Raw genomic sequence first — 251962 nt, forward strand, 5'->3', positions numbered from 1 at the left:
CGCAGAATGCTGCAAAGAGGGCTGGCATTTGGGAATGTAAAAAATACAAAAAATGTTCTCTGGTAACAAAGGGCTTTGAAATCAGCACAGAATGCCTGGCTTTCCTTCAAGGACTGTGCCTGAAAATAGCTGTCATCTCCCACTTCTTCATAACAAGGGCTGAGTTATTTAAAAGGCCTGTCTCTTTTTTTCTCTCAAGAGATGTTGCTTCTAGTAGAGATGACCATTGTGGTGGGAAATGACCAAAGAATAAAAATGAGGTTGAAAAAATGAAAGAGGAGTCCCTTAATACTTTCCTATGGGGAGGAACTGAAGAAATAGAGAACAAGGAAAAATGAGCAGAAAATAAATAAAGTAGGAGATTGAAATAGGACTGGAATGTCTTTTCAGAGCAGCATTACTGGGCTAGATTCAGAAGTTTCAGAAGAAGGAAAACTGAAGGAGTTGGCAAACCATGTGAAGCACATTCTCCAATTAATGGAGGATGCAGCTGAGACTCAGTGAAGCTCCAGTGGACTGACAATGGGAAAGAACATGAAGAGAGAAGGCCTGCATTTTAGTGTTACCCGAGCTGGAAATCTGAATTCATCACCTATAAATTCAGTATTAAGACCCCTCACTAAAGTTGAAAATAAACTGGATATAACCTGAAAAAATTCTATTTTAATTCCTTGTATTTTGGGAACAGGAATCTCTTAGCTTTTGGTAACACTTGTTCTGATAAGGCCCCCTGAAGTCTGCACTACATTTAGGAATCCAAAAACTCAGGATAGGGCAAAATCCAACATCTCCAAGCAGCCACAGAAGGGAAATGTTATTTTTGAAGTTACTTGAGCAGGTTGCTAAATGCTACTATAAGCCAAAACCACAGACCCCATGCATTTGGAATTGCTTGGCTGATTCTCTTAGGCATACACACTTCACATACCCCTACAAATGCCTTAGGGTGTTAAAACAAGGGGAGAAATTGCCACATTAAACCTCGCTTGTGCTATTCCATGCTTCCCCTAGCAATGAAAGGGACATTGTTTTCTTGCTCACTGAAAACACATAGGTGAAATTACCCACATGAAGGATCAGAAGCACTCTGGTGGGTGCGTGTCTGCAGAATTGGGGCCCTACTCTTTATTCATGCAGCTGGTTGTGCGTAGTTTGGTGGATTAATTGCTAAAGCAAGACTTGTGCTTTTGTATCTGCCTTTTTTTTTTCCTGTTCTACCCTAATGGTACCAAGGAAACCAAATACAAAAAACAAAGGTATTAAATATTACATTATAAGCGAGAGCATAAAGCACCTTGATAAGGCTGACAAGCCAGCCTTGTGGGGAAATATTACAAAAATAATTCTCTTGCAAACTTTAGCTACATTCTTTTGAAACAAGTCTTCAAAAATTGAGGCAAATCCCACCTCGGTTTGACATGCAACAATAATAAAGGATATGCATGATATACAAAATTTCTGTCTGATAAACAGATCAGCCAAGCTACATGAGATTAGGTAATTAACACTTACTTAGTTTGTCAGTCATCTTTAGGCGAACAACTTGATTTTTCAAAGTGTCATTATGCTTATAGACAATCTCCTCTGGCATTTTTTACTTGCTAAAAAAGAGCCTGATAAGGTTAAAACCATAGGGTCTCTCAGATACATTTTGAAGGAGAGAGTGAGGCAAACTCCGCAGCTGTATTTAATGATTGCCTCTATGTTGTATCAGTGACTGGTCTAACTAGGACAAGGTGAAAACCCGCCTCCAGCTCTGTAGAGGCAGGAAAGCAGAGTGTATGTTTATTATCACCCTGGTGAACAGAAATTCATAAGTAAAATAATCATACATTATTATAAATAGGGCAACTCAAAATCCACCTGAAAATAAGAATACCAGTATCTTACAAAAGTACTTTGGCAAAATAAACTATAAACCACATGAAACAAGTTCTTTGGTAGTAGGTGTTTTAATCTGTGATGCATCCTTAGGTTTTTTCCCTTGTACTTCCACTACAGCAAGAAGGGAAACATTTTGAATACTCTGAAATATTTCAAGTTGACAGATTTCACTGCAACAGGGAAAAAATCTGTTATTACAGAGCCCTGCAGAAGTGATAGAAAAATTGACTTAATCCTCAGATTATGTTCTGTTTGCCTCATGTAACCAGGATTTTTGAGTGGCAAAAATTATTCAGCAAAAAGCATTTATCTTATTGAAAAAAAAAAAATAATCTTTTTTCCTTATCACACCTTTGAAATTAACTGGCATCTTCAGGTTTACAGAAGATATCATAGACTGTGTTACCCTGTGACACTGCAGGATTTATGCAAACCCTGATACTGGCTGTGTTACAGAAGACTGTTTTCTGCAATGTCTTTAGCAAATTAACAAACACCAGGAGGATTTCACAGGAGAGAAAAACTAAGAGTTTCACACTTGAATGGTTTCTTTTCCATATTCCTCAAGGTGGTTAATAAAGATATCCTCACAGAAGTCTAACATTAATTCAATTTTCTTCTTACCATACTTCATCTTCAAACTATGACAGAGAAAGAACAAATTGTTGTCATACTGTATGACAAGTTATCACAGTCTCACTCATATTCTTTGTTTATAAAAGTGCATTTTCACAAGGACTTGTGCATGTCTAAAAGATTTTGGGTAGATGAAAGATTTGTACAGGAATAGTGGCTGGCTTTAGTTTCAGTGTTCCAAATCAAAATATTTTTTTTAGACCATGTTAGGTCTTCTCCAGATTTCAAAATCTCCCCTTCATTCACACATACTTGACACAAAAATTTGAGACTGAGCCTCAGGAATAAAATTATCCTCTAATTCCCTAGGCTACCTTTGAATATGTTGTTTTAACTGCCAGATCCTTAGAAGTTTTCCCTGAACCCTTTACACACATTGTCCATCTGCATCTCAAATATCCTTGTTCCTAAATGCTGCACCTGCTCTTTAGTCCAATGCCACAGATGTTTTTTACCAGATGTTAAAAACAAAAAAAGTTCTCAATTGGCTGCAGTATAGTTGGTCTTCTCTTGGATATCCTTTTTAAAATTATTTATTTATTTTACTCAGTTCATTCCACGACTCTTTCATCTACGGATTAAATGGGGAACGTAGTTAGTAGCTCACATGAGCATGCTATGCACATTTCCAGTTAGAAAATGAGCCAGAGATCTTAAACTCAAGACACTCTGGACAAACATGCATTTCTTCTTATTGTAAACATAATGAACTAGAAATTACACAAAGTTACATTCTTACGAGTGTAAAAACAAAGGAATCAAAAAGGCATGATTGTTTAAGAACAAGTGTCAGTGCCCTCCATAGTAACAAATACGTTTTTTATGAAATACAGAATTCATCATGGTGAGTAAAACAGTGGCTTTTGCCTGGCAAGAAACACAGGATAATGTCTGAGGGAAAGAAGGATCACATGGAAAACAACAATCACACATTTTAGGGTTTTAATGCTCTAAATATACTAACCCCTGTTGATCATTTTTCTTCTTGTTTCTTGCATATTTGATCATAAGTTAAATAATAGCATGAACCCTGAGAGAGCCAGCATTAGGCTTCAGAGTCAACAAGATATTGAAGTGAAACAAGTGAATATAGGCCGTTCTGAGCTGCTGTCTCCAGTTATTACAGAAGCTAGAGGCAACATGGCATCAATTTGCTGTCAGTCCAAGTGGGAAAGGCTATTTTTGCAATTATATGCTAGAGGCTATTTTTAATGAAGGATTAGAATTTGGAGCACAAGATGACAGCTTCCTAAAACAATAGGGCTTGTTCAGCTGCTGTGAGCCAACATCATTCATCCACTGAGTTGTGGCCCTGATCCGTCAAAGCACTGGATCTTCAAGGAGAGCATTTGCATATTTTCCAGTTTTATTACTTGAGCACCTGGGAGCTTTTTGTCATGGGCAAGAATGCCACTGTGAAAGGCGCTGTATGAACACCAGCAAAATAGCCCTGTCCCTAGCAGCTTACCGTCTAAGTTTCTTCAAGTTTAGGGTTCTGTTTGATCAAGGACTTCCTGTATCTCCTGATCTGGTTCTAGTACACAGATGTTATGAGAGAGTGAGCAAGCAATGTATCTCTCTCTTCTAAACTGCATGAGTTAAAAAAGGCCAAGGAGACAGAAGGAAATCCTTATTTGGATTGGGCTGGGATACAAGTAGGAAAATGCAGCTTACCAGCCGTAAAGATGAATCCAAGCTGGCATTTTCTGCACTTAAGAATAAGAATGTGCTTTGTGATATTCTATTTTAGAAAGTGTGCTCTCTTCTAAGGAGTCTTCAGTTTGACTTCCAAAGCCATCAAGTTCTTTACTATGTAACTAATCTACTCCATTAAAACATACTGCAGATTCCCTGGCTGAAAGCAACAGTCTTATTGAGGGGGTTAGCTGGATTCTCAGCTGCCAACCCTTAAGCTTAGTGAAGTAACAAAATTAAAATGGGCTTAAATTGTCATTTTTGGAAGAGCACTCTTTCCCTTAGTGTTTTGGCTCATCACATCACAGACTGTTGACATGCACAAAAATCTAATGCAACATGGTGAGTCAAATTATTTGGCTAGTGTCACTCTGGAGGAGTCTGTCAGTGTGTTAATACCCAGATTTGATAGATTTGGAAAAATGTCATTGCAAATCCAGTGTTCAAGCCCCTTCTGCTGGGAATGTAGTGAAAAATATTGGCCCTCTTATGTTACATAGAATACTCTAGCAGGCACTTACCCTGAAATTTTATGGTCATAATTTACCTTGCAATTACAGAATGCTACAGAGATATATTTGCAGATAAATTAAAATAAACAAATTCCAGTGTGACTGCAGCTCAACAGGAATTCAAAGTGTCTTACAGTGGCAAAAAATCACGGCCCCTGTATGTTCAAACATGGGAGGCAAGAACAAAAGAGAGAGGTTTATGACATTGGTGAGTGGACGTGGGATCCATACACTAATAAGGAAATGGAGAAAATGGAAAACTTGAAGAAAGCATCTCAAGAGCTAGAGAAAATGCTTTACAATGAGACACTCCAGCAGCTCAGTATATTTATTTTATTGAAGGAAGACTGAGAGGTTACAAGATTTCAGTACATAAACACCTTCTCAGGTAGCAAATACTGTGCAAAATTCTAGAAGAGAGAACTATAGCAAGAATCAAAAGGCTGAGAAGCTGAAGCCAGACAATCCAGCTCAGAATAAACATATCTGGTTTAAATGCCGCAAGACAGTGATTAAGCTAGGGAACTCGGTACCACTAGAAAGGGTAAGTTTTTTACGTTTCTTGGCTTTTTCCATGTAATACTGGTCGTCTTTCTGAAGATATTATTTCACCAAAGTACAAGTTATTTGGATTCCATATATGTAATTTGGGATATGTAATAGTCTGTGATAATACAGAAGGCTAGACAAGATGATCACTTCCTGGCCTTGAACTCTACATGTTCTGGGAAAAGAACAGATACAATTTCTTTCAGCAAGAATTTTCTTTCTGCACTAGAACATTCAAATTTAAAAAAAAAAACCCTAATTCTTAAGTGTTTAATTCTGCCCACTGGGTAAAATGGGAGCCTAGATTGACTAATTGTTGTTTGACAGTGTAATATCAGATGAGAAAATTCTAACTACTACATCACCATCCCAGTCCACTAAATACTATATAAACAGGGAATAACAGATAACCACTACTCCCAAGAGCCCACATTTCAAACCTGACAAACGAGGGAGAAGTGTAGCATTATGACAGCAAATGCTCTGTTAATTCTACAATTATTCTTCATGAAAGGGCAGTGCAGTAGGAATACTACCATCCTAAGGATACAGCTACCTGCTTTGTCTGCATCACCTTCAGTCTCCAGGGTGTTAATAGTGCACTACACACAACAAGGGGGGGAAAAATACTGTAAATAGGTGGAAGTCATATCACTCCTCCAGTACTACTCAGTGTCCACTGGCCAAAGACTTTTAATTCAGCCAATAAGTACTTATGGGCTTGAAAAGAAAAAAAAGCAGTACAACAAAGTATAGTTACTAGTTCAAGTTCTACCCAGCTGGGGCTTTCCAATAGTATTAACCCAGAAAAGCATCACAGAATTCTGTGAATTGGTTTCACTGGTTTCATTGGATTTTTACTCCTGTAACTGGGAGCAGAACTTTGGGCATTCTGTGCAATCATTTGTTTAACATAAGAAAAATAATGAGATATCTGTTTGCTTTCTTTTTTTTTTTTTTATTTCTTTTTTTTTTCATTTAAAAAGTATATAGCTTTATGAACAAACTGACACTTTGTGAAATATAGGGGATCTAAAGTTTTCAGGATGAAGATTACAAAATTAAATAGAAAATGCAATTTTTATTTTACTTCCTTGTTCTGACATAAGACATTAACTGGCTGGAAGACAGCTTTTTGTCCAAGTAAGCTAAACCAACAGCTGGCAGTGAGGAAAGTGCACACAGTAGGGAAATTTCTCCAAATACCGTTCGAAAATATTATTAAGGCCACAATTAAAAGAAAAGTAAATGCTATCCAATGCAATGAAAACAAACTTTAAGTTGTCCTGAAAGTTCAGAGAACCCAGATGGTGGAATGTAGAAGACTTCTGGGGGGGCGTGCCTTGCATTCAGGGTCCTGCTCCCCTCTCACTTAGCATAGGACAGGCAAAAGAGTAGTGCCCTTGACCACATGTCATTACAGGCATGTTACAGATCATATGAATGACTCCATACAGATTTTCCCCAGGTAAAAAACCGCACGATAAATGCAGAACCCCATAACTGCCTCATACTCCCAGGTTTTATCTGGATAATACATCATGTAAGTGGTTATGGTAACTAGAAACTATATTTGTTGCCATCCTTCTGCACCATATTTGCCCTAAATACTTCCTGCGGCTTCCAAGTTAGCTCATACATTTACCTGGTGTAGAACCTTTCGATTGAATGTAACATTTCTAATGTGTGTGTGTGTGTGTATGTATATGTGTATAGCATTAACAGACAGCTACTCAGAAAATTAATTTGTACTAAAATAAAATTAAAATATATCAAACTAAACATGGACAAATACACACACACACACACAAAAAAAAAAAAGGAAAAAAAAATGGTGTAGAGAAAAAGATATTCATTTTAATATGAGAATGACAAAAGACATTTTCCACAGAAGCTGTCGCACATCAGGATGCCAAAGGTTGCCACTTGCAGGCAGACAACCCCAAAGAGCACCTGGGGCACCTGACCACTCCCTAGAAGATGCTGGGTTCACCCCGAGAGGACATCCGAGGCCCCACATCCTGACTTCAGTGAGTGCATTGCCCCATGCAGTGCCACAGCGAAGGGAGGCTTTGGCTGAGCTGCATCTGCATCTGCTCCATCCCTCCAACTGAAGGAGCAGACAGAGTGGTTTGACTCTCCATACATATAGTAGGCAAACTGCAAACTCTGGCAAATCTCTGTTGGTTCTAGTTGGTTTTGTGTGAGTTCCACCTAGGTATTTATTTCTTTATTTGACATCCCTGAGCCTGATATGACATGCCTCTTTTGGGGGTTTTAAATTACTGTCCTGGTTTAGCAGTAGCAGTCATTTTTTCTACTGGTGCAGCACTGTGTTTTGACTTTTGACCTGGGAATAATACTGATAAAGCCGATGTTTTCAGTTGTGGGTCAGAATGTTTACCCTGACCAAGGACTTTGTGAGTCTCATGCTCTGCCAGGGAGGAGGAGAAGCTGGGAGGAAGCAGGGACAGGACACCTGACCCAAACTAGCCAAAGAGGTATTCCATACCACAGCACGTCATGCCCAGGATGTAGAACGGAGAGTTCCGGGAAGGGCTGGATCATGGCAGGGTGGGGGTGAGGTACCGGTTGGTGAGCGGTTGTATTCTCTTGCTTGTTATTTCCTTTATCATTATTATTATTGGTGGTAGCAGTAGTGATTTGTGTTATACCTTAGTTATTAAACTGTTCTTATCTCAACCCGTGGGAGCTGCATTCTTTTGATTCTCCTCCCCGTCCCTCCAGGAGCGGAGGGAAGAAAGGTGGTGGGGGGGGAAGTGGACTTCGTGGTTCTGATTTACGGCCTGGGCTTAAACCACGACAGTTCTTTTTGGCGCCCAACGTGGGGCAGGAAGGGTTGAGATAACAACAGATCTGACTGAGGCACAATGCTGATTTATGGGCTCTCAAAGTTGTTCTTTTTGATGTCACAGTTTCTGTATGTCGTTGCTTACTTAGAGCCGGTATTTGCTGTGTTAGTGTTTATCAAGTGTGGGCCTTGGGCTAAGGTTCTTGTTTCATTGTACTTGATGGTAATGACTTGTAATACGGGGGGGCTCCGGCAGCAGGGCGGGATGGACGTGGCCGTGGACTTGTACCTGGCCGTCCCGCTGCTCTTCACCATCCTGGCCCTCATCCTCGCGTCCGTCTTTGTGAGGCTGCGGGGAGCTGAGTGGGAGCGGCCCCGGGAGCCGGCGGCGGCCGAAGCGGCCCGGGAGAGGGGCCCCGGGGACCAAGCGGCAGCGGGAGCGGGGCCGGAGGCTGGGAAGGAGGCGGCTGCCGAGGAGGGGAAGGAGGCAGCTGCCGAGCAGCAGGAGGAGGCGGCGGAGGAGCCGAGCCCCACAGCCGAGCCCAGACCCGCGGCAGCCGAGAGCATTCCCCAGCAGCCGTCTGCCGAGCCCCGCGAGCCTGAGCCCCAGGAGGACGCAAGAGACCCCGCAGCACTTTCCAGCAAGGCAGAGGAGGAAGATCTGGACTCAGAAAAAGCAAAGCTGGTGGTGAGAGAGCCTTCAGGCACAGCAGCAGCATTTGAGAGTTTTGAAGGTTTTGAATGGCCTTTGGGTACCCTTGGGACCTGCCTGCTGATTGTGATGGGGATCACCATGTTGGCACACACACAGAGTGTGTTCTATCCACAACCATTTTGTCTGATCCCGAGAGTTAAGCAGAGTCAGGTTTGGGTCTTGTCTGGGTTTAGACAATACAGGGGGACCGAGAGGTTTTCCCCAAGGCTGGACAGCCATGAGTGTCATGGTGTGTGGGACAGTATGGGCGAGTATCTAATCCACTGGGCCCCTCCAGTGCTTTGGAAGCGTCGGAGATGGAAGGCAGCTGTGTGGAGCCCCCAACAACAAGTTGCAGAGACTGCTGCAGGGGAGGGTGAATTATTTTGAGCCTGATGGGCCCATGACACTTCAGGCCATCAGAGCAGAGATGCAACACAGAGATGGACTCATGATCGAGGGGTGGACTTTGCAATGGGCCTCTCCTGCCCTGAAAGACTGTTACAAGAGATGGAGCCCACCATCATGGACCGAATGGACTCAGCAGCTTTATAGGGATTGGTCTGTGCACTAAGATAACAGTGCACTGAGATGAGAGTGAGGGTATATGGAAAATGTGGGATCTGAGCATGACGTGAATGGTATGGAATAAGGGGTGGATACTGTCCTGGTTTAGCAGTAGCAGTCATTTTTTCTACTGGTGCAGCACTGTGTTTTGACTTTTGACCTGGGAATAATACTGATAAAGCTGATGTTTTCAGTTGTGGGTCAGAATGTTTACCCTGACCGAGGACTTTGTGAGTCTCATGCTCTGCCAGGGAGGAGGAGAAGCTGGGAGGAAGCAGGGACAGGACACCTGACCCAAACTAGCCAAAGAGGTATTCCATACCACAGCACGTCATGCCCAGGATGTAGAACGGAGAGTTCCGGGAAGGGCTGGATCATGGCAGGGTGGGGGTGAGGTACCGGTTGGTGAGTGGTTGTATTCTCTTGCTTGTTATTTCCTTTATCATTATTACTATTAGTGGTAGCAGTAGTGATTTGTGTTATACCTTAGTTATTAAACTGTTCTTATCTCAACCCGTGGGAGCTGCATTCTTTTGATTCTCCTCCCCGTCCCTCCAGGAGCGGAGGGAAGAAAGGTGGGGGGGGGGAAGTGGACTTCGTGGTTCTGATTTACGGCCTGGGCTTAAACCACGACAATTACAAAATGAATTACCATAGATATAAAACAATACAGTTTTTTGTCCTTTGAGTGCAAGATTTTTCAAAGTGACTAGTGATTTTGGAACGCTTCCATATGACATACACATGTCCAGCAGAGACCTCCTTCAAGTGACCCAACTTCCAGAGATCAGGTACTCGTCATTTCCTTAAAGTCTAGTGCCTTTCAAAGGTCTCAAGATGAGCATTTCAAATCCTTACAAATCCAAACCCACTAAATTGCTTTGGAAAAGCTTGAGCTAAAAATGTATGTAATTGCAAGAGTTTGAATTCAGCTGTTTGACATCAAACCCCAACAGTTACCTTTTCTGAGACCAAAAGCAAGGCTTACTTTCTCTGATAAAATGTTCTCCAAAAAGAACTCATTGCATCTGACGGAGAATTAACACAGGGCAAAGAAGATCACAAAAGACTATGACCTTTCTCCTATATAAATATTTAATCAGGTACTTGACCTCACCGGATTACAAATTAACAGTAATTGGGACCCAAAAGGTTTCCTCCACTTAACAATTTTTTTCAATTGAACATGTTATTAAATTGGTTCAACTATATTTTTTTTTAGTAGAAGGGAATTTGTTACAAAAAACATATTGAGGGACCTTAGGAAGACTGCCATTCCTCTTGCTAGTTTTCTGAATGGATATGTTCCTCTTCTTTTGCATGAAGAAAGTCACCCACCCTAGCTAAGCTTCACCTGAAGAGAATGTACATGAGGCATAATGTTGTTTGTCCTGGACCTCAGATCCCAGATAGTAGGTGAGATGCTTAGGGATCGCTGTTAATATCCTTTCTTCTTTGTACACAACAGAAACAGAGAAACTTCCTCCAAAGGTGTTGAACATTTCCCAAAGCAGCAAAGGATGGATTTAGATCTAAGCTGGGACCTCAGATCCATTTAAGACAATGATTTTCCAGCCTGAGAATTTTGTTTGCAAACATCCTATTAAATAACATGCACATGTCGTAAAGATTATATGAGCGTGCCTGTCCACTCGCAGAGCTCATGAGTCTATAAATTCCACTCAAGCAAAACTACCACTGAAGTTTTCAAGAGGATTTTGATTTTCCCCAGGCTTTCTGACTCAAAAAAAATGTTTCTTTCATTCTTCATAAGTGCAGCAGTGTCCACTACTTATGTGACATTTTTATCAACAATATAATTTTTCACCCTGATTTTCAAGAGTTCATAAAGCATACGGTAAATAAAAAAACATATGAAAGGAAACAGCCGGCACATTTTTGGAAGAGGACTTTTATTAGACATACAGTAATTTGATTAAGCTATGGTCAAGTTAAAAGAGAAAAAAAACCCCAAACAACAAACAAATACAGCAATTTTGTGGGATTGGTTCTTTTTCTTTGCATCAGTAATTCTAAAACAGCTTTGAAATGACAACTCTGTGTTAAGACAGATTCATTCTTGTCTGCAAAGTGCCACAGGCATGTTTAGTGTCCTGCCCCACAAGAAAAGTCCGCATGTCACAATGATGTCTGCCCTCCCAAACAAGAAGGGTCTCATCCCCTGTGGCTGCACATCTGCAGCTTCCATTTCAGTGCGAGTTATGATGATCAGCACAGCTCAGTTGCAGCCTTTCACATCTAACAAAATCTGCTTTGGATGATCAGAGACTGACCTGGATACAGAAGGTGAAGACAGAGCCTATGGAAGGAAGAGCTCAGAGTGATTCTACCAGTGGCAGCAGGAGGCGGTTTTACCTGTGAGATGGCCACAGAATAACCAAAAGGAGAATTCAAAGAAATTACTGCGTGAAACAGGCTTTCAGATTAATTCAATTATTCCCCAACTATTAACTCTTGCATCCCTCAGTGCAAGGGTTGATGGAACTACAAACATGACTTTGGGCTCAGCCTTGACATGTAAGTACTGGTGATCAAAGAGTCTTCTTGTTCTTGAAGCTCCTCAGTGCCTGTTCTTCATGCTCACTTTCACCTTAACAATAGCCAAATCCATGTTAAACACAAGGCCTCTGTGTACCACATGTGCTGCACCAGGCTTGTGCTGGGCTAGCTAATCAGGGGAATTCTCCAGCTCTTTCATAAGGTGACCTTGTATCTCTAATTTAAAAAAAGAGCAGGGATATCAGCCAAATACCAAAGTCTAAATAAGTTTTCCTATAAGCACAATATCAAGATAATAAGTTTGTCTGTGAAGTCCATTCACTGGCTCCAATCCCAGAATGTAAACCAGGTGATGTATCTTCGCTCCCCTTTTCTGACAGCAGTAATCTTGCCAAAGTCTGTATTTTTGGGCTGTGGCAAACACCTGGTGACTGTTACAGTTCTGTGTCCACTTCGGCTTCTCTATGCTGTTTGCCAAAAATCACAGTTATATGTTGTTCTTTGATTAAGGCTTGTCTGTCTCAGATATCTGTTCAGACTTCTATGGCTGATTTTCCTTCTTTTTCTTTTTTTCCCCCAGGGGCTCTCTTATGCCAAGTGTTTTCTGAGCAAATTCTTATTTATGTAGAGAGTGTGCTCTCGTTTGTTTCTGGATATCTGCGGTTTAAAGACTCATTTGAGTTGCTCATGTTAGGGCATATACATGATTTGAGATGCCCTACAGTGCCCACCATGGCCTCCAGCTGCCATCAGTCTCCTGCAAGTCCCATAGTATTCCTTTTGAAAGTTTCAGGTATGTCTGTGCATCTTAAACAGAACAAGAAGCCTACACATGGGCAAGTGAATCAGGCCTTTGATGTCTTATGTTAAAATGCATACACTGTAGAAGCATTTGGGAGTTCAGAATTAGTCAACTGGAGTGCAATAATATCTATTCCCTTTCTTAACAGTTATGCATCAGTTGTAACACACTTGATCACAGCTAAACCTGTGGTCTTTTCAATTAGTTATATGTCTTGAGAGACACTATGCTTACCCACATAAATCATGTTTCACTTCTGATTTTGGAACCTGGAACATAAGAATAATATAGACATTGCAGTCTAACTGACAGAGATCTACTTGATGCAGTTAAGCCAGTCTTTATTTATGTTCATCATTTATGATATCTCTCTTCATCCGTGACTAAAGTACAGCTTTACTAGTATGTTTTTTGACTATTCATTCCAAGGCATCCTTGCCGGTGAACTTCTTCACTACATTTTCTTTTGCCTTACTCTGATAACTCATGCTTTTATACTTTTTGTGACTGATCTCCAGACAATCCATTGTGAGCATGAGAAGTGTTTTTATCATTCTCTGTTTAGAGTCCATATGACTGTTTGCATAACTCATCCCACATCCAGGGTAAATACAGAGCTTCACATATATTTAGTGGTCATACACTCTGTTACAGTTCATTCCAGGTCATCTGGTTTCATGTCATCATGCAGAGCACATCATCTTGACAGCATGCTTACAGTTACTAGTTAATGGCTTAGCTGGACCTCCACATTCACAGCCTCCTCTAAGCCTTTCAATAAATGAATATATAAAGAAATAAATTGCAGTAAGCTTGGCAATGTTTCACCAAGTCTTTTCTCATATTTCATAAAAAGTGATGCATGCTTTGTTCCTTGTCTTTTGATTTTAGATATAACCACAAAATTTTCTGTAGCTGTTTCATGTAGTACTTACAATATGCATTCACACACCTGTTCTGTGTCACTGTCACAGCCCTTGAGGCCTCCACTGTAGATGAGTTAGGCATCATTCATTAGCTTGAGATTGACAATTTGGTGGTGTTTAACTTAAGGTTGCTTTTTCTTGCAGTTTCTGGTATTCTCCACGGTCATTACTGTTGTTCAGTAGTTGTGCTGCCCCTTTCTATTATATCATTCACATGTATTTTCATTCCTGGGAGACCTCCTAGTGTTTGGGTCTTTGCGCTGCAATATGCTTCTGGTGCTAAATGGATTCCAAAAAGAAATCTCGAGAAGCAGCATCTGCAAAATGGTGATTTGAAAGCAAATTTTGACGCATTCAGTGTCCAGGGTTATCTGCCAAAACCCTCAGTCTGTATCTAATCTTTTAAAGAACTTGGCTTCTGCCATCTCAGCAAACATGTCGATCCTTGAGAGCAAATGGAAATGTTTCCCTTTTAAAATGATCTTGTTCAGCATCTTGTGGTCACTGCAGAATCTAAGACCAATCCTTTTTGCTATTTTTCTCCACAGCTACAAAGAACAAGCCTGTTTTATTGCCCTGGCTGATCCAGTGAATGAAGCCATCTGTTGTCATGTTTTGCTGCACTTTTATTAGTGCCACATGTAAGAGATTCTGCATCTTCCATTAATTGTACCTTGAATGTCACAAGGTGACCCCTTTATTCTGCAAGCACACTTCACTTCACGCATTGCCACATTCACGTCTGGTTCAGGTTTGTTCCTGGGGCTATGAATCTACTGTGTGGGGCACACATTTCAGTGACGAGACCAAGCTTATGCCCATGGACTACTTGCTCTCCTTAGTGCATTACTACAACGTCTTGTTTTACTCTTTGTGCCTTTGAACATCAGCGACACTTCACACTTGGCCAGGTCTGGAATTTGTCCCTTGCTTTCAGATTTCAGTCTCACCTTTGACTTCTTCAACTTTATACTTTCTTTTGAACAAGCATGTTTCAGTTTCTAGCACTTCTTTCATTTGTGCTCCTGGGCCTAATTTGTGCATCACATGGAGGCCATTTGTGCTTTGTTTTATTAGCTATTATTTTTACTTCGCAGCATCTTTCTTTGTTGAGCAAATGCACAGCTTGCCTCTGCACACTATTTATTCATTTCATGACCTGCTCTAGTCTGAGTGTTTTTGCAAACTCACGGCTTCTTCTGCTTTCTTGATATTGGCACATATATTGGACTTCTTTATATTCATTTGCATCAGCTGACAAAGCTATTTTTTATCTTTTTTTAGAAAAAAAAATACCTGTATTTCTCCTGCAGACCCATTTGGCTGGTGTTCACAGCTCAGACATGTAGTCTGAGTATTCAGAGAACTTTTAATTGGTCCACCACAAGGTAAGTAGTTTTGAACAATGCCCTACATGAAGAGTGTAGTTTTCAATGCCCTAAATCCACAAGGACTGGCCTGGTAGCTTTGATTCTGATAAATACTCTATTGTTCCACCTATATTATCGATAATACCTCTTCTAGAGCTTGTTTGTTTGTTTGTTTTTTTAATCCGAGGGAAGTTTGATGATCAAAGAGAAGGCTGCACGGAGATCTCATAGCAGCCTTCCAGTATCTGAAGGGGGCCTACAAGGATGCTGGGGAGGGACTATTCATCAGGGACCGTAGTGACAGGACAAGGGGTAATGGGTTAAAACTTAAACAGGAGAAGTTTAGATTGGATATAAGGAAGAAATTCTTTACTGTGAGGGTGTGAGGCACTGGAATGGGTTGCCCAGGGAGGTTGTGAATGCTCCATCCTTGGCGGTGTTCAAGGCCAGGCTGGATGAGGCCTTGGGTGACATGGTTTAGTGTGGGGTGTCCCTGCCCATGGCAGGGGAGTTGGAACTAAATGATCTTAAGGTCCTTTCCAACCCTAACTATTCTATGATTCTATGATTCTATCAAATGTCCATTACTTCCACTTTGCTCTCATGAAAAATATGGTACTTCTATGCACTAAACTCAGTCAAAACTTGTGTCCCTCTTCTGTTGTATTTGCCTTTACAGCTTTCATATAGCATCTGCCTGAGCTTTCTCCTTACCTTTTCAGCATTGACCATAATTTTAAAACATTAGAGACTTTTATCTACTCCAGGCCCTGGCTCTTCAGCAAGGAGCAAAATAAACTTCTATTTTTCTGCCCAAGGAACAACCCCAGTTGGCTCTGCTTTTGTTTTTGTTTTCCTAGACCCTGAAATAGGTCCTCTTGGTGGTCTGCTGATGAAATTAGGGAGCTACTCTAATTGTGTCTCTGTGTGATGAAAGTAACATCTCCCATCCATAAATCAGAAACAGCCCCATAAGCCACCCTGTGAGCAATCACTACATTTCCAGCCCTTATGACTCTACAGACAATCACAGAAGATTTGCAGACCTGCCAGCTCTCCATCAGTTTGTGAAATTTAGCCCTAATGAGGACAGGGAAATGTCACACCAGATTATACTTCCCTAGATTTTTTGCCAAATCCAAAGCACTCTGTTTCGCTTCCCTCTTCCTATTGCCATTTGTTCCCTTTCTTGGACTCTCAGCAGCCTGGTTTGCAATGTATTGCTCAGGCAGTCCTTCAGACTGGGACGCCAATAAGGCAAACTACTGACTTTGGAGCTGCAGCTGATACGGCAATGTTACACAACAGATATCACCTGTAATTTCATAGTTCTAGGAATGTATTTTCGGGGAAATCTCTGGTGCTGTTTTATAAATCAAAGGAAAATGACCATGAAAAATGATGAAGCAGAGTAACAGAAGATTTGAAAGACAAGCTAGCACACTTAGATCCAAACAGATGGGCAAGTATTTAATATACTACAGCTAACCTGAGCTAACCTAATGCAGTTTGTCTCCCCCTTTCCCTGAAACTGCCTTGCCAACATTCCTGCCAGGTTTTATGCACAATCATTTTTAACCAGAACAAGATTTTTTTGTCTCCTCTCCTATGCAAGTAAAAACCTCACTGACTGTCATCTCCATGAATTCTATTTCTCTTCTTGGAGTTCTTTCCCTCCACATTAATACCAAGTATGGTTTCATATTTGTGATTAGCATACTGAAGGTAAGCTACATGCATGGACCAGAAAACGGGTCAGAGTTGGGGTTTTCCCCCTGTTTATTGGCTTCCTTTTTTTCAAATGGAAAAATTGTTGTGACAGTAGTAAACTGTATTCTTAACAAGCCCGGTGTAAGCATGAAGCTCACTTGGAGCCTAATCCTTAATACTAAATTAGGCCAGTTTATCCTGGAGAATGACTTGTCATGTAGCTTTGGGATTTTAACTGTCATAATGTTCTTCAATAATGTAGCAGGCGGTCGAGGGCTGAAGTATTATATTCAACCCTTTGAAGTATGCAGTGGGGTAGGTTGTATCGCTGAAATGAAAGTCAGCATGTCACTGGGGTTACAAGGTGGGTGGAGTGCTGTGGTGATAGGATGATAATGTTAGGACCATTTTATTGTGTTAAAACCACACATAAAACTTGAAGTTTTCCTGGTGTGCAGACTCCTCTGAGGAAACATACTTCTGATACCTTATTTTAAATATATATACATATATTTTAAGAACCCTATACTGTTGCAAAGTATACATGCAACAATGATCCCAGATGATAATACTGATGTACTCTAATTCCCCTAGAGTGGTTTGCTCACTCGTTTACTTTTGGAAATGAAAGAAACAAAATTCCGGCTTTGTACAGCAGACAGTGTATTGTCTTTCATGTTTAGTTCTTTATTCTCAGGGTTTGACCTTATTTTAAGAGTCAAAATATTTGCACCCAAGAAAAAAGTATTAATCTCAAACCAGCCCAATTATGTACCTATGTTCTAACACTAAAGCATTTCTGAATATGTCGCTCAAAACCACCCAAGTGACTTAAGCACTTGCACAAATTTCCAAGATGGAATTGAAGCATTTTGGGGTGAGGCAGGGCGCTGAAAACCCCATCCAAAATGAGGCACCAATTCTTAATTTTCTAACCAGAGTCAAAACTCTTAATTTAAATTTAAATTTCATTCAATGTAAATATTTTTAAAGATTTTTGCATTTTAAATGTCTGTGCTAAATGGGAATTTTCTTGAAGCCACTACCATCCACATGTTGTACTGTAAGAATGTCAAGTGAGTCATATGAAAAATGCTTAGAAGCAAAAATGTAACATTAACTAGTCATGCATGTTATCCAGTAGGGACAAAAAATAGAGCTAACACAAATGATGAAAAAGTCACATTTTTGCAGCTCTTTACCTCTATGATATTTGAAAAGATTTTTTTTTAATTATTTTGTACATAATTTGATCCCTGATAATTTTCCCATAAGAATTGTGCTAATTTTAACAGTATCCACAGTCACACCCTTTATGCTAAAAATCCTGTTGCTTTGCATGAGTCTCTCTTCTGTTAAAGTAAAAATATGCTATTGCCATGCAACCAGCCCATCCCACTGTGAATTTCACTTGTGCATTGAGTGTTCTCTGTAAATAAGAAGAAAAACCTACAAACTCTTAGCATCCAAACAATTGTTTCTTTTAATGTAGACACCCAGGCTAAGGTCTAGAATAGGCAGATATTAAACACGATTAGTCTAAATATATGCCTAAGGACAGCTTTATGGTAATTCTATGTATCACCCCCTCTGCAGTCCATTGAGTTAAAAGCAAAAGCACAAATATGAGGCAAACATGGAAAATGCCACTACAGTATTTTGAGAAAAGCAGCAACCCAGTGTCTATGAAAATTTAATAACCATTGACTTTTTTTTTATTATTTCTTACTGTGAATCCAGGACAAACTTTTATTTGACAACCATATGTCCTTTAAAAGAGATCCATAAGTCTTCAAATAAACCAGACTGTTCTTCCCTCTCTCTTCCCCCCTCTCTCTCTCTCTCAATCTCTTTCTGTCTCCCCTTTTAATGCCCACATCTCCACTATCAGGAGCAAATATGATTTCTGATTGAACATCACTTTATTTGCCAGTTCTGTGGTCTTTTCTTATCTTGTTCCACACTTCTCAGGCTTTGTGGTTAAATTATGTATTAAGGTCAATGTCAAAACACGGAAGATCTGTAATCTACAGGGAGCTCCCTTTTATTCGTTATTACAGTGAAGGCTGAGCGCAACTGTCAGGGAGCTTGGGATGTGCTCAGCATGGAGGCTTGCTACACAGCAGGGCTCTACAAAGCCTCTCTCCTTGTTCTCCCAGGACGAACCCTTGATAGATTTACCCAGATAACCCATCTCACTTTAAAGCCCTCTTGTCTCTGCTTCAATCTGAAAGCTGTCAAGTGCACCTATATAGTAATGTCATAAATCAAACGTAAAATGTGTACACTGGAGACACTGCAAGTGTCATGTATTCACTTGTACTTTGAGATCTTCTAAAGTAAAATGGTGTCAGAATAAGGAAGGCTGGGAGGAATGCTTTTTTCCTTAAAAACGACAGAATATTTGAAAAGGTTGGCTGTAAACTTTTTAAAAAACTTTTGTTGTTATAAAGCCAAATTCAGGTTTATCCTAAATCAATCAGGGACAGATATTTAGTAAACAAAAGAAAAAAAAAAAAAAAACAAGGCAAAAAAAGAAGTTGCAAATACCTATCTGTAAACAATGTGATTTAATGCAAGACCGTGTATTGATTTTGTTTCTTTGGTTTTCTTCTTGACAAGCATTTGTCAACACAGATTTGTATTAGTTCCCAGGTTTGTTTATTAAAGACACATCATTCTTTCCCTGAACTAGAAACAATTCTCTTGCAGCAGGAGTACAACATCAAAGAGGGATCCCAAAACAAGATGCCAAACATGACAAGAAAGAAAAGGAGCTCTCTATGTGGAATGTACCACCACTGAACTTAATTTTTTCTTATCCTCAGATAACGAGAATTTTAATTTTTTATTGGCAGAAAAGGTTTGCTATTTCTTATTTAGTGGAGTCTGCATTTTATTTTTCTCATGGGAGGAAGGTGTACTGCCTCATAAACAGATAATTCCTAACAAAACATCCTACAGAATTGGTCCTGCAATTCAGACTTTCTTGATTTAAATGTTCTGGCTCAAAGCATATCTATTTTGAGTCCAGTTTCCATATGAAGCTTAATTAAAGGTACCTGTGAATCGTATTGTATTGGGAAGTCATTAATATATGGATTCTATACTGCATCCCAAACAAGTTTGACAAGTTTACATCATTAATCTGCCAAGAGCATTAGCATAACTTTGAAAGAATCTCATCCATAGAAGCCCTAAAAGAGGATTGTCTCTCCTTTTAAATCATTTCAAAGTGAAAAGTATCCAGTTCAGCTGGGATCCAGAGTTATGTGTGCTTTCTAGTGGAGGGCAAGGGGAAACCCAAGAGGTGTTCAGCTCTGGAGACAGATGTGTGAGTCTGAGCTATAAACCAGCTGGTGCCAAAGGTCATCCCAGAGGGTGCCAGATTTTTTAGGCTGGGGAACCAGCCCAAACAGAATGTGATACTAAGTTTTTTCATTCCCTCTCCTAGTGCTGGTTGCAAATCTCTGCAGCTCCTTCACTGAACACACCTAGGGTTTGCTAAGGTTCATGAAGGTACTTGGATCTCTTGAAACTATAGAGTCATTCATCTTCATTTCTGTGTATATCCTGCAATATCTCAAAAGTCTTTGGGTATGATCAATGTAGTCCATACTACTAACACACCTCATCTTTGCTACATGAGGTGTTACTTTTGCATTTTCCTAATCTGTATCTTTTGTTGTGTTTTCATTTAAAACAAAGGCCTTTCTGCATGATAGCATCTGTTTCATCCTCTTTGAATCTGAAAATGATACAGAAATGCTTTGCCATCAAGATCTCAACATGATCTTTCAGGAGTCATTAGACAACAACATACAAGTGACTATGCTGAGTCATGTCAGAGCCTCATTTGTCCAGTATCCCATCTCTATCTTTGGCCAGACGAAGAGCACAGAAACATGCCAAGTGCTGATACTTCCATCAAACTGCTCACAGCCTTTAACAATTTGTCATTTAAAAACCTCCTGAGCCAAATGTCACATCTTTATATTTAACAGACATCAATCAACATTAATTCCATAAATGTATCCCCTCACTGTGTCACTATTTAAATTGAAGCATCTACAGTTAATGTCCTAACTACACACTGTGTCGAGAAAAGCCTCACTTCTCACTTTTGTACAGTTTATCCAAGATCCATAAAATGGAAAAATTGCAGAAGAATGCTAAAAAGCACCTGCCTTAAAGGGAGCCCAAAGTGTTAGAGGCTGTCTTGTTTTGCTTTCATCATCTGTAATCTTTTGATTATTCCAAGCAGGAAAAGACTTTGAGCTTTGAAGTACATCTTAAAATGTATATAACTAATAGAGATACACAACTCTGTGTTGTTGTGCAGAAAGACAAGGTTTTATGAGGAGAGCAGTCTCAATCTCTGCATCTCCTTTACTAGAAGAACTTTTCCTGTTCCCTCTTAAATATTTTATTCATTTCTGAAGATGAGAAAGTCTGAAAAAAGCTTTTTTCCCATCATCCTTCTGCCAGATTTCTTTGGGGTGATCCCCAAGTAATGGCAATGCTCTGTGCTACTGAAAAGTAAATGACTGTGATCTCACTAATTGTATCTCTGCACTGCAGGTTTAAATTCTTCTAAAGGAAGGTATTAGCTTTGAGAAAGAAAATATCTTGACTGGGTGCTTCAGTGTATGAATCTTTGTACACCTTCTCTTCCTCAGGTGAGTATCATCTTACTGAGGCTCGTTATTACTAGAATTAAGGATTGGTATGTTGAGAATTATGATTTTCCAGACTGCTGAAGTACAGAAAAGGTAAATAGAGCTCTGCTTTCAGATAAAGGTATAGTTTAAGATTTCCTCAGAAAATGCACTTTTCTCTAAAGCTATACATTAAATTGAAATAATTTAACTTCTTTTAACTATCCAAGAAAACAATACCAACCCATGTTCAGATTTTGTTCAGCTCTTCCTCACAGAAAATTTCTTGTAGCCTCTCAAAATCTCTGGGTCCCAAGAGCACCTTGAAACTGTCTGCTTAACATGTCTAATAACTAGTTTAACAACTAGTCTAACATGAATTTTTTCCCATTTATGTTTTTCATAAGAAACGAATAGGTTTGTTGTTCGATGTTCTTTTTGTAGAAGTCAGAGGGCGTACCCTAAAAGCTCACGGTTACTTTGTTATCAGCAGTAGCTGACCAAGAGAGGAACAAACAGTCAAAAATACAATTCACATTATCATCCATCATCCATATTTTGCATCTTCAAATTCTTTTCAGTGTCAACATTCATAAGTGAAAGCACCCGTAAAGAAAAGTGCCTGAAAATTCCCTGAAAATTAATTTTTTGAACAGGTCACTCCAGAGAGCAAGTTTAGGGCTTCCTTTAAATTCATGGTTTTATAATCTCAAGCCATCGAGTGTCAGGCTCACCACTGCTCCACTTTGCATATATGCTTTCCACTTCAGAAGTAAAAGCCATGGCGCATGTGAAGCAAACCCTATCTGGAGAGCCATGAAAATAACTTTTGACTACCAGCCCTAATTAATGCCTCCATGCTGACCTCTACATCCAGCCCATATCAAAAATGTTACAGCAGAGCTGATTCAACATGAACTCAAAATCAGGCAAGACCTGGTACTAATGAATACTAATGAACAGTAATTACTGGAACTCTGCCACAGAAACCCACTGCAGAGACATATGCTAATGGGCTTTACACAACCAGGCACAGGACTTCATATCCACTAAGAAACTTCTGCTAGACTAAGAGATAAAGGAATCATATGTCACACGCAAGCCTGTTTGCACCCATTTCCTCCCTCACCCCCTCATGCCTGACATCCACCTTCTGTCCCCCACACAGGTCTGCTCAGGTTCAGCTCAGTTGTGATTTCCTTGGCAGGCACAGGGAGTCATTTACATCAACTTGGTGGCTGAGTTTGTTTTTCTTTTCTTGCTTCTCCCTCAAGATGGGAAAAACTTTACCTATGGAGGAGGAAAGGATTTTAGTAGTACAGGTTTGGTCAGTAACAATTGTGCAGAGAACATTACCTGCCAGAGGGAAGACAGATCAGAGTATGACATCTGGACCTTCCCTGATGTATTCAATGGAAAAACTACCCTTTGGAAGGAACACACAAGATATTTTTAAATATGATGGCGATCAGTTTGACAAGCCTCCTCCCTTCTGTACCATTCAGTGCTGGTCTGGCCCCACTGAGAAGACACCCTGATCTCAATTAAAATTGCTCCTGAGATGACCATGATGTTCTCCTAATTTCTGAGGCCTAATACTGGCAATAAAGGAATATCACAAAAGTAAATGTGACGTTATCAAGCCCCCGAGTGAGCTGTTTATGCAATAAACTTACTGTTCTGGGCTAGTGCAAGAGAGCAACATGAGACAAGCATTCAGGCTTAGTGCTGGATCAAGCATCTAAACTGTGCATGTGGGGAAGCATGGAGCAATAATACCCTAAACTGAAGATTGAACAGAGATTATCTATTCCTCCCTGGACTCACAAGTACTTATTTGCACAAGCTTCATAGTGTCTGTGTTTTTATTGAAGCCCTAGCTCCTGGAATCATGTAATTAGGATCTCAGTTTTCATTTTATTTAGTAAGCAATTTTCTGTCACTGGCGGGTGTGAGCAAAAGCTTGTAAATATGACCCACATGAGCAGTAATGGCTCCAAAGCAGAGTGCTGATAAAAAAGTGTGATGTTCATTGACCTGAGAAAGCAAGAGAAAAGAGGAAGCACACGGACACATAGCAGATTTACCTCTTCACTTGACTGCATGCTCCTACCCATACTTTCAAGATTTGGGAGGATTTGACTTTTACCTAGCAAGAGATGAGAGCATAGCACATGATTACCTGACATAAGGAAGAGAAATGACCGACATGACAAGCAGCCACATGCTGGGCCCTGTAGGGTCATAACACTAAAGAACATAGGGAGCTGTCATTAACACTGCCCGTCGTCACAAACCCAGCCACTGGCTTGGCTGTTATTTGGCACTCTGTCCATTCAGATTTGTTGTTCTTTGTGACTTGTCGGAGTTCAGCTCTTCTCCAAGGCTACAGCAGATGTTTAGGATGACCTACATGAAATCCTTGATGTGGGGCAATTCTAGGGCAAATACCCTGCTCAGCTGTGAACCTGGGCTTGGACCAGAGGAACCTGGATCTAAATTTGTCCCATACAGATGGAGAATATAGGAGTTAGTGTATTCTCATCTTTTCCATTACAGATCCAAAAGACAGCGCAGGTGGTGTGTCAGGGACAGCAGTCAGAGGGAGGAGGAGAGGTGGAGAAAGGCAGCCATGAGAGAAGATTATGAGAGGAGACAAGGGGTGGTCATGAGGGAAGATCGTGAGGGGAGAGGAGGGGCAGCCAGGAGGGGAGATTGTGAGGAGAGAGCAGGGGTACCCATGAGGAGTGAAAGGCAGCCATGAGGAAAGATCATGAGAGGAGACGAGGGGCAGCCATGAGGAGAGATCCTGAGGAGAGACAATGGGTGGCCACGAGGGGAGACTGTGAAGGGAGGTGAGGGGCAGCCTTGAGGGGAGATTGTGAGGGGAGATAATGGGTGGCCATGAAGGGAGATTGTGAGGAGAAAGGAGAGGCAGCCATGGGGTGTGAAGGTTGGCCATGGGGGTGGGGGTGTCAGCAATACGGTGTGGGCCACTATGGGGGGCAGGTGAGTAGATCATGAGGGGCAGCCACAAGGGGAGATCAGTTTGCTCTCAGTGACATGGTTCAGTGTTGGGCTTGGCAGTCCTGGAGTAACGGTTGGACTTAATGATCTTAAAGGTCTTTTTCAACCCAGCTGATTTTATGATTCTATGATTTTCTGTCTCCAGTCCTCAGTCCTTGCCTCTTCCCCCTCCATTTGCCCCTGCTGTATGCAGAGGTGTCCTAATAACTCACACTTCCTCAGCTTTAGAGTTCACTGGTGAGCTGGGAATGGAAACATTTTGGTATTTTGAGAGGTTGTTTTAGCTGGTGTGTTCACTCAGGAAGAGTGCTGGCTACATCTGCTTACATTTAAAAGTTTCTAGCCTTCTGGCTAGAACAGAAATATTCCAGGATTTTCCCTTTTAAATAAACCCCTCAACTCTACAGAATCTGAACCTACCACACCATCCATAGAAATTTATCAAAAAGCAGAGTCATCTCCTGGGCGAGCTGTTTGACATCTGGTTCTTCCGTACTTTTCCGTCTCCTCTCCAGCCTCCTCCCTTCTTTTATCCCTGCTGTGTTCATATCTTGCTAACTGAAATTGAACTAAACAGGACATCATGATGTACCCGTAATGGTCAGCAGAACGAGAGGTATATTTGTCAGCAGTAACTATTTAGGAAAAACATGCACCTGCCAGCTGAAAGACCTCAATACACTTGACCTTCAATCTGAAAAAGCAAGCAACAGAGCTATTTTGCTGCCACCCAGGCATCCATGAAAATCCATATTCCTTGTCCTTTAGCATGTTAGTGGAGTTATCCCATTTCTAGAAGTTAAGGGATCCTTTACTTTCCTTGTCTCTTGGACAGCATTTTTCTGTGTAGCACTCTGGAACAACTCTTGCTCATTTAAGTACCTCCTGATATTCCGTGGGTTGCAGAGTTTGTGGAAGGTGATGGTCTTCCTCCCACCTCCCAATAGTCCCCCCAAGAAGAAATTTAACTGGTTTTTCTTTCCTCATTGCCAAATGTCCAAAAGTAAGAAATCAATTTAACCACAGGTGCCTGGATCCAACTGGATTATTTCTGGAAAAGATCCATGGTATCTTTAATTAGCTAGTACAAGCAGAAGGAAATAAATGCAGTGTCTGTCTGCTTTGGCTGTAGAGCTGCTCATCCTCATCTGTTCACCAGAACAAAAGCTTTCCTATCAGTCAGCAATCAAGCTGATTAAGCTATAATTAGATTTTCTTGGTCAAGCATGTTTACAGAATTTAATACATGAACACTGTTGGTCATCTTCATCAACACATACCTTTCTTCCAGCTTTTTTCATATGATTTTCCTGTTGCTGATATATCCAATGAAATAATCAATGCTAATAGACCAGACTTCAATAATACAAAGGAGGTACACACTCTGTGAAGTTTCTCAATTCAGCCACAAAACACTGTAAGCAAACTGTTCAAGAGCAATCAGTAAGGTACAGCACCTATTAAATTCAACTTTTAAACACCTTCTTATTTCAGTGGAACCATCAAGTATATCTGATGGAAAGCGGTCCTGCCACCAAGGTCATTCACTTGTCAGGCACATAGTCCCACAGCTTGATAATTTATCCATAGAGCTGTTTGGTGCCCAGGTAGACTTTAATATATCTATTTTCATATATCTTTTGATATATGAAATCCTAGACAACATTGGCCCTAAATCTTGTCAGCTGTGCATTTCTTCGGGGGGGGGGGGGGGGGTGGTGCCTTTGCAAAGACAAGCAGCAAAAGTCAACTTTGAGGACAATTTAAGTCATCCTACTAGTCACAAGACATAGGTGCAGATTCATTACACGACAGACAAGGACAGTAGTTCTCAAACAGTCAAGGCCACTGGACTATAGACATACCTCTAGGCACATGATGCTACAGAAACTACATAGCTTTTCCACTCACTTTGTGTCTGTAAATAGTTTTGAGAAATTGCCATATTATAGCAGTTTGTCCAGTCAAAGATATTAGTCCCCCTTACAAACTTTAACTGACTTGCAACTTTACATCCGCAGAGGTACCATAACACATCACTATTTCTTACTGTAACTGCTTTAACATTAGCAGAATTACTGAACTGTGTTTCTACTGTACTTCAGGGCTTTTTTTACAAGACATGTTTTGGAACTTTATATGTAGTACTTTAGAGATCATTAAGTAATAAAAGAACAAGATGTGATGGAAAATTTGGTACTACCTATACCCTTAAGTTCCTTTAAAAATATACTGCACAGGTCTGGAGATGGAAAGATGTGAGTGAGTTCAATCCCTCAAATACTTTGATATCAACAGCACAAGAGCCACATATGAGAAGAAACAGATCTGTGTGTGCATCAGTGATAAGCCTTGTCAGAAAGATTCCCATCCCACCTGAGAGACTCTTGAAAGCTCATCTGACATTTCTGAGGTCTTCCTTTTTACATGTGGTAAAATTTTATATGGATTTGTAAAAGATTCTAGGTTTCAAGGAAGCTTACAATAGCTGCTGCTTCATTGCTCATAAAAAGCTTCTCTGAATGATTAATAATCAATCACTTTCTATCCATCTTGTTCATCAGCATATAAGCAGCCTGGTAGGTATATGAAATACTTGAAAGTTTCAAAATACAGCATCTTTTAAGCCTAAATGGAATTTAGCTTCAGTCTTCAAAGCTGAAACAAAACCAACACTGTCAATATGCAGTGTTACTCCCTCATGAGCCTGCTTCTCATGTCATGTTCTTCAAAAACATTAATAAAGCTCCACACGTCTCTGTAAGATCAGATACCATTATGAACTTCTTAAATATGGTGAAATTCATGCGAAATTAAAGAGTTAAGCAATTTTAACTACTCAATACATCAAGTCCAGACTGGGACTTGAGCATTAAGACTTTACAGAACCAGGTTGCAAGTTAGCTCAACACATCACTGGCAACCTTTAAAACGTGGGGTAAGCAGATAAAACTTTTCCGTGTCCCCACAATGGAAACAAACAAGATGCTCAGCAAGTAGGATTTTACACAGTATTAGTCATGAAGCACTTGAACAATTCATATTTTAATGAAGGATGACAACAGGTCTTGTGCTTGAAACCTGAATCCTTGAAGACCAGTCTAAGGTTATCAAGACAAAGGTCAAGCCACAGTGAAAAAGCATAGACCTTGCAAGGCAAGTCACAAAGCACTGCAAAACTACAATCCAAAGCAGAGTAGAATAAAATATTAAGTATGCCAGATGTAGCTATTTTAAAAAGCTAAGTAAAGCTATGATCCTACATATCTTTGGCTGACATTACTTCAAAACTAGTAGAATCCAACATCCTCTTCCCATTACTAGCTGGTTATGGGAATGTGAAGCTGTTAACAGTTATTACATCATCAAAGAAGACACTGCTTTAATATGCTGTCAGAACAACGTACACCCCTTAAATATTCCATACAGAAATGAGAAACCACTGTGGGGGGGAGTGAATGGTGTTTTAAGATATATCTTGATGGTATCCTTCTATTGCATCATTCAGGACTCAGTAAGCAGGTGCTTAAATAACATACTGAAATTACTGAATTTTCTGGGCTGTAAGTGGACCAAAAGAAGTGTGTCTTGAAAGTGAATCACTCATCTTTTACTTTATGTTGTAGATAGCAATGAGAAAGGTTTGGACTTGATAATCAGTGCTGAAAATATTCTACAAATTCTGCAGATTCAGTGAATGGTAGGAATGGCTGCTTATCGTGATGCCTGCTTGAACAGCATTGTTACATTCAGATGGTTGCCTAAGTGAGTTTTCCCACTGACTTCACTGTGCCATAGACCAGTTCCTACAGTGCTGGAGTCTAATTTAGTTACAGACAGATCAGTGAGGTTTTAAGTGAATCTTTAAAGGTATGCTCATGCAGGCTCAGTGTTCCCAGGCTTCTTTATTCTATTGTAGCTTGGTACAATTGTGTTCTACTGCTTTTGAGAGGAATTGGCATGACAGTATTTTAAAAAGTCTTTCCAAAGGGTGGCCTTCAGACATTGTTTCCAATCCACGGAATATCTGAATGCCCAACTCATAGAAAAATACTCTCTTTCTCCATTAATTTAATCATCTTCTTTTATCCTTCAATTTATTTCATTGCAAATCTGCTACAGATAAATCTCATCTTGAGCCAGCTGGTCATATGTTATGTAGCAACTTGCCGGACAGTATTCTTTATACTAGTGATAATTTCATTAAAGCTGTTATCCTGCAGTGTTGGAGAAGTTTGTCATTAGTTAAGTCACAGGAGAGTAACTGTGCAAATGGGTATCTGTCAGTAAGGTGGGAGGAAGTTCTATCAGGAAACCCCAAATTTCCAGTTTTGTGCAGGGAAAAGCTAACTGGAGGGTTACTGTCAGACCAGAAAACTGCTGGATCTCACCACACCCCTGCCCAGAATCTTGCTTACACCTTTAGGAATATTTCCTTTGATAGCAGACAACAGAGGGACAGCCTCCAAGTATAGCCATGTATCGGCAATGAAGGCATATAAGTTCACTGTAGAAGGCTATTACCCATTCATCTTCACACTAATGAGGATGGGCACTTGTTAACAGTAGGTGAGGAATCATATTTCACTCATATGCCCTTATATGTATGGAGGTCCAAGTTTAGGACAAGCCCACTGGGGCAAACAGAAAAGAAATAATAATGCACATATATGTGAATGATTATATTGCAAATGTAGCAACTCTTGGTTCTTACATACCACAACAGAACCTACTTAAGGTTCTTCACTCTCTCCACCTTTTGTAGTCAGCTCCACCAGTTATACTCCACTCTTCTGGACAAACCATACCATCTAGAAAAGCAAAACTTTCGAAAATACCAGAGATTTTTGATTTCTGCTCTTACATCTCTGTTGGAGGATTGGTGAGGTGAACGATTATGTTACAGACTATGACTGCTGATGTGAAGGAAAAAAAAAAGCAGGCCTATTTAGTGCCCTATTTCAAATCCAAAAGCAGAGAATAACTTCACACTGCTTTCCCCACCGTCTTCTTTTCCAACCTCAGAATAGTCAGCCCCTGGAAAAATGCATTGCCTGTTGCCCTTTCTGGCATTCCCCCCCAAGACACCCTCTTACTGAGACCTGAATGAACTCACAACTATCTTCTAAGAGTGGCAAAAGAAAATTAGAGGGAAAGTGGCTTCTGAGAGAGCTTATGGCAAGACCAGGTTGAGAACTGAGATGAAGATTTGAGATACCAGACCTGAGTTTTATCTGTTGATAGCAGTGATCAGGTTACAGGGAGTACCTGATCAATGGCAGGTCCCTGTCTACAAAAGAAAATTAAAGAAAAGGGAAAAGCCATGGCAGAACACTGCTGTTTCCAGTGACCCAAAGCCACTGGGGAATAATACATTCCGTCTGTGGACATGGCATTCAGCTTGTACTCCCTTTACTTTTTTACTCTTCGTAATACTCCTGCCCTGATCCAGAAGTGTTGTCAGCCTGTGCATGCAACAGAAATCTCCAGGGCTTCAGCACTGAACATCCATGGAACGCCTACCTTTGTTTTGCCATTAGTCTTTCTGCATTACTGAAAGTACTGTGGGTTCAGGGTACACACAGAGAAATCCTGCCACCCAAAACATAATGGAGAAAGAGCAGAATTTACCCTCTAGTCAATCCCTGACTGTACTGCGTTGTCCCTGCAGATATCATTCTGTTCTTTTCCCATTGTATCTGTACTGTCAAAAGTAATAAGACAAAAATCTTTCTTTTATACAGCTGAAAAGATGTATTTCCCAAGTCTCCTTTCAGGTTTGATTGTATCTTTTTTATCACAGATGATATTAATGTGCATATGCAAGCACTCTTTATTCTAGATTCTTTATTTTTTATTGAAACAACCATTTCCCAATTTTTCGATAACTTCTTTTTACTCTTCACAAAGATCTTCCTGATTCTTTTTTTGTTTCTTTTCCGAACTCAAGCATTCAATGCAATTTAATTATCATCTTTATCCAGTATTTAGCATGAAGTGTCTTCCTGTTTAATACATGCAATCATCTCTTTCTTCTGTCCAATACGTAGTTTTTACTTCAACTGTTTGTACCTTAAGGAAGATACATATTTCATCAAAAGGTCCAATAACACATTAAACACATACCCCCTCCTACCTTCAAAAGATTATACTTAACCCCCTCTTAATTTGGTGAAGTATGCAGTTTCTACTGAAGACAATGAAAATAGAAATCCTGTCTTTAAAGCAGATAATTCAAGCCCTTGATAAGAAACTCCAGGAAATCCAGGGCATATCCAGAAGGAGGCACCATTTTCATAAATAGAGGAAGATGCCAGACTTAAAGCTATCAGTCTGATGCTCTCATGTGCTTAAAATCCATTAAAACTACTCCTTTAAAGAAATAGAGATAAAAAAATCAGGATATCATGTGACACAATATAACCTATCACAGCAATAAATCAAAGATTCTGACTATGATTACAGATATTATCTCTTATTACCTGCAAAAGAAAATATAAGCCAGATATCTTATTTTGTATCCAGAATGTCTCTAGTGGCTTAGCAGCTTTCTAATGAATATCAGCTTAAAATAAGCTCATCTTCTTAGAGATCTGCTTCTGTGAAGGCAATATTCCCAAAGAAAACCCATGACTGCTAAGTAACCTTTGTTATACTCATATGGCAATGATCTATTGGCCTAGGAAGCATGTATATAATTCTCAGCAAAAGGTAATTTTTTTTTTTCCTGGGAGGTTTTAAGAAAATATCCCTTCAAAATGTTGATGTAAAACTAATTCTCTTTCCTGACTGATTAACAAAAAATATTGCTACTGTGGAGGAGAAATGTCAGTGAATGTGACAGCAACTTGGGCTTGATTCAAAAAACAGTAGAAGAAAGATGGAAGACGGTAAGAGAAATATGTAGAGGCATCACTTTTAAAACAATCTACTTAGCATGAAAGTTTTTAAAATCTTGCATGTGAAAAATGATTTTTTATTACTTGGCATCAATTTACATTGAAGAATCCTAGCAGGATGGTGCAATTTTTATTCATCCCATGAAAGCTGTTAGAAAGTTACTACATAGTACCTTTTGCTAAATAAATTAAAAGAAAAGAAAAGCCATTATTTTACTATACTTTTTTGACAGCTACAGTGCAGTAACTGGAAACTTTTTAAGCAACTAATCTATATCCAGCATAATTACAATGTTTAATAGTTTAGTTTTGACATATTTGTTACTTACCTCATTATCTTCCTATAAACCTAGATCATCACATTTAATGATATTTCAAAAATCCTCCATCCGTGTTGAAAAGTTTTAAGCACCAGTTTTTCCCTTGCTCTTTCAGTACCTCTGGATTCTGTTGTTTGATTAGTGGATGCCCTGTTCTCGTTTAAATATGCTAAAATACTCACCTCTTCTGATTAGCAGAGTCTGCCATGCAAAGCCTTTGTGTTGCACTTTCTACTGATTTGTACTGTATTACACTGAGATCCAAGTATGTGTCTGCTCTTTTCTGTTGAACTCATTTATCTTTGACGGTCAGCCTCACATGTGCATTTGGTGTCAAATGTTGGAGAGAGAAGCAGGCACAGAATGCCTCTTCTCCTTACTCTTAATTTTTGTACTGAAGGCAATGTGGATTCAATGCCTAGCAATTGCCTTTCAAGTCAGCAGCAGAACCACAGATAATTATCAGAGTTTGGATTTGAAAATGCTGTGCCAGACAAAAGGCTTCTTGACAAGTCTGCCTCTAGGGGATGGGAAAATGTAGCAGGATGAAAATCACAGTGGCCTAGTACAATGAGAAAGAGTACTATACAGCCAGTTCTTGGGTCAAGCTCTCAGAGCGGTTTCAAGATATTGCTGGTATCACTCCCCAGCCAGAGTAGGCGAGGGTTGAACAGGTGCTCCATGTCTTGCTGTGTCAGCTTTCTAGGGTTTCTAACAAAATGAAATTACTTCTGGCATTTTCCCTACTGCTTATCTTTTGTTTCACCTGACTTCAATGCAAATAAAGGTCTGAAGCCACAGTTACTACACACATCCCCCACTGCAAAAACATTTACCCCAGAGGAAACCTGGCTTACTTAGGCAGTGGACAGCTCAGGTGGTAAAACTGAAACCTCCAGCATCCCTTTGTCACTGGCACACCTTCTGTACTAACTGGGCAAATGTGGCAGGTCTGCACAAAAGGTGCAGCTCTTGCAAGGCATCCAAGCAGGGAAGAGCAGGTGAAAGACTACATAGCTCAGAACTATGCTAAGAACAAAAAAAAAATGGACTCTTCAGTTCTTTGTACATGTTTAAAATCTTTTGAAGAGCAGTCAGGTGGGTTTCTCTGCTGAGAGACAGCAGAGATCGAATCACTCAGATGTTACCTCTGAAACTTTAGTATGTCTTTAACACCAGCTCTATCAACATTACCAGCTTCACGGGTCAAACTTCAAGTAGGTACACTTAGTTTGTTATCTAGCGGTCTTTGCTTGCCTCAGGTAAGCACTCATGGAACAGTGCATGCTAGCCCTGAAAGGTACAGAAGGCACATGGCACGTCTTACTGATTCAGAAGAGTCACACCAGCACCTCTGAGGTCAGAAGCAAGCCTAACGGCTGTAAATCTCTGTCAGCATTTGCTGATATGCTCTTCAAACCACTTAGTTGCATTGGAAATGTATGTGCAGGCAGCATACTGCGGCCAGCATAATTCACGCAAAGAGCATAGTATCAGTGCAGCACCCAAGTCCCAGCCTCCAAATACAACTCTGAAGCTCCATTAAAACAAGGTCAAGAATGATTAATCTTCCTCTGGGATGAATGTGGGATACAAGCAGTCTTCCTTCTGCCTGCATCGCCTGCAGCTTTCTTGGCCATGTGGCTGGTTTTGTACCTCCCAGAACTTGTAACGAACACCTCCTTAGACACACTCAGGTGACGTGAAGATGGTACGAAACCCTCTTCAGTCCTTCCATCCCTGAAAAAAGGAAGTTAATTTTGGTCTTCATGGACAGTCAAATAGAGGCAATTAGGGGCGTTGGGGAGCATCCCTAGCTCGCTGATTCCACTGTGACAAATAGACCAGATACTGGCAAATTACTCTCAGAGGAGAATGCTGAGTTCCTATGAGGCAGAAAGTGGCCTCTGGGGAGGGAAATGTTGGCAACCCTAGAACCTGAGTGTTTCCATCTCTTGATGAAAATATTATTTTTCAGTGTGTGAAAACAATGAAAGTAGAAGAACCAAAAGAAAACACTTTTCCCCTATTATGGATGTCTGATAAAAATCGTTCTTTCATCTAGCATTTGATACTCAAATGCACTTTCCCATTCACAGTTGGATGGAGATTTTTTTTCGAGTTCAACCCTGATTTATTTATCTTAAAGCAGGCAATGTACTGTAATTTTACAATAAAGGACTCCCAATCAAAGCTTACCTTATCCAGAGGTAATTAATACAAAGATTGTTGAATTAAAGATGTGAGTCTTGACACTTTGGCGGGGGGTAAGGGACATGGTCTCAAAGGCACAAATTATGCCTGAAACAGACCAATTAACACCATGTATCTTCTTTTATGTTAACTTCAATTAAGGTTTCTTAAAATTTTTAAAGTTATTTTCTTCTTTACAATCTCAGAATGTCAGAAATGTACATCAAAGAAAAACGCTTCAGTGTGAACACCATAGGTAATGCTCATTTGCACACAAATCTGCATATTGCAAAGGAGTTCAGAGCCCATTTTGCATGAATTATTGCCGGATGTGAGTCAATGAATTAAACAGCTAAAAAATAACAACCATCCAAGCAATGATAAGCTGCACCTACTTATGTCGACACAATGAATTTCAAAAAAAAAAAGCATGTCAGAATTTGAGTCAAGTTACAGTGGAAATAAACTACAATGCTAGTCAGGCCTGTGTATTTTAAAATACTTTTCAAATTCATTTTGTTTACTGTGATTCACAATTCCTGCACCAGATAAGGATATTCTTTTTTTTTCTGTCAGATGAAACAGAAATGGATAAAATTTCACACTCTTGTGTCTCTTGGTTTTGACAGTAAATCCATTGGCTCTTTTTTCAGCATTACATACAATATGTCATCTGTGTAGCTTTTATTCTGCAGTCATCCATCTATAAGATCACTTTGTCCTTGTAGAATTCCTTTTTCAAGACGCCATCTCTTCATTTGCCACTGGTTTGCCAGAACCTCACTCCTCCTCCTGCCAGTGCAAGCAGCATATTTCTGAAAGTGTCACAGCAAAAATGAACATAGGCTAGCACAACTACTGCCAAAATAGCTAACTAAAGAAGTTGCTTCTTCAAACAGTTACATTTTACTCACAATTAAATCACCAAATGAAAAACATAAATCCAGAGGTTTTCAATGTAAAGTCTTGTTTTTCAGAGTCCAATCTATTCCTTCTAGAACCTGTATGCGGCTTCCATTGACTCCAGTGTGATTGCTCCTAATCAGAACAGAATGCGAACAGTAGATTCCTCTGCTGGGGTCTTTTCTTTTCTTTTCTCCTTCACAAATTCTCTACACATGAAGCAAGACTTTTTTTTTCCTGATCTTGCATGCTCTGTATAATTGTTTGAATGATTGATTTTATGAACATATTTGCATTTACAAATTTTCCACCAATATTCATAATGAGTGCTCCACAGGGCTTTCACCATTTAGAATTCAAACCCTAGATTGTGTGAGTGGTTATATATGTCACTTGGCACGCTGCTTCTCTCCTCATCAGATGACATCACTTTTATAAAAGAATGGTAGCTTGAGAGGTCTGAAGTTGACTGTATTTTTCAAAAAAATAAAAACCAAAAAGGGGCTTTTAAGGAGAAACTGATATGCAGATTACAAAAGTTCTGATTGCACATAAGGGTAAAATATTCCACAGTGAGAGTGGTTATGAATGGGAACAGGCTGCACAGAGAGGCTGTGCAGTCTGTCTGTCCTTAGAGACATTTGAAACGCGACTGCAAAGGCCCTGAGCAGCCTGATCTCATTTGGAAGTTGGGCCTGCCTGGAGCAGGTGGTTGTACCAAATGTCCTCCAGAGGTCTCTTTCGACCTAAATCCATCCATGGCCCTACTCTGTGAGTCTATGGCCTTAATATTAATGTAAAAAGAACAGCCAAAAATTGACTGGGCCAAAAGCCTGATGTAGCTAACAGCAATGACTACATTTTCCCACATATTCTCTCTGCTCTCCTAATAGCTGCCACACTCAGTACAATGTTTGAGCCAGTGACAACCCAGAACGCATGCCCAGAAGAGAACTTGGTTTTGTGAGTAGCAAGTCTACTGAGGGCTGTACTTTTCTATAGCTTATTACATTTATTATAGTAATTATAGCAGCTTGTCCTTTAAAGAGTTTTAGGAGAAATGGAGCATGACCCCAGCTTCCACTGCATTAAAAATGACTTAATCATTCCCACCCACCACAAGAACAAGTAATGGTTAGGGTCAAATGTAGGTTTTGTATACGCTTTGCTCTCTAATGACCCTCAAGTTTGGAAGTTATAATAAATTTTACACCTGTATTAACTCCTTCTTCTTATGTTTGTGATCACAGGGAAAAAGGAAAAAAAAAAAAAAAAGAAGAAGAAAGAAAAAGCCAGCTCAGCTCGAACTGTAAGGGCTCAAATTCCATCTGGTTTAGCTCTTTTTTGCTCTGAGATGTCAGTATTTTTTAAAGACCAACTGTGATACAACTTATCTTTGATCAACAATTCTGAAAACGCTGGCTCTTTGCCAGAACTCATCTGTTTCTCAGTTTGGGCTCCATTCAAAAATCTCTGCTTTTTCATGAGCTCTGCCATGAAACTCCTAAGGAACTGCAGCTCCAACAGGACAGAACCATCCAGTCAGGAAGACAGGCAAATTGTTCTACCGTTGTCACACGCGCAAGCCTTTCCCTAAAATCAGTCACAGAGCCTCATCGTCTAAGCACCCTAAATCTCACTCACTGGGATGAAAGAAAATCCTATTTAAGAGTGAATTTTGGCCTTAGCAACGGAGACATCCTAATCTCCTTTTGTTTTAAACCCGGGAAATTCTGCCTATAATATGGACATTTTGTTCCTCAGCTGCAGACTGAGAAGAAAGACTGTGGTAGCTGATGCTTAGCCAGCTTATGAGATTGTATCAGCAAGTTGGTGTTTTCAATGAAAATCATTGACAGACATTTAACTGTGAGGAATACAGGTGGTCTGTGCGCTACTTTAGGACTTACAGTGGACCGTTGTCTAAACACCTTGGAATCACTGGTTAAAACAACCACCATTACTACAAAGAGAATCATAGGATCATAGAAATCACTTAGGCAGGAAAGGATTTTTAAGAGCATCAAATCCAACCATTAACCTAGCATTGCCAAGTCCACCACTAAACCATGTCCCCAGCCACCACATCTACACATCTTTTAAACACCTCCAGGGACAGGGACTCCACGAGTTCCCTGGGCAGCCTGTTCCAATGCTTGACAACCCTTCTGGTGAAGAAATTTTTCCTAATATCCAAACTAAACCACCCCGGTGCCACTTGAGGCCATTTAGCACCTCTTCTGAAGAACACAACATCTGACCAAAAGGCCCAGCCATTAGTGTTTTACCATCATAATACTGGGTATGAATCTAACTCCTGCTTGTTCAACCTCAAAGAAAGTGGCAGAGCAACAAAAAAAGAAAAAGAGTCTATCCTTCTTATGTCCTCTTGCCCTACCAGGACATAAATAGTAAGTATAATCTATGCTACCATTGATCATCTGCAAAAAAGACTGAGAGAAAGCCATCTGGCAAGTAGGGCAATCTCACACAGTATTGTACCAGGGCAGGGTAGTAGAGAAAGGGATAGCTAGCTGTGGATATTCATTTAGGTTATTGAAGCTATTTTAGCACCTAACCTCCCATTAGAAATAAACTGTAAGGCACCTGAATTGGTGCATTCAGACCTGAGGAAAACATTGAATGCTTTAACTTATGGCCAACCCCTTATAAACAGAATTGCAGAATTCAGTCTGCAAACATCATCATGAACCAAACCTGTCAGAATTCTCACAATTATTGCTGTTAGGTCAAGTAATCATCTCCAAAGGTAAATGATGGAAGCACTGTTACTTGAGTTATTTAAGGCCAGATTGGAAAATTCTCTAGGGATTACTTTTTTGGGGGAGAAAGTGGCGACTTTGTTACGATTAAACTGAGGCTATAAATAGGAAGACGTTAAGGCGGTGCAACATTACTGACACAGCAATGCTGGTTTATTGGGTTTCATAATCTGAAACTAGGGAAATTCTCACTTCCCACAGCAGTCTCCACCACCCCCAATTGCTCCTATTACATTGACCAGTAATTACACCCTGTGGCTTTTCATTCATTCTGCAGTGCTGTAACTTCTACCTTTCTTCTCATCAGATGTCAGAAACAGGGAGATCTTGTGCCTTTCCCGTGAGCCTGTGTGTGGCTTTTGATTCCAGAGTTTACAGCCCACATGCATATGGTTGATCTAGCAGGGCTTGGACCCTAAAAGCAGAAGTCTTAGAGAAATACGGTAAAAAAAAAAAAAACAAAACAGCATAATTTGGCATCTCTGTGCAGCATGTCTGGAACAATGAATGCATAAGAGAGTCCCCACTCTCTGCAATGAGAAGCAGGTAAAGATGTGTCACCCACCCATTTAAAACTAGGCAGCATTTCAGTCCATACTTTAAAAGTCATGTTTTCTTCAGGGTAACATACATTTTGATTCAACTAGCTGGAAGAATAAGTTCAAGGGTAACAGTATGGACACCTGGAAACAGTGGGGTGCCTCCTCAGCTCTCTGTCATTGTAAGGGTTTATATGCACGCAACTGAAGGCAAAGCAAAGGTAGAAAATTTTTCCAAACCAGAAAATCTATGGTATCTCCTCCTACCTGAATGTGAAGACATGCATCATGTATAAAGCACAGAAAAGTCAAGCTATTCAGGCAACATATACTATCCACAAAGGCAGGATTTCAAGGAACCCCTATTAACAGGAGAGTTTGATGATCTGGGGAACCTGCTCAGTTATTCTTTTATGTCTCTCTTTTTTTTTTTTTTTTTTTTTTTTAATTTAGGGCTATTACTTCCTTGGCCTGGGTCTTGCTTGGCTGTTTCAAGAAAAATTACTTCTGCTCTGTCAGTTCAATCCAGAGGCAGTGAAGATCGTGGATGGCACTTCTTCATTTGTTGGATTCCTAGGTCTGACCCATAGCATCATTACAAGCACCAGCATACAGTACAGTTTATCATTAAAACAAACCTTTTCTTCACGTGCTTCCTTCAAATGGGGTTTATGTGCCTATCAACATGAGCCAGAGTGCATGTGAGGTGCATATGTGCACCTCTGAGGTCCATAAGCTTGATTCTGAATTCACCAAGAAAATTGGACATGACACCCAGCACTATGGCATATTCAGTCATTTCTGACCCATCTGAAAACCTGGCCATGTGATTGTGTTCTCCACCAGCTTCTAACAACCTCACAAACAGCACCTGGAATCGGAGTTTGCTTTTTCTCCTTAGACTTTATTGTGTAGGTTTAAGACGAAGCTGAGGAAAATGTTGCATATGCACATGGACCAGAGCTAGGCAAGTAGCTTCAATAGGCTGGGTGGCATGCACACACGCAAACATACTTGAATGCACACAGGAAAAGATTCAGCTGGACAACTTCCCATCCAGTTCTCACCCATCTTGTAAATGTTGCTACGCTCATTGCATTTTCCTGCAGGAATAGCGGGTGAGTTGTGTGAACAGGTACGGGAAATACCTACAGGAATTCTATCAAGAATATCACTGTTCATGAAAATAAATAATAGTAGCACTTCCACCCTCCCCATGAATGTACAAGGGGACACACTGTGAAACATGTCAATCTATTTACTAGTTCTTGTCTCAGTTCTTGCCGTAAGTCCCTTCTACCTCTTACTGAATACTAGTCCTTTTTAATAGTTAAAAAAATCCTTGGTACTGTGGCATTCCAGAAAGCACAAACCATGCTCAGATCCCTCTTCTAGCGCAGTCAGCGCCTTTCTTCTTCTGTCTGAGTGACAGTATTTACTGCAGCTCACACAGAAGAAAAGACCAGCACACCCAGCATTGCGACAAGTAGACCTTCAGAGACCAAGGCCCACCCCTTCCTACCGCTGCTGTGTGTGGCCTTCTGGCTTAAAAATGCTTTCCTTTTGCCATAGTCACTATATGGTTTAAGCCAGAATTTTATGCTAGATATTTGAAAAGAAAAATGTTCTTCTAAATATTGTTCAAGTACACAGGGTGAGGCAGATTGAGTGCACATGATGCTGCAGAAATTATCTCTTTCTAGTTCCAGCCACTTGCAGCCACTGCACACAGAACTGTTTGTGGCATTTTAGCAGAAGACAACAATAAAGCCCAGGAGTTGCTCAAAGATCAAAAAATGGACCTTTCTTTTTTACCATTCTGAAAGAAAACTCCTAAAATGCAGACTTGTGTTTCACTTCCCCTTATTCTCATATATGGTCAAAGTTATTTCAGTAATAGTAACTTGATTTTAAGCATAAGAATGTGCAGAGCACTTCCTCCCCCTGATCTGAACATATAGACATGCCACAAGACATTTTCCAAATCCCTCCTGCTGAAACTGGTTTAAAATCAACATGCAGACAAACAGCAGAACACTGGCTGTGGTTGCTGTCCGCATTAGCAGCTTCTTGTTGAAGACAGAATTAGCAGGAAGGCATTTACCCATTGAAAAGAGGTAAAAAAAAAGCACTGTTGCATCTTTGACACACAGTCTGAAACACTGCTGTGTGCTTGTTCTGATCACTTGTATTTCAAGTGATTTATTTGAAGGATCTCTCAGTTCAGCCAAGCACAGGTTCCCAGAAGAAAGTAAACTCAGATTATACTAGCAGAGAGTCAGCAAGTTCACTCTCACCACAGCTTAGTCTTGCCCAGTGTATTCATTTTTCCATTTCCATTCAGCTTTATGGTCATATATTGATTATTTCCCATAGTTCTAATTACATACATTTGTAGCATGGATAATTTCAGAGCTGAGACTTCTGCCAGGACAATAGCAAAAGGAAAAAACAAATTCATGTGACTGTCAAACTAAAAACACTCCAGACTCACAAAAACTTTCTTAGCAGTGAATACTGGTGACATTGTTCAGTGTCATTGCTATGCTAGGACTCTGATCAGAAAATTGTCCTACAGGAAGCTGCCTTTGTCAATATCATATGATCTGGCAAATTTTAAAGGCGACCTTCAAAAGGCAAAAGTAGACTTCCAAAAGAGCATGTCAGGAAATGGAAGCTCTTCCTGGAGGCTGCCTAGCATGGTTTATTGTACTGCTAGTTCTCATCCCCCTCAGAGGATTTTCATTTGACACTTCTCAGCTATTCACCACTTTTCATCCCCCAATTCCTGTACAAACCTGAAACTATAAAGGGGGGGGGGGGGGAATCTTGGTTTATTTTGTAGTATTTTGGGGTTTATAGTCTTTTTGCTTTTTACAATACAGTGAAAATTTGTCATGAGTGACACTTGTAACACAGAGCTTCAATTTTTCACAGCACTGAGCAGCCTAGAAACAAATGTCAGCTACACACAAAGGTGCAATAATTAAGTCCTTAAAGCTTTGGCTTTTGAAATAATGTTTTCTACAAAAGCTGCGTAACAGAAGAAAAACTAACCCACAGGTGACTGTTCCAAGCAGAGCCATAACAGCAAGGCTGCTTCTGCCATGCCAGCACCCTTCTATTCATTGCATTAAGTCTCTTCTCAATGCTTTGGATAAGGCAATGCAATTGCAAAGCTGCAACTGAGAAAGGTAATCAGAAGTATTAGAAGAGTGCAAAAAGTCTTCTGTAATTACCTGCTTTTTTATATTCCGATTATTTAGTATTTTTGCAGAGCACAGGACAGAGGAAGGAGTGAGATGAATACAAGGAACATCATTGCTTCTGTTTATCCAAGAAGCCCAAAGTTCACACTAAACACTTTTTCTTTCAGAAATAAATCATGAAGTAAGCACAAGAGAGAACACACCCATGACTCAGGTTAGGTTAAAAACAGTAGGATACTTTCAGTCTTTTCTTACACCTGTTTTCCAGTGTTTCCCTGGTGTGATGCTTATCCATAATGCAGTTAATAAAGAGACCTGAGTCACTACTTCTTTTCCTGCGCACTACCACCTGAGAAAAGCATCATCGAGCAGAAGGACAACATAGAGTGCAAACAACTACTAGAGATGCCAGGCAGCACTAACAGGAGTTCAGGGTGAGATTTGGAGATGAGTTACACCTAAGTAGTTGAGAATCAATTTTTTTTGCAAGTTTTTCCCTCTAGCACTGGCCCAGGACTTCTGGAGAATATTTTTGCCCTTCCAGGTAATAGGATTTAGGGTGGAAAAAAGTAAATCAGATCGGTTTACTTTTTCCTGAAGTCCAGTGGGCTCTGACTGGAGCCCAGCGAAATAAGTCCAACAAGCTGCTAGTGCAAAGAACAAGTCCGAGATTATAATGTATTGAAATGCTGATTTAGGTAGTGTATCAGTAGATTCTACTGTCATCTAGTGGCAACTACTTAACTTGCACCCCAAAATCTGGAGACCAGTCCACAGAGTGCAGATAGCTACCAAGGAATTCTCTCTTGACCAGACATACGTGTTCTAAAACAGCCAAATGATCAAGGACAATCTCGAGGGATATCACCATAATAATGGAAGACACAGAGACACACTGTGGACTTGATCCTTCTGCATATTTTGGAAATAAAAGGCCCCTAAAAAACTATCTCAGAAGATGCATAACTGACCTAAACTTATTCTGCTTCCTGAATAGTGGAAGGTAAAAACCATGAGCTGAAAGTTAGAGAAAAGCCAGAGCCTCTATCATGATGAAAGGAAAACACACAAGTCCCTAACACATCACGTTAGGGACTAGCTGGTGATATTTTACTCTTTTTTGCAGGAATGCATTTTACTGGGATGCCACTGACATAAGAATCATAAAGCCAAATATTAACTTGGAAATAGATTTAGCAATAAAGTCAAAGGAACTTCCAGATGGTCAGAGAACAGAATTCAATGGTAGGAAAACAATAAATTCATCACTAGATGAATATGAGAAGTGGTTTAAGTGTGAGTAAGAACCCACAGGCCTCTTTAAGAGCCACAACACTTAAGTGTTCACCCCATTCTAACATAAAACTCCCCATAAAATATTTGATTAAAGGCTTGTTAAGAGTCAAGACACTATTGAAAGAGCCAATCAGAAAGAGTGCACTGAACAGTTTATCAGGCTAAAATACTGACCAGTCCTCTCAGAGAAACACCAGATTCAAAAATCAAAGCACAAAATTCCCACCCACACCTCCCCTCACCCCCCCCCAAAAAAAAAAGGTCTGAATTGTATTTAAGATCACTGTAAGAAACTAATTAATTCATTTAAATTAGGTGGAAGAAACAGCAGCTTCGATTTTCTTATGTCACCAATGAAAGCCTATGGGCTTTCATTCTGCTCTCTCTATTCTGCTCTCTCTTACCTTCTGAAGGATGGTACAGATATGAGAGAGACAGAAAAGAAGACCAAGGAGGAGATGGAAAACAGCAAAGAAACAGCAGACTTAGCATGAGCAAACACTGAAGGATGGTGCGCAAGGGAAAAATGGACAAGACCTGTGGGGCCAGATGCTGACTGAAAGCAAGGAGTGTGAACACCGATACTGTGATATGAGCTCTTTAGCTCATTCTGCTGTCCAGAGGCAGACAGATGAGCTGGGGGATGGGAGGATGCATAGTCCTGTGGCTGTTACCTTGCCTTGTGACAGAGACCCCCCTGCATCCTCCTCACATGGATATGGCTCTACCTGCCCAAGGAAACAGCTGTTTGTGCATCCAGATTTGCACACAAGAAGCAGCCGTTACTCTGTTTGCAATACCAGATTTAAACAATCCTTTTGACCAGAAATGGGTCATAGCTGTCACAGCTCTCGCATTCTGCGCGCAGCACTGTGCCAGTGTAACCGTAGCTCACATATAGAGTGTCTGTGTAAGAAGAAGGAGACATGAAAAAGTTATTTCTAGCCTGCACCAAAAAGGCAGTCTTTCAGAAATGCTGCTGTTCTTAGTTGCTTGCAGGTGTTTTTAAGGCAGATGGTTACACTGTTTTCCAAAAAATATTTTTTATTCCATTTTTTGCACATCCTGATATTTTGTTCCTTTGGTGGACTGCTGTGGGAGAGATACTAATATTTGCTGGACTAGACCTTTGGACTAGATCTTTGGACTTGTGCAGATGTCCTGGTTGTGAAATCTTGCTTACTCCATTATACATCTCCCAAGCCATCCAGTTCTCCAGTGAATTCTGTTTTTATGGCTGTAACAAGTAAATTTTCTGGCTTTTGCAACTCATGATGAAAGACAGTGTTCCATGATTTATTTATACTTATATTTTTGTAATTTGCACAAACGAAATGATCTACAGGAAAGGACTCTCAGTAGTATAAATACATGTTATCACAAAGAACACATTTGTAACAGCATTAAAGAAACTTCAAAACTAAAAAGCATTTTGATTGCAGCAGGCCATTTAATATGCATACCCCTCACTGAAATTAAGCTACATTAGCTAATCAGTGAAGAAATAAAAGAAGCAATATCTTTGTGTGAATTAACAATGCTGGCTCTGCAAGACAGTTAATTGAGATCTGAAACACAGGGAATTACAAGCAAGAGACCAAAATATTCAGAATTAGCACGTTCTGAAGTTTGACAGCACTTCCACTTAACAAAAAAAAATCCTTATCTTTTAGGCAGAAAGGCATGACCAAAAACCCAAACACTGAGGGATGACCATTCATTCATCTAACTGCGGCTATAGCTCAGGTTCACAGAGGAGAAAAGTGAAGGCCAAGAGAGGCAATTATCCTGTTGTTTCTAAACCTGTACCATCATACACTTATGGCTACCAGTACTCACTCCACAAGAGCAGCAGTCTTGAGCAAGAAATTCCTGTGGTAGGCACTGCACAGAAGAGCCAGAACTTCCTTAGATGCCATTCAGGAGACAACAGACAGACAGAGACAGGCTATTGAGTGCAAGGACATAAGGAGCAGGGGGGAGGGATTGCAGCCCCGGAGTACAGGCAGCCCAGCGCCTTTCTGTGCTTTGAGTAGAGCACCTAATCAAAGATCCTAAACACCTCCACAATGGGGTAATTCGATGGATTGTCTCCACTTCATAGATGGTAAGGCAACCTCAGCAAAAATGCTCCCTGAATAAGCACAGGTTTCATGTATACAGATGATAATTACTCTACTGCTTTTGGTGACCCATGCTAGGAAAGCCTGTGGTGCTCCAGAAAGGTGCCTCACTGTCACAGATGTAATGTTCAAAACCCAAAAGCCCTTCAGCATAAGCACACACTTATGCACATGTACATCTCTTCCATGTACTGCATTTTGCCTGGCTCCTGACAGAGCAGAAGACTGGCTTGAGCCAGCCACTTGCTTTAACTAGTGAAGATGGTAGCTTTGCAACACATACCCCTCTGCTATAAGCTTATTGTTTAAGACAGATTACTAGACAACTTCAATGTTAACTGCTGTAACAGTACAAGCATTGTATTTCCATGGACCAACCTAATGTTCATTTTGTACACTCTTACCTTATATAGATTACACATTGCACTTTTTCATTATGTTTTATATAATGAACTCTCAATTAGCCAGGGCAATGGGAAAGGCTGGAGACAGAATAACAAGATAAAGCAAGAACATGGGTAATACAAACCACATGTAAATTAGGTTGTAAGAACAGAGTACATATATTTAATTTCAAAAAAGTTCATATGAAGAATCAGGCAGTAAACACAATGGAAATGAGGTGGCAGAGGGAAGTGGTTAATCCACAACTCAAATAATCTTCACACAGCTAACCAAAAGTTGATTTTCCGTGTTTACACCTGCAGTAAGCCCCACGGCTGCTCTTCTGGCCAAAAATTCCAGCCTCTGGCTTGTGTAGGCCTGAGACTGTAGCAACTAGGGAAGAAAACCCTGCCATCTGCTTTGTCTTGGTGAGGGAGATCCAGTCTCTCATGGATATAGAGGTTCTCAAACTGTAATTTGTGAAGCTGGAAATCATGACTGGTACCTAATGCTTTGCAGCCATAGGTTTCTAGCAGACCAAAGACCTCTGATGGAAAATAATGAAAAGCAGCTTCCAGGCTACACATGCATGCTGCACTTTCTTCAAAGCATCCTCACCAACTGCTGGACTGAGAGAAATTCCAGCCTGGCTAAGCAGCCATTTCTGACGTACTTATAAAAAACCAAGATGTGCTTTAGTCCACCAGAACTTGTTAAGAAAAAAAAAATCAAAGCCAAAACCTTTAATTCTCCTGCCACAGCAAACAAGACACTTTGCCCCATCTCTTCATATTATGGGTATCAGTTCCTCTGCCCTACCAGTGTAGTCACAGACAGGTTTTTCTGATCCAAGCTTTGTTCTAATAAAGAAGTAAAAGCAAGAAAAACAGAAAATCCATAGAGATTTTATGATATTTTTAAAGCCACTCTGAAAATCTCCCATGCTGAGAAGACATGATGTCCTATCGAAATCCTGGTCCCCAAGGCCATCCCCAGAAAACGAAGCAAATAACAAATGACTTGAGAACACAGCGCCTGTTTTCAATACTGACTGAGAAGGGCAGGGGAGAAGTGCCACGGAACCAAGGAGTCTGGAAGATTTTAGAGTAAGAGGCTTCTGCTGCAACACAGGAACTTAATTGAAGGGCTTTTTCTAGTTTCTGACAAAAAAAAAAAAAAAGAGAAAAGAAAAGTCTATTTCAAGAGGTTTGGGGCATTCCTGAAGAATCAGATTTATTTACTTGCAGTGCTGCAAAGAGCTTCAGAAAAGAACTGGAAATGTGCCTGGTGCTGGATAAAATCTCAAAGAATTTACAATCAAAATGATGGGACAAATGCATTCCAGTTTTACAAATGTGAAACCAAAGCCTCAAATTACACTGAAAGCCCGTGATAGAGCTCAGCATTCAATTTACATTCCTGAACCTGATTTAATGCCTTGCCTATAAATATCTTTGTCTTTTAATTGTGCCAATTTACTTTATAATTCGACTCATTTACTAAGGTTATTAAAATTGACAACCAAAAGTAAAAAGTGACACAGTTTAAAGCATGAAATAGGAGAAGCAGCAATGCAATCTTGTGTCCAATGCAGACTCCTTCAGTCTAACTCCTGCTGACACCAGTGCGGGAATTCCTCTTGACTAGGTAGCAGTGATGGCCTACAGCCAGCCAAGGGAGGCTAAATAGCGCCCAGCTGGCTGACGCTGGTAAAAAACTAATGTGACCGCAACTGTGTGCTAGTATATCAAGATTTGCCCTCATTCAGACAATCTCTCTTACAAGAATGAATGATCTTGAACAGAAATGTCTTAGTTATGACAAAATCAGTAATGGCAGAGGTGAAGCACAACCACAGGCAACATTAAAACTAGTCATTCATATTTTAAATTTACTTCCTTAGTTTATGTAAACACATCATTCGTGCTAGGAGTCTCAAACTGAGATGTGATCAAGCCTTCTCAAGTTCCACTACTTTCAAGAAATACAGAAACAAAGACCAGTTCACCTTGAGAATTACACACACCAAATTGTTGCTTGTAGCTTGACTTTTTCTGCCCTTTTAATCTGAATCTGCACTTGCATTGACCGCATTTAGATCATAAGGCTACCTCCACACAGAGCTGCCATCTTTCCAGTAGCACATGTCACTCAGGTGCCCCAGGTCAAGAATCATCTGAGCTGGGTGTTAGTGGAGACTGGGAGGGCAAATCCCCCAGCACGGATGTTCCTCTCACACTCCTGCCCAAGGACCCACCTTGGGCTCACCAGAGCTTCCTTTCTTCAGCAGTGGCCATAAGCAGATCTTTAAAGGAGAGTAAGAGTGGGCCGAGTACATGGGATACTTCCCTGCAACCTCTTTCAACCTCCAACTGTTTTCAATTCAGAGAAATTCAGCTGGATGTGGTTTGTCAGTCTGGTAACCACAACGGATTTCTCTTCTGGAGTACTTACTCAGTCTCCCCTGAAACTCACGTGAAATTTTGGTTCTCACTAAGTCTATTAACGACTGCATGAAGAACAACCTCATTCTGTTTGTTTTGAACCTGGTTATGGGGCTATGTGGATGCACAACCTGACTCAATATAGCTGCTCGTACATTCTTGCACAGACATTTGATTTGTGAGATAAAATCTGCAGCTCATACCTAACTTTACCATCAAATGTGTGAAAAAGAGCTGGCCACTTCAAATGGGATTCTCAGCAGCCATCTGACACACAGTGTTATATAAACTAACTGATAGGAAAAGCTGGAAAGGAGGGTGTTTAATAAAAAACACTGACTTTTCAGGCTAAGGCCACTAACGCCCGAGATGAGGATTCATAACCCTCACACTCTGCTCAAAGCTGCAATAGGCGTCAGTCTTGCCTGCTGTAGTACAAGAGGAGGAGCAATTTGGCACCACTACTGGAGCTGGGATACTATTCCAGGATGAAGGAAACATTCAAATTCTGCCTTAACCTCCTGAACCATCACTTGTCTTCCAGAAGAGTGCTCCAGCAACCCAGTAGTAGATGTTTTAGTAGTGGTGAAGCACTCTCCACTCATTCAGTCACTGCCCAGGCACCGTGGCAGGGGGAACTTCAAAACATTGACACATGATAATGCAGGTGGCTGCTGTGAGTATTCCCCACTTGAAGGATGGGGATTCAGCACTCCAGACACTCTTCCAAATGCTGCTTCTATTTTCCGTGCTAAACACTCTGGTATTCACATCACTGAAAATCCTGAACTCTTAGTCACAAGAGAGCCACAGAGATGCAGATACATGTCACAGTGGTTTCAGTTCTTGGCATTCACAGAAGCACAAGTTCTAGCATTCATTGTCCACTCGTTAATATATGGTGCTACTTGAGGTGTCCCAGGGTATCTGGACCAGCCTCCAGCTGTCTCTCCAGAGCCTGCACGCCTGCCATAGGACCCGAGACATGATTGCTGGGCTTGTGCAGTCATTTTGTTCTACTAAATTTCCAGGCTTTAGCTAAGTATATATAAAAGATGGATCTTAGCAGTTTGTTACTAACTGGAGATCGATCCTGCCCACGAAGGATGTGAGCTTTCCAAGGGATGAATTTGCTGTTCAGGATCTTCACAGGAATTTGTTCTTACTTCAGAGCTCACAGCTTTATCTGGTTTTTCTGAGGCACGGAGAAGATTTAAGCCAGGCCCTTCTAGTAAAGCAACACTTCCACAGCCACATATCTTTTAATAGTCACAAAAATCACATCTCCTTCAGAATAGATCATATGATCTAGATTTAGGTAGTCCTGAGAGGAGCAGTGAGTTGAATTTGATCATCCTTATGGGTGCCTTCCAACTTGAGATATCTTATGATTCCAAGATTTTCATTACAAATAAAGCATCTGATACACTAATCATATTTCCTGGAATATAAACCAACTTTTATTCCTACTGATGTCTTCGTTCTTCGTAAGTTGCTGCAAATAACTTGGGCAAACAGGAAGTGGCTTACCTGGATCATTTACCTTGAATATTTGACATTAGTAATTTACAGTGAGCGATCCTTACCTTAGCTCAATATTCAGACATTTCTCCTCCTCGATGAGATGATAAAATTTAATGAGAGAAAAAAAGGTACAAATAGATAATAAAGAACAACTCTTTACATTAATATTGCATTACACACATTACTTACTCCCAAACCCAGGCACTGACAAATCCAATGTAATTGACAAGCTACAGTTTAAAAGGCACATAGATATTGTCAAATGCAAACTTTAGTATAACCAATTTTTTTTTCCAAGTCCTTACATTGCAGCATCCAGGCAACCCTAGCCTATACTGCCATGGTGTCTCTAAAAATATAGGGTTATTTGTATACACAATTGAGTTTTCTATAAGGCACAGGGACACAAAATTGTAAGAGTTTATTTTTTTCTACTCTTTTCCCTTTCACCTAAAAATTACACTCATTCAGTGTATTTCTTCAGAAACTTTACTTAAAATTTTCCTTAAGTGCCTTTTTGAATAAGGGCCAAAGATCATAAAATTAAGAACTTAGGACTACACAAATCAAATTAATAGGCTAATGTGCCTGGGGGAGCATATAAGAAACCACCATAAAATAATAACAGTAATGCTGACATACGTATATAAGAATACAGGGGAGTGTGCATGTGTGCATGCATTTTTGTCTGCTTTTCCAGCCTCTCTTGGAAAGGTGTAATACACAATGGAAGTTTGAAAATCACCATTAAATAATTTCTAGAAGACACAACATACTAAGGACATACTAATATGGGTAGCTGTCAGTAATAAGTTCATGCATCAGGTATACTCTCTCTCGTGTCTCATGCATCTGATGGCAAATGCCTGCAGGACTAAACACATAGAGTGTGATGAGCTTTTTGGGAGATACTTGCTAATACAAAGGCACAATAAAAAGGGACCTTCATATTCCTGTGGAACTAGTTAAAGCCTCTTACAGGGAAACATCTTAGGACCTCTCTTACACATGAATTAAACTTAACATTTCCAGGTTCCTGATCCAGAGTCTGCTGAAACAGTGAAAATGTCCATTTCCTTTGGTGCGTGTTGCATTGCCTTTCTTTTTTTTTTTCTTTTTTTGCTAAATTCATGCCTTAGTTAAGTCCAGCTCAGCCATTCAATTGTGTAACGGCAAACTCCAGCTTCACAAAACCTGTTCATGGCACCCAGAAACTAATTTTCTAGCTGAAAATGGTAAGACCTTCAAATAGTCACAGCACGGCATGTTTGCCTTTTGGTTTTTAGGGCCTATTGATCCAAATGTACTTGCATCACATTCTTAAATTGTTCCGACATCCCTAAGACTTAGAAATGCTTTTTGCTGTTGTTAATGAAAACAGTCTCTTGCATAGACACCTGCTCCAAAGATCTAAGGCTTTAAGAATGACATATTTAGTGAAAGCACAAGGGTTAGTTTGTGTTGACTTGTGGTTAACTTATGTTAACCACTCTAAGTAATGCTGAGCCATAGATCTGGGGGGAAATAGTATCGCTGAACAGTAAATTTGGCAAAACCTGGTTTTCTAAGGAGTGAGAATATTTGCCAAGTCAAATCAACTCTTACAAACTGTTCTAGCCAAAAAAAAAAAAGAAGAAATGCTAAAAATGTCAAAATACTCCTCAACATTGTTTGAGTGAAATGTTCTATTTCAGAAACATCAACACCTTGTATCCTCATTTTCTAAGTAAGACACTGATATTTTCTATTTGGAAAGGCATTTTTTGCTACAAATTGAACTGAGCTTCAGAAAGGAGGTGTTAGAAAGGGTTAAATAACCTGATAATTAAACATGAGGAACTGCCTCAAGCCAGCTGGTCTTGGCATTGCTTTTCAAAACCAAAATCTTCAAATCCACTGTAACTTGCTGCGAGGAAACCCATAGCTTCTTAACTGTGAGGAGATGGCTTAGTAGTTTAAAGTTATTAGGAAGGAATTGTCTTCCTAAATTTGACTGCCAGTTTTGACAACATTTCCTCAATGACCTTGAATACATCATTCAACCTTCTGTGCTTCAGCTTCCTACCTGCGTTTTTCTAGGATTGTATCAAAATCATCTTGTGTCAAGAATATTCATTTATCAGTATGGATTGTCATTTACTTTTCAGTTTATCTGTGACAAGGCTGTCTTGTAATGTCATTGTCATCTTATTAACTGGAAAGTAGAGCTGTATGAGTATTTTTACCCCACTGTGGATTATAGGACTTTGGTTGGTGTGGTTATTTCCATCCATCTAAGTAATTGAGTGATTTTTCTGGTGTGTTTGTATGCATTCCTAATCTGTTCCAGCTCACATTTGCCCCTCAGTAATGTTTCCTTCAAAATAATTGTATTGAACTGTGGAAAATAATAAAGAGAAACGTCATTGTACGCACAGTGCAGCATGCAATTCCTTCCCTGGTGGAAGAAGGTTTCTCGTGCAACCTACGGTGTGTTCATGCTTTTTGCTTTCTTCACAAGGAAATTAAATGAATTTCCACAACCAAGCTCTAACCACCAGTAAAATACTAACCCTCTGGCACAGGTCATTACCAGCAAGGCAAAGCGGCTCACACAGAAGCAAATACTTGTGCCTAACCTGTGCTCTGGGACCTCTCAGAAGTTTTGCAATATCAATTACTAGGACTAAGCCATTGTAAAGGTATTTGTGCACACCAAGTTTCCAAATTCCCTTTCTCTTTCTATCCCACTCACTGGTCCCTGGTGGCCCATGGGCTGCCTGGTGGCACCTTGATGGGGACAACACAAGGCCTCTGCTCCCAAGGGACCTGTGTGGGACATGGTATTGCTGCAGGGCACAGGCACAGCAGCAGCCCCAAGCAATGCAGTTTCTCGAGTGCCTGCTGACCAAAACTGTCCCTATTCCAGAAACAAGCAAGGAGCAAAAATACTGGACAATTCCCAGTACCCATGAGTTTCATTTTGTAGTAAATGGAAGTATTTTGCTCCTGAACTATAAAAACATGAAATAAAAGTGTTTATCTAGCTTACACATGGATTATTTTCCAGAATGCAAATGGCCTCTGGCCACATTTGCACTGTTCCTAGGACAAGGAAAACCCTCCAGCTCTGCCCTGCTGGACTCTGCCTCAACTCCCAGATAGAATAGCCCCGGGAATTTCTCAAATCCCCACCATTAAACTCTCCCCAGGCAGGGTGGCCAAGTCCAAACCGCCTTACAGAGCAGTCCCAGGCAGACACTGGGCTGCTCAGCAGAGCACCTTGCTGCCCTGGCCAAAACCCAAACCCACACCTTTGCTGAGACTCCCGCCCCAGTACCACTACTGGAGCATCTTGGGGGCACCAACAAATTTATCTGGGAGGGAAAGGATGAATATTGCTGCTACCATCTTGAGGATGGGACACGGACACTATCAGAGCTAAATTACACACCCAAGGTCACAGCAATTGACTGTGAGAGAGGCAAGCAGAGGCCAGGGTACTGCCAAGCCACCCAAGTGCTTCTTGAGCCCCAGTACACATTCTAGAGCCTCTCTGGAGTGCAAATGGTCACAGCAACGCTTCACAAGCATGAAAAGGTAAAACTTCAGCTGGTGTGAATTCAAATAAGGTATGGCAATGAGTATGAGGAGAGGGTGTGATCACATGCACAAGCATATGCACTCAAAGGAGAAACCAAAGGGAAACTCAGGTCACCTGTAGGACCTATCTGCTCTCTGCGGAAAGCAGACTAATGACTAGAGATTGCGTTTTTACAGCTGATTTCAGTTTTCCAGCTTGCGATGGTGAGCAACAAAAAAAAGGCTTCTTCCAAACAGAAGAACACATATGTTTTGGGAGATGTAACTTGTTAATTACTTTAAATGAAATGATACATTTGGCTGGGGGTAACGTAATATGTTGCTTCATGGTTTTTATTCAAATCCAGTAATGATACTTCATAAATTCTTAACTTCAGCAGGACTCCAATGCAAGCTTAGCTGCTTTGCTGAACAGAAGTGAGTTTCATCATCCATCCAAAGATAAGCAAATGCTTATTTTCTTGAATTCTTCTTGGGAAAACAGTTAGAATCTTGAATCTCTTGAACTTCTTTCTCAGTCCTAATCCATATTTCTATCTCATTCAATTTTCTATTAGGACTCGTTGCAGATTTTTCTGTTCCTTGCTGAAACATTGACAGAACGTATTCTGACATCTCATCTTCTTACAGAAATGAAAAGTATGCTTAACTCCATAAAAGATGTATTCAGCAGGAAAACCCGTAAATTTGACTAGCCATTGTTACATTTGTTACTATCTCTTTCAGTGCAGGAACCCGTTTCTGGAAGAGGAAACTTGTCAAGGCTTCCAAACTAGTAATGCATATTTTTAGCAGGGCATTATATCTTGTGGTAAAGGCTTTGCCTTCAAAGTTGATGACCCTCCGCAATAGTCACATGAGCTTAGTTTTGAAGCTGCAAATTCAGTTGCTGTTGAAATAACAGCAAAATTCCAGTTCATTTCTCTGCTAAGTGTTCAGCACCTGCCCCCTTTCACTGCATGCTGGCATGGACAACTTTTCCTCTAAATACTACAACTATGTTTAAAATCTCCCACATTTTTCCTGAAGAAAACTAAGAATTAGTTTATGTGTTACAGCTATTTTTGGATCCCTATAGCTGTACATTGGGTATTTGCAGGGTTCTTTTTTGTCACTTCTAGGTACCACCAGGTCTGTACATATGCTTGCTTGGTTCTGCCTGCTATTACAATATCCAGGTGGGGATTTAACATAAAGACCTTGATTCTAAATAGATTAGAGGAAAATATTTTAATCAAAAGAGCAAGTTTTGCACTGTGCTGTCAAAGAAGTAGGTATAGGCAGAGCTTGTTAATTTGAAGCGTGAAGGAGCCCTGATCTTCAGAGGCTCCATTTCCTGTGAAGGGACATCTCCAGGAAGCAAATCTTCTGTCATTGTTTACGGTCTGTGCCAAGCCAAATCCCAAAGAATTCAGTATAAGCTCATCTCCACTGACTTGTCCTCCAGTGGCTTGTCCTCCACTGACTTGATGATGTAGATGATCGAACCATCGGAGACATCTAAGGAAACACACACAGTTGCTACTGCAGAATGGTAAAAGCAAGACACCCTAAAACCCATGTTGCCTCTGCTGTGCACTACAGAACTGATCAGAGAAGATTCTCAAATAAAAGAGATTTTTCTTTAGATGTTTTACTTGCCTCAGGCTGGCTTAAAGAACATTTGCTCAGAGCACATGCATCTTCTTTTAAAAACGGGCATGACCAGAGCGGTACCTCTGCAAGAAAAAAGATGTGTTAAGAAATTCTGTGTTCTCCAGCACCACTGCTGATTTTCTTATTGGCCTTGAGAGAGCACTGCTACATGCATTTTGGCTGGTTAGCAAAACCAATCAAGAATGACTGCCAGGTATTTGAAATGCCTGCGCATCTTTTCCATTACACCAGGATAAATACTGCTCTCTGTTATAAACACCGGGTCTGGTCATATTCCCATCAAAGTTAGAGGCAAATTTCCTATTGCGTTTAGCAGTGCAACACAGGGCCTTTACAAAACAGACAGGGTACCTTTGTATTTCCTACTGAATATGAAAAAGAAAAACCTGCGTACCAAAGTCTTTGATCAAAAAGAAAACAAACACATCTTGTGGGCTTTTTAATAACTTTTTCCCCAACAAAAAGAGTAAAGTTGGCCTGAAATTATTATACCTGTTTGAACAGAAAGCGTATTTTCTTTCTAGCTAGGCATTATATCATTCAATCTATGAACACAGAGATGTAATATAAAGTAATAAAGAGGAAATACAAGATAAAGTAAGATACAGACATATTAAATTTCTTAATGGAAACAGAAGAGAAAAAGAGTGAGTAGAAAATATGGTTTCCTTTATTGAGAAAAATCCCTTTTCAAATGCTTAATCAATATAAGGTTCATATTTCCTGACGTGAGATATTTTTTACACTTATTTTTTTAGAAAATTATTAAATATCTTTAATGAATATAGATTGTCTCTTTTCTGTAGCCTGGCCTGGCAGTGTCCTGGATAGATTGTTCTCTCTTACTCTGCTTCCTTTCAACAGCTGACTCTTCCAAGCAGTCCATTTCATAATTTCATTTCAGATCATTCTTGTCACTGAATTTCATCCCATAAATGTAAATACTTATTTTCAAATGCAGCTGGGGAAAAGGAAATCCTGTAGGATCATGCTGTCGGTGATCTGGAGATGAGTCAAATTAACATGGAACATTTGTTATCACTTAACATTTTTATGTTCTTGTACTGCAGACCAGATTGAGGCAATAAGAGGATTGTAGTTAAACCACCAGTATTCCTGTTTCATCAGTATTCATTGTCCACAGTCTATTAAATACTGGAGTCTAGTGACCAGGCTGTAAGAATCTGAGACTTCAGTCAGTGCCTGAGGCCATAAACCCACATACTCCACCATGGCATCTGTCCCTAGTTTGCCCAGCATGGCATCTCTCCTTAAGTTATAAAAAAAGGCTTCTATGGTAGCAACAGCTTCTATGGCATTTGTGAACAGCCAGTTCTCCACATTCTCCCACCACAGACCACTGGGGATGTAAGCTCACCACCCTGAACAATACCACAAGAATGCCTTTTGAGAGATCATTAAGAATTAGTTAATATCAGCTGAGGTTCCTTAAACCGCACTGTGTGGTTTGAACTGTACCCACGGCCAAAGGGCAGGCAGGTCAAGGGGGCTGGAGCCCCCAAGTACTGTGTCTACCACGCAGCACTGGCTGCAGGGGAGGAGCAGCTCCTGGAGATGCCCTGGACTGGTTGTGCTGGGGTTAGGGAAGTCAAAGGAGGGGATCATGTAGAGACAGGCAAACAAACCATAGTGTATTGAAGCAATCTTACTCATATATCCAAGTTAAATTTGACTGGTTTCTAAGGAGTACCACTACAAGCAGTATGTACATATCACCTGGAGCATCATCTCCTTCCATTATAAAAATCTAATGATGCTTTATAAACAGAAATGCGGTCAAGCTAGAAATAAGCTGTCACACAAAATGCTGACATCTTTAAATATAAAGAGTATTTGAGAGATTATTTTTTTTTCTCATTAAAAATACTGCATTTGTTTTTTCAGAGAAAGTAGAAATCATAAGAAAAATCAACATTACATTACCTAATCATCCCTATTTTCATTTTGAATTCCCCCAGCGTGGGGCTGGGACAGCTCCACTCCTTTGCACCGAGTGCCATGACAACCAACAGACCCATCGGATACCTGCATTGCCATTCTGCTCATTACCTGGGGAAAAAGGTACACACCAAACACTCAAACTCTTTTTAGACTTATTAAATATAAATAACTAATATGATTTGACCTAGATAGCTGAATGTAATGTATCATAACATCCCAGTATAAAACAACCCTAAATGTAAAAGCACTTATATACACCCTAAATGTAAAAGCATTTATATACATTACAGAGACTAGGTAAAGTTGCTACAATGAGTTCATCAGTTGTATTATGTTTTAAGAGAAGCTTTCCTTAAAAAAAAATGCCTTGAAAGTGAAAAATGTGAGTACTGTATTCAAGACTTTATGTACTAATTCTGTGCTGTAAGTACAAATTTCCATGGACAGCGTAGTTAAAGCAGTTCAAATGCATACTTCTATAAATTACATACATCACAAATCTCTATAATTAGTGTCCCCAAAGAAAAATGTATTTTAAGTTGCTCTTAGAGCTCTAGCTTTTGCACCTTACTGGAACGCAAAAATATCACAGCATTTAGCAGTATCAATCTATAAAACAAGCTGTAGTTACATATACATTCAAACACAAATAAGCAAAATAAAGATACAAGAATATATGACCACTAGCCATTACAGAAACACCACTTATGAAAAGGTGTATCCAACTCAATGTAAGCCTTATGCTTCTCTTTCATCTTGCAGTTAATCGATATATACCAGAAATTTTATGTGATACCAATGTCCAATTTGCATTTGATGTGCAAAACCCAACAATACATCCAGTTTTACTTCTTGTCCTTATAAATGATATTATCATTTTCTCAGATAACCTATTTAAACATCCTAAGGTTTCTCTAAGAAGCACCATCTTTCTGGTAGCTGACCTTTGCAAAAGAATATAAGATTCTTATCTGAAAAATGACAAAAAGCTGTAGACCAAACTTCACACATCACCTGACTCAAGGCTCTCATTTAATTAGCACATCTTTATCTCATCCCAACTTATATTAATGAATTTCTTGGCAATACAGGAAAAAGGCCTGGCACCTGCACCCTAGGACGTAGGTAAAGAAACTGCTTTAAAGAGGAAGAGTTTGGAGTTCTCTGTCTGATTTCAACTTTATTCACTTTCATTGTCCTGTTCTCTAATCAGTGTTATCCCATTCTACCGCAGCTTCCTCCTCAAACATCTCTCCAGTCTTCTTCCCTCATATCACTGAATTCCCACAGCCTTTGTTTTGTATTTGATTTTATTTTCTCCCCTTTAATGTCTCTTCAAACACTTAATTGCTTTTTCAGTTTCCCAGATAACATCCAGAGATGTTCAGACATTAATAATGGCTTTGCTTCCAGCTACTGACCAGCCATATAAATCTGTTCACACACCACAGCTCTCTTCATGAAAATTAGGTTCAACTCTGTCCCGAACTTCAATACAAAATCTGTTTGAAATCTTTTGATTTAAACCAGTGTGCCACTACAAACACAGTTGTCAATGCAGAACAACCACCTTCATTACCCTCGTGTTTTGACACATTTGAATCTGTCAGGAAGTCCAAAATACATGAATTTCATTTGTAGCTGGGAGACAAATAAAACTGATTTGGGTGGAGGTTCCCCCAGAAACTAATTCCATTAGACTCAGCGCTGCCTTTCATCTGGTACCACACTCATTTGTCTTTTGCTTACAGGAAGGGGAGACTGCTTCTTCTGCCACCCCTAATTCAGACCACACAAGCTCTAGCAAAGATGTACAAGTTGGCTTGAGGCTGGAATTTTGCCCACAGCAGCTGGTGAAATCACTTTTTCTCTGCTTGAGACCAAACTACACTCACATAAGTGCATCAGGAAGGAGGACTGTAGGAAAACATAACTAAACTGCTTGTACATGTTGTCGTCTGTGGAATGTTCTTATTCCTCTGCTTCATGACGGCCTAAGTGGGGAAAAAAAAGATAAACATTTAACTAACATGTGAGGTCACCCCAATTATTTATTACTGGGATTTTTTGTTTGTTGGCTTGCAGCTGTTAATTCCATTCACTGAAATACCCCCTGGATGGAGTTTCCAACAGAAAATTTGTTACTGGAATTGATATCAAAACCACTGGATATGCACAGCTGCACTATGGAAATGTATGTTATCTCCTGCACGTTATCCTATTTTTTTTTTAGAGTTTAAATGAGTGTTTGAAAGAGGAACATGGGGGTAAAAGATTTAGAGGAAAAATATGTAAAAACAAAAGCATCAAATTTGAAGCCCTATATATGACCCAACGGTACTCAAATACCTATGAAATACACATACATTTCTATAGCTGAAACTGTTGTGAAAGAATTGTGGTTTTAGCAAATGTGGAAGACTGAACAAATGATACCCAAGCACCATTAGCCACAGCCCTGGGAGACCCAAACCAACCAGATCACTGCTCACAGGAGAAGCAGCAGGTAAACAGGACAGAAAATGTAGAACTTGATGAACAGCATGACTATGGTCTAACATTGAGGGGGAATAACAAAAGTAAACAAGGACAGTAAGTGATGTCAAGGGTAGAGAAATCAACATACACACAGGCAGTGGTACCCAGTTCTGTGAATTCTATGTTTTAGGACTAACTGGGAACTATATTTGCTGAACCAGTGGCTACCAGTTCTGGAGTGGTGTTCCCTTTACAGGCTGTGAGGGTGGTGAGGCACTGGAATGGGTTGCCCAGAGAGGTTGTGAGTGCTACATCCTTGGCGGTGTTCAAGGCCAAGTTGGATGAGGCCTTGGGTGACATGGTTTAGTGTGAGGTGTCCCTGCCCATGGCAGGAGGGGTTGGAACTAGATGATCTTAAGGTCATCTTAAGGTCCTTTCCAACCCTAACTGTTCTATGATTCTAATATTGCTGAAAATCAGTTTTGAGTTTCAGCTAGGGGATGATGGCAAAAAACAGTGGAAAAACTGACACACGAGTAATGCAGACAGTCCCCTTCTGGCTGCCAGCTACCTTCAGCGAGATTCCTGCCAGCCCACACAGCTCCAGCTCTGTTTACAGCAGTAACTACAGCATCTCTAAAACAAATTCCTTTCCATTTCTTCGGCACTCAGCTAAATACTTGCTTCCCCTTCATGCGCACAGTGCTGAAGTTACAAACAGAACTTACTTTAATTTGCTCAATATGCTGTCCCCTTTCCCACACTGCTGTTGCACTGGATTGCCCTGAACCCAGTGTCACTCTGCATTTCCCAACTTGTCAGCGAATAGAGTTAGGCCAGCCTCTGTGCCTTGTTTTCCACTTGCTCCTTTAGATCAGACAACCATGTGGGGATCACCTGAAAACAATTAAATAAGAAACTCCTCACCCTCCTTTGGACACACAAAACCAGACTCTTGATCGGAACAATCCAGGGAGAGGACACCTGAGGGACTGCTTCAGTGCATTAGAAGTCCTGAGCCAGGCTTGTGGGAGCACACCATGACGGGATAGATGTGCCGGGCAAGTTTCCCAAACCTTTCATGGTGGGTGTCTTATGAATCCAAGACACTGTTGTGCCATGTTTGCATTTCAAACACCAACCACAAGCATCCTAGCCCCTCTTCAGTGAATGCAGCCCACACGAAACCAAGATATTCACAAGGAGGCTTGATATAGTATTAGCTATGTACAATGTATGTGTGAGAAAGAAAAAAGACTCGATTTCTGCTGCATTTAAGGGCACAGATTTTGGCACCTGAATTTTCCTCCCTCCTCTATCAGCCCAATGTTGCTTTTAAGTGTTATTTTCTGGCCATCTTTATTCTCAGCACACTGTTCCTCTGTCATTCTCACACAGACCAATAGATACTAATAGCATCACACAGGCAAGGGTGGAAGCCTTGCAATAACTTTTGGAGACACAGACATATGGTGTATTAATTATCACGTATCTTTGACTGGCTCTTTCCCCCTCTGCCCTCTTACCTACCTTCCAGGGCCTGAGACTGCACAGCACTGAGAGGCTGTAATGAACATCTTTGTTTTACTTAGATAAAAGTGGTCAGGAAGAAATTATCTTTTCCCACCAATAAAAAATTACTTTTGTTAAATGTTACTCTAGCTTGTTACAAGGTCAAGGAATGACAAAACTTGTTCCCTGGTTTGTGAGACAGATAGGAGTGCAATAACATTCCTGCTCAAAAATTCAGCAGCTAAAACCATTGTGACGATGAGAGTTCTGCCACACAGAAAATGGAAGATCACTGGTTTCCCAGTGAGTGACAGCTCTTTCTCCTACCCCTGGAAGAAGACAGCAAAAATACTGAGAAACTATATACAGTCACATTTACAGTATTTTATTCTGTCCTGTAGAATAATGCATTCAGAAGTGAGGAGCACACAGTTCCATTACCTTCTTACATGATGAAACAAGTGGACTGAGAAGGCGAAAATCAAAGAAGATACATTATTTGAGTGATCCATAATAATATTTCACAAACAACAGGTTTTGACATTTTAGAAGTATGGACATGCTTCTATTCCTACCACAAACATCTCCACAAATGAAACCAGCTTACACCAGGAGCTACTGACCAAGAACCCCTGCTACCCCTAACATCAACTGCCTGTTGTGTATGCTGTTTACTGACCATAAACTGCATTCATTTCTGTTTATCAAGGTTGTTCAGGTGAAACTAATTAAAAACATCAAGATTGTTATCTCTCAGTCACTAAACACATAGACAACAGAAAAGTCATTTTAAAGATGAATTAAATAAAAACATTGGTTTGCTTTTTCAGTTCTGGCTGCCTAAATCTACAAGGGTACAGGAGCAGGCAGATTTGCCAGCTCCTCACACCAGTGAGAATGAACACAGTCAACTTCTGAGCTGCCACCAGCAACAGTAAAGGGCAGAGAATGACAACAATCCTTCCACATAAACATTAGTTTCATTTTTGGTAAAATCTTGACTTCCTGTTTCATGGTACTTTCACAGTCTAGTCTTCACTCATTGCATTATAGGCAACAGTATCATGCAAGAACATTGTTACACTTCCTTTTATAGTTGTATTATGACAGTGCAAAATGAAAGGAAAACACTGTTTCAGTAGACCAGACAGCATTGCACTTCAGGAGAAAAAAAATAGTCCAGACCTCTGTAGCATTCAAAAGATCTTTCCTCTGCACAAACATGACTTTTATTTAGATATTCAGAGTGCAGAATATTCTGCTATAAGAGACATAGATCTATTTGTTACTGGGAGAAAAGTCTTTTATGAATACTTGTATGAGACAGCTTTATGTGCCTCCAACACATCATTTACCTGATTTCCCATGAATACATTTTTTCTTCAACTACCTCAAAACCAGCAACAAAACACAGAGGCACAGTCAGTCACGAGGGTAAACACATATTGCTGCCTCACAAGTAGCCCGAAGGCTGAAGTTTCTGTTAGAAAAGGAAATAATTAAAGCAATAGATAGGAATTACTAGTTTTACCTCTGCTTAGCCCATCCCAAATAATACAAAAAATCTCTTGTGATTTAAAAATTACTACATATTTTAAGTGAATGAAGAAGGTGATGAAACATTACAAGGAGACAGAGGCAGGCACATCTTTTTATATGATAGGAGAGTATTCATAGCATGTCATTTTATTTGAGAAAGAGATGGGTTTGATACGGAGAAAGGTGATTCTTCCTTCAGTGAACAGACAACATAGATGTACACAGCTTAATTTACAGCTACAAGTATACTTACATACCTGATTGTGATGCAATTTCTAAACTTCACTTCAGAAATAGCAAGTCTACTATTCCCAGTAAATGTTTAGGAATTCTGTAGCACTGATGACATACCACTAGAGATACGATCTAGAGTCAGTGCAGGAGCAGTACGGGAGATACAGCATGTGCACAGCCTCCAGCACATGCAGGTGCCAAAGAGGAGGAGAAGCACAAAAGCCTTTTCCCTTTTTCAGGTTCATGTTGTTCCTATTTCCTAAAAGACAGGATTAGGCATGTGCCAGTTCCACCAGCTCCTACAGTGTACGGAAACAAAAAGGATCCTTTAGCTTCAGCAGCAATGGCGATTCTCTCTCTGTCTTTCTTTACTTAAGAGAAACATTTTGGAAGAGCTGTCGCAACTGAGGTCAAGATTGTTAAGTGTGGTCAATAAAAGATTCCACCTGTGCTAAGTGAAGACTCATGGGAAATTTGAAAAGAATTTTCTTATTCTCTTCCAAAATAAAATTCACTGGAAGGCCTTTGGCGGTTCTAGACAAGAAATGTCGCTTCATTCCTTTAAATATGGCTAGAACTACCCCATCTTGTTTCCACAGCATGAAAAGGAATGGATACCACTGTAACATGCATGTCTCCTTCACATCTTAAGTTATTTAAAAACAGATGAATTTGAAGCTTCTTTATTCATCCTCAGAGGAGCTGTCTGAGGAGTTCAATATTCACAGTTCTGAATTTTTGGCAAAACACTTAAAATTATATCAGTAGCATATAAGCTTATGGGTGTTTTATGCCTTGTTCATATAAAAGCCCATTAAACTAACTGTGTTTCAGCCTTTGGGGATGGTAGGAAAGGAAGCTTTAGTTGATGAACTGCACAGTTACCACCAAGGAATCCCTGCACACATCTCTACCAATATAATTTTCATGTTCTTTCTTCAGTAGACATCAGCATGGTCATTAGAGAATGTGAGAGTTTTCTAAAGCTTAATAGGCTTTTCCTTTCTACGCCTAGCAGTAATTTGTCCACAGTAAGCCTTTGTACTTGACTGTGGACCCACTAGCATAGGTTTGGTCTACTTAGTTTAGATTTTCTAGTTTTTCACATTAGCTATACTTTTTACATCCCAAGAGGATGCTTTGAAAGCCCTATGCTGTACAACATCATCTGGAGTTCAAAACTCAGGAGTTTTCACCTGGTGCTTAATTTTTCCCTTTCACTTTCTCCAAATGGAATCTCCCTTCCCATGAGGCAAGGCTGACAAGTCCATCATCATGTATATCGTGTTACTCTCACCTGAATTGTGTCTTTGGCAATCAGGTAAATAAAGACAAGGCCTAAAGAGGATTCTGCTTTGGTTCTTATTTCTTTTGAAGCAGAAAAGAAGGAAAGGGATGTTTCTTCTCTCTTTATAAGATGCAAGTACCGAAAGAAATCATTAATTGTGGAAATCCTTATCTACCAATAGGGTATCTTTTCCAAGAAAGACTATTCTGTATACACTAACAGAAGCCAAATACATGATTGGGTTTATCTTTTTATGTGTATTTTTTCTTCCTGATGGCAAGCTAAAAATAGAGTAATAGAATAGTTTGGGTTGGAAGGGACCTTCAAAGGTCCTCTAGTCCAACACCCCTGCAATGAGCAGGGACACCTCCCACTAGATCACTACACTCTGCAAAACAACCTCTTGGATAAATCTTGCTTGAGAAATTTACCACTATACTTATTTTAATAAGCCTATGAGCCCTCAGACAACAAAGTAAGCAGGGAAAGCTCTTCTGGACTCTCTGGGCTTTTCACCTGTTTCTGTATGTAAAACAATCAGTACATATGTACATATTCATGCATGGGGGAGAACAAGTTCAGATTTAACAGTCAATATGCGTATGTGCATACCACAGCACACAGCTTGTTGTTAATAAAAAAAGCTAACAAACAAGGCTTTGTGAGTTTACTTTTCATTAGAAAAGCTCAATAAACACAAGTGCTGACTTTCTTCTAATCTGCTCTCACCAAATAACCTCAACATAACTTATTCTACCCACCGAAAATTTTCACTGCTTATCAGTTTAAAATTGATCACTCTTTTCTTGTTTACTGTTGCAATAACAGCTCTGCAGCTGAAAGAAAAAGGGTTTATTCTTAGAAATAAAAGGAACACAGTCGTATTCATGTTACGGTATTTTCCTCATATTGTAGAGTTATAAAAATGGAGAACAAAACTGTTGGAGGGAGGGGGCTCCTACTCTGCAAATTCATATTAAATGGAAGAAACAATTCCACAGAGGATGGCCACCCAGTTTGGCAGTTTCTGCCTGCTGTTATTCCACTTTCATTTTACTGAATAAAATTGTCTTCTACTACACTGACATTTCTATGTCCTACTAAAGCACTAATCTGCTGGTTGCAATATGAAGTTTCACTGAGGTCATTGATAGCTCAAGGTCTTCAACATCTCACTTAGATTCTGACCCAAAATATACTGAGATATGTGATGCATTCCTCTTACCAGAGTAGACTTCACGACACAGTACCCTGGGCAGGCCCCTTTTCCACCAGGTGGTCTGGTGTATACTCTACACCATTGGACTGGCACACTTTGCTGTTCAGAAATCAGGCTGTTGACACGTGGGAAGGAAACTCCCTTATACCTAAGGTGCACACAACTGCATGCTGCTGGTGAAACCCATACTCCCTTAAAGTCAGAGATGACATCCTTGTCTCTAAATTGAAGAGACATCAATTTGATGGGTGCACCACTTGGTGGATAAAGAACTGGCTGGATGGCCGCACACAGAGAGTTGTGGTCAATGGCTCGATGTCCGGCTGGAGACCGGTAACGTGTGGTGTCCCTCAGGGATCGGTGTTGGGACCGGCCTTGTTCAACATCTTTGTCGGTGACATGGACAGTGGGATTGAGTGCGCCCTCAGCAAGTTTGCCGATGACACCAAGCTGTGTGGTTCGGTTGAACGCCAGAGGGAAGGGATGCCATCCAGAGGGACCTTGACACGCTTGTGAGGTGGGCTGATGCCAACCTTATGAAGTTTAACCATGCCAAGTGCAAGGTCCTACACCTGGGTCGGAGCAATCCCAGGCACAGCTATAGGTTGGGCAGAGAAGAGATTCAGAGCAGCCCTGCAGAGAAGGACTTGGGGGTGTTGGTCGATGAAAAAATGAACATGAGCCAGCTTCAGTGTGTGCTCGCAGCCCAGAAAGCCAACCATATCCTGGGCTGCATCAAGAGGAGCGTGACCAGCAGGTCGAAGGCAGGTGAAGAAATTCTTTACTGAGAGGGTGGTGAGGCACTGGAATGGGTTGCCCAGGGAGGTTGTGAATGCTCCATCCTTGGCGGTGTTCAAGGCCAGGTTGGATGAGGCCTTGGGTGACATGGTTTAGTGTGAGGTGTCCCTGCCCATGGCAGGGGGATTGGAACCAGATGATCTCAAGGTCCTTTTCAACCCTAACTATTCTATGATTCTATGATTCTATGACTCTTCCAGCAATATCAAAGGGAACTGGAACGGATCCTTCAGTCAGCATACTGTGGCCCACAAAACCGACAGTACTTGTAACCTGCTAAAGTTGAAAACTTCAGAGAGGAAAAAAAGATATGTATTACCTGTGCTGGCACAGCCATAAAAAAATTTTACCTACTCCAGTGAGATCCCTCCAGGTGTCCCTCTGCAAAAATATCTCTTCTACTCTTTGTGGGCTTTTCTAAATATCTTGGTAAAACAGCAGCAAATTAAAGAACACCATTAGAAAGGGCAGTCTCATACTGTTAAGCATTTAATGCTTATTTTACATGAGTCCAGCAGGGGTCATATGAGGGACAGTGACTTGGTTTTATATAATTTTTTCCCTTCATTCTCTCACTTCTCCAGGGGTTGCACAGCCATAGAGGGACGAGGTAGGAGTTGGAATAGCTCCAAGGAGCCTGACTCGCCCTCTGGGATCCCATCCACAATGGTGGTAAAAAGTGCACTATCCCTTCACCAGCACACAAGCCTTGCTGCAATTTGGTTCTAATGATGCTAGCCCAGGACCCTGGAGACATGCAATTCCACACGGCCATGTTGCTCTAGTAAAGTACCTTGTCTCCTGCTGCATCTCTACAATATTTTCCCCACAGTGAAATACAATAGGGCTGAGCTTACTGACATACCTATTGGGAACTCTTGACTACTGAATGCTTGATGTCATAATCCTAACACTGTGTGGAAAAGGGTTTTGATATGTGAAAAGTCCTTCCCAAAGTATTTGATTAAGTAGGTCGGTCTCTTACCTAGGTGACATTATTTCCTTCAGTTTACTACAGAGGCTGCACTTTCAAGCAGTGGTTCACCATTTAAGCAATTTGCCTGCAGTAATCACAGAATCATAGACTCAAAGAATGGTTTGAGTTGGAAGGGGCTTTAAAAATCATCTAGTTCTAACCACCACTCTGCCACAGGCAGGCACACCTTCCACTAGACCAGGTTGCTCAAAGGCCCGTCCAACCTGGCCCTGAACACTTCCAGCTAACGAATATGTGTGTGACCTTTAACTGTTTATCTCTGGCCTCTTACAACATTTGTTTGGCCTTACAAGTACAAGTTAGTACTCAGCCTCAACTCCCACTAAGTTCATCTGAGCTGAGGATGTCCAGCATCTTACAAGAGACACATAGTGCAAATCATCCTTGGCCCTTTGTATAGCCCTTTTCCTTCTTTGTTGCCTGTACCTTCTGTCCCCTCTGTTCTTAAGGTGATACCTCTGCAGGTGAGTAAAGGTTTTCTGTTATATCTTGACACATTCACAACATATGTAGACTTCCACTTGGTGCTTGTTTCTGCCTGATTGCTGCTTTACAGTATAAAATCTATTTTGCTGCATTCTGCAGCAGCCCACAGTCCATCAAATTTGGTTTAAAAATGAAGTTCCTCTCTACAGTTGAGGTGGTTGACACTGGGTTTAACTCCCTTTCCCAGATCTTAGGATTTAATGATCATATTTCTACAGAAGGTCTACCCCTTCAAGCTTTATTCCCACTGAGGCTTAAATTTCCTTTGACATATCAAGTTCATTTATTTTATTTTACGTGCATTTTGATATTATTTTGGTATGTTTCCTTTTAATTCTAATAATCACTTGGTTTAGTTTTCTGCACTGATACATTTTCTTTTGTTCCCATCACTCAAGTAGTTGTTTAATGGTTAGCTATAAATTTGCGTTTGCTTGATCTCAGGTGTCCTTCTGCCTAAAGAATTAATGATGGGTTTGATAATATATACTCCAAAGGTATATTGTTTTGAACCACTCTTTTGACCTACTTGTTTCCATAATGATTGAGGTTTCTGTCAATGTGATTTCTCTTTATCATTTTTCTTCCCTTCCCTTTACCAGAGGCTGATTTTCTCCTAACAACCTATTGCATTTCAATTCAGCAAAACTCCCTTTATTTTTTAATTTTCTTAGGTTATTGAAGTCCCCAGATTCCAAAAACATTAATTTTACATTTTGTCAAATAGAAGGAAGTTCAGTAGATTCAAACAGAACCAGACTGAATAATCTTACCTATGTAATGCCCTTTTTCTATCACTTTGAAAAATTCAGCAACTGTGGATAAAATTCTTGTTCCTGTGATAGGTTAAAAAGAAAATTAAAGGAAGTCTTATTTCGTTAGATCTCAAATATAAAACTCTTTGTTACTGAAAAAAAAATATTTAAATCTCTATAAATGTAACATGCAGACACTCCTGATTCATCTAGTAGGAATTTTATTTTACAAAATGACCCCAATCTTGCAATACAATCTGAACAGAACAGCCCTTTTACTTCCACTAAAAGACAGTGACTCTATAAGGCACTAGGTTTACAGAGGTGTTCTGGCACTTAAAATACAGACAGGTGCATAGTAAGATCTTAAAAAATGTACAGAAAGTGAATTCCCACTGCTAAAATTTCATTCCGGCTCATTTTAGTGTCTACAACACAATCCATTATACTTTAAATGACGCAAGAAAAAAAATTCAAGAATTGAGATTTCTGTCCCATGGAACAAGAAAAGGTTGCTTTGGGAAAGGTTTGGGCCATGTGTTGTAAAGGATCTCTGAATTCAGGGGAAAATTATTCACCTCTATGAACTCTGCTATGTGTTCAGAGATGTGCTGAGTCCCACACCATTGTTTTGCTTCCCAACAATACCAAGTGCATGTGCTCATGGAGTGTCAAAAGGCTTAATTTCACATCTGCACCAAGACAGAATGAAACTTGTGATTACCAATTTTATTTTTTTAAAAAGAGGCTATTTTGTTTAAAGGCAGAATAGCTTCATAGTCAATATAACATGCTTTTAATAATGATACAGTATTACAAACAAACCAAAAATGCAATGTTCGGGTTCAGATTATCACACTAGGTTTGAAGATACATTTTTCAGGTTACATCTCAGAGACAACTGCATTTGGCTTCCAGAGTAACAAAATTTTCAAATTGCTTTTCACAGAATGTAAGAAAAGTCTCACAAAGTTCTAGTGGATATTGGATCTAACCCAAACTCAGAGCTGGTACCTGCATTATGAATGAAGTGCTCCTTAGAATTAAAATAAATTTCAAAGTTTGATTATATATATGCACCATATATATATATATGATATACATATACACACCATATATATATTATATATATACACACCATCTATTCTAACTAGACAGGCTATAAACCCTTATGTAATAACAAACTATTAAAAAATATCACTTACCAAACACAGAAAGGTTTTTGTAAATACCACAGTGATGTTGTCTTGGAAAGAACAAATGTTTAGCAAATGACTGCAAACAAAACTGACATGTACAGACACAGAGTAAGAACCTCTGAGCTATCTCAAGCTGATTTTGTAAATCACTGTGTAATTCACACAGCAAGTTTAGGAAGTCGTTAAATTAGGATGTTACTGGAAACCTTCTTTCCAGAGGAATTCTGTTCTGCAGACACAGGTGTATTGGCAGCCGCAAAACCACTCCTTGCAGCCAAGATCTGAGCAAATGTAGCAGCGCTTTGCTAAATCACAGCCTCTTGTCTGTAACAGTTAACATTTCAGAGGTGGCCCTGTTGGACAGGGTCTGGTTTATTTTATAAGTTCTTGGTATCTACACTAAAATAAACAAAGAGAAGTAAAATAAAATCTACACTACCTACACTAAAATAAATAAAGAGTAAAGCCAGTATTTTCACAGCAAAACACCATCATGCTTCTGCAATTAGTTTGAACGTTTATCATTATGAGTTAAGGAGGGAAACGTGCAGAAATTATCATTGCAAACTGTCTTAGAGAGGAAACTGATTATAAATATTTGAGAATTGTTCTTTCTTTACATGACAATTTTATCCATATAAATCGTTGCAATTAGATATTCATTATGTTTCCTGCACCACTGATTAACAAGCTAAAACTGTGATGGTTAAGACTATGAAGAATCGGACATTCCATGTTGATATGGACATTTACTATCTCTTTATAACTGGTTGAGAATGTTTTCTGATTTATATTTTAAAAAGAAGTTTAAACTGCTTGACAAATATTTCATTGTCCTCATACTGCTCACTGCTGCCACTTGTTTGGAAAAATGAAAGGTAAGTTGAAAAATGCACCTTTTCCATTTTCATCTCTAATTGAATTCTCTCTTGACCCCCTTATTCCCCATGGCTGTATTTCAGGTTTTGATGATAAGAAAAAGAATTTTGTATTTGGATAATACAATTTTCTCACTTGCCTTCAGCGACCTTCAGCTCAATTTCCTCTCCCCAGAGACACTGTATATTATAGAATTGAATCAAATTCCTTATTCATAGGAAAAAAGTTCCAATTTAATCTGAATATTCAGCATTTTACACTGGTCAGGGTGATGGATGGCAAATTGAAATGCTTTTGGTTCAGGTAATCAAATGGTAGAATTCAGACTTGTATTGAAAAAAATAATGAAGTCTATTCAATATTCTCATAAAGTGCAAAAAAATGCACACTACACAGTAGAACTGGGGCTTTTTCTTATTACCTAGCCAATAACATCTCCATTGCAAAAATTATACTAAAACATTAAGAATTTATGTAGGTTAGAACATGTGAAAGGCAGCCACTATTGAGGGAAAACACATGCACCTTCCTAAGAGTGTTCAAATGAATGAGTACAAAACTGAGGGAAACAGATCTGTTCTCAACATGTACCTGCAGTGTTCAACACTGGCTTACTAAAGCCTTTTAATGTATTTTAAAATGCTTTTAGAGAAAGAAACACAGAGAAAGAAAAAACAGAAATTTTTTAATCACTTCAAGTCATTTGATATACTAAACTACTGTAATGCTTCATTTCCATCCCCAAAAGTTTTGTAAAGTATCATTACCAGGCATCTGACTATTTCCAAAGAACTACCAGTTTCATTTTGGAAAACTGTCTTGCTGCTTTTCAAGTTCAACCCCAAAAACAACCGATTAGAACAGCTTCACTTTTGCACCACCCTACTGATGCAGCATGGTTGGACACTTAGACTTGGAAAAGATGTCTCCAGGAAAACAAGAAGACACTAATGCTGCATAAATACGGTTTGGTTTAAACACTCCATCAACAGTGCCTTTCTTCCCTTCTACCGATGAATGGAATTATCCTGTTTGGGTTTTAAATACTGTATTAGAGTTACTTCTTTTCTATTTCTTTGAAGTATTTAATCCACAAGGAATTCTTAACTGTAGCCACCACTAGCATTTAATTAAAATTGCAATGCAGCCACCTACACGTTAAGGCACTGTGCTAAAATTGTACTCCCAGGCTGCCTTTACTGACTGTACTGAAACTTGTGCAAAAGGGGAAGCCTCCCCCATGTTTATGCTCTCACCTCACACTCACACATCTGCTGCACAGCCATTATCCAGGCCAGGCTGATGAGGAGATCTCTCCCTCAGAGTAACTTCCTCATATCTGTAACTTCTAGTATCTGAAGGGAGCCTATAAGGATGCTGGGGAGGGACTCTTCATTAGGGACTGTAGTGATAGGACAAGGGGTAACGGGTTCAAACTTAAACAGGGGAAGTTTAGATTGGATATAAGGAGAAAGCTCTTTGCTGTAAGGGTGGTGAGGCACTGGAACGGGCTGCCCAAGGAAGTTGTGAATGCTCCATCCCTGGCGGTGTTCAAGGCCAGGTGGGACAGAGCCTTGGGTGACATGGTTTAGTGGGAGGTGCCCCTGCTCATGGCAGGGGGGTTGGAACTAGATGGTCTTAAGGTCCTTTTCAACCCTAACTATTCTATGATTCCGTGATTCTATAACTGGCAGACCCGAGGTGGCTTTCATTACACAGGGAGAACATTCTTCCTTCCTCCACATCACAGGGACAGTCCTCAGACTCCAGCTTCCTATGTGGAAACACAGAGCTTTGCATGATGCTGGGCATGCTCACTGGGCATTTGTTTTCTGTCAGTAACTTAACAATGGAGTTTACCTTAACAGCTTGTGCAGTTTTGCAGCCAAAGGTAAAGGTGGGGTGTGAGGCATGTGGAAAAAGAATGCACAGAGGCACTCTCAGGAACAGGGTAAGTGCTCACACTATCAAGGATAATGGCTATATTAGAAACATTTACAAACAGAAGCTCTTAATGTTGAACTAATTCTTCCAAATTAAGAACTCTTCCAATTTAAGAATTTAAGGCAGGAAATGGCAAATGGTAGCAACAACAGTAACTTATGATTCACCGGAATAGTCATGGGAGAAGAGCTGAACCTAGAGAGATACACAAAGAGTAATTTCAGTCAAGTCTCTGACAAAAAAAAAAAAAAGAAAAAGATTGCATTTTTTCAACCTATCCCTGCAAGCACAATTTAGGAACCAAACATTACACGGCATCACTGTATTGGTGCAACGGTGGTTCTGCAATGGAAGCCACTAACAGGTACATTGATGAATAAGAAAATAGTGCACAACTACTGTTCCCAGATTCCTTACCCCTTCAGGACCAGCAGCAATAAAGGTCATTAAAATGCATTATTTTATAGGTTAAAGTGAACAGATACCAAACAGATAGACAAATAGAAAAAGTGTGGGGTGTTTTATATAATTAGAAACACAAAAATGAACTGAAGATGTCACAGAACAGGATTTAAGCATGCGGTTTTGAAGCAATTAAAGTAGAATCTTGCACTCTGTCCTGATCAGGGTGGGAGATAAGCACATACTTCTGATTAACCTATTAGCTGCATTTCCAGGTCTAAAACACCAAGGACACTTGCTGCATGTGCTCATTTCTGACAACATTTAACCTCTTTTGTGAACACCTCTGTGGGAATATGAAAAGTATGAGACACACAAGTACCAGGAGTTTGTACAATGCAGTACAAAAGGAACTCAGACAAATGTTTTAATTTTGTTGAAAATTCACATTCGCAAATTTTGATCCTTCCAGAAGCGTTTTTAGTGTCATTCTTTGTAGAAAAGTTAGCTATGGAGTTAGGACAGTTAAGCATATGTGAGGAGGTACTTAAAAGTCAGGAAATGCCAGCATTAAAATACTAATACAATCTGGTTTCATGTTACCATGGGGACTATTCCCAAAGGCCATATTAGCCCGTGGACACTAAGCCCCACAGGGGATCTTTCACAACCAAGGAATTCCAACAGACTCTTCCGGAGGGCAGTCAAGATCAGGAACCCAACTCAAGCCCAGAAAAGACATCATCACCCAGATAAATTTGGCCCCTGAGAATGCTCCCCCCACATTCAAATTATATTCTTTAGCCTCAATTATTTTCTGTAGGATCATGTGGGACATTATGTAAGCTTTGTCTTCTTTCAGCTTGTTCTTTTCTCATTTCCGTAAAAGTCCAGTATTAAATCAGTATCTTGGCAGTTGCTGACTGCTATCACATTCACGTTTATTTTCAACTGATAATATTAAAAGCTATACGTTAATTACAGGGACTATTTCTCTAACCTTGCCTCTGGGACAGAATATTTAGTTGTGAAACAGCATACATAGCCCACCACAGCCACAGTCTATTTGATAAGTGCTTCTTAAAAGCCAGACTACATGTCTGCTGGATACGCTGTCTCACTGATGTCCAGGGGAATTGGAGGCTCTTTAAAGGAATAACTTTGCTCAAGGTAGCCATTTGGTAGCACACCTCAAGTGCTTTCTTTATACACAATCATTGTGACGGTCCACAAAATACTCTGGCCCAGCAGCATTCAAAGGGCTTCTGTTCTTCCTGTTTATGCTAATCCCAGCGAACGTGGAGGGGAACAGATGTTCCCACGTTAGCTGGCACACCACGCGTTACTAGCTGATACTCCATGTCTTGTTCACTGTGAATGTAAGCCTACTTGGGTAGCAATTTAATAAAGCAGCTGAAGCTAATGCCATTTTTTTGGCTCCACATAAGAGAGTTTGTTGTAGGGTCACATATATGCGTATAAGGGGTCATGTACCAGCAAATTTTCAGGAAATAGTAGACATGCACGTTATTAGACTGAATTGCTGTCTGGCTCCAATATCTAAAATATGTAACCAGCTCGTAACCCTAAGTCTCGGAAGCATTTAAATCACAAAAACGTGTAGGATTTTTTTTTTTTAATTTTTTTTTTTTTTTTTTTTTTTGTCTTAAACTAAGTTTCTAGAGTAGGAAAAAAAAACCAGCAAGAATGTAGCACTAGATCCTATGCAGAAATACTTGAACAGCAATACTGCTGGAATTGCTGCCACTACTGTCACAATATTTAGACTAAAAAACACTTCTCAAAATCTGAGTTTATTTCTAAAACCTTGATTTTAAAGAAATTAATCTGGGGCTCTTACACTTTTTTAAATTACAATTATTAAGCCATTAATATCATATTTCCAAGACTTTCGTTGCAACCACAAGGGATCTTTTTAACATACACATTTAATGAAAGATAATATTATTTAGTAATCATGGAACTCTGGAGCTGGGGCTTTAGAAGAAAAACACTACATCTTATTAAGCTTGTGATCAAATTATTGGTGTTGGCAACCTTGCAGACATATGCCCAGAGCTGTACAGTGTTTTCCTCCTCTACTTTAACTAAAAGGACTTTAATGAGAGCAAAAGAATGTGGCTCTGTCTGCCCAGAATCTTTTGGAATTTTCACTTTTCCCTAATGAAAATGAAAACAAATACTTTTCTTCCCCCCCCCCCCCCCCTTAAGCTTTCATGAACATCTGAACTGACTTTTGTAATGAAGAAGGATTAAACAAACTCAGGTAAATTATAAATGTGGTTTGTATTAGTCTGCTAATTAGCTCATAAATTCAGAAATAGTTAGTATTTTAGTTTTGCTGACTGAAAATAGTGGTCATATCGCAGATTGGATCTTGGAACTAGAGTACTGCAGTAGTGAATTAAAAACCCCTGAGCATAGGTGTCTGGTTCCATACCATTATGAAAACTGGAAATGTTGCTACTGGCTTTGAAGAGTGCAAGATGAATTTAACCAAAGTTGTACAACACTGCTCAAGCACCTCGATATTTAACAGACAATAATAATTATTATTATTATAATAAAAAGTGATTTGCTGTGTGTGTGCTTCTCATTGTGTTGTAATCCAGATATTAACTATGTTAATTATTTTATTTCAATAAGCTAATTAGAGCACTGGTAGCTAACACAATCCTGTGTCATACTGCAGTTTCCATTTAATGTATAAATGTATGTACACAGATATTCAAAGACCATGCCCTAGAAATATGCATGTTATTTCAGAAACAGTTCTAGGTGCCAACTGATACAAATATACCTGCCCATTACATGATCTACATTGCTTTAAAACTGTCAAAGCACAAAAAACACAGGCACTATCTGATGAAGAATGCTCTGATGAAACACAATGTGTTTCACCCCAAAACAAGTTTGAGTCTCAGTTCTTCACACTGGGTCCTAACCAGGTGGTAGAGATGCAAGAGCCAAGCACCCAGGCATGGTTTACAATATAGTAGCCGACAAGTAGCTGGCAGACATTACAGGCTGCTGAATACAACAGCTTAGAGTCTCCTCTTCCCTTTAACGGTTGCACCAGGACAAGGTTAGAAGAGAACTGGGCTCAGTAACACTCAATGTGGAGAATGAATAGACTCCCATTCTCACACCCCATAAACATCCTCATGCACACCTTATTAAACACCACCCTAGAGACTGCATTTCAAGCAGTTTTCCATAAACTCCATGTGACCTGGATACAATGCTAGATAAAACTGTTGGATAAAATACAGCACTAGAAGTATGTGAACTTGGGATTAGAAGATCAGGGTGACCTAATGAGGAACCAGCCTCCACATCTGGACTGCTGTAAACATTGCCCAATCCAAGGCCCCTGGGGAAAAAAACCCCACACCAATAGTAATTCAGTAAAATGTACAAGAAATGTTCATTGCTAGCCCTGCAGTGGTATGCAATAGGAATTAATCTAAAACCACAATGGCAAACAACTGCAGGACCAGTTTTCCTCTTTGGCTTGCAGTGCACCTGCTCTTACAGTATCTACATTTTATACTCTCTTTTTTTCTTATAGGAATGTAAATCTTCCCACATTAAACCAACTGCTTGTGTAAAAACTTAGCCAGTGACAAGGACTTAGTCTAACTATACAGTGTGATAAGGAGGAAATAAAATGTGTCTGCACGCACAAAATGTTTAAATGCCTGCAAAAAGTTAATTTGTGATTTTACTTTCAATCTGCTCTTAAGGAGTTGTGCATCAGCAAGCTATTAGCCAGTATTACTGCGGTATTCTACCTCAAAGTGGTAGGAAATAAGAGAAAATTCAAGCTTCAAGTCTCAGTATCAGGCTCTTTGAGAGCATTGCTGGCTCCTGAACATGTGCATCAAGTCAGCATTGCTGACATTTTTTGGTCTGCATATGAGGCTACTTCTGGAGGCCATATGACCTGCAGTTCACCATCCTAGCTCTATTTTCAGTAAGCTGCTTCAATAAAGGATGAAGTGGCATGGTTAGCTGGTATGAGTGCATAGTTTGAGGGATTCCCAGTTATTACTCTTTTCTTAGCCTTTCCCTTCAGGTTAAATGAGGCTGCATAAGTCACACAAAGTCCTCTCCATTCTCCCTCAAATGGTACCAGGATTAGAAATTTTTGTTTGAGGGACAGAACGCTAGACTTTATCTTTCACTAAGCGGAAAACAACATTTATACTCTCCTGAAGTTCCTCTGACTGCATGTTTACAAGGAACATCACCTTGGCAGCACAATCTCAGTGAGCCCTTCTGGCCAAAATTTTCAATTACAATGACTTAAATAAAAGTGACCAGCTTGTGAGAGATATTCAGCACACTCACTTCCACCTAAGTTAGCACATTCGGAAATCAGGACACAGTCATTTTAGTGCCTATATATAGGTTAGAACCAAACTTCAGATGTCTAAATTTGAAATTTATGAAATGTGTCAGCAAAAGGATAAGAAACCTATCAAAATGTAATATTTTCCTTAAAGTAACATCCTAAGTAACTACTATAGTTCTCTTCCCTATATGACAGGCATATGAAAAATTCTAGAATACAGACTCAAAGATCCTGCAGCAAACTACATTTTGATTTCAAGCATGTGTTCCATCTCAACCACACATCCTGTGGAACAATGATGACTCTGCTTTTGAGACTAGATGAGACTATATCTAACACAGCCCTGTGCAACCATGTAAATGTAATAGTGCGAACACATTTAACCTACCTAACTTTAAACTTCTAAAATATAACTGTGTATACCTCAGATAGTAATTAAGCTTCTTATTAATTAGTGGAGATGATCAGGCACTTTTAAGTCTGCTCTATCTGACCTATGTTAAACGTCTACCTCAAGATAATAGTAATCAGTCCTTAGAAATGCTGCTTTACTCCCACCAAGCAGAGAGAGAGTGGAGACACCCCTTTCATGTCCGTATGTCTAAGTTGTACATACCCAAGGTTATCAGGGAAGAAACCCAGCCCTCATTGCTGGTTATGAACAGGAATATTCGAAATGAACACTACTGCTCTGTATCACCATTAACAGTGATAAATAAAGGCAAAGAAGGACTTTGACATTTAGTCATTAGTGTATATTGGCCTTGCTGCTAATACCACATTGTGTGTTAGGACCGGTAAAAGAAGGTCAGAAACTAGGTGTACCAAACAGAGCCAACAAGACCTGGAAGCCAGTGTGGCTCTTCAGTTTTTGCACCAGCATTAGTACCTCCACACACTGTATGGAGGGAGGTACTGTGCTACGTGGACTTCTAAAGGAGCCCACCCTTAAATCAGATAGATACATTTCACGTAAATTATCAGCTTCTGTGCTTACCATGCCAGCATGAACATGGAAACAGCATTCAAAAAGGACTTTCCAGTTTCAGTTCTTGGAATATCTGAACAAAGAGGTTCAATTCAAATATTTTTCCACTTTTGGCCAAGTTTGGGCTCCTGTATGTCTGCAAACACACATCTCTAGCAGTAGATACATTGCTTTTGTCAGGGTGGGTGTACCCGCCATGTGCTGAGTAGACCTGATCCATCCAGAGACACATTCAAAATATCCCTGTCAATTGCAAGTATAGGTACAAGCTGGTGATGATGCCTAACATGTCTTCTGTTTAACAGAAGATACGTGGAATTGATTCTTCTCTCATACTAATGTTAATCACGACAAACTCTAATAAAGTCAGAATTAGAATTGCTTTGAATATACACAAGCATGCACAAGAGAATACTCTATTTTTCTCAGATCATCTTTTTTCTTATTTTTTGCATTCTTCTGGGAGATCTCATTGCCAGTTTCAACAAAGGGCATCATCTCTATGCAGATGATATGCAACTCTACAACTCTGTCAACTCACTCTCTGATCTCCTTCTTGCCACCTGTCTTCAACACGTCAATCAACAGATGGCTACACCATTGCTAAGGAATGCTTCAAAGGCATTCAAAATGTTTTAAAAGTCCTCTTTGTTCCATGTCTGCTGCTCTGCTATCAGTCTTCTTGATTCAGCCTTTCAGTTCTCGGCCAAAAATCTTGCTGCTATCTGTAACACAGAATTTTTATTTTCCCTTGCTTTACGGCTATTTCCATAATATTTATTTATGGATAATATTTATCCATATTTTGGATAAATAAATATATGGATATATTTATCCAAACTTTAACATCTGTTTCCTCTCTGTTATGTTGAATGCTCTACCCCACTTTGACGTAGTGCCATCTTGTCCACTTTGGTTTCTAAAACCTTACTTTCTAAGCTTCAACAACCAATGGGCAGAAAACACAGTACTACTCTGCTTCGAAAAGTGAAGAGTCCTTTCAGAACTTTCAACACTCTACAGGTTTGAATTCAGAATCTCATTTTAAGACTACTAAAAATATATTTCAGTGTCTACAGCAGAATAACAAAGCCCTCTGATATATTCACAAAATTAACACTGTTTTGCCAGAAAATGGTAGTATTTTTAATATAATCAAAATAATATTCAGGTAACATGTGGTAACATGTCTCTCTCATAGCATGTAGTCTTTTGATTCTCCTCAGCCCTTTCTCACTCCCATAGCCTCTCTCCAAGCCCCCAAAGATGAGAAAACAAGACCATTCCTTCATTTCCTTACCCTATTTTAATATTCTCTGCATTTTTAGGCCTTCCCTTCAAACCAGTGTAACATGCAAATGATACCATCTCTGATACAGCTTCAGTTCCGCAGTAGTAACGTTCCAAGAATTTGTGGTAATAACCCATCATAAATCTGGAGTGTCTCACAGTAAAGGAAATGAATAAACAAGAGTGAAGTGTAGCCACATGAGGAAAATACAGAATAGTGGAAACAGACATCTGATGTAAAAACACAGATGACTTGCTGATGTACAAAATACAAATTAAAAGAAACATACGGGGCAAAGGATCAGCTATGTAACAGTCCATTGACAAGTGCGCCAGAGAGCCCCTTGAGTGAAGGCTGGCAACCCCAAGTTTCCAGTGTATGCTGGCCAGTGCAAAAGGGGCTGCAAAGAGACTGGCATACATTGTTCTTTTAATAAGGGAATTATCTTTTTATCCGGCATTGCCTCCACTTCCACTTCCAGAGTGGGATGCTGGCATGACCTCTGATTACCAGCAGCTTTTGCAGCAGGGGGCCCAACCGACCAGCCTAAGTGCCTCACTCCCCCAAAGCTGTGTCTGCCTCAGCTCTGAGAGCTGCTTGGCTGAAATAGACTTGGGGGTGCTGATTGACAGCTGCTGAACATGACTCAGCTTGTTCCCAGGTGGCCAAGAAGGCCAACAGCATCCTGGCTTGTGTGAGAAATACTGTAACCAGCAGGGCCAGGGAAGTGATGATCTCCCTGTACTGGGCACTGGTGAGGCTGCATCTTAAATCCTGTGTTCAGTTCTGGGCCCCTCAACACAAGAGAGATATTGAGGTGCTGGAGCTGGTCCAGAGAAGGACAAGGAAGCTAGTGAAGGGTCTGGAGCAACCAACGTATGAACTGCTCAGAGAACTGGGGTTTTTCGGTCTGGAGAAGAGAAAGCTCAGAGGAGACCTTATTGCTCTCTACAACTACTTGAAACAAGGTTGTAGTGAGGTGGGAGTTGGTCTCTTCTCCCAAGTAACAAGCGACAGAACAAGAGGAAACAGCCTCAAGCTGCACCAGAGGAGGTTTAGACTGCATATTAGGAAAACTTTCTTCACCAAAACGGTGGTCAGGCATTGGCACAGGCTGCCCAGGGCAGTGATGGAATCACTGTCCCTGGAAGCGTTCAGAAACTGTAGATGAGTCCCTCAGTGACATGGTTTAGTGGTGGCCTTGGCATTGCTGGGATAGTGGTTGGGACTTTTCCAGCCTGGTTAATTCTATGATTCCTAAGCTGAGGCAGACACCAACCTCCGTGCGCAGGGGACGGGGCTGTGCCCATCGCCATCCCGCCACCGTGACGGAGGCGCACCCTCAGACCCGCCGCTGAACGATGCACCGCCAAACGGCTGCCGCGAAAGCAGGGGACTAAGACGCGCTAAGCACACTGACCGCAACAACCCTCCGCCGCGACGTCACGGCGCACGCAGGCAACGCCGCGCGCCCCTACCCTCGGCGCCCCGCCCCGTCTCGTTACCATAGTGACCATCCGCCGCGTCTCCGGCGGGGAGGAGGAGGTGAACTCTCGCGAGGAGTAGACGCGCGGGGCGGGCCGGAAGGAGACGCCGGTTTGAAGGCAGCGGCGGGAGGGGTGATGTGATGTGTGAGGTGCTGTACGGTACAGGTGAGTGGTGGTGGTGGTCTCATCCGTGTCCTTCGTATCTCCCCTTGGGCTCGCTTGTTGCCATGTCGCCTCCGAGCTGCGGGGGAAGGGCTTGTCCCTCTGGTCGAGCGCCTGCCAACAACCGTCTCCGGGGGTGCGGAGCGAGCGTGTGGTGGCAGCCGTTCCCCTCCCGCTTCCCGGTCGGCGGCGTCCTCTTCCTCGTCCCGCCCGGGTGGCACGGCTGTTCCGCGCTGCTCCTCTCTCACCTTCTCCCCCTAGTTGTCCGGTCCGCGGGGACGGGGCTAGTCGGTGCCACCCCGCGACTGGTTCCGTGCCCGCCGCTTTTGTGTAGCCCGCGGGAGACCTTTCTGCTCTGGGCCACTGCGTCTGCCGCCCGGGAGGTGCCAGCTGGTGTCGGAGGGCACCCTTTGCCTTCCGGCCCAGGTACACGCTGCCTGACGCTCTCTGGCACAGCTGTAAGTGCTGTCAAAGCGCTGATCTGAAAAACCAGTGGAACATCGCGACCTTTAATTTCAGCAACGGAATAACTTATTTGTTAAGTTATTAAACATAAAGGTTTTAAAAAGTATATCTGGTGCAGTATTACAGGACTTATAGTTCTGCCATGGGATGAAGACTGAGCTTTGATTTTGATAGTACGTTGAGTCAATAGGACATTCATTTGCTGGTGTTACTCATTTCCAAATTCAGCTTCTCATTTTAAAGCTTCTTACTTGTGTATCTATGGCCATAAACTGAAACACAAGAAGTTTCACCTCAACATGAGGAAGAGCTTTATATTGAGAGTGGCACTGGAACAGGCTGCCCAGGGGGGTTGTGGAGTCTCCCTCTGGAGACATTCAAAACCTGCCTGGATGGAAGTGTTCCTGTGTAACCTGCTCTAGGTGGTCCTGCCTCAGCAGAGGGGTTGGACCATATGATCTCCAGCGGTCCCTTCCAACCGTAACGATTCTGTGATCTTTGCTGCCTTCTACATATGGATCAAATATTGATAAAGTCTTAAAAAAAAAAAAACCAAGCAAACCAACAAACAAACCAAAAACAGAAGGAAGAATAGGGTTTAGTTAAACTGCACCAGATCACTAAGTAATTTGATTGCAGAGATTATGATAGTAACTTGGGTTCTCTTCTCAATATTCTGCTCCAGTTCTCTGTCTCTCTAAAACAATGAATATTCTCTTCGTTTCAGGTGAGCAACTGAACCTGAAATCATAGCAGCCCAATTCTTGAGTCATGTCAGGTTTCACATTGACTTTAAAAGACTGTAAAAGCGAATGTCAAATAGATCAGTTCTTAAAATATCAAATGACTGTATGATACCAAGTGGGCAGGCAAATCAAATCCTGATGAAGGATCTCGGGAATTCAGCTGGATGTCACTCATGTGAGAATGCATCTTGTGCTGCAACATGCAATGCAAGATTTTAAATCAGAAGCACAGACTTGAGAATAAAAATTAAGCCTTCAATCTTAGTTCTCAGTCTCTTGACTGAAAGGCTTGCTTCTTGAATCTCAGTTGTACTGTCACCAAGGCTTTGCATAAACTGCTTAGACATTAAGTTCTTAGCAGGCTCAATCATAAGTATCTTTGAGGCTATTTGTCATAATAACTGTAGTTTTTTAACACATGTGCTTGAAGAACATTTGTTGGATAACTCTTTGAGAAAGTCTGAGTGCAGCTTCTTTCTCTCCAGTCTCCATTATTTCCACACTATGCTTTTAAAAGAAATTATCCTCTGTATTTGACTCTGATTGATTAATGGCTTACACTTACAAAATGTTGTTCTAGTCTCATGTTAGCATGTATCTCAACTCCTGTTGCTATGTTGAGGAAATAAATATCAACACTATAAATCTTAAAAACTGTTAAAACTGTAAGATTAAATGATAGCATTTTTCTTAACAGGAAGCTTGAAGTATGTGGAACACTGAGAGTCAAGTGGAATAAGTAGATCATTGCCAAACCTTACTTAGAATTTGACCCAACAAAAAAGGAAACTGGTAGAAAATGTCACCTGGGAAAGTTCTGCAACCTGTACTGAAAATGAAGGTGGATGAACTCTTCTTGTGCTGGTTGAGTCAGCCTGGAACTCAGATGACACTAAAGGACTGCTTGAGAAGAATCAAGAATGAGGAAAAAACAGAGATTGGTAGTGGAGATTCGGGAAATGGTAAAAATGAGAGGTTTGCTAATAAAAATTCCAGTTCCAAGCAATGCATATTTGGAGATACTAGATTACCTTTGATGTCTTTCAGTCCTCCTCAAGTTTCTAATACTCTTCCATTGGCAACTCCAGCCAACCCAAGGAACACCTCTAATGTTAGAACAACACGTCGATCCTCAGGAAACAGAGTAGTAAGTTTGTTTCTTTCTTACTAGACCTATTTGTTTAAATGGAAGTGAAGTTTGTGTTTGTAGTATTGGCAAGTCATGCAAGTAATTAGTTTCTCCACAGGAGGTGCCCGGAGCAGAATGAAGCAGCAGCATTGAACACAAAATGTCAATGTTTGTGTGTCATTAGGGCTAAAGGCTAGATGGTCGAAGCTTCCGAAAGACTCTCTGGCTCCTTGCAGCTCTGTTGCTTTTTATGAGTGCCTGACACAAAATGAAAAATGAGACACAAAAAGAAAAATGCCTTTTTTTTTTTTCCCTCTATTTCCATTTTTTTTTCTATCAAGAGCAATATTGTCTTTGTTCTTTAAAACTGAAGAGTGGAAGGCATCTTAAAAATTCCATATCCAGTACATCTGGTTGGATTTGTTATATCTACCCAGGTTTTCAGCTATAATTTCAAACATAATGCAATACTGAGCTGTGTTGCAACTAATTTACATGTTATGTTTGCTTCAGTGTTTGCAGCATAGGTAAGGAAAAGTCAGAACATGTGATTCCTGCTTTCCAAAGTATTGCCTCTCCTATGCAATAAGGTTATGTCATTTCTTAGTGGGTGTGAACAAACTGGAAGACTGTGGACAAACTGGAAGAAGGTGGAAAAGCTGGAAATAGTCTTGTAATTAAAAAGTAGCTTTCAATAATGTCCTTGTGTCCACTGAGCTGTGCCCAGTATGGGAAAGGACCCATATTTAGAGTTGAAGAAAGAGAAATAGTTGTAAAAGACAAAATTTGGATAGATGGGTCAGATAGCCACGATTAACCAGATGTCATTTATGAAATACATATCACACTTTATATTAAAATAAAAATTATCATTCTATCAGATGTGGTAGTTTACAAAGGCTATTTAGTCTACTAAATAGATCCCAGTTGCTAGATACCTCTTGTTTAACTTTTGCCAGAGGTAACTCAAAGCAAGTGTTGATGGTTCAGATGCCACACTTTAAATAACAAACTCTTCCACTGTTAAATGAGGCCCTTTCACTGTTAAATGCAGTCTAATGGTGGATAAATGTAAGTCCCTGTGTTTCGTTGCAGAGTTATTTTTATAACATACTGCCTTGACTGCAAATATTCCTTTGTTTAATGATACCAGGCACTATTGTTGGTACAAGACTCAAATTTGGCTCCACTGAATCTGCATACTAACAAAGTAATTGTTTTCGTACTGCATGGTACTCTCAGTGCTTCCTTTCTAAGGAACAATGCCCTCTATTCAAGAATGACGCCCCTGCCCCCAACCTGAGATTTATGTTGTTTAAACTTGCAGTTCAGTTCAATCTAATTTCTAGCCCTTTTTACAAGTTATAACTTGTAAAACTAAAACTGGATAGAGAATTATGTGGTCACTGACAAAACTCAGCATTGCGTATAGGATCTGCGTTATATCAAAAGAGTTAAGAGGAAAGCTGTTTCTGCTGTAGGGCTATAAGTTCATATAATTTAATAACACTGCTAAGTGGTCATCTCTCCCAATCCCTTTACATATGTTGGTATCTAACTAGTACACTGGCCAAACCTCCTGGTATCCCAGGGATCCCTGTTTAGGTTGGTGAGGGTAGAGGTTAGAGCTGAGGATGTTTAACAGTATCGGTTGCTTCTTATTTGTTATTGGTGTGTGTTGAATGTATATACTTAACCTTTTGACTTGCAGGAATAACAACATGACTACTGTTTTGCACTAAAACATTTAATCTGAAGTGTTGTTGTCTTTGTAAATATGAATTTTCAAATCTAGTTTGACAACTTGAAGTTCTCACTTTTTACTTTCAAGACATCACACTTCCAGTCTGTAATTTGTCTAGATTGACTTTATACTAATAGGGACTTGTATTTTATGTGTAATCGCTAGCCAGACAGCAGGGCATAACATTTGATTTACTTATTTCTTTACTTTGTTCCTATCATTGTGTTCCCTGTTCTAGTGAAATGCAGAAAGTTAGCAGATGCTCAGTTTATTTGTTTGTTGGATAAAAGGAAGCAAAGGGAGAGCTTCCATTAAAAGCCTCTGTTACTTGATGTACTTAATTGCGAACTCATGTACTGTATTTCGTGTTGTGTATCTTGGCTGGTCGCCTTAAGTAGATTTTGCAAAAAGAACTGGAAGAGATTAATGAAGAGAACATTCTTAATTGGAATTGTCTGTATTGTGCTGAGAGAGCACCTAAAGGGTTAGGCTATTGTTTGGTTGGGGTTTTTTCCAAGGAGTTGGGCAGGGAGAAGTTGCCAAGCAATCAGAAATTTATTTATGGCTTTATTATTCAGCTAAACTGAAGCTTCATCCAAAAGTTTCTAATCTTTAAGGAAGTGTAAATTACATTTGGAGCAGGCTTCAACACTTAAGATCTTAAGATACCACCAAGAGTTGCATAATTGCATGTTCTGCCATGACAGTGTGTTTTCTCATAGAAAGCAAAATATACCCGTTCTCATACATCCAGAAACTACCCACTGCAGTGTAAAAAGTAATGCAGCTGGTTTTGTGCACTTAATCATGGTTCACAGATCAAACCACAGTGGTTTTACGCACTTCATTTGACTTTGAGGTCCTCATGTAATTTCTGTAAAATGGAAGAAAATATTTCAGATAGCTTTATAAAAAAAAAAACCAAACAAACAAAAAAAACCCAAAACCCCAAAAAACCTCCCCAAACAATAGACAAACCCCCCCAACACAAAAAAAAAAAAAAAAAACCAAAAAAAACCAAAAACAAGCAAACAAACAAAAAGAACCCAAACCAAACAAAAAACCCAACTTGTACTGTGGGTTTAGGGTCCAGTAATACCTGTGTAAATTCTAAATAGCAGCCACAGAAAATGGTAGAAGTTAATGTGTTCAACTCTGTGTGCCTGAGGGTGATATTAGGAGTGGTGATATTTTTACATACAGCTATAAAGAGCTGGAGAATTATTTCTTTTAGGACTATATAAGTCAACTTTGGCATCTTTTTTATTTAATCTTTTCTTACTGTATACAGGAATTCTTATAATACAGTGTACTAGCAGTAAACTCATTTTGACAGGATACATTTTCATTATTACTGAGATGAATCACTACATTTGATTATGGATAAGGTTGTTGTACACTTATTCCTGTTTCTTAAAATGGTCCTGCAAATTTTTTGAAGGACACAACACAATAAAGCTGATAACAGAAAGCTGCCATCCTCTGGCTTACCAAGTAGTAAGTATGAATGTGCAGGAAACCACATTTTCATGCTTCAGGTTTCTCTACTTGTCAGAAAAACATGTTTTGCAGAATGGGAAGCGTTCTTGGAAGACTAATCTTGAAACGAATCAGATATTTAATCTTTAACACCTTAAACAGTAGCTTATGAGCAAAACAAGTTGGTGTTCTGATGGCAATTGTTAAACAGCATTAAAAGTACTGCAGCAGACAGCTATTGTATTTAAGGAGATCTTTTCCTCTTTTTCAGAGGTTAGGTTGTAATTAAAGTTTGAGGCTTATGTTTTTCTGCAAAATTCAGAAGTTGCCACATGGTTTTGGCTGAAACACTAACGTCTTGTCAGAGGAGAATTTGCTGTCTTTCAACATAGTTGAAGCCACTCTCCACTGATTAGCAAGTCCAAAGTAATTTGAATCAGATAATGAAAGAACCTACGTGGTCTTTATGTTAAAGATGAACAAAAAGAAGGTGCTTCAAACAGGAATTTGTTCATTTGGACAGAGCATTTAAAGCCAAGTTCTGGAAAAACACAACTTCAGAATAAACTGTTGGCTTAATCCACACATACATTTTGAAATCTAGACAAAACTCTACCATGAAGACTTCATCTTATAGTGCAAGTGAAAACAAAACAGTGTTTATTTAGGGCTGTAGGTTTAGGGTTTTTTTCCTCTAGAGGAGGTACTTCGCTTCACTTTCATGGTGTTGCTCACAGCGAGGTTGGTGTCTGACTGCATCCATTGTACAAACACTGTAATTGCAAAGTTCTGGTCATCTTTGTTATGCAATGTGAAAGGCTTGCGAGCACTTGGCATTCTGCAAGTAGGCTTGTGATTTGTATGCACTAGATGTGTTAAAATAACAGAAAATCAGAGGCTTAGGAAAATCTCAACATTTAACTCTTTAATATTTTATGAATATATTGTTGTAAAGAAAGGACATTCTAGAGCTGTAACTTTCAAGCTTGAAGAATAGCTTTCTTCTAACCCTTAACACTACTGTACATGGATTTAACAGTGTTTCTGGCACTCTAGATTATCTTAAACATACGGGGTATACACAGTTGTACACTGTTCATCACCTTGTCAGAAATACCAGGCCTTAAGGCCTAAAAGGTGCCGCAGGCAAGATGTTTAATCCTAACCAGCTGGTGTGCAAGGCATCTGGGGAAACAATTCACAGAATTCCCTATGGGCATTTCAGGGGGTGGTGCTGCTGCAGGGAGAATGTGATATGATCTGAAATGCTTCAAAGTTGTTTTCCGTTTCTCTTCAGGGTCAACCTTTGATATAAAGGTACTTCTCAGATTGATTTCTGTATATCCTTGGCTTGATAAGCATACTGTTCCTGCTTGTTATCCCCTGACAATTAATTAAAGCTCATTGTCCCATATTTCTATAATTTGATTTTTTTTTTACTAGTTTCCTATATTGCTGCATAGCTTTATTCATCACTACATTCTTGCCAAATTTTTGTTACTTTTAGTTGATTCAAATGAAGTGGTACTATTAGAATCTATTTTAGTTTAAAGGGAGGCTAGAATGAAACCTGTTAACATGGACAGAAGTTTGAGCATAATAATAACAGTTCCTTTTTGTAACAAGTAAGTTCTGAGGACTTGAGTTAAAGGGTAGCTAGGCTTATACCTCATCCATTAAACTGGTATGGAATGCCATCTGCATGTTCTGCAGGTGTACTGTAAGGTACGTTTTTGGGGGGGGGACTGCAAGGAGGGAAAATATGTTCATAAATCATCAGAAAAGTAAGAAGGAATGACCGTTTAAATACTGCCAGCTTTTCACTTCAGTGGTTATCAAGCTTTGATGTTGGTCTTGACATTTCAAGTGTGTAGTCTTGTATGTTGTCTGTGTCTGGATTCCTACCTTGTATACATTAATAGTAAAAGCAATGTTAACTAAGTCTGGGTTACATAAGCAGTATGAGCATTTTTCTGCACTCCAGGTTATACTGTGAAGGGCTGAGTGTGGTCTAGCACATACACTCCCTAACAGTGTGTTATGCAAAGCTAGTGTTAATAGTGCCGTGTTCCATCACTAACTGGGGAGGATGGTGAACTTGGCTTCCAACTCAAGCCCATGGCTTAAAGGCAGACTGTAAATAACCTGGTATCAAACTGATGTACTTTAATGATGATAACAAGGTATTATGACAGATGTCAGCACTACTGTGTTCACAATAAAACTCCTTCTATGATGCCAGCAAAGGAAGGGCAACAGAAGTTCATAGTAAGGTCTGGAAGAGTGCAGCTATAGGTTTCCCTAGAAAATCATTATTAGTTTCAAGTGTAGTGAAATAACAGTAGTCAGCATAAGCAACAGTGGTAGTACATTTCGTTGTTAAGCTTTGCTGTACTGAATAGCTTGGAACAAAAGAATCTTTATGCTGATCAGAGAACCAGCTATTCATTTTCTGTATAAATGAGACTGAAAGTTATTCATTGTTGTAGCTTTTTGGTAGTGCTCCTTATTCTAATGGCATCTTATGCCCTGGGATATAAATGTTACACTTTTCTTAGTAGTAGTAGTATCAATTCTGTTTGCACATTGTGCTTTGTTAGAAGAAACAGTGATCTTTTGTCCTCTTTCAAAGTGGCAGTTGCACTTGAAACTCATAAGTATTTCTTATCATTACACCCAGTCTTGAGAGGTTTGGGCATTTCTAGTGCTGAAAAACTGAATTCAGAATTATATGTAGTTTTCTTCAAATTTAAATTTCACCTGAATCCTGCAAATTCAAATATTTGGATAAAATTTATTAATCATAGGCACTCCTTACTGTGTAACTCAAAAGCAAACAAAAAAAAAGTTCATAGCTGTATGAGATCATTACTTCCAATTTCTTCTCTCTGCTCAATCTTTCAAAGTATTTAAGCTTAATTATAGATTTACATCAGTCATTTAAGCAGTTCATTCTTTTAACAGGTGGTCAGTCTGGGAGGAAATTAGATATTGATATAGAGGAGGCAGCTCTCTTTATTCCCTTCAGTGATGCTTGAGAACCCATCGTGTATTTTTTAGAACCTCTCCATCTGCTCTACACTTACTCTGCCAGCAAGAAATGCACTTGAGGCCAGACGTATGTATGGGTGTACTTCAGTACAAAACCATTGATGCAGATCATCCAGTGAACTAGTTTGTCCACTGAAAGACCCAGTCAATGACTGCACAAAATTTTTCAGCAAGCAATGTTACAAGAAAAATCTACAAAATACAAATGATAATATCCTGTGGCCGAGTCTCGGAAGTTTGGATGCTTTGCACATACAACTGTTTTGAAAAACTGAATGAAAGGCAACTTAAGTAGTTGCATTGATTTGAGAATACATACCTCTAAGTTGTCTTATTACTAAAGTCTTATCTCTTCATATGTAGTAGTTGCTCCTTTAGTTATCATACTGGATGCTAAAGTTCAATCAGTTACCAGTGACCAGGTGCTTTGCTTTGCCTTCTTCCTTTGCATTGTCCTTTACCACTATACCCTGTTTGCAAGTTTGGAAGTACATGACTTTTCATTTAGCTTTGTAGAAACCAGTATAGTTTCTGTTGCCTGTCCAGTTCCTGTATAAGTAATGATTTCACACTGATACATGATCAATGCAGTCATATTAGTTCAAGAGTCTCTATAGAAGTTCTACCAGAAATCCCACTATTGGTTGGTAAATTGCGATTTGTGATCTTACTGACTTGTAGAATAGGTCTGTATCGTAAACTTCCCAATTTGTTGGTTTTGCTTTAAGATCTTCGGGGAGGGAAATCTCAAGTGAAAGTATAACCAAGAAGCTGACCTGCAGCTGTCATGGTCTGAAAATTATTATCTTGTGATTTCAGGGACTAAATTACATGTTGTGTTAGCCTGTGATTCTGGAATTAAAGTAGCAGTTGTGCTTTCATATACCAATCATTCTAGCTTTGGAAATAATGACATTCCAAGATATAAACGTGGTTTTGAAAGAATTGAGAATTCAGTTCATGTCAAACTGATGGAAGTACTGAACATCTGGTGTAACGTTTAAGTAAGTTGCTGGACAGTTATAAAACATTGCCATTTGTGTTCTTTATACCAGATTACTCTGTCAACTTCTAAATTAAGGTGACAAAAGGTAAATAATAGGAATCTAGAAATGATTAAATATCAAAAATGGCCTGTGTGACTTTTCAAAGTTATGTAATATTAGGCTTATAAAAACTACTGTCTCCTGTAGGAAAATCTCAGTGGCGTTCTGAATCTGCCTGAACTGATTTTTCATTGCAATCTATTCTGCTATTTAGAGTCTTTGTTTGGTAAAGTTGCAAATGTCTATGTTGTGGATTGCAGCTTCCTCTGTGCCTAGTATCTGTAGCATCACGGTTCATCTCAAATGTAAAAACCCAACATCTTATTAGACCAAGTGTGACTTTCATTTGTATAATCCATGCTAGATATTTTGCTTGTGCCTCACTCCATTTAATAGCCACCTCAGCAGCATCAATTTGGGTGTACCTGGTTTTTATGATCTGATGGATAAGGTCATCTGAAGATCATGAATAGTAAATAGGCTCTATCTGCAGAACACCATTCCAACATCCTGTTTCCATTAAATCTCTGTTCATGCTATACACAAGTGAATAAAATGTAAACTGATAATGTTTTCCTAGGATGGCAGAGAATGTGAGAATTGTTCTGAAAGGAATATAAGCCATCCATTAACTGTCAGGCTTTTGGTTTTATAGTATCTAGTGTTGATGCTTGCTAAAGTTAGTCTGCCAGGTGCAGTTAGCAATCTAAAAAGGCCCATGCTATGTCTTTGGAGTCCAGGAAGTGTAATCATAGCAAGGTGACATGTATCTTCTCTTGTTTATAATCTGATAACAGGCCATGGTGTACTTACACAGCATTCTTTTGGTAATAAGCAGAGAATCTGATCAGACTATGCTTCCTGGGCTACCAACATGACCATATATATCACATCTAACTGGTGTCTTTTTATTCACTGTCTTGCTCCCTAAAAATTCTGGCTTCTTCCATCCTGGGCTGCATCAAAAGGAGCGTGACCAGCAGGTCGAAGGAGGTGATCTTGCCCCTCTACTCTGCTCTCGTGAGACCTCACTTGGAGTATTGTGTGCAGTTCTGGTGTCCTCAACATAAAAAGGACATGGAACTATTGGAACAAGTCCAGAGGAGGGCCACGAGGATGATCAGGGGACTGGAGCACCTCCTGTATGAAGACAGGCTGAGAAAGTTGGGGCTGTTCAGCCTGGAGAAGAGAAGGCTGCGTGGAGACCTCATAGCAGTCTTCCAGTATCTGAAGGGGGCCTACAAGGATGCTGGGGAGGGACTATTCATCAGGGACTGTAGTGACAGGACAAGGGGTAATAGGTTAAAACTTAAACAGGGGAAGTTTAGATTGGATATAAGGAAGAAATTCTTTACTGAGAGGGTGGTGAGGCACTGGAATGGGTTGCCCAGGGAGGCTGTGAATGCTCCATCCTTGGTGGTGTTCAAGGCCAGGTTGGATGAGGCCTTGGGTGACATGGTTTAGTGTGAGGTGTCCCTGCCCATGGCAGGGGGGTTGGAACTAGATGATCTTAAGGTCCTTTCCAACCCTAACTATTCTATGATTCTATGATCAACTGTGGAAAGGAGCTCCAGGCATTGCTGTGTCTAATCCAAGAGTACTGGCATGCACATGCCAGACTTCCATGTTTTTTCATTGCCTGCATGTTCTATGGGGGAGGCATTGCATCCTCCAGTTAAAAAAAAAAAAAAAAAGAGAAAAATTCATATAGGCCCAAATTTTCGTGAACTTCTTTCCAAGACCAAAGGATCAGTTTCTTCCTGTGAGGGTAGATTTGTTAACTACAGTGACAACATCTGGCAGTTCCTCAGTCAGTAACTTTAAATCGGTTTGGGTAGCTAGTAGCCTGGTATGAGCATAACAACTTGATTCCTTGTGTGATCTCGACACTGTAGACTCCCTTGGGTTTTGTCAGTTTTACTGCTGAAAAGGGGTGACTCTCCATGGATGGATAGTAGTATTTTGTTATCCAGCTCACAAGTGCATTGTTCTCTTGCTCTCTTCCCATACAGAGCAGTTAGAAATGGGAAGTTAACAGCAAGAAGCAAGTTGGGTGTCTAAAGAAGTGGGGAAAATGATCATTTGGAATCCTATTAAATCCCTGTCCTTATCCATCAGGATAAGGAGAGATAGGTTTCAACTGTATGCTTCCTTATTTCAGGATAGCCATGGGGTTTGGGAAATTAAAATAAAAATCAATATTTGTGAATTCAGTATTAAAAAATTGGTATCGGTGGGTTTCCCCCTTACTCCCAAGTGCATCACATTGACAGTAGATGTTAATATTCTTGATTGCATAGGCAGTTATATGGATAAAACAATTTTCTTTGCTACTTCCCATTTATTCTTCTCTTTTCCTATTCTTTAGACAGTTCAAGTTTTACAGTACCTGCTCTACTAAAATCCAAGGTCAGTAAATCATGCTTTGTACTGTAGTCTCCTAAGAGCAGAATGCTTTATTTATGCCATAATAGTGGAAAATAACATGCTTGGACAAATGAGACTTTAGTCCATTGCTATAAAGAGGTTTTCCCCTGCAAGGGCCTTTTTGAAGACTTGAGAGAGAGTTTTGGAATTCTTTCCAAAGAGAAGCACTAACATTTTTCATTCGTTTATTTATATCATGTCAACACTGGGCATTGCTATATATAGTGTTAAGCAGAAAGGTACTGCAGGTGCTACCAAGCCTGACTAAGTTGTGCTTTCTCACTTCATCAATCATAAGTGAAATCTGACTGAGATGGACATTACCTTCTAATCTTTCTCCTCAGTTTTTACTCAGTACGTTGAGATCCACAGCCTACTACTACTGGTCTGCAGTAATAAATTAAAGATCTGCAGGCTAATGTAAATAATGCATCTACTTAGCAAGCATTTGTTTTAGTGAAGTGCAATGTCACTTGCATCTAATGCAATGCATTTTGCAGAAATTGGGTTATGTTTGTTAGAAGTTCAGTCTGAATGTGGACCTTTGATCTAAGGAATTAGGAATCAATTAATTATTAAACACCTAATATTTATGCAAATTGTGAAGCACCTCTAGTTCCAGCATCTTCCAGTATATCAAAGGCCAGGTATGGACTACCTGGCCTAGGAATAACTCTTAATTTTATTAAATAATGTTGATAGTGTAGTCCACAATATTTTGTGAAGACTTGGGGGGGGAGGGGGAGAGAAGAACCCAGCATTTCAGGAGTTTTGTTTGGTTGTTTTCTTTGCCTAGCAAAGAACTATTGCTTTCATTTGTCTGCCTTTGAGTATATTTATATAATCTTTCTTTGCTGCCTCATAGTAGCTATGTCTTATCAAGCATGGTTAGCTGCTTGACTTACATATATTCCTGGACTATTTGCTTCTATAAGTAATGCATTTTTTCCACATTAAACATCTGAAATGTACCTTTAGTACTAAGTTAGTCATGCTGTTTCATCTTTTTTTCTTTATTGAGAAAGATGCTACTTGCCTTACTTATCTTCTCCTAACTGCTCCGTTCTGCCCCTCACTAATCAGTTACTTTTGGGAAGGGGTACACTAGTTGCGTAACCGTTTACACTGGCTGCTGTGGAGATCTGACAGTTCTTTTTCCACAGTTAACCCAGGAGCCACTCTAGTTTCTATAGCATTGCAGGCTGAGGGATTCTGTTTGGTTACAAGCTTGCCACTGGGCTTGCTTTCATTCAGCCTTACTTAAACTGTCTCCAAAGGGCAAACATGCTTTCTGTCATCTTGGTTCACATGTTAGTGGGTTGAAGACTGGACCCCAGCAGCTAAAGGTTTTGTATGGCTGAATACATCTCACTACATATTTAAGTTATTTTCTTGGAAGCTTTCTGTAATACTGGGATGCTTTTTTTTCTCCCAAAGACTTGACGTTAGTTCTCCATAATCTCTTAAGACTTTACTGACAGTACATGCTTCTGACAAGAAATTACATTTTTGTAAGCAAATGCTTAAGGGTTTTTTGGATATTCTTTAGGTTTCTATTTCCTCCACATTACCCAAAATATTAGTGAATTAGCTCATCTTTGTCTTGCTTGAATATTTTTTTGTGTTATGTTACTTTTGTGTATGTTCAGATCTCTGTTAAAATGGTAAACTCTTTAGCTACAGTCCCTTGAGTCAGATCCATTCATAGTGTTTATCTTTAGCTTTGGAAGGAAGCTCTGAGCGTGCATCTTTCCCTCTGTTTGTTTAGCTAATAATAAGCTGCCAGGATACTTGAACAGCTTCATGGCTGGCATCCAGCCCTTCACCCAGAAAAGGATTTTGCCTTAGCTTTCACTGGAGAGAATTAAGATTTAGAATAAATGTAACATTATATCTGAACCCTCCTAGTTCAAGCTGGGTGGAAGCTGACTTTCCTCTTCTCCTGCACATAATTTATGACTGAAAAGGTTAAATCAGATTTTATGGGGGTTCCTGACCACATTGCTTTATAAATGCTCAGTCTCCTTAAATGTGGCAATACAAAACCATTTTCTGTTCAGATGGTGAAACGGAGGTGATTAATAGCTGCCAGTGTACTTACCTCTCACATTGTAGAGCAGCTAAATGCTTAATTGCATGTGGATTCTTCATAAATTGCAACCTGTGAAATTTTGACAACTATACTATGTGCAGGTATGTAAACAACCACTAGGTTTGAAACCAGACTAGTGACAATAGTGCTAAAACAATATTAGGCTATGGGACTGACTTAACATCTACCTCAGGCAGCGAAGTAATATCATGACAATGAAACACAGAATATTCAAAATACTTAATATGCTGATCAAGTTATGATGGACCCTGAGCTCCATCTGAAAAAAGGAGGGAAATCTGTAGCTGTTTCCAAAATTGAGTTCAGAACACTGATTTCTTACTAAGGCTTCTTCAGCAGGTTCAGGTAAACTGGAACTCCAGTCTTTTAGATTAGCTCTGCATGTGGCAGTCAGTCATCTTTATGACATACTACAAACACCTCAAACAAGACTCTGACTGTAGTAGTGAATGGGAGTGCATCACCTGGTGAAAAGGGGTGAAATAGAAAGCAATTTAGGTGAGAAAATACCTTTCCTTATTTTAAGCAAGGCCTGTTTTGCTTAACCTGAAATGCAGTCTGCCTTGCAATACAACCTTCTTGACCTTCCTCCCCAAACCAAACATCTTGGTCTGGAATGGTTATCTGTTGCCAGAGTAGGATTCTTCTCCTACTCTAACACCCCAGTCCTTCATCTCAAGTTCCAGGCAGGGTGCTGTTTTGTGCTGTGCGCCTAGCTCCCCACTGACTTCCCTGTGTCCTAAGGGTTATCACAGGTTAGTTGATTCGATCTTCCTAAAAGACAGTGAGTGACTGCCAGTTTTGTTTACTGCAGTTTGATAGCCAACCACAACATGTATGACTCTTACCCTGTCAATTCCCTTTTTGTTCTCCTGCTTCCGAAAGAAATAAATATCTTCATAACAAGTCACAGTAAAGAAGCAGGAGGAGGAGAGGGGAGCTGGATACAAAATTAAAAAAAAAAAAAAAAAAACAAAAAAAAAACAAAAAAAACAGGCTTCTAATTGTCATTTACTTTCTAACTGTGTCATAAACTAAACAGGATTCAATTAAGACATCTCATGTTTCACTAATACTTTTTCATAGTTTCCTTTTCTTCTTAGTCATACGAGGATATTAACTGTGGGGTTTAATATACACTTATGTGACAAAATGGGGTTATGAATGGATGAATAGGGCTAAAGATTATAGACAGCACAGCATGGGGTAAAATAATGCTGTCGACTAAGAGATCTTGAACATAGTGGTGAAGGAGTTGTTTTTAGTGTTTCTTGGGCTGTGTACATTTCTGTGTAATCAAGAAAATGGCCTATTTAAAGCATGAGGGATGAAAACAAGACTGGCCAGATCTTTCCTTTCATGCTACTAGTAACTAAACTTGTGCATGAACAAGGTACAGATAATAAATAGGCAACATACCAATATCTTAAAGAATTTTGGGGTGTTAAGTGTTCATAGCTTGAACTGGAATAGCAAGAGTTGCTGTACTCTTAGCTGTACTGGTGATATTTGTAAACAAACTTTATAAAAATAGCAACTTTTCCTAAAGACTGCTATGGTAAAGCTATACTCATATAAAATGTGAAAACTTCATCAGTTATCTATTAATATAACCTAAAACTGTATAGGAGAAAGGATAGAAGGTCACTTTAATTTCCACAAAAGCTTATCAGATTTCTGTTTCTGTGAAGAATATCACTGTGGAATAAAACACGTCCCACCCCCAATAAAATGCATTTGAGATTCAGTAAACTGAAAATAAGAGTGGTAGCTGAGTCTAACTTTAGTGCTCCTGAAATGTGACAGGTATGCAGTCTAGTATATGGATGTACATGTCTATAAAACCCCTATTTAAGAAAAAAAAATAAAATAAAAAAATGCATCCTGTCAACCTTTTCCATATTTTGTTACACCATTGATATTTCTACTGCAGCTTTTCTGTAAAACATGATTTAAAGCAACATTTCGGTATGGTAACATTTGCCTCTTTTTCTGCTGCTGCTTTTCTGCCTTAGCATTTGAATGATTACTTTCTTGCAATACAGTAACTTAGATGTAGATGAATGTAAATATATATATATATTTCAATAAAGTATGTGAGCCACTCTGAAAGTCTGCAGCTTTTTCTATCGTTGCCTTCATTTTCCCAGTGTAAAAGGCTTCCTGTTAAATGACTGAAGCTTCTAAAAGGGATTTAATTGCTGTGTAATAAGCCTTATCCTTTGGTGAGGTACTTCACTGAAGCTAGACAGTGAGTGTTTTGTGACAGAAGGAAAAGCTGAGGGGGATGGGAGGAGGAGGAAGCTACAAAATGACCACGGCTGGCCTCTCTGCATTCCTGCAAGGCTTGCTTTTTTAAAATTGGAAGCTGCTTTTATAGATGCTTCTCCAAACAGGTTTTTTTCCATACTGTCCCATTTAGACTTTGGAATGCATGTGCGAAAGGGCAGGCCCCCAAAGTGACTTTCCAGTCTGTTTTTGTGATTCCAGCCAAGTTCCCTTTAATGTATGGAGCAGGCGAAGTTGAGCTGGCTCTCGTAATATCACGGAACTTGGGTGCAGCTGCTGCTTTAAGTGGCACTGTGATAATACAACAGCTCTGCTATTTACTGGGACTCAAGTGCCCATACTGGCACACAGAGACGTTATATGAAATCCGAAAGCATGAGGATAAAGGAGATTTCTTTGCGGCAAGATCCTGATCTAAGAAAGGAGTTGGCACTGCTAGCTCGAGGATGTGATTTTGTTTTACCTTCTAGATTCAAGAAAAGACTGAAAGCTTTTCAGCAGATCCAGGTTTGTCTTTCCATTCTTCCATAATTATTGTTGTCAGTTGTACCTTCACAACTATGCAAACTGCAGGAAATCCATAGAAGTTCTTCCTAAACTAGCAGGATTTCAATAGTCTGTTGCATATATGATGATTTCTTGTGTGTTTTGGAAGACTTTGCAGGTAGTTTTCTGCAAAGAAAAAGTGAGGAGACTTTACTGAAGCATATAGCATAACGTATGATGTTTGCACAGAGGCATATGCAGTGGGAAGTTGCTGCATTTAATGCTGTTAGACTTTTAAAGACTGCTTTCCTTAATCTGCATAATCATAAATCTGCATGCATTTCCCCAGGGGTTTTAATTTACCTTTTACTGAACCTGGGCAAATAAAATAAACTGAAATAGGCTGTAACTTTACTAACTCAAACATAGTATGTTAAAAGGTGCTTTCATGTTTGCACAATGATCCTGAATTCTTTAAGATTGTTTATTTTAGACTTATTTGGATGAGATTATTTGTTGCTACATGGCTCAGACATGTGCTTCTACTGTTTTGCAGCAATGAGTTAAATCCACCATTTTAAAGTGAGCTTATAATTGAGAATAGAAACATCTGAAATGTATAATTAGAAGGAAAATTATTTATACAGTAAATGCTCAAAGATATTTTCTTTTTGGGGGGGAAGTGTACAACTGTTATTGGAGAAACTGAACTTTGGTATTTCCTTGAACACATTGAACTTCAAGGCTTTTGCTGCTATGTTAAAGCACTTTGTCCTTACTTCACCCACACTCCTAATTTGTATGTTAAAGGTATTTAGCAGTGATGATGTCTGTGACTTTGTTTTTACCCTTTTTTAACTAAGGGAAGTTTAATTTTTATTCAACTGCTGAACTATCTTAGGATTTCTGGCTTTTAAAGTCATTCTAAATATAGCCTGCTACTTAATTTTGAATTCTGTGCACTAATGCCCCTTTTAGGTGACCTTCAAGAGAGGACCATAGAGCCCTATAGCCCTAAATCTGTGCTAGCCTTCTGTCTTCTGCATTATTTCAAATTTGCTTCAGCTTCAGAATATATTCCTTTGTGAATAGCAGAATGCAAGTTGTGACTGTATCATTTTGTGCCATTCAGCATAAACTTGTGAATGAAAGGATTTTATGACTGTACTTTTTGTGCTGAACTGGAGACAGAGAAGGCAACTTGTTGACTAGAGGCAGCAGGAGAATGAAATACTATCTTACTTACTCAAAAGTAGCAATATCAGTTAACATTTAGGCACCTCCGAGCATGAGGCAAGTTTTAGTCTAGTCATGGCATGGCGTTGTAGACAAACATACTATTACCTTGTGTGGTGCCCCTTAACTTGATCTGTGTCTTTCATGGAATGATAGTTGGACTGCTTGCGCTTTTACAGGGTTTTTTTAAGTTGAGCTAGAAAACATCCAATGTAGTATGCAGTACCTACAAGCAACTAAATACTTTAGACAAGTTGTTTTCTAACTTGTAGGGTTTTTTCTGTTTTAGTATGCTGCCGTCTATAAATTTACAGCACAGCCAATGAACAAATAGTTTTCATTTTTAACCAGGTTTGCACTTGTTGGGTAAATGGCAACTGTAGAAATGTATGTTAAACCACTTAATATTATTAAAGATAAAATTCTGTGGGCAAAACAGACTTTACAGGGACATAAAACTAAAATTTGATATTTGTCTTTGCTCAATGTGGTATAAAGTATTTTATCCACATTTCCTTTTTTAAATGGTACTTCAGCTTCATGATTTTAAGGAGACCTTTTTGAAAGTACCTTAAAAAAATAAAACATGAATTCTCATAACTGTTGGTACAGAAGATGGACATACTTTACCTGACACTTCATGTCCATGTTAGTTTGAGCTTGTCACTGTAGGTTAGGTTCATTATGCATCATCTGCGTAATCATTGAAGAAATCTCACATTGATATTAAAGACTGCTTAGTAGAAAGATTAAAATACAGGCTGCTTTTGTAGAATACCTTGAAAACTTTTTCTCATTTGAATTGATAAGCTTCATTGCCATTGGAGCTTACAACTTCACATACCACTGTAATACTGGCTTTCAGACAGAACAGTTTATGAATATGATGCAAAATTGGAATGCTAAAATCAAGCAGAAATGGAAGGCAGTCTGGTTTTTTTTATACTTCTACACATAATTTTTCATATCCATGCAGTTTCTGTAACTTGTTAAACAAATGGCAGATTTGAGGTTTAGAGCTATTAAAGCTAGCCTCTTCAAATATAAAATGAGTAATGGTGGTGGATGGGGAGAACGTGTGCATCAACATCTGCTCTGAGATGGGTTGGAGGTACTGGATCTTGCATGGGTTCTAGGAATTCTAAGACAGTGGCTTTTTGCATAAAGCTATGGAAGCAGTCTGTATAGGCAATCCCCTGTGTTTTAGAATGGGTGGTCATCAGAGCATAGCAAATCAGGTTTCATGGAAATATTTAAATAGATGACCAGTACTGAGGCGTGTTGCTCTGGAAAGTGGCTGAACAGCCTGTTTCTCAGTGGTTGCATTTATTAATGAAAATGGCTAAGATTGCGCAAAGTAGGGCTTTCTGGATAGATCGGGTTTCCAAAAGATAAAACTATACACAACGGCTGAAATGTTCGCTATTACTCTGGGGGAACTGAAGTTTTTAATAGATGACTCTGCATAAAACTCAGTAGAACTTCAGTCTGTGTTCTCCTGATGTTGGTTACAAGACCAAGACTTTTTCCTAGGTAACAAGGCCTACAGAGTATAGTGAACTGGAGGTGCAGCACTTGAAGAGGCATTATGTCTATCTTGCTCATCAATTTCTTTGAAACTTTGGCTGAGAAGAAACTATCCCTATGTTAAATGTACTGGCAACTTAAAGGTGTGAACTGAAAGGCTTACTACCTGCTGAGGGCTGATTAGAGTGTTTTAGCCAACAGCTGGTGACATCCCTGCCTGCCAGAGCTGGAATATAAGCAGCATCATTACCCAGACTATGTGAGGAAAATATATGTGAAGTTGGAAACAAAATAGTAACAGAATAAAATACATCTGAGTATAGTGATATGCTCATACCCGTGTAACTCAGTGTTACATAGTAGGAAAATATCTATTTTTTTTGCTGCTTAGGAGCCTCATCACCTTATAAAACAGTTGAGTTCTAACTTTAAAACTAGACTTTTTTAAAGTCAAATAAATTTGTGCTGAATGTGATGATTTAAAAACAGGCAGGAAAAAAAGCAGGCATAAATCTTTAATCCTATGAATGTCAGTGCCAGAACTGAGTGCTAGTGTGTTTTTTGATGCATTTAATACCTCATACTTTTATCTGCTGTTACTACTTGGTGATTCGTGTAGTTGTATTTATCACACCTTGGGGTGGAAATGGAGAACTGCTAGTTCCATGACCACCTGTTAATGACACTAAGTGCTGTTTACACATGCTATTTATGTCAGCTCTATGAGAACTATTTCTTCAATTTCTGCAGTGCCTCACAAGATTGGCTTTCTTGCCGAGTGAAGTAAGCTTAGGCATTAGTGCTTCTTGATCACTTTTGCACTCCTCTGTTACCAAAATGCTGCATAAATGCTTGTGGTGTGTGCAAGAGAGCAACGAACACAAAGCCTTTAGGTGTTACTATGTGCTTGGCTGGTGTGTGGTTATACTGTAGTGCACTGATTCTTCCAGTCATTCAGATAACAATCCTATTTCTGAGGTAATAAAATTTTAAGAAGTTTAAGTGAGGCAGTTGGTTTTGCAGCTATAGTCACAGAAGTAGATTGTGTAACAGAAGCCTCTGGCAGGGCTGCTTTCCTATTAGCATTGATCTTCTAATTTAACGTCATTTGGAGACCTTTTAACACCACAGAGGGAGCACCCAATATCCATTTTTACATAAGCGTGTGCATGCCTGATGTCAGACTGTTTTTCTTGAAGAGCAAAATCCAAGTGTCTGCTGGAGCGGGAGCAGAGAGGAGAAAAAATATCTCATTCTGACTGTAGGTGATAGTTACACTTGATGGTAGTTTCTTGATATAATGCCAGTCTTCTGGAGCAGATGCCAACATTAAAGATAGAATGAAAATATATAAGCTGCCAGCTGAGGCTGGCTAGTTGAAAGATTTTCCATAAATGGTTCCTTGCTAATGGATTGCCAGGTCTTAAGCTCTAGCCTCTTAAAGGAGGCTCTAAGCAAACTCCACTTTTGCAATGGAGACTCCTGGTTCAAACTTAAAATGTGCTGGCTGCCCTGTGGTAGCAGCTTCTTTATTTATTACCAGCTTATGGCTGGTAATAAATTTATGCGAATGTGTACTGTTTCTGTATAAAAGCCGGTATGGTGCAAGTTTGTTACAGCTTACTTTACTTGCATGCATGATTTAAGATTCTAGATATCAGTTCTCTCTACAGCTATTTGACCCAGCAGTTTAGACATTGAAGAGTTTTGATTTCTTTTTCGCTTAGGATAAAAGTTTGACTAGCCTTTTCTCCATTTTTAAAGTACTTCCCATACCTTTGTTATCACTAATGCTACTAATAGTAGATGCTGTATGACTGTTGATGGTGGCACTTTGTATGCTAGAAAGCCTGAAACAGTTTGGCATATCTTCATACAAAATATCCTTCAGTTTTTACAGAGTAAGTAGGATGCAAGATTGGTTTTGCGATTGTCGGGAGCATTGCCAGACAAGAATACTGTTAGAATACTTGCTTCAGCTGAATTCCAGACAACAGTATCTGACAGAATACTTGCTTTTGTATGTGTTGACTCTGCAGCTCAGTACAAGGCTGAGCTTGTTGATGTTTTTCTTGAGTGGATTTTTCCTAAGCTCAGTTGCATTGAGAGATTGAAACTTTTTTGGTAAACATGTAAGGATGAGACACTGTTGCAGATCAAGTAGATGTCTGTCTTAGCCGTGTTTGCTACTTCTGATTTTGAACTGATGCCCTGTCCTGATGAGGGCTGTTCTCTGTAGACAAATGTTAGAATTGCCTTAGGTGTCAGTGTTTCCCCATTAAAATTATGTTTAGGCAGTCGTGACTCCTTTACTGGTAGTGAGTTCCAATGTGGTCTGTTGGCTGTGTACAGTCAAGATGATCATGTTAATGATCAAAATGATCAAGAGGATCTCACCAGCTTGTCTTCTGAAAACATCTGGGGTAACAGAATAGACTGGTAAAGAATAGAAGTACTGATTTAACATATGACTGAGGTATTTTCCAGGAAAGCTGCAACTGTACAACAAACTGAGTATATTTGTGACTGGGATCCTTGATTTAACATAATTCATAAAATGGAGGCTGGCAACAACTTACAGTCAGAGACTGGTATTTTTGTACCACTTCTCTCACCACAAAATGTAGAAGCTGCCTTTCACAGTGTAGATTTTTTTTCTTTTTTTTTTTTTTCTTTTCCTGAAGACTCTTGGGATTTCCCATATTATAAAATGTGCCTTTTATCTTTTGTAAATTAGCAGAGTAGGTGGAGGAGACAAAAAGTGTTTTCACTAGTCAGCCGTAGCAAACTGCTAGAGGATCCCACCTCTAAAGCCTTTGGTAAAAATGTTGTGCCAACATCTGATGGATGTGCATGTAACATGTCTTTTGTGCTCATAGCTTTGGAGGATAGTTGACTGACTCTTCCTTTTGCTGTTCCATTCCCACCCCAGGGCAGTCCTGAATAAATCACTAAACTCCTCCTACTTGCATAACTGGAACTTTTTTGATGCTGAAGCTCTATGTGACTGTACAAAACCTCAAAAACACACAGTCATGTTTGGAGGTGCTTCTAATAATGCATTTGCAATAGCATTCTCCAGTTCCCAACAGGACTATGTGATTTGTCTGTGTCAGCTTTATCAAGCTACAAATCAAGAGAATTCTGGTACTTCCAAAATGAGAGTTGTAGAACTTGGTAAGAGAGCTGTTTGTGCAGTGTATGTATCACTGAAAGTGAAGAGATTGGGAAGTCTGTGCTATATATATGGTTAGGCACCATGCAGAAAAGTGATGCCAGTTTAGCTTGGAGAGTTCAGTCTTCATTAAACCAGTGAAAATCAGGTTCTGACCACTTGAAAGTTCTCCAGTGTTTGTTTGGTTATTGCATGTTACTTTTGTATGTGTGCATGTAATATAACTTCTGTGGTGACTGTTTACACATGCTTTTAGTTGAATGTGGTTTTAATTTTAATACACAAGATAGTGTGTATGGAATGTATTTCATAGTTCTGGGTGGAACCTCTTCCTGGATGCCACCACCTACTGTCTCTTCCTACAGGAGAATTAACACACTATCCCAGATAGTTTTGTGTAGATGGCACAAAGTTTGTGTGCTGTGCCAAAATACTGAGTCTGAGGCTTTGGTAACTTTCTCTTAAGGCTCATTTTGGCTGTTTCAATACGGCTTGGTTGAATTAAAGGGGAAAAGAGTTACTGATAGTTGTACAACTATCAAAGATTTTAAGCTTTAGTAAGACTTTCAAGACTATCCAGTGATGGGCCTTACCACAGCAATTTCACTTGAACTGGGTGTGGTGTTTCTTTCTCTAGCTAGCATGCAATTAAGGGTAACTAGCTGAGCTATTTCTTACACTGCTGTCTTGAGATTTGAAATAGGGAGAAAATAGCTTCTAGTAGCAAACTACTGACAAAATAAAGGGGTTTTTACCTCAAAATCAGAGGTTAGTATACAAACAGTGTTTCAGTGACAGAATAGACTTGAATTCTAGTTTGCTAATATAAGCTGAATTTTCCATCATTAAATTGTAAAATGCATGTAGGTTCTTATCTCTGCCACTTAGTAGCCTGGGATACTCTGGAAGGATTGATGTTTTGCTGTTGAAGTTGATGTTTGCTGTCAACATGGACTACATTGGTGGTGAGGTACTGCACTAAAGGTACAAGAGAATTTGATACCGAGTGATTAAAAAGACAAAACCACACAAATCAATGAATTCTTCTGAGCTTTCTATTTGTAGTTCGGTTGCCAGTTGCCAAATCAGAAAGGGTTTTGCTTAACTCAGGTTGTCAGTGAATAGAAGAAGGAAGAGATTAGTTAGATTCACAATTTGTTTTATGTTAGAGCTGGTTCCAGCAAATTAGAAATTTAATAGACTTTTAAGCCATGGAATTCTAGTTCTAACTCTGTTGTATTCCTCTTTCCTTCTGCAAGTCATAGTGCAAGTTTAGGATCTTCCTTAGACTTTTTCTGTTGTCCAGGATCCTTCTTCATGTTACTCCTGACTGCTCTAAACCCCACTAATCTCTTTTGATTTGCTTATGGAATTATTACTTGCTGGAACATGTTGATCCCAGAAACTCAGGGTACTTTAATTATGCCAAAATGGGACAGAGCAGTGTATGTGTCCACCTTTAGAGTAAAGATGGTTCACCAGTAAGAATTATCATTTTACATTGAATCATGCAACCAAATGACCGTAAGCTTTATGCAGAAATAGGCTTGAGGATGAGTTGCTAAGAATATGCATAAATGAGATGAGAATGCTAGCAGTCAATCTGTAAAATGAAGATGAGTGTACAACCTGGTGTGCAGGCAGGAGGCTCCGGACATGTTTGGTCAGAATTTGAAGGTGAACATGAAATTGCTGTCTGGAACGCAAATTGCATTGGGAGGTTGCTGAACCCAGCTCCTTTGTGCTAATTCAGGTGCCCAGTATATATAAAATCAGAAACAGTGTAGTTCAAAGTACTTTTTTGTTTGTTTGTTTTCTTTTGTTCTAATGGGTATATGCCTAGAACTTTATGTAAAAGTAGTAATATTTCCATTTCCTTCCCTTCACTGTAGTACAAATTTTAAGTGACTACAAACCAAACTGGATCAGAGAAATTGTCTGAGTTAAAGGCTAACAGCAAAAAAAAGCTAGTCAAAAATTGCACCAGGGTTAAAATTAATAGATGTTTATCTCTTACTGTGGAAAGGAAAGAGGAGCATGTATGATAAAATTAGTCTGCAGAACACATCCAAAACCAGCTGACAGATAGTGACTGAGGGATAGCAAACTCAAGTCCGGGATAGAAGGAAGCAACTGGGGCTAAAATGTTTGTTGCCAGCGGAAAGACTTTCACCTGTTTTTAGCATAAGTTCATAATCTGTAGGTGTCTTTTGAAGTGTCATCATTCACCATATGTCTTAACTTTCTGAGTAAGTTAGACAAGATCAGTTGGACAAGTCTTAGCATTGTTTTAAGCCTAATGTAAGCTTATTTCAAACAATACTACCACAGTATTCCTCTAACTTCCTTATGTTAGCATCAGAACCGTGTTGCTTCTATGTGGAATCAACTGTGTGAGACTGGATGAGGACAAATAGGTGGGTTTTTTTTTAACTTAGCTCTTTAGCTGTCTTGATGACCTGAAGCAATTCATCGTACTGCTTCACTATCACTCATACTGAGGCATGGGTCTGTAAACCCTATATGTGGGAGTGGGGCAAGATGCAGGTGTACTTGGTGTAGCTTGCCTTATGTGGTGTGTGAAACTTCATTATTAAGCTTTCAGATTACCTCACTGTTTTTGAGCTATTTTCAGGGCAGTAGCTACACTTTAGAGAAATGCAGCTTGGTTTAAAAACAACAACAACAAACAAAAATGAAAGCTTTCATTTGTCAAAGGATCATCTTTCACAGAGGAAATAATACTATTAAGCCTATCAAGTTGATACAGTCACTTAACTCCTGAAGTAATAAATCTGTCTTTTTAGTTTGACTAGGAAGAGGCTGATGCAGAACATACAGAGAACAAGGGAAAAACATCACTTCCTTAACTTAGATAATTAGAATTCTTGAATGTCTACCACAAGGTCAAAAGAGCTGGTATTACAGAGACACGTTTCTCTGGGCTTGGCCTGAGGAAAGTTCTGGTAGTAAGCTTACTTTTACCTATCCTGAAGCACATTTTTGAAGGCACTTTAACATGCCAAAATATTTGAGATGTTGGAACAGTTTTTTCTAAATTAATGTATTTTGCTTCCAAATGAAACTGAACCCTTTTATAGACAATAGTAGCATAAATCTTTTACCTGGTGTTTTCAAGATTTAAATTCCATGAAACTACTCATCATGTCACTTACTTATCTAGGGTTTCAGTGTGCAATCAAATAGATCGTAAGTTAAAGAAGAAATATTCCTGTGACACTATTGGTTTAGATGGATGGCTGTAAAAGAACAAAGAAATGGGAAGGCTGCTAAGGTACTCTTTTTAAGCCTGCTTACTAATAACATTTTCTTACATTCACAGTTGCCATTCAACATTGATAGGCTGTAGGGACACCTTGTATTCTCTAAGAACTTACTGAATTTAATAAAGCAGAGACTTTTTATCTAGGAAAACAGCAGCATAGCATAAGCTCAGAATTTTCAAGTTGATGTGCTAAAGAGCATTTAGGTCTCTGTGTTGACTTCTATTTTCTATTGTGTTTCAGAGAACTTCATGCAGTATCTGGAGTTGTTGAATTGTTTATAAGCACTGTATACAACTGGTTGCAGGAATGTTAGGATTTAAAAGGCCGAATAACATACCTCTGTGGAAAATCCTCTTGGCTTATTGAGTACGTTTTTTTTCACCCAGGTCAGGTCAGCATAAATTGTGATATAGAGGACCCAGTCTGTCGAAGAATAGCTTATGCATTGCACATTTGAAAAGTATTGCAACAAGTCCTTTTATAGTGAAGTTTTGCTTGCATTTGAATCCACATATTCATCCCCTTTGTGGGGTTCAGAACTTTTGGTTGGCATTCTGTATGTGCAAATGTGGATCTAGACTTTACTGAGTGTACAGCCCTAAAATACCTGGGAACATTCCCTTTTATTTCAGAAACATATCCTGTCATTGAAGAACTCCATTATCAGCTTGTTCTTTCAGTTGAGAGAGAAGGAAAAGGGCATCTTATTTTAAAATCCCTGCTGTCTTAATTTTTGCTTATCACAAAGTTAATTGTCAAATGCAACTCATCTGTTAGTAGATCTAAGAAGACTATCTAGCAAGACTGAACTTCTCTCTTTGTAATTTGGTGTATCCATGTTCCCTGGTACAATATTGTAATTGTAATAATGGTTTTATACTGTTGTTATAAACACCTGCTGGAAAACAGTTGGAAAAGGATCTGGAGAGTTGCAAATTAAATGGGAAGTTTGCCCTTTGAACAGCAAACTGTGTACAGTGGAACATAAACTTCCACTTCCTCCTTTGTAAAGGCAAGTAAGTGTTAAATAGTATGATTCTGTATGTCAGCAATGAAAACTGGTTATGTATTAAAGGTTTTCTTGGATTCTGTTATAGGCAAGTCTTACATAAGTTTGTTTACATTATTACAAACCAGGAATTTTCTTACATGAACTTCAGTGTCAACTTCACAATACGATTACAGATTTTGGACTTTGCATATACTTATTGCAGAGGTTAATGCACCATTCAGTCATGACACTGCAGCCCACATATCTCCTTTGAGTTATTTACAAGCTTATATAGCTGTTATCCTTAACTCCAATGTTTTATTGTTTGTGCTATTTCTTGACAAGTTGCAGGGCAAATCTTCACTTACCAAGCCAGTTTCTTTTGTCAGTTTAGCTTACTTGTAACAGTATTTAAAGTTTTAACTTAAAGCTGTAAGAAAATATGGATCCCTTTCTAAATGTTAAATTCACCACTGAAATAGAATACTTTAGTGAAAACAATAATGAACTGTTGCTGCAGATTTTTTAGTCAAAAGGTTCAGCTTTAGCAGGCATATAGCTGTTCTTAATGAAGAAATTCCCTGGATAAAGTTGTAATTGACTTTAGAACAGCTTAATCTCATGCAATTAGCACATTTTGATTGCCCTGAAATAATAGAACTTCCTCTCTTCATCAGCATCTATATAAGTAACTAACTGAAATGATAGAAAAGTAGTGAAGCTTTTGGAGCCACTTTAGTATCCCATGTTTCTTCATTAGAAGCAGAGTGACCTAAGTTGTACAAGGATTCTTTCAGTTGCCAGATGGGATACAGGCTGAGAGAAGAATTACTGGCTTTTCAAGGGAAGATGAGGAGAATGGGGAGATTCAATACTATATAGTGCATTAGTTGGAACTGATAGTTTTCAACAACCTGTTTCTTTGGTACAGGCAGTTATCCCTGTGTTGACTGATATTAACAGTACAACTCAGTTGTCCAATTGCAAGTTGCTAGTGGTATTTAAGAAGTATTAGTGTATTCAGAACACCCGCATGGCAGACAAAGAGTGAGACCTGTGCTCTGAGCTGGCTGCTGGATACCATGTGGAATATTCAAAGGCATTTTGGTTTGTGCCCTAGATGGTTTTCTCTCTAGGTGCCATATGTAGGCAACAAATAAATCTATTTGAAATGGTTGTGAAGCCATTACACTCTGATGCAAGTGAAGAACGGTCAGTTTCTTCTTTCACTGACTTTGGGAAACCAGCATGTAGAAATAGGCAATATCTTACAGTGTAGGGAGGGTTATTTTATTTGCAGCAAGAAGTTTGTATTCTATACTTGGTTTTAGACTTGAATAAATGTATCACTTTACAGATTAAATGTTATATATTTTTACACTAAACATGCTGAATTCAAAGTAGTGCTTAAACATAACATTTTCATCTTGGAAATGTCCATTTTTTTCATATATATGTCTGTCTACAGTTCTGAATCTGTTGCTTAACTTCATAATCATGATCTGGAACATGTTTACAACAGACACAAAGATGAAAAATGAATAAATAAATAACCTTCATTGTATAACTCAGAACACTCAAGAAAGTTACAGATACTAGTATAGGTCTTACTACAAATCCTAAACTGAGATCTCCACATGCACTGAAGAACACTGAAGAACTTGGACTAATGGAAATCATTTTTTGTGTTTTCTGACATACCTGAAGTAAACTATTACTTTTGTGGGGGGGGGGGGGGGGGGGGGGGGGGGGAGAAAAATGATTCTGTTGAGTCTCTCTTCTTCTCTTAAGAGCTTTTCCAGTGTCAGGGAAAAGAGAGATTGATTCAGACTGGTTTTAGTATGTGCAGCATTCCAGGGAAGGCTCCTGCATTGGAACCCTGCAAATTAAAATCTGCTGACTCTAAGCACTTAGTTCTTTCATTGACATAAGGACTTTGAATGTGGTAGGAAAGCTGCATATCTATACAGGCACTTTGACAAAAGTAAGATAAGGGCTAGAGTTTGAGGGGTGTTGAGGGTTTTTTTAGGGAGGGTGGTTTTTCTTCCACCGCTGGTTCTGGCTGGAAATGAGATGGAATTCAGGATCTTGAACACATGTAACAGAAGGATGAGCTGCCATATAACATTAACCATTATTTTACATTTGAATAATGGCCTTGGGATTAAAGACTTCATGTTTAATTGCTAATTTTAAGTTGCCACATAACTCTGTTGTTACTTTGATTGTTACCCTTGTTTCTCTGCTTTATCAGACTTTCCTTTGGAAACTAAGTACACGGCAAACTCCTGTACTGAAGCAAAATGCATTTAAATAAACTCTCTTATTGCTGGTCATGGGTTTTTTTACTAGTCTGGTATATCAGAAATTCTTGAGACAAATTTCTAAGGTCTCATGCATAATTTTGCATAGTTTACAAGAAAAAAAAAAATCCCTCTACATGAATTACTACCTTTATAAAATCAAGCATTTTTTTAGGATTAAAAAAAAATCTTCACTGTAACTAAGTTAAACAAGGTTGGTGGTTTGAAAAAAAGTTGTCATGCTTATTTCAAAAGTTTGAAGCTGTAAAGCTAGAAATATTTCAAAAGCAAATTCCTTCATGACCTCTCTGTTAAGCTAGAAGTTGAAGTTTTTTCTTCTGTAACTGATAATAGAACCTGAGTTACTTCAGACATCTTCACGAAGCTGTCTAGTGTATTAATCTTAACTTGATACATTGAAGATTTCAATTGTTTTTATTAAATTTTTAACAACCTAGAAATCTTTCTAAATGACAGGTTTTGGAAATACTCATAATTTTTTTCCAATGTGCTCTCAATTTTTAAATAGTTTATTCAACCGATCATGAAAAATCTTTTCGAAGGTGTGTTGTAACATGTAATACCAAGAGAGTCAAGTCATCTGGGGATGACTGTTATCTGTGATTTCGTTTTACCTGTTTGTGAAATGTGTATTTTATCTATTTAGGTTCAGACAAAGAAGGAAGAAACTTTGCCAGCATCGCTTAGTCAAAACATTCCAACTTTCTATTTCCCTCGAGGATGTCCTAAGGAAAAAGTGAATATAGATGCTGTGATTGCCAAAATTGAGAGAACTTTCTCTGAGTTTCCAAATGAGAGAGCAACGTTAGAAGACATGGGGAAGGTTGCAAAGGTGAGAACTTGCTGGCTGGCTGCTTTTAGTACTGTATACCTATGGAAAGCAAACATGAGTTCTTGTGTGCTTTCTTTTCTTGCATTGTGTTTCCATCTCTTACAAGGTAGTACCGATAAGATCTCATATTGAGCACTGTTGATAGCACAGTTATGTGTGAAAATCTTTAGCTCAACTATGTGTCAAATGGCCTTAAATTTGCTTATAAAAAGAAACAAACATTAACACAAAAATTGAACTATTTTTTTTTAGCTGCATAAACAACCAGATACTGAAGAGCACATTGTATGTTGTATGTTCTCAGTTGACCAACAAACTTAAGGCAACACACAAACTTACCAACAAACTGATGATACGCATTTTTGTTTTCAGGTATCCACACTTTTTTCTCATTCACAGTGTCATGAACCTCCATTGTAAAGATACTGAAAGACAAAATGGTTTGGTAACTTGAGATTATAGTCCTCTAGTTATTACCGAAGAGCTAGTTTAGAGTTATGGCAGAGTGACGAAATACTAATCTTAGAAAGCAGCAAGTATTTTTAAATTTCTGTGTAACAGACAATAAGCTACTTAAATTTCTGTTTTGTTATATTGAATCAATGCTTGAAATACCACTATGAGTCATGGTCTTGGTAATGAGTCTGAGCTTTTCATCCCTGTTGCAGTCACTTTGCATTTGAAGTCCAGGGTCTAGAAAATAGAAACAAAGACTTCTCACAAGAGCAGGACTAGGGGTTCAGAAACTCCTTATTTGCCTCATTAGAAGTGTTCAGCTGCTGGGCTGATGCTAGGATTCTTGCCTTCTGCAGCTCCTTTCACATAGAAGTGGGGAGGGGTGGAAGTCTGGGCAAGAAGGGTGGAAATATCCGGTCACCTGCAATTCAGTGGTGAAAGACACCTTCCTGGAGCATAGGGAAAAGCCTCTCTGTCTGAGGACAGTATTCATCAAACTCGTTTTTTCTTATTTTTTAAAGTAGTGGTTAAACTATTGCATGAGAAGTAGCCATCCTTTTGCTCTGATGACCTTATACGTCTTGCAGTATTCATAATCTAATTTGAGATCCACATGACCTTCTCAGAGATGCTGACATGTCTGACTACTCCAAGTTGTAGCCAGTTTTAGGAGAGAGATAGGTACTTAGCTGTTATGACTGAGGAAGCTTGGAGGAGACATAGAAGCATCACTGTAGGTATATATGGGAGCCCTGAAGATGTGAAGGTGTAACTGTTGGGTATCCTAAAGCAAGATACTGCTGCTCAGGGCAGGCTGGCCTACTACTTAAAATTGGATAGATGATGTGCCATGCATATGCAAGGATGCAGAATAGTTAGCCATGCTCTGAGCCAGACAAATGCAAATTTGCTTCAGTTCAGAAGCTGTGTGCTGTCTTGAACTCAGCTTAAAGATATTCAGCCCTTTAGCAGAGCTTATTAGCATGGGCTTTGTTCAGCTTCTTGGAGCAGGGACAGAGCAGACATGTGACTGCATTCATCTATTAGAAATGCTGCAAGCTGCCCTATGTTTTGCTTTCCACTTTTGGATTTCAGCCTAAAGCAGTTGCTTACAGTTAATTATTTTGGAAGGTGCAGTTGGTTTCAGAAACAGATTAAAACAAAAAATGTTTTCTTCTTAGTACTTGTAAAACACAGGTTTTGAAAGAATTATAAATGAGGGAGTAACCCTCAGATAAGCAATCAGTAAACTGACTTGATGCGTACTTCAATTCTAGGCTTGTGAATGCCCACTTTACTGGAAAGGTCCTTTGTTTTATTGTGCTGGAGGTGAACGAACAGGATACGTGTCAGTTCATAAATTTGTTGCAATGTGGCGGAAGTAAGTAGATTACTTTTTTGGAAGTACTGCATATTTTTAGTTGAAATGTGATCTTTTAAGCTCTGAAGGTTATCTGTAAAGGTGAATAAAACACTACCATAATCAACCACAGACAGCAAACATACATGGGGAAATGTAACTAAATCATCACTTTAACATAAACAAGCAAGTCCTTATTTACAGGGTTTATAGATTTTAGGATGTTTGGTAAATGACTGGCTGCTTATGGGGAAAGTGAGAACCATGGCCCTAACTTGTAGATGCCACTTCTGGACAAAATTCTTTTTATTCTTTCAAGTTCTCATTCTAATTCTAACTTTAAAATATTCTTTCATGTAATCTGTTGTCTGGTGTACTCACCTCTTTTAACGTAAATGTATGAGACAGTGCTGCTTTGATAAGTTCACCTGGAGTGTACTTTGATGTTTATAATTAGCTTTTGAAGTAAATGTGGTTGTGGTTTCATAGGTCTTGTTTTAGGATGCCTGTACAAGGTAGCACAAGAAATTTTCTGTAGAGAGTATTAAATGGAAATATTTGTATTTCAGAATACTTCAGACCTGCTATGATGATGCTGCAAAGTTTGTTCATCTTCTAATGAACCCTGGATGCAACTACTTGGTGCAAGAAGACTTCATTCCTTTTTTACAAGTAAACTGCAATTGAAACTTGTTCTGGAAATACAAAAAAATGATGAGCTCACAAAGGCCTGATTTTTTTTGAGCTAAACATACATTTCTCATGGTCTTCATTAAAGTTTATTGATAATATTTAGTGTAACTCATGCTGATGAGTGACTTCTTTTACAGTAAATCATTTTGATAAGGTGAGGTCTTTGGGAGCTACAGAAAGATGCATGCATATAAAATTGCTTGCATAAATAGCACATGTATAGAAGAATTACTACAGTTTAGAAAGGCAGTTGGAAGTTATTTAAATCAAAGAAGGTCTTTGCAGGGAAAGGAAAAGTGGCATATGCATTTAAGACCTAGTACAGCCTCTTTTAAGGAGGAGCAAACACCACCTTTACTAATGAATTAATAAAACCTAAATTGGCTTTTACTGAACTGTAGTCAGACACAGATTTACAAGCTACAACAGTGTTCAAAATCTTCAGCCCAGCTAAACTATGTTTTGTTCGTTTGTTGATCTGGCTTCTTTAAATGACAGAAAAAAAGCAGTGCCGTTTATATGAAGCATGTTGTAAATTAAGTTATCTTCAATGACTGTGGTAGTTAATTTGAACTGTTTTGGTTAAGGAAGCAGATGGGTTATTCTGTGCTAATTGTTTTATATATAAGTCACTAATGAATACTGGTTTGGGATATTGTTCCTTTCTTTCTTTTTTTTTTTTTTTTTTTTTTTTTGTAGGATGTGGTGAATAGTCATCCTGGCCTGTTGTTTTTAAAAGAAGCATCTGAATTTCATTCTCGGTACATTACCACAGTAAGTGATTTGTATTGGGAAAAGCTATTTTCTGTTAACTAAATAGAAAAATCAAAATTACATTAGTCAGTAAGTATCTTTGTCCCTTCAGAAAAGTTGAGTATGCTGCCAGTCTTTATTTCTATTTAGCTAGAAACCTTGTGAAGAAAAACTCAATTTCTTCAGCATCGTAGTTTTTCTTAACATAAGAAATTGCTGAACTTTATGCTAGTAAGAGAAACACTGAATTGTAATAGTGTAGGATAAGTTAATGAACATTAAACGAAGAGCAGACTGTTATCTTAAGCATTTGATTGTGGTTATAGACTGTACTCATTAGAATCCTGACCTTACCCTGGGATTAACTAAAATGGAATTTTGAATGAAAAGTCTATATTAATGTGATTATGTTCACTAGTAAGTAAAATAATGATAATATTGAAGCTGCTTGCCACTTCCTTCTCTGGGGATTTTTGTTTCTAAGCAAGTTTCATACATGAAAAGTTCTATTTTTCTCATCATAGGGTTATGTGACTGAAGCATTCTTTCTGTACCCAAAGGAAAAATCAGTGACATTACATTTTCTGAACAGTAAACTTGACAGCAGATTCCACTGAAGTCTTAAAAGATAAAAATTCTGTAAAATGACATTCAGTTCACTTTCTTTGTGCATGCGAAAAATCACTTAATGAATATTCTCCAACAAAAAAGCCCCAGAGCTGATCATCTTTTATCCAGTTTAGTTTGACCTGTAACAAAACTGTGGAAGCTTTTCTTGAAAGCATTTGGGTTTGGTTCCTCACATCCTTCTTATAGATGCTTGAAGGTGTATCAAGTATGTTCTGCTGCATTAGGTTTTGCTTGTTGTTACAATGAGTACACGAACTCCTATAACTTACTTGTCCCATGTGAGTGAAGGAGATGTTCTGCCTGTGAGCAACTTTGTTTCTTAACAGATTCCGGGTTGCATCAAACCCCGCCCTACTTAAAGTTCTGAAAGCTTGCTGCCTGTCCTTAGGGTCTGTGGGAGGGGAAGGTCCTGCCATTTTTAGTTACTTTTCTTTGGAGGAACAGCTTATTTGAAGTAGGCCTGAGTCTAGGAATATTGAATAAATCAGTGCTAGCAGTGCTTTACTAACAAAATCTAGTGTAGTCTTCAACAGAAATCAGTGTTTAATAAAAATCCCAGAAGTAAACTAGTAACTGCTGTGAATATAGCAACAATATTTGCAGTACTATTCTGCAGATTAAGAAATGGCAGTAGGATTCTTTGCTCTTTCTTGTCATATTTGAGGATAGAATAACTACTGCCCAATACAGTCTTCTAAAATTCTGTCCTGCAAGTTATTACCAATAATTACAGATTATTTTCTCTGAGATGAAATAAGGCATTTCATACCTGTATTCAATTAGCTTTTACCTTGCTACCTGAAGCTTTAGATAAAGGATTTTGTAAGCACTGTATTTAAGATTTAACATCTGTTCACACCAAGTTCCTGTTACAAATGATCCATTCTTCTGCTGTGTTTGTATATACATACATATATGTGTGTATGTGTGCATATATACATTACATACATCTCTTTAGTGAAGCAAGTGTCTTGTCAGTGTTGTTCAGCCATGGAAGCAATTGGTTGTGTCTGCTAGGCTTTAGTACAAATTGTTTGAACAGTCTAGTGGTAAAGTTGGGTACACATGAACAAGATAAAGCTGAAATATGTTAAAAACCTTCGCCCTGACAAATGAGATACTGCATTTAATCTGCAAGTATATTATGTATTTATCTGAACTATGAATTCTTGAAATTGTAATCTCTGTATTGCACCGTTTCCTCTTCTTTCTTACAAGCCACTGTGCAGCATAGTAAGGAGGGCAATTCTCTGACAATTTGCTTATACTCTGCTTCTGTTCACTGTAGAAAAACGTTTAAGTCTGTTCCCAGTTGTCTTTAGCAAACATTCAATTTTGTTTTTATTTTTAGCCCAGTGAGATGTATAACAGATGAGATAATGACATGCAGATGGATTAAGTTGCAAAGCTAAGGCAAAACCTTTTTAGAAAAAAATTGCTTTGTAGTGAAAGCCAAAAATGGGCCTTCCCTAAACTCACGATTAGAAATAAGCTAATTAAGTTCCAGAAGTAGGCTAGCCTGTTCTCCTTTCTGCATTTATTGAGCCAGCTGTTCTTGCTCCAGAAGCCCTAGAGCTTGCTGCATGCTACAGTTTAAGCTTTATTTTAAAACTTTATGAATAAGTTACTCTTCTATTTGTAATTTAGAAATGACTGGTTTGCTTAAACTATTGATTTACTGCAATTAAATTCTGAACTGATAAAAACTTAAAACCTCTTCTCAGCTAAAGACTTCATTATTTATTTGGGGGAAGAGGGCTCCCAAAGAGATGGGGGTTTTAGCTAGTAAAATGAAACACTACACATGCAATATTTAGTCTTGCTAATTCACAGGTATAATCAATCTCCAATTAAGCAGTTATAGTTCATAATATGTTTAGATTTTGTCTGCTTGTGTTAGTGGTAAATGACTGACTTGAAATACATCCCTGGTTGACTTAGGTCAAACTAATTGAGGTGAATCCTGAATTCAATTAAGAAACAGATAAAGGGCATATTTTAAAGTCTTTAGTTTGTACACCCAAACTAAACAAATTATGCTGGATACATGAGTTTACCAAAATAATGTACATGTAAAACTGATTTAAGCAAAAGTGTTGGATACTCAACTGAATGCATTTGTTTCTGGTTCCAGTATCAGTTCATGGCACAAGAACTAGTCATCCTTCTCACATAGACTTGTTTTGTTTTTCAGTTAGAAAACATTTATTTTCTTCTTTTAATGCCATTGACAGAGTTTTTCTTTTACTTTAAAGTTACTTAGTAACTTTAAATAGAATAAAGTTAAATGGGGGGAGAACATGTTCTTTATGCCCCTGCAGAAAGTGTTTCTGTCACATGTTGATTTCTTGTATTTGCAGGCTTCAGAAGTAGCAACATCCCCCTGTATTCTGATGCTTAAACAGTCCCTGTTCTATTTCTGTAACTTCATTTATGAAGTAAAATACTTCTATAGTAATATAGGTACTTAAATCTGAAGTAATGATATACATTAATATGTTTATTAGATGATATCCTGTAGATCTCAAAGACTGGGAGGTAGTGAAATTGCCAATAAACATATTCTGAATAGCGTGCAATTATTCTGCAACTTGACTGTGTGAGATAATGGATACCGCAGCATTGAAATAAGACTTAAGATTAATTTAGATACAAAATTTAGAAATGGTTTGGTAATACAATGTATGAGAGAAGCATCAACCTGCTAAGTAATGAGAAGAACAGAAGTAGAGGGTAGTAGGTTCCTGTAATACAGCTGAGCTAAGACTGATCTTTGGGAGGGTGTTTAGTTACCATCTTTCCATTTTCTGTTTCTTACAGGTTATACAGAGAATATTTTATACAGTAAATAGGTCCTGGTCTGGGAAAATAACTTGTAACGAGCTCAGGAAAAGCAACTTTTTGCAGGTACATAATATCTAAAGTTTTTCAAGACAGATGTTTCTACAAGTTTAAAAACTGCCTTAACTAAATGCATAAGGGAGTAACATAAGTAGCATTTATTTCTTTTCCAAAAACTAGCAAAGGCTTAATTGAATTAATTCTCATACACTGTAATATGTCTAAATGTCGTCTTTTATCTAGAGCTGTATATACATGTATGTGTTTAGTCTGGCTGACCTTCTCGTTTTTTTGTGGCCATGTTAGTTTTCTACGTTGTGTTCAGTCTTTGCTGCCATGCTGCATGGTGTGTGCTGTCTCTTAAGATAAAAAATGCTCCATTGAAATAGCATTACATACTAACTTTGTTATGAGAACTTGGATCATTCAACAAATGTCTTACGAATTTTTTGTAATGTGTTCTATTTATCCTTCTGATAATAGAATGTGGCATTATTGGAAGAAGAAGCCGATATTAACCAGCTGACAGATTACTTCTCATATGAACATTTTTATGTTATCTATTGCAAATTTTGGGAGCTGGATACAGACCATGACCTCTATATTGACCGGAAGGATTTAGCTCGACATAATGATCATGGTATGACAAATGAAACACCTTTGTTTACATGTATTAAATAACCTGTAAACTTTCAGCTGAGGAAGTGGTTAACTGCCAAAGCTGATGTTCATGAGTCCGGTACAGCTGATCCTGCTGACTCAGTGAAATAAAGCAGGACAAGTAATCTATGACACTGCTCTGTGTCTTACAATACCAAATCTGAGGAAAATTCTGAATTTGAATTCTGATCTGGGCAAAGAAGCAGAGAAAAAAATCGTTGTCTTGGTATATTATTAATAGCTGTATTTGGCAGTTTGGGGTTACCTTGGAAACAGTCCATTTTACCAATATTGTTCAAGAATTGTGGCTCTTATGACAAGGAATAAAAAGAGTAGAAAAAGGCAAATACATTCAGTTATTCTGCTTATTTTAAAGTTTTGCCAACTCAGTTGCAGTACATCTTGGTTCAATACTATTTAGCAGCTTCACATGTTCTTCATTCTCTCTATCCAATGGCTGTGATTTCATAGCCTTGCACACTTGTACCTTGTATGGAGCTGTTGGGTTTGGGGTTTTGGTTGGTTGGTTTTGGGGGTTTTTTTAAGCTTTGTGTCCATTATTATCTTAAAAGTGTACCCTTCACGACTGGAATATTTACTTAAGCACAAAATTTTTATGGACTATTATCCCACATTAAAAAGAATAAACACAAATCTGACTGCTTCTGAACCTTGCCCACTAAAGTCTGACTGCACTTTAGGACACTGAAGAAAGAAAACTTCTTTTATTTGAGTGGTTGCTCTACTGAGTTAGTACACTATAGAAGGGAAGCTGAACTGATGCAATGCTACTTGTGATTTAGTTTTGCATCCTTTAAACCATGGAATACTTGTTAAAGCTTGACAGCTGCTGCTTAATGAGAAATAGACTAAATAGGAGCATATAATGGATATGATAACCCAGCTTCAGTTTTAAACTTCAAGTGGGGTTTTTTGGCATGTCAACAGTAGATAATCTGGTTTTATCAATTCCTTCCTTTTGTACTGTCACTGGTCTAAAATTAGGCTAGATGAAACGCTTATATGGAGTAAGAAAATATTCAAGTATGTAACTGTTGTTAAGGCTGAGCAACTTCAGTGTTCAAAAGCAGATAGGAAGAAGCAGCAGCACTTATGTCTGAAAAATTGGCTGTCCTACAGTTCTGGGGATAAATGCTAAGTGGGGACTAGCATCCTTACTAAAATAATACAGTGATAGCCTTACCAGAAGTACATAAAACAGATTAACTATTTGAATGGTTAACAACCTGCTTCAATTATCAGTATTTCTACAATGCTAAAAAAATATTTCAAAGCTGAAATAATAAGTAATTCTCCTTCTGCGAGAATAGTATCGTGCTGCTTTGAGTACCATCCACAAATTCTTCAGGATAAATTGAATATCCTTTATAGAGGTAGTGCTCAGTTAAGACATGTCTCTGAAATCCCTGAAATGGTTTCAAAATAGAAGCATGGATCAGAACCATGTCAGAAATAGACCCATGTCAGAATCAGTTAGGTATGTTCATTATGTATGAATGTGCCAATTCTATTGTGGCTCTTTGCCAAGGTCATATAAATGTGATGGCACTGGAAAACATGACTGACCTGTGAAAGAACTGGTAAATGCTGTCGTATTAATCAGCCAATCTTGTCACTTTTATTACACTACTATTTCTGTATCAAGCCTGAATCAAAACTGGTTGGTTCTGGCTTTGCTTCGGAGACTTGTATCGAGTGATCCTCTCCAAGAGGACTTAAAGGGATTAATGAGCACTACACTTGATCTTTCTCACAGATGTGTCTAAGAGGATTCCAGTGAACTTTTCAGCTATACAACACAAAGCAAAAATGACTTGTATATAACTGACACGATTTTAAACCTTTTTTCACAGCAATTTCAAATAGGATGATAGAGCGGATCTTCTCAGGAGCAGTAACAAGGTATTTATTTTGTATGCTGATCTAAATCCAATTTAATGTTTCCTTGTTAAATAGTGTGACATTCCCAGAAAAAGAATGCCTTTCCCTTGAAATGGAACTGTCATTTTTCAAGATTTAGTACTGTAGTAGTACTGGAGGACTCTTGAAACCTTTGGCACAGTCCAAGTTCTTTACTCGTCTTTTGTTATCCATATGAACATTGCCATTGGATGTTGTACAGTTTAGCAGGGATGGGAGTGAGGAAGGGAGGAGATGTTGGCATTGTTGCTTTTCCATCCTTCAAATCTGTGAAATTTTCAAATGGAACTGAGCTTTTCAGTACTACTTGAAATATCAATGCTTATTGCATCAAATAAGCAAATAAATTTTCAAAAATGGCCTCCATTTCTGACAGTCATTCTTCATTTTTTCCCACTTGGATTGACTTCCTTTTGTATATTTATGACATTTTTAGTAATTTTTGAAACATTTTGCTAACACAACATTCACAGCTAGAAAGCAACAGAAAAACAAAAGCACAAATGAGGGAAATGACACTTGGCGGGTGTATGTCTAGAACTTACTCCTTTTTTGAGGGGAGGGGAGGAAAGACAAAACATGCACCATATTTTTCTAGACATCTTGAGGAAATTAAAAAAATGTTTTTTTAGGGATGAAATATTTAGCAACTGCCAACCTAACTTTTTACTAGACAGGTTAACCATGTGTCTTGAGAATGTAGTTGGGTGCTGTGGTCTGTGGTGTGGGAGTAGAAAGAGGCAATTACATTCTTGCCATGAATGCTTCCTAAATGTCTCTTCTGTTAAAACTTCTGTTAAATCTCTTCTATTAACAACTAAGCAGTGGTATTCCTCCCCAGGAAAAAAAGCTCTAAGTCCTTCTGGAAACGCGCCACCTTCCTCTTCCACCTGCTCTCTTCTTTTTTACCCTTAGTAGTAGAAACAGAACACAGCACACAAGCTCTTATCCTGAATGATCAAAGTCGTCTGTGACAAGTCACCGTATAAACACTGCATCATTTAGGAGTAAATAAACTGTTAATAGCACCAAGGAAAAATAATCCTAGATTTTGGTTAGTAAAAACTAGGTGTTTTAAAATAAATTTTCTATCTTTTTTTCCTTATTGGCCTTCAAGAGGTAGAAAAGCCCAAAAAGATGGGAAAATTAGCTACGCTGACTTTGTCTGGTTTTTAATATCTGAAGAGGACAAGAAGACACCAACTAGGTAAGACTGAATTTATATTTTAACAGAAATAAAGACTGACTTTATTGAATGGTTTTCCAGTCCTTAAATGGGGACCACTAATGCTCAGCTTGAAATCTAATGGAAGAAGCTAAACTATAAAAACACCATGTGTTTTGGGTGACCTTTCTTGAGCCAGGAGGTTGGACTGGAAGACCCCCAGTGGTCCCTTCCAGCCTCAACCATTCTATGATTCTGTGAGTGGAAAAACTTGCCTGATTCTTCTTCTTACTTCATTTTTAGTTATTAATGTATCTTGTTGCTGCTGCTGTAGAATTTTATTTTAATGACTTCCAAGAAGCTAATTAAATGTTATTGTTCCATGCGATGTGTAGCCTTCTTACAGACAGATCATAGATAAAGGAAACTGCAGTTGTTTCGTGACGCCAGTGACTTTGGGAAACTGTACAGCATAAGCTGTAGGATATTGATAAGAAACCTATTGCGTGACATGTCACTCACTGGCTTTTTCAAGATGAAAAAAAAAAGAACTTGGGTTTTGATGCATCAGTTGAATTTTTTCATTGTCTCCCTTGAGTTTCTATGTAAAACCGCATTTTAGTCCTTTCCTCCTTCACCTACTCAATTAACAAGTGTGTTTTCACATGCAATAATGTATGTCATGGAAAATACCAGTATCTCTTAACCACAGTAGATGGTGTTTAATAACTTTATGTGGCATTATGGAACGTAGTCTTATTTCTAGTTTCGCATCTGTAAGTAGCGTAGCCTTTAAAACAGGCAACATAAATTTGTAACTAATGAAATTTTGTAATAAGTTTGTGTAAACAGTTCTTTGCTATTGCTGAATTCCAGCATTGAATACTGGTTTCGCTGCATGGATCTTGATGGGGATGGTGCTTTGTCTATGTATGAATTAGAGTATTTTTATGAAGAACAGTGCCAAAAATTAGATAACATGGCCATAGAACCTCTGCCATTTGAAGACTGCTTGTGCCAGATGCTGGATCTCGTGAAGCCACAATATGAAGGTAATAAAATCCTTTTCCATCTGTAACTTCTGTTTCTCTGGATTATGGTTTAGTGCACCTTTAAGAGAACTCAGTTGGTCATACAAAGAATACTCCTCTAGATTGCCTTTTCTCTAAAGTCTGTTAGAGCTTATTGATCGACTGGTCTTCCAACAGCAGGCAAGCATTTGTTTTCACACTAAAATCTAATATGCTGCTTTAAAATTCCTTATAGGCTTTTATTTTGGACTTGTAGCCATGTTTGGTCTTAAATGAAATCTTATCACAATGTGGCCGAGGTGATGCTCTGAAGAAGAACTCTTGACTGTTATATTCATTTGCCTGTTACTAGTTCCAGTACTCATTTAATTGAGATTTCTTCAGAGGGAACAGTTTCTAAACAGGCTGGTTTTGTCTCTATAGAGACATGGCATGATGCTCACTTCATATTTGCCCTTCTGAGCTGCTCATTACTAAAAATATTTTTGCATGTCTTGCTAAACACATTGCTGTGGTGTTGGAAGAGTGCTGCATGTTCATGGCCTCTCTCTCTATGCTGTTCCTGATACGTCTCAGGTTGTAGCCATGATGGATTAGTCTTCAGGATTTGTATCTAAACTTATTATCTCAACACTTGACCACAGTTGGCACTGATAACTCTTATTATGGCTGTACTTTCTAATGTGAAGTTCAGTGTATAAAAGGACATGGAATCCTTGTAGAAACTCTGCATTACAATAAATATAGAGCTTGCCTATTTGCTCTTTAAGTATTTCGTAGGAGTAGCAACCTCTAACACGTAAACTAATATCTGCTGGTTTTCATGGTAAAAGAAAATTGTTGACCATCTTCTTTAATGCTTTTATTTAGCAAATGTGATGTTGTGCTAGTTCCACATTTGGATACTTGGAGATGAAGCACTGAAGTTTTTCTACTTGAATGTCATGTTACCTTAGTTGAGTGTTGAGTAGGGTGGTTCTGTTTACTATCTGTACAGTTATGGTTAGAAAATCAAATAATAATGGTCTTGCTTGTTGCCTACCTTTCTAGTATTAAGAATATTTAAATTACATGAAACTTTATTTTGAAAAGGCAGTTGTCTTATTGAGACATGGGGTAGGGGGGGTGTTTGCGTGCTAAGGGAATTGAGAGAGCTCAAAACTAGAACATAAAGGTTTGTATTCTTATTTAAACCAAGTTAAATGGATTTGGTAGGTGAAAACACTTTTCTAAAACTTTTTATAGGTTATAAAACCTGTACATGAAATAAGGAGTATTAAGTATGTTTTGGCTGGAAGCTTAATCCTAGATAGTGATGGAATGAAGTCTTAGACCAACATTGCATAATGGATGTGGAGTGGGGAGCACTTAAGGTGAAATGAAGCAAGCTCTGAGAAACACATCTGTGTTACAGGGTTGCCTCCTGACCTCGGGGGTTCCCTCCCAGTCTTGTACGTTATGCTTCTAAAAAGCAGGCATTTTCAGTAATATTTCTGTTCTGCACATCACATGGGACAAGATAGATGTGTCTCTCCTTTATCATGGAGATGATAAAAGGAGGCTGTGAAACACAGCCAAGATGAGTTATTTAGGGCAACAAGAATGAAAACCAATTGTGAAGGGTTGATGTTGGGTTTTTTTATTGGGTTTTTTGGTGGTGGTGGTGGTTTTGATTTTATTGGTTTTTGTTATAAAAACGAAGTGATGCTTAAAAGGTGGATTAGGAGACAAACTTAAGTTGTTTTCCCAAAAACAAAAGCTAGCAGCATTAAATGACATTTCACTCAAGAGGTTTGAAACAGAAGAAGGTACTGTCATACAGTTACGACTAAACTGTGATACTCTTTGCTGCCGGATGCTCTGTGTACCAAAAAGCAAATTCTTTAATTTTTGGAGACCTGAATTATCTCCATTTTTTTTTTTTTTTCGGTTGGTTGGTTGGTTTGGCTTGGTTTGGGTTTGGGTTTTTTTGTTTTTTGTTTTTTCTTTGCTGGTCTTTGAGAGATGAGAGCAGGCATCTACATGAGTAGGCATCAAAACAAGTGTTAAGTGCTTAAACTCCCATTGCAGTAAATGGAAACTGGAGCACAAATCACCAAACCAAATATAGGTGTCTAACTTAAATTGGGAGCTTATATAACTAGAATTCAAACCATTTGCTTGGTTGTGGAGAGTTGCTGCCACTTGAGATGGCCCAACACATCAGACATCTGTGTGGTTCTGACAGATACAACACAGGTGCCATGAGGGATTTGTGTCGTTCTGGAGCATCAGCTATAAGCCATGCAGAATACATTAAGGCACTTCACATGGCAGCAGATGTAAGCGTGGCAACTATTTCCAAGTGGGATTCAGCTTTTGCTTCCCTCCATTGTCCTTGAGTTATACTTTATTAGAGGCTGGGATAGTCTGCTGAGGAAATACTGTTCTGAGTCTGGCGTTTATTGAACTCTTCCGTAACATCTGCTATTAGTCCCTCTTTGACTGACAACAGAAGATTGGCCATATTTCAGGTGAATCAATAAAGGGGAGTTTTAAGGATAGTCACCTGTCTTTCCACTGTATATCTGGTATTTTTTGGTCTTTCTGCAGAAGCTTAACATTCAGCTTTGAAATAATGTTTCTGAGACACCTGGCAAATACTTCTAACACTAACAGATCCATTGATTTGAGTCTTTAAAGTAGCACTTTAAAAACAACCACCAAACAAAACAAACACATCTGAGCATTTAGCTTTCCTCTCAAGCAGTAAATATTGATCAGGCTGGACAAGTGTGACAAACTAGACTCTATGAACAGCTCATCTGTATGAAGCATAGTCACATGCTGTCATCTGTCATACATTTTTCTTTTCAAGTCAGGGAATAGATGGGGCCATTGCCAGAGGAGATTCCTCTGGCACTATCCAAGTGCTACCCAAGCACTTCCTGGGAAGAAATAGCAAGCTCATGGAGACTTCTGTCTCTTGAGGAAGCTTAGGCAACTGTCTTAAATGATTTTTAGTAGCTAAGCAAGGAAGACTGCATCTCACTCCAACATATTGAAGACAGTAGGATAAAGCTAAAGCAAGTAACTAATCTGAAATATTTAAAAGCTTTGTCCACTTTGAAGGACACATCTCTAGATGTGTCATCTGTTCCTTTCAATCCCATTGCATTTAGCATCAGTGACAAATGCTCTTGAGCATAATGACAACTTAACTTTTGAATAGCATTCCTCCAGTTTTTGAGAAGGGATAATTTCAGCTCTTAATATCTTTTCTCATAATCTTCTTTATAGGAAAAATTACTCTGCACGACTTAAAGCGATGTAAGTTGACAAACGTGTTTTTTGACACTTTTTTCAACATTGAAAAATACCTTGACCATGAACAGAAGGATCAGTTTTCCATGCTGCGGGTGAGTATGAAGCTTTAAAAGTCCTTAGCTACGTGCTTAACAGTGACTGAGTTTTTGTATAACTTGTGATGTGCTTGTTTAGGATGGTGAAGGGGAAAGCCAAGAGGTCTCTGACTGGGAGAAGTATGCTGCTGAAGAGTATGATATCTTGGTAGCAGAAGAGGCAGCAAGTGACCAGTGGAATGACGGGTAAGAATGTAGCAGGAGGGTTGGTGTGAATCCTCTCTGCAAATGTAGAGCCTCACCATCGCTATTGTCCTTGATGCTGTTTTTGTAAAATGTTGCTGTTTGTCATGTTCAGCTCTGTGCTCAGTGAGGGAGGAAGAACCTTTCCTGCAACTCAAATATTTACTTGAGAGTTTGTTTCAGGCTTTTCTCCCTCTTTTGTTGGTCTGTTTATGAAACAACTAGTCATGCATCTCCACCTTTCTGGTTTAAAATTCTGCTGCTGTTGCAATTGTCTAGAATTTGAGGGGTGAGCCCATTTTGCCAATTTTCAGATACAAAGTTGTGAAATTCGGATGGCTTTTTGACTAAATCTGTCTCAGGTTCACCTAAGAGTTAAATGCAGGTTTCCTGGATTCCATTAAGATGCTTTAATTCTGTCTTGCAGCTCTTAAAGCCTCTTACAGCTTTGCTGTGGAACACCCTGAGAAACAAGTTCTTCTGTCAGTTAAGATATGTTGAGGGTTTGGACATATGCTGTGTGCTCTGCAAAAGCTAATCCTTAGCTTAAATTGCCAAGGAGGGATTTCAGCTGTTCCTCTGGCATTCCGTCCTGAGACTGCATGTGGTATCGCTGGTGACTGAAACTCACTGGAGGCAAAATACCCTTTGGACATAAGTAGTAAGGGACCTGCATGTCAGGAAGTGAGGTTACTCTGCAGCTCTGATTAAGGGTTTGAAATTGCTGGGCTGTTGCTGGTAAGTGTAATTTTGTAAAGGTCTAACATAATGTTTAGGCACAATTTCACTCACAAGTGTGGATGGGATATAAAGAGCCTCAAGGTGCTTTTATTTAGATTGAGTCATGAACTTGTTGCCTGCAGCTGTTTCTCTGAGCTAAGTCTGTGATAATCATTTAATTATTTCACTTTTATGTGGTTATTGTTTAGACTGACTTATTTTGTGTTTAGGTATTTCTCACACCCCAGGCACCCCTAGATGTGTGCTCTTGGTGAAGATAAAAGCTGCACAGTTTACAGTCAGTATTCTTAGGGTCACGTTATTATGTTTGCATTAAGAATGTATGCAAGGTGTACTAGAAACTGTGATTCTGTGGCTTTACATGGAAAGTGGACAAAATTAAAACTAACACACAAAGTGCCTCTCAAGTTAAACTTTTTAAAAAAACTTAAAATTTACCTTCAATATTCAGTTTTCAGTAAGCTAAGAGGTCTTGAACACCTAGTTTTCAGGTACTTCCATGAAGTTTGTTCTTCCTCTGGTATAGGCACAGCTTCAGTAATACAGAGAATACATTAAAGGTATTAAAGCAGAATCCTAATAACCCTAAAACTTGACAAAGTATACCTTCATTGTGTAAATGTACTCCTTAAGGAAAACCAGTGTGTTAGAGTAAGGATAATGTAGGGAGTATGCTGAGATATGGAGAAGACACATGATAAAACATACAGTGTGAAACATCCAGTTCTCATTTATTTGAGCCTGGTGTTTGTCAGCTCAAGTGGCTCTCCACCTGTAGGTTGTCTCTGCTTCTGGCATTAGCAGATTTGTCACAGATCTTGTGGGGGAAAAACTGACAATTAAGAAAAACACTGTGTCCTGTGGAAGCACAGCCTCCAAAATCATGCTTTTTATTTAGTTACTTTCTGCATCCCTTGTTGGGTTTGATGTGTAAGCCATAGCTTAACTGTTGACCTTCCACACAGACGGATAAAAGCTCTTATCCCAGTGTTCCTTAAGTTTTGCTGCTTTGTTTCTTTGGGGCATAGATTGTGATGCTTGTCTCCATTAACTACGGCTTTGTAATTGGTCAAAGTGTTTCAAATATCATGCACACAACCATACGGAGGATTTGTTCAAGGCAAGGCTGGATGGGGCTTTGGAGCAAAACTTATTACGAGCATTTGAAGTTTCTGTGTTGTACCAAAACTTCCTTAAATTCCCTTCCTGCACTGAAGGGCTGCAGTGCCTGCCTGAGCTGAAGTGACTGCTTGACAATACAGTGGGAATTTTTCATCTTCTTCCTGCAAGTGCCTTGTCACTGTTCTGACTTTTAGTTGGTTCCTGATGCAGGCAGACTCCTTCATTTTCTCTTTGCCTGCTCCCAGGTATGAAGCAGAACTGAATCCTGCAGACCACCAGAAGGCCAGTGTCCTCAAGTACCAAATGGAAAAAAGACCATTTTTTGACATGCCTTCCCATCTTGCTGATGTAGACTTGGATGAGTATGACTATGAAGAGGACTTTGAGTAGCAGTTACTCGTGGTCAGCACATGCAGAAGAGAAGGGACAGTCTGCAGCGGGTCTGCTACATGCCTATATGTTCAGTGGGGTTTGTTGCCAGGGAGTCAGCTTAGTTTTGTGCTAAAAGTATTTAATCACTACACTACCTTTTAAATAAAAGAAGTGCATTTGTATGGATTGATGGATTTTTTTTTTTTTATTTATTCAATAGCCTATAGTTTGTAAAATAGATTTAAATATTTATTTACAGATGTTGTGTAATTCCTTTTGGAAAGAATAACAATATTTGACTTTAGAGACAAGTAGTCTACTGTTTTTAAGAGAACTGTGTAACTCTCAAAGTTGATGTGTGGTGCACTGACCATCTCCATCCTGCTCCTGTCCTGGTGTGAGATGTGAGGAGACCACTGCCACCAGGCCTGCACTGCAGGTGGTCCCGGGGCAAGGAGGAGGCAGGACTGTGAGCATGCGACTCGGCTCCCGCTTACAAGCAGAGCCTGACCTGACAAGCTGAGCATCTTGGTGCACGACAAGGAAAGCGAAATGCCTGAGACACAAGTTGCTTCTCTTCGCTGTGTGGTCCTTGTTTACCCCAACTCTAATTCTGCTTGCCCTTTTAAACTTCAGTCTTTTCATTGATGTTCATTACGAAAGGATTATTTAATGATGAAGTCTGTTTCATACTTGATCTAAAATGAGTGTGTTCATTCATGGAGAAAGGAACCAATTTTTTTAAAATCCTTTGTATAAATGTTACTTGATCAGTGATGTGCACTAATTTGTTGTGGGCATTCAGCGCTTTTGTCTGTCCCCCCTTCAGTTGTTTGCTATTGACACATTCCATGGATATTCATCAGTGTCACAGCAGCTTGAAATTGTTGCCTCACTCTTACTGTTAAACAGATCTTGTTGGGGAAAAAAGGAAAAAAAAATGTACAAAAAGATGTAAGTTATTTTTTGGTTGCAGTGTAGATCTGTTGAAATGTTTAAAAATCATGTTTGTATTTTCAAATAAAGATTTTCATATACGTAATTTAATGGCTGTAGTTATTATGTTGTCCTGCATACAATTAACTTCTTACTGTTTAAGAAATAGTTAAGACACGGAGGGTTACATGTATGCAGTTGGCTGGAAAATTACACCAGGCTAAGTCTTCCTCACCCAAAAGACTGTTGCTGAGCAGCTGGATGTGGTAGAGATATCTGCTCCACTCAACTCATCACATTGTCTGGTGTCTTAAATAATGAAACTCACACCTAATGTCTGTTAGTGAACCTTACCGGGGGAAATCATAGAATCAGCTAGGTTGGAAAACACCTCTAAAATCACCAAGTCCAACCATGACCCCGGGACTGCCAAGACCACCACTAAACCATGTCACTGAACTCAAGATTCTTTTAACACTGTGCAAAGGACTCTTAAAAAGAAAACCAGGGGTAATTATTCCAGTTTTAATGGTAACTTGTCAATGTCAAATCTCTCCAGGGTTGGTCAAGTGCTCTTCACTGCTTGTCTGTGGTTTGGGGTTTTTAAACAGAAAGTCACAGACAGCATTTATGTTAAGCTCCGTTCCCCAGTGTTGCTGTGGGAAAGGGTGACCAACTGCTTTCCAGAAGCTGATCTTGAACTTCTGTTGCTGTTCTGGAGGTGGGGGGGCTGCTGCTCTTCCCTACTTAAAACCCTTGACCTGGACCTGCCCTGCTGAGAAGTGGGCTTCTAAAGGAGCACTGTACAGCCTCATCTGACAGTGACACTTCTCTGTTGCACAGAGCTGTGGTACACAGTAGGTCTGGGCTGCAGAGCCTGTAGCTGCTGTTGTGTTTAACAAAGTGGCTGCTAAATCCTGCTGTATGTTGTATTTGTGATAACCAAGCTCCTTTTTTTCCCTAAAGCATATGTGCAGACAATTTCAGTAGAACAAATCATGGTGTTACCATGGCAGTGCCTTTTCTTGAACTACGTGAAGGCTAAAGATGACCATACCTCTCCAGGAAGGGCAATTCCCATCCCTCATCTTTGGTTACAAGAATGAAAGCATCCACATGCTTGATGTGTCCCCATGTATAACTGTGTGCTTAGTCCATCTGTATTCTGCCCACCTGTAGATGCTCAGGCCTCAATCCACAGATTAAGATGGGGAAGGGAAACAATCACTATCCCATTCCTGGGTTGGGGCAGGGGGAGGGAATTGCAGGGGAGCAGAGAACAAGCTGATCTGAGTGAGAATCAGCACTGTGTTGTGCAGTGCCACCTCTCCCTGGTGTTCACCTACTGCATGCTTAACTAACTGTGCAAAATGAACCCTAATGGTTTTACCATTGCCACTTCAGGACAGCTGATAACCACCAGGAGCCATTCATGGCTTTCACTCCCATGTCCATGGGAGCTCCCATCTCAGTCTGCTTAGTAACAAGGCACACGAGAAGGCCTGCAGCACTGCTGCTGTTCTTCCTTCAGGCTCAGTGGGGGAATAGAACTGGCACATTCAGTACTAATGGCTGGCAATAGTTCTGTCGTTTATTTTACACAGTTACAATCCAAATATATATACATATATATAAAAAAAAAAAAAAGAAATAAAGCTGATGGGATTAATGCAATGTACAATTCCATGGTGTGGTGACAAAGGGGCAGTCAGCACTCCCCAGCCTACTGCCTCTGAAACACTCTTGCATGAAGATCATTGGCAAATCATCACTGAAAAACTCCTCTTGAAGAACCATATTTACAGGCTACTTATTTACATTGTCTTTTCAGACTTTATATTTTCCAAGTAAATACCATGTGATCACTCTGTATGAATGATATCATCCAGAGGAAAACAGTCAAATGGCCCCTGTTTCTTTGTTTGTTACTTAGAAGCCTTGATGCGAACCTCCTGGGAACATGTCCCAGTCTCCACAGACCACAACCACTGGAATTTAGAAATACTTTCAGGTGATTTGATCCAGGTTTTCCATTGCACAAGCAGGAAATGGCACAGACAGGTCACCTGCTGTCATCCAGCAGGTCATAGTGCTCGCAGTGGGGCAGGCTCCTTTCTTCCCAGCATAGTGTAGGAGGAAACAATTAAATGTCCATCTTGGTTATCTCAAATGGCAATGAATATACTGTCAGAATGCTGCCGCTGCACTGGTTTGAGCAAGTTTTTCTCACCTAGTTTACAGAGCCCTTGACTCAATACCCTGATTCTAATCCTTAGGTTGGGAGTTTCTCCAGGGCAGCATCAAGGACCAAGATGCATCTGAGCAATGAATGATGTTCATAACACCTGCAACCTCACAGGTGCAACAGCCAAATTGGTAACACCCACAAACAGCAACATGGAGAAACCAACCACAGTGCCAGCACCAGCTTCTGGAAGGAGACCACAGGCAGTGGTTTGGGCTGACACGCATCTCCTGCTGCCTTGGTCAATGCTATCACAACCCCATTTTCAGTTAAACAATTTGCAGAAAGCAATGGTAGCGTGTTCTCCACTCCCATTTATCCTCTCAGTGTCTTAACTGTCCTATACCAGAAGAAAAGAAGAAAGAAGATTAAGCCAATCTCATACTATGAATTAAAAATCACATAAGAAAACATAAGGAATCAAAGTATGCAGCATCAAACCTCCTAGCAGCTTGGCCAGAGCAAGCTCTTGGAAAGCATTACGTTTGGCTTCCACAAAAGGAAAGAAGCATTTCTATACCACAAGGTGCCCAGAAAAGGCATTAGAGGGAAATGCCACATACTAAATAAGCAGTGCATTTTCTGCACGGCTCCAATCACGGGCCATGGATTAAAATTCTTTTATTACCTATCTTCAATAGGAGCTGCTCCAAGCACATGGCCCAAAAAACAGTCTACATTTTAACAGGCATATGACTGAAAAGGTCCCTTTTTCCTTCTAGTCCTCCCTAAACAAAAACCCCACCATTCAAATATAAAAAGGAGCCATTTGCTCATCTTCACAGGAAAAACTCATTTACAAACTCAAAAATCATATGAGGTCCTTGAATAGTGGCTGTTATATCCCAGCTAACCAGAGCCACTGGAAACCAAGGGGTTGCTGACTCAGGGCAAAACCTGTCTGCAAGACACCGGGTGTACATTCCATGAGACGTTCAGAGAGCAAGGAAAGGGAGAAACCTAAAGGAACCGCTCAGCCCCTTGCAAAGGCTGACACAGCAAACCCTTAGAGGATGGGAGGACTCCAAGTAGCTGCAGCACAGGAAATTTCAGGGCCTCTTTCCCCCCTCCCTCCTCTCTTTCACCATAGTCACTGCTGCAAGACCCCTGGTGTACAACACCCCATTTGAGTCCCTGCAACCCCCTCGTCCATAGGGAAGCTGCAAGTACCCATACCAGGGCTGAGCTCAGACCCAGGCAGACAGCTGCAGTCTTGCCTAACTTTTCTCTGACCCCAAAGGCAATCAGTGCCCACCAGACAACCCCCAGGCCCCCAGGCTGCGCTGGCTGCCTCTCCAAGCCCACAAGGTTCCACGTGCTTCCCTTCAAATCCACAGCTGGCCTGGGGACAATTAAATCTCCCCAGCAGCCTTGACTGGAAAAGGGCAAGAAACAAGGGAGGCTCCAGCAAGAGCCCTGGGCTGACCAGTGATCAGACACATTCCAAGTGCTTCGATCTAAAGAGCAGAACGCAAACACCATTGCTGGAGCGGACATTCCCTGCAGACCATGCAGCCGTGCCATCTTCATAATGTGTCAGTAGCATGAAGCAACTGCAGCAAATGGCTCTAAATCAAAAAACTTCACAGTATGGGAAAAGAGGAAACCAGATCCTCCTCTTAATGCATCCTAAGCTGGTGCTCAGTGTGCTGAAGGATGCCTAGATGCTACAGTAAGAATTGCCTTAAAAATGCAGATCAAGCTGAAGAAGGAGACTGCAGCTGCAGCTGGAAAGGGAAGAGGGGAAAACCCATTTTCTCAGCCCCAAAGGGACCACAAAAGTGCTGCTAGATGGGTACTCACGGGACTCTGAACTCACATTCACCCACCTCAACCACAGCTGTCCTCAGAGATGAAAAAATCAAGCCGGAATTACCTGGTCTGCACCAACCACATCAACATCGACATCTTCAGCTGTGTCCTCTGCTTGACCCTCCCCTGAGACCTCTTCTGTCTTAATCTCATCTTTGCTGGGGGGAAAAAACAAAAAAGCCAAGTCTTGAGAAACTTGCTAACAGAGGCTGCACATTGCACAAGTGTGCTTAAGGCAGAGTAGCTCATATACGAAGATCTGCTGCTGAGATATTCATGTTAAGGTAGGCCAAAGTTTCTGGCCCAGTATTCCCCAAGTATGAAAGAGGTCATGCTCTGAGGAATTTCCAATAAAGCAGTTCAGAAACAAAACATTCATTTAAACAGGGACTACCTTCATGTTTAATACATTTTTGTTCTATTTTACTTGTGTTCACGAGGTCCATTCAACAAGTGCCCCAAAAACTGGAAAAGCATGTGTCTTTCTGGGATTTGTATTTCGTCTTATAACCTAATATGGGAAATGACACCTAACACCTCAATAAGTGAACAGTATTGAAGCAAAAGACCCCAGCTGAGCACTCTGAGTACTTTACAGAGCTCAAAAGTAGACTCCAGACTCCCTACTCCTGCAATAACTCTCTTTCACCCAAGTTCTGTGGGGTTTTAACTGCATGCAGACACGCACCTCTAGAAGAAAGTCACCAGTTACGTAGTGGTTGCCAGCAGATCTGCAGAGACAAAAATCCTCTTTCATTTCCAGAGATGCAGAAAACACTGCCAGGGGGTAACCAACACCACAGCCCTCTAATTAGGGCCAGAGACAGAGAATGGGACAGGGAGCTTTCCTCCTTCCTTGCCTTTTTTCCTTCACACTCAATATTGTCCAAAAAGGTTTGGAAGCACTGGGGGACAATCAGGCTAAAGCAGCAAAAGTAGATATTGGACTGAGGAAACAAAAACCCCAACCTGTCCGTGGGACACAGCCTGTAAGACAGACAGGAGGGGCACACACCCTGGAAGCATTACAAAGAGCAGAAGCAGAGGTGGATAGAGAGATCCCAAGTGTTGGTACAAGTGAAGGAGCTTGTAAGACGTAACACTCTCACCAGTACCTTCCACGCAGTCCTCCTGGACAAAGGAATGGCAGGTGTTCCTGCAAGTGCATCTCTTGTGATTTCAACCTCTTCCTGCTCTTGCCTGCTGCAGAGGCAAGCTGGGAAGCACACTGAGGTTCTGGAGCTTTCCTTGTGGCCTCAGTCTGGCTGGTTTCAGGCAAAGACCCTGTAACAGACAGCGAAGAGACTCGTGCTTCAGCCTTCCCTCAGAGGGCTCAAGATGGGCCTTTCCAACATGTTCCCCACAGTAGTGAAGCAATGGGGCCAGGCTCAAAGGGATACCCGGAGCAAAGCACTTGCTCCTAAAGGAGCCAGCTAAAAGCCACAAACAAGATAATCCGTTTATTTTGCCCACTGGTCATTTTTGCAATCTAGAGTTATGATCTCGGCCCTAGTTCAGAAGTGCTGTCAGTACTGTTGAGTCTGTATAACCCTCCAGAAAAGAGGGCCTTTGGGACACAAAGGAACAAGCCTGATGAAGGCAAGTCACTGAAAGGAACATTTCTGAGAAAGGATGAGAAAGAAAGTAAAGGATGCTCTGGGAAAATTGCCCGTCCTCCACACACAACCGCATGTGTCCACAGCACTTTGCAGTTTTACTGGCAATTGTTTCCATAATGGCTTTACTATATTTAAACAAGTCCCTTCATACCCATGCAGTGAATACCTCATTATGGATTGGAAGTCCATGAGAGCTGCTAAAGCTTGGATGCATCCCACCTAACTGTAACTCTTCAACTTAGGAGTATAATTTTACAGGTTCCCTAGAAATTCAAGGACCCTAGCAGATGATTTGGCTCAGATCATATGGGCTAATGTTCTGAATCAACTTCTAGAAATACCTCTCCTGTCTCAATTATCTACAGGGCCTAAATCAACAATGCCCTTAATAATTAAAAGCAATGAACCAAGTCTCAACAGCACAGATAAATGCCAGAGCTCAGTACAGAGAATTCATCAGGAACAGGCTGCCCAGAGACATTGTGGCTGCCCCATCCCAGAAGTGTTTAAAGTCAGGTTGGATGGGGCTTTGGTCTAGTGGTAGGGGTTTGGAACTACATGGTCTTTAAGGTCCCTTCTAACCCAAACCATTTTGTGATTCTACAATTATCTGAATTCGGCTCACTCAAAGTCTCCGGACCAACCTTACTGCTCTTGAGTGATGACAAGACCTTTAACAGCAACAAAGCTGAAGGCAAAAACCACAGTTCAAACTGTAAAGTCCAAAACTTCCAGCACACTGTGGCACTGCTAATGCAAAGCATGAAGCGCATTTTAGCTGGGACAGTGCAAATACAGCTGGTCTAGAACAGGGAAGCTTTCATACCATTAGACAATTTCCTTTTAAAAGAAGATGTCTTAGATGTGCCCACAGGGGACCACTCTCCTGAACTGCCAAGCACAGAGCTCTCCTCATCTTCATTTGCCAATAATGAGTTTCTGTACCAAATCAATGGCTGCCATTCGTCTCCTCTGCAAGGCAGTGGTTCTGCTACATACCTCTGTAAGTAAGCATACCTGGAGGAAACCAAAAACAAGCATAAGAAAACTCAGTACCTTTCCCCCCAATATCTAGGGAAGTAATTGCTAGAAAGGCATTTTCCCTCTGCTCTCCAAAGGTGCAGACAGAACTGTCAGAGAAAAAGAAAGGGCATCCCTTTTCTCAGAAATATCTGACATCTCTGAAATATCTAAATATTTAAAATGCAAATGCCTTCAAAGCTAAAAAGGTGCTTGAATGTAAGCATTAGAAACAATACTAGATCCACAGGAATCACAGAATTACATCAGTCACTAGAATGAATTGCCTGTGCAGGAAAAGTCACTGTCAGTTGCCGCTGCCAAGAGCAGTTTGAACAGAGCAGAACCCTTTCCTGCATCATGGACTACAATGCAAAGGAGATCCCAGATGACAGATGCTCCTTGTGGTTCAACAGGATGGCACATTGGAAAATGGGGCATTTTCACCATGAGTACCTGTTTTGTCAAAACTGAAAAAAAAAGAACGACCAATTAAACTACTTTTCTGTAGTATCATCTCAAATTCAATCCAATTCTCTGAGGTTCCGAATAAAATGTCAAGTGTCTGCAAGATGCAGCTAATAGCTCTACAGTTACAACACACAGGATGTGGAAAACATTGGTTCAAATCCCTGTTCTGCCTGATCCAATCTGGAGACTTGACACTGGGCCTCCCTGAACTCCAGATGAAGCCATCACCTCTTCTGCAGCAGAGGGGTCTCCTTCAAGCATTCTTCTCAAAAAACAAGACATTCCTGACCCATTCCTATTTCATAACAATAAGAAAACCAAAGTCTGACTCAGGATTAGAAACTGGATACTCACTACATTTCAGCTACAGCTCATCACTTTAAAATCAAGCCCAGTGTTGTTAAAACGGACCCCACCTTCGCAAATGCCAGAAGCGATGGTTTTAACGCCAGCCTGTGGAGTATATTATTCTTTCTTTGATTAGGAGTGTGGCCTGGAAAGTATCAGATATTTCATTTGCTTTGCAAAACAAGAAAACTGGTGCTGCGAGGAAGTTAGGGTAAGCACCGACTCCGAAACAATTAGAGCCCTGGACTCTGGGGGGCCCAGGGATCAAGCAACCCTGGTAATGGAATTTGTTGATTTCAAACAAGCATGTATTGTAATTACATTTTTAGGGTCTAATCCAACTGCTATCAATGTCAATGGAAAGATTCCTACTGATTCAGGAATCAGGCCCCTCATGCTGCTTGTTATTCAGTAATTCATTTCTTGTGTGCACTTTGTGGCACAGAGCAATTGACAAGTCCGATATTTTACTGCTACAGCCTGGGCAATTACAGGGGAGGAGGTTAAAATCCATATACTTTGATGGTGTTGAAATATACTCCTTTCTAACAAATGCCCATATACTGCATCTCATCTGTTACAGGTACATTCACATATGTTAACATACAGACCTGGACATCAATCCTATGATTAATAATAAAAATGAAAATAACCAGATGTTTATTTCTAAAAGTTCATGTTGACCTAAAACATTCCATGCAGTAATTTATGATGGAGCTAAACCTAAATATTTCTAAGAGGAAATATAATCTCCAGCCCCTGCAAGGCATTTTAGGACTCCCAGAATAGAAACTGTTACTCTAGAAACTTAGTCTGAATGTACTTGTGGATAGAATTGCAATTTCCCCCCTTGTGAATTTTATTGTTTTCCATTTGTTCCCAGCAGCAGGGGGGAGGTCCAAAGCATTAAGAACTGAAGCCAAAGAAGTGCATTCCTTGCTAGGTTCTGTATTTCCCACAGAAGTTTTAAATGAATAAACCTACCTGAATGTATCTAATAATACATTCAGGAACATACTTCCGGAATATATCCTCTGGTGAAGAAGTTAAATATAGCCTTTGGAAAAAATTATTCGGGTTTAGCTTTAAATCTGCCTACTTCAATGATGAAATACGTTCCTCTTGTTTAATTAAAAGTTACTCCTTGGAGGTAAATGAAATGACAAAGTTATTCAAGGATGGATTAACAGAAATCTACTCATTGCTCAGGTGTTGCCACACAGATTATAACAGCTCTTTAAAATGCAGACAACATGGACAGAGTTGCACAGAAACTGTACAAAACAGGGCCTGGAGCACCTCCCCAGTGAGAACAGGCTGAGAGAGCTGGGGTTGTTAAAGAAGAGAAGGCTCTGGGGACATGTTATTGCAGCCTTCCAGTACCTAAAGGGGGCCTACAAGAAATCCATAGAGGGACTTTTTACAAAGGCGTGTAGGGACAGGACAAGGAGAAATGGCTTTATACCAAAAGAGGGGAGATTCAGATTAGACATTGGGAAGTTCTTCACTGTGAGGGTGTTGAGGCATTGGCACAGGTTGCCCAGAGAAGCTGTGGCTGCCCCATCCCTGGCAGTGTTCAAGGCCAGGTTGGATGGGGCTTTGAGCAACCTGGTCTAGTGGAAGGTGTTCCTGCCCATGGCAGGGGGGTTGGAATTGGATGAGCTTTAAGGTCTCCTCCAACCCAAACCGTTCTGTGGTTCTATGGTTCTGTGAAAGCCAATTCTAGTCACAGATCTCAAAGATCCTCTCTGAGAGGAATGCAAGAATATAAAGAGAAGTTATCACTACCCATAGATTATCCATATCAGATTTACCAGGAACTGCAATCAGGATATGTCAAATACTTTTCTTCCGTATATTCTGCATTTTGGGTTTGAATTAATTTTTCAAAATACACTGTCTGGGTAGCTGGCAATTGTTAATAAATTGTGTTTGTCATGTAAAGTAACAGGAGAGTAGACATTTTACCACTCTTGACCCTTCTTATATAAAAACTGCTTGATGATACTAATGGAAGTTATCCTCCAATTTAAGACAAAGTGACATAGGAGCAAACAAGTTACACAGGTCTCAGCAAGACATGATGGCAGATTTGGGTTTTCTTCCATTTCTGCTGACTTCTTCTCCAAAGTGGAATTTTTCTTGTCAGGTACTGGGGTGATTTGCTCAGAAATTCAAACAGGCAGATGCATCTTAATGTTTCATCTTACATTCCCATGTCTTCAAATATGCTCTCAGGAAAATGGAAATACCTGTTACATATTTTGCAATAGTTTTTTACAGTGCCTGTAAATAGCAGACTGAAGTGCAGAGATCCAGATCCAACAGAAGCAGCACTGACTTGGGAAGTAATGACAAAGGACAAATAGAAGGAAGAAAATTACTTCCGTCTCAAAAATAACTTAAGTTGAGGCAGGTGAAGAAGAGAATAAGAGACATAATAATACATCTCTCTGTGCAGATGCATAATTCCCCATGATGCCAAAATTAGGATAGCATTCTTATATTATCAAATGTAAATATTTAAACCACTGTACAACATATGCCCAACTAGATCAGGGCATATTCCCCCATAAATAGTAAATTCTTGAACGTAAATGTCCACAATATGAATAGTGTAATGTGTATTTCTATTTCAAATACATTCCGTGGAACTCACAAAATTGAGCTTGGAAGCTGTGGAATTATGTCATCACAAAATAATGATCTGGGCACTCTCTTCATCTTTTCTGCTTTACTTTTCTGTTCAGAAAAGCAGTCCTGCCACTCCACTAGCCAGTCAAGCTGCAGATCTCATCCACCAAATTAACATTATCTTTCCTATAGAAGAATTGCCATACATGGCCACAACTATGTCTAGAAATTAACTAGAATGCATACTGCATGTACAATCTGAAATAACTCCTACTGCAAAACCCAACAAGTGTCTTCAAGCTAACAGCCTCAGGGGCAGACTGATTTCAAAGGTTCTCTGAAAAGCCCTCAAGCAACTTCTGCAACACTGAAGGTCAAGTGTCCCATGTACAGGGATACACAAAGCAAACTGTGTATGACAATGTACAAGAACTTAACTTACACTAGTCTTTTGTCTGGCTTTAGCAGCTTGTTGGAAAATTCACTGATGATTAACAGAAAGCTCAAGTTAGGAGGCAAGCATTTTCCATGTACTCCATTAGCTCCTTGAAAAGCAAATTCAATCCCTTCCCTATTGGAACAGAAAAACAAAAAAAAAAAGGAAAAAGAAAAACAGAGTAATAAAACAGACAAACAGACAACGAACAAAGCATTGACAATGGACAAAGTGATGTTACATGGCACATACTTGTGTATCATGGCTACAGATTCTCTAGATTTCACTTGGTCCCAGCCAAACGTTAGTGAAAAGCGACGAGCAAGTTCTTTCATGTTTGTGAAGGAAGCAGAGAAGAAGTCCAAACCACCACTGCTGCCATGGCTTTCTGCATGTGCCTGAAACAGCTGCAAAAGAAGTCTCAGATAAGCAACCATACATAATCCTACAGGCAAACAAAGCACCAGGACAGAGACACGCACAGCAAGCAACAGTTGGCTTCCACAGACAGAAGCCTTACAAAAAAGCAGGTAAGTCATGTGCTTTAGAAGTACATGACTGGAACAACAAGGCGGCACTGACACAAATGACACTGTTGTGCTAACAGGCATAAATCAAAAAAGAAACATAAAAAATGGTGTTCATAAACAGAGAACCAGTTCCTGAAGATGGTGGCTCCACTGACCCCATCTCCTGATGGGACTTGTGAATCAAGCCCCAGAGGCCTAATTTGCCCAAGAAGCTTTTGGAATATCAGAAAGCAAATATAAAGCATCAAGTCTGGCAGCAGCATAGTCCAATTTCTTTAGAGTGAGACTGGGTCAAAAGCATGTTTTGAGCCCAATTAACTATGTTTTGGGGTTTTCTTGGTAACAGAACATGGGGAGGTAGCTTGTTCTCTTCAACCAACTTTCAAGGTCAAGCAATGGCCAAAAAGGGCCTGTTGTCTATGTGATACCTAAACACAAAGTCCTGACTATGTCAGCAGAATATATGTAGCCAAATGCTGCTTAGCCTCATCTAAGCTCAGATTTCAGGGGCTAGTTCACAGATCTAAGCCCCTGGCAATGTGTGTGAAATAAGCAAAGCTCATGTGTCCATACCCCCTTCGAGAAGCCTGCTCTGTGGCTTACAGCACGACTCCAGGCTAGAAGCAGCTCTGGTCATGGGCAGAGCTGGCAAAAGCAGCTGCTAAAATAGCTAACTGGCCTCATCAGTCAGCAGCTGCAAGCCCCAGCAACTGAGACCCTTCAGAAGGGCTGCAGCCCACTTTCTTCCAGAAAAAAATACTGCAGATATGGGGGGTTAGAGCTTGCCAGCCACAGATACATTTCTGGTTCCTTAAACTGAATAGGAATTGAGGTAGTTTGTAAAATACAGACTATACTGTATTTTACTGTATACTGTAAAATATCCTTAACCTTTGTTAAGGTTAAGAGATACCTACCGTATCCCAAGAAACACTTCATACTTACACATTAGTCCTAACACACTATGCATTTGAAGGTTAAAGACAAGACCAAAAAAAATCATGCACAAAATTACATTATAAAACAGATGTAATGATTTGTAAGGCGTTTTGATGCAAAAATCAATGTACACATAGAAAGTACAGGCAAGGAAAACAATTTCTTTCACTAGTTTGGGTTTTCTTTTTAATGGATTTGAATTTTGAATAATTACAGTAAAGTGAAACACTCCAATATGAGTACAGCTGTCATTAAGAGCCCCTAGCCTCTTGCTTTAATCTTAACCTTACCTGCTGCAGACAGATAATCAGTGTCTTGGTACTCTGAATTTTGTTATTGTGTCTCGTCTTGCTTAAAGTTTCTTTAATTATGTCTCCAAAATCACTGTAGGTCTATTAACAGCAACAAAACAAATTAAATTATCATTCCCCTTCTTTAGCACTGTGAGTACACAAAACATGACTGCTTTCATGTGACAGAAAGAAGCTCACGAAACACTCCCAATATCAGAACACCCAAGCTAAAAGATGAAAACTGGACTTTTTCTGTTTTTTCATATGTAAAGCAATGCTGTGCTCCTTTAAGAGAATGTGAGGATTAAAGTTACACTGAAATTGTTAAGCATTTATTACAACAAAAGAATAAAGCCTCCTCAGGAGAGAAATAGGGAGTTTTCTGTATATAACCAGTGCTTGCTTTGGGCCTAGTAAAGAACAAGATCCATATTCAGGGATTTTGAAAGTCCAGTTAGTTGGCTCAAGGAAAGTGTCCATCTGTGCTCAGTCCTCCCGAAACCCACTTCAGAGTGGCTGAAGCTCTACCAGTTGTTTAAACACCAGCACTCATGTGAAATCTAGGCCATCTGTGTACGGACTGGGTGAGCTGTATGAAGTTGACTGCTTCAGTGTGGGAAACTATAGTTAAAATACTCTCCTAGCCGTAAACTGCTTCTCTGCAGTGACCTCTCTGGAGAAGCTGAGGAGCAGATGTGCAGACAGACATACCCCCTACTCAATTTTCAGTGGCTTTGCCTGCAGTGAGGTACCTTTGCAGCGCAAAGGGGGAAGGTTTGTTGTGCACTTGCTTGATTTTATAGCCCTTTTGTGATCACGCAAGGATTCTGAGCCATAAGACTATTAACCCCATATCTTTCACAAACACTGCAGTCACTCTGAAAAACTAAAATGCACTGATAAGCAAAGCAACCTCATCTAAAACATTACCTTCACATAATACTTGTAGATCTCAGCAGCAGCAGTCATCTCTATCACATTGTATGCTATTAACTTGCAATATGCTGCCAGAAGACTCCGCTTTTTGTGCAAGTTGTCAAGTTTGCAACTTTCATCCTTTGTTTCTTCCTCTTCTGTCAGGTCTAGGGAAAAAAAAAAGCATTGAAGCTTTGTTCTACTACTTTATTCAAGATCTCAATTTTAATGACAAACTTTCATCCAAATAGCACAGACTCTGCTATTCAGTCAACACAGTAAGCAACAGATGATAGTGCTCATTCCTGAGTGTATCAGAAAATACAGGTTTATTTCCATTTCAAAGCTTGAAGCTGATGACAGTGAAAGCAAGTCATTTTCACAGCCTTCTTTCTACTCTCATCTTCATGGGGCTTTTACATTTCTACTTGTCAGGATCTCTTTGCACAACACTCTTCACAGCTACAGAATGGAACCAGAGCGCACAAACGCGCAGAATGGAAAAGACCAGACAAATTGCAACCACATTTTTTTTTTCCCTTAAATAACACAGATGCTAGAAAACCAGCACGTAACTCATCAGAAACCCTACAAAAGCTGCCATGTACTATCAACACGGGAAGAGTTCAGATGGAACTCTCCAAGTGGTTATCAAAAAGAGTGAGAGAAATAAGTAATTTCCTATCATTAATTCTCTGGAACATGGGTTAATTACTAGATGGAAAACTTGTGGAAAACCAATACTCCTAAGAGTCTTCCAAAACAGTTACAAAGGTGCTTGGGGAGAGCTTCTTGCAGGAGGAGAGCTGAGATACACTCTTTCCTGCTGCAAATGTAAGTAAATTTGCAGATACTTCTTGTGGTTGACCCACAAGATGATCCACAAGATTCAGTGGATACAGATCAGTGTACCACAGATCAGCCACTTCCTTTGTAAAGAGATCCAGTCAAAAAAACCAAACAACCCCAGCCCCTTCTCCCCTCAAAAAAACCCCAAAGACCAGCCCGCTTTCCTGGTAACATTCAGTGCAGATGACAAATGACAGCAGAAGTGGTAGATTGTTTCTCAGGTGATGAAGATGTCTAACCTTTGCTTTCCTCTTCTTCCCCCATGAAAACATGTTCCTGAATAAATAAAAGCAGTTTTGCCTGAAGTGATGTGCTAGGAAGATAATCTAGAAGTCCAACTGCTTCTTCATTATTGTTTGCATCCTGATGACTCAAAATCAGCAACCAGTCACAGAGTATCAGGAAGGCCTGTACCAAGCAAACAAAGACAAAGAAGTTTTTAGAGACCACTTTTCATGCCAACTCTACTTTCCATCTCCATCAAACACCAGCATTAACAAACTAGCTTCTATCCCACTTCTTCTTTGCAAGCTAAAGATTTCTGTTTGCCCCAGCATGTGGTAAAATGCCACAGTAAAGCCTTTCTAGAATTTGTACCTTAGTGTACAGCATATATAGATATCATGCATGAACACCACCCAAAGGCTGTCAAACTTCCATGGAAAGAAGAGCTCTGTTATGTTAGAATATCTCCCTTTTAACTCATGAATCACTGGACAATTTCTCCCATTTTTTTAGGTAATATTCATAGCAAGGCATACTAAGGCAATGATAGCAACCAGTACACAGTACACTGCTCAGTCTAATCAGAAAAAACAATGATTATCAACTGGCAAATTGAGACATTCAGATTCATGAATTGGGACATTCATTAATTCTGCAGATGGACCGTGCAGACATGTATCTGTGCTTGATTAAAGCACTGAATTTTGTAGCGTTTCAACTAACATAACTTTAATTTTCCTTTAAAATAAATAGTCAAAGATTGGTTTTTTTAGAGTTACTTTTCTGCTAAGAGACTAAAAAAAAATACCAAAAATCAGAAGAAGGAAATACTAGTATGAAAAAAAAGCCAGGCATTTAAAAGGACGACTGAGCATGAACACCAGTTAAGTGACAGAGAAACACAAACCTTTTCTTCTACATCTTTATCCTTATGGTGGAGGAAGTGCATGCAAATCTGACTGAAATGTCTCAGCTCCCTTCCTAGTGCAAAAAGAGTCTCCTAAAAACATATTTAGGAAAAGTGACAGGAAAAATACGTTATGGACTATGATTCATTAGAGAATTATAGAACAAGCAACAGTTGCATCTTTCTTCCACTGTTATTATTCATTTAAGATAGCACAGCTGATGACATTATGAAAAACGCTGACATCTCCCAGTAGCAACAGCTTACTAGCTACAAACAACTTTTAAACCATGGCTTGTTTTCAGGCACAATATCTGGGATAGAAAGGTCAATCCATAAAAAATATATAATTCCCCCTCAACTCTGGTGCAGAAATGTGACAAATACTAGTAGGACATGTGCACCTGTCACACTTGCTGAGGCTAGTGGTATTCAGCAAGTCACGCTCTGTTTGCTCCATCTGTATGATCGGCAGCTTTAATAGCATGTGTTCCCTTATTCCCTTCCTCACTTCAGTTTATCCTTACGATGCAGTAAGGATGATTTTCACTTCAGAGATGGAAATAAGAGTCATGAAAACTCTGGTCCATCCCACCTAATTTGCAACATGTATTGCCTTCTGAAGTTGCTCTTCTCCCTCCTTCTATTGACTATAGAGGGAATGCAGTTTAACCACACTGCTACCTTTGGCACTCAAAAGCTTAGACACCTCCGTTTGTTAAGATGAATCCAGCAAGACAGACTACTTGATTTGCCCACAGCCATAGAAAAGACTCTAATACTTCATCAGGTCCCAGCTGTTGCACTGCATTGAGCTTTGAGCAGTGAACAGAAGAGGAATGCCCTTACACGAGGGCTGGATTTTGTGCTATGCAACTGTACATTTACAAGAAAGGGGATCCATCCCAGGGCATGCTGCAAAGAAGCAGAGGGGGAGGCAAACCATTGCCTTAACACTCTTGGGGGTGGAGGGGGAGGAAGAAACAGTCCTAGAGCTGCTGGTCCAGGAAATGTTCTTTTTGCTCTTGGAATTTCTCTCTCTGCAAACATCCAGATTCGGCCCTGCAGAGTGGGCCATAACATTGTGCTTCCAATCAAAATCTGTTCCCATATGAAAGGTCAAATTAAAAAATACACTGCCCCATTATCAGTTAAGCTAATCATGTCTGGACTGAAAGGCAGAACACATTAAAGCAGTGAGAGATGCGGGCATCCACACAGGAATGGAATGGGACAGGAATAGATAGTGAATCAGTCACCAAACGGGCAACCTCCCAGCTAACAAATGTCCATGTCAGCATCCTGTTCTGCACACACAGGAGTGAGCACCAGGGGAAGGGGACAGAATGACAGAAGCAGCAGCAGTCCATGAAGAATTACCATGAAGAGATGCAGCACAGGTACACATTCACATGTGAACTGAAGCATAAAGGAGTTTTGCTCTGTGGTGTCTTAAACTAGACTGTCTTCTAAAATACCTGACAGAACCTGGCACTTTTGAAAACCAATTAAGAAAGTAAATAGTTGATGAGAAAACTGCCACTTTCCTCAAGCTTTCTGCCAGAAATATGTAAGTAAAACAAGAAAATAAGAACAAAACGAAGCAACAGATTTCCTGAAGGTTTCACTGAATTTTCTTTGTCGCTTAAAACAAGAAAACAACAAACTATTTGGCAGTGGAACAAGCTCCTTATCTCCATCAAGCCTCAGGAATTCAATGCACATGTTTTGCAGTAAAAATAGAGGTGATCCACTGTTCACTTATTCTCCTGCAGCCTGAAAAAGCATAAACACTTTTTAAAAAAGGAGGGCAAGACAGAGAGAAAATGCCCCAATTCAACTTGGTTTCCTCAAGAAAACACACAAATTAACTCCTTAGAAAGCTTGGCACTCCGTTTTTTTCTGGCAATCTAAGAACAAAAAAGCAACTTAAACTTCTAGAATCACAACTCTGGCATTCAAAATTACATGGAGCAACCAACCTTGGGAGAATTTTCTGAAACTGCAGCTAGTTGCCACAGGAGAGAAAAATATGTGCACTGGAGAGCTGGCAGGATAATCTGCAAATAAAAACACGTCCTTTATTTACATGAACCTTTGTACACGAAACTCAACTGCAAAAAGCTTACGAAGCAAAAAGCATTCAAGCCTGACATTCTGCATGCTGCTTGCATGACTGTTTCTGCACTGTATTTAGACACTCAAAATAAATTAAATGAGTTTACATACAAGCAAACATTGCCTCCTGAGAACCTCCAAGGTGCTGCTTCTGCAGAACTCTGATATCTTGATGAGTTCAGTGGAAATTAACCATGTACTAAAAAGTGTTCACAGAAGCTAACTTTAGCTTAGCTTCTCAGGATTTCTCTGCAGTCTTTGATGAAAGGTTGACTCCTCCAGAGGGCAATTCAGAGCAGAAGCCAAACTTTGGTGCTCCAATGCCCCATCTAAAGGAGTCCACCTCTACCTACTTGATGCAGGCTCTCTTTACTCAACTGAATTTTATCCCTTCCCAAATAACCTCAAGTTGTTGCCTCAAAACAGGTGCTGATTAACAGTCATGGCTGCTGGAGTACTTCCCCTTGTAATCCAAGGATATACACCTCCATCTTGGCACAGCTAATATCTGAATTGAGGCAATCAGACAACCAAAAGGCTGCGGTAGAGACAGCTGGTAATTACAAACCAATTTCACCAAGAGTCAATATTCAAGCAATAGGTCCAAAGTATTCCTATTTCTGGTCACATGCAATCTACAATTTCATGTGTATTGAGAGCAAGACTGTGCAATCATGGGAAGTACTGAGTGTGGCAAAGGATCAATCCAGATGTCAGATGATTACCACACTTTTGCATAATATCCAAAATAAATGAATCTATGGCATGAATTTACCAATTCAAATAATGCAATACCAAAGACAGCCTCATTTCCCCACACAGAGAAATGGAAACAGTATCTTTCTGCCACATAGGACATTTATATATAAGATTATTTAGTATTCCCTAATTTTCCCGCTTTCAACAAGAAAAAGCTCCTTCAGTGCTAAATATTAACAACTGACCAGAACAGGCAAACTCCCATGTTCCATTTCAAACACCAGCAACCTTAAAGTCTTGTCATACAGATTCCACTTGGTGAGATCGTGTGCACTGCAAGTGAAAAAGAAATGATAATGATACACTAAACAAGAAACAAAATCTCACCTGACCAAACAGGTTAAACGTATCTTATTTTTGCCTTTATCTGATGTATAGTGATAATGTTAAACAGCTAATTAATAATTCTAAAGGGGGGAATTAAATTGTTTTCACAATCTAACACTGCAACCTTTAAACCATAGCCTTACAGTCTGCATTCCCATAGCAAAACTGCAGTGTCATGAGGACAGGAAAATCAGCTTAAGCCCTGTTCCTTTTCCTGTACTCTACCCACATTCTCTAGGCGCTCAGAAGGGTCTAAAGAACAATTTCCCCACCCCACTTTAAAAGGCTGTTTCTAATACTCTTGAGTGTTTGCAGCTCAATGTTAGACTTCTCTTTGCAAAAACAGAGCAGCTCTAGCACACGGGGTAGGTAAAAGACTAAGAAGGCAGCCAAATTCCCCACCCTCTACTATCTTGCATGATAATTTACTTGGTGAACAATCCCTGGAGAACCAAGCTTTTGAGAAATCCATCTTTTAACAAAAGAAGATCAAATAAACTAAATCAAACCAAGCAGATAACTTCTGCTGGGGGAAAAAAGACTTTATTCACTATACCCTCTTCAGACTGACCACCAGTATTGACAGTAAGGCAGTGCAAAAGCATCCAGCTAGGAGAGAGGCACCACAGAGAGAATCTTTGGTGCCCACTCTGAGATCCCAACTCTGTAACACAGACTTCTCAAGCCACATTAGGGCTATTGCTCCAACCTCAATAATGAATCCAAAAGAATTCCATACCTAAGAGTACAGTTCTGTTAAAACTTGCAGCACTTCTCATAGAGATCATTTTCATTCTTTTGGGAAAAATCTTATTAAACCCAACAAACAAGAGCAATTCTCACTTTGCACCTGTTAGGTGAATACTTCAGTATATGGGAAAGTAAATTGTGTAAATAAATATCTCACTTATGAAAAGCTGCTATTCTTCTCAAAACAGAGTGCATCCGGGAAATTTCTCCTGCATCCGCACAAAATCCTTCTTCCTAAATTATGAAAGTTTGGGAAAGAGAAAGGAATTAGCCAGTGTGGGGCAAGGCAACTGCTATGTTCTCTTCCCAATCAATCCACAAATTTGAATTACTCTCCTCCAGCCCTCCCCAGTCCCTTCACCTTTAACAATGCTACTCATGTCTTCCTCTACAGTACAAAGAAACCAACATTTTGACTGCACAGAAATTCTGTTTAAGGAAACATTCCTGACATTAATAAACACATGGCAGCCTCCCTAGCCTCCAGTATTGCTAACACAGAGATAAAACTAGCAGTTAGGCTAACACAGAAGTGCTAAACCCTCAGACTCACAGGCCATTCGTGGTCCCTCACACAGTTGTTAAGGATCTCTGGAGGGCTAACTGTTCACTTGGTGCTGACTCTCCTTGCTTCCAGCTGCCAGATCACATTCAAAGATAGCTAAAAATATATTAAATACTTTCCCATAGATGCAATTGCTGTAGTTTCCACAAGCATACTACGTGATTATGGGAGACAGTATATACAACCAGGAATTAGAAGGGAGGGGTTCCAGGAGAAAATCTCTTTATTTAGATATGGATCACACTAAAAAGGAGTTGAAGAATCTCTGGTCTAGCACTTATCTTGTGTCTTATAAGCACACATTCTCCCACATTGACATAGATATCTATTTAAAACCAGCAAAATAAATCTAATCTGAGGTTAGGGGATTTTTTGGCTTGACACATTTTACAATATCCCAGTGTCCAATAAAAACCTGTCAGTGTTAACACTCATACCATGGCATGACACCTGTTCATGACAGCGCAGTTGATCAGATCAGCTGCAAGCTTCTGTTGTTCAGTTCAGCCAGCAAGCTATTCATATCACCATCAGCTGTTTCTGCTTTTTAGAACTAATGAAAAACTTTGACGGAGACTCTGCAGTCCTTCTTCAAGGGGAAGGTCGTTATTCAAACATCCCAAAGATTTACAATCTGCTTATACAATTACAGACCACTGGGTTGCTTTTTTTTTTCCCCTAAAACTATCTCTACAGCCAAAGTGACAGCACAAAAGACATCTTGTGTATAGTCAAATATGTAGTAGTATAGAACTGTACCTTTTCTTGGGAACAGTCTCATCACCTATAGATCCACAGCACTTATTAGCTGATCTTGCACACAGTATCTTTGGCCTGGTAACAGAACAACTATGGAGCAACTGTGGAGCTTAAGACCAGAATATCTGGTCTAGCACTTATCTTGTTTCTCATAAACACACATTCTTCCACATTGACATAGATATGTATTTAAGACCATCAAGATAAATCCAATTTGTGGTTAGGGGATTTTTGGCTCAAAACATTTTACAAAAAATGCTGGTATCACATGAAAACCTGCCAGAAGCCATAAAATGCCCTGTTGCTGGTGTGGACTACCTTGTTTATTACTTTCCCCACTCTATTCCTGCCAAAATACATCTGCTTCATTAAAATGTAAACAGTATTTTCAGAGGCGCAAACTCATCTTGGGAAGCTCTGCTCCTCTCGAGCAGAAACAGTAGGCAAAGAATAGCTCCATATGCCCCTTAATATTTTTGTCTTATTTTTTCATAGGGAAACAGTCTGTTTATCTCCACAATGAGTCACACTCACCTTTTGCAAGAAGCCATCTAGTAGCTGGTTAAGCTGTCCCATCAACTCATCTATCAGTTGAGATCGGGCATGATCCACCTGGCTATAGATGGCAATCTCTTCACTGCAGAGGACATAATAAGTCCTGGAGGAAGCCTCGAGGACAGACATGTCAGAGTGCTTGGCCACAATGTCCTTCATCTCTCTCAGCAAAGCATCCAAATGCTGCAGGTGATAAAAGGAGTATTATAGGTAAATTGTACCAAAATCCACTTATGCTTTAGAAACACTTCGCTAGGCCCACATATGTCCATATCCAACCTAAAATAAATGTCAGTCTAAGAAGCAGAGAGGCAGGATTTAAGGATGCAATATTTTTGTCTGGGTTTATAGTTGGGGTTTTTTTGTTATTATCGTCTCTGGATCCTCCTAAAGAATGAAGCAACTGCTTCAACTTCTACTTTAGCAGTACACGTTTGGCACTATAAAAATAAAGGCAAAGGTAGGGAATAAAAAATATCTTTCCAAAGGACAGGTGTGTCTCCAAACTATGGGAAGTTGCCTCTCTCAGCAGCAGAAGACAGAAGATGTTTCAGATCATGTTAGCAACTGGAATCTTCACTCAGTGAGAGAAGGTAACTTCTGCCATTCTGCTGACTCTCCTCCAGTTAAGATTTTGTGCTGAAATTAACCTAGGATTGTTCGCCTAACATTACCTCCCTTGCTTAAGAATACATTAAGAATTAACATCCTTGCTTAAGAATACATTAAGCTATTTCAAGGATTTCATCTATCCATTTTTGACCATCCCTTTCCCATCAGCAGATACACTATCTCCATTCTTATCTTTCAGTTACTATCATTCCCCAGCAGCTGGGAGTCAGTCTTCAAGGAGAATGAAACCTATTCTGTTGTAAACTCCTGGGAGACACCAGCTCAGGCACATGTCATTACCCACCCTCTCTCCACCCAGCAATGAAAAACCCAGGGCTGGGCCTATCACATAAAACCACAAATCATTACCCACCAGGGCCAGTCACAGCATATCAAAGCTGACAAGCACTAAGGCTTTTCTTTGGCAGTCCCTAATAAGACTGCTTTCCTCAAGATATGAGATGATTTCTTTACATTTCAACAGTCTCTTACTTGTTCCAAGTCCCACTAAACTCTGTGCATTATCACAGAAATTTAGTACATTCCACATGAACCAACTACCCCAATTCTTATTCACCTTCTCTAGACGTCCCGTACTGTAAACATCTAAATCGTAATACTGGGGAATCTGCAGAAGATTTGCCACTTTTTGTGCATCTGTTGAATACTGCAGAGAAAAAACAGGATATGAGTATACTGCAGGAATTTTAATGAAATATTTAACATGCATTCACATAGCAGCTGTTAGTTACCTTTGCCAAGAGCTGAGGAAGCACCATAATAAAGTGTTCAGTAATTTTGGTACAATCTTCCAATTGTATTTTCTTCTCTTTCACTGAAAGAATCTGCAGATAAAGCATTTTGTTTCAATTATAAAACCTCTTAGATTTGAGTGGCATTTTATATGTAACCCAAGGTTAACTCATGTGTCTTTGTCTAAAGTGTATCAAGCTAAGATACAGATACTTTTCCATGGAGACAACCAGATCATTTTTATTTTTTGTTAACCATAAATTAGATGCAAATTGCTGAACAGCTATAACCCACAGATAAAATGCTCACCATTTGTCAGTAACATGCTTCCACTGTCATTCCTCTAATGCCTATCTCCTTCAAATGATAAGATGTAGAGGTCAAAAGACACTGTGTGGTTTAATAAAATAAGCCATTTTATTTCCTAAGGTATACCTACCGCAAGGAACATGCTATCTGGTAAAGCACATAAGCCAAAGAGAATGTGATTACAGGACAATAAATAAGATTAAGATGTACTGACTTTTTTGGCTGCACCTCTGCCCACTGGAGGATGACCTTCAGCTGCTTCTCTAACTGTTGCAAGGATAATTTCAATGAGGGCACTTTGATAGGCATCACTCAGTTCTGTAAGTAAATCAGTCTCAGCATCACACAAAAGAAAATTGAAGATGCAGCAACAGCTAATGTAAAGCCTACTCATTTATCTGAGCAACTGTGGAAGGACACTACAGAAAGAAAGATGCAGTGTTGCCAAATAAACACCTAGAGAGGGCTGGATTTAATTTGAAGAAAATTATTTTCTACATTTACTGAACACAAAACCAATTACTCCGATAACGGCTAATCATTTTAGGGCAGCTGGGCTAAAACACAGGCAGTTTTAACAAGGCCTGCTCCTACTAACTAACTCATTTAGGACAAACCTGCTTCTTTGAATACCAAAATGCTCTAACTCACTGGGTATACAAACTCTGATTTCAACAACCACCTTCAGTTCTACTACCACAACTACTCACAGAATCATAGAATGGTTTGAGTTGGAAGGGACCATAAAGATTTATTTAAGTTCACTTTAAAATAATTCTAAAAAACCCTAATCCTCTAGAGTGTTAGATGTCAATGAACCCAACACATTATGCATTTTCTTTTCAGGCATGAACAATAACCCAACAGGTACTGTACTTCAATCAGTTAATACTTTTAGATTCTTAAGTTTTGCACAAACAGAAAAAGTAAATGTTACATCTGCATTATGGCTTAATTATGCAATTATTCTTGCAAAGTTTCTAAACTAGCAGTACATAAATACAGAATACTGAATAAAACAAATATGTTGATACAAATATCACATTGGCAATGCATTGAGTTACATCTGCTTTGTGGCCCTTGCGGACCAGTATTTGGGATCAAAGGGTACTATAATATGGAATGATCCTAAACCAGCTGAAGTTCAAAGAAACAGTATCAAGAGATTCATTCAGACAAAACTAAGCTCTTTGCTTACCCACCTTCTCCATCTTCTTCAGCATTTTTTAATAGAAGAGTGGTCATGCACTCCCAGTCCTTCAGGAATTTGCCTGCCCAGTCCCACAAGCTGTCTATGAGGTATGCAACATGTTTGTGTAGCTAGGGATTAAAAACACAAGCTTATTGAAGCAAACATATAATTAAAAGAAATAGAGCTTCCTATGTTCCTCTCCCTTTTTCCAATTACCAAGCTTTGTCACTCGCACATATATTCACCCACAGTATTCCAACATATTCAGTTTGAGGTTAATCAACATTTAAACACCATGTCTTCAATCTGATACAAAGCAGAAAAGCAGAGGAAAAAAAGTAGGAAAAAAAGCTTCTCGTTCCTCTTTTTGGGATACCTTTACTGTGTAATTTAAGTAATCTCTTTAAAACTAGCTTTGTATTGCTTTTATATTGTTGATCACAACTAAAACTCTAGGGACTAGAATCTAAATCTTGGGACTAGAAACAAGTCAATGTTTTAAGCAATATCTGTGAAATTCTTTGCAAGAGTCAAAACTGCTGTGCCTGAGACACTTTGGCCAGACAGAGCTCTGCACCATAGCAAAAGCCATATAATGAAGTACAGCACTTAAGCTGATAAAACTCTCAGTAAAATTATGCAGTTCTCATTCAGCATAGAGCAATGGTGCAGCCACCCATATCTGCCTGCAGAAGAACACTGACACATACCAAAAACCATCACTCAGTGGCATTAGTCCATCAGATTGTTTTCAGAAGCTACTTCAAGCACTGATTCTCTCCATTAGCATAGTTGTAAATCAGTTTTAATACAACAGAACAGAAACATCTTCATTAAAAACTCATCCTATAGAGTGAAAACATCCCAAACACCAAATATTTCAGAGCTCACCTCCAGAAATAGCTTTCAAAAGGAGCCAATATCTGATTTAACATTCAACATTGGATTTAAAAGGCTTACTGTAGGGGCTGTTCTTCTCACCTTACTGTCCAGGAAAAAACGTATTAATCTTTTCAGCTGCTCAGTACTCGCCCCAAACTTCTCTCCTCCTTTGGGCTGAACTTCCTCATCTCCCTCATGACTAAGCAACCTGCCAATACAGAAGGAAGTCAGTCCAGTTTTGCCACATTCTCTTTATACTCATTTGCCAATGTAACACTGATTCTGTCAAGATCCGAAAGACTGTATTTCTTCTAAATGTCTACTTCATAACTCCAAATCATATTAGACTTTTATCAGGTGAAAGGAAAAGATATTAGATTGTTTTCCATTATAAGAGATCTGCTCTCCCTGTGGATGCAGAGATTATTTCTGACAATTTCACAGGTACCCTGCCAGCTTTCTGGACAACAGATGCAGATTCCATAGAGCTGAACATATAATGAGGTAGGCATTCACTCATGCTTGAAAAAGGGCTTGCTCTATGCTGAATTTAAACATTAACAACAGAGCAGAGATATTACTACCCAACCATTATTCATATCATGGTACACCTTGGAACTGAAGCTTCTTAAAGAAAGCACAGTATTTTGTATTTATAAGAGGAAATCAAATAGACTTTACAAATAGAGTGGAAAAACCGTTCTTCCTCTTCTATCTGAAGTACGAAGCACAATATGACACTTCAATTTCCATTTCCCTCTTTATCCAAAATTGGTGTGACTGTACTGCTTACAAAAAATGCTAGTCCCAAGATAAGTACAGGAAGGCCACCCTTGCAGATTAATGTAAGGCCCAAATGGTTTGGATTTCAGAGCAGGACTACACTACTCAATGTCAATACAAGCTTACACTTTCAGAAAGTGTTTCTGCTGGTATAATTTATGCCAGCTAAGTAATTAACCTAAGTTAAAAATGCAGACATTGAGGAGACTTCATGAAAACCAAGGAGGGAGAGGGGAAACATAAGCATTTAAACTAAAACTTTTAGCAATATGACCAGGGAAAGGAGACAAGAGCCTAACATCTTGAGCACACTTCTATACTGGCAGAACTGCTGGAAAGAAGAACTGGATAAACAAGAAGAGGATGAGGTTTCCAGGGTCAAAGGGTCTACATTGCACTGGCAAGCTGGGTATAAAAAGTAAAGTTACCAGGGCAATCACTCCAATGACAAAAAGCAGCAGTGTTCTGAGAGGAAAAACTCCTGATTTATGATAGAATATCAGGACCAACACAAAAGACTAAGTAAGAGTAGCAGATGTGATAGAAGACTCATCAAAACACAAATTTATCTTCGTCTTTCTGTTGGACTTGGCTCCACAAAACCCAGAATGTCAGCAATTCAGCCAGATAGGAAGAGACAACTAAGGGGAGATTCTGCATGTATGAAAACACAAATTATTATTATTTCTGAATTTTTCCCACAAAAGTCTTGCCAAAATATTTTTATTTTCATTCCTCTTTGTAAGACAAAATTACTTCTCTCAGCTGCAGAGACAGAATATTTATTTCTTCTCATTTTAGCATGCCAACTCCATTCACTTCATGCAACCATTGTTATAAGAAGCCCATTTATAAGAGTTACTCCTGGGGAAGATAAACCCTGTACTTCATTAACCTGACAGAAAATTGGGAGGGCTTTTTAATCTGCTGCATCTCTCATTATTCAAACCCTTTACAATGTATAAGGCAACTTCCAAAGGGAGAAGAGGAGGTCATTTTTGTGATTAATCACCAAAGCTATGGAAATCCAGCAGATGCTAGGTGATGAATTAGCTTGTAAGTAGCAAAGCAACAGGAAAAGAAAGTAGAAAGGAGGTACACTCTCAACATTGCATGGCATCTGTGGATCAGTCAGTTGCTTCGTATTCTCTGTGTTAGTCTTGCAGCTTTTCTCATGCTTATTCTGGCAGGGCTGTGCAGGGGAACAAGCAATTACCCCCAGACAGCATTCCTCTTCTGATTCAGCAGAACAAAAGACATCTACTACCCTCATGGTACACACTTCCAACAGAAAAATGAATGCTTAATGTCCCTCCGAAATAAACCCACCTTTATTCTGAAACAAATCAGAATATGCAAGAAGTAGGCATGCAAGCAGGCAGAGGTACCTTTTATAAAGAAATTCCCCAGCTGCTACTGCAAGCGGACGGTGTGTGGTATAAACAAACTGATATAATGTTTCACAGTCTTCAGCTGATAACACATCCTCACAGTTCCTAGGCAAAAATAACAACGGAAGTTATAGTTCAGGTTTATCTGCAAATAATATTATGAATGTTATGTCCAGCTCTTACTAGATCTGTGGCCATGCAACTTGCTTACACAGCTAAATTTTTGTAGGATATATCTAAAAGCTCTATCAAACAAAATCAGCAGAATTTTTTTACTAACTGCACAGATACAGAGCTGTGCAAGCCATGATAAATCAGGCCCACTGCATGGACATGAACATTAACTAATAGTTTAGGCTGATTAGTGGTCACAGTAAAAACAGTAATAGTAATAAAATAAGAAAGTCATGCCTCTGCTTTACGCTTAGCTGTTCACCATAGAAGTTAACAAACAAGGAGCCTTTATTTTATAGTATACATTATTTTAAAATTATTTACTGCAGTATTTTAAAGCCCATACTCTGTTACACTAGGCTTATATAGTCACATGTAAAAAGAAATCAAAACACATTCTTGATAGCATGACTGTGACCTTTGTGTGCAAATACCTCAATGTTGTAATTTTTTTCACTCAGCTACACATCTTAAGAATATCACATGCCAACCAGTAAACCTAGAACTCTCCATGAGAGGTACAAATATCAACCATTTTCAAAAAGGAAACGGAGCATCAATGTGGAATAACTCCCCAAAGAGACACCAGAGGAGTGAAGCCCAAAGCAAGGATTAGTTTCAAAATGCCTGCTCCTTACTTACGCTGCCAGCAACGTTACTAGACTAAGCTATTGCAGAGAATGAAAGAGCAACATGAAATCCCTTCTACAGAGAAGTAAGGGAAAAGGATATTTATTCCTGCACTCAGTCCTCAGGTAGCAACAGTTTAAAACCATCTACAGCTGTGGCCCAACACCTTCTCTAGAACTGAGGATTTGTGCTCTCCATTTTCTGGGAGTGATGTCTTAGAAAAATTAGCAGCCCTTCCTGCGCTTGCCCATTTGTCTTCAAATCCACTGCATCCTTTAGCACTCTCACAAGTAACAAAGCCCCAAAACATCCTCCAACCTGACTGAAAAAAATATGAGCTCATGCTAGGCAAGAGTATCACTGGAGTGTCCATTGCAAATATTTTTTAGCATTGTCTGGGATTTAAAACAGGGGGGAGAGGAAGAAACACTCACTTCTCAAAGCCAATAGCTTTGCATGTATAGAAGTTGATACCCCATGAATTTTAGCTTTACAATGTATTTACTCATACATCACTTCAATTTTTCATGTTTTTTTCCGTGGTTGCTTACAATGGTCACTTGAACAGTGAAAAGATCTTCAAATGAAAGTGCTGGTGATATGTCTCCAAAAGTGATGGGTCAAGCTCACAAGGTAATACTTGCCCTCAGCCAAAGTCAAGGCAGGTTTTGGTGGCCTCTTTTAACATTCAATTCCCTTAAATATATACTTGCAGAATTAGGACATGTACGAAGCACTAAGTATACATATAATGAAATCAGCATAAATGAAAATATTCATGTGACTCCTCTTCAGCCATCTCTGAACTGATAAATAGAGTAAAACTGATTAAACAGAAAGAAACTGAAAGAGGTAACATTGTGCATTAGAGTATATGAATGAATAAACATCCTGTGAAGCCATGAATGAAGTATCATATTTATTAAACTTCTACAAGTTTAACAGGTGAGAGTAAACCAAAGACTGACAACAAATTGTACTTACAGGAGTCAAAATACATGATACAGCAACTCTTTTTATTAAAAGGCTGTGGCGAATTTACCAAAATAAAGTAGCAGTCTGACAAGACTTTTTTCCTTTTTTTTTAATGTCAGTCTATTATTTAGTTCTTTTAAAGCACTCTTTTCTGTGAAGATGCCCTTGAAATTTTCTCTGTACATACATTCAAAAAACTGAGAACAGCTGAGGACAGACAGCAGCTCAGCAGCTCTACATGATCTCCATGAACTACATGCCCAACACCCTGCTCAGAGGATGATCAGCTAAGGGTTATATCTAATCAGGTTTTGAATATCTACAAAGACAGAGACTCTACAACTTCTCTGGAAACCTGTTCCAGTCTTGGACCACCCCTACAGTAAAAATCTTTTTTTTTATGCTTAAATTGAATTTCCTGTATGAGCATGCCAGGCAAATGTACACTTCTTTTCATATTTGAGGGCTTTATTCTTTATATTTCAGGTGTTCTCTTCTTAGCACATTTCTGGAAATAGTAAATGCAAGACCTGTGTGTCTCAATTTTAAAATATTCTTTGCTTAAATTGTTCAGATAGCTTGAAGAGCTCAGCTACATGCCTGCTATCTCTTTAGGTAGAAATTCAGGGCTCTCCTGTTCCAGTACAAGTGCAACTGCCTTTCCGTAGAAACTTCCTTTCCTTAGGAAAGGGCCTGGGGTCCTCGTGGACCCAAAGTTGAAAATGAGCCAGCAGTGTGCCCTCGCACAAAGGCAGTGAATGGTATCCTGGGCTGCATTAGAAGCGTTGCCAGCAGGTCAAGGGTGGTGATCCTTCCCCTCTACTCATCACTGGTGAAGCCATGCCTGGAGTGCCGAGACCACTGCTGGGATGAGGGGGACACAGAATCCTGGAGAGTCCAATGAAGGGCCACAAAGATAATCAAGGGACTGGAGCATCTCTCCTATAAGGAAAGGCTGAGAGAGCTGGGGCTGTTCAGCCTGGAGAAAGGGTGGCTGAGGGGGATCTTATCAGTGTGCATAAGTACCTGAAGGGAGAGTGCAAAGAAGAGGGAGCCAAGCTCTGCTCACTGACAGGACCAGAGGTAATGGGCTCAAACAGAAACACAGGATGTTCCTTCTAGCCATCAGAAAACACATTTTTACTGTGAGGGTGACAGAGCACTGTCAAAGACTGTTCAGAGAGGTTGTGGAGTCTCCATTGCTGGAGATACTCAAAAGCCATCTAGGCACAGTCCTGGGCACGTGGCTCTAGGTGGCCCTGCTTGAGCAGGGGGTTTGGACCAGATGATCTCCAGAGGTCCCTTCTAACTCAGCCATTCTGTGATTCTGAAATCCCACCCTCCTTGTTTTTAACTTTATATTCAGAGAGGTTAGAAATGTGCCCCAATTACATTAATCTACAACAGTGTTATTTCCTCCTTCCTTAATACCAGAATAGGTCAGATACAGTAGCTCCAGCCATGTATGAAGCACTTCCTAAATAGCACAGAAACAAAGGAGGGGAAAACCTGCATGTTTTGGATGGGAGGGAATACCTGTATGTACTACTACTTTTCACATACTGCTCAACCACTACTCTCAGTGATACAATGAGGTTTATACTCATAATTCCCACTCAACTGTGTGCTTAGGGGTTTTACTTGCCTCTGGAAGTAGCAACACTGACTACTCCTGCTACCACTTATACTACCACAGTAAATGGGTGTCTTTCTTTTTTACATACATAAGCCAATCATCAAACATTCAAAGAATACTTGAAATACAGCAATAATACTGCTGTAAATTTACAGCCCTCAGAATGCCAAGCAACAGATAAAGGTTAAGCCAGAAGTGCCTGCCAGTGTTTAGGTACCTAAAAATAAACAGGCATGGCCTTCCACATACCAATGTCATGACATATCATCTTCTCTGCACTTCAGTGTGAATATGTCACAAAGAAGAAGTTAGGATATTCTACGAGAGGATCACAGACCCGTTTTATTCTGCACATGGCACCAGTTTAAAGATTTTTTTATCTTGCTATTTCTTCCATTTTGCTTTATGCCAAGAGACACGACTGCTACAGTTGCCTCTCTTGTTCTGTGCTATTGCTTATACCAAAGATAACCATCAAAATCAGTGATGATTAGCAAGATAACATGATTGCCACTACAATATAACAAGTGTCCTTTTCTACCCACTTTAAAATGAGATTAGCATGTTGCAATACACTGTGATTCTCTGATTATGCTGTGACAGAATGCAGGATGATACACATTAGACAGATGCTGTATAGCATGCTGTTTTGGTTAAGAAACATAACCCTAGGAGACACAGAATTCTTATGTTTCTTGTTAACTTTCAGACAGGAAAGATAAGATTTCAGAATAGATCTCAAGGTTCTTGAATAGAGGTGCAGGATGGCAGAAAACTGCTAAAGGTAACTTCCAAGAAAGCATAAACCTGAGAGGATGGAAAACAGGGTAAGACAGAAGAGAAGGCAAGTGCCTTTGTTCTACGCTGGTCTTTCACCTGTATTTTGTTTGGAATGGGCTTGAGAAAGCACTACAATAACTCCACCTGAAAAGGGCGTGGTGGATCTCAAAGAATCATAGGGAAGCTGTGAGGAGCTCCATACCATTAACTTTTGATAGTACTTAATCTGCTACAAGCAAGTTACTGATACAGGAAATCAGAACTGGGCAGAATAATTTGCTTCCCTGCTTCACGTGCTACTTCTTCCAACTTCAAGGTAGTATTTCTTTATTTTTCATAAAGGCCACTAAACAAGATAATAATTTAGTTATTTGTATTCATAGCATGTCTCCTCATCTTATTTTTTACAATCACATGAAAATTTTTTATAATTTAAGCATATAATCTAAGCACTTTTTATAATTAATCATTTAAGCCTTTAGTAAACTGTTTTTCTACACAATGGCTTGTCTAAAAAAGCTAGATACAGTGCATTTGCCTAACAAATGCCAATGTCTCTCTGAAGTCTATGGCTTAGCTATGAAATAACAAAACAGAATCGCAGAGTTCAGCTCTCTGCTGACACTGAATTACTTGTCATAGGACATCTACACCTACCACTAGAACTAGTAACATACATTATATTATAGTTTCCCATGGCATCCTTTGCTAAAGTCAGTTTTCAAGTTTCTCCTACAGTGTGGCCCCTGCCTCTCCAAACTAAAACATCCTTCATCCTCTAGCTGAGAACTGGAATGAAGACTTAAGATTTTTAAGCCAAACAGTGATATACTCCTACTTGACTCAGGCCTCCTGTGCTAAGCAGCACAGTGGGAAAATACAAGCCTCAGTTTCTTGACTTTCAAGTTGGATTAACTCTGTTGACCACTGTCAAAGCACTGTGGTAAGAATTAATGTCTTTCTCAGCTCCATTGAATAGTTTTAAAATTATGTTAAGTCCTGAGTTAACGTAGTATATACTCTCAGTTCTCACTAAGGCAGCTCTTCTAGATTTCAAACTTGAGAGTTTTGTCCTTAAAACTCAGTTTAATTTCTAGTTACATTTAACTAATGTAACACAAAGTAATTTTCCCCTGTGCTATTTACATATTCAAGCTATTTGTAGATTTGTGCCCCTCCCTCCACCACTTGTAACCTTTGCTCATTCATCTACTACAGTTACCTAATTACTTTTGCTGCTCTTTTCCAAAATCCAAAATACTCTTTTAGATAGTTAAGTACACAAAAATGAACAGAATTAACTGGCAGTAGGCACACTGAATTAATTTGCCTCCTGAAGAGCAATGTTTTCAGTAAGATTCCTTGGTCTCTCTTTGCCACTTGTGTTTTCTCCCTCTAATTCCTTCCTAGTTCCATTCCTTCTCAGATCCTCTGCAACATTAATGCTAACAATTATGCATAATTCAGTAACATTAATAATTTCTACTCTGCCAAACCTCATAGGCTTATTTCAGTTTCGAGATCACATCATGCTGTGTAAAAATAGAAATCTACTAGCTCAAAGACCCTGGCATTCAATTGAGACTACATACAACAAACAAGAAGACAAAAACTGCAGCTCACAGAAATAGACAAGATAACAATACAATTACGGGTTTGGAAAAACAAACAAACAAACCAGGTATATGCATTTGAATCAGCACCAGGATTTTTTTCAGTAATGCAACACATTTAAGTGAATTGAAAAGATCAGTGTTTTCACTGCCTCTCTAGCTAGCATATGGGTGAGTAGCACACGGAGTAGTGAATGCAGTGATGGTTAAGATGGCCAAAACTGTTACTAACATCCATGGAGCTAATTGCTCCTGTAAATTGCAACTGTAAAACATCACAAAAATAATAAAGTGGCAATGAAGTCTTGCTACTGTACTCACCCAAAATACAATTAAAGAAGCCACTAAAAGAGAGTTACTCATATAGTGAATTTTCCCCACAGTCACAGAGCACCCAACAGACTAACTGGAGAAAAAAGGTGACTCCTGGCCTTGCTTCTTGCCAACACATGTCATGAAACAACAAAAGATGCAGCATGACAAGAGTGGCAAAAAATTTCATTACATCAATGCACACAAGTAGAAGCACCATTTATACAAGCTGCCATTTGTTATCCTTTAAAGAAAGGGGAGTTGCTGTCCCCAACCCCATTTCATGTTTTACTGCATGTATCAAGCAGCATTACTGCCCAATATACAGATACTGGGTTTGAGCTATGAAACACTCCTATTTGAGACACAACAGCCCTGGAATTTCTTTGCTTCTGCAATGCCAGCAGTGAGTCCTTTCAGACTCTGTTTTACGTACTGAGGCATAGGCTTTTCACCTGCTAGAAAAGCATCTTGATGTAGGCTTTTATTAAGAATCCTGTACATGTGACTGTCTATATTGTCTGCATTCTCTTCACAAAGGTTTTATAGACTGGCCAGTACTAGTCTTACCAAAAAGAAGAGCTGTCATTGAATTTGCTTATTGAGTCCTGAATTCCCACTTTCATCACTCCAGTAATTAAGCCAAATCAGCAGGGCTCAGAGCAACTGGGGAGGGGAGGAGGCAGAAAGGAGGATGGCTATGCAACAGATGAGCAAAAAGAAAGAGAAGAGTCTATTTTCTAGGCCTCCACACAATCTAATAAAAAACAATTACAAACTGTAGCCATTTACTTATGAAAACTGCATTTTATCATGTAAAAATGTCATTCAGAAAACTTTAGAAGGCATTTATTCACATTGGAAATCATATTTAAGAAAAATTAGGAAAAATTGCTTCAGGGAAAAAGAAACATTGATCAAACTTTTATAGCTGCAGCTTGCATTAATGAGAACGTGATCCCTTATAATAAAGTCAGAAATGACAAACAGCTGCAGTGCCAGTACAGCACTTGTTAGTGCTGATACAGAACAAGGGCAGCCATAACTGGTGTGTAGAATCTTTGTACTTCAACAATGGCGTGCTGCTCCTCCTAGCACAGGGACACTTTATCCACATAGACACAGCACTGTGCTTTGTTCCAGTAGCTACACACCATGGAGAACCAAGTGAGGTAGAAATGGATGTTGTAAACACAGAAACAATATAACTCTAGCTACTACTAGTGAAGCCCAAACAATGGTACTCCCTTCAGGAAAGCATACTATGTTCACAGCATCATATGCTGTTCTGATGCATATGCTGAAGCAAGCCTAAAGAAATGCCACTCAAATCAATGGAGTGTGAAGTGAGATAGGAGACCAGACTATAAAGCAGCATTTCAGTATACAAATGTCCTTGTAATTTAATGTAAATACCTACAACACCATATTATTTGGTCCATTAAAGTCTACAACCTCATTAGCAATGACCAATACTTCTGCCTTAAATGGAAAAGCAAATCCCACAAGACTACTGGACAATAAGCCATGCTGTACATGGAAGTAAGCAGCTGCATCAGCAGAATTCAACTTCTACTCTGAGACAGAAGAGCCACTTATTGAGTCCTAACATCTTAACTGTATTAACAATTAAATGCAGTGGGCGTTTTATTTTCATTCTGCATTGAAAATAAAATGACAGAAAATTTTTTCTTCACGTATTTTGCAAATAAAGCCATTTCCAAAATAAACAGGCTGCTCAAGAATATATCAGAATAGGATTCATATACTTCTGTAACATGAAGTCTAGGTTTTCCCACACACTTCCAGCTTGCCATTAGCCTATCAAACTTATGGCTGGCTGGTAATTTCCCAAGAAAACAACTTTTCTGTTAGTTTTCCACTTCTGCACAACCAAGATACCATTTCCTGTCAGTCAGTCCGCTGCTGGCCCAGTACCTCCCCAGTTCTCTGCCACAGAGACACGAACCTGAAAGTCCAAATTCTAGCAACAGCCTCAAAGCTCAAGGCTTCCTGCATCAGGTGGGGAGATAGGGAAGATGGCGGAGTTCCCTGAGCCATCATCAGCTCAAGGCCTGGCAACCCTGGGACAGAAGATGGGGCAGGGACATCCCCCAGGACAGGCAGATGCTCTGTTTGAGAAAAACCAAAATGAAAACGTGGCATTTCCTTTCAGAGGGAAGATATAAAAATATAGCTTTCATACTGATTCTCAGCACAAAGGTTGTTCTTAACATCGGTATTTCCCTCAGAAAGAAAATGCCATATTTTAAGCAGCTTTAACTGTAACTCATAACCTGCCAGGAGCAACTGTTTCCCAGCATGTAATTGATTATAGGAAGATTCATCAGGATTGTATCTGGATCTTGTTGCCATTAAAACAATACAGTAAATTAAAAAAGAAATTATTTACTGTGACATAAGCATCAAGAGTTTCATGGCTTGAACTGCTACTTCATGGTCCTTGTCCAGAGGCATGGACACAATTCGATCCTAATGGATGTAAAATGACAATAAAAAGATGTAACATGGTTTGCTCTTAAACATATATTTTTTGCTACAGCTAGATCATCTACACTAGTAGAGCAGAGATTTATTTTTATGTCAGCAGCTATTTCCTAAGAGACATAAGGCAACTTGATTACTATGAAGTAGTTCCCCAGCCCCTGAAAATTAACAGCATGTTAATTTTTTAACTGAATTAATCATGCAGTAATATGATATTTTTTATAGATGTAATGTATGCGTTCTCAAGAAATCAACTACAGTCTACAAATTAAAAGTGACTGACAACTTGTTTCTAAGATGTTACTACTGGCACTTCAGTATGTTAAATGAAGGTAAGTTTCAAATTACAATTATTATATAATCAGTTTCTCCCATCAACAATCAAGTGTGTGTACCTACACGCTACAGAAGCCAGTGCCTTGCTGGAAAGACAATTAGGACTTGAGTCATAAAGGTAGTTCATGGAATAGCAGCAATGTTCCCGACATCCAGAATTTATTGTAACTTGGTACACATGCAAACACCTCAAAAAATGGAAATTTTCATGTCCTGTGTACCCAAGAACTTGCACTCCTTCATGTGGTCTACATCTTTAAGGTATACTAAACCTTTGGACTTGCTTGGTTTGGGACTAACAGTTTTCTTACTTAACACATAGTTTCTAAATCTCTAGATTCATTTTACTTTGCACCTTCCTTTTTCTCACAACACAGCTGCAAGGTGTGGAAGTCCATGAATCCTGAGTATGAACGCTCAAGGACAACAGAGGGAGCTTACAAAACTCTCACTTGTGGGAAGTGGATTGATGGTTATATGACTACATTTCCCATCACTGGAAAAGCATAATTCAAACTTTGAAAAATTCCAGCTCAGTCTGTATTTTGTGTGTAGCTGTTTAGGTTTCTTTTGTTTAGAGAGAAAGGAGTTGTTGTGTTTGGGTTGGGGTTTTTTTTTATTGTGGGACAGAGTTTACAATAATCCATTTATATAGCACCCCCCACACAGAGGGAGATCACAGTACAAAAAGACTGGAGCTATTTCATCAGTCTTTGAATACCAATCCTGCAGTTGGTTACACAGATTACAACCTTCTTTTGGACAGAAAGATAAGGGAGTACCACATAACTGTTTAAAACAAGAATTAATCTTAGATAGCCAAGTTTCAGTCTGAACAATTTATTCTTAAGATACCAATGTTAATCTATTTCTTGTTGTTTGAGGATATGCTACAAGTATTTTTCACTATTAGCAACTGCTTTGAAGTACAGGTAAGTCCTGCACCTTTTGCAAAAGACCATGAATTATCACCACATGTGGGCATTGATTATATACTGATTCAGAGGGGCTGAGATATCAATCACAGCATCTTAAGCTTTCTTATTCAAATCCTGAAAAGGCACAGCCCCGTTGGGATAAGACTAAGGGACAAAATCATTAAAAAGGGCAGGATTTAAAAAAAAAGTAGAGCTTACTTCTTATATGAGTGAGGATGGCGGAATATGATAAAGGCAGTGCACAGAGTCAGTTGGTCACAGAACAAGCTCTTACAATTATAGTGTATCACCTGACTTGTTCAAAAAGGAGTTAAGGGTTCCTTCTTCAAGACTCATACTGACATGGTGGATCAACAGTGAGCCATGCCCATATCAGTGTGTTACATAGTCAACCAATCCAGTATCTACAAGGTTAGACCATTATCAGGAACAGCAAAAAAAGGGACCTTTAGAGTATGAATATTTTTCTCAACTGCCAAAAAATCCTGTAAAAATATCTGGACCATTCCGGATGAAGGGTGGAGATAAAATGACCACAGTGCATGCTAACAACAGTTTGTGCATGAACTGACGTGAAATAAAAAATTCCATGGAAACAGAGGGAAACATCTCTGCAAAACTCCTTCATCCACTCAGTCAAGCAGGCTGTTTGTGAGGTACCCTAAGCTCCTGTCAGTCAAGAAAGTGGGGAAATCAGCACTGATCAAAACATCAGACCCTGTGAATACAACCAACCCAGATTTAAAAAGTAGCAAACAGTAATCTACTTACCTTGAACCTGACAGTAAAGAGATCCATTCTGGAAACAAATTCTTTTCTGCTATAAATTCCCTGCAGTCCCAGAAGACACTTCAACCGCACTTCAGCTTGCTGCAAGACAAAGAGAAATCGGCTAACAGTAAAAAACGTCTATCTTTGATGTTATTCACTACTGGCATTTATATTCTGTAAATAAGAGTTCTTTGTGGCTGCCTACAGCAGACTATCCAAATACTGCCTCATCTTATTAGTGATATCGGTACCATTTTTTTTGTGTGCACATCTTACACACACACGCACATACACAGAGGAAGCCTGCTGTAAGCCAAACTTAAAGGTGACATCAAAGTTTGTGTTAGGCTCCTTAAGAGTCAAAGAAACTCTTACAGTTTCTACAGTTAATAAAACCAACAGAATGCAAAAGATGCAGAAATTGTGCTATTCACCTTTTAAAGCAACAAAGACAAGAGTACGGATGACCCACTTAATACAACCAGCACTCTTCCATACATCAGACTTTGCTTACTTCCTCTCAGCACTTGACTCAGACAATCACTACACATGGACAAGGACTCCAAGAAATTCTGGAAGGTTCTTGGAGGAAGAGGTACACTTTAGAAATGCACTGGGTTACCATGGTGGGTTCTTACAAATAAAAAATTAAATGTTGCGCTTTCTCCTTTTTTCTGTTTTATGCCAGAATGCTGGATTTAAGCATTCTAAGAAGAAAAGGGTTGCTTTGAATTTGGCCTAATTAGTGAATTTAGGCAAAACATATTTATCCTTGCAAGATGTTATTTCCTACTATTAGTACTGCTGCTTCAGAGATGCCTCAAAAAGAAGTCTTTTCCTTACCCAGCTTTTAAAATATCTCATGCACATTGCTACACTTTTCAAATAACAAAGCTCTAAATGGCATTAGAAAAGTAATTTTGAGGATCCTACACAGAAAAATCACTGTTCTGTAAACTTATAATGCTAAGGATATGAGCAGAGACATGTAAATGAACTGCAGGCTTCAAATCAGTCTCTTCATATTTCTTCCTTAACTCCTCTTGCTGACAATAGCAGTAAGAATAATCAACGAAACCCAAGGAGATCACCTACAGACAGGCTATCCATTACTACAAGTTCCTGCTCACCTGCTTGGATGGAAAACAAAGGACAATACCTAATAGCATGCTCTGACCAACAGTTTTGCATAAGACAGCTTTTTGCTAGAAATCTAAAATAAAAGATCAACAGGTAACAATAAATACTACTTTCTAATCTGCCTGTGACAAACCAGCAGTACCTATGCTATATTGTAATTTTATATAAATGTCTTGTCTGAGAAGGAGACTGTAGCCCACACCTGCTGCTTCCTACAGCTACAAGGGCTCTACAACACAGAACACGCTCGCAAACAGTCCCAGCTTGGAACCCATCACTGCACAGTGGCACATACTCAGCTTCAGCTGCCCTTAGTATTTTATCACAAGGCTTTGCTTGTGAATAGGGACTGCATTTATGCTTGGGGAAAAGGTGGAAAAAAAGAAAACAAGTTTGTGATGGTTTGCTGAATCATCATATAGCCCCTGGCAAGCAGCTAGTAATGTCATTTGTCAGTCAAGTGGCATTCAAGTGTAGGTCTGCAGATATAAAGTTTAATACATTAAACTACACCATCTGCCTTCTAAGGTATTCTGTGCCCACCCAAAAGTTCTCAGTTATAACCCTATATGTATAAGTATTGAGAAAATTAACCCTAGTAACTATGCACAAATAACTACTCCTACTATGACCAGTTCTGTTTTCCCATGTTATCAGCTGCATTATCTCCTTCTCAACCATCTCTCCTTTTCTAGGAGCTCTTCACAGCTTCTTAGGCATTCAAAATTACTTCACATCCTTCTAAAACTATCTCACTATTTACCTTCAGCTCCTTTCCATAGTAATGTAGGCAAATACAAACACTCAGCAATTTACTCTTCTTGCCAGAACTACCATTCTAATCTTGACGAAATACCTGCCTGTTTGGTTTTTCAAAGCTATGATAGAGTGAAGGGGAATTATGTAAGCATATTTTCAGGATACTCAGAACACACACTGCCCCTCAGCTATATCACAATATATTTCAACCCTGACCTGCAAACTGGCAGAAAACATCAGGAAAACAGTGAGCATCTCAAAAGCAAGTAGCTCTGCATGGGCTTCCACACTGCTTACACACATTCAGTTACGAGATTTCAGCCTTACCACTATCACAGAGACTGAGTCAATCAATAAGACTTACAAATACACGGTGGGACCTGGATGATTTGATGGGGTCATTGGGTCATTTTTTTTCTCCTTAACACTCCCCAGACAATAAATTGGGAAAACTAGGCCCACTTCTGAATTACTCCTGAACAGTGAAGACAATTCAGCTTAACTGTCCTGCTGAGGTGAAACAATTTAAAAAAACTGCACCCCCAAAAAAAAGAAAAAAAGAAAAATCACTACATATACACAGAGATGATCTGTGGAGCAGAAAGCCACTATGTAAACATGACCATTTGAAGAAAGAAGTATTTCAGAAGTAGCCATAAACATGGGATCAATTTCTATAACCACGCTGAATGGGAAGCAAAACTAAAAACCCTTTCAATTTCCTGAAATTTGCCAGGAGGATCACATGGTCAGGACACAGAAGTTCATTTCAACAGCAAGTTCCCGTTTCCACAGGATTACTTTTGGTGTCTTTCATCAATGACAGAATCTCAACAACTTGCCCCAAAGTTCCAGACAAAGCTAGTCTAATACGATAGGAGGTCCCAAGTATGCATCTCCATTGTCTTGCCTTCTGTCTGCTAGGTTTGCCTTTTCCTTTCCCCATCCTCACTCTCCATTGCCTTGATTTTTCTTGTCTTTAACTCTGAACTTTTTACACAGCATTTCCCTTCAACACCTGCTGCTCACATTAGCACTAGCATGATTCGCTCTGGATGCTGATTGAGTATCTGTATATTCCCTTGAACACAAATTAGGTATCTGGGTTTCACAAACGCACTGATAGGTGACTGGGCTTACATATAACATTGTTCAACTGCACACAACCGTCAGATTTAGTATTAACTCCTGCTTGGTCTTCAAAAATAAGAAGTTAAATTATATCTAGCAGATGAACATGAAGTACTCAAAAATGCATCTTTATAGCAGTGTTTCACAAGTCTTATTGGGCCAAAAAAGAGATCCTCATGCAGTTTTCCATATTATCACTGAGTTTGGTGCAACTTCTTGCACCTAGGAAATAACCTTACACACAAAAATATGATGTTTCATATCAGGGTATAATGACAAAAATGGTATCTCATGGGTAAGAAAGAATTATCATATTCAAATAAAAGACTTTCAAGATAAAATGTTAATTTTGTACTGACTTCCCCCTCCCTTCTCTGCTTCAAAGCCTCCCAAATGACTGTACTTAATCTCTATTTACAGCACAGTAAATGATCCTGGCCAGGTCTTCCCCCACCATTAGAATACTTTTGTGGTTGTTCCACTCTGGGGCCTAAATTATTTGGCAAACTTCTCTATGTTATATTCTAAAAGAAAATTGGCTCTGGGAGATATCAGTTTCTTTCTGCCCATCCTCAACAAGATGTGATAGAAATGCTTATTAAGGAGGAGTAATGGGAAATAACATTCAGATGTATATCAAAAGTACTACTGCCCCTGTTGCTGCCAAAAATGCCCTGCTCTCATTTTGGAATCAGGCAATTTGAGAGTGGCTGCAAATCACAAAGCACAGCCAGGACAGCGACCACCAGTAGCGGCACACTACCAGGTCTCTTACAAATGTAGAATATGGAAGACTTCTCACTTCACCTCATTCTGCTTGCATCTGCACTGCCGTCAGGTAATAAGCTTTAGAAAAAGAACCATTTTCAGTTCCCAGTAAATGACACTGGATGAGCTACGTGCATTAATCAGAGACACCAGCTGTTAATTCTCACTGCACAGCACTGGGAATGAAAACACATCATCTTCAAAAATGACTTTCTCTTTTGAGAATTCTCCCAACTGAACATGTACTAAAAAGGTATTCTGATCAGATAAATTTTAATGCAGGAAAAGATGACAGTTCTTGATAGATTCGTTGCTCTAAAAATCTAAATACTGCCTTTACAGCCATGGCAAAACGAAGTAAGAAGCTTCGCGCTCCCCCTCCTGGCTTTGTGGTAAACTACAACTTTATTTACACAACACAAACATTGCCGGAAACTGACACAAAACTGAAGACGTTTCAGAATTTATACAGAATTTATTTAAAAGGTGGCCTGCAGAAGTACTGAGTGCCAATTTCAGTAATTTGCCATTCACGATAAATATTACCACCCCTTAAAATCTCTCATGCATTTTAGAAGCATGAGAAAAAGCTTATTTTTGAGTTATTGTTTTCTTTTTTTTGGGGGGTGGAAGGGGTTTGGGGTTTTTTGGGAGGGGAGAGGAGGTGGTGTTGTTCTAAATGTGCCTCTACTCAAAAAGAAAAAGCAAACTTACTGTAAGGAAAAGGAGAAACCCCTTTGGGAAATTACTGGAGCTTGTGTAAATATTTTCTATATCGATTTAACTCCAAATGAGAAATGCAATATTGGAGACTATTTTACTATAGGCAATATTTATTTGCTCATTTTTATAAAATGAAACAATATTTTAAACGTAGCCATCAAACCTAAAAGCAGAATTTTAGTCAACCTTTAATACTACAGGTGCTCAAAGGATATAGGCCATTTTACAATTCAGTAATAGCTCCCCATCCAGTAACATATAAAAATAACTGCACACACAGGGACACACACTGCTGCAGAACTGAAAGAAATGTTCTGTTATTTAGTGCTACAGTGGCTTTAAAAGTAAAACCTGAAGCTGGGAAGAAAGTACTGTGCCAGAGTCCCACATACTACTCTCAAGAATTTAAACATTAGGATTCTTACCCAAAAAAAAAAAAAAAAAAAAAAAAAAAAAAAAAAAAAAAAAACCCAATAAAATCACACTTTACCTTATCATACAGCATCCACCCAATGTATTTTAAATAGCTATCATTTAAAAAAGCATCTGGGTATGTTTTAATCCATCTGCCAATTTCTTCAATGCAAGTTGCTCGGATCTCAGGGATCACATCACTGTGAAATTACAACATTTCAGTATTAATATATTTAATTTATCTAATATAGTAATTATATTATTTGCAATATTTTTATCTTTTAGAATTGCAGAAGCACACATAATAATAAAAATGTTACTAGTATTTTTGTCTTCAACAGACAATTGGGCCACTTTAGCTACAAATGTTTCATGCACTAATTACTTTGTAATTCTGGGCATTCCCTCAATCACAAAGGCGCAGCTCTATAGCCAGCATGAAGAACTTCAGAAACCTATTTGAGAGGTCCTTTTGTAAGACAAAATAGCGTAACTGCTACATTTTCCTCGATACCATCAGTGCCTCCAGGATGTTTAACTTGCTTCTGCTTTCTGGACAACCTGAGCAAGAGTTTCTTGGGAATGCACATACACATGACAGCTTTATTTTTATTCTTACCGGTAACGGTTTAGAAAGGTCCCTTTGAAAATAGCATTCATCATATTCTGTATCTCTAGAAGCTTATGTTCATACTGAAATATACAAAGAGAACTGAATGTTAATATTGGTGCCACAATTCACTAGATACGGAAAATTTGCATCAGTGCACTTACAATACTACTATGGTTCAAATTGCTAGTGTTTACACATAGTTCCAATATAATATTAGTGGTCTGTATTTACACTAGCAATTGGCCTTTTTGTAGCTACACCCTGGTGAAAGGTTTATCAGATACAAGCTGCTAGCCTGGATAACAAAGTACTTGTTTGATATAGTGAATCTTAATCTATCAATACACAGAAAGATATAGCACAACTATTAAGCAATCTTCACATACAGGCTTAAATTCTCCTTTTATTCACTTAAACAGAGGTGGAAAAATGCAGACCAGGGAATTTTCAAAATGCACCTATTCCACAATAAGCATGTATTTAAGCAAGCCCTGAACACAGAGAAGTCCATGAACATCCAAAGTTCAGAACACAGATAGCTAATTCTAAAGTCAGGAGAGAGGAAACTATGCTTGATGTTCATACATCACATCACCTCCTCCCTCAAGCAAGAATTATTTCTTACAGTTATAGGCCTGTCTCTGGGAGTTGATAAGAAGCTGTCTGGCTGAGCAGGGAAAAAATGACAGAAACTAAACAGCAAGAAAGATACAGTTCATAGCTAAAGTTACAACCATTTTTACAATGCATTACTTACACAGAGATGACAGATATTCTGTGTCCTTTTTCATTCACTGAAATTCAGTTCAAGAACCAACATTTTGGCTTGTAATTTGTATAAACATATGCAAAACTGCACACCCACACCACCAGAGCTACTGATGCAATTACATGTGTTTAAATCCATATTTGTGTAGAGATCAAGGGCTAATGATAGCAATTTAGAGAAGCAATTGTTAGATAGCAATTATCTAGAAAAGCAAGACATCACAAGTTAACAGTACGTATGGCAGTTATTACCTTAGACATTTTTGTACCACTCAATCTAGCCAGTCACAACTGCTATGCACCATGCATTTGATAAATATCTAACACTTAAAGAACTGCAGTGACCCAAACGCAAGCTGTCAGTGATCCCTCTTTCTACATCTTCACACATCTCCCATAAAGGACACCTGCCTAACCTCTTTCCTTTTTCTCTCTAGCTGATCGAGTCTGTAATTGGTCCTCTTGCCACTTATCCTCTTCTTCTCCACCTCATATAATCTTTGAGCGTTGTGCTTGTTGACATCAAGGTTCAGACGTACACTCAGAACTGCTGTCAGAAGTTTCATTGCTAAAAAGGAAACAAACCCAACATATTTAGCTTAGTTCAGAGATATGTAGCATAAATACATTCACCACTTTACCACAAAAAGGATATGGTTAACCACACCCAGTTTATTATATAAAATACAAACACTACTAGATTACAGTAATCAGTTTTAAAATACAGTGTTTATTTTAAAGGCAGACAATGATCAAAAAAGGAAAATTTAGTTATATTACTGGTGATTTACAACCTCTGGCCAGAGTTCCAGTCAAAGAAGTCATTTACTGGACAACTCTTCTTACATTCTGTAATTTTGATTTTTCTGCAAAAGGATCTAGAGTTGTGGAACTGATCTTCAGTAAAAACAAAGAGGAAAAAAAAATACACCACATAACCCAACAGTGAAGCTGGCCCATAAAAGGCTGGGAATCTTAATATTTTACTTGAATTAACAAAAATTCACATTCTTCTAAGGATGGTTTGCATAGACTTCAAGGGGAGTTTTGAGCCTCCAAAGTAAACACTGTACTTTGGAACAAACTATACTTTAAGTGCTGTTTGTGGGGCAAAGAGAGTATTTACCGGCTTTAGAAAAAAAATAAAAGTAGTACCTTTAGTATCATGTGCATGAAACAAAAAATGCAAAACAAGGAATATTCTTTTTAGCATAGGGACCACAGGAGTAGCAGCATTCCAATGGAAGCTTTTTCAGGTGAAGCATTTAATGCAACCCATCGCATTAATTAGTGGAGGGAACCAACTAACAAAATAAAAACCTGAAAAAATCAGTTTGGGGGGGGGAGGTAATCAGAACACAGCATAATTCTAAAGTTAGTCATGTCAGGCATTAAAGAAAATTTCTTTATAAATTAAAAATTGGTCTAGATCTATTGTATATAAAGCTTCCAAATTCCATTCCAAAACACGTGGGAACAAATTATTTATATTACAGTAACATACAGCAGGAGGAAGGCACTGTCAGTGCATAAGACAGCTTTTCAATTTGGAGCCATTCTGTTTGCACACAAGTCAACAAAACTCATAATCTACAGCAACTCTGTGAATTATCTTACCTGCCAAAGTGCTTGTGTGTCTAAATGCTCTGACCATGGAGTCTGCTAAGCCCGTAAGCAGTGAGATGATAGTGTCCATCAAGAAGCTATCATACAGGATGCTGCACTGGCATTGTTGGACAAGCACGGCAATAAATTCACAGAAATTGGCCTTGAACTTCTTCCAATAGGGTCCTGTTCTGATCAACGGGTAGTCTTCATTGCCCTACACAAGAAAAAAGTCAACAGAAAACACAGTAATTACAAATGCACAGTTTTGTTTGTGCACACCATTTACATCTCTCTCACTGAATATCAGAGAGTTTTACTGACAGTCAGCTTCACCTTAGTTTCTCCATAGCATCTTTTACGGTTATTACTCCAAAGTAGGGACATACAACTAGTTTACAAGCAAGCCCTGAGACAAACTAGCTTCATTAGAGCTGCACTGTTACAATAGCTCACATCTGAAAGCAATATATGCAAGATAGCTGTCAACAAACAGGTCTGAGAGGGCATGTGAAGCCACAGCATCATAAGTAACTTTCACTGGCATAAACCACAAGCCTCCTGTACATCCTCACAGGTAGTAGTGCTTCCCCACTTCACCATTCTTCCTGTTCCTGCAAATGCGTGCTAAAATGCAGGAGAAAACTGAAGTGACTGAAGAGCTAAAACAAACAACTGTGGTGTGAGCAGGACAGGACTTTTCCTCAGTAGCACCACCAGCTTAAGGAGTTTAACAAAGGCTACAGCTTCATGACAAATACACCTATATCACTGGCACCTAGATCTCAGTAAACCTCCACAGAAATCGTAGAATCACAGAATGGTTTGGGTTGGAAGGGTCCTCAAAAATCACTGAATTCCAAACCCCTCAAAGTGCCACAGTGGGGCACAGAGTAAGGCAGAAGTATGAATGGAGCCAGGGAACTCCAAAGCTTCACCCACTATGGAAAACTTCATCCTAAAGGTAGGCCACTGCTTGGCTGGTCTTCTCTTGTAACTTTCTTTCCAAAGAAAAGGACCCACCACTTTCTTCAAAAATAAACTCACACACAGACTGATCTCGATCTGCCTGCAATCCAAAGCACACTGGGAGTTTAGAATTTGGAATGCATTCCTAATCAGGCTGTAAGAGTCAGTTCAGAGTCTAACAGTAGTAGCAAGTGCCAAGACAGACAAAACTTCAGGAAATACCTACTGTATCACCATATTTTACTCCTCAATCTGAAAAGCAGCACAAATACAGGAAGACATCTCACTTTTTAAGAGGATTTCTACTGTCCATGTTCATCACACCGGGATAGTGTTTAATGGTAATGTGCATACTGTAAATATACAGACAGCACGATGTGCACATCACCTAAATTTAGGCATCTAACCTAGGATCCCCTTAGATTCCCTCCCTCACCAGCAACTCCGCTTCTTCCAAAGAACTATTCAAATCATTCAGCTGAGGCTCCTGCTCTGACTCATCCTGGATATGTTTCTTTCTTTCATACAGAGTCTATGGAAAGACAGCAAAGTCAAACTGAAGTGCCAACAAGGAGTTAAAGTGAATTCCCCACAACGCTGCAAGTGTTGTATGGGAAGAAGCATAACAGAAAAAAAATATTTCTGTTCTCAAAATATTTCAAACGTTTCTGTTTGTAAAAGAATGTTTTGATGAAACAAGCCTTTGAACAAATTTGTCTGCCAAAACCTCTGTGTGCACACATGTGCATGCACATGCTATACAACAGTTACAGAAAATGACAAGAGCCCTACCATGTCCACTGGCCAAGTAACTGTCAGGATCCAGGGATAGGCGATGAATTTCTTGTACTGCAACCCACTTTCCTGTAGTGCATAAGACAAAATGTTAAAAGCTTCTCCTTGAAATGGCACATAAAGACAAAAGCGTCACAAAGCATGCAACACATTTAAAAGGCTATTAAAACTTAAGGCAATGTGCCTTACAGGTGGCTCATAAAATCCAATATATTAAACAAAATCTAATTCCTTCTCATCTCAGTATTTTTTATTTATTTATAACCAATTATGGAAGGAAAAAAAAAACACTTTTATACAAAACCTGAGTTTACTTGCTACAAGTAAGAGACAACTTGTTTTTAAAATTTATAAGCAAACATATACAAGGTATAAACCTCATTATTAATTCTAAGATATGGCTCCGCAGCAAGTCTAAGTATTTATGCCTTTGCAATATTTAGTAACTAGGTACTGTAAAATATCTAAACTCTGGAAAACTGTTCTGAGCTTTTCAAATTACAGAGAAACGTTTTCATTCTGTGACATGATTCAGAGATGTTTCCTCAACTCTGCAATTATTCCAAGACAAAAGGCATGACATCTACAGTTCTTTATTAGGCTCAGTGAAGCACCACAAGTATTTCTATTCCCATCTGGTTGTACAGTTATCTTTATGTACAGTTATCAAACTTAACTCTTCCATTGCTTAACACTGCAGTAACAAAGAGAGGGAAAGAAACCTACAAAAGAGCAAAGAACTGCAAGAGATAAAATGCCACGTACAAGAAGAAAAGCAGAAAAGAGAAACAAAATAGTTTATGAAAGAGGGAAAACAAAAAGCAGTGGTCCTAAAAACAAGCTTATCTCTCCACTTAGGAATACCATAGCCCACAAAGAGGAAATCAGTGCCTCGATGACCATATTAAAGCCCTTCTCTGCTTCCAATGCCAGAACAAGTTTTCACCAAATCACAGAAAAACTGAAATTGAGAAGGACTCTTTGAGATCATCTAACCCAACACCACCTGCTCAAGCAGTCAGCCAAAGCAGGCTGCCTGGTGCAACGTGTGACTGGTACCCCTTGCTCCCAGACCCTGATACTGTGGTTAACACAACTAACATCATTTTATAACGCAAGCAGCCATTCTCTGTGAGCAAGTGGGTTACGCATTCATTCCATTTCCCTCATTATCAGGGACCTGAAGGTCCTGTGAACCAAGTAGACAAATCAAACAGGTTTCTTCTTCCCCTCCCTGCTAGTCTCAAGGTTCCTGGGCACAAGGCTGGAATTGAAGGTCCCAGGCACCTCGCCAGCCAGGCGGTGGCAATGACCCCATCACAGAACAGGAAAGTGTCACAGCACCGAGAGCACTGTCCATAAAATCAAGTAGTTGCAAGTGGGGAACTTGGTCCAGAGCTGCTGCTGGACAGCGAGACCCATGGACCCGTGACCCGCAATGGCAGGGACACCTCCACCATCATTTGCTTCCTCTGAGGACTGAGTGACTCTTTTTCTTGATTTACAAGTCCAGATTATGATTGTTACGTAGCCAACCACATATGAAGATTTGACCTAATTTGCAGAGGATCCAGGTGATGAGAAATTATAAGTTAAATTTATCATAAATTCTGTATTACTAAGGTGATTAGAAATAATTAAATGAATTAGTATTATAAATTCTATATTATGCTACTATACTGATTCTGCTTGTAGAAATCCCATGACATTCTAATTATAAATTCTCTCCTATACTAAACATAATACCTTGTTAAGAAAATAAACCTAAGAAGAAACCTGCCCCCTCAGTGCCAGGACAGGTGGAAAGGTTACAGAGCTGTACCACATCCAGGCGAATGCTAACAATAATATCTTTGTACCTTCCAGAGTGCCTATTCTATGATGAGTGCTATTCAGGGCTAATCTAGTTAGGAAAGAAGTGCCAGATTACTAATTCATATAGCCAGACATATATCAGATAATTTCTGTCAAAAATAAGCTCAAGTGTTACTACACTTCTAAAATGAAGAAAACCACATTGGCAAATTCATCCTCTGTGGGAATTTCTACAGCAGCTGGTCTTTGAGAGATGCTCAGTTAAAGCAAGGCTGATGGCTGCTGCCTGACAAATCAATTCAGAGGTGGCAAATATAGAAAAAAAGCACAGAAGCAACTGAGAGAGTGCTGCAGAAAATTTGATGTTGTCATAATTAGCCAAGGAGCAGTCAAACAGAGAAAAAGGACTGTTAAGAAAAATACATATCTTTACAATCCTTGAGAAATGATTCACTATTGTTTTGACAATTATCTAAAAATCAGAAATACATTTTTCTTCTTTCATATGACAAGACACAGTTCTAAAAATTCAGATTGCCAGGAAAACAGAAGGGGAAGATTCAAATAAAAATATCAGCTAAAAAAAAAAAAATCTTCAATTACCTCATCAGTCATCCACAATTGTATTTTTAAAAGGACCTATCAACCAAATACCAAAGGAACGGTTTACCTTCTGCAATGGTGGGTTATATTTACCTTCTTAAAGTCACTATGAAAAGAACTCCTAAGAGAAAGCCAGATTCGTGAAGACTGCAGTTAGATAGCCGTAATAAAACCCTGAAAATAAGAGTGGCTTACAGAAAAAAAATTATCCTGCTACTGCTAAAATGGGTTATTACAACATCAAATTTATCTTAAAATTTCCAAATCTCCTAAATTAAGGAAATGGGACACAGCTCCTGTTAAGCAGCAGAAACTCTGTCCAGGCTGGCTAGTAACGCAGAGCCTATTGTTTATATAAACAAGGCATGCAAACTCAAAGCTTTGCCTACCTCATCAAAGTTCTCCGTCATTTTTTGCATGACATCCTTCTTGTGCAAACTTTGAAACATCTCTGCTGTTACCATGCCTAGAAAAGTAGTATTTCAAAGAGTTACCAACACCATATTATATGAATCAAGTCCAAACCACAGTAAGAATTTTATATAAAATTTAGAAACACGTAGAAGGAAAGACTCTGCTTTATCTCTGTTTCCACTGGTAAGGTCAATATAGATAAAGAAAGACACATAAATTCATTTATAGTAGAAAATACTCATGAACCAAAACTGAAATTCACATTACGAATTCTGCCCTGTGGGGCCTGGCATGGGTGTTTTCTCTGTCCATTCATTTGCTTCAGGGATTTACTAACATTTTGCCCCCTGCTAGTCAAGGGCATCAAAACACTTCCCCTAAGAGAAAGCAAAAGACCAGGAAAAAAAAAAAACCTGTGAAGTGTAAAATCATAGAGTCATAGAATTGTTTGGGTTGGAAAGGACCTTAAAGATCATACAGCTACAACCCCCCTGACAGAGGCAGGAACACCTTCTACTAGACCAGGTTGCTCAAAGCCCAGTCCAGCCTGGCCTTGAACACTTCCAGGGATGGGGGCAGCCACAGCTTCTCTGAGCAACCTGTGCCAGCGCTTCACCACCCTCACAGTGAAGAATTTCTCCCTAATACCTAATCTAAATGTACTCTCTTTCAGTTTAAAGCCATTCCCCCTTGTCCTGTCATGACATGACATTGTAAAATGTCCCTCTCCAGATTTCTCATAAGCGTAGCTGCTTAAATACACTCAGAAGTTCAAACTAACAGAACAGCCTTCTTAAAACTCTTTCTTGCCATCCTGAAGTATTTCACTAGCAGACAGTCCCCAGAAGTCACTGGGTCTCAATGTTTGTTATGAAATAGACAGCATCATAAGCCTCTGGTAAAAGTGACCACAAGCGGGTTGAGGGAAGAGATTCCTTTTCCAGCCACCAAAGCAGGGAGCTTAATTTCCTAGTTGTTTATATTCAAAAAAAAGATACTAACCACACAAAAGATACTAGGAAGTTATAAAACAAATGGCAACTGGAATTTTATGTTTTAATGCACTGGATTTCAATTAGTACAGTCATCATAACCATCTTCCCTATATGGGGATTCTGCAAAGCAACGTGACATGCCACTTCAGAAATCTGACCTTGCAAACCATGTTCAAATGCAACTCTGAGAGCTGGTATGCTATAAACACAGTCAAAGAATTTAACCAGTAACATTCTTTACTATAAGGCCTTTCCATCTGGAGTCCATCTTAACAAACAGTACAGATTATAAATACATGATTTTCCATACTTCACACTACTCTCACCCACAGACAATTGAAAGGGATACTAAGAGGGTAAATTACCTTGACAGCCTGAACACTGAATGAAGAAGTTGATCAGATCTAGAAGTGCCACATTCCTGTCTTGTTTATAAGCTTCAACCCAGTCATCTACTACAGACTAGAAAAGATTAAAGAAACCCATTAGTCAGGAGCTGAACACAGCATGCTGCACTCCACTGAGGACATTCATGACAAGGATACAAACTAACATTGTTCTGTCTCCATTAAATTATAAAAACGAGAATAAACTCCACACCATTTTGTTCCATTTCTGATAGCACATAAAAAAAGACTTTCTGGGGCAAAATGAAGTCTTGAACTGCTCATTCTCAAGTTCTGCTCTGGGCAATGTTGCCACTCACAGATGCTTTGCTCCTTGTTAATAGGGAAAATAGCCACAGCTTCAATTAATTTAATATAAAACAACCAAAACATCATCCTCCTGACTTCTTGCCAGCACCAAGGTAACAGTTTCACTTAAAAATAAAAATTTAAACACCTCACAACACGTTTAACCTCTGCACAATCTACTAATTAATATTAATATAAGCAACTGTTCCTGGGAGTTGTCTTCTTCAGCACCCAATTTGTGCAGCAGCCTGAAACAGTTCACATACTACACTTAAGCTAAAAACCAACTCCAAATTTCATTTCTAGGGTAGTACAACCTGTACGTGACACAGGCCTGCTGGGACAAGTTGTCCAGGCTTCAACCCAATTCTAGTGCCACACAGGTCTAATGAATTCTAGCAGCAGCAGTCTGGACTTCAGCTGCTGCCTTTCCAAGCCCTTCACATTATGATTTGCACAGCAGAAGCTGAGCTCTTCAAGGAGCTATACTGAAGTTAACACAACTATAGCATGGCAAATGTCCATCCACACAAATATCTTGAGAAACTGAGGTCTTGCATCCAAAATATAAACATACTTTTCATGTGTGCACACATGCACTTGGCTTACAGACATTACATAGTAGAGACATACATATAACCCTGTATAAGACTATTTGGGCTCCAAGTTTTAATCCTTCATACATATATACAAGCATAATATACACATATGCTCACGGAGTATGGGGAGGTGGGTTTCCTCACACTGAAGAAAGTTTTTAACTATACAGAGGCAGGGGGAACCTGACTATTTTGCAAAATACTGTCAAACTATTGGAATGGAGGTAAAAAAAATTACCAAAAGGCAACCTCCCAGGGGGGAGGAAAAAAAGGTCTGATTTTCAGAATCCTGATCAAGCAAAATTTTCTACTGATGAACCTTTTCTGTATTTTTAGAATAATTATATTTCAGTATGTTCAGACATTGCTTTAGGAACATTGGTTTAGGTACATGTTTCCTTCCCCTTCTTAAACATCTGACAGCTACTTCTTTGCTAATTTCTTGAAGATGCATTCTTTTCAACAGCCATGCTCATAAGTTTTCCAGTCAAACACATTGCTTCCTCATCTGTGCCAAAACAGACCAAAATTTCAATGCTCCAGAAATATAACTGAAATAAGTGCTCTATCTATCTATCTATCTTCCCTCCACCAATTTCTCTCAGAATTCAGAGCCAGAAATACCTGCATGGCCTGCTTTCCCATGCTAACCACTTCAAACAATGTAACCGCCTCAACCACTTGGCCATTCTGCAGCCGGCTCACTCTTTTGCTACCAGCAGAACTTCTCCTTATGTTCTCACACTGCTGTCGGACCTTCCGCTTCTCTCTCTGAAATGAGTCAAGCAAAAAAGATGAGAGAAAACACAACACGTAACAGCCAATACATAAATTATCCCCTAATAACAAGTTTATTTTACTGTCATTGTAATGATTTCCCCAGGGTGCCAACTTTTAAGCTTCAAGGACACAAATAAAGTCTTATCAAACATGACCACACTGGAAGGGAATGAAAGAAAGGGTTTACCAGTTTGAATTTTATCTCAACAATGAGTCATAATCATAGGAATGTATAACAGGAAAGAAGCTTCTGACCAGTTGTGTACTATCCAGAAGGCATTTTTCAGTGGCAGCTGTAGTTTCTGCAGAATAGACAGCAAGCACAGAAACTCTTCTACATCTTTTCACTCACAGGGTAAACACAGAACCTTCAAATTAACATCAGCTACACACAATACACAGCTAAGGAAGAACACTCACTGAAATGAACTGGCTTTAAAAGCCAGCACTGAGGCTCTGATGCCAATGAAATTTGGGGTCAAGCTGCATCCAGTGACTAGATTGCATACAGATGCATGTCCTGCGTTCAGCTGTAACAGTTATTTTTCTCCTTAGTAGCTGGTGAAGTGCTGTATTTTGGCTTTAGTCTGAGAACAATGCTGATAACACACCGATGTTTTTAGTTGTTGCTAAGCAGCGCTTACCCTGATCAAGGACTTTTCAGTCTCATGCTCTGCCAGTGAAGAGGGACAAAAGAAGCCAGGCAGAAGTAGAGACAGGACACCTGACCCAAACTAGCCAAAGGGGTATTCCATACCACAGCACATCATGCCCAGTATATGAAATGGCAGGAATTAGCCAGAAGGCCCAGATCAGTGCTCAGGTTTGGCTGGGTATCAGTCAGCAGGCGGTGAGCAATTGTATCGTGCACCACTGGTGTTTTATTATTTTCTCTTCCTTTTCCCCTTTCAGTTTCATATTCACTCCCCTTGTTATTTCCCTATCATTATTATTGATGCTAGTAGTAGTAGTTTTCTATTATATCTTAGTTATTGGACTGTTCTTATCTCAACCCGTGGGATTTACATTCCTTTGATTCTCCTCCCCATTCCTCTGAGAGCATGGGGCAGGGAAGAACAGGGGGGAGTGAGTGACTGGCTGCACGGTTCCGAGTTACCGGCTGGGCTTAAACCACACCAATGTACCATATTATGATTGGTTTATGTAATACTCAATTTTGTAACAATTGAATGAGACAGAAAATAATTCCTATTTAGTAAACTTGGTTTGTTGTTTTTTTTTTTATTTTATTTTAAAAATCAACTTACTGGTGTTTTCAGGTTGCCATTTCTCATACAGCTGCCATTCTGCACAGCAGACTCAGGCACAGTCTCATCATGGACAGCATTCTCTCTGAAGTGTAATGGATACATTGAAGGGGTTAGCAGTGAGAACACAAAACTACACTTCAATACAAACAACAGAAGAAATTAAGATCATATATGGGTATTTAAATATTTTTAATTACTTGCTTGGAAATTATGTCATTTTGTTACTAGAGACCAAACAGCTGACTTTAAAAGTACAACAGAAATTTTGGGCCTTTTTCAAACTATTTGCTTTCCTGCAAGATATACAGAAAACTATCAAAACTATCAAAGATATCAAGAAAGTAGAAAGCAAGCAAATGAAACAGAATGCTGATGTTGACTTAAGGCAGCCTTTGCTGACTGAAGAGCTTTGCACTATGAATCAATAACATGAGTATGCATTCACTTTGTGGGTACTCTAAACAAAAGAAAGTAATAACATTTGATGGGTCTACAATTTGAAGCAAGAAGAAGAAACTGTTTTACCTTGTCTATAAAACATGCTGAAGAAAAAAGACATAAGAAATTTCATTTGAAGGTCATTGCTAGTATGATGAAGGAAAATAAAGATGCACCTTCTGGGAGATCTGAAGCCATACATTTATCTGCAATGAAATCATGCCACTTTTCATCCTTCTCAGTGCTAACAATAGGCTTTGCCAAAGGTCACATTTGAACAGATGAGCTGGATCCCACTTGTGCAGCAGGTCCAGTACTGGTAGCTGGCTGCTATGGCCTCCTTTTAAACTATGGTGGACAGGACATGAAGCCAGTTGACTCATACTATAAGGCACAAAAAAAAGTAAATATGAGAGTGTACAGTTACTTTCATTTTGCTGATACTGCTGCAACAAGAAAGTGTGCTAACACAAGTGATCACAAGTTATAAAATAGTGTATTACACTGTAAGATACAGTCAACTCTCCAATATCTAGTGTTGGCTAACCCAGACGGAGAATTAACTGTGCTATGGAGGCAAAACCAGCTCAACTCCAGCTAGGTTTATCAGTGTCAGATAACCACTGTTGCTGTCTTCCCAAGACTGTTTCATTCAGATGTTGCCTCTGTAAAGCAAATCCTGAGGCTGAATAGCATCAACTGTAGGACCAAAGTCCTGATGTTATTTTATTAGTGAGAGCAGACAGAAGTTCATAGTTAACAAATCTCTATTTACTTTTTTAATCTGTTGGCACACTTTACCATAAGCAATGTAGAATTAGGTTTCTAAAGACTCCTATAAAAATTCTATATGAATATAAAACTCTGTAAGAATATATCAACTTTCTAAATACAATGATGCAAATGCTTAACTTCCCTACAGAGAAGAGTCTCATGAAAGTTAAATTCAATTAATGCCTTGTTGTAGAGAAGTTCAAAACATGCCTCAGTGTTTGACAGATGGAAGCCAAGAAACAAATTCAGGGTGAACCAATCATTACATCAGTTCATCCTACCAATACTCATGTTATAGAAAAGAGAGGGATGAGCTATATAGTTCACAAGTGAGTCAGCATGCTATAAGCAATAGTTTGCAAAAGTTTTCAAATGTTTTCTTTGACTTGCAATTGCAAGTCACAGAGATTAAGTGTCTCAAGCACCACCAGAGACTTCCTAGTTGAAAAGAACAAGCAGCAAGAGACAGCAACATGTACTGCTTTTCTGACGCCAGTTAGCTCTTCCCAGATCCTTCTACAGACCACAAATTAACAAAAAGAACCCAAACGTGTTCATCAAGGAGCTACTTATCCTATGCAGTTAAATTCTTCCACTCTTGATTTCAAAGCAGTATGCAACATTATGGGGTTGGACTAACATGTTCTGACTCGCATCATTTCACTAGAACTACAACTCTGATGCCAGCCAACATCATGGTAACATGTGTTACCTGTTGCTGCATTATACTTAAACATAATGCTCAACACATTCCCAAAAACTTTCCTGGTTTGTTTGCATGCACTATTTAGCGACTTGCTCCACCCCATCATGAAAATAAATGCCTTGCATTTGATTACAGCAACTATATTTGATTCCAAGATGAATTAGAACAAATAACTAAAAAATCATCACTGCTGCAGGACAGTTCAGTCAAGTACTTGTCTAATCATGCACCACTTTTAGTATCTCTCTAGAATATACGTCTCTGAAGTTGTAACTTGTGTCTTTTTCCCCAAGAACATCTTGAAGGATGGCGCTACAGATGGTATCTACTTGCCTTGTGCTATTTAGTCAGCTTATGTCAGGCAAAATGTACCTGTAGCAAAAGAGGCTCCACAAAGTAATGGAATGCCTGGTATATGGAAAAGCATGCTTACCAAAGCTCAGCAAAGCCTGCAAGAATAAGAAGGCAGATGATCTACAGCTTCCTCACGTTGGGCTAACAACGCCAAGTAAAGCAACATCTCTGTGATGAAATCAGTTAGAGTAACTTTCACACATGCACTAAGGCTTCTGTCTTAAACACTCAACAAATGTGAAAGGCACTAAATACTAATATTAAAAAGCCATTTACTTTTCTGACCTGTTTTGGTTATCAGTGTACCACAGCACATAGCAATGCCAGAGGAAGCACCATGCTACAACAGACAACCTATACAAAAGTCGAGATTTTTAAAATACAGGTATTATCAACACTCATGTTTCCCCTTTCTCTTTTTTTTCCCGTTAATACTGACGTTTCTGGTAAGACTATTCATAAAGGAGATACTTAAACATTTGCAGGAACTAGACCAGAGCCTAGAAACCAAACTTCATGAAACCACTTAGAAATCAACAGAGATGTTTTAATTGAGTTCTTATTTGCACAACTAAGTTTCTGTGGAAGAAACTGTTAAAAGAATTAAGATGTCCTCTAATCTTCTTGAGCAAAGTAGGAACCACTGTGCCTAGTTGAGGATGATGTGATCACTTCTGCAGCAGTTCTGCTACATATCTCCCTTTAACACCTTTTCAACTACAGGAGTGCAACTGTAGGTTTGACAAATTTTGAACTAGTGGGTTCTCTCCTCTGCTAGTCTACACCACACCGAGCATTTTTGCGTATCCAAATTCACTGCCTCGTGCTGGTAAGAAACAGTTCTCTGCCATTTACTTTGTTTCCATCAGCAATCAGTAGGAAAGCGCAGGCAGAATTCCATTCCTATCTCATCCTAATTTTCGCTTTTATACCCTGTATGGCTCTGATTCATTTTGACCTCATATGCCTGCCACAATACAGTCCTTTCACTTTCACTAGCACTGGAAGTACTGCTGATGAGATAAAAACACTTGAAGTTGGAAGGAGGCGAAGTCCTTCATCTAGTCCTCAAACACAATACTGTTCCAAGAATTTCTGAATTCAGTTTTCTCATTTTAATAAACATTTGGAGCGGATTTAGTGACTCACCCTTAAAAAGAAAGCTACCTATTTAACAAAGATAACATTGCTTTAGCTGCGTAAAAGGAACAATTAACCTATGTTACTGGAAGAATCCTACCTGTAGACTTTTAAAATTAGAAATTTCAATACAGCTGTTTCATCTTTTAGAGGCAACATAAGAAACTCAGCTAAGCAATTGCCAGGTGCCTTTCTGACACTTTCACAAGTAAGAGGCTGGTTTCAGATGAAACGTACTGGAAAGGACATATGGGAAGCTATATTAATTGTTATCATGGACTACGAGAATACACCTCTCAGCCTGTGTTAGAGCTTAATGAAGCAAAAGACCTAGAGCAGACTTCCTCAGAAGGTGACAGGATCAGCAAAGATTGGGCTGCAACGAATGCAGGCAGCACTGGGCTTCTAAGCAGCTTCACCCTTTGAAACTAGACAAGATATGGCCAAATGCTTTAACTTTACCTTTTATCTATTTGTATCTGCTCTAGTAGAACTTCTAAATACCACTTTGCAGACAATGATATAAATACATTTGGTTTATAGATCACCTCAACTGATGACTGGAGAAATACATTATGAAAGGAAGAAGACTTGACATATCCTAATAAAAAAAAGAGAAGCAATTCCCTCTTCAATGCCAACAGGCAAATTACTTCGCAGTCTTCCTGCTCAGTATTCCCAAATCCACAACTGAAGTGAACAGGTGGCGACTATCTGCCCCCTTTTTTTCTTTTTTTTCAAAGTAGGTTTATTTACACTGTGGTGAATAATCACAGAACCATAGAAAGGTTTGGGTTGGAAGAGACCTTAAGGATCACTTAGTTCCAACCCTCCCTGCCATAGGGTTGCATAGCATAAGGCACAGAAAAGCTTGTAAGGCCAAGGTCCCTGTCAAGCTGCATAAAGCACTACATTAAGAAGATGCTAAACAATACATAAAAGGGAATAAAGTGGAGAAATCAGTAACAAGACATAGTGCATAGCAAATCCCTACTTCTTCCCCTCCTACCAAAACAACACATGGTAGACTGCCCAGTATCTGTGGGGCACAAATTCAAGGGACAGCATCTTAATTCACCAGTAAATTTTACAGGCAACCTGTGACAGGTCTTACTTTTGGCTGGGAAGGTTATTGGCTGTGTTGGGCTCGGCTATCATTTCCGCTACATTATTTCAGCAGTACAGACAGCAAGCTAACATGAGCAGTGCTGCTTTTGAGGCAATTCATCAAGATCAGTAGTGTTAAAAACTTATCAAGGCTCTACTTCTTGCGGGTGAAACAGCAGCCAAAAACTGTCAAGAGAAGAGGAAAAAAAAAAAAAAGAGAATTAATTCATAGAATCACAGAATGGTTTGGGTTGGAAGGGACCTTAAAGATCATCCAGCTACAACCCCCCTGACCAGGTTTCTCAAAGCCCAGTCCAGCCTGGCCTTGAACACTGCCAGGGATCGGGGCAGCCACAACTTCTTTGGGCAACCTGTGCCAGTGTCTCACCACCCTCATAGTAAAGAACTTCTTCCTAATATCTAATCTAAACGTAACCTCTTTCAGTTTAAAGTTGTTACCCTCTTGTCCTGTCCTTACATGCCCTTGTAAAATGTTCCTCTCCATCTTTCCTGTAGGCCCCCTTTAGGTACTGGAAGGCTGCTTGAAGGTTTCTCCAGAGACTTCTCCAGACTGAGCAAGCCCAGCTCTCTCAAGTTTCTCTTCATAGGAGAGCTACTCCAGCCCTCTGATCAGCTTTGTCGCCTCCTCTGGACTCACTGCAACAGTTCCAGGCAGCTCCCTCAAAACCAAGTCGGGAAGCCCCCCAAAAAACCAGTCCGCAGAAAGGGATGCGATTCCGAGAAACAAATTACTTCAGACAAGCGAATTCGCAGGTGGCACCGCTGCACCTGGCAGGCGCCCTGAGGCGGCAGCGCCTACAAAGCCACCGCCCGTGAGAGAGCCTGAAGTTCCCACGGCCACACAGCCCGCTGAACCCTCCTCTCCCTCGGGCAGACCCCGCAACGCCGGCAGACCCCAGCCCGCACAGCCGAGGCTGCCTCAGGAACAACACCGCCGCCGTGATGGGACGCAACGAGCAGCAGCTCGGCCCGAGACCCTCCCACCCCGGGTCGCGGCACACGGGTGTTAAAAGCGGGGCGTGAAACGCGGGGCTTGTCACTCACCTGCGCCGGGGACGCGATCCCCAGGCCCGGGTGCGCGCCGACACCGCCCCTTGGCTACCCACTCCCCCGCCCCTTACTGCGGCGGCCTGAGCCCCGTCTGCGGCCCCGCGTCAATCACGGCCCATCCCTCGGCACCACCCGGCCTATCAGAGGCGGGGGCCGCTGTCACGTGGCTCGATACCGCCGATTCGGGATGAGTTGGTGCCGTCGGGCTTCCGTAGCGGCCGGGGCGAGGGCCGGAAGGACAAGCCCGTAGTGGTGCCGGTCGCCGTTTTGACCGGAGGAGGGGTGATTATGGGGCCCGGCCGCCTCTCGCAGTCGCTCTTTCTGCGTTGCCGCCGGGTGGCGGCGGCCCTTGGCGCGGCCCGCTGCCATGGCGGGCTGCTGTCTGCCCGCCCGCTCAGCGCCGCCGCTGGCATGCGGGCTCCCCAGCGGCCGCCGGGCAGGTGTGAGCCACCACGGGCGGGCGGCGGAGGGCGGTGGAACGGAGCGGCGAGCGCTGGAGGGGATGAAGAAGAAGAAGAGGATGATGATGATGATGATGAGGCGGAGCTGGAGGAGCTGCTGCTCCCCTCTCCTCTGGCCGTGGAGCCCGGCGTGCAGCGCGTGGTCGTGGTGCACCCGGCGGTCAAGTGGGGCCCAAAGAAGTCGCCGCTCACCACCGGTGCGTGGCCGCGCCGGGGCTGGGGTATGGGAGGGCTTCGGAGGGTCACCCGACCGTGGGTTCTGCCAGCCAGCCGCGCCGCTTCTCGGTTTTGTCCCATTCTAGGTCTCTGTGGCGCGCAGGAGTACTTGTAGGGAGTGAGTGCCATTACCGTAAAGTAGATCCGTTATTAGAGTGGTAAAATAGAAATGCTGTCTGGGACAGCTAGCGAAATACAAGCTCTGATAAGTCTTCGTGGCTGTTCCCTGATAATCTTTTATGAGACAATGTGCTGTCAGTGAGTGTTGGCAGATCTGTGCTTTCACTTGTAAATCACCCTAGCTTTGGGACAGAGCAGAACCACTCTGTGCGTAGAGCGTTTTAAGGTTGCTTAAGAAAACAGGTGTTTCACCCTTCTTAGCAGAACATTAATAGCCTTCAGGCCCCAGCCTTGCTGTCTGGCCAGGCAGGCAGGAGTTCTGCAGTCTTAGGCTTACCCAGGAGGTGGGTGAAAAGCAACAATACTCTTCTGTCATCATCATAGAATGGTTTGGGTTGGAAAGGACCTTAGTGAACATCTAGTTCCAACCCCTCTGCCATGGACAGGGACACCTTCCACTAGAAGAGATTCCTCAAAGCCCCATCCAGCCTGGCCTTGACCACTTAATTCACGGAAATTATCTAAATACAAGGCTGTAAAGTGAAGTGTGTTAGAGCAACATCCTGAGCAAACCAGCACAGACCTGCAAAAACTTGGTTTTGCTGGGGTGCATCTCTTGGGAATCCTTGTAGCTGTCTAATATATAGGTATTAATCATGCACAATTAAGATATATTATTAACTTGATACTCCTCGAAATACTTCTCTAATTTCAAAGTTTTAATGGAAAGGATTAAGCATCTCATAAGTTAGCTTTTTGTTTATAGAGAGTTTATATATGATTCTTCTTGTACTCCAATTTTGTGATGAACCTAAATCTCATTTGGTTTTTTTTAGTGCTGCTTATTGTAAGAAATTGTCATGTTGCAGAAAAAGGTTGTAACCTTTTCAAAATTTACATAAGCAGTCCCATTTTACAACTGAAAAATAAACAAACTAGAAAAACCTTTCTGTCCAGACATACAAAAGAATAGCAGTGGTCCGTTCCCATTTATTTACGCCCTCCAGATGAAGAGCCTGAAGTCTGAACAGGTGGTTTGGACTGATTGTTGAAAAACCACAGGTACAACAGGAAATCTGTGCATCTTACAAGGAGCACTAACAATATGAGGAGAAGGAGGATTGTGGTTATCTTTAAAAATGTACTACCTTTTTGACCAGGGTAACATATTTAATATATAAATTTGTCTTTGAGATCTAGAGGAACTTGGAAAATCTGTTATGAAAGGAGAAAAAGTGGGGGAAATCAAAACTGGATATTTTGATCTGATATCACAGAATGGTTGAGGCTGGAAAGGACCACCAGAGGTCATCTAGTACGACCTCCCTGCTCAAACAAGGTCAACTAGAGCACATTGCTCAGGATTGGGTCTTGACTATCTCTAGGGCAGGAGACTGAACAATGTGCAGTTTATTCCAGTGCTCAGTCATCCTCACAGTAAAGTTTTTCCTCATGTTCAGGTGGAATTTCCTTTGTTTCAGTTTATGCCCCTGCCTTATCTTACCTCCTGGCAGCATTGAGTCTGGCCTCATCCTCTTGAAACCCTCCCTTCAGATGCATACACACATTGATCAAATCCCCCCTGAGCCTTCTCTTCTCTAGGATGAACAGGCCCAGCTCCCTCAGCCTTTCCTCATATGAAAGATGCTCCAGACCCTTAATAATTATAGTAGCTGTTCACCAGACTTGCTTCAGGAGCTTCATGACTCTCTTTTGCTGGGGAGCCAAAATTGGACACAGTACACCAAGTGAGGCCTTACCACGGCAGAGCAGAAGGGGAGGATTACCTCCCTCAACCTGCTGGCAATACTCTTGCTAATGCTCCCCAAGATACTACTGGCCTTCTTGGCCACAAGGGCACATTGCTGGCTCATGGACAACTATTATCTACCAGGGTATGCCCATGTAGTGTTCGTCGTTTCACAAAGTCCGCAAAAGTCAGTGCTTTGCTGTGTAGATGTGTTTTTTTTTTAAGTGACTGATGAACCAGAATACAGGATTGGAATCTGCTGGATTTATCAAGTAATAAATCAGTGTAAGTCCTTTATGAAAAAGTAGCAGTAAAGTTAGCAGCAGGATATGCCATATTAGTAATTCTTTAAATATTGCCACAATACACAAAGGAATTAATCACACGGGTTTGTGCTCATCTGAAATAACAGAATTTCTTTTCCAGCTAGTGAGTTATTTCACTTGTTGAGGCCAAAAGCTTGATAATTTCTTTGCTGACAGTACAGTTAAAAATTCCTCTAGATCAACAACCGTGGAAATAATTTGTAGTGGTAGAAAGATGCTTCGTGTGATAAAATTGCATCAAAGTAGAAGCAAATTACTCTGATTAGAGGCAAGACATTTTGCTCCATTTGCAATAGGTTAATATAAATAGCCTTGTAGAATTACAGTGTAGTTTACTCTTTCCCTGTTCATGCACATACTATAGTTGCTGGAAATCTGAGCAAAGTTATAATGGCATATTACAATCTTTTTTTTTTTCTTTTTTTTCTTTTTTGTATTCCTGAAGCTGAATTACAGATTGCTGAAGCCATTGCTCTTGTAGATACCCTTCAGAACTGGACGGTTTTAGATAAAATAATTATTCCTACAAAAAATCCTGACAAGAAATTAATTTTTGGCAAAGGAAACTTCCAGGTTTTAACAGGTAAGGATGGGGATTTTTCAGTCCTGCAGCATTCTAAATGGAAGGTTTCTGCAGTTGAACTGTTTAAAGATAGGTAAGAAAGCAGAAGAGAGAATGTTGTTCATCCATCATGCAGGTTTGCTAACAAGCATCAAACAATTTTCTTAAGGTTACAAAAACAGCACAGAATAGAATTAACCTGAGATCACTGAAAATGTGTGAAGCAGCTTAATCTCTACATTCATGTGATTGACACAAGTGAAACTAGTGGCTGTTCTTGACATAGTACTAAACTAGTGCAATTACAACTATTCTGTGAGTAAAGAATATGGTGCCATTTGATATTTTGTATGCAAAATGGTTTTATATTCTGTGAATTTTAAAAAGAGAATTGACTTTTAACACTGTATTTTGCAATGGTTATCCATCTTTTAGAAAAGATTAAAAAATTGCCCCAAGTGACAGCTGTCTTCTTGAATGTGGAAAGAATATCTTCACTAACAAAGGTAATTAAATAGAGTATAAAATAAGTTTCTTTAAATCACTATTGTTCAGAAGCTCTTGATTTTACAAGAAGGAGGGTCAGCCATGACTCTGAGTTTGCAAGTGGTAATATATGTGGCCACCTGGACTGAATTTTGTTGAAAGGAAACTTAATTCCTTTACATTTGTCTGGTAGATATTTACGTATTTCCAGCTCTTGTGCATGAAATTTTCCAGCAATCTAATAGCCATTTGGTATAGACTCTGCTCCTGCATTTACCACTGGCCCCACTGAAAATGTTGGAAAAGTTACTTAGGGTCTTTTTTTCACAAATTGAAGGTGACAGCCTAGCTTTTGTTATGAAGAATGTCAACGTTTTGGGTTAGATATATGCAGAAGTTCTTATATGGATAGTGTCTTTATTTTCCAATAGTTCTGTGGACACTGTACAGTATTTTTAATATGAAGTGTAAATTCAGGGCAAGCTTATATTTAAATGTTTCAAATATTGAAACTTTCATTCCTAACCCTTAAATAGAAACCATATTTTAAATGGATGGGGGGAGGAGCATGATTCACTTTTTTTAACATTAGCAGTAAAACAATTGGTGCGCAAACTATAGATGCTCTTTGAAATGCTTAGACAAACCGAAATAAATACTTTTTTAGGGTTTTTTTGCATATACAGCATCATACAGGTTGTAAAAATGCATGCAAAATCCATAAACAAACATAATGCTTTGCTGGTAGTTTCGAATGCCTTCCCTGATTATAAAATGAACAGAGATGGTAAATATATCAAATAGTTATTTCAAGCACTCCAATTTATTGATAAAATGTAAGTTGAAAATGTTTTATTTCAATTTCCTAGTTGTTATTCCCTAATTTATAGTATGTGTTCTTACAGTTCTACATTTGCTAAAAAGTTTTTCTTGTACAGGTCTGAATCTTAAGAGCAATTTGATAGGGTTAATTCAAGAAAGTGTTTGAGAACATGTGAAACAAGCATTCTAGATTTCAGAGAGAGCAGAGGGGAGCTACTGCATACTTTAAGTGTCTTTTGCTGAATTAGAACAAAGGTGGGGACGATTGTTTGGGTTTTGGTTTGTTGATTGGGTTTTTTTAAGTATTTTGTGAAAAGCTGCTTAGGAAATAATTTTTCTGCCTTGCTGTCTATAATTTGTTTGTTTGTTTAATTTTGGGTTTTTTTTTTTTCTCTTTTTCCTATATTATCCCTATCCTTTCCCATCACAGCATTTCATAATTATTTTTTTACAAGGACTTAACCACTGAGGTTCTTGATTCTGAGATATGCTGTTAAGGGCTGTTGTCAGAATCTGTTGAAGGCAGTGGAAGGATTCTTAATAGGTCTAGACGTAAAGTTCTACCTTCTAAACTTTCTTTAACACCTTTCTTCATGGTCAACCAATTTTGCCTTTGTGTGGTCATAATCATTGCCCATCCATTGAAATGGAATCGTCTAAGTTCAAGTGTCCTGAAATCCTCTAAGGTCAAGTGTCCATCAGCTAACTGTAACTGTAGTGCTATGTAGGAACTGATCTACAGATACTGTGGGGGACAGAAAACATCTAGGTTATTTTGTCTTACATGGCTAAAGAAAGAACTAGAAGATGCCTGGGGTGTGAAAGTCTTTGACAGATACACGGTTGTACTTCACATTTTTCGTTGTAATGCCCGGACCAAAGAAGCAAAACTTCAGATAGCACTGGCTGAAATTCCACTTCTCAGGTACCTCAAGCTGTGCAAATCACGTACTGATATTCACATAGTTTAGTGACTATTTTTTTACAGTAACAAAACTTACAGTACTATACTGTGAAGAAAAATTACACCATATGTGGCATAGAAATGCTTGTACATGGCAGTTGGTGTGAGTTGCATGAATGCATCAAGAGCATCTTTGGCTCTCTGAAATTTCAGAATAGCCTTTATAACTTGCTAAAAGAGTTGCACGCTTTTTCAGACCACATTGAGAAGCTAGGAAAATCTGGAAATCTGTTGCTGAGCTTCTCACCATGAGCAGGTTTTATTTAAAGCTCTGTCATTTAGTGGTTTTGTTTGTGCTATTAGAATATCACTACTGCTTCACATTTGTTAGGCATTTTCATTAAAGAAAATTGCTCCTAATTAACTGTTACTCCACTGCCAGGTCAAATCTGAAAAATGAGGTGTCTCAGCTAGATCAGCAGAGAGGTGGATCAAGATACATCATGGGCTCAGGTAAATTCTCATGAATTAGAGGATTTATTTTCTCCATAGCCTTTGAACAATATTAGCTGCATCTGATTTTATTTGGAGGAGGCCAGGAGGAAAACTGTTTGTGTTCTGCATCTAATTAAGTGAACATACAAAAATGCATTGGAAGGTAGCTTAAATAATGAAGTTTTGATGTGTACTGGCTCAGTAAGTGGCCATGGGCAGACTTTTTGCTGCCACAGGGGTTTATCATAAGTGTACATGGTTATTCTAGAGTGCTTAGCATATATTTTAATAATTAATTGTAACTCTGACTCTTAGGTAAGAATATATAGTTTTAGTTGTTTATTTATAACTTCAGATGCCCTAGCACTAACTCACTGATTTCCAAATGCACAACATCACTTGGTTTACAGTTTCTCTTGTAGAGTATTCTGCCAATTATTCATTTGTATATTTCAGGTGAAACATTTATGGAGACACAGTATCGTATCTTGAAAGAAAAAGAACTTAAAATTAGGAATGCCCTGGAGAAACTAAGGAGAAAAAGGTCTTTACTTAGAACTCAACGCAAAAAACGCGAGTTTCCGATTATCTCAGTAATGGGCTATACTAATTGTGGTAAGCAAAAACTCGTGAAACCGTAGCACAAAAAAGCTTACATTGTCTATTTTTTAATTAGAATCTCTAGACAGAATCTCATTTCAGTGTGAATAGGCTTTGTATTTTAATTAGTTTTTAATTTTGTGATGAGTATGTGTCAATTAGGGTAGAGTTAGGAAAGCAAATTATGCTTCTTGTAGTTAGTTCTTTTGGGTTTTTGGTCTTGAAGATACGTTTTGGAGAAATGCCTAGTACCTGTTGTGCCAAAAAGATTTTACATACAATGCTGAAGACTGCACTGTTAGTGTCCCTTTATATACTTGATCAGAATGGGTGGGAGAAAAGTATGTTGATGTTTGGATGAATGTGAAGGCTTGAGGCATAGGAGGAAAACTCAGGAGATGTGACAGTTGATCTGGGAATATGCTTAAGAAGTACTGTAGCTTTTCATTGATTGATGCATAGTGTTCTGAGATGTTCTCATAAGAGAATGTAAATCAAGCTGAAGTTTTTCATACACAAGGCATAAATAGCCTTTGGACTAGATACTTTTTCAGGTTACATTATCTTAAGACCATTTCATTTTCTTATTCAACATCTTTATATAAACAAACTTACCTTGTACTAATTTTTATATTATAGAATCATAGAATGGTTTGGGTTGGAAAGGACCTTATGATTATCGAATTCCAACACACACACCCCTGCCATGGGCAGGGACGCCTAACACTAGACCGTGTCACCCAAGGCTGTGTCCAGCCTGGCCTTGAACACTGCCAGGGATGGAGCATTCACCACTTTTTTGGACAACCTGTTCCAGTGCCTCACCACCCTCACAGTAAAGAGCTTCTTCCTTATATCTAACCTGAACTTCCCCTGTTTTAGTTTGGACCCATTACCCCTTCCATACTTTTAAAACTGAAGAATCAAATACATATATATTGCAGTATTGTACATATAATTGAAATACGTCAGCCAGAGTATATACTGAGCTCTTTAATGACTAAATTCTGCGAAATATTCATTGAGTTAAATAAATGTCTTTAGTAATAAGTTAGTGAGGAAATGCTCAACGAAAGCGTAAACCTAGTAAGATATGTATTATTAGTGCTTCTGTTTACTGTTGGTTTTAACAAGTAAATATTGAATTCTTTGACAACGGAAGCACTGAGGAGTGTGTAAGTGTATGCTTCCTAATGCTGTCATGGCAGTGCTCTTCAGATAGGCTGAGAGGTGAGGGATGTGGGTAGGTCACTTTGCAGGTCAGTTCAGTCTTTGATCATCTTGTAATTTTGCAGCATAGCTTCCAGTTGTGGCTTTAAATCCAATTCCAATTTTCAAAAGTTAAGACTGTCTTTGGATTTCCTAACATCATATAGATAACTAATCACAGAGTCACAGAACGGTTGAGGTTGGAAGGGACCACTAGGGACCATCTAGTCCAACCTACCTGCTCAAGCAGGGTCACTTAGAGCACATTACTCAGGTTTGCCTCCAGATAACTCCTGAACATCTCCAGGGAAGCATAGGCTAGATTTAAATTAAATAGATCTGAAAAAATATGTTACATCATACATCTCACCTGAGCCTTGCAAATTAAATTTTTACTTGAAACAAGCCACCAAAATCTTGTCTTTTTTCTTTTAATTAGGAAAAACTACTCTGATCAAAGCCTTGACTGGGGAAGCAGGAATTCAACCCAGAGATCAGCTGTTTGCCACTCTTGATATTACAGCCCATGCTGGCTATCTGCCCTCACATATGACAGTTATTTATGTTGACACCATTGGATTTCTGACTGATCTTCCACATAATCTGGTTGAGTCCTTTTCAGCTACCTTAGAAGAAGTGGTTTACTCAGTAAGTCGATGACTATAAGAATTGAGAAATCAAATTAATTTCCTTTTGGATAATCCTCACTCCTTCAAAAATAAAGGTTAATTGGCATACTGTTCTTAGTGAAGCATGTGGCTGACTCCTAGTGGGCTTCTAAGATAATGAGGTATCTCACCATAAGCCCATTTTCTCATACTTGAAATTGTGCAGAATGTATAGATAACGAAGAGATTTCAGAAAGGGTTTATTTGGAGTATATGTGTCCTTCTTCACTAATGTAAACCAGATAACTTAGACTTTGCTGATTAAATATCTGAAAACCTAAACACTGCATCTGAATAATTTGAGCTTGGCTTTCTTAAGAGTTAAAAATGAAATAAAGCTTCTGGAATAATCTGGTTTTAACTTCAGGTTTCCTATAGCACTATGAGTGGGTGATTGTGATGTGACGCAGGCAGCATGTAATAAACATAAATACACTTTTCCAATCATTTTCTCATTAAAGTTAGCTTCCTGTGTTACAGCAAAGTGTAAGTCTGCGTACACAGACATTTAAACAAAAAGCCTGTATCGTCAAAGGTAATGAAATTCAGTGATAGCTACATGCTGGAATGGTGCTGAGAGTTAGACTTCACCACATAATAATAGGACTTTCAAAAGCTGGCTGCAACTATCCTGTTTGTTTCTTATTTTGAAGTGTTAAATGAAAGGCATGAAATTTAATTCTCACTGATTTTCGGAAGTTTGAAGCAGTATCTTGAGCAAAGATGATGAAACACTGTGAATGCAAATATTGAATTTGGTTGCCTGGTTTTTATCACAGCAAACATGATTGTGTATGGACTTGAAACTGGTAACTTTTGTATAACACTTTGTAAGTGAAGCAGCCATAATAGTATCTCAGGAGCTAAGGATGAGGATAACCTTCTGCATTTTGAATGTAAAAACAGAATTACAAGTTAAGTGGGGGTGTTCCCTCATTTTGAAACAGTTTTTTCAGCGATTACTGTAAAACCATTTTGGAGCTCACTCTTTTCCTTCCCCAGTATTTTTTAAGCTTTATTGTTACACAGCCTTAGCTTTGAAAAAATGGATCAGTTATTATTTGAAATCTGAATTCTGTAACTAGCTTGATCGACAGGGTTTGTTTTAGGGTTCTTGTATAAAATCTCTACAACCTGGTAACTGGTGTATTTTATTAAGTAATTGTCTTATATATTGATGCTTGCTAGGATCTGATAGTTCATGTGAGGGATATTACTCATCCAGAAACCATCCTCCAGAAAGCAACTGTGCTGTCAGTTCTGAAGAATCTGAATCTTCCCAGCCATTTATTGGACTCAATGGTAGAAGTTCATAACAAAGTGGATTTGATAGAAAGGTAAGCAGAAGATACTAAGTATACTTAAACAGTTCTTATGTTCTGAAATCTTTTTAATTCTTAGTCTAGAAACAAGCTCCCACACTTTTGAATACATTTAATGGCGTTTCTCAATCCTTTATATATGTAACTATGGTCTTAAAAAAGAATTAATTATCTTTTTATTACAAAATAAATCACTTGTGTAGACACAATGTGTAGGAATGTGCCAGTATAAAGTAACACAATTAAATGGTCCATGCTTGGCATATTTTCATGACCTAATCTTCATGAGCAAACATGTCTGCAATTATTACTTTTAAGGTATAAACCCACTGAAGAAAATGCGTTAGCCATTTCTGCTCTACATGGACAAGGTTTAGAAGAGCTGAAAGAAGAAATAGAGAAAAAAATTTTGACAGCAACAGGGAAGAAGATTCTGACAGTTAACGTCAACTTAGAGGGACCTCAGCTAAGGTAAATGATTTTTAATTGTAAGAAGGACTTGGAGAAATATGAAACTCTTAGTCTTGCATGTCTTAAAATTTCCAAATCATATCATATTGATCTCAATCTGCATTAAGAATTACAGTGACAATTATCAAAGTTTTCTGACCTGTTGAGAAAAAATATTCCCATTAGATACCGTGGAGTCTGCTTCTGAAAGTGTCCTTCAGAGGTCTGTGTGTTGGTATTATAAAACATACTTCCTGAAAGACCATGCCACTGGTCCTGGAGCCAGATTGCTGAGAGAAACACAAATCTGAAAGGTTTATGAAAACACTGTACCCTATTTCCAAAGAGCAAGTAGCAAATTAGAAGTTAAGTGAAGTGAAGCACTTAATCTTTTAAAGTGTTACATTACCTAGATTGCAACATATTGACCTAAAATAAAGATCACATTGTATGCGGTGTGTTATACCTTTAAGATGCTAATACACTTTCACTGTTACAGTTGGCTCTATAAGGAAGCAACAGTTCAGGAAGTAGAAGTGATGCCTGAAGATGGCACAGCCAAGGTGAAGGTGATAATCGGCAATTCTGCTTTTGGCAAATACAAAAACCTCTTTCCCAACAGTAAGATTTATATGCCATGAAACTGCATCCCCTTTTCTGGGAAAAGAAACTGATCTTATTAAGAAGATGTGAAATTAAGTCAATGGGTTGTTAGTCTGGGTGTTGAAGAGTGTATTCCTTCTCCAGTTGATGATTTTGATGTGTTTTAGAAGTGGACACTGTTTCAGAAAACTTCTGTTTGGACACAGTAAGAACTTTGAGCTTCAATTCTGTCAGCCCCAAGTTTTTAATGTTAAAACAGCTGTTGGTTGTAAGTTGTGGACCTCTATACACATGGAAATCATTGGATGGCATCTGAATTAACCTTCAGAAAAGTACCAAGTTTCTTATGTAAATAAAGCTTTTTACCCCTTTTTTTCCAGAATAAAATAATATTTATTATAGTTGTCTTGGATGGTCATTGGAAAAGGAAAGTTGCTGAACAAAATGTTGCTGGCTGTATGTAAATAATACAGATCAGTATGTATTCAAGTACAGTGCATGAATCTAAGTAAAATAACTGCCACATCTTATTTTTGAAGTGTCCTGGGTTCAGCTGTTCTGAGTTACTGGCTGGGCTTAAACCATGACATGAAGCAAAAATCCCCATGGATTTGTATATTTAAGCGATAAATTTATATAAAATAAAGTTATAAATAAAGTTATCTGTGAGCATCTTTTACCCATACAGTTTTCTTGCCTACAGTAATTTATCCACAATACCTATTACTGTGTCAGTTCTTGGAGCAAACATGTAAGCTACAGCAAACTATGGATTTTGTGTGAAATTATTTCACAAAGGGGAAAAAAAACCAAAGCTGATCCATTACCTGAGTGATGAATTACTACTGGGAACCAATAAAACAATCAGTATCACAGAAAGGAGAAGCAAAACTATTTCAGTCCATATTACAGAGAGCTCAAGTTTTATTAGATAGAGTAACAAGCCACATGAGAGTACAGAAGATAAGATAGGCAGAAAAACATTCTGAGAATGCAGGTAGTGACTCAAAAAAAATCAGAACTGAGTGACTGCTTAGTATGAAGTACACAGAGGTAAGAAACAAGGATAAAAAGCAAAGCATTTAAAAAGTCTTTATAAAATGGAATGTTTAGGGGTTTTTACTCATATGTATTTTGCAATTGCAAGACATTGCGTGAGGAGGTAGCATCTTGGCCTTTCATGCTGATAAGTCTAGGATGGGTTTGAGCTGATGTCAAGTAGCAGTAGATTTAAAACTTTCACAAACATTAACATCTTGTCAGACACTTGAACTCAGCTTTTGCATATAAAGTGCATCTAAAAAGTGAGGTATATTGATGAAGCTGCATAGCAAACTTACTTTATACAATGCCTGTTTTGTTTTAGTCCTGATGCTTGCCATTTCTCTTAACCTTCACAATTATCTATTGCACAGTTCATTTAAAAAATTAGATATGATTAATATGCAATCGCAAACAGCATAAACCCCTCGGTTTTTACACAAGCAAAAACTACTTATTGAGAGGAAAATTAATTACAGAGCTATTACAATACATACATAAAAGTCCAGGTGTGGGACCCCAAATGAGCATGACAGAAGCCAGGAATCTGTATTTTTAGAGCAGTTAAGATAAGGAATTTGTTTCTCAAGTGTTTATTTTCAACGTAAGGCATATTTTGGCAACACCTAATAAAACATACTTCATTTCCACAGATGAAACTGTCTTGGGGTCTAGTTTGGTATCTTTATCACTGCAGAACTGGCATAAGTGATAGGAAGAGTGTTTGAATACACATACCTCTTAAAAATCATAATTTTGTGACTACCTTGTTGGTCACAAAGGGGCTCACAACTGATACGCAGCACAAAACAACAGCTTTTAGATTTTCAATGGTTTCTATATAAGAACATGTCAACTAGGACAGTCAGTGCAGCATCTTTGATAAATCAAAAATATTTTTGAACTGTTCCTTTTGTATATTTTTCACAAACTATGAAAATAGACAAGTCAGTTTCACACTGATATAAAAGACTGAGTTTGGGTTGCAAGTAGTGCAGAATATCTTTACAATTATAAGAAAGATAAAATCTTATCACAAAATAATTCATGCAGCTACTGAAATACTTCTCCTCTTTGCTTATGTGTAAATAAAATAAGGTTAAGTTCCTGGGGCTTTCAGTATTGCCAGCTGCTACAGAATCTAAGCACCTCCAAGTAAATTATACCTCTACCATAGTCCTCTAGTGACTTCAGCAAGGTCTGCCTGCCCTCTTTTCTGTGAAAAAGCCTTGAAACCCTGATAATGGTAGGAATGCTTTTCTTAACGGAGCCTTTACAACATCCCTGGTTTAACTGGACCTTTATGGGATCTAGGATGTTTGAACCAGGACACATTAAATGCAGACAAAGCCTTTTCAGCTTTTCACAGAGAAACTGAGAGTCAAATGCTACTTGTTCCCGCCCCTTTTCTTTGACAGGGTAATGAAGGATTAATTTTTGTGTTAAGTTCTATCACATCTTTGACAAAATCATTGTTTCCTATAAAGTCTCCAGCAATGATGTTAACACATTCCTTTTGTGGTCCTGGATATTGCTGCTTTATCCATATTTTCAAGCATGGAAGACTCTGGAGTGTCATTTTCTTCAGTGATCCAAATGGGTGTTGGAGAATATACCTTAAATTTTCAGTAAGGTTAATCCCTGCTACAAAGAATTTTTCTGAAACAAAAATATCAGAAGGTGACACATTAGATATTCCTTTGAGGAGATCAGAAACTGCTTGACATTGCACTAACCCCAGATCTTGTTCCTCTGGCTATCATTAAAATAGTAAATTCACATTCTGTGTTGTTTCATATCCCTAAAACTGTTTCAGTAGATTGCCTCCCCTTATTGCAACTGCATGCTGTAGTAAACAGTTACTGAAGCAAGCTGGGTTACTGAGCCATTCCAGTTTAGCTAAATTTATCCAGATTAATCATTGCTGACTAAAGGTTCTCCACTGACTTATCCTCCTTTGTAAATTCCATTTGTTTCTGTAAGGGTTCTTCCAAATGCTTAGCCTTCCCCTGAGGGATGAGAACATGGATGCGCCCACAAAAGCGTTTTCCTTTGGCTGGGGTGTGTGGCTGTGAAGCAGTTCTCCTCTCCATCATCCCATGTGTTCACATCACAGAGTTGCATCAAAGGTTACGAACTGGATTTATTTCAGCTTAGACTACACCAGCATGCTTGAGCACTGTTATTTCCTATTCTAGCTACAGCCTTGCCATTCTTGTAGGGGGTTCTTTTCAGAATGAGGCTACCTTGATGCTTTTCCCTCATCATTAACACTGCCTAAAGCAGCAAGTACTGGACTGAGGAAGCAGCCTCCTATCCATGAAATAGCCATGTCTGCACCAGTGAGCTGGTCTGTGCTGAGAGCTTCTTTTCGCAGGGTCACGCAAGCAGCTGCCACAATTACATGTACATACACTGATGCATGTATACAGTGCCATTAAACTGAAACAGGGTAGATTAGACACAAGGAAGAAGTTCTTCACTGTGAGGGTGATGAGACACTGGCACAGGTTGCCCAGAGAAGCTGTGGCTGCCCCATCCCTGGCAGTGTTCAAGGCCAGGTTGGATATGGCTTTGGGCAACCTGGTCTAGTGGAAGGTGTCCCTGCCCATGGCATGGGGTTGCAACTGGATGAGCTTTAAGGTCACTTCCAACCCAAACCATTCTGTGGTTCTGTGATTTGCACTACCAGAAATGAACATTGCATTTGCCCATGAGTGGGCAGAGGACTCAGCAACATGGACACATCTCATGCACACAGCATGCACAAAGTGGTTATTGCCCATAATGCTATGATTACCCAACTTCCTATTTGTTTTTGTGTTGCTGTACATGCCCCTTATTTCCTATAAGCGACTCTGTACTTACCTGGGCGGCCCATCCGCTTCATGCGCTCTAAAAACCGGATAAGAGAGCGAGTGGCAGTTTTGTTTCCCCACCAGTATGGGATTGCAGGCCACAACTCGCAGTGCTCTTCCACTGCCACATCCTCTTCATATGAGACTATAACCTGACGGCCATGCTGCCACATGGTCCGCAGCGTTGGCACCACCTAAGAGAAAGCATGCCCAGGTTGAAGTCAACAACACAGCAGTGTTCCCAAAGTTCTGATACTGATATGTGACATTGCCTTGGTAGAGAGGCACAGATTCAGTTCAAATAAAGCTTTTAAGTGTACGACCCAGTAGGTCAGTGGCTGGGTTCAAATACTTCAAGTACATAACTCAAGATGTTACACCCATGCAACAAGAAAGTATCCCTGGTTCAGCCCTTATGCACATACCGCTGCTGAAGATTTGTTGGGAGGGGAAGACACAGGCCATTTGAAGAAAGGAGGTAAGAGAGGAGCAAAGTCCTACACCCAGCTGTAGGAATACAGACAGAGAGAAGCAGGAATAATTTTGGCAAATGCCCCACATTGATCCAAACTTGTCGCTGTAGCCGAGAAAGAAAATTGAACTACTTAAGACATGGGAAGGCTAAATGTAAGTTTTCAAGACATATGTTAATTCTGATTTCTCTAAGTAGAAAGTTTATGAAATCAGGGTGCTCCAGACATTTTGAATGGAGAGAGGGGAAGACTTGAGTCAGAAACTACCTCAGACAGATGTGCTGGAACAGGTCTGTTAAATTTAAATGTTTCAGTATGAAATTACATTTTCCAATCCTCAAGAGTTACCATCAGACAGAATTGAGGCCCTCTGACTAGTTTTATTTGAAAAAGCAGCACTTTTTGTTTTTCTAAGAATGTTGTGGTTAAAAGCTGTGTCTGTTGTTTGTGAAAAGGAAATGGTGGCTTTTGGGTGTTACAACTATGTAATTAATTAAAATGAAAGCTAAAGGCAGTTGAAAATATTTTATGTAAATCTTCCATGAAGATTTCTTCTCTTCTATGAAGAGAGCCAAGCGTTAAATGAACATGGGAATCCCTCTTCACCCAACAAAGAGTGCAAGCCCCAATTAGGTCAGAAAATACTCCAGAATTAAATCATAGAATCATAGGATCATAGAATAGTTAGGGTTGGAGAGGACCTTAAGATCATCTAGTTCTAACCCCCCCCTGCCATGGGCAAGGACAGCTCACACTAAACCAGGTCACCCAAGGCTCTGTCCAACCTGGCCTTGAACAGCACCAGGGATGGAGCACTCACAACTTCCCTGGGCAACCCATTCCAGTGCCTCACCACCCTCACAGTAAAGAATTTCCTTCTTATATCCAATCTAAACTTCCCCTGTCTAAGTTTGAGCCCATTACCCCTTGTCCTGTCACTACAGTCCCCTTGTCCTACCACTACAGTTAAGACACAAACTACTCAGACTACACAGATCTGTGGCTGACAGAAGCCTTTGTTTTACTCCAGCGCCCCTCTAAAGCTGCAAACTCTTTAAAAAAAAAAAAAAAAAAGGTGTGGGATAAGAGCCAAAACAAAACAAAAAGAAGCCAAAAAAAAGGTACTGGAAATGTGCACATGAGCACAGGTGCTTATTTTGCAAACAAAGAGAAATTAAACTGAAGATGTCTAACAAGGGATTTTTAAACCCTAGTAATGCAGATCAAAGGAAGACACCATGAATAGTTAAGGCAATTAAAATTTGAACGCAATGTAATGTTGTCACACTGTGGCCTGTGCCAGTACTACATACAGATCCCTACTTAGCAGTTGCTTCATAAATACTTGGACACTTAGTTTTGTACAACGAGAGTAGCGGCCTTGAAAGACAGTAGATACCAGATTATTTTAGAGGAAGTGAGCAAGTACGTGTTATTTGATGTTAAATCTGAATTCAGATCCTGAAAAACCCCACAGCTACCACCAGCAATTGTATAACTTCCAGGAAATGGTGAGATCCATCGTGCTGGTCACAGACCACATAGAAATAAAGAGTTCCTGCTTGAGGGAAGTACTTGGCTTCTCCTTTCTCCAGTGCCTTTCCTTCATCCCCCTGGATGCAACACTTCTTTCTTCAGCCAGGTGATCTCAAACCATTTGTTCATCACCTTCATTCAACAAACTATCATCAGCAGCTTAACCCTTTTGCAATTCATAGCTTTGTTTTCCTTTTAAGAGCTGGCCATGTCTCTGAAAGTAAATTTGACCATCTTCTCCAGTACTGCTCTGTTCATCTGCAACTTACACAGTCAAGTTATTTGGGGAAACAATAAAACAGTGTCACTCAGGTCTTCAGTTATTCAGCTGAGACCTGAATATTCAGAATCCCCTAGTTTTGCTGAGAATTGTTCTATTTTAACTCCGCTGTTCAAAATGCTTTGAAATGGTAATACTCACCCGTTACTTATACACCAGCTTCAAAGGCTGAATTCGAATCACAAACAGGGTCATCATTATCCTGTACCCCTCACATCTCCAGAGGAAACCCTCTGTTCCTATGCATCTTTGAAATGTTAATTGTTTAACTACTAAAAGCTCCCACATTTTGTAAAAAAACAGGAAGCTAAAAATCTCAACTTCTAACATTTAGCAATCAAATAATTTCTAATTATTTAAATTAAGGCTTTTCTGGAGGTTTGGGTGACTGAAACATATTAGGCTAGTTGGCAGGTCAGCTCCAGCTCACATTCATGAAAGTCCATGCCACCAAAAATGCACTGAAGGCAGAGATGCTATTAAGAGGGACCTCAACAGACTGGAGACATGAGCTGACAGGAACCTCATGAAGCTCAACAAAGGCAAATGCGAACTCCTGTGCTCAAGCAGGAGTGCCCCCACGCACCAGGACAGACTGGGAGCAGCTGGCTAGAAACCTGCTTTGCAGAAAAGGACTTGGAGGTCCTCGTGAACACTGAGCCAGCAAGCGTACCCATGTGGCAAAGCTGCAAACAGGGCTGTATTAGGAAAGGCACAGGCAAGAAGTCAAGAGAAGGGGTTCTTCCCTTCTATCCAGCAGTTGTTGGACTGCATCTCAAGTACCAGGTCCAGCTGCAGCTTCCCCAGAACAAAGAAGTCATTGACGTGCTGGATTGAGTCCAGCAGCATGCAATCAGAGCGAGCAGAGGCTGGAGCATGACATGCAAGGGTAGGCTGAGAGAGCTGGAACTGTTCAGCATGAAGAAGAGAAGACTCTGGACAGGACTTAACAGCTGTTTGCAAATACCTAATGGGCAGATGTAGAAAAGACTCCTCAGATGTGCATAACAAAAGGATGAAAGTCAGCAGAGACAGGTTACAGCAAGAGAGATTCTGATCAGATAGATAAGGAAAACACATTTACTGTGAGAGTGGTCAAACACTGCACCAGGCTGCATAGAAAGGTTGTGGAATCTCCATTCTCAGAGATATTCAGGAATGAACAGGACACAGCCCAATGTAACTTCAAAGTGATTCCTGCTTTGCATGGTGGGGTTGAACTAGATAACCTCCAGAGGTCACTTCCAACCTAAACTATTATAAATAGCATAAAAATTCATTTGCAATTATTGCTGTGAAAAGGCAGAAAATGGGTTCTTTAAATTCTACAAATATAGTATGGACTATATTTATAACACACACACCCCTGATGCAGCAAAAGTTAGTTTTCCTAGGTTAAAAATACAGTGGAAGTAGAATAGATGTGAAATTTGTAATCAAAGATCTCATTGTAATGTATCATTCTTAAAAAAAAAGGAGAATTAAAAAAAAGGATCTCATACTTACATTTCTGGGACACAGTTTACACTGGAAAATCTCTTTTATCCAGGCAATTAGACGACAATGAAGTTTTTTGGTTAATCCATCAAAATTTCTGCAGGCTAAGATAACAATTTCCTGAGGATGAGTTTCCAACCACCTTAACACTTCCCACAGAATATCCTACAAGAGAGAGTCAGCAACTTAGAAAATTATCTGTGCTATGCAGGGGAAAGGAAATAAAACCAATAGAGCATTGATGGTAGGGCAGACTCACAATCACAATAATGAAAATCGGTAGGAAGATGGCCATCCAAATGCCCACAAAGTGGTCCAGAGAGATGCACCCCAGGAAACCTACTTTCTGCAGGTCTGTGCCAGTTTGCTCAGGATGTGGTTCTAGCATACTTCACTTTACAGCTTTGTATTTTGGCAATTTCCATGAATTAAGTGTTTAAGGCCATGCTGGATGTGGCTTTGAGCAACCTGGTCTAGTGGAAGGTGTCCCTGCCCATGGCAGGGGGGTTGGAACCAGATTCTTTAAGGTTCCTTCTAACCCCAACCATTCTGTGATTCTATGAATCCTACTAATCCTACTGATATCCTACTGCCTAGAGGCAGGTTAGGAGTAAACCCATCTCCCCAACTTTCTTTAAGAACAATGTATTAGTGGCAAACTCACAACAGGGAAAAGTTCTGTGCTTGCTTAAATGTAACAGGATCCTTTTCCCCCATTTGTTATGGGCAATGACAGCTTCTTCAAGAGCATGTGTAATTGGAAGGGTAGTCAGGCACTACATTTAACTGTTCACATGAGCATGTCAGTCACCATGAAATCACAACACATGAAGGGTTCAGACTCATGAGCATGAGACTGAAGTTTAGCCAGTTAGTCTACAAATGAAAACCTGCATTAGCTAGCTGTGCCTGGCTATACAGGTTGCAGCAAACAGAAGGAAGATGTAAACTACTTTACAGTGACAGAGCACATGCAAAGAGCAACTCACAGTAGTTTCTTCACAGCATCTGACCGTAATTTGGTCATGGGATCCAGACTTGAGCCTCGCTGTCTTTCAGTGAAATACTTTTTCCTCAGAAAAAAAAAGGGTTTCTGTGATTTTATTAGGCTTTTAATACCTTCTTCTCTTTAATGACTTCTCTCATTACAGGGGAAATGGGATTGTTCTGGGTAGCATCCTGGGAAAAGGTAAGATAAACCCCAGAAGCATCAGGCACTCGGTAGGGGCAAGGCAGTGCAGAGCAAGGCACAGCAACTCTGGTCTGAGGAAGCGGAACTGATTGATGCTCCAGTCTCACTTGCAGCTACTGAAACTAGCCTCTAACCTTGTTGATTTTCTCTAGCTTGAAGTCCTCACATTAAGAAAACAAATAACCTACTTGGAAAACCTTGGGCCAGCATTTCCAGATTATGATGGCACTTAAGTAAAAGGAACAGCACTGGTTTTATAGCCACCCCAAAGGTAAGAGCAATACCTGTACAGTAACAGTTGTGTAAACCATATGCACAAAGTACAAATTCATAGATGGATCATTAGGCTTGTGGGCAATCCTGAAATCCAGATATCTAACTCCAGCCTCAAGTTGCTCTGTCACAGTCAGTACCTGAAAGGTGAAACAGAAGACAAGGATTCTGAGAGTTTGGAAGATATTTTCTTCTTTAGTTTAGAAAGCTGAAAACGGCCTACAAAGTTATCACTATAACATTTTTCACAGGTCTTTAATCTTTAAAATGGCGCTATATGGCACCAAGTTGCAACTTTGAAGTATTTTACTCTCTGACAAGAGGGATCCCAATTTCCCTGCAATTGCAGATTAGATTAGTTTCAGACCTCTGAAACTGTTCTGTTCTGAATGTTAAAGATCCATTAACCTGTGTGTAAATACACCATCACTCTTCACAAGACTATTTGTATGAACAAAAACTGGAGGATCAGCACCTTAAAAAAGCTGTATTTATTTTATTAGATCAAAGACTTTATCAGGGTTGTCTCTGTGGAGCTCACTCATCCTCAACAGAAGGAAAAACAAAACCAGAAAAAACTACTGGCTATTGTTCTTTTTCAAGATAAAGTTTGAATTAACCTGTAGGAGTCCCACAGAACAGAGGTCTTCCTCTATTTCCACTTCCCTCAGACCTCTTCTACTGGATTTGAGAGCTGAATGGAACAGGTGATAAAGCTGAGTTTCTGGTGCAAAAAGTCCCAAATGATATGTCTCCTACCTATACCAAGGCTATCTTTGCCCTTAATTAAATACATTGAAACACTACTTTGTCTTAGTTCAACCTGCTATGGACAAAACTTTTACCTTTCACAAAGCATACGTAGTACTGATTTGAGTCAGAAAGGATTCAACAAAAGCTAAATCAACACAAGGCATTGCACCTGAATAACCACATTCGTAGCTTTAGGTTGAAGATAGAGCTCAAGACACATACCAGCTTCAACCATCTAATTTTCTGTTCTCAAGACAGGAATTTAATCTCCCCAAGCTGTGTCTGAGCTGCCGGGCTGGGGAGCAGCCCAGCCCCACGTGCCTCAAGGTGCAGCTGGTGCGATGGCTCGGGCCAACAGCTCCCTCCATGCCTTCTTGTTCTGAACCAGGCTGAAGCAATTGAAAGAGTGATCCATGCCCAATTCCCACCTTCTTTTGGAGCACGCTGGAGATAGGAGTGTATATGGCTGTAGGTCATCTATAACCTTTGTGGCAAGAAAGAGCGCCAGATGAAACTGGTGCTCTGAACAGCTCTTTGGATGAATTTATTTGTTTTTGTTGACTGCATAGGAAAACTAGACAAATTCAGCTCTCTAATTAGTCACCTGGGTTTGGATACTGAATTAGACAGTGTCAACACTGCCCCTGCAGGGCAAAATTTAAGAGGAAGCCTTGGAGAAAAAAAGCTGCTCAGTGCTGCAGTCTCATACCAGATAGCCAGGACATGAGCAGGTTACACCCCTTGACATCAGCCATTGCACAGGAAGGATTTGAGCCTGTCCTGGGTTCAGCAGTAGCAGTCATTTTTCTCCTTCTTAGTAGCTGGTGCAGTGCTGTGTTTTTGACTTTCAGCCTGGGAACAGCGCTGATAAGACCGATGTTTTCAGTTGTTGCTCAGTAATGTTTGGTCTGACCAAGGAGTTTCTGAGTCTCATGCTCTGCCAGGGAGGAGAGGAAGCTGAGAGGAAGCAGAGACAGGACACCTGACCCAAACTAACCAAAGAGGTATTCCATACCACAGCACGTCATGCCCAGGATGTAGAACTAGGGGCAGTTACCCGGAAGGGCTAGATCACTGCTCTGTCATGCTGGGTATCGGTCAGCGGGTGGTGAGCGGTTGTATTCTCTTCCTTTGTTATTTCCCTTATCATTATTATTATTGGTGGCAGCAGTAGTGGTTTGTGTTATACCTTAGTTACTGGACTGTTCTTATCTCGACCCATGGGAGTTACATTCTTTCCATTCTCTTCCCCATCCGTCTGGGAGTGGGGAGGGGGAAGGGGGGAAGTGAGACAGAGACTGCGTGGTTCTGATTTACGGCTGTGCTTAAACCACGACAGGGCCTCTACACTGACAACCTACCAGACAGGACCCAAGACAGGCACCACCTACTAGGCGCTGTGCCATCCAGGAACTGTGGGTCTTACCATCATAGGGCTCCTTGATGTCTGCTCTGGATGCCAATGAGTGGAGTCACCTCCTTAGAAAGATAACTCACCACAGAGATAAGAAGGGGTGGTATTGCAACCATGCCTCTTTCCCATCAGCAATGGGCCACTTCCTGCTCAGCACTCTGGGTTCAGCCAACAAAGTGACTATAATGCTGTAAGGAGCTTGCTTGTCATCAACAGGGCCAGCAACCCACAAGTTCAGAGGTATCTAAATCTTTCATTGGGTAAAGCAAAAGGCAGCTCAATTCAAGGCACTGTGATAAGAAAGGGCCTTTCCACATCAGCTCTTCACTGCTATTACATATTCAATACCTGGTACTAAGACTCCAGTTTGCCCAGGCTGCTCAAACACAACAAAAGAAGCCTAGGCATAATTATTGCCTTTTATCAATTATTCAGTTTTAATTGCCAAGTAATGAACTACTGTTTTAATCAGAACTAAAGTTTAGAGATTTTTGGTACCTCTTTGATGACAGGAATCTGTTCTTTAGAAAAACCTTCAAAAGCTCTCACTTAAAACATGATCTCAAATTTCGTCTTCAACATAGATTTGTGAGGAACAAGGAAGTAACTGCTAGCTTAGTATTTAGACATTTTAAAAAGTTAGCTAAACTTTACGTGAGGGATGACACCTTCGTTCTCTTACATCTTAAAAACATTCCCTTCAACAAGACTTGTCTCTTCTGCTCGGTGAAATACTTAGATGATACAGATGGGGAAAACAACTGACATCTCACACAGCAGTGACAGTAAAAATGACAAGCATTACCTTCTGAACAAAGTGCAAGAGAAAAATCTCTTGTGATTATAGTAATAGTAAATGCTACTTGTAACAATAAATATGTGAAAAAGATGAGTTTCTACTACCAGATGGTCAGCTTTAAGCAACATCTTTGTGTATTATCCCTGCCTCACCTACATGCTTTTTCCCCACAGAAGATCTGGTATGAATGGCACCTATTTCAGGCCCCAGTGTGCTGGTTTTGTCTGGGATAGAGTTCATTTTCTCCATAGTAGCTATTCTGGGGCTATGTTCTGGATTTGTGCTGGAAACAGTGTTGATGACACAGGGATGTTTTTGTTACTGCTGAGCAGCGCTTACACAGAGTCAAGGCCTTTTCTGCTCCTCACACCACCCCACCAGTGAGCACTGCGAGCACACAAGGAGTCGGGAGGGGACACAGCCAGGACAGCTGACCCCAACTGACCCAAGGGATATCCCATACACATAAAGCTGGGGGAAGAAGGAGGAAGGGGAGGACATATGGAGTGATTATGTTTGTCTTCCCAAGTAACTGCTACACGTGATGGATCCCTGCTTTCCTGGGGATGGCCGAACACCTGCCTGCCCATGGGAAGCACTGCATTAATCCCCTGTTTCGCTCTGCATATATGTGTGGCTTTTGCTTTACCTGTTCAACTGTCTTTCTTAACCCGTGAGTTTTCTCACTTTTACACTTCTGATTCCCTCCTCCATCCCACCAGGGGCTGAGTGGGACTTAGTTGCCAGCTGGGGTTAAACCACGACACCCAAGCACAGTATCTCACGAGCGCACAGGTTCTGGACGGCAAGCTATTCTTTCGTTGTTATTCTTTCACTGTGGTCATTTAGCATGACCACTGTCAGCACTGCTGCACAAGGTTCAACTTTGCTCTGACATGACGACGTTAGACAAGTTACCTGTGTTGTAGACCACTTCATGATAACAGGGTACACAATGCAGGGTATACACTTGCTTAAAAACTTCACCAGCTTGAATTCGTTGCCACTAACAGCAGAGTTTTTATCCAAGCAGTAGGTCATGGTGTCATGACTCCCTGGCGAATATAAAAACAAATGTACAGAAAATGTTATTTCTTAACTATTAAAAACCACAACACATTGTTACACTGTGTGCGCGCACCTGACCTGACCCCGTTTCCAAATCACACCTATATTGCCTGATAAGACTATGTAGTTATGGCAGAAAGATGGGCTCTTCTACAGAGATTGTTCACCTGACATGAGTAAGATTAGTGTGAAATCCTTGTGAAGGGAAGGCATCAAGATTTTTAAATAAAGCAGTCCCCATTTAAATTACACATTGTTTTTTGCCTCAAAACAAAAGAAAATGGCCTGTTTCAACTAGCATCTTCCACTGAAATAATTATCTTGATTCCACTTTTTTGTCAGGGAATAAATAGCTGGAGGTTGAATTTTTTCTTTTTTTTTTTTTATTTTTTTTTATTTTTTTAATAATTCTGAAGGTCTAGAATTAGTCCTGTTTTCAGTGTTGTCCAAGCGCAGGATTTCATACTCTAATGCCATCATATCTGCAGAGGAAAATATGACTGAAAGAAGAAATTCATCTTCTTACACCTTTGACTGGACAAACTCCTAACTTGGCATTTTAAGCATCTATATCTTAAATTTCTGGTAAAAATGCACTCCTGAACCAAACACCTACATCCCCTACAGCAATAATGGAAGAGATGGGCACTTGAACGTTTCAGAGGAAAATCCAAATCTAAGCTAACGTGTATGCATGCAATCAGAGAAATTTGTCTTACAAGATATGAGTCTGTCCTGGGTTCAGCAGTAGCAGTCATTTTTAATCCCTCTTAGTAGCTGGTGCAGCGCTGTATTTTTAACTTTCGGCCTGGGAACAGAGCTGGTAACACCGATGTTTGGTCTGACCAAGGACTTTGTGAGTCTCATGCTCTGCCAGCGAGGAGGGGAAGCCAGGAGGAAGCAGGGACAGGACACCTGACCCAAACTAGCCAAAGAGGTATTCCATACCACAGCACGTCATGCCCGGGGATGTAACTGGGAGTTACCTGCAAGGGCACTCTCTGCTCAGTCGGGCTTGTTTCAGTGGGTGGTATTGTATTCTCTTCCCTTGTTATTTCCCTTATCATTATTATTATTGGTGTTAGCAGTAGTGATTTGTGTTATACCTGAGTTACTGGACTGTTCTTATCTCAACCCGTGGCAGTTACATTAATTCGATTCTCCTCCCCATCCCTCCGGGAGAGTGGGGGGAGAGTAGAAACTGTGTGGCTGACTTGCCGACAGGGCTTAAACCATGACAGTTCTTTTTGGCGCCCAATGTGGAGTACGAGGGTTTGAATTAACAACAGATCTGACCGGAGTGTATCTATTTGTATTTGTGATAAGCATTCATTGTTTTGGATTAATAGTCACTCATCACAATGCTGATTTATTGGCTCTCAAAGTGTTTCTCTTGATCTTAGTTTCAGTATATTGTACCTTACTTACAGCTGGTATTTGCTGTGTTAGTGTTTTTCAAGTGTGGGGCTTGGGCTAAGGTTCTTGTCTCATGGTACTTTATGGTAATGACTTGTAATACATTGATGACATTGTTGTGTGGGGCAATACAGCAGAAGAAGTCTTTGAGAAAGGGAGGAAAATAATCCAAAACCTGCTGAAAGCTGGTTTTGCCATAAAACGGAGTAAGGTCAAGGGACCTGCACAGGAGATCAGTTTTTGGGAATAAAACGGCAAGATGGATGTCGCCTGATCCCCACAGATGTGATCAACAAGATAACAGCCATGTCTCCACCAACTAATAAGAAAGAAACACAAGCTTTCTTGAGTGCTGTGGGGTTCTGGAGAATGCACATCCCAAATTACAGTTCGATTGTAAGCCCTCTCTATCATGTGACCCAGAAGAAGAATGATTTTAAATGGGGCCCTGAACAACAACAAGCCTTTGAGCAAATTAAACGTGAGATAGTTCATGCAGTAGCCCTTGGACCAGTCCGGACCAGGCCAGATGTAAAAAATGTACTGTACACCGCAGCCAGGGAGAATGGTCCTACCTGGAGCCTCTGGCAGAAAGGTCCAGGGGAGACTCGAGGTCGACCCCTCGGCTTTTGGAGTCGGGGATACAAAGGATCTGAGGCCAGCTATACCCCAACAGAGAAAGAGATACTGGCAGCCTATGAAGGGGTTTGAGCTGCTTCAGAAGTGATGGGCACTGAAGCACAGCTCCTCCTGGCACCCAGGTTGCACGTTCTGGGCTGGATGTTCAAAGGCAGGGTCTCCTCTACACATCATGCAACCGATGCGACATGGAGTAAATGGGCTGCACTAATTACACAACGAGCTCGAATAGGAAATCCCAGTCGTCCAGGCATTCTAGAAGTCATCATGGACTGGCCAGAGGGCAAAGATTTTGGAATGTCACCAGAGGAGGAGGTGATGCGTGCTGAAGAGGCCCCACCATATAATAAACTGTCAGAAAGTGAAAAGCAGTATGCCTTGTTTACTGATGGGTCCTGCCGTATTGTGGGAAAGCATCGGAGATGGAAGGCAGCTGTATGGAGTCCTCAACGACAAGTTGCAGAAACTGCTGAAGGAGAGGGTGAATCGAGTCAGTTTGCTGAGGTGAAAGCCATCCAGCTGGCCCTGGACATTGCTGAACGAGAAAAGTGGCCAGTACTTTATCTCTATACTGACTCATGGATGGTGGCAAATGCCCTGTGGGGGTGGTTGCAGCAATGGAAGCAGAGCAACTGGCAACGCAGAGGTAAACCCATCTGGGCTGCTGCACTGTGGCAAGATATCGCTGCCCGAGTACAGAACCTGGTGGTGAAGGTACGCCATGTAGACGCCCATGTACCCAAGAGTCGGGCCACTGAGGAACACCAAAACAACCAACAAGTGGACAAAGCTGCTAAGATTGAAGTGGCTCAGATGGACTTAGATTGGCAACATAAAGGTGAATTATTTTTGGCCCGGTGGGCCCATGACACTTCAGGTCATCAGGGCAGAGATGCAACATACAGATGGGCCCGTGATCGAGGGGTGGACTTGACAATGGACACTATTGCCCAGGTTATTCATGAGTGTGAAACATGTGCTGCAATTAAACAAGCCAAGCGGTTAAAGCCTCTTTGGTATGGAGGACGATGGCTGAAGTATAAATATGGGGAGGCCTGGCAGATTGATTATATCACACTCCCACCAACCCGCCACGGCAAGCGCCATGTGCTTACCATGGTGGAAGCAACCACTGGATGGCTGGAAACATACGCTGTGCCCCACGCCACTGCCCGGAACACTATCCTGGGCCTTGAGAAACAGATTTTGTGGCAACACGGCACCCCAGAGAGAACTGAGTCAGATAATGGGACTCATTTCCAGAACAACCTTATAGACACGTGAGACAAAGAGCATGGCACATCCCCTACCACGCACCAGCCTCTGGGAAAATCGAACGGTACAATGGGCTGTTAAAAACTACACTGAAAGCAATGGGTGGGGGAGCTTTCAAGCATTGGGATACACACTTACCAAAGGCCACCTGGTTGGTCAACACCAGAGGATCTGCCAACAGGGCTGGCCCAGCCCAGTCAGAACTTTTACATATTGTAGAGGGGGGAAAAGTTCCCATGATGCACATGAAGAATTTGCTGGGGAAGACAGTCTGGGTTATTCCTGCTTCAGGTAAAGGCAAACCCACTCGTGGGATTGCTTTTGCTCAGGGACCCGAATATACTTGGTGGGTAATGCAGGAAAATGGGAAAGTCCGATGTATACCTCAAGGGGATTTGATTTTAGGTGAAAACAGCCAATGACCTCAATTGTATACTGTTGCCTGCTACGTAATATTTTTATAGCCCATCAACTAGATGTCTTCAGGTCACCAGCAACTGGCCCTGACTTCCCTCCAACCATCATCCCAACAGAGAATGAACTTCAATAGAACCAGACGAGTTCTGCAGTAAAAGAACAATCAGCATCAGCAGGCAACGATCCAACACTGCACACAGCCTCTCCTACCCTGAAAGACTGTTACAAGAGATGGAGCCCAACATCATGGACCGGATGGACTCAGCAGCATTATACCAACTGGTCCATGCACTAACAAATGATCTCTTTCTCTCTGTCCATATGTGTATGTGGATGTATATATATGTAAGAGCAATGGTATATCGAAAATGTGGGATCTGAGCATGACGTGAATGGTATGGAATAAGAGGTGGATACTGTCCTGGGTTCAGCAGTAGCAGTCATTTTTAATCCCTCTTAGTAGCTGGTGCAGCGCTGTATTTTTAACTTTCGGCCTGGGAACAGAGCTGGTAACACCGATGTTTGGTCTGACCAAGGACTTTGTGAGTCTCATGCTCTGCCAGGGAGGAGGGGAAGCTGGGAGGAAGCAGGGACAGGACACCTGACCCAAACTAGCCAAAGAGGCATTCCATACCACAGCACGTCATGCCGGGGGATGTAACTGGGAGTTACTTACCTGGAAGGGCACTCTCTGCTCAGTCGGGCTCATTTTGGCTTGTGGTATTGTATTCTCTTGCTTGTTATTTCCCTTATCATTATTATTATTGGTGGTAGCAGTAGTGATTTGTGTTATACCTTAGTTACTGGACTGTTCTTATCTCAACCTGTGGGAGTTACATTCTTTTGATTCTCCTCCCTATCTCTCCGGGGGTGCGGGGGGGGGGGGAAGTAGAAATTGCGTGGCTGACTTGCCGACAGGGCTTAAACCATGACAGAGTCAAAACATGAAATACCCATGGACCAAATCCAAGTCTGAGAGAAGTGAACAGGATTGCATTGATGAGTGTTGCATCTACTGATGCCAATCAGCACACAGATAGTAACCCTTTATTTGGGAGTCTTCTTGTGATGTCAGAGTAATGAGAGGAAGATGAGTATATCCATGACACAACAGATATTCAGCAAAGGTAGTGAGCTAATACCAAACCAGGTAGCTTCAGAGACTGAAGCAACTTCTCAGCAGCACTGTGAGGAACCTAGGGAAACACAGCACTAAGCATTTACACTTGCCTCTGTCTCCTCACCATGCTTTCAGAATGCACTCTGTCACATTTCTCGCATGCCTTGTTGTCTTCTTTATCTGAGATAAGCTTCCACTTCCAAACTGGGCTTCCCCCAGTTATTGTTTCTTCTGAAAACCTGACAGAGCTGTTTTGACCTGGTTGCTCTTGATCTGCTTTTGTTCTGACCTGGACTAGACCAGTTTTGTAAGTCAGCTGGATAGCCACCAAAATATCCCAAGCTAATAGTCTGCAGTGGTCTGTAAAAGTCCTTCAATGTTTGCTGAAATTGGCTTGTCTTCAACTATTCTTTTCTTCGTGCCTGTTTCATGCAGGCTTATTCACAAGAGCAAACATTCACAAGAATAACAATGTCACCATAAGAGGAGTCGGAAAGTCAAAAGCACACACCAGAGGTTCCCAGCTTTCTGCAATGTCCAAGAAACACCACTCTGAAAGCTTTATAAAGACATGGTTCCTTTTACACCAAAAAAAAAAACCAAACCCAACCAAAACCAAACCACTGAGCAAGCTACTGATTTTTGAAGAATTTCTGCTTCAAGGTTTCAATTTTAATCAAAACTCCATCAGTTCATGACAGGCAGGGGAAAAAATGCACCATAGTTCTTGGGTTCGCCAGGGCTCCACCCATGGAAGACAAGACTTGATTTTTCCCACTCTCTCTTTAACTTTGTTAAAGTTAACCTACAATCCTGTGGCCTACACAAAGCATTCACCTACATGCTGTGCTGCTTTCCACCCAAAGGGGAAAATCATTTATTCAAGGCAGGAGAGAAAATCAAGAACATGACCAAAGGAAGGCTAATGATACACAGGTCTGAATGCAGTACCAACAAGAACACCAACTATATCGCAGCTGTATTTACCCATAATAGGATAAATCCAGTTTTTGTAAGCACAGTCATACAGAAAAGTCACACTCTACATTAATAAAAACATATGTTAATTGAAAGTCTCTATCTTCCGTTTTTCATACTTTCACAGCCTCTTTGAAACAGTACAAAGAAAAAAATAATAGGATAAAGTGTTCTTTCTCTCCTTTTCAAATCATTATATTATGTAGGAACTGGCAATAATGAATAAGAAAATCCTTTCTCCCCCTCCCCTCTAAGAAACCCCAAGCATTACAGACATTCACACCAACACATCACACAAACCCTCCCCCAAGTCCTTCTCCCACACATTGACCCAAATAATAAAAGTAGCTATCCTGAAATGGGACAAACAGGATGCTCCAATTCTTAAGTGACACACCAACAAAACAGTGGAGAATGAAAGTTAATTTTTACCTGGAAGAGCTAAATTATAGAGCGGAATATCCCAGAGCTTCTCTGGTAATTGTGACATCCACTGACCATTTTCATGGCACATGTGAATGGAGGTTTGCCAAGATTCTTCCATGAGTGCCTGCTTTAGGACTTCATAGGGAGTTCTGGGAGGGAAAGAGAAAAGAAAAGGAATAAACCATTCCATGTACTGTAGTTGAATTAATGCCACTGCACTGTGAAGAATGGATTTATACATGCTATAAAACGTCAGCCTTTCTCTCAAGTAGTTGCAGCAAAATGTCAAGAGCTTCTCGGCCACAACATACACTGCTTTTGATAACACTGCCTACCAGCACAATGCCAAGGGAGGGTTCCAACTTCAGGCTTGTAAATTGACCAACCGAAAATAAAAATAGAGCCAAGACAAATACGTGCAGCTTCATTGGTATGGAGAAATGGCTATCTACATCAGCTATTGCAACATCACGAGGAGTAACCCAACTTCAGTGTGAAACATCTTCCCTAACCCTTTGCAGCCTCAGAAGCATGGCAGAGGGATTGATGGCAGGGCTGGGACAGGGACTGGGTGGCCAACCCTCAGGATCCTAGGGAACACTCACCTTGAAGCATCAATTCAGCTGCTACAATAATAGAATCATAGAATCATATAGAATCATAGAATAGTTAAGGTTGGAAAGGACCTTAAGATCATCTAGTTCCAATCCCCCTGCCATGGGCAGGGACACCCCACACTAAACCATGCCACCCAAGGCTTTGTCCAACCTGGCCTTGAACACCGCCAGGGATGGAGCATTCACAACCTCCCTGGGCAACCCATTCCAGTGCCTCACCACCCTCACAGTAAAGAATTTCTTCCTTATATCCAATCTAAACTTCCCCTGTTTAAGTTTTAACCCGTTACCCCTTGTCCTGTCACTACAGTCCCTGATGAAGAGTCCATCACAAGTACCCCTATAGCCCCCCTTCCAATACTGGAAGGCTGCTATGAGGTCTCCACGCAGCCTTCTCTTCTCCAGGCTGAACAGCCCCAACTTTCTCAGCCTGTCTTCATATGGGAGGTGCTCCAGTCCCCTGATCATCCTTGCGGCCCTCCTCTGGACTTGCTCCAACAGTTCCATGTCCTTCTTACTGGTTTGTGGTCCCTTTTGCTGTATCTCAGCACATTCATTCCTGAGACTGCTTCTCCCTAGAGTATTCTTCAGGTTGCTTTTGGGAGGGTGGTTGGTTTTTCTGGGTTTACAAGTGAGCTGTACAGTTTATATGAAAAGTATTTCCTTAAACATGGTGCAATAGATGGTTTTTTTTTTTTTTTGGCAGTCACATAGTGTCATTTCAAAGGCAACTTTAGGAATTGTGTTCCTAAGTTTTATGTCCATACCACACATAACAGATACAATCTGCTTTTTTATCAGTTAATGCACATAGCATCGTACATCTAGCCTGCCTTGCTGTGCCTTTGGCATGCCTTGCAATTGGTCTCTCTGAGTACAGACGCCCCTGTTAAGAAAAGAATGGGACCATGTAGACTGAGGAAAATGCCCAGCACAGTGACACAGGCTGCATGTGTCAGCTGTGTAACCTGGAGCTTTCCTCCTGGTGAAGAGCAGCTACCTCTGAGGCTGTCCATACACACAAGGCCATTGCATAAGCAGAGGAGAAGTGCTTTAGACTCTCTCTTGCTCCCTTTGTCTCATAATTCTAAAAACCAGGTATTTGGTGGACCTACTGCAAAGTTGAGTGGAAAAACATCCCATGGCTTTATCTGGGGAATAAAGGTGCAGATCTTTTAGTGCTGCATAAGCAAATGGCCTCTGTATGCCATATCTGGTGTTCTTATTCTTGGAAAGAAGTCTGGATCTCAAGCAGATAAACTCATCCACCCCTGGCTCTGCAACTGAACATGCTGAGCTTCCGCCTCCTGCTGAGACAACAGATACCTGCAGCTAATCTTGTCACCTTTTGCTGTATTTCATGTTTCCTCACACTGCACACCACTGCTCACCCAGGGCTGCTCTGCTTTAATCTATGTACCATATAGCATCAGCAAGGAGAGGGGCTGCAGATGTTTAAAACAACATTGCCATTTAGCAGTTGCAAAAGACTGGGTAGTGTTTCTCCTTCCCCAGCTCTGAAGCTGACATGAGCTGAGGATCACAGAATCACAGAACGGTTTGGGTTCAAAAGGACTCTAAAGACCATCTAGTTCTAACCCCTCTGCCATGCACAGGGACACCTGCAACACTGAAGCACGGCAGCACTTATGTGGGTCCTGTATATAGACTATAAACTTAAACTATAAGCACTGCTTTTCCTCTTCCTTGGGTTCTGCAGCTCCTTTTCCAGAGCCTTTGGAGCTGCTTAATTCTCTCTAATGCTGCAGACACCCAGGGCAGCACAGAAGGAGGGCAGGTGCTCCGCGCACCAGAGCAGAGATTCCCCTACAGCCATGGTGAGACCATGGTGTGGCAGGCTGTGCCCCAGCAGCCCATGAAAGTCCACAGAGGAACAGATATCCACTTGCAGCCTGTGAAGAACCCCACACCACAGCAGGGGGATGCCCAAAGGAGGCTGTGATCCATGGGAAGCCCGCATTGGAGCAGGTTCCTGGCAAGACCTGTGGCCCTGTGGAGAGAGGAGCCCACGTTGAAGCAGTCTGTGCCTGAGGGGTTGCACCCTGTGGAAGAGACACACACTGGAGCAGGGGGAGAGTGTGAGGAGTCCTCCCTTGAGGAGGAAGGAGAGGCAGAGACAACGTGTAACGAACTGACCGCAACCCCCATTCTCCATCCCCCTGCACTGCTATGGGGATAGAGGAAGAGAATTCGGGAGTGAAGTTAAGATCAGGAAGAAGGGAGGAGTGCGGGAGAAGGGTTTTTAAGATTCGGTTTGATTTCTCATTCATTACCCTACTCTGATTTGCTTTATAATTAATCAGTTTCCTCAATTCGAGTTTGTTTTGCCGGTGACAGTGACTGATGAGTGACTCCCCCTATCCCTACCTCGATCCACAAGCCTTTAGTTATATTTTCTCTCCCTTATCCGTCTGAGGAGGACAGTGATAGAGCGGATTTGGTTGGCAGCTGGTGTCTGGCCAGGATCAACCCCCCACAACTACCCTCACGCGCCTTGTTTCCAGAAGCTTTCTGCCCTGGCCTTGCGTGTTCCGAGCGCAGGCAGCAAGGCAGTGCCCGTGGTATGCCTTGCACCAGGCAGTTCCGGCAGGGAGGCATAATTAATGAACAGCTGATTAAAATACTTGCCTGCGGCCGACCCAGATCCAGGTGCTACCTAACGCCACGGGAATTACCCGAAACCTTGCGACGACACCTACCCGCGCAAGCAGCCGGCCCCGCCAGACACAGGGGCGATTTCACGGGGAAGGGCTCAGCGCCGCCCCCAACCATCGCCGAGCTGTCGTACCCCTAGGGGACACCGATTCCTGCCTTCCCCCTTTTTGTTAATTGTTGTACTTACTCGGATGAAGGATTTCGCTTCCATGTCGGCTCTTCAGGAAGCACTGCACGGCCCGGATCTTCCCGGGAAAGGCGCACTGTCCGCGCACCGGCCGGGGCTGCCCTGCCCTGCCTTGCTTTGCCTTGTCTTGCCCTGCCCGGGTCAAGTAACCGCAGGTTTGAGGAAGGCGAAGGAGGGGCGAGACAGATGAGGAAGAAGAGGGGAGGTGGTTCTGGTGAAGTGGAGCTGCCCGAAAGGCAGAGGTGAGACACTTGGTGGACTGAAGATGTATTGCCGCGGGAGGTACCTGCAGGCAATGGAATGCTGGAGGACGACACATCAAGTAACAGCGTGTAGCCGTTCTTCACCTGCATTTAAAATCTATTAATGCGGAAAAAGCTTAAAATACATATTTATAAATATATATACAAAGTACCTTAATTGCCTGCTTTGTCCAACAGATTCCGTTCTTCGGTTTGCAGAGTTAACACACAACTCACTAATTCTTTCCCCTGTCTTTAGCTTGTACAGCCCTTCATCCCGGGTGAAATTCACTCATATTTATTATGACACCTTGCAGAAATCCAGGCAACCTTCTCAAAAAGCCTCTCTGTGTAAGGAGGCAGGAGGGAAACGAGTGAATGGCAAACACACAAACCATTGATGCTGTTTTGGAAGCAGGGTGTCTTCTCAGCCTTTCTGGAGTGGTGGAGAAAGTATTTCAAACAGGAAAAATCAGACAAAATCAACTATAATTCTTCATTTACTTAGAAAATTGAGACTATGGAGGTGTAACAAAACAGCAGTCAGGCAGCCTCTGGGTACTACCATGATTAATACAGAACAGCCAGGCATGGTTCTGATCTTGTAAAGTGAACCTGTGAGCAGCTTTTGAGACTAGCAGAGAAAACATGACTGTGGAAAGGAATATTTTAAATTCAAATGGAAATGCAGGTCTGATTTATAGCTGTGGATCAGAGTGAAAATTCGTGGTTTGTTACTCACAGTGATAGCAGTCATAGAGACTTCAAATGGACTTTATGCATTTAAATAACTTTGGCTAACCAAAGTACGACACAGTCAGTCTGAGAGAAATCAGTTGATGTTTCAAACAACTTAGAGGTTTATGAGATTTTTTTGAAGGATTACAATATTTGGGATGTTGCATGAGACTTCTTTTTCCATCCTAGTTTTGTCTCTTCGGGCACAGCACATCTTTACACTGCAACATACAGAAATACCACCAAGCACTCAGATAACTTTAACTGAATTCCCTGGATTTGGGGTGTTTGTTCTGGGAACGTTTGCAACACCCTGGCACTCTGTGTTTGCTCCTGCCCTGACTTACTGATAAATCCTCTCAGCCCTCACCTAATTTCCATCTTTGGGAACAAACAGGCAGCTTAATATTTCTGAAAGGAGCTTGTATATCTAACAGTAGCAGATATATCTATATGGCTCCTTAGAGGGGGGGAATCAGTGGAAAGGCAGCCTGAAGCACCAGGGTGGTCACTCTGGGCAATAAAAAGACCTGGGAAGAAAAATACAGCCCAGACTTTGAGAGCTGTTTTCTGGTTCCCTGTGTTTACTTCTGGGATTACTGGAGCATGATGGCTACTCTAAGCTTGCAATATTGTGAGCAGGACCTGATAAGCATGAGGGACACAGTCTGGAGTCCTCCTTTGCTCCCATTCTCCATGCTCAGGGCTCCCTGCCAATAAGCTGCCTCTGACAACCTGGCACAGGTTGGCAGGAAACCTTAGGCAGAAGTATTTGGATGGGATTTAGGTTGCCCAAACACATTGCAGCATGCCCATACCATCATGAAGAAGCAGCCTTGGTTTATTTGCAACAGGTAAATTCAGTGATAAAATTCAGTGGCTGGTAAAAATGCTATGGTGATGGTTAGACATGGGGTACAATACTGCTCCCTTTACATGATGGGATCTCAAACCCAGGGATACACGAGATGGATTTTTTCTTATCAAAGTTTTGCAAGATGAGGGAAATATTTTGACTTATTTTAAAATACAGAAAGGAGAAGAAAAAGTAAAATTTAATTTTATTAGCAACATTTTTAATTTAATCTTTTGAAAAAGAAAATAACATGGGGAAAAAGATCCTCAAATTCCTTTGATTTGATCCTGTCCTGCCAATGTTACATTAGGCTTCAGTGGGGCTGGAGCAAGGTCCAGGCAAAATAATTTTCCTGTCAAACAGAAGCAAATGAGATTTCAACTTAACTACACCAGTATGCCCTTATAAAACATTTAGTAAGCAAGGTAATTTCATGACTGGCACCAGAAATGTTTAAAACAAGACATGAAAAGCACTTCCAAGAGTCACAGGATTGCTGCTCATAAAATCCTACTAAAAAGAGAAGCTTCAGGGGGAGATAAATAAACCTCTCTCCTCAGACCCAGCATCTGAGAAGATGTGAGCAAGAGGGTAGCCAGGCTTTGTTGCTAGAACCCATTCCAACAGAGGGAGAAACTGGGAAGACACAAAGAGTAAATCATGCATTTGTGTCCACCAGAAAAGATTTCCAGTTCCAGCGAGAAGGGAAACCTCATCCTGTCATGCCTCCTTGTTCTCTGTTAATTTGTTATCTAGTCCTTCAACATTGTGTGAACAAGGTAAGGTTCCTCAGCTGTTTCCTTGCTGCACTTCCTATTCTGCATTAATCTCTTGGGGTTTTTTAGGGGTTTTTTGCTAGCTGGAACAGGTCAGAAACTAAGCCCTCTACTCTGATGCCCTGATCCCTGGAGAAGCTGAAGTGACAATATAGACCAACACTTTTCACCCAAGAAGGCAGCTCTCAAAGGGGCAAGAGAGGCAGGAGTCTGGGCAGGCAGGGGGCTACAGCATTACCCTGGGAAAGGCAGGACCATCAAGACACTGTGCCCTGCCCATGTCTTTGCTGTGTGCAGCTCCTAACTTGGTGGCAGACCATGGGAAGGAGGAAGGAAGACCCTTTTAATGCTTAAATTCATCACTATAGTGAAGCTGAGGGAGTGAGTCTTGTGTCCTTCAACAATCACAAACAACATCCCACCTTGTTACTATCAGTTGTGAAAACTAGGCATCTGTGTCCTCAGGGGCAAATTTCCAGTACCTTTAACACTAGGCAAAGGTTGAAGCTAAGAGTGTCTTGGTATTTAAGCCTTCCAGACCTTAACTCCTATGGTTCTCGTGTAGGTTAAGCATTGGCAGCTCTGGGCTTATAATGGATCATTGGAGAATAACTGTGAATATTCTAAAGTTGGTAGGTTCCTTTTCCCCCATGCAGTACTGATTTTTGCTGTCAGCCATAAGCATAGCCTGCCACAGAGCAAGACCTTTCAAGGGCCATACACACACTCTGTGCTGAAGCACAGAGATAACTCACAAGCTGATACAGGTCAGATAAAAAGGGTCCTCAGTGCAGAACGAGACCTATTCCATGCCCTGCAAACAATCACCCATGATGGCTCACAGTGACAGTGTAAGGTAGGAAAACAAGTCATCAAGATACCACCATGCTGAAGTAGAGCACAGATGAGAGCTGGCATTGGAGAACAAGCAGAAAATTGGAAATGAAATGCGGTTCTGCTTACTTTGCATTTGCATTTTACCCACAAAGTAGGCTACTGAGAAGGAAAAGTGCTGGCACCATGTTCCTACTACTGCAGCTTGAAAGCAGATTGTGAGATCATGATCATGATTATGATTGTATGATCATTAGTTAAAGCTATGAAATCACTGTAGGGCTGGACAAAGGGGAAAACAACAGACCTAAAAGGATAAAAAGGAATTCTGATGACATATCCATAAGGCATCAAGCTATGTGAAGCTTGCTCACTTTTCGCCCAGCAGCAGAAGGTGAGTTGTGAGCCTCCTAATTTTTAAAATGAAAGCGAGCATAAAATTTCGGGTTTGTGGCTGAGGTTGAGAAATGCAATTCCCTTTGCTCTCACAGACAGACTTTACGAGACGGCAATTCTAAAGGAACGTAGGATACAGCTGGACAAGCCCATTTATGCAGTGGTCTGTATTGCCTGCCATTGCTATGCTTACCAGACCAAGACTAGTAATATGCTTGCGTCAGAATGCTATGTACAACAGAAGAACATTATGCTTGCAGCTTACCTTTGCTCAGGTGTTTGTTATGGGCTCTGTATATGACCCAGGTTTACACTGATAGCAAGCATTGGTGGTCAGGATGTGGTTCTTCCCTCAGTTTTTCTGCCTCACAGGCTTTCTACCAGTGCTTTCAAAGAAGAGCCAACCAATAGTGGTGGAGACAGACACAGATCTGCTATCTTAATTGCATGCATTAGTGGAACCACCCCAACAGCAGAAGTTCCCAGCTTGCACAAGGCCTTGGCATGATAATCATGGCTAAGATGAAGTACTTGCACAATCTCTAGTCATTATTTAATCCAACACCTAGGGCAAAGTGTCAGGCTCTTCTCTGGCAGAAGTGCAGAGAGACATCAATGGCTGTAAAATTTCTTCCACAACCTTTCTCAATTTAGGCTCAGAAAAACACAAATAAAAATGTGACTCATTTTCTGGCAGAGCAGATGAGTCTCAGCCTCCACTTTGACCAGCGCATGAGCAGGCATGTTCCTGAGTATCACTGTCCTCTTGTCTTGATTAGGCAGGTTTCCTTCCAAAACAAAAGCTAACAACTTTGCTCACTACATGAGAGTTAGAAAGCCTGTTTCTTCCTCCACCCTTCATTAAAACCTCCTTCCAAAGTCTAGCCCATGGACAACAGGCACAGCTTCTCTTTGAAGTGCACGAAGGCTGAAGTACAAAAGAAATATGGATTCATGTATTTTTCCCAGTTACTCAGTTAGCCTAGAAGTCTCTGTGGAGTTGCTAAAATACACACACACGAGTAGTGCGTGCAGGTGTCACTAGGGGAATGGAGAGGAATACAGGTATCCCCCTAACAAAAAAATCCCAAGTATTTAGTCCTTATACGAACAGACAGCAAATGAAAGCTCCTCATACTAGGACAGATGAAATTCACATAGGCATATATCTCCCACTGTCATCCCTCCCTGCCAACACACAGCCTTGGTTTTCATGAGGGTTTTATGCTTTTCAGCAGCATTTTGATTGTTTGACCCGTTGGATCTTGGCATCACCTGGAGTTTCATCTAACACAAACCTAGCATGCACCTAGAAGTCATTCCCACCAGAGGATGGGAGCCACACGGCAGAGGCTGTTGTAGAGAGCAACCTCTACAGAGTAAGTCATCCCATCCCAAGCTAAAATCAGACAACACTGCAGCCTAGAAACACCCATTTCTCTCCACCAGGTCCCTTTAATGCTTATGGTAACTTGCTCCCCTGACAAGCCATCTCCAGGAGAAAAGAAGCCCTAACTGGAGCTAGATTTGGACAAAGTTGCTTTACGGTGTTGCAGAGAAGCTTGCTGACAGCAGGCCAACACTGCATGAACGTGCTTGCCTGACAGTTCATGTTGGATCAACACACTACAAGATGATGTAGCAGTACAAAACAGGCTGGAGTCGGGCACGGGCACAGGCAGTTCACCATTAGCCACAGCATCTGACACAGAAGTAGTGCATGTTTTTAATATACAGCCTGTGTTTATGCCAGCCATAGGACAGAGAGCCAGTGGGCAACTGGCACAGCTTCTCTTCACCTGGTCCATCACAGAGCTTGCTGATACAAAAGAAATCTGCGTGGAGACCTCGTAGCAGTCTTCCAGTATCTGAAGGGGGCCTACAAGGATGCTGGGGATGGACTATTCATCAGGGACTGTAGTGACAGGACAAGGGGTAACGGGTTAAAACTGAAACAGGGGAAGTTTAGATTGGATATAAGGAAGAAATTCTTTACTGAGAGGGTGGTGAGGCACTGGAATGGGTTGCCCAGGGAGGTTGTGAATGCTCCATCCTTGGCGGTGTTCAAGGCCAGGTTGGATGAGGCCTTGGGTGGCATGGTTTAGTGTGGGGTGTCCCTGCCCATGGCAGGGGGATTGGAACTAGATGATCTTAAGGTCCTTTCCAACCCTAACTATTCTATGATTCTATGATTCTATTTGGCATATTTAAAACTTCTGACTGAGGGTTTTTTAAGGAAACCATCACCATATGTCGTTATGCCCAAGAGTTACGGTGTTAGATTTACTGTGACATCGGAATATGGCCTCGTCATGAACTGATTCTGCCTCAAATCTTGTATCAGATGTATTTTCAAGAGTATCAAATTCAGCATCTAGAAGGAGTTTCAGTAAGAAAGTATGATGCCAACAGAGGTCAGTGTATCACCGTAACTCAGTCTCTGCTAATCCTATCCAGTAAAAATAGGGTACTTTGTAGATCACCAGGGTTTTTCTAATAGGGGAAGTAACTTTAAAAAATATATTTGTAAGTAACATCTTTCAAGAGGAATAATCTTAGTCACTAGCTCATCCTAAGAATTGTAATAGAAGAATGAACAAAACTCCCTATTTTTAAAGAAAAAGAAAGAACTTCAGTGAACCTAGCATTTTTTGATGTTAATTTCTCTGCCACCCCTCAAACACACACAAATATTTAAAGCAGATGCTGAAAATAAACAAGAGGTTTATAAAATTACTCTATGTGGTTTTAATTATTAGAAAGGTCACTACTGTGACAGGAAGTGCACCTTATGAAATACAGCTCAACATAGGACATTGTCTTTGCATCAACAAACAACTGTACATGGAAATGTGCTGTTGAAATGGATAAAGCCATTTATTAGAGTAAACAGGAAGCTCACTTTCTGCCCTATTGAGAAATCCCAGCTGACACACTGTATAAAATAGCAACTCTTCCTCAGTGAGTTGCCTCTTAAGGAAAATCAAGAGCAGTTCCTAGGATAGTCGCCTCAAAACCACTCACCCCTGGCAGCTTTGATGCCTGCATGCTGAGCAGAGATCACCTACACTGAAGAAGTAGTGAGGGGGCACTCACTCAGAGCTGACTCAAGTTACTCCCACTCCATCTTGTGAAAGTGGGTGCAAACAGCCCTCATTGGCATCAGCAGCGAGTAGGAGGAGGATGGAGCAACACCAGCAGCAGCAGCCAGAGAAGGAAAGGTGCAGTCTACAAGGCTTGCTATCAGCTTTAATTCTGGGGCATTAATTTTTGCCTTCCCACCTCTCAGCAGTTACTCCTATTAGTTCCCATTACCAACCCCCATCGCAGTCACCATGTCGCCAAAACTCACCAGGCTTTAGAGGAGTAGGAGGCAGCAGATGGGATTTTGCTGGGATCTCCAAATCTGCTAAAGATTTCTTAAGCAATCCCGGCTTTGCCTCAGTTACTCAAGGGTAGGGATGATAGCAGTGATCTCTCTCCAGCTTTTCCAGACAGGCAGTCTCTGTGTATCTGTACCATGTTTTCTCTAGCAGGGCATCAATTGTCCTTGGTTTCCTTTACACCCCACTCTCGTACCAGAAGTGTAATGGACATCACATGCTGCAGAGCGGGTTATTAATCACGAAAAAGGAAGTTCTTCTCAAATGAGGGGAAGCAAACTGAGCAATGCTGACTCCAGCATTCCTTAACTAAGCATCACTTAACTGTGCCAAGCTACATAAACCTCCACTTCCGAAGAGGGCTTAGAGAAGTCCTCCAAACACCAGGAAGGTAGAAATGGTCACTGTCACTACTCAGCCTCACTGCCCAAAGACACAAGCCTGCATCAACACTCGGTGATCTTCCAGGTAACATTTTAACATTTTGGCCAATGCCACCTACATTTGAGGGGGAAGTCCAGGTCACCAAAATATTGAGGTGAGATTCAGCTCATCCAGCTCTACACATACCTGCAAGTGTGAATATTTATTCATGTCTGCACTACCTACCTAAGACTCCTTTTGCAACCAAAGGGAGTAAATAATTAAAAGGTGCAATTCAGTAGCCTCGAGTAGGCATCTAAACTCAGTCTGCTCTGAGTTACACCCTGGAGCTGCCTGTTTCTCTTCTCCACGCGAGGAAGAATTTGTTGGTTTGAAATCAGTAACCTTTCATCAAAGAGCACAAACAAGCTGTCCGGAAGAGTGCAGATAGCCCTGGCCCGGGCAGGAGTCTGGCAAAGGGGACAGGAGCACACAGCTGTGGACAGTCATCCCAGGAGCACTGCCTGCAGAGTATTAAGTGATTCTGCACTGGAAGACGCAATCCCAGATCCCAGACTGTTCTAGGCCAGCACAAGCACAAACTTCCCCAAGCCAAGATAGAACAGGCAAGTTTGGCCATAGTACTCTTTTTTTTTTTTTTTTTTTTTGACAGGAGTAATTTATGCTGAAATACTCAAAAACTTTCATGCTACAATTAATCTCAAGCTCATGGTTTATATTTCTTTTCTCCACAACAATATCCCAGGTCTATCCTTGGTTTGTAGTTCCTAAGAGAAAGCAAACACCTGTTTAAGCCTTTCTGTGTGTGCATTGAAAAGATAATTTTATGTTATATTTCCACTGATTGTGGCTGTACTGGCTTTACTGAGTTCGCATCATGTGAGCAAGTCCAAGCTGCTCCAAAGGAGCACATGCAAGTGCAGGGGAAGGATAGGGAAGAAAGAAAACTGAAGGGGGGATCCAGGTACAGGCACAAAGCATGGCATAAGGCAGGATTAGTTAGTCCTTAAACTTATTTAGTCTGCCCTTTCCCTGCCACACAGCATCTGGCAGGGCATTCAGGAGATAGCTCAAAACCCACTCATAGGCTTTACAGATGAGACAGAGAAGGAAGGCCACTGATCAGGCTTTCAAGGCAAACTGGTAGTGCCTTCAATATGGAAAGTTTCTGGATCCATACACATCTTAATTTCCCTAGAGCGAAGTTAAATACTCCCAGATGAAAGAATACTTCCTGAGATGCCCAACATCCCAAACCAAAAACCAGCCCAATACTTCATATTACAAGCATGGCTCCCCTTATTTGCTCCAGACCAACTTCAAACTCCTTGGCTTTCTTGTAGCCTACCTCTCACTGCTCCAAACTCTTAATATGACCATGTCACCTCGATGACATTGACGTGGGGGTAACTCCATCATCCTACATAGTCCCAAACCCTGCATCAACATTTCTTAGCACATTAAACACAAATGGGTCCATTGTGGAACAGCCCAGCTGTTTGGGTCTGAGGTGATTTCGAAAGAAGAGTGAAGGTCTTCGCAAAAAGTATGGGAGGGGGCAGTTCAGCTTTTCTCCCACCACCGTCTCTCTTTGGAAACAAGAAACTAATCAGCAGGCAAGGAAAGCCCTGCAGAGGATGGGGAGCAAGCTCCTTCAGAGTCCTCCAAGTCCAAGTGTCCCTCCAGATACAATTCCTCTATTTCAAGCTTTACTTCCAAATTACGGAGCCCGCCTTCCTGTTTCTTGCCTTCTGCCACATCTGCCAGCAATATGTCCTTCCCCTCTCTATGCCTTCACTTTTCTCTTCAACAACACCGCAGCTTCCATGTTAACTCTCACCTCTGATAGCTCCTTCCATTTCCCTTCATCTTTAAATCCTTCCAGTGTATCAGTGCTGTGACACCAGCCCTTTCCAGAAGGTACCACAGTCTTAACATGGTATTCACACATATCCTCTCTTCCCTAACATGATTTGGGTACTGCTAAACACATACTTTCTTCTTTAAGAAGACAGCAGCTGATGAGGATCAGGGTCTTACACACCCTCAGAGGCTATCACTGCTTGCATTTACAGCTTGCATGAGTGTTATTTTGGTGCAGCAGGAGAACCCAACACTAACTGTATTTTTTTGGGTTGTCAGTACTGCGACACGCAGCACAAACACACTCAGTAAACCAGCACTTTCAAACAGCTCAAGCGATCTACAGCCTTAAACAAAATAATCTACAGTTATTTCTGCCCTTCAGCCATTCTTTTGCAGACACCCAACTCCTGCTCATACACCTCCAAAGGAGATGCCTTGCCTCTTGCTCCTGCAGCCATTTTCCCAGTCAGGCCTATCTGCTGACCAAAGTCACCCCTCAGGTCATCTGATAGTCCTGTTAATAGTTCATAAGCAAGTGGCTTCTCATTTTCCAGGAGTATTTTCACGTGAATAGGAGTTCAAAGTTCAGCGTCTCTCCTCTGTAATCTCATTAGCCTCTGAAATCTGAGTCCACATTGACACAGAGAGATAACAACAAGAAGGTAGCAAAGATCTGGATTCAGTGTTTCTAAGTAAGTTTAACACTGATGTGAGCAGGAGAACAATAGGGTCAAGGTAAAATAAACAACTATGGAAAGCCAGGTCATTTCAACAGGGCAGCTGCCTCTCTGTTCTGCCAGGGACATATTTACCTGCAGCAGGTAGCTCTTGTAAACTTTCTATTTAAACTTCTCTACTTTGTGTCTGTCCCTTCTCTCATTAGCAAAGAGGTTATAGTTTCTCTTTAAGATGAGGTAGATAATCAGAACAAGAAATAGGCAAACAAAGATTGGTAGAAAAAAGGATTATGTCTCCTTATCCAGGATTAAGAAATATTTTTAAGTCTTCTTTCCTGCCCAGAGTCCTTGGCATGACAGTAAAAAACAGTGAAGTAAACCCTACACACCTGTATTTGCCAATTCCAGGCATGTGACAGCATGTGGGCGCAGCAGCAATGCCAGGCCAGCCGTGATGTTTAATTACTACCTTCATTCACATCCTAGCTGCATTTATGAATATTTGGAGACCCTCAGTTTAGATTTAACAGGTTTTCTCGAAGGCATGTCTTTTTGGGAAGGCAAGGAATGACAGTCAGGTTGTCCCACAAGGGCTAGAAAACACAAGGACCAAAATCTTCCCAGTTGAATGCCTATTTCAAACACACACAAAAGCATGCAAGAGAAGTAAAATTTATCCAGCCTGGTATAGGTTAAATATACATTAAGCATAGTAAATACTTAGAAAAGTTTATAAAAGGCAGGATGTACAAACCAATCCCTTACAAGAGAAGCCAGCTCCCATCAGTCACTGCTAGCTCCTTGACAAGATGTTTTGTGTTCTGCCTGTGATCTACATTGGGAAGACACTTCGTTAGCAGGTTAACCCTGTGCAGACAGCGTCCTCCCTGCTATGTTTCTCACTCTGTGGGGCTGACCCACACCAATCACATACTCAGTCACACAGTCACCATCTCAGAGTGTATCTTCACTAAGGACTATAGATACCGTATTGTTCCCTACACAGACAAAGGGAATAAAGCCAGTCCCATACCCCCCGGTTTTCAATCAGTGCTTTTTTGTAGGAAGCAAAATCACAAAACAGCAACTTCTGAAATCTGTAGAGAAGTGAAGTAGTGGGCCTTTGGGTAACAGAGTAGAATCCATCTTCAAACCTTTCTTTACTTTGGGAAGCTGTGCTACACCGAGAAAGATTCAAGAGCACCCAGACGTTGGAGTATGAGAGCAGCATGCACAGTATCTCCATTTAGAGATGGAGAAAGGAGCAGCTGGAGAATTACAAACCAGTGAGCCTGGCTTGCGTGCCCAAGTAAGCTCAAGAAAAAAATTATGAGGGTATTGAGGATTTCTTAAGTGTAAGTTTTTCAAAACTATCTATTTTCCTTTCTGGCAGAACATTTAACATAATGTATAGGCAATTTTGCAAATAATTGGGTATTTTTTTTATTAAATAAGGTATCACAGTATCACAAGATGCTAGAGATTGGAAGGGACCTCAAAAGATCATCTAGTCCAATCCCCCTGCCAGAGCAGGAACACCTAGATGAGGTTACACAGGAATGTGTCCAGGTGGGTTTTGAATGTCTCCAGAGAAGGAGACTCCACAACCTCCCTGGGCAGCCTGTTCCAGTGTTCTGTCACCCTCACTGAGAAGAAGTTTCTTCTCAAGTTTAAGTGGAACCTCTTGTGTTCCAGTTTGAGCCCACTACCCTTTGTCCTATCATTGTTTGCCACTGAGAAGAGCCTGGCTCCATCCTCGTGACACTCCCCCTTTATATATTTATATACACTAATAAGGTCACCCCTCAGTCTCCTCCAAACTATAGAGACCCAGCTCCCTCAGCCTTTCCTCATAAGGGAGATGCTCCACTCCCTTAATCATCTTAGTTGCCCTGCGCTGGACTCTCTCCAGCAGGTCCCTGTCCTTCTTGAACTGAGGGGCCCAGAACTGGGCACAATATTCCAGATGCGGTCTCACCAGGGCAGAGTAGAGGGGGAGGAGGACCTCTCTCGACCTACTGACCACCCCCTTTCCAATACACCCCAGGATGCCATTGGCCTTCTTGGCCACAAGGGCACAGTGTTGGCTCATGGTCATCCTGCTGTCCATTAGGACCCCCAGGTCCCTCTCCCCTACACTACTCTCTAACAGGTCGTTCCCCAACCTATACTGGAACCTGGGGTTGTTCCTGCCCAGATGCAGGACTCTACACTTTCCCTTGTTATATTTCATCAAGTTTCTCCCTGCCCAACTCTCCAGCCTGTCCAGGTCTCGCTGGATGGCAGCACAGCCTTCTGGTGTGTCAGCCACTCCTCCCAGCTTAGTGTCATCAGCAAACTTGCTGACAGTACACTCAATTCCCTCATCTAAATCATTGATGAATATATTAAATAATACTGGTCCCAGTACTGACCCTTGAGGCACTCCACTAGATACAGGCCTCCAACTAGATTCCGCCCCATTGACCACAACTCTCTGGCTTCTCTCCTTCAGCTAGTTTGCAGTCCACCTCACTACCTGATCATCCAGACCACACTTCCTCAGTTTAGCTGTGAGGATGCTGTGGGAGACTGTGTCAAATGCTTTGCTGAAGTCAAGGTAGACCACATCCACCGCTCTGCCATAATCCAACCACCTTGTTATGTCTTCATAAAAGGCTATGAGGTTGGTCAAGCACAACTTCCCCTTGGTGAAGCCATGTTGACTGCCCCTAATGACCCTCTTATCCTTGACATGCCTTAAGATGGCATCAAGGATAAGGTGTTCCATCACTTTCCCAGGGATGGAGGTGAGGCTGACCGGTCTATAGTTACCCGGGTCCTCCTTCTTGCCCTTTTTGAAGACTGGAGTGACATTTGCTTTCCTCCAGTCCTCAGGCACCTCTCCCGTTTCCCAAGACTTGGCAAAGATGATGGAGAGTGGTCTAGCAATGACTTCTGCCAGTTCCCTCAGTACCCGGGGGTGCATCCCATCTGGACCCATGGATTTATGGATGTCCAGATTGATCAACTGGTCTCTAACCCATTCCTCATAGACTAAGGCAAACTGCTCTATTGACCTGACTTCATCTGAGGTCACAGGGGTACAGGGCTCTTCAGGACTGCCTCCGGCAGAGTAGACAGAGACAAAGAAGGCATTCAATAACTCTGCCACCTCTGTATCTTCTGTCACCAGGGCACCCATCCCGTTCATCAGGGGGCCTACATTGCCTCTGGTGTTAGTTTTATCTGCCATGTAATTGAAAAAGCTCTTTCTGCTGTCCTTGACCCCTCTCGCCAGATTTAATTCTAAGGAGGCCTTAGCCATCCTAGCTGCCTTCCTACATCCTCTAGCAGCAGCCTTATATTCCTCCCAAGTGGCCAGCCCCTCCTTCCATGACCTGTAAACTCTCCTCTTCCACTTGAGCATACCCAGCAGTTCCCTATTTATCCACGCAGGTCTCCTGGTCCTCTTTCTTGACTTCCTACGTGTTGGGATGCTCTGCTCTTGAGCTCGGAATAAGCAATCCTTGAATGCCAACCAACTATCTTGGGCCCCTTTACCTTCAAGCAGCCTTGCCCATGGGATTTCCCCTAGCAATTGCTTGAAAAGGCCAAAGTTTGCCCTGCTAAAGTCCAGGGTTGCAATTCTACTTGCTATTCTACTGGTCCTACCACACAAAATCCTGAATTCCACCATCTCGTGGTCGCTGCAACCAAAGCAGCCCTCAACCTTTACTGCTTCGACCAGACCCTCCTTGTTAGTGAGGATGAGATCCAGCAGTGCTCCTCTCCTGGTTGGCTCACCCACCGTTTGCATCAGAAAGTTACCATCAATGCACTGGAGGAACCTCCTGGACTGTGGCTGGGTTGCTGAGTAGTCCTTCCAGCAAACATCAGGGAAGTTAAAATCCCCCACGACGACCACGTCCTGTGACTGTGAGGCCGCTCTCAGCTGCCTGTAGAAGGCCTCGTCAACTTCCTCACCCTGATCTGGTGGCCTGTAACAGACACCCACAACAGTATCGCCCCTGCCAGCCTGCCCCTTAATTCTCACCCACAGATTCTCAACTTGCTCATCATCTGTCCCTAGACAGAACTCAGTACACCCCGCCTGGCTGGCCTGTCTTTCCTGAAAAGGACATAGCCCTCCATGAGTATATTCCAGTCATGTGAGCTGTCCCACCACGTCTCTGTAATTGCCACCAGATCATAATCTCCTGACTTAACACAGGTTTCTAACTCCTCCTGCTTATTTCCCATGCTGCACGCATTGGTGTACAGGCATTTCAAGGAGGGAGCTGAGCTCACCGATTTCACCCTAGGATTATAGGAGACCTCCCAGTCTTCATCAATTCTATAGTGCTGCCCCACGGGGGCAAGCCCAGTTACAACCCCATCCCCCTTCGAGTCTAGTTTAAAGCTCTCCAAATGAGCCCTGCTAATTCATGCCCCAGCATCCTTTTGCCTCGGTGAGATAAACCTTTCCCACGTGCCATCATCCGGACTGGAGCCTTATAAAACCAGCTGTTATCAAAGAACCCAAAGCTCTGCCTGCAGCACCAGTCTCGAAGCCAATTGTTTATGGACTGAATTTTCCCATTCCGTCCCACATCATCACCGAAAGATGGAAGAAGTGAGGAGAAGATCACTTGAGCCCCAGACTCTTTCACCATCCGCCCCAAGGCCCTGTAGTCTTTCTTCATCCCCCTCAGACTGCGGGAAGCAGCTTCCCCCCCACCTGTCTGGAAGACCAGCAGCGGGTAGTAGTCTGTCGGGTGCACCAGGCTGGGGAGCGCCCTGGTGATATCCCTGATCCGGGCTCCAGGCAGACTACACACTTCCCTATGATGAGGGTCAACTCTGCATATCGGGCCCTCTGGTCCTCTCAGAAGGGAATCGCCTACAACAATGATTTTTCTTTCTTTCTTATCAGAGGCAGTCTTGAGGTGCGAAGTTGACCGCCTTTTCCTATGTGACCTTGTAGGCCGACCTTGCACCACATCCTCACTTACCTCTCCTTCAAGATCCAGGGCCTCAAACCTATTACTGAGGGGCACCTGGGGAAGCAGGGCAGGAAGGGAGGAGGGTTGCCCACGGTTCTGAACTGGAACTCGTTTCCAGCCCTCATCGTCTTTTTGGTCCCTTACCTCTGCGCGACAGCTACAGGGCAGGGACTGTCTCGGGCCATCCCCCTCTGTCTGAGAGGGCAGGGGGTCCATCCCCTTTTGGGGGGTATCTCCCTGGAACCGTTCTGGCTGGCACGCCAGGGAGTTACTCCACCAGTCGATCTCCCTTTCACACTCCCTGATGGTCCTCAGCGTCTCGACCTCCTCCTTAAGTTCTGCCACCAATCTGAGCAGATCTTCTACCTGCTCACACCTCACGCAGGTGGAATGCTGGCCTCCCTCCCTCGGCAGCAGCAGGCTCTGGCACTCCCTGCAGCCAGAGACCTGAACAGCCACGGTTTGGGGCAGGGTCTCTGTCTGAGTTACTACAGTCTCCTTACTGCAAGCTCTCCTTCTGGAGGCGACCATATTGGTCAGCAATCTGGGACACCAGCAACAGAGTCCGCAACACGACCTGCTTGTTCCTCCCTGCGCCTGGTGGGCAGTGACCGGTCGCTGCCCTCCCAAAGGCTCTTTCAAGGCAAGGGGCAGGGGTGCGGTCGCCGTTACCGCGGGAACGCCCCCTGCCATGTCAGCCGCTCTCTCGCAAGGGCTGCTGGGGCTTCGGGGATCGGGAGATGTCGGGAATCGCGATGTGTCTGCGCTGTCCCCTCTGATTTTCCTAATCTCTGCTGAACCTCGTGGTCGCTGAAGCGGGACGGCTCCGGCTCTAGCTGGATACACTTCCTACATTTTTTTTTAATTAAAGGTTAGGACACTTGGCTTGCCTCCAAATATCCTACCTTCACTTTCCTCTCCAGATGGGGTAAACAGGAAATCTTGCATAATTGTCAACGTTCCTTATACCGGTTTGGCACTGACATGGCGCCAAAGGAGCATTTAACACCTTTGCTATTAAAACACCCCAACAGCTTAATTGCTATTGGAATTATGACTAGGAAAAAAACAACAGCCCAGCTGTTGAGCAAACATTAGAATGAACTGAATGTTTTATTTCTTAATTAAGTTGTCTTTGTGCCGCTCTATGGAATCACCTCGCTTCCAGAACAAGGTCAGAGTGAAGCAGAGCAATGGGTCAAGAGTGTTTGTTCTGTTTTACCAATGATTTGGCCAAGTAGCACAGAAGCAAAGAAATCAGCTCAGCTTGGTTCTTTCAAAACCATGCTATGTAGAACCCCTGGACAGGAGAAGGATGCTTGGTTCTGGAGAAAACAGTCAATTCTAGGGGGAAATCTGCATACAGCGCCACAGAAACTGTGTAACATTTCTGTGTGGCTAACCACAGTTTTTCTGCTCTTTCATGCATGGGCTATTTTGGGAAACTATCGTCATGAGGCATTGAATACTTCCTGGTATCTGAGGACTAACTCAAGGCTTTCAATAGCAGTGGTAGAAAGGCCAAATACCTCAGAGAAAGACACCAAAACACCAAAGAACACACTTTGGGAAGTCTCACAGCAGAAGAGCAGTCCAGGTCATCACTTACTTAAAATGTTTATTAACATCTGCCATATCATTGCTGGTACATCACTGTAACATGAAAAGACAAACCACGAGTCAGATTCTGCAACAGGAACCATGCAGTCTTGAAAATCCAGAGCTTGTCAATCAGAAAGTTCAACAAAACTAAGCTCGAGCTTGAAGACGTTTATGGGAAGTCACAAAAGCTATCCAGGTGTAACACCAGTTAACTTTGCCTCTCCAACCTATTGCATCAAGACCCAGGCTCACAGGAGAAGGAATATCTTCAAACAGGAATTCTCTCAAATGTGGATTTAGAAATCCTCATACAGGTAAATTCTGCAGTTCATTGGATTTCTCCTTGTTAGAGTTACTACAAGATGCAAGCATTTCTTCTTTGTTATTTAACATCAGTGTTCAAGCAGTATAGAAATTCTGTGGGATCCCTTTCACACCCAGGCCTGTTATCTGTTGGAAAAAATTAAAGAAAGGAAACAGAAAAGTCTCCAGCTGAGTACAATGAAAACCTTCAACAGTCTTACAATAAATACCGTTAACAACCTACTCCTACATGGAGGTTCCCCTGGTTCAATAGAAGACTAAAAAGATTAAATGGAGTTCTTTAGAACTCATTAAGGTCTTTAAGATAATCAAGCACCACTCAATAATTTTGCTAATTTACACATTATCTGTGGCCCTTACATATGGTCTTTTCGTCCATAGTAACCAAACAAGTCATAGTAACTTCAAATGTGCTTTGCCCATGGAAGATATCTGAGTTTGGAAAATACCAGTTCCCTTCTAGAACTGGAGAACTGAGGAAAAGATACAAAGAGACAAGGCTCATTTAATTCTCCTGGGGTCCTAAACTTTGCTTCTTGAGAAATCTATTAGTTCTCAGCCATGCAAAATCTGCTCCAAGCGCTGCTGTAAACCAGAAGGTCCCAGATTTGAGACTAGCTCTCTGTCCCTCCTGGAACATGTTTTCATCATATATCCAAACTAGCTGCAGTCAGCTTTCAGGGAATAATGGCAACTGATGATTAAGAACTGCATTTTACATTCCTGATGTACCTTTTGTTAATCCTCTTGCTAAATGAAGAGAAAACCAAGTTTCAGATTTAAGAGCAAAAATGGACAAAAATGTGTAGTATTGGTTTCTCAAAATGTAGCAACCAGTTTTAACATATCAAAAAAATCTCCAAAGTTTTGGGACTGGGATGCAAAATTTTGCCCTTGTGAATTTAATTATCAAACGTTTAAAGGTGCAATCTGTGCTGTAAACATTACATTTAGATTTCCTGGCACAATTAAAAACTGAGAATTAAGGGAGTGAAATTTCCAGAACTGGTGAAAATAAAGTAAGAGATAGGAGCAAGTCCCAATTCCTTACAGTGTATTACAGACTATGCTATACAGGGGAGATTCAGATCCACTAGCTGCCTTCAAATCCCAACCAGCCACCAACTTTGGCTAAGCAACATTCCAATCTTCCTTCCAAATGCATGAATGGCTGTGCAAAAGCAGCTCTACCCAGCTGCAGGACAAGCAACACATCTGGACCAGCAAATCAGGTGAGCAGGATGAGCAAAGGCATCCTGGGCGCCTCACCCAGCTTGACAGGTCTGAGATACGGAAAGAAGATCTGCTGACCTTGAAAATCTCTCCCGCGTGAGGTTCCTTGGCTAAGGTGGTCTCATCCAGTCCATCATATGCAGAAGTCACATACATTTCTGAGTAGTCTTTTCCACCAAAGCAGCAAGAGGTGATTCTCGGAGTAGGCAGCCTCACAGTTTGGATTCTTTTTCCTGGGAAAAATGTGCATGTGTTTCCTTACGCCATATAAATATTAATGCATACATAGCACAGATGTGGCATTCACTCAGAAGGAATCTCCTCTTCAGACAGAGGCCATATCCTAAAGGACAGCTTGGTGGGAAATCCAATTCTTTCATCTGCCTCATCTCTAACTATTTTTTACCCTCTTCCCTATAACTGTAAGGCTTTTTTTCCCTTCCTCATAATGAAGTAATACACTATGGGAAGCCAGGAAGAGCAGAGACACCTGGCCTGGCATGGTTGTCATTCCCTAACAAAGTTTCCCAGCTAAACATTTCAACACTGAATTCTTTCTTTTAATTAAATTTAATTAAATTTTAAATTACATATAATTAAGAATCGCAGGTTTATAATATTTCTCACAATAGATATGCAGTGCATTTTTTAAATTTTCTTTTAGTGTACTATTAAGAAGTGGGTGTGCTACATCAGCAGGCTCCTTGTGGGAGCAAAGGTATTTGACACTGGGAAGCAGCACAGGAAGCTGTGCCCTCAATGTGATCAGGGTCTGGACCAGTGATGCTCATGGAGCAGAAACAGGCAATAAATAACACCTTCTTGTCTCACCTTCAAACCATTCCTCTTTGCTCTTGTATTTGTGGCACATACGTGACCCTTGACTCACATGTACTGATGGATGCCTTACCTGTCTCTGGGTCTATACGAATGACTCTCCCACCATCAATACAGGCCACCCAGAGCTTCCCTTCTGCATCTATGCACATCCCATCGGGCATTTGCTCCTCCTTTTCTAGATGATACAAAAGTCTGGGGCAGGCTGCAGGGAGAGTTACAAAGCCAGTGTTACGTGGGGTCCTACCAGTTCTGTATCAGATCCCAGTCTAACATCTTCCATGCTCTTGCAAACAGGTAAGTTCATTTTCTGTGAGAAAAATGTGCTGCAAAATGTATATCATATATGCATTTAGCAAATGTGTTAGAAGCCTAACTTAGCCTGGCAGAAACAACTGCCCAGTTGAACCACTGCAGTTTGGAATTGTACTGGATTTACACTCCTATTTTACCAAGGGAAGAGAACAAAATACCCCTGTCCTTGTTAACATACTAGCTCACCATACCACGACTGCTGCAAGTGCAATAACTTCTCGTGGTCTTTCCTTTCTCATGAGAGCCCGAATGTCTTTTTATGAGCAACTTATCACATAAATAATGACTTAGGTTTAAATGTTAGTGGTAAGCAATCTCTGCCAGCTAAAGATCAAGCACCTTACATTTTAATGGCCAGCAAAGCTACCAGTTTTGGTTAAGCCTGGACACCAACTGCTAATGGCCTAGGCTGCAGTACAGATGGGTTGGTGGGCACATGGAGCAGTGCCCACAGGCAGCAGTCTGCCTGCTCTGATCCAGTGCTTTATGGCATTTACATCACTCAAAAATAGACAGTCATTGGCTTAAAGCCAAGGCTAGGAAGCTCAAATTCATTACATTTGTGTATTGGGGTGGGAAGTAGGGGGGAAACGAAGTCACATTACATCTTGTTTAGAAATCTTATATCATAAAATGTGTAGAAATAGATTTTCTCTGCAAAATGAGATCTGAGAGAATGTAATTATTTTGTAGGATGTTCACCCATGATTACACAATGTCCACGCTCATCAGAGCATAAAGGTAGTTCCGCAATTTAAACTCCAATGAAGTAAAACAGGTTGATACAGCACAAAAATATTTCACAGAGTTTTCAAATGAGGTTACATCGATTTTGCTTGCACTTAAATTTTCCTTTTTGCAGATGTAATCATAGAATGGTTTGGGTTGGAAAGGAAACTTAAAGACCATCTGATTTCAACCCCCTGCCACGGACAGGAACGCCTTCCTCTAGGCCAGGTTGCTCCAAGCCCTGTCCAGCCTCACCTTGAACACTGCAAGGGATGGGGCAGCCACAGCTTCTCCAGGCAACCTGTGCCAGTGTCTCACCACCTTCACAGAGAAGAATTTCTTCCTTGCATCTAACCCAAATCTCCCCTGTTTAAGCTTGAACTCATTACCCCTTGTCCTATCAGTACAGTCCCTGGTGAAGAGTCCCGCTCCGGAATCAAATAATAGTTGTCCAGAAAATTAATTAAAATGAAATTTGCCAAACATCTGAGGGCAATTTTCATTTCAGAATTTGGAAACTTCAGTCACAATGATAACTTGATTCCTTAAACACAATTCTGTGATATACGTACTCATATGTTCTGTATTTGTATTTGTGGAACTAGTACAATCAAAGCATTCCAGTAGATGGCACTGAAGAATAAATAACGTCCTATAAGCTAATTCTCACTCTGCAGTATAAATGGCTTCTTCCCTGCAGCTCCTTGAAAGGGTCTAAATATGATACATCTATCCAGATGAAAGTAAGTTGGAGGAGTGCCAGAAGTGTGTTCACCAGATACACCTGGTGTGTAACTAAATTTGACAAAAGTCACAATCAGCCTGCTGACAAGCTGTACCCAGGAGCTATAAGATCTGTCAAACAAATCATCTTACACACCCAGGTCTTGCTGCAGGAAGAGTGATAGAGCTATTTGTCACGAAATTAGGAAAGCACGTGTACCAATCTTTCCAGTGTGCACATCGTAGCTGAAGGCATGCACAGCATATGCCAGGCTGTCAATGTGAAAGAAGGTCCTGTGGTCCAAGGACCAGTCCAGACCATTGGAGATGTCCACTTGATCTAACTGTTTTATTACTGAGTGGTTGGGGAAAAGGGTATAGAGAGCTCCTTGCCGCCTCGCTCGGACCCCCGGTGCTGTCTCTTCAGCCATTGTACCTGAAATGGAAATGTGAGTGACAGTTAGAAAGTAGAAGCTTATTTTTCCTCAGGCTTGATCAAAAACCTCCTGTAACTGTTAGTGAGAGGTCCTAGGGAGAAAGGGTCTACCCAGGTCCTATCAGATTGGTGAGAATGATTGAAAGGTGCAGGTCAGGAGCAGCTGCCTCCCATGGAGGGGATTCTGGCCAACAGAAGGACGAGTTTCTGCATTGCCATGAGATTTAAGTCACATACACCAAAGACCCAAAGGAGCACCACAACACATCAGAGGCTGAGGTTGCTCACAGCAAAATCCAAGAGGCAGGCAAGCATCAGGTGCCTTTTGTTGGTGCTCTTTGTAGACTAACTTCATCATTTAAATGGGCCGTGATCTTAAAATACAGGTGCTGTAAATCATGGTTGTCTCAGAAGCAAATGGAGAATACCACAGAAGTGAGATTTTTTTTCCTTGATGGATTTATGTCTCAGTGTTATGCTCGCTATTTAGTTTCTGATTCTCTCCAGAAAGGAAAGAGCTCTGCAGCGATGGGATGGGAAGCACTCAAGGGGGAAATTCATGCCTTCTTTTAACTGTGACAGACTGTTTCTGTTGGCTTCCCCTTTTAGAAGACTTCATGAGCTTGTTTTACAACATTTGGCCAAAGCCCCTGTAAAAGCACTGATCCACCATGCACATGTAGGAACGGGTGTGCAAAGCAGTTTTTTCTCTCTTATTCTTGTCCTTAACTCCAGTGACATGTCAGCCCTCAAGCGTAACCATGAGTCAAATGAATTTCCCAATTTTTGGTAAATTTGGAATAAGAAGAAAAAGCTGGGTGGAAAAACAAATGCAGAGCCATTTTCACTCCCATCAGTTGCCCTCTGCTTCCAGCATAGATTTCTGAGCTTGGGTGCTCATTTATATAGGAGGACAAAAAGCACAGGGAAATCCTGGCTGTGTCACAACCAGTGGCAAAAGTCCCTCCTGCCTTCAGGAGGCCAAGGATCTCTCTCCACGTTCCTGTTTCCCACAAGCTAACCAGAGGAAGCTGTACATGAAAGGTTCAAGCTGCAGCTCATCTTTTACTGTAGGAGCTGCATCCTCCTCCACACCTCTAGAAACATTCCTACCTGCATGAGCCCCTCACTGGCTTTTCAGCTCCCATGGAAACAGATGTTTGGAAAACACCATCCGCCAAGTAGAAGTGGAGCCTTCCTGCCAGACGGCCCTTGTTGACAGCCCCTGTCCTCATTTGGGTCAGAGGATGTGGAGTCTTTTGTTCTTCTCCATTGGGCAGTAACTGAGCAGAGCATTCACAAGATGGCTCACACTCACAACGGCAGTTTTTGTGGAGAACTCCACAGAGGAATCAAGAACATGGAATAAAATGCACTGTACAAAATACCCTTTCATTAGTTCCTCTTTGAGCTGGGGGAAATTTCTGCCAGGAACTTACCAGCAAAAAACCTTCCCTTTGGATCCACTTTCCCATCATTGAATCTGTTGTTGGGTTTATCCTGCTCAAGCTCAAGGATGGTGGTGACTGCCTTGGTGTCCCAGTCCAGAAAGGCAAACCTGGTCCCCAGGGCAATGATGTAGCCCCCACACTGCCGCAGTGCCACTGAGCCAACACGGGCATCTGTGGGCAAGAAGGAGCAGGAGATGACAAGTGGCTCCAGGCCTTCAGTCAGCCCTAATCCCCCCACCTCGCTGAGGGCATCTGGGCTTGACTGGGACATCCCTGACCTGGGAAAGGCTGAGCTGATGCCAAGATCCTTCTTCCCTGGGATCATTAGCACTCCTCACTGGCTCTGTGCTCCCCATATATTCCCACCTTCTGGGCCGACACAGCCATTAGGATTGTGGCTTTTCCTCTGCAGGTTCCAAATGAAACATCCCATCTGGGCTTAGCAAGAGCAACATGCACATGGCTTTCCACACCTCCACAAGCACAATCCCCCCTGCTCAACTGGCTCAAAGCACACTGTGTTCAGCAACGTATCATGGGAAGACAGGGATCTGTGTGGCCCCATGGAAAGTAAGGGAGACCACCATGCTGCGGGACTCCTACCAGGAGGGATGGACAGGAGCAGACAGAGAAGATTCCAATGATGAAGTGATGACTATGGATCCTTACCCACAGACACGCTCTGCACCTCATTGGTGAGCGAGCTCCAGCGGCAAACTTTCTGTGAGTTAATGTCTACATAGACGAGTGCGCTCTCTTTCTCTTCCCAGACTGGGCACTCTCCCATCCTGTTCTTCTCCTTCACAACAGATTCGATTTTGATGGAGGAAGACATGGTCTGAGAGGAAGAATGCTGATAACAGATTTAATGAAAAGCTCTCATTGTGTGGATGTTTTATGCCTATGATGCCTAAAGGCAGAGTTTATAAATGGCAAAGCCCTCCAAATCCCACATGGCAGAGTAATTTAGGAGGTTCCTGTGACATTTCCATGTCCTCATGGCTGGAACTGAGCTCCAGGCTCCAAGGCTTCTCCTTAGCAAACCTCTCCTAGGAAGGAGACTTTGAACTAGAGCTATTAATAAGGCACCTGCCTCCAGACAAGGAAGTGCTGGGGATATGTCCCTGAGCCAGGACCAAGCTGTCAACCGGAGAGTGGTGATCCCAAAGCTTTCCCTGACCCATGAGAAGGGACTGTGGGCAGCAGCACTGATGATTCAGGTGCCTTTTTGTGGAAAAACAAGGCTCTTCCTTGTTGACACAGATGCATTGCCTTGCTCCACAGGAAGATGTAAGCCCATATACCATCTGCAGCTTGCCACTGATGCTGCTGCAGACCAAGTGCCTGCTCCCACACGGAGCCAATGCAAATATGCAAACACCAGGGAAGGATCCTGCCTTTGAAATCCTGCTGCTTTGTTTTCCCTCCGAGCATTTCATCTTCATCAGCCCTCTCACCGCCTTAGCCATGGCTCCAGCCCCTGCCACAGACTCCACATTTCACCCTGTGCCAGGCTGCAGGGTGTAATTACTCCCGCTGCAGCTTCGGGGCAAAGACACCTATGAAGCTCCCATCCCAGGTTCCTGCTCCTGCCAGGGGGTGTTCATGTGCCATCCCCGTTGTGGCAAGGTGCCCAGAGAGACACCAGACAGCCACCACCCTGGAACAGGGTGCCAGATCCCTCATAATTGTGTTCAGAGCCAATTGATACCCTCCAAAACAGGTAGATCAGCCTTTGCCCCAGTCTCAGTGTGGGATGTGAGCAGCAGCATCCACCATTCAGCTCTTACAAAAGAAAGGGTCCTACTCACTGCCTCAGTCACTGTTAATGGAGACACCACTGCTGCTGCACCCACTGGCCTCAGCACATTTTTTCCACACATCAGAGAGATATTTCCTGGCAGCCAGTCCCTGCCATAACACTCTTCCTACGTATTACTGTGTTGAAGAGGGCATTGTTTCCTAGTAGGTGAGCTGGCAATAAAGTATACAGAAAATTAATTATCACTAATGCTCTTCAAAGTACTGGGAAGAGCCAGTAATCACCCTGAGTGGAAACTCCACGGCTGGGGACCCAGGATCTTCCCTGTTCTCCAACCCCAGGCATGCATAACAAGGAGTCACACCACCATGGTAAGATCCAAACAACCCCTTTATCAAATATATCCTTCTCCCTCCCAAGAAAATGGCCATGAGAGGCTGGACTTAAGCTGCTACATGCAAGAAATCAGCATCAGTCTCAAGTGTAAATGAGGATACCCAGCAAGATGCCAGTAAAACCTCCTAAAACCTCTTAAGCCATGCTTGAGCTGGAGAAGTGAGTTTCTCTTGGGTTGAAGTTTTGTGTCATGTGGCTGCCGTGTCTGGGACTCGAGGCTTGGAGACACAATGCTGACTTTATTGTATTGTGGTCTGGAAAACACAGAGCGGCTCTCACCCTCGTGGGAAAACGGGGTTCAGCAGCGGCCTGGCATCCACATGGCTCCAAGGAGGAAGAAAGTCTCCAGATCTGCAGCAGATGGTATTTGTTTTGTTTGCTGTTTCATTGACACAACTGAGCCTTATTAAACCTCTCTCTTCCCACCACCTCCTGTTCAATTTACTGCTCCTTCTCCAGCAGCAACAAAACTGGGGCCTGGCAGATAATCCAGAGTGAAACACTGATTAACAGACCCATCCTGCATGTCACATGAGGAGTATGCAATCACATCACTGACAGCTATTTCCCAAGGCACAGGCAGGGGAGAAACCAACCTGTGAACACCAGCTGCCTGCTTACCCTTCTCATGCCCCCACCACGATGCTGCCTGGACCTGCCCTGTCCCATGGAGACCCAGCACACTTCCCATCTTCCCCAGCTGCACATCCAGCCTCAGCATTTCACCCCTTCTCCAAAGAATTAGCTCTTGTATGTCCCTCCAGCTGTGGGTTCCTTTTATTTTCAAATATCTGAATATTTTGGCTCAAATTTACCCCTTGTTTATAAGCAGAGGGCAACCGAAAGGGAAGATTTGTGCCTTACTGGCTGAGGTTTCACTAATTTTCACAAGCAACTAAAAAGCGAGGGTTTTAACAGGAAGTCCATCCAACCCTAAGAGGTAGCACTGTCATTCAAAAGAGGCCCCACAACCTGGCAGGGATGCAGCCCTTGTTGCCCCCGTGCTTGGTGGTCCACCTCCTTCTGCACTTTCCCTGCTTGCACCACATGGAGCTGTATAGGACCAGTGTTCCACAGAATACAGTATCTCAGAGGCAAAAATGGGGAAATGACCACAAAAAACCCTGTTCAAAACATCCCAGCTTCACCACTCCCCAGGCATTCTGCTGCCTGTCACCTTTCTGTGCAAGGAGCACCTTGCACTGATCGGTGAGCAGGGGAAAAAAAAAACCATTCCAAGCAAAAAACACCAAATTCTACTGTATTTTCCCCAAACAAATCCCTGAGGATAAAAACATCATCTTTACCCTGCCTATTTCCTCTCTGCAACATTCTGTTGGCGTTCTAGCCTCCTGGACTAGTGCCTAAATCCCTTATGCAGACTAAGGGGCTGATGGGTGTCACTGAAATGTTTTCCAAGTTAAACTGTTTAAAGTTACCGGAATATGGAGACCATAAGAAAAAATTCCTGTTAGGAATGGGAAACTAATGTAAAAATATCTGGTCAGCTCTTAAAACTAAAAACTACTTAAAACTCCTTCTGATAACTATTCGAAAATAGCTTTCCTAATCCTCAGTCCACATCCCTTTTCAAACGATTTGGACATAAAGTGGTCATTTCAATACCTCTCAGATACAGGTAAAAACCAAACAAATGATTTGCCTTAACAGGTTTCTTTACTGTTTCTCCTCCTCTCTCCCCCATGCAAGGGCACATCATTTCATTTTTCATTTCAAGCTGAAGCAGTCAGACCACTGAGGCTTATAATGTGCATACAGCCAAATAACCAGCAGTGTAAACTAAGGAATCTTAAGAACCCTTTTCCCCTGGTCAAGCAGCTGAGTATTTTCGCCAAGCTGGAGGACACCTATGTGAAACTGTGCAGCTCATCACATCAACACATCTGCAGAGGGAAATATCGCAACTCCTGGCCTGGTATCTCCTTTCCTGCACTAGTCCGATGAAACCAGCTGCTGTTTTTGGCAACAATGAACAATGCGCAATAGTTGATGCTATCTGCACTGAGCAGGTAACCTTTTACGTTTTGTATTCAGTCAGCAGTCACATGAATGATGAGGCATGGAGCAAAGCCCGTCTGAATGGTCTGGTTTGTGGTGCCAGCAGCAGAACATGTGATAGGGAAAAATCCTTGCTCAGAGTTTCTCTCATGTCATAAGAGCAGGAGAAGAAAACTGAGACATTGCACCACTCAGCCACCCTGAGAGCTAGCCCACTCTCCCCAAATTTAGAGGCAAATGAACGTCTGGAGTGATAAAAAGGGGAGGTTAATAAAAGATGCAGGGGAGGGTTTTGTAGTCACTTTGAAGGATAAGGAAAAATCTACTCTTGTGATTAAAGCGTATTAGCATCATCAAGATTTGGAGGTTGTTCCCAGCTGTGCCACAACCTTCTTGTGTGCAGAGAAGAACCCGCTGTCCTCGCAGGGCTTCTCACCTCCTACATGCAAAGCCCCATCCCCACCTCGGTGGAGAGCTGCGAGCTGTTGCCTGAAGCACACTCAGGGTGGGGCTTTGCCCCGGGACCCTCCGCGATTGCCACAGATGCTGCAGGACAGCAACATCTTGCTTGGATTTAAGACTTTTGGGTTTTTTCTTTCTTTGGTGTTTGCCATTTTTTCACCTGTGAGAGATGAAGATAGAAGATGCCAAGTGCCTTCTCCCAACCAGCCCTGCTCAGCAGAGGTAGGTGATGGTGGGTACCTCCCTGCAGCTGGTCCAGCAACGTGGGGACAAGGGCAGGCTTGCCATGGAGACAGAGCTAGGGGGAAAGGCAGGAGGCAGGTTGCTGCTGGCAGTCACTGGCCTCACCATGATCAGAGAGGGCAGAAGCCACCTGGGAGGAATCAGACCCAGTCCAGCATGAGAGAGCAATGCATTTCTTTACTAACGCAAGACTTTAATGAACATGTTAATTTGATGTTCAAATGGTTAACAGGATGAACATTTCTCCCCTATAAGCAAATAGCCAAGATAGACGCAGTATTATCCTATCACAGTCAGCATCGAGCCGCATTTGGAGGTTAAAAAGTTACAGCCCTAAGCCAGAGACAGATTCAACCATTTCTAGCAAAAGAGGCAGTCATATTTCCAAGTCGAGCTCCTGCCAATTCATTGCATTACGGGCAAAGTGGCTGTGAGCTCCTTGAGGACCCTTTCCAGTCTTCCTTGGCCTCCCAAGGCTCCATCTCATTTCAGCACAAACCCTGTGTCTCTGCTCGCTCCCACAAAACTGTTCACATTGCTCTGTTTTCCTTCTTTGAACCTAAAAGATAACTTTGGAGGGAGGTTCATGTAGAACGATATCCATTTTTTCACAGCATTCTGCTGGAAGGTGTATTCAAAAGGGAAATTCTCATTTACTATCATTTTAACTGCTTTCACACTGAAAGAAAAGTGACTGGTTCTCTGGTGCAGGAGAAAAAGGTTTGTTGGTTTTTTTCTTTTTCTCCACAAAGTATTTCTCAAGGCATCTTTTCCTAAAGGAATTTTGGTGGAGAAAACCACATTTCCCACTCACCTCTTTTTTCTGGTGACTTGACTGACTTCCCACCACAGGCTGCGGCAAAACAAAACATCAGGCAGGTGGATAAAGCATTTGCCTCACTGCAGCTAAAAAACCCCATGTGCTGCTTTGCTGTGAAGCAGCTCAGACGCTGGGTCGTCAACAAGCAGCAGCACCAGACAGGGCAGCAGCTGCGACAGCGCTATCAGAGCACATCTCTCTGATTTACTCAGGTGCTTGCAAGTCCTCTGGGAACACCCTCACCGCATTTTGCACCATCTCTTACTCCTAATCCCACCAGGACCTAGACTACCAGCATCACATCTCCCATCCCTAGCGCACCACTCCAGCATCCCCTATGCCAACCTTTCCAGGGGTCAGTCACTTTAGGAGGAGACACCTCTCAAAGGCTTTGTGGATGCTGCCGACAAGGGGTGCACCCCTGCAGTAGCAGGTGCGTGTATCTGTTGATAGCCAGCCCGCTATTCCTTGAATTATTTCCAGAACATCAAGAGCCTGTCCCTGCCATGCACTCCATTTGTTTCTGATGTTGCAAAGCAGAAGTTTACAGAGAAGTTGGCCATAGGCACTGTCATTAAC

General features: G+C 40.5%; 5 protein-coding genes across 5 annotated transcripts; 2 read left to right on the plus strand and 3 right to left on the minus strand.

The window, feature by feature from the left end:
* Positions 1–82225: 82225 nt before the first annotated feature.
* Positions 82226–128708, plus strand: PPP2R3B (protein phosphatase 2 regulatory subunit B''beta; the record flags this gene model as incomplete). The annotated part of the gene is made up of 13 exons (XM_080612628.1): positions 82226–82573; positions 110377–110562; positions 112296–112399; positions 112948–113050; positions 113771–113845; positions 117275–117361; positions 117779–117935; positions 119830–119878; positions 121014–121103; positions 121938–122113; positions 125372–125490; positions 125573–125679; positions 127785–128708. 13 exons carry the CDS (start codon positions 82226–82228, stop codon positions 127927–127929), a joined length of 1746 nt encoding a protein of 581 aa, XP_080468754.1. The 3' UTR covers positions 127930–128708.
* A 4245-nt stretch (positions 128709–132953) lies between these two features.
* Positions 132954–188483, minus strand: LOC308218611 (cohesin subunit SA-2-like; the record flags this gene model as incomplete). The annotated part of the gene is made up of 31 exons (XM_080612880.1): positions 187902–188483; positions 183373–183457; positions 181949–182095; positions 180396–180492; positions 179011–179087; positions 176201–176272; positions 174452–174656; positions 173251–173402; positions 172073–172146; positions 171530–171653; positions 166519–166617; positions 164379–164458; positions 155843–155950; positions 153771–153879; positions 152800–152917; positions 151812–151915; positions 151288–151380; positions 151113–151202; positions 149903–150106; positions 148202–148278; positions 147153–147240; positions 146073–146150; positions 144091–144183; positions 143198–143366; positions 142125–142276; positions 141192–141293; positions 139685–139839; positions 139439–139567; positions 135350–135540; positions 134014–134188; positions 132954–133062 (listed from the first exon to the last, which is right to left on the minus strand). Exons 1-31 carry the CDS (start codon positions 187943–187945, stop codon positions 132954–132956), a joined length of 3600 nt encoding a protein of 1199 aa, XP_080469006.1. The 5' UTR covers positions 187946–188483.
* A 770-nt stretch (positions 188484–189253) lies between these two features.
* GTPBP6 (GTP binding protein 6 (putative)) lies at positions 189254–199997 on the plus strand (the record flags this gene model as incomplete). Its single annotated transcript, XM_080612903.1, has 10 exons — positions 189254–189623; positions 192284–192421; positions 192836–192906; positions 194503–194633; positions 195055–195125; positions 195564–195722; positions 197356–197564; positions 198773–198921; positions 199225–199377; positions 199856–199997. 10 exons carry the CDS (start codon positions 189254–189256, stop codon positions 199995–199997), a joined length of 1593 nt encoding a protein of 530 aa, XP_080469029.1.
* A 2384-nt stretch (positions 199998–202381) lies between these two features.
* Positions 202382–219532, minus strand: PLCXD1 (phosphatidylinositol specific phospholipase C X domain containing 1; the record flags this gene model as incomplete). Its single annotated transcript, XM_080613459.1, has 6 exons — positions 202382–202659; positions 203869–204052; positions 207654–207809; positions 209121–209249; positions 212994–213130; positions 219421–219532. The coding sequence occupies 6 exons, from the start codon at positions 219530–219532 to the stop codon at positions 202382–202384; spliced, it is 996 nt and encodes a 331-aa protein (XP_080469585.1).
* Positions 219533–240032: 20500 nt separating this feature from the next.
* LOC308218747 (regucalcin-like) lies at positions 240033–246516 on the minus strand (the record flags this gene model as incomplete). Its single annotated transcript, XM_080613114.1, has 6 exons — positions 240033–240083; positions 241269–241423; positions 242101–242232; positions 244015–244230; positions 245670–245852; positions 246351–246516. The coding sequence occupies 6 exons, from the start codon at positions 246514–246516 to the stop codon at positions 240033–240035; spliced, it is 903 nt and encodes a 300-aa protein (XP_080469240.1).
* Positions 246517–251962: the final 5446 nt, after the last annotated feature.

The sequence above is a fragment of the Psittacula echo genome, assembly GCF_963264785.1.
Source record: "Psittacula echo genome assembly, chromosome: 3".
In the NCBI taxonomy this organism is placed as follows: domain Eukaryota; kingdom Metazoa; phylum Chordata; class Aves; order Psittaciformes; family Psittacidae; genus Psittacula; species Psittacula echo.